A 288,358-nucleotide genomic window follows, 5' to 3' on the forward strand; every position below is an offset into this window, starting at 1 on the left:
AACAAATAGTTCACCCCCGGCGACAGCGTTCGCATACCTTTCAGCGAGCAGAGCAGAAGCGACGTCATTAGTCCACGGAATATGCAGCAGTCGCTTGTCGATTCTCAGCGACTCCGACGCCCAGATTTCCAAAACATGTGCTACTTGTGCAGGGTGCATAAGTGACGGGAACTGGGGGAAAAAAACACATAAAACTTGAACAAAAGCACGTGGAGAAAATGCTTTGGGGATATCCATAAAAATTGTAGGGGTTTAAGCATGGCTTGAACTAGTGATACGAGAGAAAGCTGTGTTAGGAGGACCGAAAGTGAATGCACCACTAATCATGCTGAAAGGAGGGTCGATTGTGTGAAAGGGGTAGTGTATAGAATTCCCCTGTCTTGCTGCGCATGGTATGTAGGACAGACAGGACGCTGTTTAAACTTTTCAGAAGAGACGAGGCTTGGGCATGTTGGTATGACATACTTAAGGGAAATAAATAGCGCACAAGAGAAGACGGGGCAAGCGAGGAGACACAGACAAGCGCTAACTTTCATAGAAATACATAGAAATGTATTTCTATGAAAGTTAGCGCTTGTCTGTGTCTCCTCGCTTGTCCCGTCTTCTCTTGTGCGCTATTTATTTCCCTTAAGCTGTTTAAACGACCGCCTGAGGGAACATTTTAATTCGTTGGACAAAGCAGGCGGATCAAATTTAGCTCTGCATTGCAGACAACGTGAACACGCCTGCCCCTCTCTGCTTGAAGACACGTCTGTAGTTTTCAAACATAAAGATCAGACGGTAAAAGAATGAGTAGAGGCCTATCACATTGATAAGGGGGATTCTGTGTGTGTCGCTAAACCCTCATTGTCATTGATTAACCGTGAATTTGCCCTTCTTGATAAGTCATTGCCGGATGTTTAAGATAAGTGTCGTGTCCGGTCGCTGTGTTGAATGCAGCGAAAGACGCACACGGTACTTTAAGACTTCGTTTATTTAAAGCCGATGAGGGTGCGACCAGCGTCGACCGAGGCAGGAGCCGAACTGGCCGCCCGAAGAAAGGAGGGAGCGGAGAAGCGTCCACGGGAGGGAGTGGCTTCCCAAAACAGGAGGAGGATGCGGGGGCGCACCATGGGGGGGCATCTGGCGACAGCGTGCGACGAAGGGCAAGTGGTCGTTAGGAGGAGGATGCGAGTGGTCGTTAGGAGGAGGATGCAGGGGCGCACACACACAAAAGCAATAAGGGGACACAACAATAAGTTAAGTAGGTTTTTTTGTGTGTTTGTTTGGCGGGACCATGTATAAATGTATTTTGTGTTAATAAATTTTCAGTTGAAAGTCAGCGCTCGTGTTGTGTGTGTAAACGCTGTCGTATTTTTGCGCTGTTAAAAAATTGGTGATCGTAGATAACACAGTGAACACTAGAACAGATCTGGGAAGAGAAATAAGAGAGAATCGTATTATCTCTCCCATACACAGGAACATGCACCCCATCTACGACAGCCCCGCCGCGGTGGCTCAGTGGTTACGGCGCTCGGCTACTGGCCCGAAAGACGCGGGTTCGATCCCAGCCGCGGCGGCTCAATTTCGATGGAGGCGAAATTCTAGAGGCCCGTGTGCTGTGCAATGTCAGTGCACGTTAAAGAACCCCAGGTGGTTGAAATTTCCGGAGCCCTAAACTACGGCGTCCCTCATAGCCTGAGTTGCTTTGGGACGTTAAACCCCAATAAACCAAACCGAACCATCCACGACAGAGGCAGAAGGACTACGATGCCCCGGTAGGCACGCTAGGAGACACCGTCTCGGTAGCCGTCGGAGACAAAGGCAGAACGTTACGCGTTGTAAGGCACCTATAGACCTATAACCGCTTGTGGCGGAGGAGGTTGCGATAGCGATCGCTCTAACTCAGCTAGGTACCATACGCAGTAAGCGACTGCAAAGCCACAATTAGAAATTACAGCAAGTGACGCATCCACGAGATGGCGGCTAAATATCTAAGAGACTTGATCCCAGCCCACAATATTCTAATCATCTGGACCCCAGCCCACTCGGGTCTGGTTGGAAACGAGGCCGCCTACATTCTCGCCCGCTCCTCTTTACCCCGGGGAGCCGTGGACACCTCAGATGAATTCAGCACTAAAGAAGAAACCAACACATTTAATAGCATCACAGACGATCAGAAAAAAATCAAAAGGATCTATCCTCCTCTGCACAGATCGCCTATGAATGGAGGAGACTCCAGGCTAGAAACTTCGCATCCCCGCTCTGGAGGAGCTGGACAGGAGGTGACACGAGGGAGGATGCGGAGGTGTGCGAGTTCTGCGGGCATACCACTACACTCTAACACAGTACTATGGAGATGCCCCAGTGCCCCAGGATATGGCAGAATTAATAATGCAGAGGAATGGGAGACCGTACTCAGAAGTGCCGACGCTGCCCTTCCCCGGACGCCTGCACACGCATAAACCCAGCTGTAAACTCCGTCCGATGGTGGCAACAACAACTACGGCCAAAAGCACAGCGTCATCCTTGTCAATCCAGATAAAAGGTAATTTCTCATGCCACAGCGCTAATGTTGTCTCTCTCCTAGAAGTCGGCACTTGCAAAGCTCAGTACGTGGAACAAACAGTTACACCGTTCAGAATTCGCATCAAGAATCACAGACCCAATGTGCGGACAAAGCCGAATCTCCCACTTTCAAAACACATAAACAATCTTGGAAATCCATTCTATAACTTTACAGCTACTGTACTCCAATCGCCCTAACAAAAAAGTTTTAGACAGTCTATAGAGTGTCTATATACTTCTGTCTATAATGTCTAAGGCTGTCTACAGGAAAAATCTTAGAGAACAGTCAATAGGCAATACAAATGCAATAGACAGTCTATAGACAATTTATAGATCTATGACCATACACTTCTAGTACACTTTTGTCTATAGACATGCTATAGACTATAAATAGACAAAAAACAATATCTATAGGAAGTCAATAGAGTCAATAAGAAGTCTATAGACTGTCTATAGACCATTTTTTAAGGGTGCGTGCGGACCTAGAGGGGCACGGGTCTTTTTCTGGCGGAAATAAAGTTTCTTCACCTCACCTCACCTGTGTTGCGACTGAGAGAAGGATGAAAAGGAAAGTGCACGGGCCTGCCGACTGGCTCGAGCCGAGCCACCACCGCTGTCACGTGCAGATAGAAGAGAGTTGAAAGATAAAAAGAAAGGGAAAAAATGGCTGAGGCTTAGCTTAGGTTAAGCCTAGTCAGATGCGAAGCATATTGTCGCCGAGTTGCATATCGAGCACGCCGCCTGGCTAGACGTTCTTCACGCTCTTCATCAGTCACTGTAGCACGCCGCAACTTTTGCTTCTCATTCCAACGAGCAGCCCTGTCTCCAGGAGGCATCTCTATCCCGTGTACGCCTAGCAGAGGCAGGCGCACCCCCTTGTATACCGCCGCTCCAGCATCACGTGTTCACTACAACGCACCTAGCGGCAGAAGCAGGAAACACATTGGTCGCGACGCCTCGCGCGACGGCGCGAGCTGGGCCGCCGTTTCTCATCTGCTGTGACGTCACGCACCACGTGGTCATCCTTGGTCACGACGCCTCGCGCGACGGCGCGAGTTGGGCCCCCGTTTTTCATCTGCTGTGACATCACGCATCACGTGGTATGACATGGAGGTCACGAAAGGTCAATGGTAACGACACCGCCGCGCTCGAGGAGCTGGGTTGGACTATTTTAGTATGCTTCCCATAAAAGTGAGAAAAGACGCGCGTCGCAAAAACCGCGTCCGCCGAAGCGGACGCTGGCTGAAAAAATTGGCAGAGGCTCAGCTTGGTTAAGCCCGGAAATTGCGAAAGCAACTTCATCCGTTTCTTCAGCCCGCCGCCGTTTCCTAGCTTGAGCGAATCGTTGCAGCCTTGCCTTGTGCATGTCGGACGACATGGCCTGGCTGTAACGCACAGCGTGGTTACGCCGGGACGACTGCGTGTTGTTGTTGTTGCGACTGAGAGAAGAATGAAAAGGAAAGTGCACGGGCCTGCAACTGGCTCCAGCCGAGCCACCACCGCTGCCACGTGCAGATAGAGGAGAGTTCAAAGATCAGAGGAAAGAGCACTAGGCAAAGAAAAGACGCGCGTCGCAGCAACAACCGCGTCCGCTGAAGCGGACGCTGGCTGAAAAAACAGATAACGAACCAGGTCGGAGCCCGATATATCCAGGGCCGGATTAAGAAAAATGGGGGCCCTGGGCTAATGCGCTTGTAGGCCCCCTCTCCCTTTACCTATATCCACTGACCCCGCTGCTACACAACTGGAATATATCCCATGTTTCATTGTAATTACACCTAATCAAAAAGAACAAAGTGCGTTCAATGGGATTCATGCAACAAGAACGCAGTAGTATTAGTTTTACAGCGCACAAACACAACGTGACTCAGCCCCGCAGCGGTGTCTCAGTGGTTACGGCGACCCGAAAGACGCGGGTTCGATCCCTGCTGCGGCGGCTAAATTTCGATGAAGCCGAAATTCTAGAGGCGCGTGTGCTGTGCGATGTCAGTGCACGTTAAAGAACCCCAGGTGGTCGAAATTTCCGGAGCCCTTCACCACGGCGTCCCTCATAGCTTGAGTTGCTTTGGGACGTTAAACCCCAATAAACCAACCAACGTGACTCATGGAACGCGCGTCACGTCTCCGTCTGTTGCCAAGCGCCGAAAGCCACGGAAGAGCCACGTGAGCCAACCGACAACTTGTGGGGCTGCATTGCAGCTAAATTGCAGCGCGCTTTGCGCGCCGCCTACTCTCCTCTTTCAGTGACACCGTACACAAGCCGATAGACGGGGTTTTGGTTCCCAGCACTGTTTTAATGCTCACGCTTAACGAAAAGCAGGCTGAGCTAGCTTCCTACAGTTGAGCTGGGTGCTCCGGCAGCGACTAGAAAATAGAAACACTCGTTAATTAGTGACCCGAGAGCGTGTTATTAAAAGTTAGTAAAATTAATTTGATTACACGATGAACGTTTACTATTGCCATCATGGGGCACATTTGAATAGAAGAATTTAAGTCCTGGATCAGTGGTGAGCGTGCTCGGCGCTGAGCCGAGTACCCGGGTTCAAACCCAGCCGCACGGCGGCCGCGTTTTGATGGAGGCGAAACGCAAAAAGGCGCCCTTGGGCTGTGCGGTTTCAGAGCACGTTAAAGATCCCCAGGTGGTTGAAATTATTCCTGAGCACTCCACAACGGCACCTCTTTATTTTTTTTGCTGCCACGGTGGATCAGTGGTTGTGGTGCTCGGCTGCTGACCCCAAAATATACAGGTTTGATTCCGGCCGCGGCGGTCGAATTTCGATGGAGGCGAAATTCTAGAGGCCCGTGTGCTGTGCGATGTCAGTGCACGTTAAAGAACCCCAGGCGGTCGATATTTCCGGAACCCTTCACTACGGCGTCTCTCATAGCCTGAGTTGCTTTGGGACGTTCAAGCCCCATAAACCAATACACCAATGGCACCTCTTTCTCTCCTTTCATTCAGACCTTCCTCCCTCCCCTCAAGACATGGTTGAGGTGTCCACCTAGAAGTGAGGCAGTTACTGCACCTTTTATTTCCTCAAAAGTTAAATGTCACCTGGCTCTACAAAATCAAACCCAAGAAAAAAGAACGAACAAAATAAATTGCCCCGGCCACGGTGGTCACGTTTCGCTGGAGGCGAAATGCTAGAGGTCCGTGCACTATGCGATATCAGGGCACTTTATAGAAATCGAGGTGGTTGAAATTACCCGGAGCCTTCCGCTACGGCGTCCCTCATAGCTGGACTTGATTTGGGACGTTAAAGCTCATAAACCTAAACATAAACCCATAAGCGAGCGTTTCACTTTCCTAGTGGCCGCCGGAGCACAAAGTGAAACTGTGGGACTTCCATGAAGTTAGCAGAGCCTGATTTGTTTTTTCAATTTGGTAAAGTTAAACAAGAAAACCCGGTGCTGTACAAAATAATTCTGACGACCAAATGTCGTATCTGTGCGAAATTTCGAACTTGAACAATCCACCCGTGTAGCTGAGAGAAGCATTCTACTGCGCGCGTTTATTTTCTCAACAGTCTGCATATGATACTCGCACAAGTAGACGCCGCTTCAAATTACACTGCGCATTTTAGTTTCGTTCTTGACTACCCTGCTCTAATCATACTTGTGACACTAAAGTGTTGCATTTGTAAGCAATGCAGAGGGCGCAAAGGAAGTATTTTTACATTGGATATATGTGTGGTTTTAAATATTAATTAGGGATTTTTAGCCGATTATGAAAACAGTTCCAGCAGAATTCTTGGCGGCGAGGCGGGAGTCCTGCCTGTTATGCCGACGCCAGGATTCTCAAACACACTACACCTTCAGACGCCACTGGACGGGGGGATTGACAGAAAACCACGAAAACCTTTCCGCAATCCGTAAGCAAACGCATATATCGCTTCATAATAAAGGGGGTCCCCTCGGAGTGGCTGGGGATTCCTGTTTTTGCAGCTCGACAAGCTCTCCCCAACTGATTAGGCTAAACGAAGTTACATTAGTTGGGGCCCGCCTCCTCGTTCTGGTTGTCTCACTTCATACGTGTCGTTTAAAGTTCCATTGCCCGTGGTTTCATATGCTAAGCAAGTTAGAATAAATGGGCCTCTTCTCCTGCTGTCGGAGGTGAGGCCCTGGGCTGCAGCCCCCTTAGACCCCCCTTAATCCAGCGCTGGATATATCTCCGTCTGGCGTGACGTCATCATAGTGAGCGCCTCCTCGCGGCAGCGCCGCGCAGCTGCTGGTCGGCGCACCGTGGTTACGCTGGGACGACCGCGACGAGACGAGTTGGGGCTCTGTCTTTCTCCGTCTGGCATGACGTCATCATAGCGAGCGCCTCCTCGTGGCAGCGGCGCGCAGCTGCTGCTCGCCACACCGTGGTTACGCTGGGACGACCGCGACGAGACGAGGAGATTTCGCTGGGACGATCGAGACGAGCACACCGTAACTGCAGCCCGGCTCTCTGAAGGAGCAACTTTTCGTGCGTCGGACGCCGCGCTAGGCCTAACCTGGCCAGAGCGGCGGGCGCGATGCCGACGGACGCTGAAGCCGAGTCAAGCGAGACGCTAGGCCCGGCAAGTGAAGGAACAATGGAAGTTGTTGCTGAGGGGATGGAGACTTCGTCCCGCGAGAGCCGCGGTAGGCCTGACCTGACCAGAGCGGCGGGCGCAATGTCGACGGACGCCGAAGCCGAGTCAAGCGAGGCGCTAGGCCCGGCAAGTGAAGGAAAAATGGACGTTGTTGCTGAAGGGGTGGAAACTTCATCCGCAGAAGATGTGCAGCGCGGTTGGATTACCAAATTCAGCCGTAAACGCCGACAAGCCCGCGAGACCTACCGAACGGCGGAGGAGCCTGATCACGCAGGAACGCAACAGAAGGTCGACCAGCAAACAGCATATAAGAAGATTGGATTGAAAAGGGCGCTCCGTTCGGTGGCGTCAAACCAACCAAGGCTACCCGAGAGGGGGACTTGTGCTCCGCACGGTCTCACCGCGCCAGTTGTTGAAGGCGATCGGGAGAGCGGCTGGCGTCGGACCCGAAGAAGGGAAGGGACAAGATTCCATCGTTATCAAAGACACACAGAACATCTTTGTGTACAACACGCCGGACGAAGATCGAGCGTTGAAGTTGGTTCGAGTCACCCACATGCAAATAGGTTCCGAAGAGATTCAGCTCACACCGTATGCATCCCCCTTAGGCAGCAACGGAAGAGGAGTGGTGCACGGCATAGAGAAGGACATTAAAGACGAAGAACTGGAGAGGTATCTGGATGATCCTCGGAACCCGGAGATAATTGGAGCTCGACGGATGGGCAACTCTACCTCAATCATCATTGTGTTCAAAGATGAAGCGGTCCAGAGATGGGTGTACTTCTGCAGCTGCCCATACAAGTGTACCCTGTACAAGAAAAAATATGATGTCTGCTATCGGTGTGGCAACCTTGGACACCGTTCTGATGTATGTACAAGCGGAAGCCCAAAGTGTAGGGGATGTGGACTTGAGAATCCACCAGCGGACCACGCGTGCGACCCAAAGTGCAAACTATGTGGCAAGGGACATTTTACTGGAGACTACAAGTGTAAAGTGATCTTCCGAACTCCCTACATGGTAAAGAAACGCCGATGGGAGGCGAAACTGTGGAATGAAGCATTCGAAACGGCAACCACAACTAAAACGAATAGACGAAGCAGATGGGATCAGCAGCAGGAACAGGCTCACAACAGCCACAGAACGAGATCGGTGTCATTCCCGCGACTACCACAGCGAAAAGACACAACGTTGACCGCGAACGGTCACGTAGCCGAGAGCGGTCCAGGAGGCGGGACGCGACCAGAGGGGCGACACCACAGACGCAGGAACCGGCACAGACGTCTTCGCGAGAAAAGGAAGGAACAACAAGGCAAACAGCACCGCAAACCATGGAAGAAGACGCAAGCCCCCGTCCAAAAGACTCACCGGGGACCAGGGGACCACATGGGGATCGGACGCCGGCGGCGGCAACAAAGGTAGGCTGCACGGCCGGAACCTCCCATGACTCCCGTAACTCAGATAGTGGCAAAGCAGAACTAGCTCAGGCGCTAGATGTACTACGCGCTGAATGGCAGAAACAGCAGATAGAACATCAGAGACAACTCGAACAGTTGCAGCAACAGCAGCAGCAGCAACTCCAGCAACTAAAACAACAGCAGCAGCAGCAACTCGAACGTATGCAGGCTGAGCAGCAACGGCAGCAGTTCGAGCATCAAAAAGAGCTTGAAAAATTGTACCAGAAGCAGATGCAGTACCAGCAGCAGCTAGAAAGCTTTGAGGCTGAGCGACAACAGCAGCAGGCCATGCGCACCTGCCTAGTAACACCGGCCGCCAAACGCCCGCGGGAAGCCAGCAATAGTTGCGAGAGCGAAGGCGAGGAGGATATGGACGCGTACGGTTCGCCGGGCGCCGCGTCTCAGAGGAAAGACGAGAGTATCAGAGTAGATGATCCGGGGAACGCATGCCTTGTAGCATGGAGGAAAAAAAACTGCTTAGTAGTCTTCCAGACCTATTCACGTCGGAGGAAGAAGCAGAGCCCGGCAATATGGTCATGGTCAAGATTTATAAGACCATAACTGCGCGCATGCAAGAACTATTTGACGTAATCAATACAAAATTTGAGCATGTGACTAGCAATCAGAGGAGACTGGGTGGCATACAGGTACGTTGAGAAAAACGTATGCGACTGCTGGAGAAGCGACTAGACTAACGCTCTGTAAAAACCATGGCTCCTCAAAAACGAAATAAAACAACTATCTGGCAGTGGAACTGTAGAGGATACACGCGGAAAAGGGCAGTATTAGAATTACTCCTTACAGCGGGAGATCGGCCGGAGGTACTCGCCCTACAAGAAACAGGGGAGGGCTCAAAATTAGCCGGCTATAGGGCGTACACCAGCGGTAGGGAGAAATCGCGGGTGACCACGTTTATAAGAAGAAATGTTACGGCCGTACAAAACGACACAAGGTACACACACACAGATCACGTGCTGGTCGAGCTTGTGCCGGACAAACGGCAGGAAACGGGCGTCTTCATACTCAATCTATATAGCAATCCAAGACATTACAGGTGCACGTTCGGAGAGCTATTTGGACTTGCAAAAAGGAAAACGAAGTCTAGTCCACTTCTTATCCTGGGGGACTTCAATGCGCGTCACCAGGTGTGGGGGTATAAAACTCCGAACGCGAAGGGCAATAGCTAGCTTTGGGAGGATATTCAAAAGTACAGCCTAGACCTTATTACAGACCCATACCTTCCAACGAGACGCGGTAACAGTATATCAGCCGACACAACACCAGACCTTACGATGGTCACAGAGGGTACCAGTGCTACGTGGTGCAACACTCAGGAAAATCTAGGAAGCGATCACAACATCATAGAAATTGTTGTTAATGGAGGACCAACCACATGGCAAACAAGCAAGGTCAAGTTCATAAATTGGGTCAGATTCGGGGAGTGCCGAGACCCCGGGGATGGAATAGAGGATATAAGTGCTTGGGGCCGCGAAGTAATACGGGACGTGGAGGCGGCTACCGATGAGATTGAGGCTGAGCAAAACACATGCGCGGTAGACCGTCGGCTGGCAAACATGCACAAAAAGAAAAACCTGGAGGACCGTCTCACAACTAGGAAATGGGATAGACGTCTGCGGAAGCAGATAGCTGGACTCAGTATGGAGATCGAACAATATGCGCTCGAGCTCACACGCCAGAACTGGCACAGCGTGTGCGATAACTTAGACCGCAACATGGGTACTGCCCGAACATGGCAGTTGTTTCGCCACTTGATAGACCCAGCAACAGCAAAGCGGCGGCAAAACAACAGCTTCACAAAGCGATACACAACTACTCGGGAACGGACGACCAACTACTGGACGAGGTTCAGGCTAGGTATATTGCCTCGACACAAGCAACCCAACTCTCGGAATACCGTGGACGGGTAAATGAGACACTAGATGCCCCAATTAGCGTAGCTGAGGTCAGGGCCGAAATTAATAGGTTAAAAACGAAGTCTGCAGCGGGCCCAGATCGGGTCAGCAACAAAATGCTTCGAAATTTAGATGACAGGTCGATAAGTAACCTGGCAGCATACATGCAGGATTGTTGGGAAAAGGGCACAATCCCACATGAATGGAAGTTAGCTAATGTAGTATTTATACCCAAACCCGGGAAGAAATTGGGGTTAGAAAATTTAAGGCCCATTTCGCTTACGTCATGCGTGGGCAAGCTCATGGAGCACGTGGTGCAAACTCGCCTTAACAGATTTCTAGAAGAGAACGAGCTGTATCTCGACACGATGATAGGATTTCGAGCGGGGCTATCTGTAACCGATGTCATGCTACAGCTGAAACATCAGATAATAGAGGCACAAACAAAAGATACGAGAATAGTGGTAGGCCTTGATGTGGCGAAGGCCTTTGATAACGTCCGCCACGACGCTATCCTGGACAACCTCACTTCGCTAGGGGTCGGAAGCCGAACCTACAGTTATAATAATAATAATAATAATAATAATAATAATAATAATAATAATAATAATAATAATAATAATAATTTGTTTATTTCCATCAGTGATGGGGGAGACTGCGGATAATTAAAGATTTTCTAACGAACAGAACAGCTGACATCAACATTGGCAGTTGTAGACGGAAAGGGATTCGACTTGGAGCCCGTGGGACACCACAGGGATCTGTGCTCTCACCCATCTTATTTACCATAGCTATGATTGGCTTACCAAGCAAGCTGGTAGAGATAGAGGGACTCCATCATAGTATCTATGCGGACGACATCACGCTCTGGATGAACCACAGAAGCGCTGACTTTATAGAGGAAGCTTTGCAGACGGCGGTGCATGCGATAGAAGACTACTTGCAAAGTAAGGGACTTCGGTGCTCTGCTGAAAAATCAGAAATCCTTGTGATGACGGCACAAGCCCGGAAAAAGAAGGAAAATCCGAACATCACTGTTAAGGTAGGTGGACAGGCAATCCCACGGGTGGACTGCATGCGCATACTGGGGCTATACGTGCAGTCGACAAGATGTAACTCCCAAGCATTGGAAAGAATCCAACGTAGCGCGCAGCACACCAGTAGGGTTATTCGGCGAGTCGCCAACAAGCAGGCAGCGTAAAGGAGGCCAATCTGCTTAGGCTACTACAAGCATTTGTAATAAGCAAGATTGTGTTTGCTGTGCCGTATCTAAAACTCACCGTCTCCGACCGTTAATCATAAGAAAAAGTGTCAAGGTAGCTCTGGGACTTCAGCAATGGGCTCCGACAAAAAAACTGCAGGCCTTAGGAGTATCAAATACCATAGACGAGCTTATAGAAGCTGCGCTCACTACGCAGTTTAATCGATTAATGACCACGAATTTCTGAATGGCTAAGAATAAATAAATTAGAACTTAACATTAAGAAAACAAAGTACATTGTTTTTCGCCCTCGTGGTAAGCATATTGATGAAAACATAGCGCTAAACTATAACGGTGAGACCATCGAGCGCTCCATTTCTCATAAATTTCTGGGAGTTTTGTTTGAAGAAAACTTGAACTGGTCAAATCATATCGACAGCATAAAAACCAGTATTGTGAGATCTATTGGTATTATTAATAAGTTAAGAAACCTGCTACCCCAACAACTGAAAATTCAGCTGTATTATAGTCTAGTGCATTCACGCCTTCAATACTGTTTATCCGTTTGGGGAACTACAACAAAAACCAACCTAGATAGGTTATATACATTACGGAAACGAATAGTCGCATTATAGAAAATGCACCTTACAGGAGTCATTCTGCCCCACTTTTCAAGAAGAACACTGTGCTAACTATCGAAAACCTGGTAAACAGAAAAACTAAAATTGTCATATTCCGCGCAGTCAAGCTTAATGAAACTGAATTTTTCCGAAAATATCTGCTGAAAGAACACAGCTACAACACAAGGTGCACAGCTTACAACATATGTAAAATACGCACAAATTATGGCATGCAAAAGCAATCCTTTGTTATACCCGATTTGTTAAATCGTCAGCCAGCCATCATGACAATTGTAAATCAATCACCGTCCATAGGGGTTTTCAAAAAGAAGTTGAATGCCTACTTAATGTCATAGTAGAAAGGACTTGACTTCGTACATTTCTTGTTTTTTGAGTGCTAGTTTCTTACCTTTGCATCACGTTTTGTATCGCTGCATGTTTTTTTTCCGTTTTTTTCACCTATAATTCAGTGCCTGCAACCGTTTTCATGTCCACATTTTCCTTTCTTTTCCTTCACCGCATGCTGAGGTGCTGTGTGTATTGAGAGGCTGACACTCGTCAGGCATCTGTGCCTTTTTGTCAGCCTCTTAGACAGACCTGTACATTTGTATCACGTCTGCCTGAAATAAACTTCAAACAAACGAAGACGGGTAGGTATATCCTAAGGCAGCTGGGATACTCTCCCACGCAGACAAAAGACCTTGAGGTGGGAATTCCTGCTGAAGTGAGGCAGAAAATAATAATCCCCCCTATGCCACGGAATATGCATCCCGATTTTCATGAGGCACCTAGGAAAGACAGGGCATAAATGTTGCATCGCAAATATGCAGGGCGCCAGGACGTCGTGTATACTGATGCGGCGGAGTACCACGGACGAACAGCGAAGGTAGCGGTGGTCGCAAAGGAGGGCGCCCGGTTAGTAAGCAGCTGCACAATCAGAAGAGCTACGGTCACTACGGCAGAAGAGGCGGCCATCGCGCTCGTGCTCACACAAAAAGACATAAAGGTGGTCATCAGCGACTCAAAGGAAGCGATACGCAATTTTGATTTAGGCAGAATATCAGCAGCGGCAGCACGCATACTGTCGAACGGAAAAATTGAGAGTCCAATCCTCTTGCTTTGGACGCCTGCGCACCAAACCCTTCAAGGCAATGAGGGAGCCCACGAGCTCGCCCGAGGACTGACCTTCCGGCCGATCTCACCGACTCCGTCCGAGGGTGGACACATTTCAAAAAACGATCGGTTATACTCTTTCCGCGATATCCCACAGTTCTACATGCTTAGTCGAAGAGAATACTCCGCACCGCACAAGAAGCTGAGCAAGAAGGAGGAAGTAGCATGGCGGCAGTTGCAGGTGGGCACTTGTCCGAATCCAGCCGCGCTGAGTAGGTTCATGCCCGGCTTCAATGACGGGAAATGTAGGGCCTGTGGAGAACGAGCCACCTTAGCCCATATGATCAAGGGCGTCCGCAGAAATTTTTGCAGGGGGGGGCCCCATTGGTTGTTGGCGCCGGAGGGGGGGGGGGCGGGTATATTCGTAGCAAAAAGGCACTATTTGCGGAATAAACTTATATATTTGTATATAAATAAAAAATAAGTAAAATACACACATGAAAGAAAAAGTACAAACAGCAAACTAAAGCGCGGCTAGGAGAGATACATTGGAGTTTATCAACGAAGAAACCATTAAAACTAATAAAAAAATGCAAAAAGATACTATCACTTCGTGGAAAAGTGTGCTCAGTCTTGCTGCATACGGGTCCTCGACTCACCCGGATTGATGACCAGCACACAGCACAATATGTTCACAAACACGCAACTACAGTCACTCACTCACTCAGTCAGTCTTCCTTGAACAGCAACCGTAGGCGCCTCGGATTTTTCTGGGCGAATTGCGTAATTACACGAGTGATAAATTCATTTCAGTGCTTCATTACACGCTCTCGGTGCACACTCATCATACATATTGATTGGAAAAACGGTTGAATGCGTACGTCGAAAACAAAAGATGACTATATATGCAACTAAAACTTATTTACAAGATAAATGCACGCTCGCAGCTTCATACACCTCGCTCCATCTTGCTCGCGCATCCGCACAGTCGGGCAACCGCACACACACTGCTCGCCGCTCGTCGTTTTCTCGTCCGCTGTCTTGGTTGTTCTCAGCTTCGTTGACAACCGGCCACTAAAAACACCGAAGCACAAACACAGAGGCGCGCACACGTGCAAGGGCTTACTTGCCGCAATATCCCCGAATGCGCACTCTGGGGGTGAAAGGAACGCCGCGCGACTTCCGAGGGGAAGGGACACTCGCCACTCCGGTCGGAAAATTTGTTTTTGTGTTTTTATGGGGTTCACAGCCCCAAAACAACCCAGGCTATGAGGGACGGAGTATAGTACAGAGTTCCGGATAATGTCGACCACCTGGGTCTGTTTACCATGCACTGACATCGCACAGTACATGGGCGCTGTTGTGATTTGAGGCCCAGACAGAGGGGACAGGCGAGCCAGGCGGGCGCTATCGGGCTGCGTTGACCAAAGGCGCTGGTTTTCGGAGAAGACGTAAGGAACACTGGTGTGGGGCGCCTCTGGAGACTGCGTCGCCGTGAACCAAAGCAGCTAATCCCCTTTGCCGAAGATTCTGAAAGCGGCGCTTCTACCGAACTGCGCTCTCCCGAGGATCGGAGGAGACAGCGAGCGGTGGTGGCGCCGTCTGATCGCCCGCTTGCCCCTGAGCAGTCGGACAAAGCGGGGGTGGACACGGCTGATTTGTCCTTCCCTCCTGAAGGATTCATCGGTGACCGGCGTAACGAAGGCGAAAACAAGATGCCCTGTGCACTGTCTGCCTCCGTGTCGCTATCTCTCTAGAGATCAAAGAAACAGACACCCATCTCAAGACGGCTCGAAACACATGCTCGCTGGTGCCGCTGTATGTCTGCAACAGGTCGCCCTTCAGTAGAGTTAACGATGGCGTGGTTTGAAAACGGCGGAACGACGCGCGCCCGGACGCGGCATTTCGCAGATATGTGACCCAAAGCGTGGAAGCGGGGCTGCTTTTACCCTTTTGGCTGAGCGCACCACCGCCCCTGGCGTGCGGCCATCACTCACGGTTCGAGTGAGTGATTTTCCAGGGGGGTGCAGCCGCCCCCCCTCCGGACGCCCATGCATATGATGTGGGCGTGCGCCCAATCCACACCTTTAGTGAATTGCAAGGAGTCATGGGAGGTTTTGCTACGCAGCCAGGACCTCCAAGAACAAAAAGAGACCATCAGATATGTCTTCGAAGCCGCCCGGTCCCAAGGGATCTCGGCCGTCTGACAAGGACGGGATGGCGAGGCCGACGTCCTGATTATCTGAGATAATAAAGTTTTTCTAAGCTAAGCTAAGCGACGAGACGATCTGGGGCTCTGTCTCTCCGTCTGGCGTGACGTCACAGCGGAGGTCATGCTAAAGGTCAAACGTGGTTACACCGCCGGGACGACGCTGAAGAGCTCAAACTGCGAGCAGTATTGCTTTCGCAATAAAAAAATTGGCGGGCTTTGGTTAAGCTTGGTAGGTTGCGAAAGCAAAAGCGCAGCGCCTCCAACTGAAGGAACGCAGTGCGCCGCGTCTACAGGTCACGCGTGGCTACCGGCCGCTGCTGCAGGATGACTAAAAGCGTCTTCGGTAATTTTTTTATATTTTGTTTTTGATGTTGTTGCGACTGAGATAAACAAAACATAATCTACAGCTGGTATGACGTCACAGCGGCAGTAGCGCCACAGGTGCGCAGCGCGGCAAACACACACCGTAACTGCAGCCGGGCTCTCTGAAGGCGCTAGTTGGTCGCCCATAATCTACAGCTGGTATGACGTCACAGCGGCTGTAGCGCCACAGGTGCGCGGGGCGGCGTAACTGCAGCCGGGCTATCCGAAGGGGCGAGTTGGTTGCCCATATTCACTCCGCTAAAGGTCAAAACTGCGGCCGGGTCACGCGAAGGCTTGAAAGTGCGAGTAGTATTGCTTTCGCAATAAAACAGACAAGCGGCCGTAGGACCAATCTCACCTCACGTTACGACATGGAGGAAGTTTTCCTTCCGCCATGCCTCATGAGCACTTGGATTGCGAACATGGAGGAAGAAAAAAAAGTTTTCTTTCCTCCATGCTTGCGAAGGTGGGCCGCTTGGCGTCGCGTTCCCTCCTCAGTTTTTTTTTCCTCCATGGGCCACGATATGCGAAATTGCTTGGCAGTCTGGCAACACCTCGCCCACAACTTCCGGTTTCCATCTTGGCGCGGTCGAGCTCGTCGAGCTGGTGCATCGTTTGCTATGCGTACTTTCTTCTTGCGAGTGGAATTTCAACAGGCAAGCTTCAGCTGCTGCGTTGTTTTCACAGCTGATCTTTGACCAAATGTAGGTGCTTTCAATAAGCGCCAGCTCACTCCTACCGCGTCCTCAGCTTCCTTGAAGTCTGGCGCTGATGATCGCAATAATCGGCACTCGAAAGTTGGTTGGAAAGTCGAACCGTGACCGTGTGCTGTTGTCGTTTTAATGCTCGCATTAAAGCACCAGTTCAAGCATCATGCATTATCATGGCTATTTTATTCCCAGGTGGACACGAATTCATCTGGTAGGGTAGCGAGCGGTTATTTTGCGCTGAGTGCGCACGTGTGTTGACAAACTTCTGTGACAGTGCGAACTTTCGTTCGCGCCGACGCCAGGAGCTTCGTGCATTGCAGTATAATCACACAAGACCCTCGACCAGCTGCGTAATTCGATTCCTTTACTGTAATGTGCAATGCGCATCCGCGGTTTTCAACGTCACCGTTTCAGAGCCTGGCGTCGGTTGATTTTCGCCACAATTCGTTGAAACCGCGTCCTGCTTAAGACGCAGTCAGTCGACATTAACAAGAGGAAAGTAGGCATGCACATATAATTCAAAATATTGTAAGCAAAGACGCAACTTTTTTTTTTTTTCAGATAAGCACTTAGCCACCGCGGCGGCTTGATTAGAGAAAGATGCTACAGCTGTAGGTGCATGCACGGACTCGATACGCTGGTCAAGCTGTGTGTGCAGGGGCGAAATTAGCATGTTCGGTTGCTTCCGAAACGTAATTAGCTTACTCCCAAACTTGGACAAATGGCTTTGTTGCGAAGCAAGCTGTTGGAGCTTGCCCCAACGATAATAAAATCTGATGGCCTGAAGCGTTTTCAGAACACTGTTGCACGTACAGGCGCGGACAAAAGTAAACGGAGCACTCAACAGTCTTCGAATATTTTTCATGCGTCACCTAATTGAAATTTGCAGCAGTGGTACGCGAATGCTGGTAGCGGAGGTTGGTGGGCTTTCTTGTAGACAAACAACGCTTCTTCATTACCAATGGAGAAAGCGTGATTGCACTTCGAACGCAATCACGTGCTCCGTTTACTTATGGCCGCGCCTGTACTTTCTAGCTTAGAAATGTGTCCCTCCTTCATAATAAAGTAGCTATATTATTCGCTTCTTTTTTTTTTTTAGATTTTCGTCGCTGCAGATATCGAAGGTATAGGAATCCTCAAGAAATAAAGCATTCGCATCTCAGTTTTTATACGTAGGGTGTATTGCTTCACAAGGACTCCTTAACGCGCATAACATATGCGTATGGTCCAGAGAGTTTGCTTGCTCTTGAACACGGGAAACTAATTGAACACGGGAAAAACTTAACTGAACACGTAGCAAACTAAGCAGTAATCGGCATATGGTTCTTCGAGTGAACTTATTTCTCCACGGCAGGAGCGATTGGCCCGCTCAAAAAAATTTCCTTGTCTATTACGTTGTTCAAGTATGCGTCTATATATATTCACGCCCGACCGGAGAGTTGATAAATGCACGAAATCGGCTTCTAATTTTGATCAGAGACAACAAAGGCTGTGGTCCTTATCTTAATTTAAACGCAAATCACCTCGAGAGATTTGTCAAAAATCAGCGCAGAAAGCGAAAGCTGCGCACTAATCCGCGTGCTGACACATGATACCTCGCATGGCGTTTTGTGTTACTAATACGTTGGGACGGAGTAAAAAAATAGAAAAGCGAAAAGCTGGAGCGCACCTAGTTGTGGCACGCATCGCAGTGTCTTTTCACAGTGGAGAGGGTAGCGCAACACTGCATCGGCATTTTACTTTTCAAACGAAGCGCAGCCGTTTTAACCCAACGCTGGGCAGCGGTTTCGTTTTCTACCAACATGGAGGACTTAGTTCTCGGAGCGCCGAGAGATGGCGCTGCGCATTTCGCATATCGTCTATTAAAAGAAACAATTTTACGACATTATTTTTGAGCCCTGTTCATATGAGACGTAGGACGCATATACGCTCGATGTTTGATCACTTTCTCCCAAACCGTTTTGGTAACGCCCAGAACAAGGTAGCGCCGTCTTCGAAATGCGTGGACAACTAAAAAGTGACGTCATAATTAAAACAAAAACGCGACGTTGAAGTCACGTGTTTTAGTGACGTCATATTTGTGACGTCAGCGTCACGTGCTGCTTGGCGGGAAAAATAAACTGCTGAACGCCGCGACGCTTCAGCGCGACACCCGACACGAGACCGAAGCAAGAAGACACGACGAGTGCCGACCACCAACGCTATTTTTAGGTAGTCAGTTCTCGTTGTGCCTTTTTCCTTCGTCCTCGCCTCAGGTGTAGCGCTGAAGCGATGAAATGTGACGCCGCCAGACAGGTTATCGCTCGCACATCGTGCAACCGCACACCTCTTTTTTGCGTACGGGGGCCCCATGGCCACAGACGATGCCCTTTTGGGGCAAAATCGACAGAACCGCACCCAACCGAACGAAACTACACAGAAGCACTGGCAAAAGGGAAAAGCGGAAACTGTACACGAACGATGCACACCAAGAACTCGAGCAACAAGCAACGAGGAAAAAGTAGGGCTAGCAGAATGCTCAAAAGATATGACAAGCATGGAGTTTTTCTTCCTCCATGATGACAAGGGTATGACATCAGAGCACCGTCAACCTTGGCATCGTCCCGCTGCCATTGCCGCTGCTCTGAGCGAACGCTGTCATAAAATTTTTACAAAGCAAGCGCTATACTTTCTAACAAAATGCACAAAACTAAAACATTTTAAAAAGTAATCACTGCAATTGTTTTCGAATGCTTTTGAAACACAAAATATGTCCCAATTATTTTCCTCTGCTAGTCGTGTTTGTCCACTCATTTCATTTTGGCGCTTTAGTTCCACCCCTAATTTAATGTCGCTAGCACTTGGACTGCTTGGACCGCATTAACCGCATTCGGGCTCCGGCTTCGCGACCTATTAGAACAGCGCTGCCCAGAACCACCCAGAACGCCTTTGACGCCGTCGGCCGGCTGGCAACATGGGAGAGGCGTCCATGGCGGCGATTCTGGCGCTTGTTTGTCAAGTTGCATGTGCGTTGTTGTTGAAGTAGTGGGCCCGGTTAATCTCCTTAACTTTCCGTCGTTGAACGGTATACGTTTACTTGGGACACTAAGCACTCGACAGTGAGTTTCTGCTGCCACTGCAGTGTGCATCGCGATGTGAAAGTCATCTGTGTGCCGTAGGCAACCCATCAACGCTGGTTCTGAGGTAGGTCTTGTTCCGAGTTCCCCGTTGGATCTTGGTAGCTGCGTTCGTGTCACCTTTGTTCAACTTTCGGTAGTTGACTGGGTCACATTGGTTGTCGTTTTTCTTTTTCTTCATAAGCGCTGCCTATTTTTTGGAGCAGTGCATGCGTGGATGCCGGTACTACTTTTCATCGTGCTACCTGGGTAAACATTATGTGCATGCATGTATTTCGTGCCCGTGCTGAACTCTGTGTTCTGTAATTGCGAACAGCTTTCTATATTCTGGTGATGGAGGTACATGCTTTAATTTTTTTTTAGTGGAAGAGGTCAGTTTGGTTCCCTGACGCTTAGTGGTCATGAGATGCCGGGGTTGAAATGACTGGCTCTGTTTTAAGTGATTCGAACGGAGCGTTCATGAGACGCTGAGGTTGAAACGATTGGCTCTGGTTAGTGATTCGTATGGAATACTTAGTTGCAAAAGTATTTTTATCTCTTTAAAGTTATGTTTAGGCTCTCAAGGTGTGCTTGGAAATACCGGGACCTCTGCCATGCTTTTGCAAAAAAAGAGAGAGAGAAAAAGAGACCGGCGGAAGCACAGCAGCATTCCTCCTAGTTGTGAAGTTTGCTATTGGCTTCATGGATTTCTCTTAAAATCTTATGTTCAAGTACTTGGGGGTTGAACGAATATGAGAATCAGCTGTGCGGGGCGATATGGCTTGTTTGGGTTGTGAGTTAACCCTCAGAATTTAGTGTGCTGCTTTAGTCAGTTGGAAATGCTGATTAGGTTGCTTGTACTGCTTGAGAAGAAGACTGATGCCAAGATTCACATGGGAGGAGCTAGGCATTCAGAGTTGTTCATTGCAGCCGCGGTGGCTCGGCGTTCGGCTGCTGACCCTAAAGACGCGGGTTCGATCCCGGCCGCGGCGGTCGAATTTCGATGGAGGCGAAATTTTAGAGCCCCTTGTACTGTGCGATGCCAGTGCACGTTAAAGAACCGCAGGTGGTCGAAATTTTTGGAGCCTTTCACTACGGCGCCCCTCATTGCCTGAGTCGCTTTGGGGGACGTTTCTCATCCAAAGAAATTCAGCCGCCGCGGCCGGGATCCGCGGTGGCTGAATTTCTTTGGATGAGAAATTCGAGGCCCGTGTACTGTGCGATGTCAGTGCACGTTAAAGAACCCCAAGTGGTCTAAATTTCCGGAGCCCTCCACTACGGCGTCTCTCATAGCCTTAGTCGCTTTGGGACGTTAAACCCCATAAACCAAACCAAACCGTTAAACTCCCATAAACAGAATCATAAACCAATCTCATGATCCGGATCAGCGGTCACTATGTGCCCTAAGCAGACATATTCTCTTACTACTTCCAGCACCTCGCTACCAATTGCGAACTGCTGTTCTCTTTGGTTTTCTGCATGTTAATTTTTAGCCCGACCGTTCTGCTCTGCCTGTCTAACTCATTGATCATGCTTTGCAGTTCATGTCCTGACTTATCAGGGCAATGTCATCGGCGAATCGCAGATTACTTAGGTATCCTCCATTAAGTCTTATCCCCAACTGTTCCCATTTCAGGTCCCTGAATACCTCTTGTAAACAGGCGGTGAACAGCATTGGCATGATTGTGTCTCCCTGCCTGACACTATTCCTTATTGAAATTTTATTGCTGACTTTATGGGGGGCTATGGTAGCTGTGGAGTCGTTATAGATATCTTTCAATATTTTCACATAGTACTCTTCTACACCCTGATTCTGCAATGCCTGCGTGACAGCTGAGGTTTCCACTTAGTTGAATGCTTTCTCATAATCAATGAGCTCTGTCACCTGATTGATAATGTGAATATGGTCTATTGTTGAGTATCCTTTTCGAAAGCCTGCCTGATCATTTGGTTGATTGAAGTCTAAGGTCGTCCTGACTCTATTAGCGATTGGTTTGGTTGGTTTGGTTTATTGGGGTTTAACGTCCCAAAGCAACTAAGGCTATGAGGGACGCCGTAGTGAAGGGCTCCGGAAATTTCGACCACCTGGGGTTCTTTAACGTGATTATCTTAGTAAATACCTTATAGGCCACAGACAGTAAGCTGATCGGTCTGTAATTCTTCAGGTCCCTGACATCTCCTTTCTTATGAATTAAAATAATGTTAGTGTTCTTCCAAGCTCTAGTTACGCGCGAGGTAACAAGGCATTGCGTATACAGGGTGGCTATTTTTTGTAGCACAATCTCCCCTCCATCCTTCAATAAATCTGCTGTTATCTGATCTCTACCAGCTGCTTTCCCCTTTTGGATTGCTCCCAAGGCTTTCTTTACTTCCTCCTTCGCTACTGACAGGATGTCTCATTGCAGTGCTCTACTGCCTCTCCCATTAACATTCTGATTACATTCACTACTGTATAGATCTGTGTAGAATTCTTCGGCTACTTTAACTATCTTATCTGTATTACTAAGGGCATTGCCATCTTTGTCTCTTAGGGTATACACCTGATTTTTACCTGCACCTAGTTTTCTCTTCACTGCTTTTAGGCTACCTCCGTTCTTTAGAGCATGCTTGATTTTCTCCACGTTAAACTTCCTTATGTCGGCTACCTTGCGCTTATTTATTAACTTCAATAGCTCTTTTAGTTCTGTGAAGTTAGACGTCCTCATGCTTTGGCGTTTCTTAATCGGATGTTTAGTCTCCTGAGATAGCTTGCCGGTATCCTGTCGAACCATCCTACTGCCTACCTCTAAGGCGCACTCCATAACGGTAGCTGGGAGATTATCGTTCATTGTTTCAACATTAAGATTGCCTTGCTTAGTTAGAGCCAAATATCTGCTATGCAGCGATATCCTGAATTCCTCTGCTTTCCCTCTTACCGCTAACTCGTTAATGGCCTTTCACTAGTTTCCTCTGTTCCCTCTTCCAATCTAAGCTAATACGAGACCTTATCATTCTGTGGTCACTACAACGGACCTTTCCGAGGACCTCCAAATCTTCTACGATACCAGGGTGAGCGCATAGTGTGAAGTCTATTTCATTTTTAGTTTCATCACTGGAGCTCTTTCACGTCCACTTCCTGTTTGCTCGTTTGCAGAAGAAGGTATTCATGATCCGTAAATTATTTCTATCTGCAAACTCTACTAATAACTCCCCTGCTATTCTTAGAACCTATGCCATAGTCACCTACCCCCTGGTCTCTAGCCTGCTTCTTGCCTACCTTCACATTGAAGTCGCCCATCAATACAGTGTACTGTGACTTTACTTTATTCATTGCCGATTCCACGTCTTCATAGAAGTTTTCAACGATCTGGTCATCATGGCTAGGTGCAAGCGTCTAGGCCTGTACCACCTTCAGTTTGTACTTCTTATTAAGGGTAATTAAGATAGCTGCCACCCTGTCATTAATGCTATAAAACTCCTCTATGTTGCCAGCTATATTATATCCTGATTGATGAGGAATCCCACACCTAGTTCTCTTTTGTCCACTAATCCACAATAGCACACCCTTTAGTGCCCACTCTTCAGTGCTGTATGCGCCTTATCTGTCCTCCTGACATCACTAAGCCCCATGACATCCCATTTAATACCCGCTAATTCCTCCAACAGCACTGTTAAACTAGCCTCACTGGATAAGGTTCTGGCGTTAACTGTTGCCAGGTTCAGTTTCCAATGGCGACCTGTCCGGAGCCAGAGATTCTTAGCACCGTCCGCTGCGTCACAGGTCTGACTGCCGCCTTGGTCAGTTGCTCTGCAGCTGCTGTGGACTGAAGGCCGAGGGTTGATTAGTTTGTTCATAGAAGGTTGCGGCCAAGTACTACACCACGATGGCCGAATCCTGTTCTGTTGAGGGAGTGCTTTGTCGGTTCTAGTCACCGAGATTAGGCTGAACCCCAGGCCTGGTTATGCAATACCATCAACGCGCGGAGTTTTTTTTTTTGACCCGGTGGAGAATTTCATGGCACCGGGATTCAAACTGCGATCCTCTTGCACGCGAGGTGGATGCTCTACCTCTACGCCATCGTTGCTTGGTGCCCCTGAAAAATGGCTGATTCCACACCACCAGACTAATTACCTTGTGCAGTCGTTAAGCAATACAGTGCCAGTGCTACTAAATAAGCTCAGTCTACTAGTTTTAATAACGCTCTAATAATACCCAGAATTTTGCGTTCAATGCGTCTAGAGTGACCCGTGTTTCGTTGGAGCGACTCGTGTTTATTTTTTGTGACATAAAATGGTAGCGCATGAAATAAAAACATACCTTTGTTAGTTTCATCTGTCATGTGTGCAATTGCCGATTTTGTTGTAACATCTTGTGCATGTTACCACTAGTCTGTATAATGTCTTGATATCTTCTATACATTTACTTCACCTCTTATTTTTGTAAAGTTATGATAAAATGTCACTTTTTTTTAGTTACAGCAATAGATATCTTGCATACATTTTTTTGTATTGATGTCACTGTTGCCTGCCGCCGGCTCCCAGGCCTTGTCGAGCTGTTGCTACAGCTTTTTGCCTGGGAGACCGTCAACATTGTGAAATAATGAAAATCATAGTGAGCATCATTTCATAGCGAGAATATATGTGTTCTGGTTGATATGACTTTATTTTTCTTAATCTGTGATCACGCAGTAGTTCTCGCAGATAACACTCGTTCTCTTAGTTGTTAGTATTTCGTTATGTTCAGTTAACCTTCTCTAAAAGGCAGTTGATGATTAGATTGCAGTGTGAAATGAGAACGCTACAATGTAACCCCATCTTGTTCTAGAAATGAAGTTGGAAATTTACGCTCGTCTGGGATTCTTTCTGTTGGCATCGTGTTTTTTCGTGCAGTTGAAATCCAGCATCGTATTGTCCGATCAGCCCCAGAAGTCTTAATACCTGGCAGAAGTCCTTCGGAGCCGAGAAATATTTAGATCAGCCAAAACGAGCACCCCTTTGCTTATATCAATGTATTTACAAAAGCTGTAAAGCTGCAATTTACTGTGCAATTATCTAGAGCACAGTTTTTTGCAGTGCGCCTAAGCCTCAGTATACCAGCAGATGGCAATCAACACTGAGTTAGCATTACAGGCTGCTATTAGGCACATCACCGTGTTTGCTTGTGCCTGTGTCACACAGGCATAAGCTGCCCAAAGACAGAGCTTCCCGAGTGAAAAATGGGGCATCGCAAAGCCTCAGCAGTGCAAACCGAAGCACGTGGCGATAAGCTGATTAGGCATGCACATCGCAAAATGGTGGCCACTGTGATGTCGGTGCAAGCTTCCGATAATGACTAACACCTCATTTCTTTTGGGGGAGGGAAGACTGTGTGTTCTTTATGTTGATAGGAAAAGAAGCCTGCAATGCTAGAACACCATTGCTAGCATTGCTATTATTTTTGCTCATTCATTTTATGTAGATCATACTGTTATAGGAAAGGGTGAAATCTAGGCGCAACAAGTATAGGAACATGCGAATGTAGGCACGGGAACTTAAATGAAGAATAGAGAAAAGACACTGTCGCCACTTCATTTAATAGTGAGGCGGCTGAGAAATTGTGGTTAGCAATTTTGAGAACAGACTGGTTTCACCACGCACAGCCTGAATAGTGGCCACGTTGTGTGTGGTCCTCTCTGCTTTATTGTTCCTCCTGAGCTTGAGGCAGCTTTGGGACAGATACCCAATCTAATCACGTTGTAGCTTATCACAGTGGCGTTTTCCCATGGGCGTTTTCTCTCGCACACTGGGAGTTGAACATCTTATCAGACTGCGATAGTACACATCTTAGACATGCTTGTTTTTGTCACTGAAATATGCTCTCTTCGACGCGAGACATAAATCCTCTGGTTGTAGTTTGAAGTTCTGCTAGGAATATATTCATTCCTCCAAATGGACTTACTTTGATCTGGAAACAAGTCATATGGTATGAATCGGTGTTGCAGTTTTCATAGTTGCATACATTACTGCGCTTTTCCTGTTCTGTCCATGCATGGTGACCAGCCAGCTCTGCAAAGGGCTGCAACAACTGGCTTCCGGTGTGGCAGTGGGGGCACCGTGAAACTTTTGGTGAAATTGGTCTGTTCACGTTGCACCCTGGCTGCGAAGGTGAACATGATCTTCTGGGAGGAAGAATGCATTACTGCCTAATTACTACGCAGGTTGCTGCCTGAATACCTGCAGTTTGCCTTAATGGCTTTCATAGTGGTAGTTTATGGGACGTCAAGCATTGTTTGTCATTTTTAGGTACAGTGGGATTCTGAGAGTGGTGGATGACTTTGCTCTGCCTTCTGGTATGCCTGTGGAGTTGTTTGTACCATTTGCAAAAACTCTGCTTGGAAGTCTGGCCATTCCAGGAATCTTATTTGAAGCTTGTATTTTTTGGACATTTTTCATTGAAGAAAGAGGTTCGTCATGTTTTTCTCATGTAAAATTTCTCACCGAAGGAGTAGTCTCCCCATATCTGCTGGTGGTAAATCTGCCCCTCGATAATCGGCTTTATGCGTCTTTGCACATAGCGGAAGCACTCAGCCCGTAGATGACATAGCAGTCAGAGTGTGGTTCCTCTGTTCACCAGCAACGCCTTGTGGCGCCTCACCTGAGCCCTTGCTGAGTGGCCCTGTGCTTTGCTGCAGGGAGAAGACTCCTCTCTGCCGGCCAGGATGGCGTTGACACTGGACCCGCTGACACAGATCAACACTTACCGGTCCTTTGTGTCCATGCTGGAGGACCCAGCTGCAAGTGAGTTGACGGCATGCCACGTTTTCATTTCGCTTGAAGCGTTCAGGGCTTGCATCATAATGGATGAGTGACTAAAGAGGCTAGCGCTTTTTGGGACAAAGGGATAGAAACAGGCAGGACGAGTTTTATTCTGCACTAGTCTTTTTTAATCAATCATGAACCATAGTCCAACTTTCATCCTTGACATCATAATGAAATAATTTTCTCGTGGTGCTCTTCCAACTGAAAAATACTGTGGTGCAACGACGACGACACAAGAAAGAAAAAGGCTACACATGTTGCACTGCAGTATTTTCAGCCATGCACCAACTCGCCCCACAGGCCGTTATTCTAAAGTGCTCTTCTAATGCTGGCACTAACTCTTGGCTCTTCTAATGCTCAAAAATGGCAACACGAACAAGTAAGGGAACAGGACGAGCGCTGGTAGTCCTGTTCCCTTACTCGTCCGTGTTGCCATTTTTGCGCTGTCATGTCTTTCACGAATACGCACCAACAAGCCCCGCTGCAAGTACTTCTTCTAATGCTGTCACTCATTCTTGTCAGAGGGGAAGCACATATGATTGTTCTTGGCAGTATCCATGTATGGGGCAGAAACTGAAAGTATAAGAAAGAGGTTTGCGATCAAATTATATACAATGCAGTGAGCTGTAGAAAGGAAAATGACAGGTGTAACATTAAGAGACAGTAAAAGAGCAGAGTGTATGCGGGAACAAATGTGAGGTTATGATATTATAGTCGAAATCAAGAGAAAGAAATGGGCTTGGGCAGGGCATGTAATGCGAAGACAAGATAACCGCTGGTCCTCAAGGGTAACGGACTGGGTTCCAAGAGAAGACAAGCGTAGCAGGGGACGGCAGAAAAAGTTAGGTAGGCGGACGAGATTAAGAAATTTGCGGGAATGAGGTGGCCGCAGCTGGCAAAGCACAGGGTTAATGGGAGACATGGGAGAGGCCTTTGCCCTGCAGTGGGCGCAGTCAGGCTGATGGTGATCACCCTTGCACTATCAGACATCATTAATCATTATTTTTTTTACAGTTTGCGTGTGTGGCATGTGCTGTTTTTCATATAAGTGGAAACGAGGGATGTCAGGTGGCAATGTGGCGAGCCATATGACAGGTCAAGTCTGCTTGCGCCAGGCCAGAGCTGCCCTGGAAATGTGTGCTAATGTAGCAGTGGAGGAAAAGATGATTCCTTGGTGTGCTGACATTCGTCAGTGCTAAAGGAGGCAAAAGTGGATGGCCATTAACACTCTAGAATTAATCAGAGGCTGCTGTGTAAAGACGTGATGTAAGATATGTTATGCTACAGATGTTTCAGAATGCTTCTCTAATTGATTACTCTTTCTTGGGTGCTCTTTATGCAGTGGCTAGCGTAACCCTTAAGTGGCTATGCTGGAGTTGCTATTTCTGCACTAGAATTTTTGTTTTGTGTCCCCTTTCAAGCACATCTGTGCGGCCTCCGTTTGTATGTGCTTTGTGTAGTGCTCAAGTGAATGCAAGGTATAATCCTCTTGTGAAAACCGCTTGCTTTTTTTTCTTTTTTTATTTCAGAGGATGAGAGTAAGCTGAAGGCAGTTCAAGAACTAAGTGAGGAGCTTGAGGTAAGTTTGGTTGTCATCTGCATTAGGCTATTTTTGTGCTGAGTGCAACTTGTGAGACACCTTATTCAACTACCATATTTGCTCACATAATTTGCGTGCTTTTTTCTTTAAATTAGGACTTAAAAAGGAGGGTGCACAAATTGCATGGAGATTTCGCAAACATCTCCTAAAGAAAAAAAAAGACTGCACAAGGTTATAACACGCAATACCTATATACTGCATGTTGCCACCTGTATATCAACCCCCTGACTCACACTGCTCGCTGGCCAGGAAAAAGATCACTGAAAATGCAGTTAAACGTGGATATAACGAAGTCGAAAAAAGTTAGGGATTTTTCGTTGCATCCAGGTTTTTGTTTCATGCAGTTTTCGCGAGAATACCCAAAAGGGCAATGCAGAACGGAAACCAAGAAAAGAAATAAGTGTATGTGAAGTCACCTTGAAAATGTTAGCAGAAAACCCTATTACCCGATGTGATAAACACGGAGGAGTGTTCTGCGATCGCGCTGACAGTGCGACTGCTGCAGCAGCCGCCGCCACCTCCGCCGGGGCTTGCGCAATGCTGCTACGAGTGGGTTGGGGAGAAGTGGAGAGACAGGAGCGCCATGGCTGAGGTAGAGGAGAGTGCGTGCAGTTGCGCTGCTGCCGTAGGCTGGTCGTGGAGGCGCATGCTTCTTCCCGCATATTCCCTGTTTTCTTCTGCCCGCCACCGTTACCCCAGGAAACGGACCGTTCGCATTGCGTCACTGGCGCTCTCCGCCGTCTCCGCTCCAGTGACCTGACGCGTGAGAGCTATCGGTGCCAGAATTGCGGGAGCAACCGCACAAAAGCGATGGGTGCGCTCTGGTTGTGCCACTTCGTTTTTGCTATGTTCTAACAATTTTCGCTGCTTTTGAGCGTGAACTGTTGCAGTGCCACGCGGTATGGTGTTCCAAAAGTGAAAGCAACGGAGATCTGTCGATGGCCCTGGAGCATGACACATTGTCTCAACTGTTGTTGCTCGTTGCTATCGCTGATGTTTGTCTCGTGGCAGTTCATGCTTTATCGTCATGAAACTTTTCTGCCAAATTTCATAACTTGGCACAAGCTAATGGACAGTTGGCTTAGTGAGTTCATTATAGCAAGGTCAACCGTCGCAACACGTTTGTTGCATAGAGGTCTCAAATACACACACTTCAATGGGGGTGGCATTAGGGAATTAAAAAACTTCGTTATGTAGAGGAATTTGCCATATGGAGGTTCGTTGCATCCAGTTTTAACAGGACGCGTACCTGTTCCCGCCCTGCCCATGTTGTTCTTATGGGATGGCATGACTGTGCGTGTGCAGCTAAAAGCAATACAGTCAACGGCCGATTTTTCGTACTCTGTAGGGACCGCAAAAATACTGAAAAATTGCTCCGTCTGGAAAATCGAACTTCACTGAAAAAAATCTCAAACTTATTGCCAGTGTGGCGGAGGAAGGGGTCAGTTGTATTGCACAGATCCTGAATCTCCTCATGTCTAAATTTTGCGCGTTTGCATGTTTCACAGTTTTCATAGCAAACTGAAACGTGCCATTGCCATCATGCGCCTTGAATCTGCTCTAAAGAACTCATGCTATCATAAAGTACAGGAAAGCTTTAACGTACAGATCCAAACGCTTAAAACAGGCAGGCTTTCCTTCCCTGGTGATAAGCTCTGTCATGGAAGCATTGCTGAAAAAGGTGAAAAAAGTAAGAGAAAGAAAGAGTGAGGAGGGTGAAGTATCTGAAAAGAAAATCAAAGCGGGGGTGATTCCATACTCCCACAAAGTGGTTCAGAATCTCAAGCATGTAGCTGTGAAATACAAAGTTCCTGTGGTCTTCTCTGCCCCCAGAAAACTTGCATCGCTGTGTCGAAAGATTGGAATTGATAATGACAAGTAGCCAGAGTGTGGGATTAAGCATGGAAACCCTTTTGTTAAATGTGTTGAGGGGGGGGGGGGGGGGGGGGGGGTAGTTTATAGGATCTCACTGATTTGTGGGAAGGCGTACATCAGCCAGACAGGCCTATGTATTAATGAAAGTCTAATGGAGCATAAGCGTTCGCCAGGAAGTGGTACCTCGTCACATTTGCCGCATCATCGCAAGGACTGCGGCAAAGAAGAGCAGAAAATTTGTGAAGCAAAGCTCCAAGACACTCAGATATTATGTAGAAGCAAAGATAAGACTACCCGTGAATTGCTAGAAGCCCAACCGGATTTGAAAAAGCGGGAGTTCCTGTGTTCGCACCCCATCGCTCGTATTTCATAAGAATGAAAGTACGTTTTTAGATAAGTTTAGAAAGAGCTGATTCACTTTTGTACCCTCCATTGTGGTATCTTTGCCGTTGGACATGTCATTTACCTGTTGTTTGTTGTGTCGTTTTTTTTTTTTGTCTCCCCTTCCACCAAACCAAGAGGAAGGCGTTCCTCTTGGCTATAAATAAGCGGGTCCTGAATTCAGTAAACAGTTGCAAGTAGCGCCTGTCTCGTGTTATTCTTTGTCTCTGTGCTTTATCTACTCAAGCTATGCACCAATTTGCCCCAGAACGTGTTCTAAGTAACTGATACTTGTGATGATTGTGGGTTGGACAGTGCGGGCTGCTCGTAAGCCAAGACAGCCCCTGCTTGCCCTTCAGGTTTTTCCATTGCTGCACAACTTGACTGGATGGGAATGTTTGTGCTAGTGCAGAGGGGGCAACCGCAGCCGAGTGAGTTACAGATGACTGGTGGAAGCAGCCGGAGTGCACAGTTCTCCCGTGCGTGCCCCATGCGCTGTGCTAGTGTCAGTGTGGATGTGGAGGGGGTTGCAGTTGACGCTGCGAGGGAAGTCTGCCTGGTTGGGCGTGTGTTGTTGCAGACCATTGTCACCTCGGTGCACTACCCGACGTTCCTGGACCATGCGATGCGGGTGTTCCTGCGCATCCTCCAGGAGGGCAAACCGCAGTTCATTGCTGAGCACAACATGCAGGTGAGGAGAGGGCGGCTTTTCACTGGGCTGACCGCTGACCGCATGGAGTGCGCCATGTGGTTAAGGCTCACTAGCATCATCTGCGGTTGGGGGACGAGAGTTTCGGAGGTGAAATGTTTCCTTTTTCCGCGTAGAGCAAGGAAATTTGGCTTGCTTATTGGAAAGCCCACTGAACGCTTGAATGAAAAGTTTCACTGGAAAATCTTGCGTAGTTTTGACATAAATTTTTATATGATTCATTGCTGTATCAAACTTGCAGACAGGCTGGCTTGACAACAAAACGCAGTAGAAGCTGGCGGTCACTTTTATGTTTTATCTAAGGAAATGGTTGATGCTGCGACATTTTCCAAAAAGTTTTGGCACCTTGTTTCTTTTTTTTACTACGCAGAATGTTCTATCCGTGCTTGCGTAATGCACTCGTTATTGTCATGTCAAATTAGTGATGACATAAAGAAAGGAGCAAGTAATTAAAAAATATAGGAACGTCACTGCATAAACAAAAAGGATCAAGGAACACAATACGACAAACCGCATGAAAGTCTGTTGAGCCATTGTCGTGCTGCGCTTTCTGCGAGCAGGGCAGTTGGGTAAAAAAGAATTTTGAGAAAACTGGCATTTCCACGTAAATTTCAGCCAGTTTTGCACTACCAACAGTCGCAAACATTTCTAAAGTCAGTTCCGGGCTATTTTCGGGGAACATTTCTTGGGATATAATTTGAAAGAACTTCAATATGAAAAGTGATGTTTTGTAGAATTTCATTTTTTTTTTCGAGACGTTCGTGATTTGAAAGTCTTGTTTCTCCCTTAGGGATGTTCAATTTTTGTTCAGAGTGAAAATCGATTCTGTGGTTTTTTGTGGCTGCACTGATGTTTTTTCAATGGCAGAAAATGTATTTATTGCTGACAGAGTTAGGTTTAAAAATGTTCTCGTCACTTAATTCAGGCCTCTGACGTCTGCTCCAAAAAGGACTGTGCAGATCACCATTAGAATAGACTGATGGCATAGCTTAGCCTCTGGTATCTGCGCCATGAAAAAAGTGCTCCCCAGTTTACTTGTGGCATCAGCTGGTGTTGGTGAGACCTGTATACTTCATTTCTTGTTTCCTTTTCTATCTTATGAAAGTCTGTTGGCGTCTTTGTCATTAGGACGTGACATTCTGCCGAGACGGGTTGACTTCAGTACTTCCTCAGTGTCTCATTAATGCTCGTAAGAGCTGAGCACAGAACAGCTTGAGATGGACGTGCACCCTGGGCGTGCGCGTAGCAAATAACGCAAGCATTGCGTAGGATATAGAGGCACGCTAGCAGAAATGTCGTGCCGTAATGCCTCACTCACTATTTGTGAACTATCCTCACGGTTGTGCAGCTTAGCACTACTGGCTTAAGAAGGGACCATGAGCGGCTAGTTTAAAAAGAAAGTTTAAACTGTGCATCACTTTTGACCACACAGGGACATCATATGTTTCACCGATGAAAACCAAAAATTTGTGTGTAGAAAATGCTCACGGTCCCCTCTTAAGCAAGACGAAGACTGTTCAGCCTTGCAACAGGGAGCATGGTTCACAAATAGTGACAAGAGGCATCATGGCATGACACTTCTGCTGGCGTGCCTCTTTGTATATCCTACGCCATGACCAGATCGGTGTGATACGGCGAGCTCAGCTGGCGGCAGCATCCAGCGGAGCCCTGGAATAGGGGCAACCGACCGTTGAGGAGATGGACTCATCTGACCGCATAAAAGCACTTGCGCTAGAGCTGGATAAAGTTGTCATACTATCTATCTATGTAGAAAATAATATTTGCTGAAAAAAAACTGAAGTGGCGTTCTCAAATGAATACCAGAAAAAGTCTGCTGAATTTTCGGAAAATAAAGTCTGAAAAAGTCCAACGCTTATACAGGGTGTCCAGGCTAACTTTAGCCAAGGGTTGAAAAATAAGATATTTGAGGTAGGCCAGGGAAACCACTTGCATACAGCTACCAGCCGGCTTGCTCATCTAGGCAATTTATTGTATTGCTATTACCATATTTACTCACATAATAGGTGCACTTTTTTTTTTTTTTTTCAAAAAAATCTGGCTCAAAGTTTTGGGTGCGTCTGTTACGCGGGGTAAAATTTCCGGAAATTTTCCGATTCGCAAAATTGAACATACCTCATAAACGCACCCGTGTCGGGTCGCACTCTGTTTTCCTGAAGGAAATACTATTGAAAAGAAAAAAAGATCCATGTAAGGGCCCCACCCAAACTTTCCCTGACCCACGCGAGAATAGCCTTCGAAAAGCACGCGCCGTGGCCTCTGCGATCGGCTCCGGCTGCGAGCAACGGGCGCTTGATCGCAGAGGCCTCATGCACACACAGGAGCTTCCAGGCGCTGCCCACGGAAGGCACCGGAGACCAAGGTCATCATCATCATCAACTTTTTTCTCCGCCGCGAGCTATCGCTTCTCATATCGGCATTATCATCACCACCTCCAGTTTTGCTGTCAAAGGCCCGGGTTCTGCAGTAACGTGTTCATCGTAGTTGTGGCTTTCGTGTGCTGCCGCCGAGCGTTGCTATTTTAGCACGAAGGGCAAGTACCTTTATAGCTACACGGCTTGGAGTTTGCTCTTGAACATGGCAAGTGTGCAGCGGGCAGGAAATTCGATGTGGCCGACAAGTGGGGCAGTTGCGACTGTGTTGCGGCAAAACTTTGGTGGACCTAAGTCAGGAAGGTTTCCGGCTAGAGATGAAGCTTTCCAAACAGACGTTTAAAAGTGAGCATCCCTGAAAGTTGAGTGCAGCTGTTCCACGCGACGTTGTACGTGCTGTGGGTCCACAGCAGCTGCGACGGCAGCAGCACTAGTGAGGACTAGTAGTCAGTTCAGCAAAGACTGTTAAAATAAAGATTGGGGGTTGTGGAGGGCGGGGTCGTGTAAATACAGTATGATCACAGTGCCAAGTTCAGGGTGCGCCTATTATGCGCGGAACTAAAAAAATCTGATTTTTCGCCACCAAACTGGGGGTGCGCCTAGTATGCAAATGCGCCTATTATGCGAGTAAATACGATAATTAAGGAGTAATTAAGATAATTGTTCTAAATGTGTAAATATTGAATTTAGACGGCAGATGTGAATAGCAATGAAAAGAGACGGCAGATGTGAGCACCTTCAGAAACCCCCATTCTATATACTTGCGATAAAGAAAGCCTCACGCTTATCTTTTTTCCGAGCTGCAAAGAAAGCCCGCGAAATACAAAAAAAATCACGTGAAAATTCACGCGCCTTGATTGTGCTGCTCTCAATCCTGGCTTGAGTGAACGAAATCAGCTGCTGGTATGGCGAGATAACATCGGGGTTAGCTGGTTGCATGATACATTTTGCACAAAAATAAGAGCGTGGAATGGAGATCAATATACCCAGACCACGAGCTATGGCTGCATAGATTGAGAGTTTTGTCACGTCAGTGCAATACCTTACATATCTGCTAGAGCCTTTTGCCGTGTTCTTGAGCTTCCTTGCGAACTTGCATGCGAACTTGGCATTTTTTTTGCAAGCTTTGAAACACCCTCCAGTCGCAGTGTGTGCTTGTTCCATTCTTGTGGTGGGAGGCCATTCCAGTTGGTAGTATCATAAGCGGTGACGACAGAAGCAGGGAAGAGATGTTGGTGCTGCGGTTTGCTCATTCCCTGCAACGCGACTTTCCCCCCTGCAGCAACTGCGGAAGCTCATCCTGGAGATAATCCATCGCATCCCGACCAATGACCACCTGCGGCCCTACGTCAAGCAGGTCCTCAGCCTGATGTTTGAGCTGCTCAAGGTGAGCAGCATCCCGCTTCTACTCTCTCGGTCTCCCATTCGTGGTGACCACCACCTCCTCGGATCAATCTGCCTGGCATCTCTCTCTGCACCGGGGTGTTCTTGCTTGCTGGTGTATGCTCTGAACATGAATATGCCTGTATGGGACACGGCGCACTCCCCGTAAGCGCACTAAATTTGTCACCTTGACAGGGGTATTAAGGCAAAAGCCTTTAATGCCTCGTCGTAGTCGACAGAAGGTTGTCAGCAGAGGTGTCACGCTTTTCGGTTGGTCGAAATGGTTATGATGTCAGAGTGCGCGGATTCAAAGTAATGAGGTCACCCACGGATGCCTGACGCCCCCTTTTGGAGCAGACGACAACGAATAAAATAGTTGTCGTCCGCTCCGACAGGGGGCGTAAGGCGTCCGTGGGTGACCACATTACATACCTCATTACTGCGAACAGAGCCATGGATACAACCGAACTCATCGAAGCAGAGAGAGAGAGCCGTGCTAAAGAAGCAGTCAAAGCTGGCAGTCAAGTGTGTAGTTGTAATGTGTAGTCAAAGTGTGTAGTCAAATAAAGCACTGGCATAGCACAAACAGTCTTGCAGTCAATGCCAAACAGTACGCCAGGAAAGGCTTTCGCCTTGCAGCACTTTAGAGAGCCAAAGTGCCCCCTGAATTTTTACTTGCCCGCTTGACAGGTGTATAAGCTGTATAAGGCACTCTAAGTCTAGATCATTGGCCCTGATCCAGAGTTTTCAGTCATTTATAAAAGCAGAAGTAAGGCAAACCTGCAGTGATGCTTTGAGCCCTCTCGCAAACTACTTGCTTGATTTAATAATAAATTGCTTGTCAGTCTCATCGTTCTGGTCATAAGTATGCGGGCTTCACTAGTGGCCTATGCCACTAACACAGCTAGTTGGCTGAACCGAGCCAAACGGATGGCTCTTGCCAGAACAGATGCTGCCCGCAAGTTGCACATTGTGTCCTGGATGACAATGCTTATTATGCTGAGAGCATGGGTAATTGAAAAAAAAGCCCCATGGAGGGTGGTACTGTTACGAGGAAATTCTCGTGAAGGTGTATAAAAGGCAGCGAAAAGAGGCAAAGATCATGAAAAATGGTATACACAAATTGCACTGTGTTTCCTTTTAGGATGTGGAAGGTGTACGTGAAATTATATGTTCAGCTTCTGCATATTTTAGGGTAGTGCTGAGCAAGACAAATGCATGTCTGTCGGTGCACTGCGAGGTCTGCACGGAGCCCAGGGTGTGATGAGAGCAAGATGCTGCAGAGGAGCTCCCGTGTGTCCGCCTTGTCTCTCAGGGTGCCCGGTTGAGCTCCTGTGATGGTCTGTGAGCTGATAAGATCTGACCTCTTGGCTCCGGGGCATGCCTTGCACGCTCGTTGCTTGCTGGCAGTTCAGCGATATCCGTGAATAACAAGAAGCTGATGCAAATTCACTGTGAAACGAGACTCTCATTTGACCTTGGGACCATAGGGACAGGCCAGAGCCACTCCAGGGCAGACAGGAGTTGAATATACACCTGTTGTTGTTTATCATGTTGTGCAGGAGCACATTACTGCTTTGAGGCTGGAGAGGATGCAGGGGGTAGTACTAGCACACGCTGCTTGTTCTACCAGGCTGGATTTAGACATGCACACAGATATTATTTCTTCAGTGTGTAGCCTGACATTAATGTTTAACCGGTTGATGAGTGTACATTGAGGATGAGAGGCTCTTTTTGGCAGCAGAACCATCAGCCATTCTAGTTACTGCTGCTGAGCATAGAAAGCTGGAGGATTGTGTTTTGTTTGCCGGCACTGTTATTGTTTAAGAGACGGGAAGAGGGCAGAGTGGGTCAGGGAACAAACGCCGGCTAATGACATCCTAGTTTAAATCAAGAGGAAAAAGAGGGCTTGGGCAGGGCATGTAATGCGAAGGCAAGATAACTGGTTGATCTTTAAGGGCAACGGACTGGATTCCAAGAGAAGGCAAGCATAGCAGGGGCGGCAGAAAGTTGGATGGCTGGACGAGATGCAGTTTGCGAAGATCGGGTGGCTGTATCTGGGACAGGGCAGGGTTAGCAAGGTGTGGGAGAGGCCTTTACCTTGCTGGGAGCGTAGTTGGGCTGACGATGATGAAAGCGTGTGTGTGCGTGCATGTGCTTGTGTGCTTGCACGCATGCATACGTGTCTGCATAGGGCTTAAAAATGAGAGAAAAGATGTGGAGTAGACTTGCAAAAAAATTTAACACTGCGGCTTTTTAATTTTTATGCCTGCATGACTGGGACTGTTTTACTGCCTATACTGCCTACCTGATTGACAGATAGCCTCATTAACCAATCTGCCAGTCAACTGTGCATGGCAAAAAAAGGGAGGGGGGAATTCCAAGGGGAGCTGTGTGCTGGTCGGTGGTGGCAGAGCAGGCCATGTGAGACGGTCGTGTCAGGCAGCAGGATTCCAGTGCATGCCTTGTGCGTGCAGGTGGAGAATGAAGAGAATGTCCTCGTGTGCCTGCGAATCATCATTGAGCTGCACAAGCAGTTCCGGCCACAGTTCAACCCGGAGGTGAGGCGCTGGACTTGAATGGTGGCATGCATTTGAGTTGCCTCCTATCCCCGCTGAGCAAAGTGCTGTTGCTGTGTCTTTCTTCTTGTTTCTAATGTCCCTCTCTTGGCTGCTGTGGTTGTTCTGCTTTCTATCCTTTTCTGTGTTTCTTTCAGGTGCGTGAAGGGGTAAGGAACCACAGCTGCCCCTCAAGCAGGGGCAGCTGCTTTTCATTTTTTATTAGCTGTGTGCTTAGCTTAGAGGCATCGGGGTGCGCACACCCGATCGCGTCAGTTCCATCACGTGTAGGGTTGCTCTCGGTTTTCCTAAAGTGCTAATTGCTTTTGACGACCCCAACTTCCATGACTCGGGGACGTGTGTACTTCAGTGCTAGGGGGCCAGTGCAGTGCTCAAATGCTTTTTTCAGCAGTGTACTTCAAGCATCACAGGGTACGATCTGCAGCCTTTCTGGAATAAGGTAGGAGCATGACATGCATTTTTGTGTGCTGTAGGTTTCTGGAAAGCGTTGCCAGTCTAATGTTGCTCAGCGCATGTCATTCAGAAGGGGCCCACCAAACCAAGATTAGAGGTTCATTTTTGTAACAGTTACATGGCAGACTGTTCCAGTGGTGCATCTGTCTGGAGTTTGAACTGCACTGGCCGTGATCATTTGCTCCATTATCTACATAGCCATGAATTTCACCTTGGAATGAATAGAACAGTTTGCTGGGCCACTTTTGTACATTTGTCTACTCCTCGGGTAGTAACTCGCAGAGTGTATGTCAGAATCAACCGCGCCATGTTTTATGTAGAATCCACGAAGGTGATCAAGGTAAAAGTCGAGAGGCAGCGCAAGGGACCGTCCTTGTCTCCACATTCAGGAACTTCCACGCACATCTCATGAGTCCATGAACTTTTGCGGACCATTTTCCTGGAGTCTGCTACTCTATGGCTATACGTAGCCCTTGCGGCATGAAAAAATCTAGCACTGTCTCCATCAAAAGCAGTGTATGGCCAGTGTGTGCGTTTAGGCAGTGTATGGGATCTCTCCAGGGCCCAGGATGTGTTGAGAGAAAGTGCTGTCAAGGGGTTCCCATGTGTGCCTTCCCTGTTCACCCGCTTGAGCTACCCTGACAGTCTGTCAGCTGTTAAGATCTGACCCTGGGCTCTGGGGCATGTCTTGCTCACCATTCGTTGTCTGGGAAACGCGGGGGCATGCAAATTAAATCCTTGCCTTTAAACGGCAAGGTCGTTATTAATGGAAGAGCATTGGATGGTGGCATTGCAATCCTCATGATTGGTCAAAGTGGTGTGACCTCACCGAAGGTGGGAAAGTACAAAATGCTAACCATTTATAGTCGGTACTAGCACTTATACACTTGCAATTGCACCAGCATCAAAGGAATAAGTAGAATATAATTGTAATGGAATTAAGATAGAATTCGAATAGAATATCAGTGCTTTCGCATTGCTCGCATGTAAGTTCCTTAAGTGCTCCCATTAACTTTTTTATACCTGTTTTAATCGGCTGTGAGACAATGTGTAACATGGGGCTTTATACAGCTGTTAGTGACGCCACTGTTTGATGCAGATGTATGCACTATGGTAGTGCTTTCATTAGAACTGTGGTGCCTCTTTCGGCAGCTTGCAGCCTTTGCTATGTTGTTAATCTTGGTTATCATCCAAAGTTAAAGGCACACTGAGTAGAACTCCTGCCAATTAATATTCTCAGTGAAAATTGGTTATCAGGCTCTTTCTGGGCACGTTGACCTTTGTCCGGCAGCAAAAGATGTGTTTGTGCTGAGAAAATAGCATTTGAAAGCTGTCCCTCCACTTGATTCGCACTAGCAATGTCTACACAAGAAAAAAATGGGTTGTCGCTGTTTGGGAGTGAATGGCAGTGCGGCGCAGCCTCTGGGATGTTGCCCATATGCGGAGCAAAAAGAAAAAAAAAACATTGATAAAATCAGTTTGTTTCTTCGACAGTCGCAACATCAGTTGTTTGTGTTAGCCTGATGCCCTCGTGCCATTGCCTACTTTGCAGGCTGTAAAGGATGCTTCTTCCCATTAGTGGTGGGGTTCGCAGAAAGAAATGCTGGCGGCACCGTGTGTTAGCCACATGGTGCCTCAATCTGGGAACACTTGTTCACCACTGAGAATTGGATTGTTGGTCCCTGGAATTCCTGCTCCTATGTGGTGGCCATTCGGTCCTTGACGTGTCAGGGTATAACGTTTAGAGATCGGAGGTGGGCGGAGTGGGCGAGGGAACAAACGCGGGTTAATGACATCATAGTCGAAATCAAGAGGAAGTAGTGGGCTTGGGCAGAGCATGTAACGCGAAGGCAAGATAACCGCTGCGCCTTGAGGGTAACTGAGTGGATTCCAAGAGAAGGCAAACGTAGCAGGGGCGGCAGAAAGTTAGGTGGGAAGATGAGATTAAGAAGTTGGCCGGGATAGGGGGGCTGCAACTGGCGAATGACGGGGTTAATTGGAGGGACATGGGAGAGGCCTTTGCCCTGCGGTGGGCGTAGTGAGAGTGATGATGATGATGAGTTATGGGTGGATATTATTCCAGTACTCCTTGCAGCATGCTTGCTCTTGATTCGTAATATCAAATTGCAACAAATGCAGGACTTATATTTTGGACCGGTTTCTCTCCGAACAAAAAGTTAGCTAGGCTGCGTTAAGCTTGCTTGCAATGGAGCGGGCAGATCCGCTGCAGGCACTGTGACCCCACCCCCTTCGTGTTCTTGGAGGTGCGAGCACTCTCTATTCATTGGCAGTGTGAGCCCATGTGCTTTGCGTTGCCCATCCCAGATCCAGCAGTTCCTGGAGTTTGTGAAGACCATCTACAGGGAGCTGCCCAACCACCTGAATGCCATCTTTGAGCCGCGCCCGCCCCTCAAGTTCAAGGACCTGAGTGAGCTGAACCTGGAGGCTGTGCTCCAGGAGACCTTCACCCTCACCAATGTCCAGCTGGAGAAGAAGGGGCCCGACGGGAGCTGTGCCTCGGTTCGTGCGCCCCGCATCGAACTCCTGGGATTGGTCTCTGGCCTGGATTTTTTTTTTTTTTGCATGTCCCTAGCTGTTTTAATGGTCAGGTGGAGCTTTTGTTCTCTTTTGTGACATCAAGCGAATCTTTTATGGTGCGAAGTTGCGGCACGAGCAGTACTGGTGGCGCCCTCTATGGGACATTGGTGGGACTAAGCCAGCCGCCTGCCTGCCAAGTCCGATTTCATTATGTCCAGCCCTTCCACAGTGCTATCTGTTACTGGTGTGACCTTTACCGTGAGCGATTTTCTGATGGGGTGCTTCAGCTTTTCTTCAATCAACGTTCGAAGCATTGCCGCTCAGATTTTCATTACATCTTAAGTATGGGTCGACTGAAGCTTCCTTTGTAAAAAAATATGGGAGAAGCCATCAGGAATGGAAAGAATGTATGCAAAACGACAACACAAACCAGAGGTTGAGCGAAGCTACAGTGGTGAATATGGGCAAAGAGGTGCAGCAATAGCAATGACAGTGGGTCAATGCACATCTGCTTCGAGAATTCAGAATAATGAATTTAGCGAAGTGCACATGCACCTAGTGCAGACATTTGCAGCATGTTTTAGTTGAGTGAGAACCCCTTTTTTTTTTCTTGGTTATGAATTATGGAAACGCATGTTCATGTGTTGTCGCCACGACTGCTTCTAGGTTGCATACCAGCTTTAGATCCATTTTTACTTTTTATTTGCCATTTTATTGAATTAATTTGGTTCAGTTCTTTGTGTGACTTTATATGCACAGTTATTTCAAAAGACACCTCGAAGTTCAAGTATACCTGTTAAAAAATTATTGCTAGCTTAATCGATATTTCAAGGCATAAAGAATGCATTGGTAGGAGCACTTTCTTCTCAAGATAGATATTTGCTTTTTTTTTGGTTGGTCCTTTTAATTTTGCTGCTCAAAGCATGGCTGCCTTCTATCACATCATGATGCCAGATAGTGGGATGCGGCCGCGGTCATACCGCAAATGAATGCAGTCGCTGCGTGAAGCAAGAACAGTCAGTTTGCATGGGGCAATGACGTTCGCGAAGACCGAGAGGTAACCCACGGGAAGACGCGAGTGGAAGCGAGCGCCTCTGAATGGAGTCCCCCCCCCCCCCCCCTCACCCCGTCTACCACGTTTACTGCCCCGCACCGCGTTGTGCGTTGTCCAAGCTGCGGCGGACGCTGCAGCTGTCCCGCTGTATCTTTTTAAATGCGATCGCACGCCCTTTGTAGGCCATCCCGATGGCAGTGGAAAGCATCTCATTATCTCGAATGGCAACGATGGAGAACAAATAGCCAAGCCTATCCAAGCCAGTCCGATCGCGCCCGCCGAGCCGATTCCGTTTAAATCCAAGATGGCGCCTTTCATGGTGGCAGCAAAAGGGTTGGTAGTGACAGCGATGCCCGCTTGTGTCTATATTAGGCCGAAATAACAAACTTTTGGTTGAAAAACAATCACCAGAATTTTGTTGGCTTCTATTTTAGTCCGAAAATTTGAACTTTTAGACTCTGCAAAGTCCGAAATATCGGTTGCGAAAATGTACACGTTCCTGTGAGGTGCGCGACGGTTTTTCAGCGAAGTCCGAAATATCGCGCTAGTCTGAATTATTGGAGTCCAAAATATCGGTCGGCTACTGTAGTATGTTGCAAGGTAGTGGGGTGCTCCCCAGCTCAGTCAAGTAGCCATCTCGAAGTGATCCTGCGACTGGCAGATGTTGAGACATGCAGCGCCTGCATCAACCAGTGGCAGGGCGCCCCTGTGCCGGCTTCCCTTCGTCCAGTCCTACTGTTGAGGAAGCGCAGTAATGAATGGGGTAGCTTAGGCCATTAGTACAGGGTTTTGCTCAACTTCGAAGACTAACAACGGAAGCCACTGTGTGTCGTCTTGCATTAGTCTGGATTGAAGTAGGGGCATTGTGCCGTTATTGTACTGCGTGGGGTCTTCATATTTTTACAGGTATCACAGAGTGGCACTAATGCCTGTTTTTAACTGGGTTCGCTTCATCCTTGGAAGTTTTCGGGGAGATTGGTGAGAAGCTGAAGAAAATCGCTAAACACGAGGCATAGTGATGGGAAATGGCGAGGGTGATTTGTTTGCCTATTTCGGCCAAGGTTCACGTGCTTTCTGTACGCAATGCGAGGGTCGTTGGCAGTGAGGCCACATCGGGGAGGGGAGCAGTGCCGGGGTGTTCCGCTCATCTGAATGCCCCTCCTGGTGAGTGTGTTGTTGGTGCTTCCCTCCCTCCCCCCCCGTGCAGTACAACGTGATCCCCCGGGCGGTGCTGTCCCTCAAGGTGCTGGCCGAGCTGCCCATCATTGTGGTGCTCATGTACCAGCTGTACAAGCAGAGTGTGCATGACGACGTGGCCGAGTTCATCCCGCTCATCCTCAACACCATCACCCTGCAGCCCATGCCCCAGCACAGGTGAGGGGGCTGTTCACCAGTGCAGTGGCTACGTTCGCCCTTGATTGCAGAGTTGAAAAGGATGGGAGGCGGAAACTTGCACATCACTTGGGTGTGCGTTTCTCTGGACAGCATTTAGCCATGGATGCGGTAGGACAACAGAAAATGGTTCCCCGTGAATGGGCCTCACAGTGTCTGCATGTGCAGGAGTAAATTTCATTGAAATCCTTGTCCGAATAAGTAAAAGTTCAGTGCGAATAGAATCAAATGGAAAATAATATTTGCAGCTTTTTGAAGTTGTGAATAATTCGACACCTCTAGTTTTCAGTCATTCACACTTGCATCACAGTGGCGATGGAACTGTGCCTACAGCCACAGCGAAATTCCTGCTGCCCGTGCCCATACGGGGCTTTCGCACAGGCAAAGTGTGATCTAAGCCACCAAATGCTATGGTGCTCAAATACCTATGTAGTCCTGCTTTGTCTGGCATGCTGCCACGTCGGCATGGGGTAAAGCAATGTAGCTTGTGATGACATTTACAGCAGACCGTGGAGCTGCTGCCACAGTTGTCATGTAGCAGCCGAATTTGAGTTGCATGGTTTTCTGTGGCAGTTACAGTGGGACTGGCTCACAACAATGAAGCACTCGGTAACCTTACAGTGGGGTTGTACTTTATTGCCGCAGCACTGCCATTGACATCACTGTTTTGCAGGAAAACGGGTGTGGATGTGAGTGAGCTTTAAAGTGTTTTGACAAGCCGTGGTTTTTTGTGGTGGTATCTTCTGGGGTTCCTTTGGAACATGCTGTGTTGCCTATTAGGCATTTGGCATTTCTGGGGCGCTCTACATGGTTTTCAGCATTTCACAGTAGCTGGCATGGTAGTGTGTTGCAGTATGTGTTTACTAATGCTATTTGCCATGATGTCATTGCAGAAATGGCTGCATCACCCCCGCCCGTGCTTCTCCCTGTGTGCGCTGTCTTCGCCCTTAACTGCCTGGGCATGCTTGTGCATTGAATGGAAGCCTTGCGCTCATTTTGTCTTGTGTTATTGTCTTCGTGAAAGTAACTACCGTATTTACTCGAATGTAACGCGCCCTCGATTCTAACGCGCACCCGTTTTTCGTGACCCCCCCACCGAAAAAAAAAAAACTTGATTGTAACGCGCACCCGTTTTCCATGACAAAAAAAAAAGGTAACACCCACCTCGTGCTTTCATGCAGCAATACAACTTTGTCTCGTTTGGAAAAACAAAGATTTAATCTCGATGCACTAAAGTTGCGATAATAAACACACACATAAAAAAAGGAAACGGCTTATCTTGCCAAGCCCGGGATCAGTCGTGCCGGCGTAGTGAAAACAATCTTGGCAAGATAAGCCGTTTCCTTTTTTTGTGTGTGTTTATTATTGCAACTTGGTGTAGAGAGAGGAACTCAAGTGAGACACAGCGGGAAGCCTCGTGCCTGCATGCTCTGCCGAAGCGCGATTGGTGGCCCCGAGAGGGACCGTTGAAAAAAGCTGCCAAAGGAGCTTTGAGAGAAGAGGAGGAGGAGAGGCGGCGTTGGGCGAGGAGACATCTGCAACGCCAGCCCGGGATCAGCCCGCCGGCACAAGGTTCACTCGTCGTCGCTGTCAGACAACTCCTTATCGCTGTTGACGGACCAAAGAATTTCATCCTCGGTGCCGTCCATGGCATTCGATATGCCACATTTTTTAAAGGCCTTGCTGACCATGGCAGACGGTATCGTGCACCACGCATCTTTCGCCCATCCAGCGAAGTCTTGCAGCGAGGCACGCTTAATCCTATTGCTGGGAGTGAATTCATGGCAGCCACTCACAAGCCATTCGGTGTAGAGCGCCCGAATCCTATCTTTAACCAGCTTGTTCAAACAGACATCGAGCGGCTGGAGCTGCGATGTCATGCCGCCGGGTATCACGACAAGGTCGGTGTTGCACGCTGCGAGCTTGTCCTTGATGCGTTGGTCGAGATGGCACCTGAACGCGTCGAGCACAAGCATCGCACGCAGGCCCAAACTGCCGCCGGGTCTCTTGCGCCAGACGTGATCGATCCAGTCGGCGACCAAGTCCGTGGTCATCCAACCTTTTTCATTTGCGCGCACGATCACGCCACTCGGAAACACGATTCCTTTCGGGAGCATCTTGCGTCTGAATATAAGATACGGGGGCAGCTTGTGTCCATCCGCGGTGCAACAAAGCATTGCGGTGACGCGTGTTTTTTCATGGCCGGAAGACAACACGCGCACTTGCTTCGCCCCCTTCTTTTCAACAGTTGTGTTGGCAGGCATGTCGAAGTAGAGCGGTGTTTGATCGGCATTTCCAATCTGGCCGAGGCCGTAGCCGTGTCTGCGGCGCAAACCCAAAACGAACCGCTGAAAACTGTGCAGCTTTTCCTCATATTCCTCAGGCAACTTTTGGCATATCCCCGTTCGCCTTCTAAGAGAAAAGCCTTTTCACTTCATAAAATTTGAGAGCCAGCACCTGCTGGCTTTGAAGTCACTCCGCGTTAGCCCTGTTTGTAGGGCTAACTGCATCGCCCGGACTTTGAACAGATCGGTCGTCACTGGTTGCTGCGCCGCTCGCTGCTCTTGAACATATTCTGCGAGCCGCTCTTCTATTTCGGCGAACCGGCCCTGCTTCGGTCCACTGAAACCCTTTCGTGTAGCCTTGCTGGCGAAAATCTTTTCCTTCTGCTTGCGCCAGTCCCGCACGCACGTTTCTGGTACTCCGAATACGCGTGATGCGGCCCGACCTCCGTCCGTCTCTGCACACATGATGACTTAACAAAACTTCTGTTTGGGCTAGATGGTGCATAGCTATAAATGAAATGAAATTTAAGCGCACACGAAAAACGCACACAAGAGGAGATACACACAGGACAGGCGTATCTCCTGTGTGTATCTCCTCTTGTGTGCGTTTTTCGTGTGCGCTTAAATTTCATTTCATTTATAACACATGATGACTTTCCTTTTAAACGCGGCATCATGATGAACTCGGCGTATCTTCGCTGTCGGCCCGTCCATGCTGGTAGAGCAAACACAGAAAACGGATAGACTAACCTAAGCACAGGCAGCTAGTCAGCTACGCTCTCGAAGTGCGTATGAGGCGGCCATTTTGAAATGCCGATGGCGATATGATATCAGAGATTTAGGGTCGTACTCGATTCTAACGCGCACCCAATTTTTGGACCCGATATATCGGAAAAAAGGTGCGCGTTAGATTCGAGTAAACACGGTAGGTTAGCTTATTGCATGGCTTGCTTCTTGGCTTACTGCATAAACTCACTGCAAGACCTACTGCATGGCGCAGCCCTGAGGCAGCACTGTGGTCATTCTTTTGTTGGTGACAGTGTAGGTGAAATGTGCACTTGCACTCACGACCCACTTTGAAGCTGCACATTCTTTCTCTGTCTCTCTCTCTTTCAGCAAAGCTTTGTAGTGTTTGCTACCCCTGATGTGTATTGCTATGAAGTCTTTCTTTTTGCGGATGCTAGTGAGGATATTTAGTTGTGAATGCTGTGGAGTGTTTTTGTGAGTTCCTCAGTGATTGCTCTGGCGTGCCAAGAAGCATCCTTACCAATGCATGTGAGGTTTGGTATAGTCTATGCATTTTTCATGTGAAAAAAAAAAAAAAAAGGGACGTTTGGCCTGACTATGATGTAAAGATATGATTCACTCTTGGCCCCCAGCTCATCAGTGTGGCAAAGCAGCTGCTTTACCTGTTTTTTGCAGCAAAAGCAGTGCACTTCTGAGACTTTCTGTGCATGGTAATATGCCGTAATGCAGGCGTTCTTTTTAGCCTTTGGTAACTTCGAGAGCTTTTGAAAGATGCTGAGGAAACCTGCATGTCTTGGCTTCCATCCCTTCCTGCCTGACATGCATCCAAAAAGCTGATGCATGCAAGTGTATGGCCCCTAAAAAAAAAAAAAATACCCAGATTAGACCAATAGCAACTGCCTACGTTTAAAGCTGTCTACTCTAAGCAGTTGTGTAGGGATTAGTCCCGAAAATACTGAAGTGGATTAAGGAAGGGTAGAGGTTGAGATGTGCTGTCTACTGTAAGCAGTGATTAGTTCCGAAAATACTGAAGGGGATTAAGGAAGGGTTGAGACATTGTTTCAGTTCCTGCGGGCATTGTCTCTTCATGACAAGTCGTGACTCTGCCACATGCTTCACCTCACCTGACATCCTTGCTTCTTACTTCATCTTTCTCTTTCCCTTTTATGTTCCTCCTCCCTTTCTCCCAGTGCAGGGCAGCCGACTGGAACAGCCCTCTGGTTAACCTCCCTGCCTTTCCCTTCCTGCAGAGCTTAACCCCTCACCCTCCCTCCTGGCTCTGAATGTGCCGGCAGAACTGCTTGGCGGTTTCGAACGAGTCTGTTCCTGTGCTTGTGTTCCAGTGGCATATGGTTGCGGAGTGGGGCATTGACGGGCCTGGAGCCTGTCACAAGCGAGGGGCAGTTTTGTAGCCGAGGCTGGTCCGCCAGCCATTTTTCTGATGGGAGGCACACCAGCGTATAGTAGTTTTTTCTTTTTTACCCAGTCACCGCTGCCTGCGTGTTTTGCAGGATGAACCCGGCCTTCAACCGGGAGGTGTTTGTGGACTTTATGGCGGCTCAGATCAAGACGCTGTCATTCCTGGCGTACATTGTAAAGATCTACCAGGTGGGAATCCCCGGGATGGAATCCCCGAGGATCACTCTGCACGAACTCTTCAGCATTGGCGAGGCACGTACGGAGTTGGGGTGCATGCGCTGCTGACCAGGTCTTCAGTGCGAGTCTTCCCACGCAAGCGCCTAAGTCGTTCGCCCACGTTGTTGAATAACGTCAAAGGTGAAGTCGCAGTCCTTGGCCCTGGTTCAGGGAAGGGGAGACCAACCGGAGAGGGAGGGCCCCGGGGGCGTCCAGCACCCCTCTTTCATTGCTCCTTTGATATGTGCGACTGCGATTTCACCTGTTTCACTGGGCTCGCTGCATAAACTGAGCCTGCCTGGCATGTGTGGCACCATGTGACGGGTTGCTCGGCAGTACCTTGATTCCTGCTATCAGGAGAGAAAGATTACCGGCTTGTGCATGGCTATCTCGGTTCTTGTTGGTTGCAGGCAGAGGCACGTTTGCTTCGCAGGCTCAGTTCTGCACGCTTGCATGTTTCCATTTTACGGGACTGACTGTAACGCATGACAGTGAATATCGAAGAAGCGCATGCGGAGAGCTTTGTGCATGCCTCATGCAATGCTGGTAACATTGAGTGACCCTCATTCATTCACAAGAGCCTAACCGGCTGTCACCATCGTACTGCTGCTTAAGTTGACTGCCTTTTTGGTTGTGACATTTACTTCCTCTACTCCGGTGTCAAGGTTTGCATCATGCTACATTTCGCTTGCTGTGCAACTACAGTGAAAGCTCGTTAATTCGAATCTCGATAATTCGAACTTCCGGATAATTCGAACTACACTACTTGGTCCGGCCAAGCTCCATTGAGATCTGTGTATAAAAAAGCCCGTTAATTCGAAAGCGGGTCGGTTCCGCTACGGATAATTCGAACTACTACGCGCCGCCACGCGTCTGGGCCTGGGCGGCTTGGCACACAGCACGTGGCCAAAAATAAAAAAAAAGCACCTCCGCATAGTTAGAGGCTATGACTTCGGATGAGCGCTACCAATTACGTGCGAACATTTTTTTTTTTTCTTTGCAAGTGTCATCCTTCCCCCAACGGAAGCACGCGGTCAGCCATGATCATGACGCCGGCATTGTTCGCTGCAAAAGGCGTTTGCTGCTATCGCACGTTCCAATGATTGAGTGGCAGTAGACGGCCCAATCGCCCATGGCCCGATAAGGCGAACCTACTGAAAACTAGGCTTGCACAGCCCGACAAGCGCTGGCACTCTGCCAAGTTCGCTTCCCCCCTTGCACTAGAGTAACGTCGAAAGACACTGTGGTGTTATTTTTGCTGCGCAGCATCTTGGCACACTGCCAGGAAATGCGTCGTGGGCTGTGACGGTGCGAAACGGAGGGAAGCGTTGTCGACTGACGCTTTTTTTTTTTCAGATTCTTAGGCAAAAATCGAGGGTGGGTGTGTTCATTATGCGAGTGGGTTCGTTACGCGAGTAAATACGGTACATATACCGTAATGCAAATGGCTCTTGTCAGTTTTTTTGAGGCCATTCGATAATTCGTTCGAACATCGGATAATTCGAACATTTTTCCGGGTCCCTTGAAGTTCGAATTAACGAGCTTTTACTGTATTCCAGATTTTAAACATTATTCAAGTACCCTTCGCTCTTTATTCACATACTTTGTTTAAGAATCTGATAGATATTTTGTATCTTGAAGGGAAGCTGAGGGGAAACACAACAAAATCAAGCTTGTGATACACCGCTAGATTAACGTTCAGGAATGTTGCGTTTTTTCTTCAAAAACATGCCTGCGTTGCTGAGAAGGTTGCGAAAAAAGTCCCTGATATTCTCCTCCGTTTGTACCCCTATAAAATATGGTGGCATTACCCCATTTTCATGATGTGGCTGCCTCGTAGCTGTTTCGGTGAATTGGAAAAAGGAACGGGGAAAAAAACCCACTTTACCAGCCAGTCAAGCGACTCTTTACAGTATTTATCAGTAAGTGGTGCTGCCATACTGCTTACCATGAGCATCACCACCCTTCATAATATGGAGGCGACTTCTCTAGCCGTTGTGGGCTCACCATTCAGGAAGAGCATGAATTTGTGCGTGGCTCGTGCTTGTGAAGTTGATACATACGACGGCATCATGCACGGCAACTGAGCGGCATGCAAAGCGAGCAAAGCTTTGGTTCTCCCCATCACATTAATACAGTGAAATCTCGTTGATACGATTCGGCTAAATACGTTTTTCGGCATAATACGTTTTTTTTTTTCGTTCCCGGCCGATGCCCTATAGCGGTAATGCATTTTTGTACGGCTAATACGATCGTATTTCCACGTCGGTTTGGATAATATGATCGCGGAAACGTCTTCTGTAAATCTCGTGCAGTTTCGATTTTCGCGCCAGGAGGCAGCAAAAGTGTCCTAGCGGGATCCGACAGTAGCTGCAGTAGTCGTAGCTCTCCTAGCACTCGTGGCCGATTTTTGATGTTGGACATGACCTTTGCTAGATACGTGTAAGAATCACATCTCTTCAATTATGATGATGGCATCAGAGCCAGTCCTTTGCAGCGGGTGTACAGAGCTACTGATATTATCGCATCGAGCGAAACGACAGGCACGGCGGACTGAAGACGAGGCGACACGCGCTTTGTATGCTCGAGGCTTGGCTTGGCTCGGCTTGAGTCCGGCCGTGCCTCAGCACAGCGTCTGCAGCAGTGTGGCGGCCTCTGGGAGCAATTTTCGCAAGCTCGCACACCGGGCTCGCAATCGCAGCGGAGGTTTTTAGCGCCATCTATCCTAAGACATAGTACTCACGGTAAAATCACGTGACCGAGCAGCAGTGATTGGCGCATGCATTGACGATGCTCTGTAGGCTTTGTTGACTTTGTGCTTGCCATTTCTCGTTGCCATTTCGGTATTCCGAGCGTTCAGCTTGCACTTCGCACTTATCGTTTCTTCTGTTTTGGTGCCGCATTTCACCCGTGCACTTCACCATGTCTAGGAAGCGTAAAGCGTTATCGCTGAAAGAAAAACTCGACATCCTTGCAAAAGTCGACGAAAATCCGAAGAAGAAACGTGTCGACCTGGCACGTGAACTTTGTTTGCCTGTCTCCACGCTGAACACGATCGTCGGCAAGCGAGAAGAAATTCGGAAGAACATTCAAGTCTTCGGCACCGGCGTGAAACAAACGAGGGGCGCCCAGCACGGCAAGATGGAAGAGGTTCTACTGGCATGTTTCAGGGAAGTAAGGGCGGCGGGCGTGAATGTGGACGGGACAGTTGTTCGCGAGAAAGCTGATGAGATAGCGCTCTCGTTGGGCATAGAAGATTTTAAAGCTTCGGGCGGGTGGCTCCATCGTTTTAAAACACGGCATGGCTTGTTGTATAAAACCGTTTCCGGCGAAGGGAAGTCTGCCGACCAAGATCAGGTCTCCGACTGGCTTTCGACTCTGCCGGCGGTGATTGCTCAGTACCAGCCAAGGGACGTGTTCAACACAGATGAAGCTGGGTTGTTCATCAACCTTCAGCCCTAGAAAAGTCTCAGCATGAAAGGCGAGACGTGTCAAGGCGGAAAAAAAAGCAAAGAAAGAATCACCGTATTGTTGTGCTGCAACGCTGATGGAACCGAAAAGCTCAAGCCTACCGTCATTGGCAAATTCTGGAAGCCACGCTGCTTCTCGCGTAACCCGCGCCTTCCTGTCGTTTACAAAGCGAATAGGAAGGCGTGGATGACCGGAGGCCTTTTTACAGAGTTCCTCACCCTTCTGGATGCCCGGATGCGTGCCGAGAACTGTAGAATTCTCCTATTTCTCGACAATTGTGCCGCGCACCCTGTCGATACTTTGTGGCTGCAAAACGTCAAAGTAATTTTCCTGCCGCCCAACTGCACCAGCCACTTGCAGCCCCTAGATGCAGGAATCATTAGAAACGTGAAATTTCACTTCAGGAGCTTGCTGGTCAGACGCTTCTTGGCCAAGATTGACCGGAAAGATGCCAACTTGAAGGTGGATCTTCTTGATGCCATCCATTTTCTGGCGATGTCATGGGATCGCGTCAAACCAGATACCATTGCCAACTGCTTCAAAAAGTGTGGCTTTTTTTGCGCATCTGGCGATACTGAGGAAAATGAAGATGACGGCGCAGAGATTGACATCTCGGACTGAGGTGACCTCAATATCGACGTGCCTCCGGAGGAGTTTGTATTGGCGGACGACCAACTGGCGACATGCGAATTACGCACCGTCCAAGACATCACTGCAGATGTTACCGCTGAAGAGGAGAGCGACGACGATGACAACCAAGACGTCGGAGATTGCAGCGGCGATCGTCGGCCATTAAATACCGACAGTGCACTTGAAGCTTTGGACGGGCTTCGTGACTTTGTCGCGTCTGCGGAGCTCAGTGAGGAAACTGCTACTCGTTTCTACGAGTTTCAAAAAAGCTTGCTGCAGGACCTCGAAAAACAAAAAGTGCAGCGCAAAGTGACCGATTATTTTAAAGTGCTTTAATAAAAGCAAGTTCTGTGCCAAGTATGTATTATTCGCGATCTTTTGGAGTCCGTTTTGGGTAATACGATTTTCGGATAATACGGTTTTATTCTCGGTGCCCGTGAGAATCATATCAACGAGATTCCACTGTATGCATGTGAAAGCAGTAAGCCAGTCGGGGCACAGTGGAGAGTTTATGTGGCCAGGGGCAGTTACCAGAACTTTCGAGGGACTTTGCATCAATCTTTAGCTGCCTTGCAGTTATGCGGCTGGCATTTCTCGTAGCCCTCGTACTTAAGGGATTGTAGTCTACTGTACAAAGTGTAGAAACAACACAAAGCTGGACATGCTAATGTTTGATTTTGCTTTTGCGAAAACTCCTCGAATGAATCAGTCTTGCGAGTGTTCTCGCGGTGGTGGTTTTTCTGTGGTCCTCTGTCCGCGTTGTGGTGAAGGGGGTCCTTCGTCGTCGATGCAGGAGACTGTGGGGGTGCACTGTAGCCAGCTGGCGCAGGGCATGCTGGGCCTGCTGATGCTGTGCCCCCAGGAGGTGGCCCACCTGCGCAAGGAGCTGCTCATTGCCGCCCGACACATCCTGGCCACCGACCTGCGCAACAGCTGAGTATAACACTCTGATAGAAGGGAATGCACAGTGTGGGCTTTTTCACGGTGTGAAAGCAGATTCGTTTTGCATCGCTCGCGCGTGAACCCAGTGAACGCGCACTTATTTTTCTTGAGCACTTGTCGCGGAGCAAACATGATATCATTGAAGAAGGATGGGTGGATAGCTGGGTGAGTTTGTAACAATTCATCGTGGGGGGTACAGCGCGAACGAGACGAAGGACAAAGCAAGAAGACTACACAGACGAGCGCTGTGTAGTGCTCGTCTGTGTAGTCTTCTTGCTTTGTCCTTCGTCTTGTTCGCGCTGTACCCCCCACGATGATGTCACTGCTGCACGAAATACATTCTTTCCTATACTCCGTTTCATACATAGCTGTCAACGCTGCCAAAGGTACAAAAGTAGTCCGCTGCAAAAAACAAGCAAAATGTATCCGTCCGCCTCGCGTCGTGGCTGAGTGGTACGAAGCTCGCGCCTCTGTGTTCATTTTACAGAGGGCCGAAGTTCGACTCTCGACTTGGCTGTTTTTTTTTTTTTTTTCATTTTTTATATTTTTCTTATAATTATCATTAGGTAGAAAGTCGAAACTGTCAAACTCTAGTGCGTACTTTGAAAAACACTGCGCTATTTACTTGCGCTGCTTACTTGTTTCGAAGGGAAAAGGCAGTGTAGTGTATTGGCGACGGACGTGATTGCGAAGTGCTGTTCTCGGGCGTTCAGTGACTCTCTTGCATGCGGCACACAATGAATCATTAATTGTGTGGTGATAGAATTCAGTGCGGCGTCGATTATTCCGAGCAGCCTCGGCTAGCGGCAACCCGGCATTGATCGGCGTATTCAGCGGCTTTAAAGTGAGCGGCGTCTGATTCGGGAAGTCTCCACTTTTGGGCTGTTGTCACAAGGAAAATTCTTTGAAGTGCTTCCGTTCGTAGTAATGTTTTATATTAGATGTTGGATTCGGTGTGTTATGGGTGTGAGCTAGTGCGGTGAGATGGGTTGAAAGCTGTGTATTTGGGCCATGAGCAGAGATTTCGCTGCGCAGGTCATCGAATGCAACAAGTGGTGTCGTATATTAGCGCACTTGCCGCTGCAGTTGACATTGTTATTGTGAGAAGCCGACGACGAGGTTCCATAGTTCCTGAATAGGGCGCACAAAGAGGTTGACGAAGCTCGCTGTTCGTTCTCCACACAGTAGCTCGTCATCGTCCTCTCGCGGTAACGAGTAAAAATTCGAGCTTCTTGCACACCAATGAGATGTAAGCGCAGCGTGAGTGAATGTTGTGGCTGGCATTTTATTGTTGACATCCACTCTCATGTTTTTAATCTTTGTAATTATCATCTTTGTAACTAAAGTTGTCCATTTGCTCGATCGTAATCTACTATCGTTGTTTTTCACTGCTGCCACAACTCACAAGAGTGTAGAAACTGGTGCTGTAGGTTATGGAATGGTATATATAACACTTGCTACGCGTATCATGTGAGTGGCCTACAGTGGTTGTACGATTGGTGATTTTTACAGAAAAGAGAACAGCGCACCAGGTCTCGGAGGAAGGAAATGCTTCAGGTGAACCACTCAAGCAGTCGACATGACCAGCCGGCCTGCGCGGCCGTCCTAGCTGCGAAAACCTGATACAGGAGGGACCGAAAAAAAAAACCCCAAAAAATTAAGGCACTCTGTTTTGTAGAACATAAAAGAAAAAGCAATCTTTTTGCAAAATAAAACACTGTTATCATTATACTGCAATATCAAGCAACGTTTACTTTAATTTTGAGTTCATTACAATTTTTGCTTTTGACGCACTACATTACGATGCGGACGAGGAGCACAAACAGGCGCCGCAGCCTTGGCAGCGTTGACTGCTATGTATGAAACGGAGTATAGGCTCTTCCTTGTCGCTTGGAACAGCCAGTGTATCCTCTTGGAATAAGATTGATGGGAGTGTGACTGTGTGTATGCAGGCATGAGCTTACGCTGCGGTCAATTGGTTTTGCTCGTCTCTCCCTGGATGCTTTGGTGCCTTAAGGGGGGACACTGGTCTTGAAAAAAAAATTTTTATTAATGAAGTCACAGGTACGAAATCTTCAGGGAATATGTATTTTTGTGTGCTGATTCTAAATATGCCATTTAATATCATGTAAAACAATTCCTTGAGCACTTATGCACTTTTTATGCTAGTATTTTGCGGAGAGTTTTGAAGAAAATTTCCTGCGGGAAACTCACTGAAATGTATGCCGTTGGGTTCTCTTGACACCAAGGAATACAATAAGGGTGAAATTATCTTCCTGCCTATCATAGAACTTAAGTTATAGAGTTTTGAAGTTGTCGCTTCAGAAATGAGAAGAAAAGTGTGTATTCCTGTTTCTGAAGTGGCAGCTTCAGTACCTGACTATTGAAGTTCTATGAGAGCCAGGATGATAATTTCACCCTTATTGTATTCCTTGGTGTCAGGAGAACCCAATGGCATACATTTCAGCAAGTTTCCTGCAGCAAATTTTCTTCAAAACTCTCTGCAAAATACTACCATAAAAAGTGCATAAGTGCTCAAGGAATTGTTTTACATGAAATTAAATGACATATCTAGAATCAGCGCACAAAAATACATGCGCCCTGAAGATTTCATAACTATGACTAAATTAATAAAATTTTCTTTTCAAGACCAGTGTCCCCCCTTAAGGCTTTTTGTCGAACACCCTAGGTTCTTTATGGGGACAGTTAAAATTAAAAGAAACAGCAAATGCAGTGAAACCCCCCCCCCTATGTTGAAGTTGCTTGCACCAGCAAAAATATTTATGCTATTTCAGATGTCGGTGGTGGCATGGCTCTTAGTGGGCTGTCTGGTAATTTGGCTGCTAACCAAATGCACAATGGTGATTTTGAAAGCGAAACACTTATATCTCATGTTCCAGGGATTTATTCTGACTCTTCACATTTAGTATGTTTTCAGTGTCATTCAAGTTTTGTGGAAGTGGCGCATTTGCACGCATGCATAACGCGAGGATGGGGGGGTGTAGTTTGACCGCATATGAAAACCAAAGTTTTTGTGAACACAGCATCATCTTCTGCGGCCATGGTGCTATTTAATAGGCAGTAGTAGTAGCTAAGAAACACATGTGACACAATTGGATGTGGCAAAACTACCCACTCATTGCCGCGTATGTTTACAGTTCTTGGCACTTTTGCTTCATGTTGCCCAGTGTATGAATGCTTGCCCCTTTTTTTTTTCTTTTTTTCCTTCCCTTCGCCTCACTGCACTTTCACTGTCGCTCCTTCCTCAGTGGCCTGCGCCACCTTATTTCCACATTTATAACCAGCTTTACTTTTTTTTTTTTACCCATGCAAGCGACACGATTTTCCTTACAGCCCCAAGGACTTGTAAGAGTTGGCTTCTCTTCGCAGCTTACGAGCTGGCGGTTAAGCCATCTCAGAGAGTACCGTTTTTCGTCTTTGTTAACCATCTGCCTCCTAATCTTGGCCTCAGAATTACGCTGTTACATGTCTGTGGCTCAGATGTCATAGAATGCACATGTGCCACCATGTCGTTATTCCGCGGGAAGTGTGCCGCCTTGGCCAGACTCTCTTTACTATAAGCATTCCTTATTTCAAGATATCTTTACTATAAACGCAAAAAAAGTGCAGTCGTCTATGGAGGTTGAAATGGGACTGCACTTTGACTTTTCTATATTCGAGCTTTCACTATATCAGAGTTTACTATAGTGGGGCTCTACTGTATATAGACGCTGTAGGAATAGGGCATGGTGTTGGCAGGGAGTGTGGCTGCTGAAACAGCAGAGATGTAGGCTATACTGAAGACAAAGCAAGATTGCCGGTTCAAAATGCAGCGAACAAAAGGCAGGCATCCTGAGCATACCTCATATGATGACAGTGACTGCTGTGTTACAACTTTGTTAGATGCGCCGGCAAGCCTGGCCAAGCAATTGTTTTGCAGGACTGAAACATGTTTTCTCTTTGTAAGTGGTGTCTTTGATGGATGCCAGGATTGAGGGGGGGGGGGGGGGGGAATTTAGGCATCTTGTTTGAAATTTACTGGCTGCCCTCTGCTTTCCGTGTTGTGTGTTGTCTGAAGAGTTGGTTTCTGATGGCTGTCCTGGCCGGGTGGTCTCGTGCACTGATGCCCTTGTAAAAGCCCTCCCTTCATGATGCGCTTTCCTCTTCTGTCTTCCTGCAGAGTTCGTTGGATGCATGGAGCAGTTGTTTGATGAAAACATTCTCATTGGAACTGGCTGGACAGCGTATGAATCGCTTCGGTGAGTGGGATCTTCTCTCTAGCAGCCCTTGTTTTGTCTTGCTGTGGCAGCAGTCGGGCTGTTCACTCTTGCCTTTCTTGTCAGCTGTGCTAGTGAAGAGAGCTATGCAGTAAGGAGGCTGTGGACAGAAACTATGGCCTCTTTGTGAGCTTACTCCCAACAGGTGCACCGGCTTCGAGACTGTCTGCATTGGGGAGACACACAGAGGTTGCGCATGCTCTCCTGACCACAAATGGGCACTGCTCATTGTATTTTTTTTTTGTGAAGAGAGAAAGTGACAGGAATGCGTATGTGATGTTTCTGGTTGGTGTCACATTTTGAAAGAGACATACACTAGAGCATCATTCTAGTGGGGTCGTCAAGACAACAGTAGCTAGAGTGCTTGCGAGCTTTGCATGCACTGGCACAAGCGGGCACAAAGCAGCGTGAGCCGAGACCGCTGCAGCTGTTGTCAAGGGCGTACACCGTCTTGGTGCTCTGCCAAGTTTGCCAAGCGTGCCACGCCCACAAAAGCCACAGGAGCTCTGGTCAAACGACAAACGTGCTGTGATGTTATCAGCGCGTAGGGTCTTGACACACTGCCTAGGTCTGCGCTTGAAAATGAGGAATGTGCTGAGAAAAGCTACTCCTTAAAAAAAAAAGTAAATTATCAGTGACAAAAGTGAGAGGTCGGAGGGCTTTGTTATGCAAGTGGGTTCGTTATATTGAGTAAATACAGCGTATATTATGATTATAAATCAATCTTCGCCTTTTCAAACAGTCGAGGGCTAGGAAAGAAACGGATGGAATGCGAAAACACAGATGCAGCAGATATATCAATATTATTTTAGGGGCAGCACCTCAGAAATGCCCGCGACAGCACGAGAACGCACCCAGTCTCCCACGGAGCAGGGGCCGCCATCATCGCTGAACCACTGCTGCTTTGTCTTTCGTGCTGCCCAGTTGTGTGGCCATTCGTCCTTTTTTCCTTTCCCTACTTCTTGCAACTATTTCAGTGCCTTCTCTTTCTCTAAGGCCCCCGCTACCTTCTTTCCACGCCCATAGCCTGTCATAGGCATTTTGTGTGGGCTGCACTATAGGCAAAAAGAGGTCAACTAAACAGCTCTACACGGCACAAAGCATTATATTAAACATACAGTAATCCCTCGTTATAACGAAGTCATCGGGACGGCGAAAAAATTCGTTATAAGCGATAATTCGATATAAGCGACCGCTCGAAAAAAAGCTAAAATAGACCGAGATTTAATTGCGCCACAACTGCGAGGAAGCTGGCGGATTACCTTGAGCCGTTGCCTAGCAACCGCTGCGCCGCGCGGCGTCCGTCGGCTGCGGTGGTTGCTAGGCAACGGCTCAAGGTCGGTCTCTGTGCCTCCTCGGAGCACTGCCACAGCGAAATCGCAAGTTCGTGGCCAATTTGCTCGTAGCACATTTGTTACTTCTACCAGCAACTCAGTATTGGTCAGCGATCCGCAAAGATGATACAGTTTTCAAATTGCTTATACCAGAGTTTATCATCTATATCAAGAACAAGCTTTAGCTCATTTTTGTGATCCAGACGGGATCCAGGTTGATCGACAGGCCGGCAGGCCACGGCCGGTCCCGACGCGAGCGAGCGAGCGCGTCGAGACCGGCCGTGGGCAGGCCGGCCCGGCTCAAAGGAGCGCGCCCTACGTCATCATGACGCTACCGCTCTCCGCGCTCGCGTTGGCTCCCGCTTCCCGTCGTCGCGTTTGCCGCGGGCGGCCCGTCGTTGAAATCTAGTTGTGCGCGGGCGGCGAGCTGCGATCGGACGCTGCGGCGCCGTTCGCAACTTCGCGCCGCGGTGAATCGCGCTCGCTTTTCGCACACGTGTCCCCGCCGTAAGAACAAAATTCAGTCACCCTACCACGCATTTAGGCCGTTTGTCTAGTCGAATGGCGCGAATCGAGCATGACCGGCCACTTTTCCGCATCCAAGACACCGCGGTGTTCTGTCATCGCAAAGCGCGAGGAAAACTTTATTTTCGTGTGGATTCTGTCACGGGGAACACCAGGAATGCGCTTCCGACCGAGATTAACGGTTCGGGCGCGCTGCACCATGGAATTTGGCCCCGCTGAGCAGGGGACACTCGGCACTCTCTTGGCGCCCGTTACTAGGCAGGTCATCGATCGTGGGTTTGGTACTTTTGTGGCCTGTTCTATGCCTGCACGAGTCATTCGTCGGCGGTATTACCGTATTTACTCGATTCTAAGCACCCCCTTTTTTTCACGATCGCGGTGCCCAAAGTGAGAGGGGGTGCTTCATACTGATCAATTCGCGCTACAAGGGGGTGCTTAGATTCGAAAAATCTAAACTGACCCCCCCCCCCCCCCCCCCCCCCCCGGGCCCCTCTTTTCGCGGCGAAATCTCGATGAAACGGGCGCGAGAAAAAACATTTTATTTAGGAAACATTCAAGAGAAAAATAGCTGCAGACATTTCTGTGCCGCCATCTGTCTTGTAGTGTCGGAACGCAGCAACACAAAAAGCGCCGTGGACGCCGCTGTCCTCGCTTCGGCGAGCGAGCGCGGCCTCGCCCGCTTATCTGTTTTTTCAGCAGCCGCGGACGCATTTGTTGCTGCGACGCCGCGCGTCTTATCTTTTCTCTTTATCTTTCCTCTGATCTCTTAACTCTCCTCTATCTGCACTTGGCAGCGGTGGTGGCACCCCGCGCGTCTTATCTTTTCTCTTTATCTTTCCTCTGATCTCTTAACTCTCCTCTATCTGCACTTGGCAGCGGTGGTGGCTCGGCTCGGCTGGAGCCAGCAGGCAGGCCCGTGCAATTTCCTTTTCATCCTTCTCTCAGTCACAACAACAACGCGCAGGCCGCGCCTCCTTGGGACTCCGACTGCACAGGCTCGACGAAAAAAGAGAGCAAGTGCACTTGGCGGCCTCTGCAACGCTCTCTTCCACGCAAAAAAGGGGGTGCTTAGATTCACATGCAAAGTTTTTTTTCAGATTTTTTTTTTTTCCCGAAAATAGGGGGGGTTGCTTAGATTCGGGGGGGGTGCTTAGAATCGCGAATACTTTAATTTGGCACTGCATGCGCAAAGGGTCGCCGCCACGGCGGCGATGCCTACGCTCGGCGGCGGCGATGCCTCCTCTCGCCACTTCGCTCTAAGCGGGTCAAGCTCTACGTGCGCTTCAAGTAATGCGGCTTAAAATGCATGCGTTTGGGTCGGGACCGGAAGAAATTTCGAATAAAGCGATATTTCGAGTAAAGCGATTTCGTTATAACGAGGGATTACTGTATTTACAACACATACCGAAGAACGCTGATGAAACAAAGAGAACTCTCTTTGCAACTACCTCTAATGCAAAAGACTGAATTAAGGAACACTTGAAAAGTCCTAAAACAGTTGATTACATGGGAAAACGGTCGTCTTTTTCAAGTGGCATCTCATCAGTGGTGACAGGGGGCAGGGATGCAGAAGGTGGCAGCAGGTTAATGCTGCATCACCAGGAACGTGGTGTCGACTTCGGGATCTCTTGTAGCGGAGACAAGAGGTCCACAGCCGGCAGGTCTCCATATCAATGTGCAGAGGTGCAAGCCTGGGGCCTGCGTTCTGTAGACGAGGGTATAAGCCATGGATGTGAAGGCTAGAACTCAAGCTGGCGTCACCTGCGCTTGGTCGATAGGCCCAGAGAGAGAGCGAGCGATGAATGGTAAGGCAAGGAGGTTAACTAGGTGACACCAGTATGCTACCCTACATGTGGGAAGGGTTACAGAGGGAGGGATAGAAGAGAGAGATCAGTAGGCCGTTGCTAACAAGGTACACAGGGCACACACTGAAAGTTTACAACCTTGAGCTAAGTCCTGAGTCCTTCAAGAATTTGAAAAGCACCTTCACAGCTGTCCTCTGCCATCAAGGTTCAGTCAAAGGACCCAGTATCTTGGCTTCAGTAAGGGCCGAGGATCTAAGTGGCGAAGCGTTGCAACCAGGAGGGTGAACTCATACTCAAACCAAGGGCAGTCACAAGAGTAGGGGCTCAATTGTATCGTCGCACCCACAGTTCTCACATGCAGGAGAGACTGCCATTGAAGTGGCCGTGGGCATTTGTAAACGCCACTCCCAACCACAAGCGACACAAGAGTGTAGCATCGCAACGGGAGTGGCCGGGCGGAGGATTGAGTTGAAGTAAAGGTTCAAGGCAGTATGGTAGGCCTAGGGTCCCAATAAAGCCTGTAGCCTACCTTGCACCTCACCTGATGCCTGGAACCATCTACCCCAAGGCCATGTCACCTCTCACTTTCTCTTTCTCTTCCTCTGCCCAATTTTTCTACTTCATCTCCTACCTCAGTTTTGCTCCGATTTCTGTCCTTTCTTCCTTCACCATTCATCTCTTCTGTTTTTCCCCTCACTGCCAGCCTTGCTCCTGACATAGCTGCCTTCTCCTTTGGCCTTGCACCGAACCACTGCACGATCCCAGGGCCGACGAAAAGTTGGTTCTCCCTAGCAGATCATGAGTCTGGATGTAAAGCCCGCTGTAGCTATCACGAGAAGCAGCGAGGAAAAAACAAAAACGTTGCGTTATATTTGTACCTTAGTTCCGAATATAATGCTAGATGCATTCTGAAATTTATGATTGGAAGAAAAGTTTGTACAGCCTAGCTTACCAGGTTAATGTATGAATCTGTGAAAGCTGTTACAGCTTTGGTTTAGCCATTGAGCCCAGCATTTGGCCATGGAATATACATCGTCAGCCGTCAGAGAAAGCCTTGTTGTGCTAATGCAAATCAGCGAAGTCTGATGTGTCCACCCCCTCTCTCTCTCTTCCCTCTCGTACTTGCCCTCACCCTTTTGCCTATACGTGGAGAGGGGATCCTGGAAACCATAGCAGGTGGCAATTGAGTTAAATAAAATTTCATTAATTGAGTTTAAAAAATAATTCACTAAGTAATTATGGTCTTACAGCTTATGCTGAAGACTGGACTGTAGAATGCAGGGCTATGTGGCTAATATATAATAGCTGTTGTTGTAAAAAAAACTGGGATTGTGTTCATGCAATGCAGTACAGTTACTGAAGTGCGCACATGATAATGATGGTTGGTTGGGATGCACCATGGACCAGGGTCTCTTTTGCTGACATTGTCAACTGCTTGGGCAGAGCAGAGGGTGCAGAACTGGAGAATTGTTGAAGTGAGTGGGTGTGTGTGTGTGTGTGTGCAGGCCTCTGGCGTACAGCACCCTGGCCGACCTGGTGCACCATGTGAGGCAGCACCTCGCCCTGAACAACCTCTCGTCGGCGGTGGCCGTGTTCTCGCGCAACGTGCACGACGAATCGTTGCCAGCCTCCATCCAGACCATGTCCTGCAAACTGCTGCTCAACCTGGTCGAGTGCATCCGCACACGCTCCGACCAGGAGAATGGAAATGTACCCACTTTTGTACTTCCTACCAACGATTTGTTGAGGGGTGACCCTAGAATAGCCCATACGAGGCATTGCTTGTGGAGCCTGACATGCTGGAAAGTAAGGGTGCCAGAGGGGGCATCATTACAGCATGCAATGCATAGGGCTCTTTCTGAGAACCAGGCATTGTTTTGCGAGGTAGAGACCAGGCCTTTCTTTTTATCTTTCAGGTAGCTCTGCAGCTACCAGAATGAAGTGTTCACCAGTTCATCCCATCAACCCTCCCCATCCTTTGTACTTTTAACATTTTTTGAAGCGAAAAGCTTCACTACGCTAGTCAACAACACGCTTCGCGTGAGCTGGCCTATGTCGGAGCACGAGTGACGTCACGCACGGTGCAGGCTACTGCACATGTGCGCCACCGCTTCTCCTCCCCGCCACCGTTTGACCTTTCGCCACAGCCGTTCGCAGTGCGCATTTGAAAGGAGGGGTATGTAATAGAGCACTTGCCCATAGAACAAGTGCACGCTGCCGCGCGCTGTGCGTCATCGCTTGACGTTCAGATCACCGCAGCTTTTCGCTTCGAGATATCCTTAGCTAAGCCCCAGCCAATTTTTTCCTTGTTTCCATCGTAATCTGAAGTGATTGGATTTCTATATTGATTGTAGACCAGCTGGGACTTGCATGTATTGTGACTACAGAGACACCTGTTCAATGTAACGGCATGCATTTAGAGTACTTGAAAGGCATAAGGTCTGTATTGCCTAGTGCTGGGTAGTGCCAGGCTGTGTTTTGGGGGCTTCCTTTTATTGTGTATTGTTTGACTAATAGCCGAGGATGCTCTGAGCAACAAGACCTGAAATGGGGTCGGGTCAACTTACCACTAAGAGACTGTAGGGAACTTTTTGGTGCGGTTTAGGATAGCTCCTGCTTTCACACGGTGCTGCGGTTCTTCCATTTGCATTGCGGAAAATGCATTTTGGGGAGGCAGCTTTCGGCTCCAGTTCAGGGGAAACTTCTTAAGGGGTCATGAAGCAAGAGAAATGAGGCCGTAACTTCAGAGCGCGTGCTTGATGCACGGCGTGTTGTGTGCAGGTGAAACACACTGCTGAAAGCAGTCCAACTTGGTTCCTCTGGACTAGTTCTAGGTGATCTTTCGGTAAACCCTCGGGTCTTTGGAGGATCACTGCAGTGGTCCTTGGTCATGAATTTGCCAGGGATACCTTGGATCACTGCTGAGGGGGGGGGGTTGCAGAGCTAGCAGTGTTGCGAACTGCACCTGCTCATTTGCTAGTTTATCTGTGCATTGTGCCATTAAATTGCTAGATTGGCTTTCAAGTGCAATGTCCTAGTTCTGCATTTTAAGTGCAAAGTTTGCACGTCGAGGGTAGAACTGAAAGTATGGCCTTGTATACTTGGTTTGCTTGTGGCATTATGTTATCTTGGTGATCGGGCTAGAAAGGCAGGTCTGCGCATCAAGCAGCTAGAACTAGAAGGACCCTAGGCATATACGAGATGCACATCCACAGGCCTTCATTTGACAACCACCACACTTGCGGAAGGCATGCTGGAGTGTCGTGTTCATATATTGGACATGCTGTAAAGCAGGGCATCTCAAACTGGGTTCTACATTCATTTTGGGTGGAAAAACAGTGCAAAAGGGACGGAAGACAAAGATGAAGGAAACCACACGGACGAGCGCTGTTTCCCTTTCGCGCTGTTTATCCACCCAAAATGAACGTATACCAACTCGCACAACTTTCCATTCTACTACAGTGGGTTCCACATAACATCGGGGCTTCTGCGAGTGAAGTTACATTTATGAAAGCATCAGGGAATATGTATGTTTGTGTGTTGATTCCAAATATGTAGTTTAATTTTATGTAAAGCAAGTCCTTGGGCCCTTATGTAATATGTTAAGCAACTTCTTTCTGCCAGCTTTTAAGAAATTTTATAGCAGGGAACTTGCTAGAATACATGTCATTGGCTTCCCTTGACACCAAGCTATGCAATAAAGGTAAAATTGTTATCCTGACTGTCATAGAAGTTGCAGGGCTTTGAAGTTGCCACTTCACAAACGTGTGGAAAAATTTGTATTTTTGTTTGTGGAGTGACAACTTCAAACTCCTGTAACTCAACTTCTGATACAGGCAGGGTGATAATTTTACCCTTATTGCATAACTTGGTGTCAAGAGAACCCAATGGCGTGCAGTCTAGCAAGTTGCTTGCTGCAAAAATTTCTTGAAAGCTGTCAGCAGAAAGTTACATAACATATTGCGTAAGTGCATAAGTGCTTGTTGTAAGTTAAATTAAACGACACATTTCGAATCAGCATGCAAAAATATGTGTTCCCTGAAGATTTCATAATTGGGACTACATTAGTAAAAAATTTTTCGAAGACCCTCTTCCCCGTTTATTTGGGACTAATTGTGCTATAATTGCCATTTGCAGACTGTTTCATTGTGTAGGCAGTCATTATTAAGGGGGGACACCCCTCTTAAAACTTTTTTCCTTATTTATGGGTGGATCTGATTGAAACTTGCACCGTTAATATATTTTTGCATGCTGATTTCAAATATCTGATTATTTTTCTTGTAGATGAAATAGTTTTCAAAATATTACCTAATTCATGTTCTTCGTTTGGAGGTGAGTTAATTACTAAACACTTTATGGCATGATGAGAACAGACCTGCCAGAGTGATCTAGAAGGATCATAGAGTGCCGCTAGCCATGAATTCACGTGCTAGAAGAATTTGAACCAAAGTTACACTAAGTCAAACTTTTACGACTAAAAGCCCATGTTGCCACCTAAGATTGATAATTAATCCTCTAAATGTTGCCGCATAATAACTGTACATATTTTAGTCCTATTGCACTGTCCAAGAGTTTTTCTTTCTAACAAGACAAGAATGAGAGCTATAGCACAGATAGTTTAAGAGATATCTCTCCTCCAAAATTGCAGCACCCTCAAAATTGCAGTTTTGAGAAAACGAGGAAAAACATTTCACAGTATGTAGGTGTAAACAATGTCAGTGATTGATATATCAACAAGATCAAAAACAGATGGAAAGTGATCTAGAGCAAAAATTAATGGCCTATGCCAATTTGAGCCAAAGTTATGCAGTAGGAAACGTTTGAAAGGAAAGGTCCATTTTGGTACCCAAGACAAGATAACCTTCTCAGTAAATTTTCCTTTGTGGTCACTGCATTAAACTTGGTTTCATAAGACTCGGAAGGATTCCCTTTCTAGAAAGAAAAAAAATTATAGCAATAGCAAGAACAGGACCGGAGATATTGATCTTTCAAAAATGCAACACCACCGAAATTGGGGGATTGTCAGAAGCACTCAAGCCTCACAGCATATTTATTAATCAGGAAGGACAACCCCAAAGACCTCATGCTTTCAAAATGCACCAGGAGCATAGTCAGGGTGCATGCTGTCGCGGTGTTTTCTTTTTCCTGTTTTAGCAGCGCCAAGCGAAGCCGCCGCTTCTTTGCAGAACGTGCGCTACGGCGTAAGTCCTTTTCTTCAGCCCTTCTGGAGCCAGTCGCCGTCACGTTTACACTGCATTCTTGCAGAATTGCTGCTGCTGTATGCTTGAAGCCAGCATTGAAGCGCAGTACAGCTTCTGCTGTGGCTGCTTCCACAGCAAACAGTGATGAGTGCCGCTCTTTGTGGATCAAGGTCCAGATGACCGAGTGGAAGCTTTCATTCGAGTTCTGGGTCTTCCCCCGAATGCACCTCTGCAGCAGGCTCTTCTCTGATAAGCGCCTATAAACAGGCAAAAGAGCTTCAGCCACATCGCTTGGCAGACTGTAATTGTGCTTGGGTGCAGGCTCCCCTTTTGCTTTTGCAGCGTTGTGGCGGCACCAAGACTTCTCACCAGTAGGACACAAACTGTGATTTGGGCAGTCATCAGTAGATGTGATGTGGTAATATGTCGCCATTACAGCTCGCTGCATGGCATCCACATCACCTACATTTGATCTCAGCGCTCGGCCATAATATACTGCCAGCTTGTCAACCAGATCAGCTGTGAGCCTTCCTCTGCCGCCGAGACTTTGCTTCCCTGCACCCTTGTGCCTCTGCAAGAGGTTGCGCAAAGCTGCTCCCATCCGCTTGTGCACATGATTTATGCAATCTTCTTTAACTATTTCAATATAGCCATAGATTGCCGCATCTTGAAGGGCATTGAATGTGCGACTGTCCCCATCGCATAACATGGTCGTGTAGCGCATGTTGTGGCGCTGCAGAGACCTTTCAAATAGAATTTTGCCTGCCTCTACCTCCATTTGACCAGCCTTGCAGTTGGTGTTTTTTTGGCACTGGTGGCGCCATTTCCACAGTTCGTAGCCGTCAGCGTTCGGCTTGGGACCAGTTTCGCAGCACAAACAAAAATTTGACAGCACCACGTAATCAAGCACATAACCAGTAAAGAGTTCCACCACGGCACCGACGCCTATATGTGATGAGTGGCCGCGCGTCATCCATGTGCCGTCGTAGCACACGGCAATGTTCCCCCTGTGCCCAAAACACAGATCATCATATATTTTCGCTACTGCCTGCGCGGCCTGTGCCATAGCGGTCGCGGCTGCTCGGGTAGCAGCAGGTTGCAGAGTGTTCTTCAGATGCCGTTGAAACGTCATTATGCATCCCGCGCCGCGACAACCCCATCGCCGAAAAGATATCGTTCATTGCTGTCTGGCCGTTACCGGTCGACACCATTGCTCGATTAGCCAGAATATTGAGCTCGAAAGGATTGCATCTTTTGTCGCCGTCAACCCTCCGCGAGTTCCACTCGGCCGCAATCTCACCGCAGTTGTCACACAGCACGATCACTTTCACGGCGAGGCCATAGCTCTGGTCGCTGGTAATTAACTTCACGCATCCGCGACACGTTTTGCACCGCATGGAATCCAGAAGGATGTTCGCAATGCTGAGGTCAATTACCAAATAGGAGGCTGCGCCGTCTGCGTCCGATTCTGCGGACGCACCACTTGCATCGGCGAACAGCGCAGTCTTTCGTGCCGTCGCCGGGGTCGATGCCAATCGATCGAGCGTAGCCTGCTCACGGGCACTTACTTGAGCTATGTCACTGTTAGTGACAGGCGCGGTGTCAATTCGTACGCGACTGCTGTCGGCACGAAGAACGGCGCCGTTATCCAGCTCAATCAGAGAAACGTCGCCGCCCGCGACGGGATCGTCGCCGTTATCCAGCTCAATCGGAGCAGCGTCGCCGCCCGCAAAGGGATCGTCGCCGTTATCCAGCTCAATCGGAGAAGCGTCGCCGCCCGCAAAGGGATCGTCGCCGTTATCCAGCTCAATCGGAGAAGCGTCGCCGCCCGCAACGGGATCGTCGCCGTTATCCAGCTCAATCGGAGCAGCGTCGCCGCCCGCAACGGGCTCGTCACACAATCCCGTAGCACTGGCACTTGCTTGTTGCACAGTATGCAACGATGTCGCACTGTTAACGCGCTTCTTCGGTTTCTTTCGCCCGAACTTATGCACAGAGCGGTACTTCTTCGCGCCTCCTGGCATGGTTCTCGCGTTGCACTAGATAGCACTAGCGTGGTCGGCAGAAAGACAAAATGGCGCCGCTGGGCGTCCGCATTCCTGGGCTAGCTTGCCGGAACCAACCAGGCGACGCCATTTTGATCACGTGCCTTAACCGGCCAATAGCAGCATGCGCTGCATGCTATCTTTTTGTTCGTTTTTTGGGGAGAAGGCGGCGCGTACAGGGTTGCTTCCCGAAAAAAAAAAAAAAAAAATAGCCGAAAGCGCGCTCTTTCGAACAAGACCAAAATGGCCGCGATGGAGCGCGTAGTTCTCATGCGCCGGGCGATCAAAATTGGGTGTCGTTTGTCCACAATTTAAAGGGCAGTGGGCGTGTAACTGCATTTTTTAATCGCTATAACTTCATAAATACGCGGGGTATAATGATGAAAACTTGCACGCAGATGCGGAATGGTGCGAGGAACACGAAAATGAAAAGATTGAAAATCTGATTTTTGGGCCGATTTTCGGTGCCAAAGAGCCGTGTCCCCCCTTAATTGGATCTTAGCATTTCTTGACGTGCCACATGTCTGCGTGCTCTTTTTTGCAAGCATGTGGGGCAGGAAGGCATGGAAGCCGGAAAACGTGGTGTTCCTCGGCACATTCTGAAAACCGCTGGGGCTCCTTAAGACTATAGGAATTGAGAAGTCCTGGTGTGGAACAACAGCACAGTTGTTTATCTTTATGAGCTCTTGATGTGTTGAGAACTAACTATAGTTACTTTACATTGCATTATGTTATCTTGTATTTTAACCCCCCCTCCATTTTTGCCTAGTGCTAACTTTGACTTGTCATCAAGCACTTTAGGCTGTTGTGGTGAAGCAACTAGTTTTTCAGGCAATCCAATTACTAGTTGAAGTTCATGCTGACAGCGCTGACTGAAAATCTGAGAACTAGTTGACAGTGATCCTTGTGTTGGGGCAACAGCTGTGCAAAAGTAGTCAGGTTGGGGGGGTGGTAGTGAAAGGAATGTGGTTGGGGTTCTCTGTTCGAATAAAGTAGGAGGTGTTGCCTCAACCGACGGTTTGCGCAGGGACGGGAGCTGCTTATACGAATGTTGGAGGTGTTCGTGCTCAAGTTCAAGACAATTGCCAAGCTTCAGCTGCCCGTGCTCATGCAGAAGAGGTGAGCCCTGTCCTATTGAGTGATGCCGGCCACTGTGCTAGCCTGTGGCTTGCTTTGTTTCATTGTGTTGAATAGGTAACTTCTGGATGCATGGCACACCAGTGGAGCTGAAGTGTCTAGAGGCGCACTCTTCCAGGCTAACTTGGGCGTGTACAAATTAATAGACATTTAGTATCTCAAAAAACAAACACTCGCCAAGGTGAAATGAAATTCGGGGTTTGACGGAGACTCGTCCGGTCGGGAATGTTTGTGGCGGGAGAGTATCGAGCGCTGACCAATCTTGTTAAAATAAGACCTTTCCCGTCAACAAACCCTCCCTCTCTCTCCCGTGACAAGTACAGCTGGGGGTTGGTGGTTGAAGGATTAACGGACGTGCAGGAGTAATGGAGCAGCCAAGTGGCACAGGCCTAGTGAAGTGGTTGACATGTGGGAGTACTGCTGTATCAGAGTGCCTTTTTTCTTTTGTCACGTGACTGTGCAGCTGCTAAACTTTTTGAGTGTGTCTTTCCGGGCACCAGCAACTTGGCAGCATACCAACTGCGGTGTTGTGCTTGCTTGTGTGCAGCCGGCAACAGGGACCACCGTCCGAAGCGAATCGTGAGGACAGTGCCCGTGCCAGCCTTCAGTTCTCGGCCTCCTTGGCTGACCTCAAGGAGGAGAAGGTGAGTCGGGCCAATTCCTTTCCAGGGTGCGAAATTCCTTGCGCTTTCGAGACCTGCGTTTGTTTGTCTGTGAACTTTGCATGAAAGCTGTTTGTGAAGCCTGTTGGTAAATGCCAAGGTGGCACGTGTGCTCACACCTGGCAAAGTAACAAACTCTTCCTGGAGATTTGGTGAACTGGGCCAAGTTTGCTGAGCCAGTTTCTAAAAACCTGCAGAGTTCCTGTGGTGTGTGTGATGCGACACATCTACTGATGCTGGAACATCAAAAATCCCAGCTTCGAAACTCCTAGTAGGTGACATGGTTTGAAATTTGTCTGTGATTACAGTCGCCAACCGACATTTCAGACGCGGCGGTAGTAGCAAAATGGTCTGAACAATCAAACATTCCGAAAAATCACTGAACTTCAAAAAAGTGGCTGGCAGTTTAGCATTACTAGGCATGAAATATTGTGCGAAAGCAGGTTTTTGGAGATGGACACCAACACCACGTACCTGAAAAAGCAGTTGAGGTGTCCATGAACCCAGCAAGCCAGTTAATCATATTGCGCCACATCATGGCTACACCTGCTGTCGAGACAGCCATAGAGGGTAGCATGCCTTACCCTTCTTCAGAATCAAAAGAGTCTACAACGTTGTCAGCGCCAGCGCCATTGAACCCAGTGAATGCCGGCAGCGTGTTGCTCCAGTTGTGTGTTTCTGCCAAGATTTCAGTGCAAACGCAAGAGTGCACATCTCTCTGTCTCTGTCACTGCCACATAGCTCAAAGTGTGATTGAGGTGTCCACTGACCCACGGAGGCAGTTATGTGTGTCTCCTTACCTTTCGTGACTTTTACGCTTAAGGGGAGACACTGCTCTTTAAACTAACTTTGACAATTTTTATCATACATTGATGAAATTAGCATATCTAATGTATTTTTATGTTGTGAACACAAATATGCAATCTATTTTTACCTATCTTTTTTAGATTTTGAAATACTCATTAATTTAGGACTAATTATTCTGCCCAGGTTTTGATGAAGTTCCTCATAAAATATTTATTAAAATTTGATGTCTATATGTTCTACAAAAGCCAGAGTGTGCAACCATAGCATAATTTAAATTTTTGGTTCACTGACATAGAAGTTACAGACCTGTGAAATACACCCATTAAAAATTTTGAATTTATGAAAAATAGCCCCTCCATTTTAATTAAATTTGGAAAGAGAAATGTTACATTGTTTTTATTTTATTGCAGAGAGTAATTCAAAAGCTTTAAAATGCAACAAGAACTGTCCAAATCTGACCACCACATCTGGAGATATCTTGGGCAACAGTGTGTGCAGTGGTTAAAAAATCAGTTTTGAGAAAACAGGTCCAGAGTTTTTCTGTAAATTCAGACTTGTAGTTCAAAGGATCTTATGCTAGAAGCCTCCAGGCACATAATCTTCATCAATCTCTTTCCCTCGTTTTCTTTTCATTGCCTGCCGAAAGTTTTCAGCATCTGCATGCTTCCTGTCAGATGCTACTAGCCGACGCTGGTCCTTCTCGGCGCATCTTTGGCGCATCACACTGCTTCTGTTCACGTGCAGTTCCCTGAGGATGGCCTCACTGGCACGCTCTTTGCCAGCGTTAAACCTTGTGACAGCTTCTGCCACTGCACTCTCAACAGTATAAAGAGAGGCATGCCTGTGTTTTGGTACAAGTGACCATATCACCGAGTGTAGGCACTCGTTTGAGTTCTGCGTTTTGCCTCTCTGGCAGCGTTCAAGCAATTTCTCGTCAGAGAGGCGCATATATATAGGCAGCAGTGCCTCTGCAACATAATCTGGCAGGCTGTATCTGTGCTTGGGTGGAGGTTCCTTCTTTGCCACGGCCTTGTTGTAAGTGCACCAGCTTTCTTCACCTTTTGGGCAGAGCGAATGATTTGGCTTTGCGTCCGTGGAGGCTATGTGAAAATAAGTTGCGAGGACAGCATTTTTCATTGCTTCAATGTTGCCCTGGTTTGCTTTCAATGCCCGTCCATAGTAGGTGGACAGTTTCGTGACAAGCTCACCTGTGAGCTTGCCCTTTCCACCAAGGCTCCTCTTGCCGTCTCCCTTGTTTTTTTGCAGTAGACTTCTCAGGGCAGCACCCATGCGTTTGTGAATATGGTTAATGCAGTCTTCTTTCTCGATTTCCACAAAGCCATAAATTTGTTCTTCATGCAGGGTGTTGAATGCACGACTATCACCATCGCACAACATGGTTGTGTACCGTAGTCCATGCTTATCCAGTGATCGGCCAAACAGTACTTTCGCAGCCTCCACTTCCATTTGGCCGGGCTTGCTCGAGCTGTTTTTTTGACACAGGTGGCCAGCTCGCCATGCTTCATAGCGAGGGTCACCTTCTTTCGGGCCCAGTTCGCATCCTAAACAAAAGTTCGAAAGAACTACAAAATCGAGCACATACTCTGTAAAGAGTTCAATAACTGTTCCCACACAGATGTGCGAGGAATGGCCTCTCGTTAGCCATGTTCCATCATAGGAAACTGCAATATTGCTGGGATTTCCGAAGTTTAGCTGACCGTACAAGGATTTCACGGCATCCGCACATTCGCTCATCACATGCGTGGCAGCATTCAGGGAGGCAGGGTTCAGCTTTCTCTTCACGTATTTTTGATACGTTTTTTGGTGCAAACCACGTCGCGAAATGTTTAGCGCCGAAAAAATGTCATTGAGGACGGTTTGACCGTTTCCTGTGCTCGTAACGGCACGGGTCGCGAGCACGTTCACTTCAAACGGGTTGCACGTCGCATTCCCACCTGCTCTCGGCGAGCTCCACCCGGCCTTGAGCTCTCCGCAAGAATCGCAGTCGACAACGAGTTTGACTGCAATTCCGTACTCATGGCCCTTCTTTGACAGCGTCACAGGACTACGGCACACAGTGCACTGCACGCATTTGAGAAGCTCGTTCACGGCTGCGAGGCTTAGAACGGTGAACGCCGTCCCGTCTCCCGGCGCCTCGTTGATGCCTCCCAAAAGAGATTGCTTGCGGCGGGTAGCGGACATCGCAGAAAGCCGTCACTCTTCTTCTTGTGCGTGGAGATCAATTGCCATTTTTTCGGCTTCGGAAAGCATTGGCGTGTCGACGCGCACTGTTTTCGGCACCGCAACAGGCGCCGATGCAGCGCTTGCTCCCGCCGTCACCACTCCCTCCGTAGTTGCGTCGCACTGACTCGTGGGAATCGTCGCTGCTGCTGGCGGGTCTGATGGCTCCTCGCGTGTCCGCGGCCGCCGTTTGCGCTTTTTGCCAAAGGCATAAGCGGTTCGAAACTTCCGTTTTCCTCCAGCCATCGCGAGGTAGACACGGCAGTAGCGCGGTGCTGCGCTCGAAATGGCGAACGACGCTTCTTTGTCCAGCAGACGCCGCTTCCCAGCGTCCAATCGGGAGGCACGATTTGCTACACGTGATGCAAAAGCACCAATGGCGCTCGCTTGCTTGTATTTTTTTGCGACGGGCTAGCTCCACTGTTGCCAGACGGAGAACTGTTTCCCGCTAAAAAATGGATAGCAGAAGAACGCAGCTTCCAAACGAAACCAAAATGGCCGCGCTCCGTTGCGCCGTTGCGACGGGGCGCGAGTTTGAATTTGTCCAATTTTGAGGGCTTTTTATGAGCGAACACTGTCGTTGTACTGACTTTAAAATTTAATAACATGATAAATACTTGTCAGAGGACCATAATATTTCAGAAACAGGCTCTTCAGAACCTGAAGATTCCGAAAAAAAATATTTCAGAAAACCGATTTTTTTCGCGATTTTCCGATCTTAAAGAGCCGCGTCTCCCCTTAAGTGGAAGTTGATGTAGATAATGATGTGCGATGCACTGCACGAGATTTTGTTGCAGTTTAATGTGAGGCATGATCAGCTGTGGCGCGATTGGCTGTTGCGCGATCGGCTGAGGCGCAATCGGCTGTGGAGACAGCATAGTGCTCTCGTGCAGTGGCAACGAAGCTGACCTGTTCATGCCGCCGCGTGTCTGAAACCGAGTGGGGGCAATAGTTATTTTTTTTCTGTAGGTATCTGAGAGGCTTTAGACAGATGTTTGCTTTTTTTGGGATTGCTAGTGAGGTACAGTCGAATCTCGGTGATAAGAATCCTGCGGGGTAGCGAAAAAATTTGTATCATCCGAAATTTCGTATCATCAACATGAGCAAAATTCATATGCAGATGCATGAAAATTGCATTCACATAGATTTGCTTACGGCTGATGGGCTTTATTTACAGCCAGGCAGCCATAGCTTGCTACCTGTGGAGAATATAACATGACTGGCGATTGCGATGTCGCCGATGTGCGGGCCACGCGCCGCCGCTCATTGCTCGCAGTGCATGTACCGTGCGATTAGCTATCGTGACTTAGGCGATGTGTGTGGGCAGCGCTTAGTGCTTGAGGGTGCGGTCGCAGCTCAGCCATTTGTATCATAGCGCGGAACAACCGAAATTCCGTACATTGTACATAATGCACTCTGGCCGGGGAATTTTATGAATTCGTATCATTGCGAAATTTGTATCAACTGGGTTCGTATTGAGATTCTACTGTAGTGCTTTTGCACTAGAAAACCACTTTGCTGCGGAAAACTGGCCTAAAAAACCTAGAACTGTGGTGCTTCCAATATTCCATTAGCGTTAGCATATTGGATTGTTTCTGAGTCAGAGTCACGCTTTTGTCGCATCCACATCACTTCGCGTCGCCAAAACTAGACTTTGCGATGCAGCCATGGATCATGGCTCGGGCGCGCCGCAATGCATGTCCCATGCCGCTCTACGCTGTCCATACAGAGTGAGAACAGAGTTAGTTTCATGGTGCAAGGATGGTTGCGAAGACCGTAATGGGGAACCTACGGGGAGAAGTGACCGCCTCCATCAGCACTGCCATCGTCCCCCATCTGTCCCTCACTGTGGGGCGCATCGGGTCTAAACTGCGGCGGACGTGACCGCTCTCCCATTTTCAATGCAGTCACGAGCACCATTCGCTTGAGCGCTGTTCTTTGTAGCTTACCTCGATGGCAACAAAGGTCGTGCCATTAGCTCGAGTGGCAACTGTGAGGAACAGATAGCCAAGCCTATCGAAGCCAGCAGCCTGTCCGAGTGACTTTGTTTGAAAACGAGATGGTGCCCTTCACAGCTGGGATGGGCTGGTTGGTTGTGACAGTGATGACCGCTCACGATCTCCGCAGTATTGGTGATGTCTATTTTAGTGTGAAAAATTGAACTTCTGGGCTTCGTGGAGTCCTGAATATCACATATGAGTATGTGCATGTTCCTGTAGATGCGTGATGCTTCCTGAATAAAGTCCGAAATATAGTGTTAGTCTGAAACATGGGAGTCCAAAAAGTAGGTTGCTTAATGCACTTTGAAATGTGGTTGGCACACCACTTGAGGCATTGAGGTGACTCCCTCCAGCCTGTTCAAAGATGCAACCTTCAGAAACTGGAGAGTTTTTGGAGCTACTGCTCTATGTGGTTGGTACTGCACTCCTTGGAAATTTGTGACCCTTGTAACAGTAACAGAAGAGCAACCTGCCGGGCTAGTTGGTGATGCATGTTGGGAAGAAGTCAGCTGCTTGTTGCTAGACTACTGTAATACCGAGTAGCACCGCTAGCATACAGCAGCGGAGGCCAGTCAAATGCTTGCTAAGGTGGCTTCCCCGCATCACAGTGATGTCGCCACTTTTGAGTCGGCCGACTTGAGTTGGAAAGCTGCACTGCAGGATGGTTACTGCTACGTTACATCCATCCACGTTGCTGCTTCTGAGGCACTGGCAGGCAAGAGAGGTGCGAACACTTGCCGTACCACCTTGCTAACAGCCTAGCGGCCGCTTGAGTTGTGTGACGAAGCCTGTTCCCCCTTTGATTGGAACGGGCACTGCTTGGCGCTGGGAAGTCGGGTGTATCTGTTTTAGGTGCAACCAGGTTCGGTATTTAAAGTAAAAATTGCAGGCATTTAAAAAATATTTTACAAGAGTTCTATACTAAGGGAGTAATTACTCATTGACGTCCACCCAAGTGCAGCCATACGGCTACCTTTCACAGAAACTTGCAGTTAAAGAAAAATTCGTCCTGGTCCGGGGTTCGAACCAGGGACCACCGCTTCACCGGAGCAGTCGCTCTACCAATTGAGCTAACCGGGACGGCAAGCTTATGGTAGGGCGAGTGTGAATTGATCAATAACTCGAAGTGGGAACAGTGTTGGTCAGATGTTTAGGGGAATCCCCCAAGGTGGAGTAGATTTGTAATAAGGGAGTAATTACTCATTGACATCCACATTGGCTGCACTTGGTTGGACGTCGGTGAGTAATTACTCCCATATTACAAATATACTCCACCTTGGGGGATTTCCCCTAAACATTTGACCAAGAGTTCTATACGCAGCCAATAACAGCCCAATGTATTTGTGTTCAATATGTCGAGGTTTGACGAAAGTGTTCGCAAGTGAGGCGTGCTCCTGATGACCGGTTGTTCTTTCTCTGGCATGCAGAGCAATGCCTACACAGTGGCTGACTGCCGTGGCCTGGTGAAGACCCTTGTGTGCGGTGTCAAGACCATCACCTGGGGCATTGGCACCTGTAAGATGCCCGGTGGTGAGTGTGCTCCCTACCTCAACGCACCCCCACCCGTGGGGGTGTCGGTGGGGTAGGGGAGTGGGTGGCTTCCTCACATGGGCCAGGCAAATGTAGGGTTGCTAGCGAGCAGGGTTGACCTGTCGGGTGCCACACGCCTGGTATAGCAGCGACATTCGGCCAAGCAGCGGGGTCGTGAAATTTTTAATGGCATTTCAGAGCCTTCTAGAAGGGCTCCAATTTCAGCGTTAAAATCAATTAGAAGTGATATTGGTCACATTTGAACCGCATTCCAGAAGTGAATATGTTCAAAACTTTCAGAAAAATCGCTGCTTTCCTTGACTTTTTCAGTTCTGTATTGTGGCGTCAAACTCTTGCAGCATTGGCGTTGAGATTATGCACTCAGAATGAAGTGATGTGTGCACCATGTGAGGTAAGCTCACGGAGCACATTCATTGATGAGTGCATTATATGTCGTTGATGCTTGCCGTCTTGCTGTGCCGGACGCCATGTCGGGTGGCACGTCTGCTCAGAGTGACCCTAAATTTGCCCCAGACTTGACAGGGGCGTGTCACTTGTTTTGTACAGTGGGCTGTCATTAATTTGAACTCGTGTAAACCTAACAGGCAGTTAGTCCAAACCGGTGCCATGATCCCATGAACATTGAAAGTAAGAAGACTGCTGTCGTTGTCAGTTTGAACTCCGCTTAATTCAAAGGAGGTTGTCGTCCCCTATGACTTCAAATTATTGAGAGCCTACTGTAGTGTGCGTGGGGAGTGCTGGTCGTCTCTTGACTTTGGTGTAGAGCAGATTTGGTCCTGCTGAAGAAGGGGATGTTGCTCTGAGTAGGGTTCAGAGAGAAATATTTGTGCGATGTTCGGGCCCCCTGTGGATAGTTTGTTTGTAGGACTTGCGAATATTGAATTTGTAGTTTGAAGTGAATAATTATTTTGTTCAGATGATTTCAGGGTGAAGTGAACATTTTCGGATTGAAGCGAATAGCTCCATATAAACTGCATATAGGTTGAATAGGAATACAGGTCAACCCCGTTACCTTGAAGTGGAAGACAGGGGAGAAAAAAGTGAACAACAAAAAACTGCCCAAACGCATTTATTCACAACATTGGCTGCGCCCGTGCAAGACTGGAGCTATGTTCTCATTCGGAACTTTCAGCAGCAGCATCGTCGCTTCGTGTGCTGGCGGAGGGAAAACTCTGAGCCTCATCAAAAGGTGCACCCGTGATTCTGGTGCTCTGAATTATTCTCGGTGCAGTCTGGCTTAAGGGGGGACACTGGTCTTGAAAAGAAAATTTTATTAATGTAGTCATAGTTATGAAATTTTCAGGGCACATGTATTTTTGTGCGCTGATTCTAGTTATATCATTTAATTTCATGTAAAACAATTCCTTGAGCACTTATGCACTTTTTATGCAAGTATTTTGCGGAAAGTTTTGAAGAAAATTTGCTGCAGGAAACTCGCTGAAATGTACGCCATTGGGTTCTCTTGACACCAAGGAATACAATAAGGGTGAAATTGTCTTCCTGCCTATCATAGAACTTGAGTTATAGGGTACTGAAGCTGCCACTTCAGGAACAGGAATACACACTTTCCTTCTCATTTCTGAAGCGACAACTTCGAAACTCTATAACTTAACTTCTATGATAGGCAGGAAGACAATTTAACACTTATTGTATTCCTTGGTGTCAAGAGAACCCAATGGCATACATTTCAGCGAGTTTCCCGCAGCAAATTTTCTTCAAAACTCTGCACATAATACTAGCATAAAAAGTGTACAAGTGCTCAAGGAATTGTTTTACATGAAATTAAATGACATGTTTAGAATCAGCACACAAAAATACATATTCCCTGAAGATTTCGCAACTGTGACTTCATTAATAAAAATTTTTTTTTCAAGACCAGTGTCCCCCCCTTAATGCGCAAGCACCAGAGGTTTGCAGCTACTGTATTTACTCGCATAACAGGCGCACTTTTTTTCCAGAAAATCCGGCTCAAAGTTCGGGGTGCGTCTATTATGCGGGGCAAAATTGAACATAACGCATAAACGCACTCGTGTACGGGCCGCACCCCGTTTCCCCAAACAAAGTATTAAAAAAAAAATCCGTGTAGGGGCCGCATCGAAACTTTCCACGACCCACGCGGGAATAGCCTTTGAAATGCACGCGCCGAGGCCTCCGCGATCAGCTCCGGCTGCGCGCAACGGGCGCTTGATCGCGGAGGCCACACGCGCGCACAGGAGCTTGCAGACGCCGCCCACGGAGGGCGCCCGAGGCCAAGCTCATCATCATCATCAACGCTTTCCTCCGCCGCGAGCTTTCGCTATCTATATCGCCATCAGCATCACCAGCTCCATTTTTTTTTTTGTTGCTGTCAAGTGCCGGGATCTACGGTAGTGCGTTAGTTCATCGTGGTTTGTGGCTTTGCCGCCAAGCGTTGCTGTTTTAGCTCGACGGGCAAACACCTTAATAGCTACACGGCTGGGAGCTTGCTCTCGAACACGGCAGGCGTGCGGCAGGTCGGAAATTCCACGTGGCCGAGAAGTGCGGCAGTTGCGACTGTGTCGCGCCTAATTTTTGTACGCGACTTCAGGCGCCGAGGTTTTCGCGGGCCTAAGTCGGGAACGTTTCCGGCTGGAGATGGAGCTTTCCAAACAGACGTTTAAAGTGAGCATCCCTGAAAACTGTGTGCGGCTGTTCTACGCGATGTCGTTGTATGTGCTGTGGGTCCGCAGCAGCTGCGACGGCAGCAGCACTAGTGAGGACTAGTAGTCAGTTCAGCAAAAACATAGTTAAAGTAAAGACTGGGGGGCGGGGGGTGGCGGGGCGTCGGCTTGCAATCGTGTAAATACAGTACTGATCACAGTGCCAAGTTCGGGGTGCGCCTATTTGCGCGGAAATAAAAAAAATCGGATTTTTCGCGACCAAACTAGGGGTGCGCCTATTATGCAAGTGCGCCTGTTATGCGAGTAAATACGGTAATTAAACACAGAGTCACGGGTAGTGAGCGCACACGAAGCTGCCCCACAAAGTCCACACCTCAAGTTGTGGGTGCCCTGCACATTGTCCACAAAAGGACGTTTTACTTGGCCTGCACGCAAACAGCCTATCTTTTTGTTGGGCGCAGTTCACGCTGCGCACCTGCGCACAGAGCACCTGTTGAAGGCCAAAATTTGTGTGTCGCATCCAGAGTGGGGTGATTGCATGGAAGGGTTAGTGTTTACCACTAACCACTGACTGCTTCTTCCAGCTGCTTGAAAATTTGGAGTTCAAGTGGCTTTTTCAATCGAAGTTGATCTACAAATGTCGTCGAAGTTGATTTATTGAATATACACCCCAAGGTCCATATAATTGGCCGCCACTTAGATTTCATTGTCCTGATTAATGACATATCTTCCCACATTCCTGCAATTCAAAATACAGCAGAACCCCTCTATAGTAAAATTGTTTGAACCAGTAAAAATGTTTACTATATGAGATCAGTGACTTTACTAAATGGTGATGGAATGGCTCTGAGGATACTTTCTGCTAATTTGGCCATTTGCTAACTACAAAGTGTTGATGCAGAAAAGCAACACACATATGCCTCCCGTCCTGCTTTAATCATCCATTTATGTGCCAATCGTTTATTTTCAGTTTTCATATTTTACGTTATCACATTTTTGATTCTGTCCCAAGTCTTTTGGAAGCTGCATATCTGTGCATATATTCCACGGCCGTAAATGTAACGTGGAAACGCAAGCTTCCTGTGAACGTGGCATTGTCCCCTACAGCATCAGTGTCATTTCAGAGGAAATAGTAATATAATAAAACAATGTAATGAAATAAAGTGAAATGAAATAAAAGTAAAATAGAAAAACAGAAATAACACAGAATGAAGAATAAAATAACTACAAAACGACAAATAAAAATAACATCAGTAAAAGGCAGCCGTCGTTCTGCATTTTAAGTACCTGTGTCCATTTTTCTGCCATCTCTACTCCTCACTGCACCTGTACTGTCTTTCCTTTCTCAGTGGCCGACACTGCCGCCTTGCCGAGTTCGTAGCCAGCTTTATTTTTTTCTTTTTTTTTATGCGTGCTGAGCGCTTTGCCTCACAGCCCCAGACCTTCGAAAACGTAGCTTCTTCTTGCAGTGCAGGAGCCTGGTGGCTAAGCCATCTCAAGGAACACCATTTTTATTGTTATCCGTTTGCCTCCGACTCGGCCTTGCTATTACGCTGTTGTCTGTTGCTCTGAGAAGCCCTAGACTGCGCTTGTGCAGTGATGTTAGAATTCTGCGTTAAGTATATTGTTATGGCCAAACACGCTTTGCTATAACTGCTTTTATTAAACGTCTTTACTGTAAATGAAAAAAGAAAAAAATCCCCGCCGACACTGTCTCAGTGTTCAATTTAAGAGCGTTAGCTACCCGACCTTCAAGTGTTTTTTTTTTCTTTCTTTATTTATTCTCAGAAACAGTACAGAAACTGTTGGTTGGACCCATAGCCTTTACGGCTAGTGAGGGGTCCAAATACAAAACAAGCACAATACTACCGCAGACCGTGTAAAATAAAAAACTTCAAGATTAACACACACAATTGATTCCTACATTTCCATGGAAATTAAATAGTGTTTTAAAGATGCCGAAAAGTTATTTTTTTCTTTAACTTCATTCGGGATTTCATTCCACACATGGGCTCCGCTGTATTCTAGGAGTCTCCGGCCGTACATATTGTAACAAGGTGGTAAATTAAATAGATTGTTAGTTGCAGCTCCTGTTTGTTTCATTGCTAATCTAAATAAACTAAGGGGCAGGGGGTTGTTAGATTTTATTACATTGTTTACTATTTCAGCTATCTTCAGTTTATATGCCATTGATAGGGGTAAGATACGAAGCTGCTTAAAGAGTGGCCTGCTGGGGTATGTATTATTTGAATAAGTTATCATACGAATAGCTCGTTTTTGAAGGCGAGAAACAGGATCTAGGTATGTTTTATATGTACCGCCCCATGCTTCCAGACAATAAGATAATTGACTGTGCACAAAGGCGAAATACAGAACGCAGAAATACAGAATTACATTGGTGTGCTCGCCAAACGTGGAAAAGACCAAATCCAACCATCTGCAGATGTTTCCTTTCTGGAAACATCCTTTCTAAGATGCAAGCAGCGCCACCTACCTCGTGGATTTTGCACTGCTATTGCAATTTACAGCCACCTTTGCTATATCCAGTATGTTTCCTCATTATATCAGTTATTAAATTTTATAAACGTGTGCATCCCAACATGACTAATTGTTTGACACCATCTGGAACCCCCGCGACAAAATGCACGGTTTGGTGGCGGAAAGGTTGTCGTTGCGAACCTCACACATATTTTGGGCTTCGTCTCAGGTCTCAGTTAGTAATTTTATCCTCAGGATCATGCCAAGTCATTTGACACCACTTGGAACATTCTGTGTCAAAGGGGTGACCCTCAAGTTTTATGCAAATGGTGGTCTCAGGGGGTCCCACTTCGATGGCCGCTATACTGGCACATATATAATGGATCAAAAGTGTAGGTATCAGTTGAGGCGCTAGGCGCCCTGTTTTGCTATGTGATATTATAGTGTGCTCACATGGTTACTGTTTTGGCCAATTTGACCTTCATTGCAGACAGACGCATCCATGACAAACGTAAGTACTAAGAGCTAACGCTCTTAAAAAGGGTATTTACAGAACATAATTAATAGTATGCAAAAGAATCTACGATTCCTGAAAGGCTTAATTGGAGCCTTGCAGTGCTTGGCATCAGTTATTTGCTGCATTGACACATAGCCTTCCAGTGTAACTAGCTCTTATTACATCATTACCGACTTCTCTAGTGTGTCCGTTATGCATGGGGTTATTATTATTATGAAGAGCCTTTTTTTTAATTTTCAACTACCAACTAATTTGGGACATCCTTGTAGAGGAGAAGTGCACCGGAATGGTAACAAAGCATAGGCAGCTGCAGATGTTTGTGCGACACAAGGCCCCCAGTAAAACTGAATTTCCCTGCAGCGTAACATGCAGCCCAATAATGGGACGGTGTGGCTCGCCCTTTCCCGTGCGACAAATGGTGCCATGTGGCTCTCTCTCTTGCTGTGTGCACTCATCCCACGAGGAAGTCTCTGGGAGCCAGCTGTGTTCCTCAGTGTCCTGTGAGCACAGTGGAGAAGGCACGGTTACTGGACGGGTGGTCAGGCGGCAATGTTTGACCTGGCATTCGCACGGTGTGCAGGGCCGCTCGAAGAGAAACAGTTCCAGCCCAAGGAGACGCTGGTGTTCATCCGTCTGGTGAAGTATGCCCTGCAGGCGCTGGACGTCTACACCCTTCCCCCTGGGAACACCGTGGGCGGGACCGGCTGTGGGACCGGGGCGGTCGGAGGGGCTGCGGCCTCCTCCGCACGCACCGCGGCGCTGCAGTCGGCCGTGCGCTCCAAGGAGGAGAAGGAGGTCCTGGACCACTTTGGGGGCGTGGTGGGTGCACTGCTTTTTTTTGTGGCTCATTGGTCTGCTGGCATGGGAGGGTCAAATGGGTTGTTTCACCAGCACAAACCTTTTCTCAACCCAAGGTGTTGCTGCCTCCCGCTGAAGGTTGTTGTACTAGTTGTCGCCCCAGATGAGGATGGAAATCTGGGAGTTATGTATTGTAAAAGTGGCTCGTTTTAATCCAGCAGTTTGACTTTACACATCATCATCAGCAGCAGCAGCAGCAGCAGCAGCCTGACTACGCCCACTGCAGAGGAAAGGCCTCTCCCATGTCTCTCCATATAACCCTGACCTTTGCCAGTTGCGGCCACCGTATCCCTGCAAACTTCTTAATCTCATCCGCCCATCTAACTTTCTGCCGCCCCCCGCTACGCTTGTCTTCTCCTGGAATCTGCTCCGTTACCCCTAAGGACCATCGGTCATCTTGCTTTCGCATTCGTATACGTACTGCTCAGTAATTGCACTCTGTGTTTAGGTGATATAAGTTCATAATAGCCTAGAAAATGTGTGACAGAGTCTTAAAACTGCTTTAGTTTAGATCTAAGTTATCTACTATAAAGGACGATTGGGCACAGACCTCTTGTTCATATGAAATGAGGCACAGCGTCAGCTCTGCTGTCACTGTGTGCAGCCTTTTTTGGGATAACAATCCTTCAAAATGGCTGAACATTCTTATCGGAGAGTTGAAGGGATCAATTTTATTATTTTTATAGCTTCTGGAGTGGCTTGGTAGCATTTGAATTGCAATGGCTGTGACACGCATTAGTGGCCAACTTTGCTAAAGCTCAGCAGTTGTGAGCTTAGAGCTCACTATCTTACCCTGCATGAAATCAGTGCAGCCTTCTCTCTTTGTCTTTCCATCTTACCATCTCTACTTTTCCTCCTTGCAGTTCACCATGATGAGCCAGTCGACCTTCAGGGAGGTCTTTTCCACCACCATTGAGGTAGGTTGGCGTGAGCTGAGTGGACAAAAATTTGCTCGCAGAAAGCCAGTGTGGCACGGACAGTGCAGTCACGCGTTGACCATCTTCTTTGGCACGCATTGTTGTGCAACTGGTTCAACAAATTTCACATGTCGCCAGTGAGAGTTGAGGCTGTAGACAATGCGTGTGTGTGATGGTGTATCATTGCAGATCTGTAGTTGCACTCAACATGGTTCAGTGGGGACTACATACATGGCTCCTACATATTGTCACGTTGTAGTGACAGCAGTCCAGCGGTCAGGAAGGCACCAACCAGTCTTGGAAACGAAGCTCTTTATTTGGGCTGACTTGCGCCCGCAAAAGTACTGAATCACTCGGCGGCGGCGTCAGCAACAAACTTGCTCGTCGGTCGTCGAACTACGAATGTCCGCCGCTCGCGGCATCGCTCAATTTAAAGCCGGCAAGGAAACTTCCAGATAGCAGGACAAGATCATCTACAGTAATCTGGAAAAACCTAGATGCAGCCTTTCATGGCTGCGATCAATCGAGATTAGACTGGTCGCTTCTCGCGTCAACAACAAAAATGATAACAGCTCTTTCCTGCAGTCTTGAGCGTGAACGAACAAACACTACAATGATACGTGGCAATATATAATGGGTGTTTTAAAGGAGTGCCATATATAATCTCAAAGTTCAGATATATGCGCCCTTCGTTTTGCTGCGTGTGCGTGGGTGGTTTCCATGAGGTGTTAGTGTAGCGAATATTGCTGTGAACATGTCATTCATCATCAGGTTTTGGGAAAGTCTTGAACGTGCTCCATAGAAATTGTGAATTTACCTACTGCTGTGACCTAGCAGCTGCATGGTTTGGCTGCCGAGCCTAAGGTCGGGAGAGTGAATTTTGTTCTTTGCAGCCGCATTTCGATGCAGGCCAATTGCAGAAACACCTATGTGCTTTGCAACTTCTTTGCACGTTAAAAGAACCCCAGGTGGTCAAAATTTATCTGGAACACTCTACAGCATTGCCTGTCGTAGCTGATGTGTATCATCGGGATGTTAGACTTCACATAACATACTTGTGTTTTTTAGGAATGTAGTAACCAGAAGAAAATAATGTGACTCTGTGGGACATTTTTGTTGCTCATGATTTCAAGCATATGAATGGGAGAAATCAGAGAAACTTGTAATATATTGAGGTTCTCCTATATTGGCCTCCTGTGTGTCCTTTGCACCTCTGTCATCTCTCACACACTATTCTCGTGTTATGAGGTGACATAATGATTTATTCATCTCGGGCTTTTGTAAACAAGGCTGTATGCCATGAATGTCAGGCCAGTACCTGCTTGCGAAGAAGCAAGAAACAAAACTGGAAGTTGTACCAAAGCTTCTGTAAACAGTAGCTGTGTCTGGCTAAAATTTTAATTTAGTACCTGGAGCCCAGCACTCGAAAGAAAGTTTACGTTAAGCTATAAAATTGAGAACTTTATCTCTTCAGAGTTACGAAGCAAGTTTGTGCCCAAGTTTCTATCATAGGCGTGAACAGCTTGTAAGGAAAGATTTTTTCATGTTTTTGGCTGCTTAATGTTCTACTTTGTCGAAAGTGGCCAGCTTGATTTTAACTGAATTCTGTTCAAGGACTCTCATGCATGGGTACCAGTGCCTTGTCTGGACGCAAAGTTTTTTTGGCGTGGTGGAATTCTGTCTTGTCTTTAAAGATTAATTTCCAGGGAACCATATCCTAAAGGCTCAGTCCAGCACGCGTAATACTGTCTGGTTGTACTTACTGGCCTCTGTGACTCCTTTGCAGTACGTGGTCGAGCGCTTGAACAAGAACTCTGCCCTCCAGGTGAGTAGGAGACTTTTTTTTTCTGCGTTTATGTTTTCCCGTCAGTGTTGACATCGCCGAGAGTGCTTGGTGAAGCCAGGATGCGTAGTGCCAAAGCACCTCTCCCCAGGTTTCAGCGGTGTGTGTGTGAATCGTGTGGGTAGCAAGCGTCACTGGGTCAGTGGAGACCTCGGTCGTGGGGTGAGTAGGTGGTCAAGGCAGTTATGTGCTGCCTTCCTTTTCTTAAAACCAAGGGAAGGTTTGCACTTCTTCGATTTTGAGGAAAGGAAAGGCGCGCAACTGGCTTCCTTGGTCAGTCATTTTTTGCTTTTGGAGGTGCCAGTACAAAACTTTTGAGTGCGTGTTCTTCGAATTTTGAGTTGTTAGAGTGGAGACATTGTCAACAGACAATTTTTGTGTCCACTGTCAGTGTCTTGTGGAATTTGTGCCAATTTCCGGAATTGCTCGTGATATGCTGGAATGTGCCAGGATGGCAGCTTGGGCATGTTGGTTATTTGCGATGGAACAGCACAGAATGACAAGACAGGACAGTAGATGCAGCTCCTGCTTCCTGTCCTGTCGTTCTGCATCGCAAATGTGCTGGAAGAAAGCCAGAGTGCTGAGGCAGAAGTTTGAGCATTGATGCCTCTGTTGCCAGTAACTGTGCACTATCTGTCTTCCCTCCTAGCCAGTTCTATGATGAATAATGTTTGATGGTGCTGTGTATGACAAGGTGTTCACTTTGTGCTTTCTCGTTCGCTCTTTGTCGCTTTTTACCACTTGACTGAATACGAGTTTTGTTCAGCTTGTGAGCCCAGTTTTAATGGCTCTACTTCTTGTTCCATCAGATTGTGGCCAACTTTTTCTTGGCCAACCGCGCCACGTCTCCCATCTTTGCCACCATCCTGGTCGAGTACCTGTTGGAACGCATGGAAGAGATGGGGGGTGAGTGTCCATGCCTGCTTTCTTTTTGGAACAGAATGAAGATGTCTTTAATATACGCATCTGTCTTCCTGTGCAGTTGTGTTGTAATTCCGTTGTGTTGTTGCAGAATTCCGTCTTTATTTTTTTGAGTGAGACCGAAAGTTTAAGTCGGGAGGGTAGCTTAATGCGGTATAAATGCGTGTAAGGGCCGCAACTGTGTGTATGGGCTGCACCCTTTTTTCCCGTAGGAAATGTTAAAAAAAGAAAAGTGTGTGCAAGGGCTGCACTCAAACTTTCCACGACCCACGCGGGAATAGCCTTCGAAATGCACGTGCCATGGCCTCTGCGGTCAGCTCCAGCAGTGATCAATGGCACGCTTGATTGCGGAGGCCACACACTCACACTGGAGTTTCAGCGTGCCACTCCCAGATAGTGCCCGAGGCTGCGGGTCAACATCATCACTGTTAACTTTTTCCTCCTCCGGGAGCTCCCGCTATCCACATTGACATCAGTATTACCAGCTCCAGCTTTATGTGGCTGTCAAAGGCACAGGAGTTGCGGTAGCGTGGTAGCTTACCATAATTGTGGCTTTCGTGTGCTGCCTTTGAGCGTTGCAGTTTTAACACGACGGGCAAGCACCTTCATAGCTACACGGCTGGAAGTTTGCTTTTGAACATGGCAAGCATGCTGTGGACAGGAAATTTGACGTGGCCAAGAAGTGCGTTCGACTATGGTGCAACCAAAAGGATGCACTGAGGAGCACAAGCTACAAAAAGCGCGCTTTCTGAGCCAAGCAGTGCAAGTTTCTCGAACTGGAAGAAGAGCTGCTTGGATATGTGATGGAAGTGCGAAACGACAGCTACGCGTTTACAGCGGAAAGACATGCTGCATGACTTCTCGTGGGACGAGCATGCACCAGAGCACAGCACCATCTCGGAGTCGGAAGACTCCATGAGTGATGGTTGAGCATAGAATAAATGCCTTTCATTCCCTGATGGGTGTGTTTTTGCATAAAAAAAATTTTTTTTTCATACATTGCATATATGGGCTGCACCCTGAAAATTGGCCCTCGAATCTGGAAAAAAAGTGCTGCCCTTACATGCGTCGATACGATAGCGAATGCTGCTGCCAGGGGCTGTAAAGACTTTTGAGTATCAGAAAGTAGTATCAGAAGACTTGCCATCTCCGAAGGCACTTGTGACGCTCTGTCCTGTTGTTCAGTCATTCACGCTGTGCATGGGGCATCCCCTTTCTTTTCTGCAGGCAACCCGGACAAGTCCAACCTGTACCTGAAGTTGTTCAAGCTGGTCTTTGGCTCCGTGTCCCTCTTCGCTGCTGAAAACGAACTTATGCTTAAGGTGGGTGCTTGCTAAGTGGGCATCAGGGACTTTGGGGAGACCGCATTTGTTTGCTGAGCAGAGTGGTTTGCTTGGAGCGTATTTACTGTGTCGACTAAACTGCCAGAATGCTTTTGTTCTCCTCTAGCCTCACCGTCTATGTTCTCGACGGCCGTGCACACATTTGTGAGGCAGAGGGAGCCATTTCCGTATTGTCGACAACTAGCATTCAGAATTTATGCAACTTAAAAGTCTTGTGACATGTAGTAACATTGTAGCTTAGTAAGCCCTCTCAGCCGTCATATGTTATGTTGTGGCTGATGCTGTGGCAGCCTACTGTGCTTATCAGAACTGAACGGGCTACTTTGAGCCTGTTCATATCGCTTTGTGCCATGTCAGCGTGGAAGCTGTGCAAGTTTATAATTGGATCAGTTCTAGCTCTCTCAAGCATTTGCAGCTCTTAGTAGGCCCATAATGGGAGGACCACAGTAGGGACCGCCTGAGTCACCGGCATCTTTTCGTGAGGTCTGCATGTCGAAGGCCCGTGTCTCTCCTCACTGCTGTGGCTGTTGTGTGCAGCCCCACCTGCACCGCATTGTGAACCGGTCCATGGAGCTGGCGCTCAGTGCACGGGAGCCGTACAACTACTTCCTGCTGTTGCGCGCCCTCTTCCGCTCCATCGGGGGGGGCAGCCACGACCTGCTCTACCAGGAGTTCCTGCCCCTGCTGCCCACTCTGCTGCAGGGTGAGGGAAGAAGGGTCCCCTGCAGCCCCGCTGGTGCTTTTCAGAAAAGTCGACTTTGCATGTGCAGTGCCTTGTGTGAGAAACGCTTCGGTGGGCTTTGGATAAACCAAAAGAACTCTCTAATTTTTGGACTGCGTTTACTAGGCACTTTGTTTTTTCCTAATTAGCGCACAGAAGAATGATACCTGGACTTCAACGTGTACAGACAGGCAGGGCAAAAAAAAAGAAAAAAAGCAGACGCTTTAGCATGGCCAAGTGAGGAATATCATGCAGTAGCACTAGTTACTGTGGGCACTTAAGGTCCTCACGTGGTAAAGGCATTTGACCTAAATACCTTTTGGCCGAAAGGCCTGCTACCTAAAGGCTTTTACCCAGAAGGCCACATCAGGCCTGCCGTTGCCCAGAACCCAGTGGGCAGGTGGGCCACCTGCCACAAAGCAGGCTTCAGGGGTGTATGTATGTATGCCTGAAATCGTAAAAAAAAAAAAAAGAACACTGCTAGCACCAACTGCACCAGGAGATTAAGGGATGAAGCCATGCACCATCTCCAGCCAGTTTAGACGGTGCAGACAACCACAAAGTGTGGCCGTTTGCCTATTCGCTGATCACTCCCCAACGCAGAGGCTGCCAACATTTGCTAACATTTGTGAGGACAGAGAACGTAAGAAAGTGCTGAAAGTGCTTGTCTAGCTATACGAGAGGTTCCTCAAGGCATCCTCTCCTAAGCATTCAAGCATGACCACAGAAAGAGATGAAGCCAACAAAGCACTTCAAAGCAGACACACCCGTCAACATGGCTAACCTCAAAACTCTTCTCAGTGGGGCCATACCTGTTGTGTGGCAGGTGGCCCACCTGCCCACTGTGTTGTGGGCAACAGCAGGCCTGATGTGGCCTTCTGGGTAAAAGCCTTTAGGTAGCAGGCCTTTAGGCCAAAAGCCTTTAGGTAGCAGGCCTCTAGGCCAAATGCCTTTAGCACGCAAGGACTTTAAGTGCCCACAGTAACTAGTGCTACTGCTCGATGTTCTGCACTTGGCCATGCTAAAGCGTCTGCTGTTTTTTTTTTTGCCATGCCGATTGGTGCACGTTGAAGAACACCAGGCACGATTCTTCTGTGCACTAAATAGTGCGCAGAAGTACGATGCGTAACTACCTGGCTCCAGTTGTAGCATTGCCAGTGCCAGGTAATTGGAACTAATGCATGGCTCTCCACTGTGTGGCCTTTCTCATAGCCCATGTCCCGCTGTGGGACGTTGCACATGCCATACCATTCCGGTCGGGATTTAGGTATGCTGCAGAGGTGAAAGGGGCCAGTGCGCTTATGATGCACTTGGATTCAGACAGCGCACCAGCAGTGGCGGAGAGTATCCGAACTGCCTCATGCATCCTTAGTTCATGCTTTGAACTGGCACTTCTGGCACACTGAGGGACCTTGTGGTGTGTGTGTGTGCAGGCCTCAATGGCCTGCAGAGTGGTCTGCACAAGCAGCACATGAAGGACCTGTTTGTGGAGCTGTGCCTGACGGTGCCCGTGAGGCTCAGCTCCCTGCTGCCGTACCTGCCCATGCTCATGGACCCGCTGGTGTCGGCACTCAACGGCTCACAGACCCTCATCAGCCAGGTGGGCAGCTCTGCCATCCTGTCATACTCTGAACCATGTGCAATGTGTCACGGACTAACATGGCCACAAGAACGGTGGCAGTCTGAAAGGCCCGCATTTCTCCACATTTGCTTTTCAACTGCCCCTTTCCTTGGACGATGCTGACCTCCCCGCCACCATAGGCACCCCCCACCATACATGTGCTCTTGGGAGTCTAGATGTTTACGGTCTGTTCCTCTTTCCAGTAGGTGGCGCACGTTAGCAGCAGTACTAATTTACTCTGACGTGGATGGTTTTTATGCGAGAGCATAAGAAGCTGGTCAGACCGTTTGGTGGTGTCGCAGTCTTGTGTCACACCCGATGACATCAGTGACATGTGGTGTGTGGTCACGACAACCATGTAGTGCCATGACTCGTCATGACATAGTCAGTGTGACGTTTCGAAGCCGCGAGTGACAACCAGTAGTGATGTCTCCAAATTGGAAGTGTTCCAACAACATCTCAACGGGCTTTATGTGCCATTACAATCTCCAGGCTGGGCATGCTCTAGGCATCCGCAAATTTTTGGCAACTTTCTTGGGGGACCATAGTTATGATCCTCAGGTGATTTTAACATATTTCCTGCTCCTTGAACTCCGAATTAGCTGGCTTTTAATCTTGCAGCTGCAGCTTCGTAATCTAATTTGCTTCAGAGTTGGTGTTTTCCTGCCCCGAGTGGGCTGTCGTCCGCTGCATCGCAAACCGCTCTCCTCCCCCCCTGTGCGTGCAGGGCCTGCGCACGCTGGAGCTGTGCGTGGACAACCTGCAGCCGGACTTCCTGTACGAGCACATCCAGCCGGTGCGGGCGGAGCTGATGCAGGCCCTGTGGCGCACGTTGCGCAACCCGACCGACAGCATCGCCCAGGTGGCCTTCCGGGTGCTGGGCAAGTTCGGGGGCGGCAACCGCAAGATGCTCATGGAGCCCCAGCGGCTGGACTACTGCGACCGGGACTCACCGGGGCCCTGCATCACGGTCCACTTCCAGGACCACAAGAGCCCCATCACCCTGCCCGTCGACAAGGTGCGTGTCGTCGTCTCCAGTGCTTCATGGAAACACGCTGAAATGCGAGAGAGCAAAGCCCATTCCATAATGGAGCCAGTCATACACTGGCAGCAGTCTGGTTGCAGCTGAAAAGATTAATGAGTCTTCTACGGTACTAATATCTCAGCAGTAGCTGTGCGGGCTTTCCCCAGTATAAATAGTGTTGAAATTTATGGGGTCACTCTGCGTCCAGCCGACCGGGAAGGTGAGGTTCGGTGCCGGCTGCACGCAGGCGTTACTCGTATGCGACAAGGACAAGTTTCCCCAACCCGTGGTTGAGAGTCGCAGCCACAGCAGGTTCGGACAAAATAGGTGACGGTAGAGTACGCTAGGAAATTGTTTATTAACTTAAGGGGGGACACTGGTCTTGAAAAAAATATTTTTATTAATGAAGTCACAGTTACGAAATCTTCAGGACGTATGTATTTTTGTGTGCTGATTCTAAATATGTCATTTAATTTCATGTAAAACAATTCACTGAGCACTTATGCAATTTTTATGCTAGTATTTTGCGGAGAGTTTTGAAGAAAATTTGCTGCGGGAAACTCGCTGAAATGTTTGCCATTGGGTTCTCTTGACACCAAGGAATACAATAAGGGTGAAATTGTCTTCGTGCCTATCATAGAACTTAAGTTATAGAGTTTTGAAGTTGTCGCTTCGGAAATGAGAAGGAAAATGTGTATTCCTGTGTGTGAAATGGCAGCTTCAGTACCCTATTACTCAAGTTCTATGAGAGCCAGGATGATAATTTTACCCTTATTGTATTCCTTGGTGTCAAGAGAAGCCAATGGCATACATTTCAGCAAGTTTCCTGCAGCAAATTTTCTTGAAAACTCTCCGCAAAATACTTGCATAAACATTGCATAAGTGCTCATGGAATTGATTTACATGAAATTAAATGACAGATCTAGAATCAGTGCACAAAAATACATGTGCCCTGAAAATTTCATAACTATGACTAAATTAATAAAATTTTCTTTTCAAGACCAGTGTCCCCCCTTAATGCAAGGTAAAGTACAAGGTCACAGGTAGGCAAGAGGCTGTTTCGAGCTCCTCTTTTAATCCCTCGGATATTGCCTAACTAGGAGCGATCAGTTACTCATGAACATGGGAGCATACCCTTCCCTAAGTGGCCAGCGAGCTGTTGTGATGTCACATGCCATTCCCGGGAAGGGGGTGCGGTGTTGAGCAGGAGGGCCTTCTCCCCCAGTCCCTGTGTTGGGCACGCGACACATTGTGACGAACGGGGCACGCTTGTATCCCACAAGTTGACACAGTGTCTTGGCCACAAAAATTCCGAAATTAGGTTTTTGATCTGGCGCTGATCTCACAGTGTGAGAGCTGCAATATTGATTTTTCTCCTGGTTTAGCATGTTTCTGTGAGCTTTTATGGAGCATTTTCGGGCTGTTTGCCGTTTACCTTGCAATCTTTGGGATGTGTTGCGGGAAAGTGAAAAGCCTGTGTAAAGGATTTGTCTCTGATGGTGTGGTGGCCACTCGAAACCATCAACGTTCTTACACTAGATATATCGAACAGTGCAGTGCATGGTCCACAAAACAATCTGTGCTGCTGATAGTAAGCATAGTCGAAACTGCCGATGTTGCATGCATGCATGCTGCGAGTGGGGTGGCTTTTTTCGAACCCTGTTAGTCTTGGTAATGACTAAATGCGTAGTTCTGTTGCAGATGTTAGAACACAGAGCAAAGATTGTAGTGCCGGCGGCATTGCTTACAGCAATGCTGGTGGGCGGCCCGTGTTGTTGCATGAATTATCCATTATGGTATGGAGGTATGGTCGGACACAATGATCCTTTCAGAAATGGTCCGTTGAGTTGTTGCGGCAGACTGCAAATCTTGCAAACAAATTATCTCAGATGCTCGCTGTTGTTTCAACTTTGCACAGCACATGGCTTGGGGGAAAAAACAAGCAACAAAGGCCGCTGGGGAGTGACTGGGGAGGAAAGAATGGATGAGCCTATGTGTGATTGCGTTGGTAATGGCATAGCTGCAGTGTCTGTCGTGTCTTGGACGATGCCGTCATCCGTGATACTTTAGTGGTGCAGGCGATGTCTTGCTTCTTAGACCTCTCACTACTACCTACCATATTTACTCGCATAATACACACACTTTCTTCCCTGAAATTAAGGCTTGAAAACAGGGGGTGTGCAAATTACGCAGATATTTCGGGGAACATGTCCTAAAAGAACTACAAAGGTCGTTAGGCGCTGTGTATACTGTATATTGCCATATATAAGTTGACCCCGCAACTTGCACCCCCTCACTGCCCAAAATACCCATTGAATGGACGACTTTGTTCTCGCCTCGCACATTCTGCATTGGGTGACACTGGGGGCATGCACTGCGGAGTGCTAAAGCAAAATTGGCTCAAGGGATGTTCACGGCGTGATGTGTGGCAGCGTTATACATTTTGGTACCGGTGACATGACGCATGGCTCAGTAGTGTGTAGCGTGCAGTGTGAGAATGCAGGCTAGTATTATTGCTTCTAAGTGGAACATGGGATAAGATGAAATTCACTGCAGTCGAACCCACTTGTAACGAACCTGATGGTAGTGTTGAATTGCGTTCGTTGTATTAGAGGTTCGTAGTAAGGGGACTTCTCATTTAACAGCCAGAAATACGAACTTTGACGAAATTGGCGTTTGTTTCTTAGAAAAGTTTGCTATGCAGGTTAGCTTCTTTGAAGTATAAGCTCTGCAGGGCGGTCACACACGTTTCTCTCCAAGGCGAAGCCGCATGCTGCTTTAAAAATTGCAGTTAAAGCATTCACGGCAGGTGGCAGGCCGGCGTCTTTATTATTAGATTCTTGCTCGTATTTCGTGTAAAATGGCTTTGTCAGTCTATCGCTTTGTAATGTCAGCATCTTGTTCCGCACCCCACAAAGCCACCCAGGCGAAATCTTGTCCGGCCATCTGTGCACCAACAATGCGTTGTTACAATGCATCATCATCATCACCATCAGCATGACTATGCTCTCATATCTCACCAATCAACCCTGTCCTGTGCCAGCTGTGGCCACCCTATTCCCGGAAATCCACATGTGTTCACGCGGATGTTCAACTTTGTCTTCAGTCACCTCTTGGCCCATAATGCGTGCTTTACGGAAGCAATTTCCGATGCACTCCACCGTAAGTTTTATCCACATGGCCTTAATCATTTCCACGGAGGTGAACGAAGATATCCGAACCTGCATGGTGCCACCTGTTGTGTCAGTTGCTATCAGCATTGTTCTAAGTTGCACGAATGCTGGGACATCTTGATTGCATGAGTGACACCTGTGTCAAGGCGACTGAATCTTGCACTTTTCATTTGGTGGTGAGAAGAGCATTGTCACCACAGTCAGCGAAGGCAACACGTGGTTCGTCTCATAAAATTGTCTAGAATGTGCAGGAGCTCCTATTCTTTTCACCATGTCATGGGTGAATTGAACAAGCTGCTCAGTGAGAAAATTGTTTATTGCCCTTGCAAAACTTATGCCTTGCCTTGTAGCATGCTCCCCGGATAACAACAAAAGGTGACGTATTATGCAGGCCTTTGTGTTCGGCCTGTAGCATACGAAAGTGAACCTCTCAAAGCATCACAGTTTGGTAGGCTAGCCGATGACAAAGGAGAGCCTCCGGTGGCAGCCATTGATCCTCGTGCGCAGACACACATTAACGCAAAAGTTTGCGTTAATGTGTATCTACGCAGATGTGGCCTTTCAAGGTGTTCATTTTTGACGGAACATTTTGGCAAAACTGTGCCGCTTTGTCAGCAGTGTCTCACCTTTCCTGTTGAAATTTTTAGTCCCCGCATTCATTTCAAGGGCGGGTTCCATGGGAGCTCGAAGACTTTCTTCAAACTCCACGCTTTCCGAATGCGTAGGATTTTTTACTGCGGGGCCAAACTTCCAGCGCCTCTCCATTCACTCTAACCGAGTTATGCCGTCATCGTTGCTTGTTGAATATGAGATGCAGACCCATTGCTCAAAATATTTTTATGGTGCCATCACCCTCGTTCGTAATAAGTGAGTGTTTGTTATAACTGTGGCCATTATAAGTTGGTTCAACTGTATTTTTATTCAAGGCGATTTTTCCTAAGCAAATTGATTTTTTTTTAAGTTCACGTATACCGTATTTACTCGCATAGTAGGCGCACTCGCATAATAGGCGCACCCCTATCACAAAAAAATCAAATTTTTTTATTTCCGCACATAATAGGTGCACCCCGAACTTGGCACTGTGATCAATACTGTATTTACATGATTGCAAGCCGATGCCTCGCCGCCCCCCACCCCCAAATCTTTATTTTAACAAAGTTTTTGCTGAACTGACTACTAGTCCTCACTAGTGCTGCTGCCGTCGCAGCTGCCGCGGACCCACAGCACGTACAGCGACATTGCGTGGAACAGCCGCACACGGTTTTCAGGGATGCTTACTTTAAACATCTGTTTGGAAAGCTTGAGGCCTTGGCGTATGCATTTCGAAGGCTATTCCTGCGTGGGTCGTGGAAAGTTTCGATGCGGCCCCTACACGGATTTTTTAAAAATATTTTCTTCGGGAAAACGGGGTGCGGCCCGTACACGAGTGCGTTTATGCGGTATGTTCAATTTTGCGAGTCGAAAAATTTCCGGAGATTTTACCCCGCGTAATAGGCGCACCCCGAACTTTGAGCCGGATTTTCTGGAAAAAAAGTGCGCCTATTATGCTAGTAAATACGGTATTTCCGACTAGAAATATTTTTGGGTCCCCGTGGGTGCAAAAAAATTGGTCGGTAACTGTATGATTGCACAAGAGGCGTTGTGCGGACATAGCTAATGTGCTTTGTTGTCTAAGCCTCCTCTTTTTCTTCCTTTCTTTTTCTTATCTGCAATTCCAATATCGGCACTGTTGGTCCTTTCTGTCCTGCATCAGATCATCGAAACAGCATTCAACGCACTCAAGCAGAGTGGCATTGATTCATTCTACCGGCGGCAGTGCTGGGAGATCATCCGTGGCTTCCTGGTGGCCAATCTTCAGCTGGACGATGATCGCCACGCCATGCTGCAGCTCTTCTCGCATCCCAGGTGAGGGGCACGCTACTGCACATAAAGATTTGACAGGTCTTGGGAGGGGCTTAATCATCCCTTGTATTTTTTTTTTACTTGTTTTTACGGGAAGTCGCCGTTGACATGTGTTAATAAAGTGGCACGGTTCGAAGAATTGGATAAAACAGTGCAACAGAAGACGAGACAAGATAAGGACAAACAACAGCGCTGTTGTTTGTTTGTCCTTATCTTGTCTCATCTTCCGTTGCGATGTTTTATCCAATTCTTCAAACATGTACCAACCAGCCCGTATTTCGCCTCTTCTGGAACAGCTCAGCTGTGGTGCTATTTGAAGTTAGATGGCAGAAGCTGGTGAAGGTAAACAAGCCAAGCTCTATTTTTTTTCTCTAAACATCTTTTTTTTTCATAAAAGCAGATTCGGAAAACGAGCCTGTGACAAATATCGTTTATTGTGCTGCCATGTTCCTCCTTTTCACCAGTGCTTCAGCTGAATAGCCTGCACTAGTCTGGCCATTTTCTTAACTTCGGTTTGCCACTGAGCGTAGCTAGCAAAGTGTCGAGGCATGCTTATTCCAAAAAACAGCTTGAGGTGCTCTGAGTGATGCTCGGCTTTCTCCCCTTCCAGCTTTGGCACGGGCGAGATTGCACCCGTCCAGACCTGCCCGTACAAGTGTCCAGATGTGGAGACACGAAAGGTGCACCAGATGGCTCTGACAGGCATGTTCGGTGAGTGGTGTTCTGTCTCCTTCTCCTTTGGATGGACGCGCTTTGCAGAAAACTTGTGCCATTTGGTTGCTGCCCGCATGTTGGGTGCACAAAGGTGAGCACACTTGTTAGAGTGCTTGAGTGGTGTCCGGCGGAGCAAGTGAAGTGAAATTTTAACGCAGCTTCTTTTACTAGGGGCGTGGCTATTGTGCCTGCATGGTTTGTACGTCTCTCTGGCTGCTGCAAGTACTATCGGTGAAACTCAGTACCACCGCTACAATTTCACTTCCTTTACTTCTCTAGCTGTAGACAAGTGTGCTCGCCTTGGTACATTGTGCTGCAGTGCAGCCAGAAACGCTTGTGTACGGTATACGGTCACTGTCTGATGTTTTGGACTTTTCAGAGGCTGCAGTAATATCCAAAAAATCAGGCAGTCCAAAAAATCAAGTTCACTTGAACTGGGAGTGTTTGGGATCAGTTTTTTTCATTTTTTGCAAACAAAGTTCCTGGCTGTTGTCTGCTTATTTACTCGGGATGCGACCATGTCGCTTCATCTTGAAGCAGTTGGTGTGTTGGGAGGAAGCTTCAGCCTCTTGGAGAAAATTGAGAATAGATGCCTTCTCGTGCAGCGGCGGCGGCCATCAAGGAGCTGCACAGCCAGGTGCTGCCCTTCCTGGTGTCCCTGGTGCACCACTACACCCTGGTGGCCGTGGCCCAGCAGGCGGGGCCCCTGCGCCAGACGCGGCCCCCCACTCAGGGCATGGACCCCGCTGTGCTGGTGGACGCCGTGGCCTCCATCATGGCCCACGAGGAGAAAGAACTCTGCAAGGTGGGCCCCCCCCTCTCTTCCTCTGCGCACGCCCTTGCGCAGTCAGGTCCACTGGGGCAGACCCTCATCACCTGCGCACCGAGGCAGCTCCGCATAACCTGTTTCTAAAACTGTTTCTAAGTGTACAGTAGTCCCTCATTATAATGAAATGCTTCACTCGAAATATCGCTTTATTCGAAATTTCTTCCGGTCCCGATCCAAACGCATGCATTTTAAGCCGCATTACTCGAAGTGCACGAAGAGCTTGACCCGCTTAGAGCGAAGTGGCGAGCGTAGGCATCGCCGCCGTGGCAGCAACCCTTTGCACATGGAGTGTCAAATTAATACCGCCGACGAATTAGACTCATGCAGGCATAGAACAGGCCACAAAAGTACCACACCCACGATCGATGACCTGCCTAGTAACGGGCACCAAGAGAGTGCCGAGTGTCCCCTGTTCAGCGGGACCAAATTCCATCTTGGTCGGAAGCGCATTCCTGGTGTTCCCCGTGACAGAATCCGAGTTTTCCTCGCGCTTTGCGATGCCAGAAAACCGCAGTGTTTTGGATGCGGAAAAGTGGCCGGTCATGCTCGATTCGCGCCATTCGACTAGACAAACGGTCTAAATGCATGGAAAGAAAAGCGAGCGCGATTCACCGCGGCGCGAAGTTGCGAACGCGCCGCAGCGTCCGATCGCAGCTCGCCGCCTGTGTCCAACCTGCTAGATGTCAACGACGGGCCGCTCGCGCCAAATGCAACGACGGGAAGTGGGAGCCAATGCGAGCGCGGAGGGCGGCAGCGTCATGATGACGTAGGGCCGCTCCTTTGAGCCGGGCCGGCCTGCCCAAGGCCGGTCTCGACGCGCTCGATCGCGCGCGTCGAGACTGGCCGTGGCCTGCCAGCCTTGACGCCGGCTGCTGGCGTCTGCTAGCTCCGTTGCTGAAGGCGTCGCGGAAATCTAACGTATCTTTTATTATGGGACTAGTTGACAGTAAAGGGGTGCCGAGTGTAGCGCCTTTGAGTGCTGTCCAGTACCGAAGCGCTAACAGCTGCGGTGTCGATGCGAAACCGGCTAGGCTTAGCGGCGACCAGGGCAGTCAGGGACAAGCGCGCAGTTTGTCAACCGGCGTTCCTGCAGGCGGCGTCGTTGCCGAAAGCTCCACTCTTACACAGGCATGCTGTCGTTGCTCGAATCTAGGAGGCAGACTTTATGGTAGCATAGCTGCTTTGTATTTTCTTGTGCGAACGTGAAGCCGAGCCTGCCAGCCTCTCGATCAGCCTGGATCCTGTCTGGATCACAAAAATGAGCTAAAGCTTGTTCTTGCTATAGATAATAAACTCTGGTATAAGAAATTTGAAAACTGTATCATCTGTGAGGATCGCTGACCAATACTGAGTTGCTGGTAGAAGTAATGAATGTGCTACGAGCAAATTTTGTAGCAAAAGCTATATTGGCCACGAACTTGCGATTGCGCTGTGGCAGTGCTTCGAGGAGGCACGGAGACCGACGTTGAGCCATTGCCTAGCAACTGCCGCAGCTGAGGGACGCCGCGCGGCGTCATCCACCAGCTTCCTCGCAGTTGTGGCGCAATTAAATCTCGACTGTTTTAGCTTTTTCGAGCGGTCGCTTATATCGAATTATCGCTTATAACGAATTTTTTCGCCGTCCCGCTGACTTCGTTATAACGAGGGATTACTGTATCTTCATTTAGCTAACACATGCCGGTTTTTACTTCATATATCGAATGCGATTTGCCTTAAGGGGGGACACGGCTCTTTGCGGCCGGAAATTTGGTCAAAAAATCGCATTTTCAATCTTTTCATTTTCGCTATCCTGAGGTGATTGCGCAGCTATCTACAAATTTTCGTTGAAAAATACCGCCTAATTCATGAGTTATAGCGTTCCAAAGATGTGAAACCGCGCGCGCAGCCCTTTAAATTGAGGTCTAATCGCACCGAACTTTGACTGCCCGCAGTTCGAAAAATACGCGCTCCGCCGGCGCCATTTTGGTTTCATTGGAAAGGTCTCGATTCAGGCTATTTCCATATTCCGGTTGGCAACTATGAGCAAGCCCAAGCAGCGGCAAACAAAGAAACAAAATTGGGCAAAACGCGCTCTGCTATTGGTTCTCAAAATCACGTGACCAAAATGGCGACTTTTGGTTGGTTGACGGCGTCGACCGTTTGCAGCCTGGCGCCATTTTGTGTGGGTCGGGCAGTCCCACTGTCACGGCGAAGTGAGGTTTGTCGGGCGCTAAGTGCGAAATATTTCAATTTACGCAAGTCTTAGTCTAAAAGCACTAAAAGATATTGATCCCAAGCGCGCTGGGAACGCTGTATCGTTGCATCCTTGTGTCTACATTCAGCAGCCACGCTCCACGGCGGTCCGATAACGCTGTAAGCAGCGATGCTTAGCGAGGATTGAATGCTCATCCTGAGGGAGCGAAAGGTATAGATACGCTGCAGGGTCGTCCCGTTATCTACAATCAGCGATTGTAGATAACGGCGATCACTCCACGGCGAGGAGTGATCAGGGCGATTCCTGCCGCCTACAGACAGCGTAATCGTGACTGTGCAGATGAAAAAGCGATACCTAAGCAGCTTCCGTTGACAGCCAGCAACAGCGCGATAGATAGAGCTCTCTGATAAACCTGATGACACGGCGCCAGCGGCGGCCGCATGCGAAACGGCAACCCGCAAAGCGCGGAATGGGAAACCTTGACGAAATAAATTTGCTTCTTAATGTTTTGAGGGGCAAGATCAGCAAAGAGCACGCATCGTTTGTTAGGGGCTGACTGCAATCACAGCGCCGTTGTGAGGTAGAATCGCGCGCTGCAGCTTGGGGGAGGTCACAGCGCAAAGGCACTCCTCCAAACAATGCCATCTATTTGCCGGCAATTTGTTTGTTGCAACCGCACTTATGTCGACGGGGAATGGTGCTTTTATATCAGAAACCAGCCAGAACTCACTTCAGTGATTTCTAGTTACCCTTAGTGCCACAAAAATATGCCAAAAACTTTTTATTCGATTTCTCAAAACTGAAATTTTGGCATGCACAGAATTTTGGAGGAGCGATATCTCCAATTCTATATTAGCTATTACTACAATTCTTTTTCTGCTAGAAAGATAAATGCACAGGTTGTGCAATAAGGCTAAATTTAAACTACTGCTTCCTCAGGAAAATTTTGGAAATAAATCGTTTGTCTCAGTAGTGAAAATGAGCTTTTTCTCTGTAATGTTCGACCAGCTGTAACTTTCGTCCAAGTCGTCCTAGAATGCTCATTTATGCCTTATTGCACTCGTTGGTGATTCTAGATCATTTATACACACACAAGGTCTTATGTTAATTAACCAAACCTCCTCCAAACAAAAGACATATTTTTCATGATAAATACAAAACTTACTGCTGCAGGGGGAAACTGTTTGCAGTTTTAGAATCAGCACATGAAAATGTACAAACAGTGAAAATTTGGTGTAAATCTGTCCATAAATAAAAAAAATAGTTCTAAGAGGGGTGTCCCCCCTTAAGAACTCAACAGTGCAAGCAGTGCCTGCTTGGATGAGAGACAGCAGGCTTCATTGCACTACACAGGCGGCTGGTGTTGGTGAAGCAAGAGCTCACGCCTTTGTCTCGCGTCCCCCCTTAAGCACCACGGTGGAGGTTGATAGACGGGTGGCTGGCATGTGTTCGTGCCGACAGTGCCCTGGAAGCAGCGACGGTGACGGCTATAGACTTACAACAGTGTCTCCTCAAAGAACTCATGTAGGCAATGCTTACAGTAAGCATCTTGTGTGCACGTCAGCTGTCATGGAGGTGGTGAAAACGGCGATTCTTTTAGCCCTCGCGCGCCATTTTTCTTGCGACGCGGCTGTAATGCAGGGAGATGTTTGTCATGCCATTGCTGCCTGCACGTTGTTGGTGCTGTGCAGGGGAGTCAACCTAACTGGTACTTGACTTTTTGCGGCAACCGGAATTGTCACAAGCACCTTCGGCACAGTGCTTGAGCTTCGGAAAAGAGTTTGCCTCGCTCTCTAGAAAGGGTTGCCTGAGTTGTCGTCCCTTCAATGATTCCCGTCAATTTGTGTGAAAGCGAAATTTATTTTTGGGAACCTGGGAAATTGTTGGCTCCTTTTAAGACAAAAACTGCACGACAGCAGCGATGTCTATTAATTCATGCACGCTATTGGGTGGGGCGGAAGCGGAACTGCTGCACAGTGGTAAGGTTCTTCGTGGCTTCTTTCAGTGTGCAAAACGGTAGCGCCGGAGCTTGTTTGCGTGTGGCATTGCATGTGAGGGGGCTTCACCGCACAAACGGCGAATAGCACGTGACGAACACGGAGTTTCGGTGTGCTGGAAGAACGGGAATACCACACGGGTGAAAGTGAGGGAAGTGCGCCTTGGCGCTGGAGTGGCAAGACAAGACGCCTTCGAAAAACAAACAAAAAATGATCAGCAACTATGCAGTCGTTCCTAGTGGTGTATGGTTTGGCTGGCTTACTGGCATGCACAGCCGATAGCCGCCGGCGACGACTGGCGATAAAGCTCCGAAAACGAAACTATGCGATAGGACTCTTTCCTGGCCTATCGATGGGAACCTGCCGACCGTCAACATGCCTGCCTTTGTGTGCAGATCAGGGGGGCGTGATAGAAAAATGTAATGTGCAATTCAGGCCTGTGCACGAACATCTGTGTGATTGCCTGTCGAGCGCGTTATATCTTGGCGTGGTGAATTGACTGACGTGAACCCTGCAGCATCCAGATAAACGTGCTTCTGAGGTCATAGACTTGCACGGGCGCTTGGTGGGACTCCGGTTGGCCCTATAAACGAGGCTTTACTGGAGCAGCGCTGCCCCTCGTAAGTTTTCGGTTTTGGAGTGGTGGGTGGTTTCTGACCCGGCACTGGTTTTTTGATGATGACAGTAGTGATGCGTGTCTCGGAAACTGACTTCAGTTTCATTCCTGGCATGTTTTCAGTCCGAATGAACGAGTGTGTGGTGACATTGACTTACAGTGGAACCTCGATTATACGACGTTCAGGGGACCGCGCGAAACCGTCGTATAATCCGGGTGTCGTATAATCGAAAATCAAAGAATGCGGCCAGTGGCGCTCGGCCTTGCGCCGAAAAACTGTTGACCGGCTTCAAGCCCGCGGCAAGTACGCCAATCAGATTAAAAAAGACAAAACCCAGCATTTGTTTGAAACAGATTTGCAAAAAAATCTTTATTACCGTTTAAAAAAAATCGGTAATTTTTTTTTTTGCACCTTTGCCCAACCTCGGCGCATCAACTTTCTTTCAAGGGCTGCCACGTCCGGCAGTAGGTCGCCAACATCGTCGCGCGCGCAAGCAAAGCGCCGGATGTTGTCGACGCTCTGCAACACGTCCGCGTAACTAGGAATGGGAGCGCAAACCTCTGCATCGTTGTCCACTTCCTCTTCGTCGGAAGTTTTATCGTGGGGCACAAGCATCCATTACTTCCATTACAAAAAGCGCCGTGGACGCCGCTGTCCTCGCTTGGGCGAGCGCGGCCTCGCCCGCTTATCTGTTTTTTCATCAGCGTCGGCTCCTGCGGACGCATCTGTTGCTGCGACCAACGCGCGTCTTATCTTTTCTCTTTATCTTTCCTCTGATCTTTTAACTCTCCTCGGCAGCGGTGGTGGCTTGGCTCACGCCAGTAGGCGGTCCCGTGCGCTTTCCTTTTCATCCTTCTCTCAGTCGCAACAACAATAGGCAGGCCGCGCCTCCTTGGGACTCCGACTGCACAGGCTCGACGAAAAAGAGAGCAAGTGCACTTGGCGGCCTCGGCAACGCTGTCTTCCACGCAAAAACGGGGGTGCTTAGATTCGCATGCAAAGTTTTTTTTTTTTTTTTCAGAAAATAGGGGGGGTGCTTAGAATCGCGAAAATACGGCACATCCCGGCCTGCGTTTGCTGACGGCCTTTTTTGACGGACGGTACGAGCCAGCCGTCGTACGAAGCGGGGTCCTTCTAAAATTTGCGTCGTATAACCGAGGTTTTTAATGCATTGTCTTTATGGGGGTTTTGCCGGGACCGCACAAATTCGTCGTAAAATGCGGGTCGTCGCATGACCGGGGGACGTATAATCGAGGTTCCACTGTATGTACATTTTAGACAGGAAGGAGCAGGGAGGCCGAATTTTCCGAATTTTTAAATTAACAGGGGCTAAATTAATTAGGTTTGATTGTAGTAGATTTGTCATCGTAGCATACTCAGAACTCTATAAGGCAGTCGTCAGTCGGGATAATGGCAGGCATAGTTGGGTCCATATTGCATTTAGCTGTGTCTAACACCGTATTGGTGTACGTTATTGCCCTGTGGCATTACAGAGGTGAGCATTGTTGTCTGTTTTGTTTCGCTGGTAGCATGAACTGCCCGAAGTGCACCATGCTGTGAATTTATTGTGGTGAAGTGTTGGCCAGTGCTCGGCCCTGAATCCTCGCCCCCCATCTGCCTGGCAGGTGGGACAGCTGGCGCTCCTGCTCATCACGGAGAACTCGGCGACGGTGCTGACGTCGCGGGAGCGTGCCTGTCAGCTGCCCTTTTTGGAGTACCTGGCCGACCGGCTGTGCTCGCTCTGCTACGACCGGGCGTGGTATGCAAAGTCTGGCGGCTGCTTCGCCATCAAGTGCCTGGTCGAGCGGATGCCCCTGCGCTGGGTGCTGGCCCACCAGTATGTCTTCCTCAAGGCGCTCTTCTTCATCATGATGGACCTCACGGGGGAGGTCTCCAATGGGGCCGTCGACATGGCCAAGTGTGTACTCTACCCTCTTGTCTCCTCCTTTCCTTGAATATTTGTCTATTGGTATCTGTAGGACAACGCAGCGAGCTATGGAAAGAAAAATGATAGGTGTAACGTTAAGAGATCAGAAGCGGGCGGATTAGATGAGGGAACAGACGCGGGTTAATGCCATCCTAGCCAAAATCAAGAGAAAGAAATGGGCTTGGGCAGGGCATGTAATGCAAAGGCAAGACAACCGCTGCTGCTTAAGGTAACGGAGTGGATTCCAAGAGAAGGAAAGCGTAGCAGGGGGCGGCAGAAAGTTAGGTGGGCAGATGAGATTAAGAAGTTTGCAGGACTACAGCGGCCACAACTGGCAAAGGACAGGGTTAATTAGAGACACATCGGAGAGGCCTTTGCCCTGCAGTGGGTGTAGTCAGGATGATGATGATGATCTGTGACAGTCAGGGCTGGGAGGCCTCAACACAATGTGTTGAGGCTAAGCCATCTCTTGTCTAGCCTAGGTGGCCACTAGACGTTGATGGTCTGTGGGGCTAGGCTAGGCTAGCTGTGAAGCTTGAATGCTTTTTGAGAATTTGACAATACAATCTTTCCCGGTTATATTGAACTCGAAGGGGATCACGAAATAGTTTGATAGTTCGATATATAAAGAATGGCAGTAGATAAGCTCATCTGCTACCTAGAAGCAAGCATATGCGGCGCTCTCTTTTGTGGCGCACTTCTTGCAGTGACGGGCTGTCGTTCTGTCTGCGCACCACTTGCTAGGTCTCACAGGCCTAGCCCGCTTCACATTGAAGCCGCAGCAGACTGGGCTTTGTAACTAGCCCTTTTTGACCATATGAGGTCTAATCCCATTACCAGTATGTATTAAATAGGCAGTCGAGAGTTGCACAAAATCTCGTCTGGTTGAGGACAATTGTAATCGTGATGATAGGTATGTGGGCTTCACTAGTGGCCTATGTCAATAAAGCCAGTGGGCCAAGTCAAGCCGAACGGACGGCTCTTACAAGGACAAATGCTGTCCTCAAGTTGCGCACTGTGTCATGGATGCCGTTGCTTGTTATGCTGAGAGCATGGGAAATTGATACGGCACCATGGAGGGTCCTGCTCTTATGAGGAAATGCACGTGAAGGTACATGAAAAATGGTCTACACAAATTGCACTGTGCTTCCTTTAGGGTGTGGAAGGTGCACGCGAAATAGTATGTTCAGCTTCTGCTTAGTTAGTTAGTGCTGAAGCGTACAAGTTGAAGTCGTAGTCTGTACACTGTGAGGTCTGCATGGAGCCCAGGGTGTGATGAGAGCAAGATGCTGCAGAGGAGCTCCCGTGTGTCCGCCTTGTCTCTCAGGGTGCCCGGTTGAGCTCCTGTGACGGTCTGTCAGCTGATAAGATCTGACCCCTGGGCCCCGGGGCATGCCTTGCACGCTCGTTGCTTGCTGGCAGTTCAGCTATACCTAAGGTCCCTAACTTTCTGCGGTAGAAAATTTTAAATTCTGAAAAATGAGAACAAGGAATCGGAAATTCTGCGGGAGACATCAGAATGTTTTAGAATGCACCTCGCATTATTTTCGGAATCAAAGTATGAATATAATGTGATTTTTTTTTTTTTGAGCTTTTCAAGGTAGGTAGCTATAAAAGTGATCTTTGCCGTACGGCTTCAAAGTGGGTAGGAGAAGCCAGCTTTGTAATGACCTTGGGGCAAAGCGCGCGATATGCAGCTACAAAGGAGAGAAGGTGGCTGTGGATGAGGAGAGAAGGCACTGAAAGGGTTGTGTGAAGTGGGGAAGGCAAAGAAGGGCAGAAGAGCGGTGCCGCGGCAGTTATGGCAGCTGCTGCTGCGTTGGAGGCTTGCCTTATTTATTGTTATTTTCCATATTTACTCCCATAATAGGAGCACTCGCATAATAGGCGCACCCCTAGTTTGGTCGGGAAAAATCAGATTTTTTTTATTTCCGCGCATAATAGGCGCACCCCGAACTTAGCACTGTGATCAATACTGTATTTACACGATTGCAAGCAGACGCCTCCCCCCCCCCCGCCAATCTTCATTTTAACAAGGTTTTTGCTGAACTGACTACTAGTCATCAGTAGTGCTGCTGCCGTCGCAGCTGCTGCAGACCCACAGCATGTACGACATTGCGTAGAACAGCCGCACACATTTTTCAAGGATGCTCACTTTAAACGTCTGTTTCGAAAGCTTCATCTCTAGCCGGAAACGTTCCTGACTAAGGCCCGCGAAAACCTCGGCGCTTGGAGTCGCGTACGAAAATTTAGGCACGCTGCAGTCGCAACTGCCGCACTTCTCGGCTACGTCAAATTTCCGACCTGCCGCACGCTTGCTGTGTTCGAGAGCAAACTCCCAGCCGTGTAGCTATTAAGGTGCTTGCCCGTCAAGCTAAAACAGCAACGTTCGGCGGCAAAGCCACAAACACGATGAACTAACGCGCTACCGCAGATCCCGGCACTTGACAGCAACAAAAAAAGTGGAGCTGGTGATGCTGATGGCGATATAGATAGCGAAAGCTCGCGGCGGAGGAAAACGTTGATGATGATGATGATGAGCTTGGCCTCGGGCGTCCTCCGTGTGCGGCATCCGGAAGCGCTCCTGCGCGCCTGTGTGGCCTCCGCGATCAAGCGCCTGTGCGCGCAGCCGGAGCTGATTGCGGAGTCCACGGCGCGTGCATTTTGAAGGCTATTCCCACGTGGGTCGTGGGAAGTTTCGGTGCGGTCCTTACACGGATCTTTTTTTTTTTTTAATATTCTTTGGTAAAATGGGGCGCGGCCCGTACACAAATGCATTTATGTGGTATGTTCAATTTTGCGAGTTGAAAAATTTCCGGAAATTTTACCCAGCGTAATAGGCGCACCCCGAACTTTGAGCCGGATTTTCTGGAACAAAAGTGTGCCTATTATGCGAGTAAATACGGTATTAAATACTGCCAGCATTAGTAGGCCCAGGCAGGAGGGTCAATACAATGAGTTACAAGGCAAAGTAACATTTTTCATACAAACTAAAATATAAACAAAACTAAGGCAACCCAATCAAGATTCGGACAAAATAGGCAAATTGAACACAATGTCTCATTGGAAGGGGGGGGTGGGGGGGTGGAGTGCACATTCGGAGGCACTCGCGTCTTCCCATGGGTTACCTCTCGGTCTTCGCAAACGTCATTACCCCATGCAAAGTGACTGTTCTTGCTTCATGCAGCGAGTGCATTCATTCACAGCATGACCGCGGCCGCGTCCCACTATCTGGTCTCATGATGTGATAGGGTGTGGACATGAAGGAAGCACGGCTATTACTCAGATAGAGTCTAATATTATCGCTTGCAGGCGGAACATGGGGATTGGCGATTCTGGTGATTTTGAAAGCCGATTTTTCGCAGAAAAGTTTATTTTTTTGAGTTCACGGATTTTTCGGACTGTTCGATTATTCGGACCACTTTTCGGGTCCCGCCGAGTCCGAAAAATCGGTTGGCGACTGTAGCATGCATATTTAGATGTGCAAAAAAAAAAAAAGAAAGGTGGCTGCTTACTTGCAAAAAACTTTGTTGAAGTGAAACCTTGCTCCGAAAATTGTTCGTTGTGGGGGAATAACTGCATTGCCTCATAGAGTTTGCTAATGGGTAATCGAAAATTATTTGTTGCGGCTGAAATTTCTTTTTTCAGTGGGATTGGGCTGTACTTCTAGTTTTGGGGCATCAGTCTCTCAACTTAGGTGCGCCTAGTATTCCCCTTTAGAAACCCTCTTTTCCCCTTTAGTGGCGATTTTGGAAGCTGTGCTGATTTATTTACCTGAGTTTACTATTTCATTTGGGAATCCAAATGTTAGTCATAGTCGACTATGTGGCTGGGGCTGCTCCTTACCTGGACACTTGGGCCCCCACCAGGACCAACCTGGAGAAGATGCTGGCGCTGTGCGGCGCCCCTCTGCCTGCCGATGCCCCGGACGACCTGCGTGCAGCCCAGCGCAAGTCACTGCACGAGGTCTCCCTGGAGCTGGTGCGCCAGGTGACGTCGCCCAACGCCTGCGTGCGCCAGCAGGCCATGCGCTCCCTCGAGGCCCTGGCCGCGGCCTCGGGCCAGTCCGTAGCCGCCCTGATGGAGCCCCACCGCGAGGTCCTCGCCGACATGGTGCCCCCCAAGAAGCACCTGCTGCGCCACCAGCCGCTCAACGCCCAGATCGGCCTCATGGAGGGCAACACCTTCTGCACCAGCCTGCAGCCGCGGCTGTTTGCGCTGGACGTGAGCGTCGCCGAGCACAAGACCTTCTTCACCGAGCTCGTGAGCCTGTGCGAGGCGGAGGATGCGGCCTTGCTTAAGCTGCCCTGCTACAAGGGCTGCAGCCCCGCGGCGCTTGTCTCCCTGCGGCGTGCAGCCTTGCGTGCCCTGGCCACCTGCCACTACCTTCCCTGCCGCGAGCGAGTGTTTAACGTGCTGTACCGGGCACTCAACGCCCGCGACCCCGAGCTACAGGAGGCGGCCTTCCGGTGTATGTCGGACTTTGTGGCCGCCTGCAACATTGAAATGGACATGGTGAGGGGCCCCCCGCTGTCTCCTCCCTTTTGCTTGTCCTCGATGATCTTTCTACACTCCTGCCACTTGTAGCCGAAGAACCCAGTGGTTTATAATTTGCCTTTTGTGCACCTTAGGCTCACAAACTGCAACGTGCCTTGGAATGGGCCACCATTGTGTGGGCCTTTCCAGAGGAGCACGAGGTCACTTCATAGTATCGTGAGCAACAGTAAGAGACCCCTGCCAGCGCATGTCAATCCATAGTCATCTGCATGCTAGAGCCGCCTGACGAACCACTTCTGGTGTCGAGACTGGCACAGTGGCATGTCTGTATCTCGAGCAGAGTGATGCAGCACGCACACGCTGCTCCGGCCTCAACAACAGGAGTGCTTCGTCAGATGGTGCCCGTGGCCCGGTTTGGCACTCGCTTGCAGTGATCTGTAAATTTTGCCCACGACAGTATGTACACTGTCTCGCGTTTGGCACCAACAAGGCTGGCTTGGGCTTTCCTTGGTGCTGTAACCTCAAATTACCCCCCCCCCCCCACCTTTTCAATCTGACAGTCTTGGCTGGCACGATGTGCATGTGATTCGCAGGTGCACAAGGCCATCCGGTCTCTGCTGATGCTGCTGGGGGACTTCCGGCAGCTGTCGCTGAGCGTGATCCAGCGGCTGAGCTACCTCACCCAGCTGTTCCCACACACGTTCAACGAGAAGCTGTGCGACCAGTTGCTCCAGCACCTGGGTTGCTGGCTGGAGGTGGCTGCCCGCACCCCACACCGGGGGCCGGGGGCCACGGAGGTGCGCCAGTGTGCCGCCATCATAGCCATCTTCCCCCAGATCCCCGCAGCGGGGCCAGCCTTTGTCAAGCCCCTCGTCACACTGGTGCTGCGTCACGAGCAGCAGCTCATGGTGGAGGCCGGCAGCCCTTTTCAGGTACTGGCTGTTGAGGTTGTGCTTGGCTCAGCTTTTTCATGTTTACAGAAAGGGGGACTGGAATAAATCTGGGAGGTTATATCTCATTCGTTCATTTTTTTTTTAATCTCCGTTAGTGCATTGTTACTAAGTGCTCGGAAAAATGCCCTTGCCAAAGGCTTCATCATTCTCCTTGGGCTCTGTGCACTTCCAGGCACCACTGCGCCGGTTCCTAGAGCGGCACCCTGTCACAGCCTTGGAGTTGCTGCTTGCAGAGCCACAGGTAAGTTGGCACCACATTTTTCTTGCAAAAGTGTTGTTGAAAGCGCTACAATGAGAGACCATATTTCTCCCTGGATTGCTCACAGTGGTGCTGTCTCACTGTGGCAATGGCACACAGAATGGCTAAGATGCAAGCGACCTGAAGAACGGGCCACCTGTTAGCCAGCTTTTAAAAACTGAGAGAAATTATTAGTGTAGCTGACAGGTGACAAGGATTGTTGTGCTTTGAATAGTTGTGGCTTGCAGCAAGCGCTGTGTATACGTAGTAATACTCAACATTGCAGTTTGCCCTGAATTTAATGCAGCTGCTTGAGGAAATGTAACAGCCACTGAGCAATGTGCTTTTGAACATTTCACCAAAAGTTACAATTTGCAGCGAATAAAATCACTTTTTACTTGCTGTACCATGGGACAGGTGTCAATGGGCACTCAGCAAATTATCTTGCAGTACTGATGTGTGCTGGCCCTTGTGCATGGAGTGTTATGTGAGTACTCAGGTTGTCACTGTTCTGATGGGACATTGTAAAGTTTTTGTATCTAAAGGTTTACTTTGAAAGGCAAACGTTGGCACACAAACCAAGCACCCATAAAAGGAGTCCTATGTAGCTGCATGGCAGCGCTAGAAGCATGGCTTGCAAAAAGTGTGTGTCAGCAATTGCACTCATAACTCGACTGCACACCATCTCCTGCCGTTTGGGCAGGGGCATAAGCGCTGCCGCTATCTGCTTGGGGGGGGGGTGAGAGTCTACCAGACCATCGTGGATTCTGTCCTGCCTCGTGTCGCTGCCATGAATTTGAAGCCTGGGCCAGAAGTAGCACACTTCAGCTGGAATTGTGCAAAGTGTAAAGTGGTACTTGATTGAATTTAGCTCTTCGTTTTTTTCTGTGAATACAGGTGGGCGATATGATGAAAGTCGAAACCGTTTTCATTGCCCTGCTAGTGAAGTGGTACAGAGCAGAGGCAAGAGGTGTGTGTTGCAGCATGTTACAGTGGGACACTGCTGTTACATTCCCGGGTGCTGCGTTTTCCCAGCTGCTCTCTTTCTGAGTCAGTCTTATCCAAGCTCCCCTATAACCCCATGCAATCTTTGGAGGAGAAATTCGAGGCCCGTGTAGTGTGCGATGTCAGTGCACGTTAAAGAACCCCAGGTGGTCGAAATTTCCGGAGCCCTCCACTACGGCGTCTCTCATAGCCTCAGTCGCTTTGGGACGTTAAACCCCATAAACCAACCATTACTAACTTGGCTTTACGTTGCAGTCGGGGCAGTATTCCCGTGTGCTGTGTGGCGAAGGTCGCTTCGGGGTAGTGGTTAACCCTGTTATGGCATGTTGAGAGCCTGCGTTTAGTGCATGTGAAATGGCAGTGGCAGAATGGGCGAAGTAGCACTGTAGACTCATTGGTGGCTGGCTGCTGCTTGTTAGGAGGCTTCTGGAGTATTGAACCCACGCTGCTGATGCCGAGTTCGCTTATGGGCGCTGGGAATCTAGCGGCGGCTGTTGGTGCAGATTCGTCACCGCTGTGGCATAAGTGTGAACGTCCGAAAGTTCAAAAACTAAACTAAGTGTGCCCCACAAAGGCACATCTGACCTGGTTTGCTGAGAGGCATCTGTAATTCTTGATTCTCTTGTTGGCTCCAGCAAAAAACAATTTCTAGGTTCCGATAGATGTAAACTGGTGGTTGAGGGCCCTTTTTTCAAGTTTTCTCTGGCCAGGTATTGAGGTGTCCAAATTTTGTCACAACAGAGCCTTTTTAAATAATTAGTGGCAAACGAGTAGTAACTGTTGAGGTTATTCTGTGACACAAGAAAAATATACTGGTACGTAGATATTGCATAGCTGACCGAATTTTCGGACTCCAGTAATTCAGGCTTGTGCGACATTTCGGACCTTATTGTGGACATTTTGACTGTAATGCTTTGTGGCGTGTTTTAATGTTGCTCCCGTGAGTGTGCTCTGTGCAGGCTTGCATTTTCTGTCTCTAGGTGCCACCCTACATACGGCTGTGCTTGCTCGTCTACTCCTACATGGCGTTGTCATCTGGCTCATCCCCTAGTTGATAAGTTGTTGGGGTGGCTGAGTGGTTACGGCGCTTGGCTGCTGACCCGAAAGACGCGGCTTCGATCCCGACCGCGGTGGTTGAATTTCTTTGGAGGAGAAATTCCAGGGGCACGTGTGCTGTGCGATGTCAGTGCACGTTAAAGAACCCCAGGTGGTCGAAATTTCCGGAGCCCTCCACTACGGTGTCCCTCATAGCCTTAGTTGCTTTGGGATGTTAAACCCCATAAACCAAACCAAACCCTAGTTGATAGGGACATGTGGGCATCCTTGCAGTGTGGTCCCACGCAGAGGGGGGGTGATGATGATGCCCTCTTGCAGGTGCAGGATGAGCAGCTGAACCGCTTCCTGGAGCACCTGCTGCGGGACGGGCCCACCTTCCGGGCTGCCCTGCAGCGCACGGGGGGCTGTGTGGACCGGCTGGCGCAGCTGCTGGACGAGGGGCCCGAGCTGCTGCAGCGGCTGGCTGTGCGGCTGGTGGCGGCGGTGGCCAGGCGGGAGCCCCAGTTCCTGGCCGAGCGGCCCGCCCTGGTGCAGCGCCTGCGCTCCGTCTGGGTTTCGGACGCCTTCCAGGCGGGGGCCGGGGGCCTGGCCCAGTGGCGGGAGCCCAAGCTGCTGTGCCGCTGCCTGCTGGCCGTCGTGCAGCAGCGACCCCACGAGATCGAGCTCCTCTTCCAGGTGCAGGGGGGGCAGCCAGGGGCTGGCGGCCGGGTTTCTTTTTAAATGGGATCTTTATTGCAAGAACAGATGATATTCACAAACACTGTTTGGACCGATAGCTACAAAAGCTAGTGGCCGGTCCAATACAAAAATTACTTGCAGTTCAGCCGCAGAACGCGAAAGACTAAAGAGTTAACGGGGGATGCGGCTCTTTGGGGCTGAAAATTGGTCAAAAAATCGTATTTTCAACCTTTTCATTTTCGTGATCCTAAGGCGCAGCTATCTACGAATTTTCGTTAAAAAATATCGCTTAATTCATGCGTTATAGCATTCCAAAGACGTGAAATCGCGCGCGCGGCCTTTTAAATTGAGGTCTAATCGCACCAAAGGTCTAATCGCACCGGTAAACAAAAACAAAATTGTGCAAAACGCACACTGCTATTGGTCCTACAAATCACGTGACCAAAACGGCGGCTTTAGGTTGGTTGACGGCGTCGACCGCTTGCAGCCCGATGGGCCGGGCAGTCCTACTATCACAGCGAAGTGAGGTTCGTCGTGTGCTGAGTGCGAAATATATCAATTTACGCAAGTCTTAGGCTAAATGCACTAAAAGAGAACAAAAGGTAGAGATTCGAAGCGCGCTGGGAACGCTGTAGCATCGCATCCTGGCATCTACGACGACGCTCCGTGACGGCCCGACAACGGCGTAACAGGCGGTGCTTAGCATGACACCGAGGATTGAACACACATCCTGAGAGAGCGAAAGTCAGAGATCCAAAGCGCGTTGGGTACGCAGCATCGTCACATCTTATTATCTACAATCAGCGATGGAGCTCCGACGCTTCGCGACCACTCATCCAGTCAGACAGTCGTCAGCTTCAACAGACCCACACCATCACCCACCATGCGCACCTGATCTGTCCTGCTTCTCTCATCCAACCTGCCGCGCACTTCCCAGGCTGTCCGCATACCATGCCCCCTTTTGGCAGTGCCCCCCTCTCCAAAACTCCTGTCCCATAGTCCAGCCTGTACCGGGCCCTTACAGCATGTTCGTAAAACAAGTTAATTACATTGTTTTAAGTGATTACATGACTTATCTTTTTGTTTGCAGATGCTTGTGCCCTCGTATCTGTGCTTTATGTTCGCCTTCAGTGGTTCAGGGCAGTGCCTTGGTGGTCGAGGAGCTCTGGGGTGGGGGAATAGCTGTCTGTCTTCTCTGGTTGTTCCCTCTCAGCTGTTGCGTGCATTCACGGGTCGCTTCCTGCCGGACTTTGGCTTCTTGCGGGAGTTCCTGGACTCGTGGGCGGCCAAGGGCCAGACAGTGGAGTGGAAGCGGGCGGCGTTCTTCCGCTTTGTGGAGGCCTTCGGGGACCCCGCCTTCCCACAGCCACTGCTGGCCAAAGTGCTGCAGCAGCTGCTCATCCCAGCCTTTGCGGCTTCCTTTGAGCGTGGCGAAGGCGAGGCTCTCATCGGAGGACCCCCGCAGCCTGAGCGGGACTCGCCCGACAACGTCATCTCCGTCTTCATCAACCGTGTCATCGACCCTGAGAACCCGTTTGGCACCTCGGACGCTGTGCGCATCCTGTTGCTCCAGTTCTCCTGCCTTCTCGTGGAGCAGGCCTCGCCACACATCCACGACGCAGCCAACAAGTGCGTCTCTTTCTTGGCTGCTCTACTCTTCCGTGCATGTGTGTGGTTGCCCTAGTTGTGTGCAGGATGGAGGGGAGCCATATGCGCTCCAGCCTGAATTGCTGTGCGACGGGTCAAAAGTTTGCAGTGAGCGCAGAGAAGCTGTCAGAACAAGACTACTACGCGTATAAACGCGTGCAAGAGCGGCACTTTTTTTTTTTTTTTTTCAGATTCATGGGCCAGTTTTTGGGGTGCAACCCATATATGCGATGTGCAGAAAAATTTTTTTAAAAGTAAAAACACTCCAATCAGGGAATGAGCGGAATTTCTCAGTCGTCACTTGTGGAGTCTTCTGACTCTGAGCTGGTGCTGTGCTCTGGTGCATGCTCATCCCACAAGAAGTCGTGCAGCATGTCCACTGTCAACGCATAGCCGTTTTTCCGCCCTTCCTTCACATAGCAAAGCATAGTATCACTAGCTCCAATGTTTTTGTGGCTGTCAAAGGCACAGGAGTTGTGGTAGCATGGTAGTTCACCGTAGTTGTTTCTTTCATGTGCTGTTGTACGGCAAGCGTGTGGCGGGAAGAGAATTCAACGTGGCCGAGAAGTGTGGCAGTTGCGACTGCGGCGTGCCTAAATTTTCGTGGGCCAAAGTTGGGCAGGTTTCCTGCTGGAGATGAAGCTTTCCGGATAGATGTGTAAAGTGAGCATCCCTGAAAACTGTGTGCGAAATTCGGCATGCGCGGCTGTTCCACACGATGTCGTAGTATTTGCTGTGGGTCCGCAGCATCTGCGACGGCAGCAGCACTAGTGAGGACTGGTAGTCAGTTCAGCAAAAACTTTGTTAAAATAAGCCTGTGTTGTAGAATGTGCGTGCGTGTTTTTTCTTTCACCTGAAATTGGGGGCGGGGGGGTCAGCTTTAAATCGTGTAAATATAGTATTGATCACAGTGCTAAGTTCGGGGTGCACTTATTAAGCGCAGAAATAAAACATTCTGTTTTTTTTTGTGATCAAACTGGGGCGCACCTAATATGCGAGTGGGCCAGTTATGTGAGTAAATACGATGTGGCTACAATGGCATTGCCCATGCCACTGCTTCCGGAGTGCTATCGATTGTTGCGAGAGGAGCGAACACTTGCCAACTATCTGGCTTCACTTGTAGCCTCCATCTTCCATGGCGCTGTTGGCACAGACGGGCTGCACCACCACCAGTCACTTGTGTAGTGCAGTGAAGCCTGCTTCTTGCTATTCGAGAGTGCATATCTTAGCGCTGGAGAGTGCAGCATATTATCTTTGTGGCTGTTCAGTGCATGAAGTATAAATTGCATGTGTTTGTCTAAAATACGTATAAAAGTTTGACTTAGCCATACTTCATAATATTTGTCAGTAGCATGACGAATGGTATGTTGGGTTTAGGATGCCAGAACTCTTTATGGCCTGTGAGGAATACCATAGAGGAGGGCTCTGGTTTAATCATGACCACCTGGGTTCCTGTAATATGTACACTGACATCGCAGAGTGCATTGGGTTTCGTGCATTTTCCCCCCTATCAAACGAAATTGCCAGTGCTGGGATTCAATCCTGCTACCTCATGCTCAGTGCCAGAAAGCTCTGGTGTCTGCAATCACAGTGGACCAGCAAACAAAACAGAATAATGCCCTTGGAACATGTGATGGGGACACGTAGAACTACAAGTAGGAGCACACACAGAGCAACTTGAGTAAGTGAATATGCAGTACATAACGTTCCGGAGTCATCTCATCTTTGTGTGACTGTGCTGTCTTCGCTGTCGCAGGCGGCAGGGCATCAAGCTGCGGCGGCTCATGACCTTTGCCTGGCCCTGCCTGTTGGGCAAGAACTGTGTGGACCCGGCCACCAAGTACCACGGCCACCTACTGCTGGCTCACATCATTGCCAAGTTTGCCATCCACAAGCGCATCGTGCTGCAGGTGAGCGGGCGGAGAATGTTGGGCTTGGGCGTAGCCTTCTGTCTCTCGTACTCATTTTCCACACGACACCGCTGTCATGTGCAAAAGCCAGCCAACATTTTGCAGTGAAACTAACCGAACTGACTGAAACCTAGTAACTAAGGGGGTGATGAAGAAAGCCAAATAGCAAGAGCTTGCATAGACAAACTTTACTCCACAGGCAGATTAGTATGCTGCACACTAGTATGTCACTAGTGCTCATTGCTTTTTAGCATAATGCTTGTCTGAACATTTGTTTCAACAGAACACCAAGGAATTGGTGCTGGCATAGAAGATATGTGTGTCAGGTCCCTGAAGCCACATCGTGTTGGTCTGCTGAACTTCTCTATCGCTTGTGAATTGCCTACCATCCAGGTGCTTCGTCAGAGGGTTGGAGAGACAGAAGTTCCTGGTTACCAAGTCAATGCTGTAGGAAGAATGGGATGGAAGCACACGTCGTCCTCTCTGTGCAAGCAATTCAGAACAGCTCCATTCGTTGGGAGGGCGTGGCTCACAACAGCAGTGGTGTGCATTGGAAGTGCGCTCACGTGTGGATTGTGGAGCCACGCCCAGCATGGAATATTTTAGGAGCATTGCTGTTTCCCTCTGACAGAGGAAAATTTCCCGGCAGGGTCACAACGCTATTGTAGCGGTGTGTGCAGTAACGCGAAGCACGTGCTTGGCAGTGAGGGTGACCGCGGTTGGACGCCTTTGCGTGTATTCCACTTGGCGCAGGTAATCTCCGACCTCCCGGCGCTATTGGCCGGGTCTTGGTCGTTCTCCAACTCCTGGTCATGGAGCATCGACGAAGAAGTCGTCGAGACCGACAATCCTGTACGGGTAGCAGCGCTAGTCGTGGCTCGTTCTGCCACGATAGAGACTTTCAGTAGAGCCTACGCAGACGTGCGCAAAGGCATAGCGAACGCTATAAAATAACGTCCTCGTACTGCGCATGCGCCAAACGCTATTTCAAATCGGTTTTACGTACGTTCGCGTTGCGTACGCTGTTTTTCGAATTTAGCATGCGTGCTCTTGCTTACGCTAGGAAAAATAGCGTTATCAACATGGTGGCACCCATGTCACCCGCTTCGGAGAGAATTCGTCAATGTTATTGGGTTTTGAAGCGAAAAGCTTCACTACGAGGGTCGGAGCCGAGCTTCGCGTATGCCGTGAAACCAAATGGCGAGTTCTGCGGATGCGCGAAACCGAGTGACGTCACACGCGGCACAGGTGGCTGCAGCCGTTGCCGCCGCCTCCACCGCCTGACCTTTCGGTGCAGCCACGCACTACAGCGCATGTGCACCGCCTCCTCACCGCCGCTACTACTGCGCACTCGCCTGCTCGCCACCGTTTGACCTTTTGTTGCAGCCGCGTGTTTACAACAGTTACTACACAAGGAGGTCTATACGTATAACGTGCTTGCCTACACCGTTATCGTGCTGCTCCCAGTGCATTGTGCGCGATCTGTGACAGCCATGACATCAAACCAAGCATAACTGCAGCTTTTCGCTTGTGTATCCGGGCTTAACCAGAGCTAAGCCACTGCCAATTTTTTAGGCATATTTGTTGCCCTTAAATGGAACACGTGATATTCACTTTGCCTCCTCTCGCCACCAGCAGAACGAATGATTGATAGACATGCCCTATTTTCGATTCTGTGTGACGATTCCGCTGTTCCTAGCCCTAACAAGACCCCGCCTGCTGTGGATTGGCTTGATTTGGATTTTTATGCCAAGGTAGTCATAGTCTTGCCAAATGTAGTCGTTGCAATGTTTGGCAAAAGGGTTCGGAAGAACTCAGCATGATGTTATTAAAAACCTTGCTCAGTTCAGTTACCTAAAAGAAATTAGGCCCTGGCTTTACTGAGCTAGCCATGGGACTGGCTATCTACGCGATACAGCTTAGGTAACCTTGGCCGAGTGTGAAAAATGTGCCAAAATATTTTTACATCTTAACACTAGATGACGCCACTGCAATCTGCACTACTGTTGCGCTCGGGTTGGCATCCGATAAACAAAGGGTTCATGCGATTTGCACTCTAACCTCCTGCTAAATGCTTGCATATAACGTACGTAAGTGCTCATGCGCTGTACTAAAAGTCTCGATTGAAGCATGGTGGGCGTTGCTATAGATTGTTCGGAACGTTGTGCTTCTGCTGGGCCCTGCGTCGAAAGGCGGCAGGGCAGTAGGGGTACAACAGTGCTCAGCATACTGGAAGTCATCATTTTTTTGTGAGGTTAAGAGTGCAACAGTACAGGCCGTGGCAAAGGCGTAGCTCGGAACTTATGGTGCCAGTGTTGAAGACTATGAGTCCACTGCACCAAGCTGCTGTGAAGAGAATTTCAGGTGCAGTTATGTTGGAGAGACAACCTTCGATATATGTTATGTACCATAGTTCTTATGGTGTCATGACCACTGCATTGGCAGGTGGGAAGTTATCATTCCCTGTGTCCATTGCCTTTTCTGTTATCACTGTTTAGTAACCATTATACAAGGTTTGTGCATAGGTTCATTGAAGGGCAGCTATTTGACCCCCCTTCCCCTTGACCAAGGAAACGCTATAGCGTGCTTTTTGGAGTCGCTTCATTTCTTTATTGATGGAAATATTTTGATTTGTCAGGTGGCATTGCTTCTGAAAATGAACTCGTTGCCTTTACCTCTGGAGAGTGCTTTCAAAAGCTTGCCGAGGCACAGTCATGAAAGTGGCCTCATCTTTAGCAAACAAAGAACTTTTGGCTCTTAATTGGGGTTTGTGTAGTGGAAGATTGACCTTAACTAGAAAAAAAAAGTAAGCATGCTTGAGAGGGTTTGAATCAGCCCATTGTTAAAATTCGGGCATGCATTGAGAATGTTTTAGCCAGTCTTCCCCACATCTACATTGAGAACTGCAAAGCTGGAGCCTTTAGCTCTTCGAGCGTGACAGCAGCTGGTATCTGCACTGTGGTAGCCAGTATACTTGTTGATTGCTTCGTTGGGGCTTGGAGTGGAGTCCATTTCGGGAAAAAGTCCATGGGTGTGCCATCTTATGTAGTGGAATGAAATCTGTGAGATTCATGCAGTTTGGGTTGGTGTCTCAGCTCCCCCCTCATGATTGGCCTGACTGGTGGCATCAGTTGCCTATCACCTCCGACGTACAATGCTCGGCAGTGATGGCACTCAAGAAGGAAAACAAGTCACGATACAATTCACAGAAGGGGACTTGATCTCCTCTTGCGTCCTGCTTGCTCATCGCCAGGTAGTGCATCAAGTGTTCACGTCACTGTGCATGTGCTACTTCAGATGATATTACGTAGCCAGGCACCCCACCCCGGCTGCTTGTGCAGTGTGCCATGTGTGCGATTGATAGCGATGGGACGCTACATACACACGGTTTTGTATATGCAGTGTTTTTATGTTTTTCTAAATATTCTACTGTATGTGCAAATGCTTGAAGTTTATAGGTAGGCACATGCTGCAGTAGCAGTGAGTTTGGTTTTGTCCAGAGTTACTTAAAACGGTGACAGTGCACGTTGTTTTGCACCACATGTAATTTAAGGTATATTTTGGTTGCATTTTTTGTAAAGAAAGGGTTGTTTAGCACACAGGCGACTCAGATTTTATCGGGAAAAGTTGCAGTTGTAGTCGCATGGCAAGCCTAGTCCCATGCCATGCCAAGCCAAGCCGAGAGAAAAATCTTGCAGGGCGAGCCATCTTTTTAGAACGCAATGGAGAGCTCAGTAGAGCCACATTCCTCCTAGCACTTATTCAGGTAGCTGTGTGGTGGTGACTCTAGGACTCTCTCATCGCCACTTTCTGTGGAATAACGCAAGGAGAAAGCTTGGAGAGTGTGTTATATGTGTGGGGTTTTTAAATTGGGGAGATAAATACGTTCTCCTCATTTAACTACGGCTGACAGTTCAAAACCGCCGGACCCCACCCCGTGGTCGCGTACGCTACCGAGCGCATGCCAACCACAGTGGGCCTTGCACTGAGGGAACAAAGGAATGACACACTGGCTGACACAAACAAGGCATTTATTGCTACAACAATAACACGAGCTAGCAACAAAATACGCTGAGGAATCGAGGACGTCCGACTCACCAGCACAGCTACGAGCGAAAGTTCGCCCATGGTAGGGCAGAGGGAAACTCTGAGGACGGGCAGGACGAAATGAGGGGTGAACGTTCCTCCCCACGAGGCTTCGTGCCAGCCGGCGAAGAGCGGAGCTTCGCACCGCACGTCAGCGCGCTTCCCCGTTCCTGAGCCAGAGGACCGTCTCTCCCCCGCGCACGCAGCAAATACGCCATCCGTGGTGCTCATGGCGCTGCGATGCCAGCGCCCTCCCTTGTTAGTTACAGTAACACAACTGAGGAGGGTGCATTGCGGGGAAGCAAACCACTAGGGACAAGTTGAGGGTGCATTGCGGGGAAGCAAACCACAGGGACGAGTAAAGCGCGTCCCCTCGTGTGATAGTCACCAAACTCAGTCTTGGGAAGTTTGGAGGAGAAGTGGTGACCAGTGCCGCAGTCCATTCCTCGGGACTGAGTTCTTTGATTGGGGGAGGACAGGAAAGTGCTTGGAATCAATGCTGTGTTGGACTTCTAAGGTTGGCCTGGCAACTACCGTGCTGGGTTCTCCTTCCTGCCCATGCTTTGTGGGAGCTTGCATTGAAGCATTCACACGTTGCTGCTGTGGTGACCCAGGTGTTCCACAGCCTGTTGAAGGCGCATGCGGTGGAGGCCCGCTCGGTGGTGCGGCAGGCCCTGGAGATCCTGACGCCGGCCATGCCTGCGCGCATGGAGGACGGCAACACGATGCTCACCCACTGGACCAAGAAGATCATCGTGGAGGAGGGCCACACGCTGGCCCAGCTGGTGCACATGCTGCAGCTGCTGTACCGCCACTACCGCGTCTACTACCCGGTGCGCCACCACCTCATCCAGCACATGGTGAGCTCGGTGCAGCGCCTGGGCTTCACGCCCAACGCCAACATTGAGCACAAGAAGCTGGCCGTGGACCTGGCCGAGGTGGTCATCCGGTGGGAGATGCAGCGCCACCGCGAGGAACAGCAGCAGGCCCAGCAGGCACCACAGGCACAGCAGCAGCCACAGGCGCAGCAGCAACAGCAGCCGCAGCCGCAGACCTCCGAGGTGGGTGGGGGGGGGGGGGGAGGGGGCCTGCAGCATTGGCTGCGTTAGGGCAGTGTTTATATGAACTTCAAGTGGTATGTGACAATGCAGTTCTGGCTCAATGGGTTGATGCTGGCAGGCTGTCTATAAAAGTGATTTGTCCTGCAAATGCCTAGGCCTCTTTGTCTTTGGACGGAGCTCTGTGTGTGAGGATGTGCAACAATCAGATAAAGCTGTAATTGGTAGAGGTGTGCGAATATTCGAAATTTTCGAATATAATTCGAATATTAGATTTTTGCTATTCGTATTCGATTCGAAGTCTAGGTATTCGTGTTGTTTCGATTATTCGATCCCATGCGAATATTCGTACTTAGCCGAATATTTTATTGCAAGCACCGGCGTACATTTCGGTGCGAAAGTCCAATCGACATAGACATAACAACATGGTGGCGTCCAGAGCCATGCGTAATGTTTTGCCATGCCGTAGCTGACTGTGCTTGTGAGCTTCTTTGTGGCTATACCAGCGAAGCTGGTATAGTCAGAGCTGTGCACGAAATACCTCGCAATACCTGTCACTTCAGTGCCAAGTGAGAGGGAATTTTCTGCTCCTGAAGAAGTCGTTTCAGATAGAAGGAAACGACTCCTGCCTGACCATGTGGAGCACCTGGTTTTTCTTCACAACAACCTTTAATGTTCATCCCAGCAACGCGCTTTTGCGTTTATGGCATGCTAGATTCAATCAGTGCTGAGCACTAGCCATTTTCTGAGAAAATTCCACTCTTCTAAGAATAACGTTCTAGACTTCGATACTTTCTGTGCAGCCACACACACCTTCTGTTGATGGTTGAACTGTGATGTTCTTGGATGCTCAAATAAATATTTTCAAGTGGTTAAATGCGTCTTTCCTTGATTATTCGATATTCGATTCGATATTCGGAACTAAGTATTCGTATTCGATTCGTATTTGAAAAATTTGATATTCGCACACCCCTAGTAATTGGATGTATTTTGGGATATGTGGCAGTGTTTTGTGAGCCTGTATGTGTTTCTTGATGGTCTTCTGTGTACTATCTTTATGCTAAAGTTGTAGGCCTGTGCCCAGTGGGTGCCATATCTAGTAAAACCTTGTTAATTTGAATTTTAGGGGACTCTTAAAAAGCATCGTAATTACTGCAGTCAGGGCGGAAAGTGGGGTTAGTCCGGTCTCATTCTTTCTTTGGCCTGGTCTGTAGTGCTATTCCTTTTTATGATGTCTGGATTAACCAAAGCTGGATTATTGAATGGCTTCCAAAAGCCTGCAAAAGCCCAGCTTAGTCGGGACTGGCTCAGGAAAACATAACAGCCGGGAAAAAGCAGTACCCGGGAATGTAACAGCAGAGTTCTACTGTATTGAGGCATAGTAAAAAAGTACATATGCCCATGGCACTTGGAAGTGCTAGGGCACATAGCTCCAAGGCGTGTGTTTTAGACGGCATGTTGCTACCACTTGGGCTCATCTGTGCGGGGCATGTGTGCAGGAGAGTCGGCGCCTGCTGGACCAGAGTGGCCGGGCACGCCAGGCGGCCCCGAGGCCGGACCGTCCCATCGAGAAGCACCATGCGGACGCCCTGGTCAACTTCCTGCTGCGCATGGCATGTCAGGTGGGTGTATGGGGCACGGCCACATCAAGGCAACCCTAGAACACCCAAGTTTCTTGTTTGTTGAGGTATTTGAAAGAAATTTTTAGGGGTAAACGTCAGGAAAACAGTGCAGTCAAACCCACTCAAAACAGTATTGAAGTGCCATGGAAATACCATTGTTGTAACCAATAATTGTTATAACCGGGTTGTGCCAAAAAATGGAAAACGTTACGACGTTAGAGCATTTAATGACAGGAAAGACCCAGAGGGGCTTGATCGTTCTAATGCCTGCAAAAGCTCGTTCATTTGAACTTCACGGGACTGGAGAAGATATTCGAATCATCGAATGATCCCAAAAAACTAACGAGAACCACTTGTATCGCGGCACATTTATTTGGGGAAAGACGGGGCAATGGTTGCTTGCTTTTAAGATGAGAATGGTGTGGCAGTTATTACTTTCACATTTTCATAGATGCTTTATTGCGTGCATACTGTCGAGCGTGTTGAATCAGAACTGCTCAAAAGTGGTAGGGGCCTCCCCAGAAACCTTCACGGTGCGATGGGTTGCGCTGCAGCTCCACTGCTGTGCGTCCCACCCCTCAACTTACAAGCAGCAGTGTTGCATGTTAGGTTAGTGGACAGCACGTGACGAGAAGATCCGAAGAGAAAGAACCACATGAACGAAAGCGCTCGCACCAATCCCGAAACAGCACACAGCTGGTCTTGGTTAATTGACTGATACGGGCTTGCGCAAAGCCCAGAAAAATGAAACTGAAACTGCATGGTCTGACTGATTTTGAGACGGGGCTTTGAAGAAATAGACGTGCATAGTGCAGTTTTCAAGAAATCAATGTTACTTTTGGCTGTAATATGGGAGTCCACTTACTACGAACATCGGATATAATGAATGCAATTCATGTGACTGTCAGGTTCATTATAAGTGGGCTCAGCTGTATATCCCGAAAGATTTTCTCCAGAGACAGACCAAATGTGACTTTAAAAGATGTTTTTTATGATTGTAGACAGCAAAGAACTGGCTCAGATCTCTGAACATGAAAATGGAAGGCTCCACAAGTGAAGATTGAACGTAGAATAAATGCCGCGCATTCCCTAGTTGGTGGGTTTTTACTTAAAAAAATTTTTTTTTTCGCACATTGCATGTATGGGCCGCACCCCGGAAATGGGCCTTGAATCTAGAAAAACAAAGTGCGGCCCTGACACGCATTTATATGGTATAAGGTGTCGCCATTTTATTCGCGTTACTTGCTTTCTTACTTTCCCATTGTTTTGTGGTTCTTACGCCGCTTTATCTAATCTTTCACAGCCTGTTTGTTGCTAAATGCTGTGTTTGGACTGAGGTGCTAGATTATTTGCAGCGAGGCATGGAAAGAAAAATGAATGGTGTAACGTTAAGAGATAGCTAGCGGGCAGAGTGGATGAGGGAATAAACGCGGGCTAATGACAACCTATTTGAAATCAAGAGGAAGTAGTGGGCTTGGGCAGGGCATGTAATGCGGAGGCAAGATAACCGCTGGTCCCTAAGGCCAATGGAGTGGATTCCAAGAGAAGGCAAACGTAGCAGGGGGCGGCAGAAAGTTAGGTGGGCGGATGAGATTGAGAAATTTGCAGGAATACGGTGGCCGCAACTGGCGAAGGACAGGGTTAATTGGAGAGACATGGGAGAGGCCTTTGCCGTGCAGTGGGCGTAGTAAGGCTGATGATGATGACTTTTGCATTGACAGCTGCAGTTATTTGGCACTGTAGTCCCAGATGGTGGGAAGACTTGCAACCAACTGTGTGAGCTTGTAGCATGGCAGTTGGAAAATGCGGGCTTCTTTCTGCATGCAGGTGAATGAATCGTCGACAAACATTGGGTCCCAAGGAGAGGTGCTCTCCCGGCGATGTGTGGCACTCCTCAAGACGGCTCTCAAGCCTGACGTGTGGCCCAACTCGGAGCTCAAGCTGGCCTGGTTTGACAAACTTCTCATGACTGTGGTATGTGCATCATCCCACCACTGGCATCCATCATGGTTCAGGTTGCCACTTCCTCGATTGTTGAGTGTCTTGTCTCAGCCCTGGCCATGTGTTTATCAATTTGGGTAAAGAATGACCAGGGCATCACCTTGAGGTTAAGAAGACTGTGTGCTCTTAGCCTTTGCTTAGTGGAAGCAGCTTCACTCGACCTGTGCAGGTGGTTTTCGTCCATCCGATGTCAGTCAGTTCATCTTTTTTGTTGCCTTGGGTACTTTTGAAAGTTCAGTAAAGGCACCCGTGTTCTTTAATGGAAGGAAAACCTTCTTACTTGAATGTCGTGTACCACCAAGCATTTCAGGGAGTGATTGAACCCTGCCAGAGTACAGTTTTTGTTGTAACAAATTATTATTTATTTCCTGTCAGCTAACCATAAAAAGTAATGCTGAAGTTTTTCTCCCATGGTGCAAAATATTCGGACGGAGTTTCTGTCTGAGTAAAACTTATGTGAAGCTGATCTCAACTTGTAACCTTATTTTACTGTAAAATAATTTGAAGGCTTTCTGCTTGTATGCTTTCATGCATTGATATATGCAGTCTTTGTCAAAAGCATACAGCCCAAGGGGTCTGCTTCTGAGCGCTGCATCGCGGCTGCTCTTGCATGCTCGGGAATCCTTATCTCACGATGGCGGGAGGAACTTGAGTCCACAACTCTCTTAAGCATAGTACTGTCAAATGTGTGCTTAAGAGCCCCGTTACACGGCTTGGAAGCAAACCCCTTGGGCAGCATATTTGTGACAAAGACTGTACCTGTATATTTTTTGTTGCTGAAAATGGCTGCCAGAATCAGCATAGTGTAGCGCAGCAGGGCCACCTGTACTCTTTAAGAAGGAATAAAAAGCATGAACAGCCTGTGATGATGTCCGACAGAGGGAGCCACGGTCACCAATAACCCAACCCTGAATTTAACTGCTCCTTTCACTCCCGTGGTGCAATCTGGAGAGTATAAAATGGGCACTCGGGAGAGGCAGTGGTCCCCGAGCTAGAAGGAAGTGTAGGCCCTCTTTCCCTAGTTCGCCATGGGCCGTCGGAGTTAGCGTTGCGGCACTGGTACCCACCAGAAGCCCTCACTGATCCGATGGTTCCCGTCCGAGGCAGTGTAGACTTCGCATGCTCGGACCCAAGGAGTTAGCGTTGCGGCATTGGTTCACACCAGGGCCCTTGTTACTTCCACGGCCTCCAGTCAGTCCCCCTAACCGACTGCGGCAGTGTCCCGCTGCTGCATTAACAGTTTCTTTCCTCTGTCGGACCCTCAGGCAGTAGTTTGTGTTTCAAAGAGAGAACTCCCTGGTCTATTCCCTGTGCTGCACAACCAACTCGTCGCAAATCAAAGGTGCTCGACTTACTCGCAACAGTATGCTCACTGCTCTCCACCTAGACTTCCATTGTCTGGTGGTAATGACAGTGTGGCTGGCCATCCTCTGATGGGTTGCAAAGCTTAGCTTTCTTCCAAGCCGCAGTCAATGTAAATCGATACTTTATTATGTGGTCAGGTGTGTCCCTAGCATCCTACATGGAGGACACTATTTTCTTTGTGCAGTAACCCTTTAAGTTTATTTCGTAAAAGCTTGCGTCTGCTAGCGTAGGTTTAAAAGCGTCTAAACCTTTTCTGTGACACAATTGGGCCGTACACATTCATATTTGTTCATTACGTGTGTTCAGAGAGATCCGCCAGTCTTCTTTGAACGCCATTTTTTTTTTTTATTTGACCACATAGACTACATTGTGATTTTGCAAGAATAACACATCATTTTTGCGCATTGTCACAAGGGGGCTGCCTCGTGTGATGCGAAATGTGATTTTAAAGTTGACATCAAATGTTTGAAGCTTTACTACACATAACAGCTAGCAAATTTGCCTAGTATCCTACACTGTGGGATGCCTCCAAAGTCGGTGTTGAGAAAAATATTTCCACTAATAAAAGAATGATTCTGAGTTGTACAGTGATATAAACATTTCATTTCGACAAATATTTAAATTTTTTTCAAACTTGTGAACCTTCAGCATATATGGGACAGTGTGGGGGCGGAAGGTTTAGTTCCGGGTGATGTCACGAGAGGGCACTAGTGGATCGCCAAGTCATCATCATCAGGAGGCTGAGCAGCGGCGGCAGGGAGATGGGAGAAGTGCAATAAAGGTTGTTGGCATGGAGTCCGTGTGTTTGGGAGTTGTGCGACTGTGTCACCGCTGAAGCGTGACAGCTTGTTCTGAGCGGGTGGATGTGCTGCACATGTAGGAGAGTGCGCAGCCCAACTACGGCAACATCTGCACGGCCCTGGAGCTGCTGGCGTTCCTGCTGAGCATCCTGCGCAGCGAGGCCATCCTGGCCAGCCTCAAGCCGCTGCAGCGGGGCATCGCGGCCTGCATGAGCTGCCCCAACTCCAAGGTGATCCGGGCCGTGCACGCCCTCCTCTCCCGCCTCATGGGCCTCTTCCCCTCGGAGCCGACCACCTCCGCCCTCTCCTCCCGGCACGAGGAGCTCGAGACCCTCTACGCATCCATCAGCAAGGTACGGGGGCCACTTCCCAATTGAAACATGTCTGTCGTTTGGAGGAACCTCAGCCATTGAACTTGTGATTTCCAGGTGGAAATGACGTGGAGTGTAGGCTTAAAGCTGATAATTAAGGGCCCATTAGAACTTGGAGTCCTTCAGGCTTATCTGAAAGAACTTTCATTTTGGCTGCTGTGACGAATAGTTAATTTTGAAAATTTTCTCTCTTATTGTTGGGTTAAACTTGTCTTGTACAGCTAGTGCGTTTCTCTTGAAGGCAGTTTGTGGTCGTGCCGCTGTGCCGTGTGTACGACATGTGCCGACATCCAGAGCAGTGCAGTCGGGAGGAAGTGTCAGAACTGGTTCATCTGGCAGCTTATTTTCTTGAATTCTCAAACTTTGAAATATACTTCTAAAATATTCACTGGTTTTTGAATATTGCTACAGTCGAACCTCGTTATAGCGAACACGGATACAGCGAATTATCGGATATAACGAAGTGAAAGAAAAGTTTGGTTGGACATGCTTTGTTTCTATGGGAGTTCTATCTGTATAACGAAACGAAAAATTCACAATTCAACACTGTATCGGTTATAACAAAGCAGTTTTTGTATTCACGGGGCTCAAAATGCGCAAACAAGTAGGAAAAAAATTTCAAAACACGCTAAGTTTTGATCTTTTGAATTGCCCACACCTAAAATGTGTTTGAATCACCCGCGCTTCCGCACGCCACACCATCTAGGGAGAGCAAATGAATCTAGCATGTGACTGACACGTGATCAAACCAACGCCCGTGCTCCCCGGCCACCGTGCTGCCACGATTGCCGACTCGCGCACTATCTCTATGATCTCTGCAGTCCATTCTGTAGACACTGTCGTGGAATGCGTCGTAACATACAGCAGTTTCACCTGAAACGAAGATAAAGATATTCAGGGCGGTTGACAGCGGGCGCAAGGAAAAGTCATTGCGCGCGGACTTCGGTGTTGTGCCTAGCACTCTATCAACCATCTGGAGCGCAAGGCAGAAGATTGCAAACGTCCACTCTGCAGGCGTTGTGAAGAATGACAGCAAGAGTGTAAGGCTTTGTCACCACCAGGACGTTGAAGATGCTTTGTTTGCATGGTTCAGGGACGTTATAGCGCCTAACCTGCCTGTGTCTGGTGCCGTCCTTCAAATGAAGGCGAGAAGTCTGACTTGCGTCTGAGGCCACAATGACTTTCATGCAAGCAGTGGCTGGCTGCAGCGATTTAATGACCGCCATCGGATTGTTTGCCACGTCTTGTCTGGCGAAGAAGCAGCCGTTGGCGCCGAGAACTGCGAGAAGTAGGCAGAAAGCTTCTGCCTGCAATTGGAAGGCAAGCGGACAATTTCGGCGAGACGACATGGCGTCAACTGGCGGTTCCGAACGTTACGTTCGAGGAATTCTTCTGTGCAGATGACAACTTGGCTGTGGCGCCCGAACTGACCGACCAAGAAATTGTTGATCAGGTGGTTTCTACAGATGATGATAGAAACAGCGATGCATGTGAAGATGGCGAAGTGCGATCTCTCAGCAGTGCCGAGGCCGCTGACTCGGGAACCTACCTGTGGCCAAATCAGCTGACATCGGGAAAGCGCTGCTCTGTGTTGATTTCGTCAAGAAATTTCCCCTGTCAAATAGTGTGAAGTGCCGCCAAACAAAGATTACGTCGTTTTTTAAATAAATTAGTTTTTGCACCTGGCCAGCATCCTGATTTGTGAGTTCGCTCTTGCGGGAATTTGACTGTATACTTTTATAACGAATATTGGATATAACGAACGAATTTCCGCGCAAAATGTGACTTCGTTATAACGAGGTTGGACTGTATTTGCTTCGAAGCCCGAATTGAAGATCACATTCAGTGTTTGAAACGTTCAAATATCCACGTAACCCTAGTGAGCACAACAACATTTCCACCAAACATGTTCCACCAGACACCAAAAATTGGTTCAGTGGCCAGTTTTTGCTCCAGGAAGTCTGGGACCAAATATACTGCACAAAATCTATGCACTCCAATTTTTAGTTGCTATTAGCTTTAGCCATTGCAATGAAAAGGAAGGTAGTATGTTTATCGTGTAGAAGTGGAAGCAATGCAATATATATCAAGTAGCAAGTTTGAGCTTAATTTAGAGGAAAGAGTGGACTGGTGCAGGGAATGTTTATGCATGGAACAGACAGAATGGTCACTGACAAAGGAGTACAGTAGTGGACCGATTTTTCGGACTCCAATAATTTGGACCTGCGTGATATTTCGGACTTCGCTAAGGAACTGTTGCGCACCTCATAGGAACGTGTACATATTTACGGCCGATATTTCGCACTTTGTGGAGTCTAGAAGTTTGAATTTTCGGCCTAATATAGACGCGAGCGGGCATTGCTGTCGCAACCAACCCATTCCCCATGCTGTTCCCTGCCAGCGTGAAAGGCGCCATCTTGGATTTAAATGGAATCGGCAGGCGCAATCAGACTGGCTTGGATAGGCTTGTCTGTTTGTTCTCCATCGTTGCCATTCGAGATAATGGGATGCTCTCCGTTGCCATCAAGGTGGCCTACAAAAGAGCACGCGGTCGCATTGAAAATGGAACAGTGGGACAGCTGCGGCATCCGCTGCGGCTTGGACGACGCCCACCGCAGTGTGGGGCAGCAAACATGGTAGAGGTGGGGACTGCATTCAGAGGTGCTCGCTTCCACTTGCGCCTTCTCATGGGTTACTCATAGTTTGCCTCGTGGTCTTCGCGTGCGTCATTGCCCCATAAAAACTTGCGCAGCGCAGAGAGTGCTTTCATTAGCGGCATGACTGCGGCCGCGTCTCACTGTCTGGTATCATGATGCGATGGGTGCAGACATGACAAAAGCATGGCTATGGCTCAGAGGCTAATATTATCGCTTGCAGGTGGAACATGGGGAGCGGTGATTTTCGCGATTTTAAAAGGCGGTTTTTCGCAGAAAAGTTTATTTTTTTTAAGTTAATTTTTCAAAACACTGTGCGATTATTCGGATGTTTTTTGAGTTTCGCCGGCTGCAAAAAATCGGTCGGTGACTGTAGTGTAGAATGGTGTTGAAATTGATGCAAATGCTTTTGCAGACACAAGTGCCATACTCTGCATGAGTCGGCGTTGCCAACCTTTATACCTTACATCTGTGCCCGCTCTGGTTCATCGCAGGTGGTGTTTGATGGGCTGACGTCCTACGAGAAGTCAGCTGCCGCCCCGCCCTCCTCTCTGTTCGGCTGCCTCATGATCCTGAAGGCAGCGTGCGTCAACCACCCTTGCTACATTGACCGGCTCATCACGCCCTTCATGCACGTGCTGCAGAAGATGGCCCGCGAGCACCTCTCCCCCTCCAGCGCCATGGGGGTGGCCGCAGGCCAGGAGTCGAGCTCCATGGGCACCGAGCTGCTCATCCTGAGCCTGGACCTGGTGAAGAACCGGGTGGGCGTCATGGGCCAGGAGATGCGCAAGGCCTTCATCGGTGCCATCCTGGTCGGCCTCATCGAGAAGTCTCCTGACGTCAAGGTGGGGGTCGGCGAGGTGGGGGTCGGGGCCACAGCTGCCATGGGCGGGAGGAAATAAGCAGTAGTTTGATTTCTTGCGCTATCTATTGTACCTAATTTTTAAAATTTGTCTTTTTAAAGTAAAAGAATTTATATCAAGAAGCAATATTTTTGACCACAGTAATGCCCCTGTCACACTAGCAAATTTAATGTCATTCGAAACTAATGGCATTCGATGCATCAAATGTCATTTGGTCTCTTTCGGTGATACACGGAAAAAAAATAACCTCATTCAAAAATGATGGCATTGTCAATCAGTGAAAAAAAAATAGTACAACTGAAAGTCATCAATGTGCGTAAAAGATGTTTGAAATTGTTGTGCAGTGTTTCAAAAGCGGGTGAGAACATTTGTGTGCAGTATTATAAGCTTAAAATATTATTTCCGGCCATTCTGCACCACTTTAGCCATCAAAAGCCAAGCTAAGTACAAAGTCAGCCACAAATCCGATAAATGTAAACAAACAAAATGGCTGACATGGCGGTGCACGGAGCATGGGAATGACTTCCAAAAGGTGAACTGCTCAATTACGTCTTGAAGTACTTTCGGGCTTAACGAACATGGCACGTCAACCAGCAAGAAACACGCAACCCGAAATGACAGACGGTCACGGGAAAGACCTTGCCTCACGCTTGGCCGCTGCTGTTGGCTGCTGCTGAGACCGAGCTATCCACGAAAGCCTCTAGTGTGAACAGATTCGCACCAACAGTAACTTTTTTTAGCAGAACTAAATAAATACAGTTCCCAAGTTTGGCAGTGTACACATTATTTTTTTGCGTCACTTGTTTCTGCAGCGTATCTGGTGTCCAGAGTACGCATCCGGTTCAAGATCGAATGCGAATGAATTCCCGTAACTCATTCGATGGCAAATGCAATTCAAACCTAATGACATTGCATGTTCCCGTGTGGCAGTCGATCAGTGGCATTAGGTGCTAATGTCATTCAATTAGAATTACATTAAATTTGCTAGTGTGACAGCTGCCGCTGTGGCTCAGTGGTTATGGTGCTCTGCTGCTGACCCGAAAGACGCAGGTTCGATCCCGGCCACGGTGGTCGAATTTCAATGAGGGCGAAATTCTAGAGGCCCGTGTACTGTGCGATGTCGGTGAACGTTAAAGAACCCCAGGTGGTCGAAATTTCCGGAGCCCTCCACTACGGCGTCTCTCATAGCCTGAGTCGCTTTGGGACGTTAAACCCCATAAAACCAAACCAAAACTAAACTAGTGTGACAGGGGTATAAGAAAAGCGGGGCTTAACTGGGTGGGGCACCCTTGTGGGTGTGCGTCCGACCTGTGCAGGTGCTGCGGGCCATCACCAAGATGGTGGAGGACTGGGTGAAGAGCAAGTCTCCGTTTGCGGTGAACCAGTCGCCCACGCTGCGCGAGAAGTCCATCCTGCTGGTGAAGATGATGCAGTTCATGGAGAAGCGGTTCCCCGACGAGCTGGAGCTCAACGGCCAGTTCCTGGAGCTGGTGAACCACGTGTACCGGGATGAGACCCTCAAGGGCACCGAGCTGACCTCCAAGCTGGAGCCAGCCTTCATGGCTGGACTGCGCTGCGTCCAGCCCACCATCCGGGCCAAGTTCTTCGAGGTGCGCTCCCACTGCACTTGCCGTCTGTGGTGGCTTCAGAGTTGTGCTCTCCTATGAGAATGAAACAGACCCAGCCCTGCCCTTATGTGAATACCAAAAGTTCACACAAAATCCCAAAGTTTTTCATTGCAGGCAGAAATAGTGTAAGCATGATCTCAGTGTCCTTTTTAAGAGTCAGCCGAAGTATGAAGTATGGGACATACTTTTGACGCATACATAGAAAGTTTGGTGGACAGATGAGATTAAGAAGTTTGTGGGGCTACGGTAGCCGCCGTTAGTAATGCGTTAATGCCTCTTAGTAATGCGTTAGCATTAAAAGGGTCTACGTAAGTGGAAATGGCGACCACCGTGACATGCGTTACCTTGTGACGTCATCACAACCTGTCCACCAAATTGTGAGCAAACTGCCCACTGGCTATAACGGGCTTGCGTGGCAAGTGACAGTTCAGTTAATGATTGGTCGCGAGAGGTTCCATGGGAATAGGAGCCCTTTTGCATAAGCTCCATCGGTGGCCGTGTTTGAAACAACCCCCTGCTGGGGCAGTAACGCGGTGCTTAACACCACTGCACCAGGAGTGGAATGAGCACTCTCGGTGATCTGTGAATGTAAAGCAGAGATTAACCAATTCCGCATATGTGGGCATTAGCTACAACAGAACCAGCAGCAACAGAAAATGGTAACGCATTCAGACGATCCACCGAGGATCGCCCAAGAGCTTTGTTCCCATGGAGCCCTTCACAGGTGCCTTCTCTCTCCTCCTGGCTGACGACAGGTGCTGGACAGCAGCCTGCGGCGTCGGCTGCACGAGCGGCTCCTGTTCATCGTGTGCTCCCAGAACTGGGAGACCATTGGCCCCCACTTCTGGATCAAGCAGTGCATCGAGCTGGTGCTGGGCACAGCCGTCTCCAATGCTCCCCTGCGCAGTGGGCAGACGGTGACCCTGCTGCCCGCGGCCACGGCGGGTCTGCAGTCCCTCGAGGACCTGGCCACCACCTGCCCCACCACGGCACTCAAGGAGGAGCCCACCGACACTGAGGTGAGGGCGCATTCGACGCTGGCAGCACCAACACATTCACTGCTGCATTCGCAGCCTTTCGTACTGTGCTTTTTTCTCTTGCATGGGTGAGGGATGTCATGAATTTTCTCTCGAAGGCACTTATCCCCTGTCACTCCTGCCGTGATTGAAGATTAACGCTCTGATCATCGCCTGAGCAGGTCCAGACCTTATACTCCGTTTCATACATAGCAGGCAATGCTGCGGAGGTTGCTGAAGTAGTGCGTCCGGGAAAGCATATTACTCTGCCAAGTATCATTCGTTCTTTTCGAAACTCTGGTCAGTGTTTGGGCGAAAACAAAGTGCGGTGTAAAACGATACGGTAGCATTGAAAATCACGGTCGAAGCTCTGAGGCGCTCAGTGTTCATGCTCTCCGGCCGTAATTTTCACGGAGAGTGAACTACTTTTTGGATGCGGACTGAGTAGGAGCGATTCACCCTACCAACCGCATATCATACCGCCACGTGTACTTTTATGCGTAGCATATTGCAATCACTCAGTTCATCCCTTGGGCGTGGCCGGGCAGCCACCAAACCACGTGACATGACGTCACGACAGCCGGAGGAAAAACCGTAGGTAAAGATGATGGCGATTCTTGGTGAGAATTGCAAACACAGTAAACATTAAAAAAAAGAAAGAAAAAACGGCTGAGCATGGTGGCGGTTGCAACCGCCCCGTTTCAAAGGGGGCGCTCCTATCCATCCATCTATCCATCCATACGTCATGGAGGAAAAGCTGCTGAGAAAATCGAGTGCCGCCAAGCAATACCTCGCAATACGGGTCATGGGACGAAAATGTGGCATAAGGTGAAGAGAAGTCCAGGAGGTGCCAGTCGCGGCACGTACGATTCGTCGCAACGAAATGTGTTTGTGTTCGCTTTGGTTTTATGGCGAACTACTTTTTGCGCGCGGACTTAGCTTGCGTGAACAGTCTCGCTAGCTTTGGCAGTGTCGCCTGCTATGTATGAAACGGAGTATAGGCATTGTGGCACTGCAGAAATGATAATTTAAAAATGATGTTGAGCATTTTGCATTTTTGTTTTTCATAAGCTACTTTCATTGTCTAAAGCATGTTCTGAGTATTCACTAGGATGTCGCCATTCTGGAGTGTGACTTTGCCGTCTAAAAGTAGTGCCCACGGTTTCCCGAGGCAGCAACAGAGCCTGCCCTTATCATTGCTGTCTGCCCCCACCCAGGAGGAGATCGACATTGAGCTCCCCTCGGCGGCCGTTGGGGAGGAGCGCTCCCTGCTGGAGGGGGCGGGCACCACGAATGGGGGGGCGGGCCGGGCGCGCCAGAACCTGCAGCAGCTGGTGCAGCGCCAGGGCCGCTTCCTGGAGGGGGTGCGAGAGCTGCGCCTGGGGGCCTTCCTGTCGGCCACCGTGCAGCTGTGCCACCTGGACACCCCCCTGGCACAGCACCTGTGGCAGCAGCTGATGCCCCGCCTCTGGAAGGTGCTCAACGACCGGCAGCAGGGGGTGAGTCTGGGGCCACCTACCCCCAAATCTGCGGACACGACCCAGTTGGAAAGAAAGCATCGAGCGATTTAAAGGGCCACGTGCGCGGATTCTTGTCTCATCAGGAGAATACCCGAGTAATTTGCGATTCGCTGATGACATTGCCTTGCTAAGCCACTCAGGACATGAACTGCAAAGCATGATCAGTGAGTTCGACAGGCAGAGCAGAACGGTGGGGCTAAGAATTAACATGCACAAAACCAAAGTAATGATCAACTGCCTAGCAAGGGAACAGCAGTTCGCCATTGGTAGCGAGGTGCTGGAAGTATTAGGAGAATATGTCTACTTAGGGCAGGTAGTGACCGCAGATCCGGATCATGAGAGGGAAATAAGAATGGGGTGGAGCGCAATGGCAGGTTCTCTCAGATCGTGAATGGCAGTTTACCAATATCCCTCAAGAGAAAAGTATACAGCAGCTGGGGATCGAAGGCAACTTTTCTACTTTTCGACTTAGAGTGATGAAATTTGGTAGACTGGTTTAAAACAGCATCAAACAATCAATTATAAAGTTTCACGATGACAGCTTCAGTAGGTTCCCTTTTATCATTGTTTATATGCTGTCCCCATATTGCTTGCTTGTGGAAAGCCTAGCATGACAAAAAAAAAAACAGGCTACAGGTCTGTAAATGCTTTTAATATGTAGTAAGAAGTGTGGTGTAAATCAAGACTCTCTAAAATTTCTCTGCTCTTTTTTTCAAAAGACACAATATGCACCTTCTTTTATGTTTAGAATGTATCGTGCTCTAATTACATGTGAGCCTAAAGAGTAAATCTGAGACTGTCTTGAAGCAGACCACGTTTCAGTGATCACAACAAAACAAACGGGGTAAAAATCCATGCAACCATTGCTGTGCTACGCTTTCCACGAGCAAGGTATGAAGCTCAAAACAAACTTTCGAGAAAACAAGCCTGAAAGTTCTCAGCTAGCACACACTATTTGCAGATGCCGACAAATATATTTATTTGGAGCGCTTAACATTTATTTTTGGGTTAAATATTTCAGTACAACATAGAAACAGTGTTGGAGATGCCAAAAACTGTACTTTTCAAAAATCGACTTTTTTCATGATTTTTGCAATCTGGTCCCCACATCCCCCCTTAAGTTAAGGACAACGCAGTGAGCTATGGAAATAAAATGATAGGTGTAACGTTAAGAGATCGGAAGCGGGCAGTGTGGGTGAGAGAACGAATGCGCATTAATGATATCCTAGTTGAAATCAAGAGGAAGAAGTGGGCTTGGGCAGGGCACGTAATGCGAAGGCACGATAACCGCTGGTCGTTAAGGGTAACGGAGTGGATTCCAAGAGAAGGCAAGCGTAGCAGGGGGCGGCAGAAAGTTAGGTGTGCAGATTAAGAAGTTTGCGAGGATACGGTGGCTGCAACTGGCGAAGGGCAGGGTTAATTGGAGGGACATGGGAGAGAGAGGCCTTTGCCCTGCAGTGGGCGCAGTCAGGCTGATGATGATGATCTTGCTGAAAATTCCTAGTTGTGACGTTGAGACGGAAAAGTTGTTTTTTGGGGGGGGACAAGGGTCTTTGCAGCCGAAAATTGGTAAAAAAAATTATAATGTTTATTTTTTTCATTTTCGCGGTCCTGAGGTCATTGCCATGCTATATACGAATTTTCATTTAAACTGCCTAATTCATGCATTATAGCGTTCCAAAGATGTGACACTGTACACGCAGCCCTTTAAATTGAGGTCTAATAGCACTGAAATTTGATTGCCTGCAGTTCGAGAAATGCGCGCTCCGCCGGCATCATTTTGGTTTCGTTTCACAGGTCGGGATTTAGGCTATTCCTGTACTCTAGTTGGCAACCTTGAGCAAGCCCTGGAAGTGGTAAACAAAGAAACAAAATTCTACAAAATGCGTGCTGGTGTTGGTTTTCCAAATTACATGACTAAAATGGCGACTTTTTGTTGGTTGGCGGCGTCAATCGCAGCCCGGTTCCATTTTGAGTTGGTCGCACCGTCCCACTGCCATGGCTAAGTGAGGTTCGTCAGGCGCCAAGTGCAAAATAACAAGGGAGTAGTTGCTCATTTACTTCCACCCGAGTGCAGCCATACGGCTACAAAGGAAAGCTATGCAGCTTTCTGAGAAACTTCGTAGTTCAAAAGAACCTGGTCCTTGTTTCGAACCCGGGACCACCGCTTCACCGGAGCAGTCGCTCTACCAATTGAGCTAACTGGGATGGCAAGCTTATGGTAGGGCAAGAGCGAATTGATCAATAACTCGAAGTGGGAATAGTGTTGGTCAAATGTTTAGGGGAATCCCCCAAGGTGGAGTAGGTTTGTAATAAGGGAGTAATTACTCATTGACTTCCAGCTTACCGGGCTAACTGGGTTAATTCAGCTAACCAGGATGGCAAGCTTATGGAAGTGGGAACAGTGTTGTCAATGTTTAGGGAAATCCCCAAGGTGGAGTATGGCTGTGTATGGCTGCGCTCGGGTGGATGTCATTGAGTAATTGCTCCCTTGTTACAAGTCTACTCCAGCAACTCTATCACGGAGGGATTCTACTGTAGGTGCATCAGGATGGCTCATGTAACATTTTCATTAACGATAAGGCAGCACCAAAAGCTAGACAACAGGCACAGCACTGTGTTTTTCTGTGTCCTGCCTTTGTTGAGCTGTGTGCACTGGTTTACGTTTTGTGGCGTGTCCATGGGTGTAGACGGTTGTGCAGGTGTGCACATTCCTCTTCTTCACCCCTCACTTTTCATGTGTCTGTGTGCAGGCCCTTGCTGGGGAGCTGGTGCCCTTCCTGTGCAGTGGCAGCCACGTGGTGCAGAAGGACTGCCACCCCAACGCCATCGGCACCTTCGTGGAGTCCCTGGCCCAGTGCAGCCCCCCAGTGCCCATCAAGCCTGCACTCATCAAGGTGGCCGCTGTTTCTTTTTCTTTTTGTTGTATGCAACTGTTGGGCGAGGGGAAGGGGGCATCACAGAACGATCCCACACTACCTACTAGGAATCTGTTAAAATGGCCTAGTGGGAAATTATGTTTCATATAATTGGTTTCATTTCCATTATCACTGGAGGAAAGCATATTTTGTCCAGTGCATGTTTTATTTACAGGCAGCCTTTCACCCTTTCTTTTGGGCCTTCTCCTATTCCTTTCCACCCCTGAGAGTGTAGGGTGGACAAAAAATTCTGAGGGTGCAAAAATTGGTTTTTGAGGAAAGGAAAGGGCGCAGTAGTTCTCACATCTGGACACCTTAGTGGACACCTCAACCACACCTTAAACCATGCAATTGAAGGTGTATATGTGGTGGTTTCCGACCCCCCCAACTTGACTAAAACTTGTAAGCTCTATGCAAAGAGAAGTGCTATGACGCCACTTGCAAGGCTGCACAAAGAATGGTTGGTCAAACTTTTGGTGCGAATGTGGAAATGCTCCCACCTCATTCCGGTCAGTCAGTGATACCATTGCTGGGATTTCATCCACACCTTCATGGATTAGGGGGAGGGGATTGGTGTGATGTCTCATACAGCGTTGTCATGTGACTTGGTATGATGTTGACTCTATTTTCTGCAGACACATTTTCTGCAGACACATATGAATACACACTGGCAGAGACAGGCTTGCAGAAATGGCATTGAATGTATGATGTCTGCTTAGCTGATGCAGTTGTATCAGTGTGTTAGGGAGTGTGAACAACAAAAAAGTCCCAAGTTTTAGCAATCAACTTCAATAAACAAGCTTAGGAAGATGTGGTAAGAAGTTTTAAACAAGCATAGAGTTGACTAGGTATTGGGCCAATAGATTCCTTTTACTGATAGAATACGACAAGAATGAACAATAGAACCCACCAATTTGAAACCTGCATTCTTGCGGGTGTTGTTTTCATGCCCAATAAGTGTTTGTTGTCTTAGCAAATGCTGGAGTGCCCCTTGGGCATTCTTGCCGTGTGGTGTGTGAGGATGCCCCGAGTCCCCCTGTCAACCTCCTTCCCTGTTGCTGTGCAGTACCTGGGCCGCTCGCACAACCTGTGGCACCGTGCCTGCCTGCTGCTGGAGCAGGCGGCCCTGGCCGGTCGTGGAGGGGGGGCAGGGGCCTGCTCCTCCTCCTCGGGTGCCAGCGTGCGGGGGGGTGTCCCAGAGGAGGCCGGGGCAGCCGAGGACGCCCTGGCTGAGCTGTACTCGCTGCTGCGTGAGGAGGACCTGCTGGGGGGGCTGTGGCAGCGGCGGGCGCGCCACCCAGAGACTCCGCTGGCCCTGGCCCTGGAACAGCAGGGCTGCTTTGAGCAGGCACAGGCTGCCCTGGAGGCGGCCATGGCCCGTGTGCCCCGGCACGAGTCGGCCTCCAGTCTGCTGCAGAGCGAGTGCCGCCTCTGGGAGGAGCACTGGCTCAGGTGGGGTGCTCCACTCTTTCGGGGAAGAGCAGGGGTTCCAGAGCTGCCCACACTTAAATGGCTTCTGGTGGTCTGAAAGGCATGATCATAAGCACTTTCTGCATCATTTATGGGAATTTTTTCTCCTTGAGATGTACCCCGCCGCGGTGGCTCAGTGGTTACGGCGCTGGGCTGCTGACTGGAAAGACGCGGGTTCGATCCCGACCGCGGCGGCCGAATTTTGATGAAGGCGAAGTTCTAGAGGCCCGTGTGCTGTGCGATGTGAGTGCACGTTAAAGAACCCCAGGTGGTCGAAATTTCCGGAGCCCTGCACCACGGCGTCCCTCATAGCCTGAGTTGCTTCGGGACTTTAAAACCCCCATAAACCAAACCAAACCTAAACCATCACCTGAAGATGTTCAGTTTGCTGATTTTAAGCTCATGCAGGCACTTCAATGGCTGTTCTGTTCCCTACTTTCATTTTGAGCACAGCAGTGCCCTAGTGGTCTCAGCATTGACCTTGCATGCAGGAGGTGTGTGGTGTACTAGTGTAGGGTAGCCAACCTGAACACCTGGTTAACCTCCCTGCCTTTCCTCTCTCCTTCTCCCCTCAATCCCCAGTGACACGTGGTACCCACCAGAGACACAGTGGCCACAAGCTGTCCCCAGGCCTGGCCTCCTTTGGGGTGTAGTGCTTGGGAAACGGGTATTGGGCCCCACCATGAGTAGACGAAAATCATTTTGTGCCGTACCGTTCTTTGACCATACATGCCCTTGTGTCGTAAAAGTTCATCACCATCTGCTTTCTTTTCGCCATCAAAGTGGTGGAAGGGAGTGTGCTTTCTATGCCACTGGGTGTGAATGTATGCTCTCTCTTAGCAGGATATTTTTGTGTAATGTTCCCTGGCCATTCATTCCTACTAGGCCCGTCATGTCTTTGCGATGTTTTCATATTGCCTTAGGGCGTGCTTATACCAGCAAGTCGTGGACTTCACTTGTTTTGATCAGTTTGTCATGCTTACGGGCACCAGATAAGTTGTGAGTGACTGTAGCAGGTCAAACAAAACTGGTCACATGATTCCACAACTCACCAGTGTTAGCATACTTTCACTCTTGTTGTGAGCCCGGCAGGGGGAACGGCAGCTGCCTCAGTGGCCAATGTGCAGTGGCCTTTGCTTACTGTCTTGTACAGCCGGCCACATCTTTAGCTGGCGTGCGTGATGGCTGCGTTTTCCGTGCTCCTGCCCCTTATGACAGAGCAAACTTGCGAAAATATCAACTCTAAGCACAGGCTCACTAAGCCCGTGCTTAATAAGGAGATTTCCGAAAGTTTGCTTCGTCGTAAAGAGCAGGAGCGCAGAAAAAGCGGCCATAACGCACGCCAGCTAAAGATGTGGCCGGCTGTACTTTCCAAATTATTGTCAAGACAGTAGGGAGGTTGCTGCTTGAAGATCTTGTGCAAGCCTTAAGTCAGAAGGCTGGCAAACAGGAACCACAAAACGCTAACACTTGAGTGGAACTGCGTAGCTACTCTAGTCACAAAACACTCCCTTGGGGCTCTTCACCCTCAGTCAGGGAGGAGTGGGGAGGTTGGTTGTGAGTGTAACAAGCTTGTTGAGTGCGCCTCCCAGAAAGGTCTCTCACCCTGCTGCCAGGTGCTGCAAGGAGCTGAACCAGTGGGAGCTGGTGCTGGAGTACGGCAGCTCCAAGAGTGCTGCCAACCCCCACCTGGTGCTGGAGAGTGCGTGGCGTGTGCCCAACTGGCCCCTCATGAAGGAGGCCCTGTCACAGGTGAGGGGCTTTTTTTTTTCTTCCTTCTATGGGTCAAGAGCAACCATATGGGCAACCTAGAGGTGTTGCACAATCTGAGGAGGAGGAAACTGGCTATTTTAGTTTGTCTGCTTTCACTGGAATTTTCTACATTCATGGTGACCTTATCTGGAATGAAAATTAGCAGGGCCCACCTAAAAATTTAGTTTTGTTGAGGCAGATCTCTTGGAAAGTTGATAGGGTGTTCCTTTTTGGTGTATCAGGTGTGTGTGTGTGTGTGCCCAAGCAGTGGTGGCATTCCTGTTTGCGCTGTGTGTCCCCCCCTCAGGTGGAGCTGAGCTGCCCCAAGGAGCAGGCGTGGCGGGTGAACCTGTACCGGGGCTACATCGCCATCTGCCACCCGGACGAGCAGCACCTGTCCCTGGTGGAGCGCGTGGTCGAGGTCATCACGGGGCAGTGCATCCGCGAGTGGCGCCGCCTGCCCCACGTGGTCTCCCACGTGCACGTGCCCCTGCTCCAGGTTAGGGTGGAGCCTAGTAGCCACGAAAGCTGCCCCTGTGGAAGTTGACTCGAGAAATTTGGCAAAAGTTCTATCTTCTAGTCTCAGTTGGCTAACGTAACGCCTTGGATTGGCTGTGGGAAGTTGTAAGTCAAGGTGTATGTGCTGCACCAAGTGTAGCTGCTTGATGCCTGTTGCCGTTGTTCTTCCGTGGTTGGTGCGAAATCGATTGTGGCGCATATGCTGGCAGCAATTGACTCAGCTTGGCTCAGACCTCAGTTCAGCCCCGCCTTGGGAGCCCGGTGTGAAATTCGGCAAGCAGGCTTTTTCGCATATCATAGCTGACCAAAACGCAGCTTCAGAGCTCATGCTAGAAGAACTGTGAAGGTGACAGGGCAAGTGCCATGGGTGATGGGTGCGAATGTTAAGTATATGTGGCATATTGTGGAAGCGTCACACTAAAAACCATGCGCTTTTGCGTTGTGATTGTTTGATGCGGGTAGTCGGATATCTTGGTTCTCATCCCGTGTCATATGTTGGAGAGCCCACTTCAAGCCTATCAGCGTCCTAATGTGGCTGATCCAGGCAATACAGCTGAGGAGAGAGCTGTTTGTATTCGATCACTGCCAAATATTAGAGAAAAAATTTTACAATATTCAAAAATTCTTGAATACGAAATTCTTGAATATGAACCAAATAACAAACGTATTCACTTCATTTGAAGGCAGAAGCCTTTAATGCCTCATTGTTGTAAGCAGGAGTTGTCGACAGAAATGTCACGCTTTTCAATTGGTGGAAATGGTCGTGATGTCACAGTGCGCGAATTTCAAACACTGCCAATTGTACTTTGGCTAGTAACCATGCAACCAGTTAACGGGATGATATAGTGGTGCTCCAAGGAAGTGGGATTGAGTTTGATTAATTAGTTAATTAACCTTTATAGTCAGACCACATAAATAAATAAAACTGTGTAGGAAATTGGTTCAGTGGGGGAATCAAACTGGGTCTCCGGAGTGCGAGACAAGCATGCCAACCACTCCGCCTTGCCAGCTCGATGGTTTGGAATGAACAAAGGCGCGTCTAGTGAAATAGGCGTCTTCTTTCACTCCCATCTTGTCAATATATTGACAATGCTTTCCATAATGGCCTGCTGTGTAGCACAATGCCTCACAGTGCAGCTGTTTCCTCGCCCCAGGCGGCCCAGCAGATCATGGAGCTGCAGGAGGCGGCCCAGATCCACCAGGGGCTGCAGCCAGCAGCTGCCGCTGCCGCAGCCGTGGGCCGCCCCGCACCCCCCAGCCTGTACGACATGCGCGCCATTGTCAAGACGTGGCGCAACCGCCTGCCCGTGCTGAGCGATGACCTCTCCCACTGGAGCGACATCTTCACCTGGCGACAGCACCACTACCAGGTGGGCACTGCACTGTTCCTACTCTGAACTGGAAGTGGGAAGCTGGCTCTTATCTATTGGTAGACAGAACATCTCCAGTGTTCTTTCTCACGTTGTCTTTTTGCCCCTTAGGCCAGTAGGATGCCTAAGGATGCCTACGTGAGTAGGATGCAATTCTAGAGGCTCGTGTACTGTGCGATGTCAGTGCACGTTAAAGAACCCCAGGTGGTCGAAATTTCCGGAGCCCTCCACTACGGCGTCTCTCATAGCCTTAGTTGCTTTGGGACGTTAAACCCCATAAACCAAACCCAAACCAGCCAGTAGGATGCACAGAACAAACTTGGCACTCATTGTTCTCATAGGGCTTTGCAAGGCTGTGGCAGCAGGTTGTCATGACCAGATTGAAAGGGCAGCAAGCCCCAAGCACATGGCACTGTTAGCACAGTCAACGTTGCCATTTTTTGGGCTGACTTTGCCCGCACTACGGAGTACAGTAGAATCTCGATAAACGGAAATCGGTTAAACGGAACTACCGCTTAAACGGAACAAACGCCTCGCGATTGGTTGGTTTTGTATTAAGCCAATGTAAAAAAAATCTCGTTAATCGGAACTCAAATTTTGCGACCACCGCGTTAACGGAACCGAAAAACTCTGAACCGCAACTAGTTGGACAAGCGCAGTGCCATCGCGGTACGCATCAATGCTCCCCTCCTCCTCCTCCCCGCGTCACCTCTCCGGTTTCAGTCTCCGGCGGTTTCCGGTTTGCTCGTACACTGCCCTCCGCATCGCTCGCTCGTGTTCACGGCGGTTGTGTTCAGTTAGGCCTAAGCCCTAGAGCTTTTGTTCGGTCCGATGGCAGCGCAAAAACGACCGCACAATGCACTTGCGTTGGAAAGGAAGATGGAGATCATCAACGACTTCGAGAGTGGTCGCTTCACGAAAACGGCGCTAGCGACGAAGTACGCCGTCCCCAAAAGCAGCCTAACAAGAATTCTTCAGGACTAGGACAAGCTGCGGGAGGCGTTCGAGACGTCACGCTTTGGTCCTCAAAGAAAACGACTGCGAGCGGCTGACCACGAAGACTTGGAGAAATGCCTGGTGCTTTGGCTGCGCAGAGCCCGCAGTGAAAACATCCCAATCAGCGGGCCACTAATTCGTGCAAAAGCGGAAGAATTTGTTCTTCACCTCGGCATCGAGGGTTTCTCGTGCAGCGAGGGGTGGCTGACCCGGTTTAAAGAGCGCAATGGACTGGTGTTTCGTGCTGTTTCAGGGGAAGCTGCCGCTGCTGACGCGACGGCATGCGGAGACTGGCGAGAAAGACGGCTGCCCGAGATTCTGGAGGAATACGATCCAGAGAACATCTACAATGTAGATGAGACTGCACTCTTTTACAAGTTGCTCCCCTCAAAATCGCTATCATTTAGAGGAGAGAAATGCACCGGAGGGAAACTGAGCAAGGACAGGCTGACCGTCCTTATTGGTGCCAACATGACGGGCAGCGATAAGTTGAAGCCGCTAGTGATCGGCAAATCGAAGCATCCTCGTTGCTTCAAAAACGTCGCAACCTTGCCCGTTTCATACCAGGCCAATGGCAAGGCGTGGATGACGCAAGCCATTTTTAGTGAGTGGATTTATCGCGAGGATGCGCGCTTCTCTCGCAACAAGCGGAAAGTTTTGTTCCTGGTGGATAACTGCCCTGGACACGGAACTGTGCCAGGTTTGAAGTCCATACAGCTGGAATTCCTGCCAGCGAACACCACAGCACTGCTGCAGCCTATGGATCAGGGTGTGATTCAAGCGCTCAAGTCGCGCTTCCGCAAAAATCTTCTTAGGAGGATGCTCTTATGCATGGACCAGGGGAAGGAGTACAAGGTAGATGTACTGCGTGCCGTTTACCTCCTGGATGATGCTTGGCGGCAGGTTAGTGCAACCACCATTGCCAGCTGCTTCAGGCATGCAGGGTTTGCCGCAACCACAGAAAAACCCAGCACACAGAGTGAGCCTGATGATGTTCACGACGCAGCCGAGGAAGATTTGCTACTAGAGAATTGTGCTGCGATGGGCATTCAACTTGATGAATATGTCCAGATCGACAGCGATGTGGCAACGTGCCCAGAAAATACCGTGCACAGCATTATAGCTGATGTCTGCCCCCCTGAGACGAGGAGGAAGAGCTTGAAAACGAGACCGCCGACTCTGATCCTGTGGTGACACCTGCGCAGGCGGAATCGGCAGTCCAAATGCTGAAGAGTTTCTTCCAACGAGAAGAAGGTTCGGAAGTGTTTCTGCACAGCCTGTCAAGTATGGGTGATGCCATTAACAAAAAACGGCTGCGAGAGCTCAAACAAGCAAATATAAAATCCTTTTTCACTAGCCAATAAGTGGTAATTCCCACTCTTTTGACATTTTTTTTTTTAATTTCAGTACTAGTACTACTGGAAAAAAAATTCACTGCTTATTTTTCTCTAATAAAGTTTGTTCTCATAGTGTACCGTTCTCCTTATTACCTAGATTTCGCAAATTGAGATCCGCTGAGACTGCCAACTGCGCGCGCGCGCGCCAGCCGCGTAGGGATCACGCGGAAGCGGATTGCGCAATGCTGAACCTATTCTCTCTCTAAACGAAACTCCTGATAAACGGAACATATTTTCCCGGTCCCTTGAGGTTCCGTTTAACGAGAGTCCACTGTACTGTGACTAGAGGTAAGCCTGTATGTAACAAAACTCCATGTAGCGAATTCCTCAATATTACAAAGTTTCTCAGTTCCGCAGTGCCGCCCTCCATTGAAGCATGTCTATTTGCAAGCTCCGTTGCAAGCTCCGCATCAGCTAGCCATTAACTACTGCTGCATTACTTGAAATATGGCCAGGTCATGGGAGTTTCATGACACTAAAATGCTAATTGGCTGAGAGAGTTTTTGAGGTCTATGGTTGATGGCCAGGCTGAGGCATTTTTTCTTTTTTTTTATGCGAGCCGAGCATGCTGGACGAGGAGAGTGCTTCCGACTCCCCCGCTTCCGCACCCTGCATGTAATGCTGCTCATGCGATCTGCAGCGCGGATGATGGCGGCTGCTGCTGCACTCGCATTACGCGAAATCTCTCTAGAGGTTTGCCACTTCGCGTAACAGGGGTTTACGGTGAAAACGGGGTAGACCATTTCATCTACATTTCTTTTTTCATTTTGGCTTCTGTTCTGCACAGTCTTCGAGTTTAAAAGCGGAAACTGGCTATTATGAAAACCTGCATTTAACTAAAAATTGCGGACTTTCCTCAATGTCATATTATCCAGGTTTAACTGTTAACCCGTCTGACCACTTAATGCTGTGCAATGCTGGCCATCATAGCACTGCAAGAGTTAGCGTGAACTAATGTGCGCAAGTTTAATGGTTCATGTTCAGTGAGGTTTTGTCATGCATGGCGGCACTATGAATTAGTGAAAGGCTCACAAATTCATAGGTCACCAGACAATTCAGTGTATCTCAGTTTGTTTCAAAGGGAGTCCGTCATGCTGTGCTATTTGTTATCATTGGTACCGTCATGCTGTGCCAGCTGTTTAAGCTGTAAAAACAATCGTCTCGTGGTGTGCAGGCCATTGTTAGCCACTACGACAGTGGTGCCAACCAGGCAGGTGCCGAGACGCCCGGCAACCAGGCCATGCTTGGGGTGCACGCATCGGCCCAGTCCATCATCCACTACGGCAAGGTGGCACGGAAGCACGGACTCACCAACGTGTGCCTCGACTCCCTCAGCCGGTGCGTCTTATCCTGAGAGATGCATTTGTTGTTTACTGGCTGGTGTATAGTCAATTATGTTGGTGATGGGTGAGAAAAAAATTGTTTACAATTCTTGTTTCTTTTAGTAGCTGCATTTTGTAAAAAAGTGTGTTGTCTTTTGTTTGGAATATCTCTAGACTTTTTCAAATGATTCAAATGATTTCAAATGAACAATTTTCAAATTGTTCATTTCACATTGTGTTAAGTTTTTATTTATTGTATTCGCATTGCAACCAAACTTTTTTATTCATACACCTCTACTTGGTAGACGTAAGGCTGCCAGAGATATTGATCAGAGGAGTCGTGTTTTGCTGGTGCTTGCAGGATCCACACCATCCCCAGTGTCCCCATTGTGGACTGCTTCCAGAAGATCCGGCAGCAGGTCAAGTGCTACCTCCAGATGTCCAACGTGACGGGCAAGAACGAGCTACAGGAGGCAAGTGTCCGATCCACATCCACTGTGTCAGTGTGTGTCGACACTTATTGTGTTCAGACTTGTTACTTACAGCTGCTACCCTGCAATATCTTGACAAAAACATCCAGGTAATATAGCCTCAACTTTCCATAACCATGCCGTGCATAACTACTCACATTCCTGATGTCAGAGGGGCCTGACTCCTTCGTGGATGTCCCCTCTGTCAAGCTGCAGAACTGTCATTGCACTGTGAAATGGGCTGTGCCCTTGCCTCTCATCTTTGCTGTGAATTCTCCAAGCTTTGAAGCCAGGAGCTCATTCGGCATACACAATTGTACTAACTACGTTGTGCACAGTGTGGCTGCGTTAGCACGGATTTGCTCTTTGGTTCACGGCATGACCTACGAGCCATGTAGACTACTGGCTCACAGCCTTGCTTCATTGTTCATTGCCCACAGCTTTGGATATTTAAATTTTTATTATAAACACGTTTCAAAGTATCGCATTCACTCGATTCTAAGCGCACCCATTTTCCATGGTTAGAAAAAGAAAATGCAGTGCCTTCGATTAGCGCACCTGATTTTCATGCTTCCATAAAGGAATGAATCTTTTAACTTAGAACAAGCAACCTTTATTGCAGCCACTCTGATGTGATGATCAAGTAAATGGCGCCACCATCTCAGTCGTCTTTCTGGTGGATGCCTGTTTGCCTTCGAAGCGAAAATCTACGCCTTTTCACAAAGTTTTGTAATCGAACACCTGCTGGCTTGGAATTCTGTCCGCTTTAGGCCTATCTGCCTCACCAGCTGCCTAACCCTGACTTCCGTAGTCATAAGCCTGTGGTCTGCTTGCTGCTGTTGCATGAAGTTGGCAAGCTATTCTTCTATTTCTGGAAACCGGCTCTTTCCTGACCTACTGAAACCTTTTCTAGCCAACTTGATTGGCGAAGGTCCTGTCCATTTGCATCCACCTATCACGCGCATAGGTTTCAGCACATGAGGCCACCTGATTGCCGCTTGCCTCTGCTCACAAGATCACCTTTTTTTTCAGCCCGACACATCTGTGCAACTGACGCTTCCATGTCTGCTCAAATCTAGGTCGAAGCCTTGCTGACGGGGCACTTCAGGTGCTTGCGAGGCCTATCAATATCCATGACTGTGGTAGGCTAGTCGATATCGATGTGCAAAAACTTACCAAGCCACCATTTTTGTGATGTTGATGACAATAGGGTGTCGCCGGTGTAGTTTCTTTTTCATATTCAATTCTTACATGCATGTCATTTTCAGGTAATTTTTCCCACAAGAAAGGTATACAGTTGAATCCCGCCACAACGAAATCGGCGGGGCGTACGAAAAATTTCGCTGTCGCGGAATTTCGTTGTCGAGAATTTACAGACGAGTCGGCTGATCCCGGGCTGGCGTTGCGTATGTCTCCTCGCCCAACGCTGCCTCTCCTCCTCCTCTTCTCTTCTCGCCCAACGCCGCCTCTCCTCCTCTTCTCTTCTCGCCCAACGCCGCCTCTCCTCCTCCTCTTCTCTTCTCGCTCAACGCCGCCTCTCCTCCTCTTCTCTTCTCGCCCAACGCCGCCTCTCCTCCTCCTTTTCTCCGTTCCTTCTTTCGCCACCTCCTTTACTTGCCTCCTCCCCCACATCGTTTCGAGAGCCCTCGGGCCTCATCGCATCTGCACCGCTGCGTGCTACCACGGCGCTCTCGCGGGCTTGCTGCCGCCGGCCTGGCGTTGCATAAGTCAATGCTCACGCGCGCTTCAACGAAACGTCTTGATACTGCTACTCGGGGTTCAACAGACCCCTGCGATGACAAAACGCCGGCTGTAAGCCGCCCTAGGCTAATATCACAGTTGGCTGTGTCACCTTCTTGTGTTGAGCTGAAGTGCCCGACGCAAGTGCCTTGCCGATGTTTTCTTTGCTCTTCAGTATCGTTGATAACGAACTCGGCGCGATGCCAAAATCTGCGGCAATAATCGACTTCTTCTTCCCGCTTTCTGCTTCGGCGATAATACGCGCTTTTTCTTCTAGCGAAAGAAATTTCCGCTTCTTCGCTGGCGGCGACATCCTAGGCAGAGACGCGACGAGACCACGCTAAACGGTGCACACACAAAGGAAGAAATGGTGAAGCAGAGTGGGCTTCTTCCTGCACTCTCGCGTTTTCCTTTTTTTTTTCTCTGACAGGACACGAAGCTCCGCCCACCGATGGCTCCGCCCACCGGTCCACACAGACTGCCTGAAACGCGCTCGGTGCCTAGCAGACGACGTGGCCACGGAGGACGCGGCCGAAGACGCTAGCAGATGGCGTGCGCTAGCACATTTTACACGCGCTTTCGAGGAGCCCCTCTTCGCTTGGAGGCCGCGAACGCTTACCAGCCAACACCGCTAGCAAGTGATCATGACGCGCTTTCGTGCTTGACAGGAAACCGCGAGCACCATGACAGCGAGCTACATCAATCGAAGAAGCCCAGCAAAGAGCCAATGAGCGGGGCGTGACGTCACTTCAAAAATCACGTGGGCATCTGGAGAAAAAAAAAAAAAAAAGCACACGAGGGTGTGCGCGAGGAGGATGTGCGATTGAGTGCGCGTACCCCCCCAACAGTCTGCGATGCAAAAAAATTAACGGCGGGAACGGGAAAGTCGCTCTTCAGCACTCAACTTCTGAAGAAAGACAAGACGGAGGGGCCACTCACCCGCGAAAATTCGCAAAAAAAATTCGTAGAAGCGAACACGTGCTCGCAAAGTACTTCGTTTTTGAGGAAATTTTAATACATTAAGTCCTATGGGGGTTTCACGGGGAATGCAAATTACTTCGTTGTGGTGAAAATTTCGTTGAAGCGGCGTTCGTTGTACCGGGATTCAACTGTATGTTAGAATCGAGTGAATACTGTAAGGGATGACAAACACGTGGTACATATTGCTATTTAATATTTTGAGATATTTTTCAGATTTTCTTGAGGGTATTGGTGAGCACTAGCAAAATACGGAGAGGGACAAACACACAGGACTAAGTGCTTCTAACAACTGTTTATTGTCTGAAGAAACACTGGTATACAGTCCACGACTGATTTTTCGGACTCTCTAGGGACCGCGAAAACGACCGAAAAATCGGGCAGTCCGGAAAATCAAATTTCACCGAAAAAATCACAAACTTATTCTCAGTATGCCGGAGAAAGCGGCCAATTATATTGCACACATTCTAAAGCTCCTCATGACTATATTTCACCGTGCGACATACTGTATAAACACGTATAAGGGCTGCACTTTTTTTTTCCAGATTCGAGGGCCAATTTTTGGGGTGCGGCCCATACACGCAATGTGCGAAAATATATATTTTTTTAAGTAAAAACACACCAACGAGGGAATGAGCGACATTTATTCTACGTTCAATTGTCACGGAGTATTTCGACTCTTGAGCAGGTGCTGTGCTCTGGTGCACGCTCATCCCAAAGAAGCCGCGCAGCATGTCCGCTGTCAACGCGTAGCCGCTGTTCCGAAATTCCATCACATAAGAGGAGAAGCTCTTCTTCCAGTTCGGGAAACTCGCACGGCTTGCGTCGGAAAGCACGCTTTTTGCAGCTTGTATTTCTCTTTTGGTTTCACCATCATCGGACGCACTTCTCGGCCATGTTGAATTTCCTGCCCGCCGCACTCTTACCGAGTTGGAGAGCTAACTCCCAGCCGTGTAGCTTAAGGTGCTTGCCCATCACGCTAAAACTGCGAAGCTCGGTGGCAGCACGCGAAAGCCACAATCACAACTATTACGGCGAACGCGCTAACGCGCCACAAAAGGCTGGAGCTGGCGATACTGATGCCGATGTGGATAGCGGAGAATCGCGGCGGGGAAAAAAGTTGATGATGATGATGATCACAGCCTCGGGCGCCATCCATAGACGGCACTTGGAAGCTCCTGTGTGCGTGCGTGGCCGCCGCGATCTGCTCCGGCGGCGCGTCCAAAGCGCGCTTCGATCGCGATCAAGCGCTCCGCGATCGTATTCGCGTTCCGTATTTGGAACGAAAGACTCGGCACAGATGAGTTCCGTGAACTCAGACTACGGTTCAAGTTCGTGCGGCGGAAGACATTCAAGAACAGTACGAATTCGAAAACACGCGTGCGCAATGTGCCGACTCTCGCAGAATTTCCTTTAAGCTTTAACTTCGTTTTGTTTGATCAAGTTTTCGGTCTCTCCTGCAGTTTGAGTAAAGGGGGGCCCTGGTCTTGAAAAGAAAATTTTTATTAATCTAGTTATAGTTATGAAATTTTCGGGCCACATGTATTTTTGTGCGCTGATTTTAGATATGCCATTTAATTTCATGTAAAACAATTCCTTGAGCACTTGTGCAATTTTTATGCAAGTATTTTGCGGAAAGTTTTGAAGAAAATTTGCTGCAGGAAACTTGCTGAAATGCATGCCATTGGGTTCTCTTGACACCAAGGAATGCAATAAGGGTAAAATTATCATCCTGGCTATCGTAGAACTTGAGTTATAGGGTACAGAAGCTGCCACTTCAGGAACAGGAATACAAACTTTTCTTCTCATTTATGAAGCGACAACTTCAGAACCTGATGACTTAAGTTCTACGATAGGCAGGAAGACAGTTTTACCCTTATTGCATTCCTTGGTGTCAAGAGAACCCAATGGCATGCTTTTCAGCGAGTTTCCTGCAGGAAATTTTCCGTAAAACTTTCTGCAAAATACTTGCATAAAAATTGCACAAGTGCTCAAAGATATGTTTTACACGAAATTAAATGACATATCTAGAATCAGCGCACAAAAATACATGTGGCCTGAAGATTTCATAACTGTGACTTCATTAATAAAAATTTTTTTTTCAAGACCAGTGTCCCCCCTTAATGAGGCTCCACTGTGTACGTGTATTCTATGGTGGCTTGGGTACAGGCGGCGAGTGCGAACGAGGTCCTAAAAATCGAGTGGTCAGCTGTGCTGCGTCCGAAATTTCAAGCGCTCTTACACATTGGCTCTATGGGCCATGTCGCGGTGCCGCGAAAAAGTCCGAATAATCAAGCATGTCCGAAAAATCAGGCGTCCTAATTTTCGGTCGTCGACTGTATATGTCAATGTCATATCAGTGCCCTCAAGGATGTATTTCCAACTAGCCCCAGTAGTTGCTCTTTTGAGCGTGATTGAACGACTAGTACCGTATTTACTCGCATAATAGGCGCACCCCTAGTTTGGTCGCGAAAAATCAGATTTTTTTTTTCCGCACATAATAGGTGCACCCCGAACTTGGCACTGTGATCAATACTGTATTTACACGATTGCAAGCCGACGCCTCGCCACCCCCCACCCCCAATCTTTATTTTAACAAAGTTTTTGCTGAACTGACTACTGGTTCACACTAGTGCTGCTGCCGTCGCAGCTGCTGCGGACCCACAGCACGTACGGCGACATCATGTAGAACAGCCGCACTCAGTTTTCAGGGATGCTCACTTTAAACGTCTGTTTGGAAAGTTTCATCTCCAGCCGGAAACGTTCCCGACTTAGGCCCGCGAAAACCTCGGCGCCTGGAGTCACGTACGAAAATTTAGGCACGCCACAGACGCAACTGCCGCACTTCTCGGCCACGTCGAGTTTCCGACCTGCCGCACGCTTGCCGTGTTCGAGAGCAAACTCCCAGCCGTGTAGCTATTAAGGTGCTTGCCCGTCGAGCTAAAACAGCAACGCTCGGCGGCAAAGCCACAAACCACGATGAACTACGCGCTACCGCAGATCCCGGCACTTGATAGCAACAAAAAAAAAAAAAACCTGGAGCTGGTGATGCTGATGGCGATACAGATAGTGCACGCTTGCGGCGGAAGAAAACATTGATGATGATGATAAGCTTGGCCTTAGGCGCCCTTCGTGGGCGTGGGCGGCGTCTGGAAGCTCCTTTGCGCGTGTGTGGCCTCCGCGATCAAGCTCCCGTTGCGCGCAGCCGGAGCTGATCGCGGAGGCCTCGACGCGTGCATTTCAAAGGCTATTCCCGCGTGGGTCGTGGAAAGTTTCGGTGCGGCCCTTACACGTTATTTTTTTTAATATTTTCTTCGGGAAAACGGGGTGCGGCCCGTACACGAGTATGCGGTATGCTCAATGCGGTATGTTCAATTTTGCGAGTGGAAAAATTTCCGGAAATTTTACCCCGCGTAATAGGCGCACCCCGAACTTTGAGCCGGATTTTCTGGAAAAAAAGTGCGCCTATTATGCGAGTAAATACGGTAGTTGCTCTTTTGAGTGTGACTGAACGACTAGTAGTTGCTCTTTTGAGCGTGACTGAGCGACTAGTGGTTGCTCTTTTGAGCGTGACTGAACGACTAGTGGTTGCTCTTTTGAGCGTGACTGAACGACTAGTGGTTGCTCTTTAGAGCGTGACTGAATGACTAGTAGTTGCTCTTTTGAGCGTGACTGAATGACTGACGGTTCGTTGCATCTCCGGCTCGCAGGGCCTGGACGTGATCGAGTCGACCAACCTCAAGTACTTTGCCAAGGACATGACGGCCGAGTTCTATGCGCTCAAGGGCCTCTTCCTGGCCCAGATGGGCCGCTCGGAGGAGGCCAACAAGGCGCTGAGCGCGGCCGTCCAGATGCACGACACCCTGGTCAAGGCCTGGGCCCTGTGGGGCGACTACCTGGAGGGCCTGTTTGGCCGCGACCGGTGGGAGGGCCGCCAGCTGAACCTGGCTGTCTCCGCACTCACCTGCTTCCTGCATGCCTGCCGACACCAGAACGAGCCCAAGGCCCGCAAGTACCTGGCCAAGGTGGGCATCCACTTGTGTCTTTGCATGCGGTCAAATTTTTTTTCAACTTTTTAATAACTTGTATGCTTTACGTGGTTATTTACCCATACATTCTTGAACTTCTTGCCTTAGAAACCTCTCTAGAACCACTGTCTCTCGGATATGGTCATTCTGAACTCCATATTTCTTGGTCTCACACTATGTCCATGCTAGCTTGCTTGCACTGCTGTAGATTACTTTTTGAAGACAAATTTGAAGGAACCCTGAAATGTGTCCCTGAAAAGAGGCACTGTCCCGGTAGTACTGTATCCAATTTTTACTTTTTAGTAAAACTCTATCCTGTGGCTTTTTCTGGCTATATATTGACTTTAGCGCAGAAGCAAAGCTGCATTGCTGAGAAAACGGCATTTGAGGGGGGACACGGCTGTTTGCAACCTAAAATTGGTAAAAAAATCGTATTTCGACCTTTTCATTTTTTCGCGATCCTTTTCGATTTCGCGATCGAGGCGGATTATAGGTCGACCCCCTTACCTTGAAGCAAAAAAGTCAACATAAAAATTATGAGGCACAAAACATCGTTTTATTCACTGGTGCCACCAGACTCGTTGCCTCCTCATTCGTCCGAGCTGTCTGAGCTCTCGTCCGAAGACGACTGCTTTGCGCTGGCTGCATCCCACAGCATGTCGTCCTCGGTACCGTCCAACGAGTTGCTAATGCAACATTTCTTGAATGCCTGTATACCTTGTCTTCGAGCTCAGTGTGCACCGTGCAGCGCCCGTGAAAGGACACCTTCCGCGCGTTTCAGGCAGACAGCTCGATTTTCTGTGCTCGCCAGTACTGGACGCTCTTCTCCTAGACGCCAAAGTGTCGCTGGGTGGACATGTTCCCATACTCTTCGGCGAATTCGATAACTTTTTTTTTAAACGCCACGGTGAACTCACGTCGAGTACCGGTACTCATTTTGCGGGCTGTCGCGAAATTAATACGTTACAACGCCAAGAACGATTACCGCCGTCAACGTTTGGCTGCGTCAGTCGACAAAGAGGAAGGAAAGAATCATCAACATGGAAGCGATAACGATGCGAATGCCAAAATGTCCGTAGCTCGCACATGTTGCCAGACGACTATTCAGTTTGTGCCAAAGGCCGGTATATAAGTCGAGGGGTGACCTTTTGGTAATATTTTTCGGAAAAATCCTCGACCTATTTCCGCACTATACAGTACTTAATTCATGCGTTATAACGTTCCAAAGACGTGAAACTGCGCACGCGGCCCTTTAAATTGAGGTCTAATCGCACCATGCTTTGACTGCCCGCAACTCGACAAATACGCGCTCCACCGGCGCCATTTTGGTTTCGTTTGACAGGTCTCGATTCAGGCTATTCCCATATTCCGGTTGGCAACCATGAGCAAGCCCTAGAAGTGGTAAACAAAGAAACAAAATTGATCAAAACACGCTCTGCTATTGATTTTTCAAATCACGTGACCAAAATGGCGACTTTTGGTTCGTTGATGGCGTTGACCGCTTGCAGCACGGCGCCATTTTGAGTGGGTCGGGCAGTCCCACTGTCACGGTGAAGTGAGGTTCGTCGGGCGCTAAGTGCGAAATATTTCAATGTACGCAACTCTTAGGCTAAAAGCACTAAAAGGGAACGAAAGGTAGAGATCTGAAGCGCGCTGGGAACGCTGTAGTGTCGCATCCTGGTGTCTACATTCAACGACGACGCTTCGCAACGACCCGACAACACTGTAACCAGCGGTGCTTAGCGTGACAGCGAGGATTGAACGCACATCCTGAGGGAGCTAAAGGTAGAGATCCAAAGCGTGTTACGCTACATCATTGCATCCCGTTATCTACAATCAGCGATGAAGTGCCGACGCTTCGCGATGAACCGATAAAGCCATCACGGGTGGTGCTTAGCGTGACAGCGATGAGTGATACCTCTTGTTTGAGACCCTGTGTGCTGTGTGTTGGTGCAGGTGCTGTGGCTGCTGACGTATGACAACGAGCAGGGGGTGCTGGCGGAGGCCGTAGACAAGTACAATGCGGGCGTGCCCCCGCTGCAGTGGCTGCCCTGGGTGCCCCAGCTGCTGACGTGCCTGGTGCGGCCCGAGGGGCGCCAGCTGCTCAACCTGCTGGTGCAGGTGGGCCGGGTGTTCCCCCAGGCCGTCTACTTCCCCATCCGCACCCTCTACCTCACCCTCAAGATCGAGCAGCGCGAGAGATGTGCGTGTCCTTCCTTCCTCTCACTGGTGTCTGGGTCTGTGCAGTTGCTATTGAAAGAGAGGAGGAGGTGATCCAGTGCTGGTTTGCTGGCTGCATCTCGACCAGTGTGGCTGCATTTTGGTGGTGGAAGGCAAAAGATTAAGCTTCCTCTCTTTGCTTCCCTAAGTTTTTCCTCCCGTTGCTGAGGGGAGAATGGCGCTGTCTGCACAGTGGCAGTCGCATGCGCCTCAGAATCGATGCTTTACACGACGTGCCAGAAATGCGGTTGCTCCGATTCTTCGAAGACTTTTTTTTGCGGGCGGTGCTTGATACAAACAAACCGGTAAAGTGTCGTTCAGTTGAGTCTCTGCCTAGAACCACCGTAACATGCAGTGCCTGGGTGCACCAGACAGGGGGAAAATAAATAAATAAATAAATAAAATGTTATCGCAATGCTCACCTGTGGCGCAAAAGTGAGACTAGAGGGCACCCTGACTGGCAGCAGGCTTCTTGCAGTGACATGCCGCCCACCGGCACACCAGGTGACAATGGATCATTATGCGTCGCTTGCTCAGTGTCACTAGGCCTAACGTGACCCGCAATGAAGCTTTAGAAAAAGCTGTGGGAGGGGGGGGGGGGGGGGGGGGTAGCATTTTACTACGAATTGGCATGGATCCGCTGAATCTCCCTTACGGATAATGTATTAAAAGAAGCCTTGAAACTGTGCAGCATTCTGTTTCTGATTTGTGCCTTGGAGGGCTGCATCACAGTGGTATTCTTATTCACTTCAGGTGAGATTGGTGTTGCAGAGATCAATGCTGCCTGAATCGTACAGTCCGAGCTCTGACCGAGTTCTCCTTGCTTGCGTGTGTTGTGCAGACAAAAGCAGCGAAGAGGCCCGGGTGCCACCTCCTGCTTCGGCCGGAGCCACTTCGCAACCGCAGCAGCAGCCCACCGAAGCAGCCTCCCCGCAGGCTGGTGAGTGTCTTGCCCCTATGCGGGAAGGGTGAGCGCAGGTCAAACTGCAGGGATGGGCATGACTGTTGCACCGAATTGAAGCACCTGTTTTTTTAAACCCTTTAACCACCAAAGTACCTTATAAAATGCGTGTAAGGGCCGCACTCGTGTATGGGCCACACCCCGTTTTCACGAAGGAAATGTTTAAAAAAAATAAATCCGTGTAAGGGCCACACCCGAACTTTTCACGACCCAGGTGGGAATAGCCTTCTAAATGCACGCGCCGTGGCCTCTGCGATCGGCTCCGGCTGCGAGCAACGGTGCACTTGATCGCGGAGCTCTTGATTGCGGAGGCCACGCACGCGCACAGGAGATTCCAAGTGCCGTCCATGGATGGCACCCGAGGCCGTGGTCATCATCATCATCGTCAACTTTTCCCTCCGCCACGACCTCCCGCTATCCACTTCGGCATCAGTATCGCCAGCTCCATCCTTTTGTTGTTTTTGTGGCTTGTTAGCATGCTCGCCGTAGTTGTGGTGGTTGTGGCTTTCGCGTGTTGCCGCCGAACTTTGCAGTTTTAGCACGATGGGCAAGCACCATAAAAGCTACACGGCTGGGAGTTAGCTCTCGAACTTGCAAGCATGCAGCGGGCAGGAAATTCTACGCGGCCGAGGAGTGCGTCCGATGATGGTGCAACCAGAAGGATGCATTGAGAAACACAAGCTGCAAAAAGCCCGCTTTCCGAGGCAAGCCGTGCGAGTTTCCCAAACTGGAGGAAGAGCTGCCCTGCTATGTGATGGAAGTGCAGAACAATGGCTACGCATTGACTGCCGATGAGCATGCACCAGAGCACAGCACCAGCTCAGAGTCGAAATACTCTGTGAGTGACGATTGGACGCAGAATAAATGTCGCTCCTTCCCTGATTGGTGTGTTTTTAATTAAAAAAAAAATTTTTTTTTGCACATCGCATGCATAGGCCGCATCTCGAAAATTGGCCCTCGAATCTGGAAAAAAAAGTGCGGCCCTTGCATGCATTTATACGGTATTCCTCGAAAAACTTAAGCCTAAAACATGAGGTAAAGGCGCAAAACGGGCTTCGTGGACAACTACAACCCTTTAGTGTTGAAAATTGCAACCAACGCAATTGCCGACCGTAACTCGTCTTTGGTGGTGGGAGCAATGCAACATTGAGCCGGACGAGTGTGACTTGTCATTGGCATCCTTGGTACAATCTCACATGACGAGTGCAGCTCGGGGTTGGGGGTTCAAGTGTTGAAACCTGCCTGTGCCAGAGAGGAGTAAATGTAGGAGCTTCTCACTGAAAACAGTGGAAAAAAAAAAGTTATTTCAACATATTAGAAAGGGCAGTTCCTTTCATGCAGAAAGGAAAAAAGAAGTTTAAGCATTGTGTTTGGGGCTTAGTAGTCTTAGCCACTTGTGCACGACAGAAGCCAGCACACACTAGCAAAAATAGCAGTTGAGTCGTGATAAGTAGGCACAACTGATGCAACTTGAAAACACGGCACTAATCACATGTGTACAGACAGGCATACACACAAAAGGTGCCTAAAATCATTGAAATTGAAGAATGCATAGGACAATGCTGTCAACTAGCTGTAGCTATCAAAGTTAATAAATAACAAGAATCGAGCATGCTCCAAAGAACAGAGGCAGCCTAAAAGCGGTGAAGAGGAAGCTTGGCATAGGTAAAAACCATATGCAAGCATTAAGAGACAAAAAGGGCAATGTCATTAGCAACATGGATAAGGTAGTTGAGATAGCCGAAGAGTTCTACAGAAATCTATACAGTAGCTAATGTAATCAGAACATTAATGGGAGCGGCAGTCGAGCACAGCAATGGGACTATCTCGCCAGTAACGAAAGAGGAAGTAAAGAAAGCCTTAGGAGCAATGAAAAGGGGAAAGCAGCTGACGAGGATCAGGTAACAGCAGACCTCTTGAAGGAAGAAGGGGAGATGGTGCTAGAAAAACTAGCCACCCTGTATACGCAGTGCCTTGTGACCTCGAGCGTACCTAGAGCTTGGAAAAACACTAACATTATCTTAATTCATAAGAAAGGAGACGTCAAGGACTTGAAGAATTACAGACCGATCAGCTTACTCTCCGTTGCCTACAAGGTATTTACTAAGGTAATCGCTAATAGGGTCAGGACAACCTTGGACTTTAGTCAAACAAATGATCAGGCAGGCTTTCGTAAAGGATACTCGACAATAGACCACATTCACACTATCAATCAGGTGATGGAGAAATGCGCAGAGTATAACCAGCCCTTATATATATATATATAGCGTTCATTGATTATGAGAAAGCATTCGACTCAGTAGAAACCTCAGCAATCATGCAGGCATTGGGGAATCAGGGTGTAGAAGAGTGTTATGTGAAAATATTGGAAGATATTTATAACGATTGCGCAGCTACCACAGGAGGTATTCCGGGGCCCGAAATGGGAACAGTTGGGGATAAGAGTTAATGGAGAATACCTGAGTAATCTGCGATTCGCTGATGACATTGCCTTGCTAAGTCACTCAGGACAAGAACTGCAAAGCATGATCAATCAGTTAGACAGGCAGAGTAGATCGGTGGGGCTAAGAATTAACATGCAGAAAACCAAAGTAATGTTCAACAAGCATTACTAAGCAAGCAAGAGAGCAGCAGTTCGCAATTGGTGGCGAAGTGCTGGAAGTAGTAAGAGAATATGTCTATACTTAGGGCAGGTAGTGATAGCTGGTGCGGATCATGAGAGGGAAATAGCTAGAATAAGAATGGGGTGGAGCGCATATGGGAGGTTCTCTCAGATCATTAATGGCAGTTTACCAGTATCCCTCAAGAGAAAAGTATACAACAGCTGTATATTACCGGTACTCACTCACCGATATCTTACCAGTACTCACCGGTACTCGCGAGCCGTGGTGGTGGTGGCGGCTGCTGCTGCCGCAGTCACACTATCAGCTCGATCGCGAAACATTTCTCCATGTTTATGACATCGAGTTACGCTGTTTTCTGTACACATTTTCAAGGAGATTTCACCTACATTTATCTCTTATTTTGGGTTTCGTTCCGCTGTGTCTTTTATCCTCTTCTCTCAAAAACTGCATGTAACGGAAGCCTGGATGTAACTAAAAACCTTGAACTTTTTTTTTCAGTTTCGTTAAAACCAGGTTTAGCTGTCTGTGCATCACGTTTATCTGAAAGAGTCATTCATGGAGAACACCCTGACTTTGTAGTTTGCAGTGCAGAGAGTTTACCATTGTGCCAGCCATGCACTGCATTTAGTGTTGGACTAAAAAAAAGCTATGGACAGTGGTTTACATTCCATTTGCTGCCTCTGCAGCAGACAGTCAGGTGAGCTTATCACCACCATTCTTTGATTTACTGCCCTCTTGTGCGCATTCGCAGCTTTCAGAGTTATTGTAATCCGCAAAGCTGGTCGGCAAAGGTTGACCTGGGGTCCCTACCACTGGTGTTAAATATCAACCTTTACATACGAGAGGTCGATTGAAGGCTTCAGACAAGAAGTGATGCAGCTCCAAAGGGTGCACAGTTGACTTCTGATAATTTGCGCTTGAAGAGGAGACCACAACTATTTCTAAATAAGCGGAGTTCAAACTAGAGGGAACATTTTTAATGCACTTGATGTGTCCGGGACCAAAGCCCCAGTTCGGATAAGCTGAAGTTGGACTCAACAAGTCTCCGCTGTATTTTTGAAGTCATCAATTTATCTTCTTGTGTGAGGCATACCTTTACGATGCGAGGTGAAAGTTGTTTCACTGGCATTTTCTGTTGAATCTGGCCTCGTTCGACACAGTCGCAATTAAAGGCAGCAGTTGGAGGCCTCACATATTGGTCTCACACCTCGCAGATACGTCTGCTCCGTATGTAGGTCGGCTCCCCCCCTTTCTGATTGCTGTATTTGCAGAAAGTTGACACAGCTTCAATGATTGCGGCAGTGTTTCAGTGCAGTAAGGGCTTTGTGTGTTAAAAAAATGTACGGTTTCAAAATGCCTGTCGTGCCGTTTAACCTTTCTTATATGCCAGAAATATTTGAAATATTTCTTCTGAAATTATTTGAACCGAATTACTTCTTGCGTTGAAATCACTTTGAACAAAGAAAACCACTATGCACACTTGCCTAAAGACAGCCTACGAGCACCTGTGCTGCAACTTCCTGCAGGGAGCAGAGGAAGAGACAGAGAGTGTAGGCAGTGATTTCTGGTGGCTGCATCAGTACGGATGAGGTTGTGCAGGTCAGCAGACTGAAAGTTAAAACATTAAGAGTTCGAGCTTCTGACTTGAGGGTGCTGCTGTGGTTCAGGGCACTTCGCCATGGCTACGGATCACATTTACATTTCGAGTGTTTAGATTATGTTAATTAATTATGGATTAGTTTACATTACAAGTGTTTAGATTTCGTGAAGTCTACAAACTAAAGGAAGCGGGGTTTTGAATGAACTGATGTGAAATTACAGAGGTGTTGACGTTTGCACACTGTAGTGCACATAAACGTTTTGCAAATGGTCGTGGTGTGTTGGCCGAGTGCATCTCATGTCTTGTGCATCTTTACTTTGGTTTACTAAGTACTCCAGAGTGAGGTGAAATTATCGGAAAGGACGATGTGCAGGGAAATGGAGCATGTCTCTTGCTGATGCCTCGTCATGGTGAGGGCATTGATCAACCGAGCGGTTTTAAATTTCAGGGGACGGCACCCAGGCTGATGCTGGTGGGCCCATCCGGGCAACTCCCTCCATGTGGCGGTGCTCCAAGATCATGCACCTGCAGCGTGACCTCCACCCCACCGTGCTCTCCTCCCTGGAAGGCATTGTTGACCAGGCAAGTGGCCTGCCCCTTCATCTTGTTCGAGTGCTACAATGTTGTGGATGTGCTCCGTGCAACGTAGAGAGCTCGCATAATTCTCACTCTTTTTTTTCCAGGGCCAAAAAGTGGCCACAGTAGCTACAGCGAGCTCCTTGCCCTTCCTGGGGAGGGCATTCACACCCTGAAGGAGAACCATTAGACGGGAGAACCCATGATTAGTTGTAAAAGAATAAGTTGCAATGTATAGCGACACTGTCAACCACAGACAAAACGCCACTTACATGCAGTAAAAGCTCATTAATTGCAACTCGAAGGGAACCAGAGAATTGCTTGAATTGTTGAATTGTTTGAACAAGTGCTCCGGCAGCGCGAGCCTGCTATGGCATGCACCGGAGCGCAGGCTCCGCCAGCCTCGTCCGCTCAGCTTTTTCTTCTTTTCCATTGTTTTGCATCTCTAGTAAATTTGCAGCGCGTTGTACTCGCTATGGGCCGACTTCTGTTTACGAGGAGTAGTGTCAGCCAGGGGCTCCTAGTTCGAATTCTCCGTTGCGGATGCCGACTTGTTTGAATTATCAGGAGTTTTCTTCCATTGAAATACACAGGGCTCTGCAGGAACCTGGGTGTCAGTTTCAATCAGCTGCGTTGAAAGTAACAAGAATTTGCTGTATTCATTACAGCTGCAACTGTAAAACCAAAATGATATGACGCTCTTTCCTAGCACTAAGGAATGCTTGGACGAAGTTGAATGTGCCGAAGGGTGCATCCGAGCGCAACAGTTGAGACCTGTGTGTGCCGTTGAATGAATGCCTGCTCATCTTGTCGTCCTTGAGCGTTTGCCTAGCAGTTGCTCCCAGACAGGCATGAAGAGTGTGCATTTATCTCCACTGCCTGTTTAGGTTGCAGCATTTGTAGAGTGTTGTAATTTGTAGACATAATGGGGTGTCCGAAAATTGTGCAGATGGTGTGGTTCCGGGAGAACTGGTACGAGGAGGTGCTGCGGCAGCTGCGCCAGGGGCTGGGCAAGTGCTACGCGGTGGCCTTCGAGAACCGGGGGGCCGTGGCCGACGCCACCGTCACCCCGCACACCCTCAACTTCCTCAAGAAGCTGGTGTCCACCTTCGGGGTGGGCATCGAGAACGTCTCGTCGGTGACCACCACCTTCTCCAGCGCAGCCTCCGAGTCACTGGCCCGCCGGGCGCAGGCCACAGCCCAGGATCCAGTCTTCCAGAAGATGAAGGGACAGTTCACCACGGACTTTGACTTTGCGTGAGTGCTGACAAAACCTGGATGCGGGCAGTGGGCTGCAACAACGTTTCAAGGCCTGTGCACAAGTCACTATTTTTACCATATGTCGTCCAGTATAAGGTATCAGCATTTGTTTTTACAGGAATGACCATTTGAAATTGGACGGTTGACTTATGCACAGAGCCAACCCATTTGCGAGGCCTAAGGTAGTTTTGGCTGAGTCAGAGGTAGTACGAACCCATGCCAGGGCCTGTTTGCATCAGTATGGGGGATTCCCCTAAACATTTGACCAGTATGGACCTTTTTTTTTTTTTTTTTCACTGTATAGTGAGAAAATAAAATAAAATAACTGTCAAGTGTCATTAATAAAAAAAAATGTTAGTTTGTATGCAGGTCAGTTCCACTCTCAAAAATTCAAATTGTGTGCCGTTTCCTCAGCCCCCTGACGCTCCCCTCAGCCCCCTCAGAGCAAAAAGAGTGTCCTCCAATCAACAGCCAGCAAAATGAAGCTAGTCCTTGTTTTGAATGAGCAAGTTCTTGTGTGTGCAAATTTGTGACAGGCTAACTTGCGTTTCTTTCTGCCTTGTGCAGTGTGCCAGGTGCCATGAAGTTGCATAACCTGATCAACAAGCTGAAGAAGTGGATCAAGATCCTTGAAGCCAAGACCAAGCTGTTGCCCAAGTGAGTGTGGTGCCATGCATGGCCATACTCTGCAGGGTTTCTTGTGGTGGAGACTGTGCGATGAAGTGTCGACGAAGGGAGGAGATAGGATAGGCGCCTTCTTCATGTCCTGTCTGCCCCCCTTCATTGCGCTGTATTGTAGTGAAGGTGTACTAATTTGCCCAATTATCAGTACTAATATTCTGCAGGATGCTTTTCAGTTAATTGACCTTTCTTAGACGAGATCGGATTAGCTGTAGTTGCATTCATAGCGTCTGATATCCGCACACCTCTAATAAATTTATTTTTTTTTTCTGGCCATGTTTCGCTGAACATTTTATCTGCAATTTAACTTGGCGGTACAGTCGATCTTGGATATATCGAATTATTGCTTATATCGAACTGTCAGAATATTCTTAAAATCCTGTGCAAAAGTCGATGAAGTCGAGAGTGTGACGAAATCCCGTTTGGCGGGGGTATACATTTAAAGAAACAGAGACGCCGACCAGTAAAATTTATGGCAATATTGGCAAAGTATGGCTATATTGTTCACTTTATTGAGTCCTGTTCAGTGGAACATTCATTAAATCAAACTGCACGCCGCACTTGTGCAAGTGGTAATGCTTCTCCTAATGGTGCTTCCACTGATCACTTTTAGCACACGGAGCTGGGTCGAATGTGCAGTTTTAGGTGCCTGCTGGCAGCAGTAGCGCTGTAAAACCACATGACGTGGTGAACATGGAGTGTGCGTGAGGCTGACCATCAGACTGGGATGCTTCTTTTCAACGCAACACTGCAGTTGTGTGGGAAAGCTAACATTTGGTGCACTGGCTGCTATGAAGTGAAGCCAGCCTATCTGACTGGAGGCGGTGGCTCTCACTTGGCCTCCTTTGCTGCTGAAGGCAATGCAGAAATCAATTGTACCCCAAATTTAGTTGATAATATTGCATTTATAGTGTACCGGTAGTACACTTGGACCTCTTATTGGTGGTGGCTCCTTCTAAAGCACTGTCTGCTGCAGCTTCGATGCAAAGGGAGCTAGGCCTAGCGACACCCAGCGAGCTATGTGCTGTCAGTTTTTGCCGGCAGGCAGCACGCCGCTGGCGAAGATGCGCCATGTTCATGCTTCTGGGTTGCAGATCTGCTTAACCGTTGCCATGCTTTATATATCAAGCTATTTCTCGATCCCCTTCAAATTCGATATATCCAGGTTTGACTGTTGATGAAAAATATTCAATTTGGTGCGTATCTTCGAAACGCAATCCTAAATCCTGATGTTTTATTATTACACGACATCAAAGTTTTAGTGCACAACCTGACGAGGATGGCGAAGAAAGACAGGAATACGCGAGCGTTAACTTGAAACAGTTTATTATGAACCTCAAAGTAGAATATGTAGACAAGTCGTGGCTTGACATCACACATGTGCAGCCAGCGAAATAATCAGGTACGACGCAAGTACTCTAATTCCTTCGAAGACAGTGCGATGTGCAAAAAGAACCACAAGGGCAGGTTTGTGAAATGTGTGGAATCAGTTGTCTGTATGGTTTAGAAGAACTTTGTCTACAGTTGTCTACAGAACGTACAGTTGTTTGTAGTTTACCGATTTCTTGTGGAAAGGCGTATACAGTAGAACCCCGCTGTTACGTTCCTCACTGCTGCGTTTTCCCGGCTGTTACGTCATTTTCTTCGGGTCCCGGCATAGCTTCCATAGGATCCAATGTATTGGGAACCCCGCTGTTACGTCGTAGCCGAGGAAACGATCCCGCATGATACGTCGCAACCGGGCACCCCGATCCCGCCCGGACAATGCGCGCCAACCGCCATTTTGATTTTTGACGAGTCTTGGCCAGGCTTGGCTACGGAACTGGCTGCAAGAAGCCGCACGCGAGTTGGAGAGGCCGCCACTAGATGGCTATCCGCCTCGCGAATGCCGAATGCCGCGATCTTTATCGTGGGAGGTGGTGACGAGGAGGCACGCGGCTGCGGTCGCTTATCTGTTTTTCTCAGCCAGCATCCGCTTCAGCGGACGCAGTTGTTGCGACGCGCGTCTTTTCTTTTCTTTCACTCTTTCCTCTTATCTTTCAACTCTCCTCTATCTGAACTTGGCAGCGGTGGTGGCTCGGCTGGAGCCAGTAGGCAGGCCTGTGCAATTTCCTTTTCATCCTTCTCTCAGTCGCAACAACATCTTTTATCGTGCTCTGATGGCGTGATAGCGTCGCGCAAGTGGGAGGCGCTTCCCCTTGAGGAAAAGCTGGACGTACTAAACGCAGTCGACAGGCAGCCAGGGTGGCCTACGCGGAGCAGGGCGGCGAGCAGCCTACGAACATTGCAGTGCTTGATGCTGTGCACTACGTCGCTTCAGCGTGGACTGCAGTGAGCGCGTGAACTACACAGAACTGCTGCGTGCGGTGTGGCCTTCGCGTAGAAGTGAAAACTGCCATGGAAGATGAAGAGTAGTAGGCAGCCTCTCGTGATCAAGAGCTAACTGAGGCTATGCGTTGCGCTGGGTGCCACGGGAATCGCATGAGGCGACTACGTCGCCATGGATGCTTCCGTCGTGACGTCAGAATGTCAAAGCATTGCCGAGATCGTTGCGAACTCGGTTGTGAGTGAAGCCGCTGACTGCAATGACGATGACGACGAGCCGCATGATTCCTGCGAGTTGGCAGATCCGATTTTTGGAGAAGCCGTCGCGGCTCTGGACCTCCTCCGCAGGTATGTGCGTCGCACCGCAAAGCGAAGCTGACAGCAATGCGGCCTTCCAGGCTATTGAGAAACGCGTTGTTCTTTCCAGCGAGCGAAAAAAACTGCAATCCACCATTCTCGATTTTTTTAAGTCCTAGGGTCACTTTGCGGAAATAAATTGTTTCAAGTCAAAGCTGCACTGTTTTCATTAATTTTCGGTGCTTTCCTCACTGTTGCGTTTTCCCGGCTGTTACGTTTTTTTTCCCGGTTCGATGAAAAACGTATGAACGGGGTTCTACTGTATAGGTCACATTGGGAGGCATGTGAATGATTGCCTCTGTGAACACCGCAGAAATGTGAGGTACAGGTGCAGGGGGTTCCTAGATGTGCACATTAGGAAATGTGAGTCAAGTGCAGTTCCTATTGCAGTACCCAGTTCCGACCCAAGGGAAGACCCCGGTGTGACATTGAACTGCTCACCCATCTATCAGAATTGCACCATCATCACAAAAAGCAGCTGCCAATGGGCACACGAAATCATTGAGGCAGAGTTGATTGACCATTTTGGGGATATCTGTGCGTCCAAGCCGTCTATTGCACTGTCTTCGAAGGAGTTGCAGTACTTGCGTGGTAACTGATTATTTTGCTGACTATGCATGTGTGATGTCAGTCCACAACTTGCGTACATGTTCCTCTCTAAGGTTCATAATAAATTATTACAAGTTAGTGCTCGTGTATTCCTGTTTTTCTTCATCGTCCTTGTCCTGTTGTGCACTGAAACTTTGATGTCGTGTCATCTCAACATTCCCAAACTGCAACGTTATTAATATTGGTGCGAGAGCATTTCTTGTCTCATGAGTGGTGTGTAGAAGATCTGTAAGCAGAGCGTGTCGGCAGACCATGTCTGCACGAAAATGGCCATTCGAAAAAAGAAACTCTCCACATTGGGGTTAGAACCCAGGCCCCATGCGTGCCAGGTGGCACGCAATGGCATATGCCGCTTGTAGTCACTGGGTGAAGCATGTTGAAGGGGCATGAATTGAACGCATTGGGGTGTGTATGACTGTACAGTATTTTGAGACTGTGTATTGATGTTAGACAATGATGTCTTGCAAAAAAAAGTTGCTGACGTCATCGAAGGCTTATGTGATAGGTGTCATGTAACAACAGTGGCTTTCAAAAAAGAAAGTTGGTGACATTCAAACGCAAATGCTTTTGCATTTCTCCATTGCAGCAAACTACAGTGCTGTACACTTTTTTGCAGTTTCCAGTTAGTTTGTATGAAATTTTGTCTGTGCCTGTAAAAAATCACCCGTTGCCATTTCTCATTTGAAAACTAACGAATTGGCTTTCTTGACATCTATGTGTATGCTGTTTAGACTGAAATATGTTTTTGAATCAAAACCATCGATGGCGTCTGAAAAGGCTTAAAGGTGGTGAGGTCCCTGTGTGCTTTGGCTTCAGTGGCTCTTCCTGCCTAACATGCATGCAAAAAAGAAAAAGCACGCAGGTGCATAGCCCCTCAAAAAAAAAAACTAAAATCAAAGAAACGTCCAGTTTTCAGAACTGCCCCAAAATATGTGTTGAGCAGCTGTGATATGTGACAATTGGCAACTTGTCTGCCTTTCACTTTGTGCTCACTGCCATAAAACTCTCGGGAATGAAGCCCTGTAGAGAAACTGGTACCGGGAAATCAGAGGGTTCAAGAGCAGTTTGCGAAGGCACCCCTCTCCCCTCCCGTGCAGGTCGATGCTGATTGAGGAGAAGTGCCGGTTCCTGAGCAACTTCTCCCAGCAGACAGCTGACATTGCTCTGCCTGGCGAGTTCCTGCTGCCCAAGGTAGGTGGTGGCACACATCCTATGCCTCGTCTCTAGAATGAATTCATAGGTGGCGCTAATTGGCGCTGGCAAAGCGTTGGGGTAAGTGCATGGGGGGGGGGGGGGGGGGATGCACGGCAGGATTTTTTTTATTTTTCTTAATGTGCTGGGTCGTTGTTAAAAACTAGAAAAAACTTGACCATGTAAAATTGCATGCACTGCTTAATGAGACTGTATGCCAAAGCTAGGTTTAATGATCATGCTGATGTTAGCAGTGATTTGGCTGTAGGCAGATAGCTTTTATTTATTTATTTATTTGATACTGTCAATCCCATCAGGGATCGTAACAGGAAGGGCATTCCAAAATTCAAAAAGAGACAAAATATCGCAATGATAATCAAAGTATATATCAGAATATTACAAAACTATGCATCAGGAAATACGAATAGGAGAAAGTAGAATGAGTAGTGTGTGACAAGAAATTGGCGGACAAATACCACAAGAGAAACACGAGAGGAACAAATTCGCAATGATAAAAGAACACAATAATTACTGAGGCGTAAGCAGTTCATTTGCAAGTAGAGTGATAAAAGCATTTAATGCTGGACTATTAACATTCAGCATTTGCTCATGTGGGTTCTGCTCTCTTGTGGGAATTTTCATCGGTAGGAGCCTGCTGACTACCTGTCACATACTTTTTTTTGTTTTGCTTATTGTTTTGTTTGAAATTTTTCACTGTGTGAGAGTGGCCCGTGACTGTTTATTGGAGAAGTATGAGTGGCGGACCTCGTGTTTCTCAAGCCTGCTTTCCTTCCCTCGACTGTGTGTGCAGCACAACCACTACTATGTGCGCATTGCCCGGTTCATGCCTCGGGTGGAGATTGTCCAGAAGCACAACACGGCTGCCCGGCGGCTCTACATACGCGGGCAGAACGGCAAGGTGAGTGCAGACTCTCAAGGGTGTAGGTGTGGGTGTGGAAAAGGTAGGGATTGCACATACAGCACTGAGCATTGGTATTAGCTGATTGTCATCACTTATTATGCTCTTAAAGGGGTTTCGAAACACTGCTTGGGGGGATACCGGCTACACTCCAGGTGGGTTCTTTATGTCACACAGATGCTGACTTAAAAAGTATTACAGGAATCGATGCACAGGAACGGGAGTTATTCAAAGAAGAAATTTCAAAATACAAGCAAACAAAACGCTGCCCTCAACTCGATTTTGGCGGGGCTTCCCACTCCTATTTCGCTCTCCCAATGACGGCACCTGGCGCAACCAACCAAAACAGCGAGCCAGAGCACGTCGCGGAAGTTTGTACTCCATGATTGCCTGCTCTCTGTAACTCGTTCTTGCTGAGACTGGCAGCGTCGTTTCCATGCCAGAGCGCCCCGGTGGTGTATTTTTATTTTACTTGCTTTGCAGGGCTTTTATCTAAGACAAACAAGTTGTTTTTGTTGATCTAATATAAAACGCAGACAGGTGCAAAATGTGTCTATTTATTCACACAATTTGCAGTATATTTACTGTTTGTCCGATCATCAAGCTCGCGCCAGGTGATGTCATATCCGCTGCTAAAAACCCGCCACTGTGTGGCGACACCATCAGAGCCATGAAGTTGTTTTTGGGAGGACATTAAAATATTAAAAAATGGAATATACGCGGTATTACCGACGCTAATAGCACCATTATAACTCACTGTATGCAATCAACAGGCAAAACAGTTAACTAAGATTGTGTTTCTGGGCCCCTTTAAAGGCCCCGGTTGAGGCATTATTACTGAAGCAGAAATGTGCTAAGAAAAATTTGGTCTCTCTGCCGCCTTAAGCGTATGCTGTGTGACACAGTGTAGCGGTTTAGAAATGTTGTCCATCTGCTGTAAGTGCCATGCCAGAACATTTGAAGACAAGGTTGAAAGTGTGCTTAAAGTCAACGCTGGTCCATTATCAAAACAGGGCATGTTCTCGGCCTGTGCGTTGATCGTCTTTGCACAATGGTGGATGATGCAGATCTACCCGTACCTGGTGGTGAACGACGCGTGCCTGAGCGATGCGCGGCGAGAGGAGCGGGTACTCCAGCTGCTGCGCATGCTGAATCACCAGCTGGACAAGCAGAAGGAGACAGCACGCCGCTTCCTGCACCTGGCCGTGCCCCGCGTGGTGGCCGTCAGCCCCCAGATGCGCCTCGTCGAGGACAACCCAGCCTCCGTCTCACTCCTCCACATCTACAAGCAGGTGTGTCATGGCGGGGAGGAACGCTCTTGCATACCTAGTTTCATTACGATGCCTCATATAACAGACATTTTCATTTTTAAGATCTACGTTTCCCCTTAAAGGGACAGTGCAATGAACTCAAAGTTGTTTGCAAATGTTTTCATTGCTTAGAAAGGATGCTACAGAGCAATCATGCCAAGTGTGAGCCCTCAGAATGGAGCTGGTGATTTATTATGAATTTTTAAAAATCGTGTTTTTTGAAATTTGCGGGCCAATTGGTGCGCTCATAGTGACCGATATTGAAACTACTCATCCAAGAGATAGGCGTCACGACTTTAGTGACGTCGGCAGGCCATCATTCGCTGGAGCCACAGCAGTCACGTCGTCACGGGCACACTTCTGGTAGCGATGAAGGCGGTCTTCTCATGTTGCTGCATGAACTTCTCGGGCAAGCGCGAGCCAGCCAGGTCCATTATTGCCAATGACGACAGACGAGAAGGAAAAGAAGCCAATGTGCGTGTCTGGGAAAGCCAGGAAGGTGAAGACCCACTTGTGGGATAGCAAGGTGCGACAACCGGAAGTCGCAAACCGAACGTCAGCGGATGATGTATTCATGGACGCGACCAGGCAGGGCACAGACCCACTGCTCTTTTCTTTCTTTTTTTCTGGTGTCCAACATTGATGGGGGAGGGGGGAGGAGTGTCATTTTTAAGGCGAAAGCCTTTAATGCCTCATCGTTGTCAACAGAAGGTTGTCAGCAAAGGTGTCATGCTTCTGGTGCCAACTGTGGCCTCTCCGCCGCGCAGCGGCACAACCTCCTCCCCTCCTGCAACCGGCACACTAGTGGGAGGTGCAGCTGTGCATAGCAACCGTGATGTCACACAGTAACGCTAGAGCAAGCGCGCGCGCGTCGGCTGTAGCGCTGCACCGCCGCTCCTTCACCAGATGTCTCGTTGCAGTCGAGTGTGATGCATGGCTCTGAAGTGGCCCAGTACAGTGGAACCTCGATTATACGTCCCCCGGTCATGCGACGACCCGCATTTTACGACGAATTTGTGCGGTCCCGGCAAAACCCCCATAGAGACAATGCATTAAATACCTCGGTTATACGACGCAAATTTTAGAAGGACCCCGCTTCGTACGACGGCTAGCTCGTACCGTCCGTCAAAAAAGGTCGTCAGCAAACGCAGGCCGGGATGTACCGTATTTTCGCGATTCTAAGCACCCCCCCCTATTTTCGGAAAAAAAATTTCTGAAAAAAAAAAAAAAACTTTGCATGTGAATCTAAGCACCCCCGTTTTTGCGCGGAAGAGAGCGTTGCCGAGGCCGCCAAGTGCACTTGCTCTCTTTTTCGTCGAGCCTGTGCAGTCGGAGTCCCAAGGAGGCGCGGCCTGCGTGTTGTTGTTGCGACTGAGAGAAGGATGAAAAGGAAAGCGCACGGGCCCGCCTACTGGCGTGAGCCAAGCCACCACCGCTGCCGAGGAGAGTTAAAAGATCAGAGGAAAGATAAAGAGAAAAGATAAGACGCGGTCGCAGCAACAGATGCGTCCGCAGGAGCCAACGCTGATGAAAAAACAGATAAGCGGGCGAGGCCGCGCTCGCGGCTCTCGCCCAAGCGAGGACAGCGGCGTCCACGGCGCTTTTTGTAATGGAAGTAATGGATGCTTGTGCCCCACGATAAAACTTCCGACGAAGAGGAAGTGTACAACGATGCAGAGGTTTGCGCTCCCATTCCTAGTTAGGCGGACGTGTTGCAGAGCGTCGACAACATCCGGCGCTTTGCTTGCGCGCGCGACGATGTTGGCGACCTACTGCCGGACGTGGCAGCCCTTGAAAGAAAGTTGATGCGCCGAGGTTGGGCAAAGGTGCAAAAAAAAAAAAAATACCGATTTTTTTTAAACGGTAATAAAGATTTTTTTGCAAATCTGTTTCAAACAAATGCTGGGTTTTGTCTTTTTTAATCTGATTGGCGTACTTGCCGCGGGCTTGAAGCCGGTCAACAGTTTTCCGCGCAAGGCCGAGCGCCACTGGCCGCATTCTTTGATTTTCGATTATACGACACCCGGATTATACGACGGTTTCGCGCGGTCCCCTGAACGTCGTATAATCGAGGTTCCACTGTAATTCTGCGCCAAGTGGTTCGGGAAAGCGGCAGTGGGTTGACCACAAGGCTTTCGCCAAGCGCACTTTAGAATTTCCAAAGTGTGTTCGGTAATTTTTAATCGCTGATATCTTGAGTGCTGTTGAAGCTAGCTCAAATATTCTTGCACTGGGGTGATGAATGATGGAATGCCTCTCTCTCGTCTGCTTTACTTAACCTCAGTGAATTCACTTCGTGGCCCCTTCAAGTGTGGCTGATGTGCTTCCTTTCTCCCACTGCAGAGGTGTGGCCAACGTGGGGTGGAGCATGATGCACCCGTGGGCCGCTACTACGAGCGTCTGGCTGCAGTGCAGGCACGGGGATCGCAGGCCAGCCACCAGGTGCTGAGGGACATCCTCAAGGACGTGCAGGCCACCATGGTGCCTCGCACCCTGCTCCGGGACTGGGCCCTGGCCACCTTCCAGGCACCCACCCACTACTGGACCTTCCGCAAGCAGGTGGGTCTCATTCACGGGGGGTACTAGGCTGGGCGGGATTCGAGGTGCAAGTATCAGTCAGTAATGGTTTAGTACAAAGCAACATACCACAGCTGTTATAACCGTACATGTGTAGAATCCCTTTAGCGGGGACATGGCTCTTTGCGGCCAAAAATCTGTCAAAAATTGGATTTTTGATCTTTTCACGATCCTGAGGGCCTTCCGCAGCTATCTGTGAATTTTCATTGAAAAACACTGCCTAATTCATGCGTTATAGCATTCCAAAGACGTGAATCCGCACCCTATAAATTGAAGTCAGATCGCACCGAACTTTGTTCTTGCGCAGTTCGAGAAATATGTGCTTCACGGGCACTGTTTTGGTTTTGCTTGAAAAATCGCGATTTAGGCTGTTGTCATATTCCAGTTGGTGACCGGTTCACAGAGGAGCGACTATGGCAGCTGTGGGGTTTCAATAATTGGGGAGATATAAATACGTTCTCCCCGCTTAACCGCGGCTGACCCAGTTCAAAACCGCGCGGACCCCATCCCATGGTCGCGTACGCTACCGAGTGCACGCCGACCACGATGGGTCTTGCTCTGCGGGAACAAAGGAACGACACACTGGCTGACACAAACAAGGCATTTATTGCTGCAGCAACAATACCTCCAGCTAGCAACAAAATACGCTGAGGAATCAAGGACGTCCGACTCACCAGCACGGTTACGGACGAATGTTGACCCATGCTAGGGCAAGGGAACAGCTCCGAGGCCGGACGGGATGGGCTGGCAGGGGAACGTTCCTCCCCACAAGGGTTCGTGCCAGTTGGCGAAGAGCAGCGCCTCACGCTGAACGTCAATTTGCTTCCCCAGCCCCAAGCAGGAGAGGACTGTCTCTCCCCCGCGCGCACGCACCAAACACTCCATCCGTGGCGCTCGTGTCGCTACGACACCAGCGCCCTCCCCTGTTAGTTAAAGTAATACAACTAAGGAGGGTGCACTGCGGGAAAGCGAACCACCGGGGATGAGTTCAGGGTGCACTGCAGGGAAGCGGACCACAGTGGACGAGTAAAGCGCGTCCCCACACAGCCAACTACCATGGCACTTGTGCTCTTTGTTTCACATGTCCCCCGACAAGTCCTGTGTGAATATTCGATTATTTCAAATATTCGGCCGCATAATAATGTATTCATGTTTGTTTTTGAACCGAATGTTTGGTATTAGAAATCTCGAAGTATTCGTCCCAAGCAAATAATGTTTCTGGAACTCTTGCTCAGACTTCGGGATGGCAATGCACCATGTGCGCAACCAAAGCCCCAATTCCGCGCCACGAGCCTGATGCCTTGTGGCGTCCTCTGGGGGATCTTGCACTGAGAAAGTAATTGCAGAGAGGGCATAACTTTCAGTGTGTTGACATGGCATTCTTTTCCCAACGTGCAGTTCACACTTCAGCTGTCGCTGGCGGGCTTTGCTGAGTTCGTGATGCACCTGACGCGGCTGAACCCAGACATGATGTACCTGCACCAGGATTCGGGACTCATGAACTTCTCGTACTTCAAGTTTGATGTTGATGACATCTCAGGTAAGGCTTTTGTGGCCACCCCATTGTCATGCTTCTTGGCGGGAAGAAAGATAATTAGCTCGTGATTATTGCTAGTTGTGTGGGTCTTGTGAGTTAGGTTGCAGGCGAAGTTTCTATCACCTGAGATTCTGATCCAGGATAGAACCAGGTCAGCAAGCCATTTTATGGCAGTGGTTGTATAGTCAAACCCACATATATCAAACTCGCAGAAAAATGCCTCCGAGTTCGATATAATCTGTAAGTCGATATAAAAGTACTTTAAAACCTTGATAATTCAAACTCAGTTCATCGAAAGCATATATAATTAAAAGTATTTTTGCAGTCTCATAATTTCTAATGTAAATTTGGCTGGATAATTCGAAGTGGTGGCCTACACCAGCCCAGTTAATTCAAAGATCTGGGATGCTACACGAGAATCCTCGATGGCAATTTCACCACAAACGTGAAGCGACGGCCCCTCAGTGCCGCGAGGCAGGGCAGCAGGCGATGGCAATGCTTGATGTGCAAAGCACCTGACACCCAATACTTCCAGCACAAAAGCTAGTCCATGGTATAGCTTGTGAGCCGCCAAAGTGCACGCCTACACTTGTCCCGGCCCTTCTTGCTCCGTGCCTGCGATGGGTTGACTGTGCCCAGCGTCAGCCTGTGCCATTCCTTTGAGTGGGGTGTCTGGGTTAGAGGGTTGGGAAGAGGGTTTCAAATGATTATTCTCTTTTTCTGTCGCGTGTAAGTCAATCTTTCTTCGGAGAAACAGCCATGCGATATTAGAGCGGTCGGTCGGCCTAGATAGTTTTGGACAAGCGGCGGGTAATATGCACCTCTTGCCAGCGTCTGTTCACGGCAAGATGCACGTGGCTCCAGGCATCAAAGAGTGTTTAAAATTCGAATTGCATGCCATTTACCTGGTTCGTTCGCATTGGCAGTCACTTCCTCAGACAAGAGGTCAGCAGTGTGAGAGTGAACTGTTGGTAATCTCTTACGCATGCATCACGTCAGTATCGAAAACTGCAGGACTGTTTGCAGTTTTGTTTCTTGCTATAGTCAGTCAGGTTAAACACAGGTATGGGAGACAGGGTGCAGCACTGTTTTTTTGCCCTTGATCTCCATTGGCTTCAGGCTGCTGTCCTTGTAAGCGCATCGTTAAGCGTTTACTGCTTTGAGTTGCGTGTGCACCGTAATTCCATGCTGACGCGCTCATGCGAAGTTTTTCTTGGGCTTTTTTTCAACACATTTGACTTGACTGCCGGCCGCATTTTACCACTTGTTATACGAGTGCTTCGTTAGTCGTTTGTGCTCTGGGTCTGGTGAGCATCTGGTGCTCATTCACGGCTACATTCAAGATGGCTGTCGTGTATGGTGAAGAAACGAACAACTGCACGCTGGACCGCAAGCTCGACTTCTCGGAATGGGTGATACAGGCATGGTAGCTGCAGTGAGGCCAAATGTTCAGTTGTTGCACGCAGTGTCATGGTGTGGCTGTTATCAAAGTGCAGGATTTCGCGGGACGAAGACGTGCTATACAGTGGACTCTCGTTAAACGGAACCTCAAGGGACCGGGAAAATATGTTCCGTTTATCAGGAGTTTCGTTTAGAGAGAGAATAGGTTCAGCATTGCGCAATCCGCTTCCGCGTGATCCCTACGCGGCTGGCGCGCGCGCGCGCAGTTGGCAGTCTCAGCGGATCTCAATTTGCGAAATCTACGTAATAAGGAGAACGGTACACTATGAGAACAAACTTTATTAGAGAAAAATAAGCAGTGAATTTTTTTTCCAGTAGTACTAGTACTGAAATTTAAAAAAAAAAATGTCAAAAGAGTGGGAATTACCACTTATTGGCTAGTGAAAAAGGATTTTATATTTGCTTGTTTGAGCTCTCGCAGCCGTTTTTTGTTAATGGCATCACCCATACTTGACAGGCTGTGCAGAAACACTTCCGAACCTTCTTCTCGTTGGAAGAAACTCTTCAGCATTTGGACTGCCGATTCCGCCTGCGCAGGTGTCACCACAGGATCAGAGTCGGCGGTCTCGTTTTCAAGCTCTTCCTCCTCGTCTTCACTTTCATCAGGGGGGCAGACATCAGCTATAATGCTGTGCACGGTATTTTCTGGGCACGTTGCCACATCGCTGTCGATCTGGACATATTCATCAAGTTGAATGCCCATCGCAGCACAATTCTCTAGTAGCAAATCTTCCTCGGCTGCGTCGTGAACATCATCAGGCTCACTCTGTGTGCTGGGTTTTTCTGTGGTTGCGGCAAACCCCGCATGCCTGAAGCAGCTGGCAATGGTGGTTGCACTAACCTACCGCCAAGCATCATCCAGGAGGTAAACGGCACGCAGTACATCTACCTTGTACTCCTTCCCCTGGTCCATGCATAAGAGCATCCTCCTAAGAAGATTTTTGCGGAAGCGCGACTTGAGCGCTTGAATCACACCCTGATCCATAGGCTGCAGCAGTGCTGTGGTGTTCGCTGGCAGGAATTCCAGCTGTATGGACTTCAAACCTGGCACAGTTCCGTGTCCAGGGCAGTTATCCACCAGGAACAAAACTTTCCGCTTGTTGCGAGAGAAGCGCACATCCTCGCGATAAATCCACTCACTAAAAATGGCTTGCGTCATCCACGCCTTGCCATTGGCCTGGTATGAAACGGGCAAGGTTGCGACGTTTTTGAAGCAACGAGGATGCTTCGATTTGCCGATCACTAGCGGCTTCAACTTATCGCTGCCCGTCATGTTGGCACCGATAAGGACGGTCAGCCTGCCCTTGCTCAGTTTCCCTCCGGTGCATTTCTCTCCTCTAAATGATAGCGATTTTGAGGGGAGCAACTTGTAAAAGAGTGCAGTCTCATCTACATTGTAGATGTTCTCTGGATCGTATTCCTCCAGAATCTCGGGCAGCCGTCTTTCTCGCCAGTCTCCGCATGCCGTCGCGTCAGCAGCGGCAGCTTCCCCTGAAACAGCACGAAACACCAGTCCATTGCGCTCTTTAAACCGGGTCAGCCACCCCTCGCTGCACGAGAAACCCTCGATGCCGAGGTGAAGAACAAATTCTTCCGCTTTTGCACGAATTAGTGGCCCGCTGATTGGGATGTTTTCACTGCGGGCTCTGCGCAGCCAAAGCACCAGGCATTTCTCCAAGTCTTCGTGGTCAGCCGCTCGCAGTCGTTTTCTTTGAGGACCAAAGCGTGACGTCTCGAACGCCTCCCGCAGCTTGTCCTTGTCCTGAAGAATTCTTGTTAGGCTGCTTTTGGGGACGGCGTACTTCGTCGCTAGCGCCGTTTTCGTGAAGCGACCACTCTCGAAGTCGTTAATGATCTCCATCTTCCTTTCCAACGCAAGTGCATTGTGCGGTCGTTTTTGCACTGCCATCGGACCGAACAAAAGCTCTAGGGCTTAGGCCTAACTGAACACAACCGCCGTGAACGCGAGCGAGCGATGCGGAGGGCAGTGTACGAGCAAACCGGAAACCGCCGGAGACGGAAACCGGAGAGGTGACGCGGGGAGGAGGAGGAGGGGAGCATTGATGCGTACCGCGATGGCACTGCGCTTGTCCAACTAGTTGCGGTTTCGAGTTTTTCGGTTCCGTTAACGCGGGGGTCGCAAAATTTGAGTTCCGATTAACGAGATTTTTTTTACATTGGCTTAATACAAAAGCAACCAATCGCGAGGCGTTTGTTCCGTTTAAGCGGTAGTTCCGTTTAACCGATTTCCGTTTATCGAGATTCTACTGTACTTGTTTGCGGGCATTTTGCTGGATGGCAACGTTAGAATGACATGCTGTAGTTCTGCAGCAGTGACGGCAACTCTAGTGAGGATGATGGCGCAAGTGTGGACAAGTTGTCCAGTGACTAATACATTTTCATTTTGGAATGTGGTGATGGGCACGCCCGTACACGGCTGCCAATAGCGGCTGACAATAAGCGGCGGCGGTCGGATAACGCTCTCGTGTTATACTGTTAAAGGCAAAGCTTAAGCTTCTCTTTTTGCTCCTGACATGTGGGATGGAGGAGTCGACTTACAATCGTGCAAATACAGTAACAGCGACGAACCAGGCTGAGCGCACGGATCACATCGAAGCACATGGGCAAATGCTCTTTCAAGTTCTCGTCACAGCTCGCATCAGTGGTGTCCTGGTTATCGGTGGCATCGGCCATGGTGTCTTCGTCCGCAAGCTCTCCTGTGTGTCTCAACGTCGTCGACTGCGGAGGCAGTCGCCTTGCTGCCAATCGCAAATAGCACCAGGAAATTCAGACAACTAGTTTCACAAATCATCAACTCCTGCAACGGTTTCGTCGAGCTCAACTGAGAGAGAATTTACACCGCCTTCTCTCAGAAAGCAAAGAAAGACCAGAATGTCTGAAGCAGTTGTGTGTAGTTTTGTCTTTGACATCATTCCATGATCCACTCGGCATAGACAGTTTGCCTAAGAGGTCTATTTTTGGGTCTTTTCCAGTCCTCGGCTTGTGCAGGAGCCGTTAAATCAGACGAACCTTCACCGTGCACGTTATCCGCTGTTCCAAGGGTCGAAGCACCGCCATAACGTTCAGCGGCAGAAAACGAGTGCAAGGTTGCTTAACTAGCATTGTAGAAGTGAGCACAGTCGTTGTCTACGATGAGGCAGACGTGTTCTTGGGCTACCAAGTTATCGTTCCAAGACCTCAGCCACTTGGCAAAAAGTTCGTAGGCCATCCACGCTCTTCAGTTCTTCTGTGACATGTAGGTCACCGGAACTGAAAGCACGTTGTGTAAACATCGCAGAGAGTTGCTTTTTCTCCGGGTCTCTTCTCCGTTGTAGCCTTGTTCTTCAAAATTGTGATTATCGTGCTTCTCGGAATCTTGTATGCTGCGGCAACTTCAGATTTCTTCTCGCCTCGTTCAACTCGCTTGATACTATTTAGAGTTTCATAGAAAAGGGAAGTTTGTGCCGTTTCACGGCTGCCGTTGTGCACACACAGAGACAATGAAAACCGTACCCAATTGCTGGTGGGCCCCGCCGCGGTGGCTCAGTGGTTACGGCGCTCGGCTGCTGACCGGAAAGACGCGGGTTCGATCCCTGCCGCAGCGGCTGAATTTCTTGAAGCGAAATTCTAGAGGCCCGTGTGCTGTGCGATGTCAGTGCACGTTAAAGAACCCCAGGTGGTCGAAATTTCCGGAGCCCTTCACTACGGCGTCTCTTATAGCCTCAGTCGCTTTGGGATGTTAAACCCCAAAAAACCAACCAACCAACCAATTGCCGATGGTAGCATGACGCACTGTACATGCTAACTGCATGACATCGTGAGCACTACTGGCACAACGCACCAAGGACGCATGTTCTGGTTGGCTCGGTATGCGCCCGCCTCCTACGTCACAGAAAATCTGCATCATCGTTGGTCAATGTGCGCCGCCCATTGGTCCATGCGGAAAAGCTAACCTTCAAAGATGTGCTGAGGGAAAGCCAGCTCCTTGAGTTGCCTGGTGCTGCCCAAAGCTGATCTATTGGATGTGACGGCAGATTTTTGTATGATGTAGCTGTACTCTTTCCTATACATTCAGATTGTATCTTTATGGTTTGCAGGAATTATTGGATAAAAAGGATAATTCCTTGTAACCGAGGTCTATACAATCAGGTGCAACTGTAGTTGTTCCCGTACTATTTGTGAGAAAACACAAAATTTGGAGGATGATTTTCAACTTTTGCAACTTTTTTTTTTTTTGTGGCTGACTGTTTCGAAGCAATTAAGGCCTTGACCTGGAGAGTTGCACCCACCCCTTATACGAATGTTAATTATTTGGCATTCGAGTTGAGGAATATTTTCAACCTCTGTCAAACTTGGCACTATTGACACTGCTACATGGCAAGTTTGATGATTGTACAACTTCTTCATTCTGTTGATGATATTACATCGTGCACTTGTCCCCGCCGTGGTGGCTCAGTGCTTACGGTGCTCGGCTGCTGACCCGAAAGACGCGGATTCGATCCCGGCCGCAGCGGCTGAATTTCGATGAAGACGAAATTCTAGAGCCCCTTGTGCTGTGCGATGTCAGTGCACGGTAAAGAACCCCAGGTGGTCGAAATTTCCGGAGCCCTCCACTACGGCATCTCTCATAGCCTGAGTCGCTTTGGGACGTTAAACCCCAATAAACCAAACACCGTGCGCTTGTGGCAGAACCTTCACCACTTCACCGCGCCACCACCAGGCACCATTTTGTGGCCCTGTGGAGGCGCGATACATAATGGCATGATTGTAGTTGACTTTATTCCCTGATGCAACGGTTCCGCCTGAGCGGTGTCACCACACTGCTGCTTTCAAGCTTAATTTTATTGGTGACAGACCATTCAAGGAACCTTCAGTACCAACCAGAGCATGGCATGAACAAAATGAATGTAGAGCCTTTGTCAGAAGGATTGAGCCCAAAGGGCATGCTTCTTAGCCAGAATGGATGATGTGGCTGTACATTGCCCCATGCATCGCCAATGTTCAAAATCTCTAGAAGGTAAAAGGAACTCTGGTCCTCATATTTCCAGAAGCTCCAACTTCCACGTAGGCTACAAGAGCACCAATACAGTCGACGAGCGATTTTTCGGACCCTCAAGGGACCGCGAAAAAGTCAGAAAAATCAGGCAGTCCGAAAAAACAAATGTGCCCCAAAAAAACTAAATTTATTGCTTATTGTAGAGTTAGAGGCCGGAAAAAGTCATTAATGGTCTTCTGAACCATCCTTCGCTTGCGTGCAAGCAGGTCCGCCTGAATTTCGGCGAGAGTCGTCGTGTCGCCGTAAGCCGACGAAAGAGTTGCGACCGCTTGCATCAACTCAACTTGCGTCGGCTGCGCCGCTTTAGGCAAGTCGTCATCGTCGTCGCTCTAGGACTCTGCAAGTACCTGGCGAATGATTTCTTCATCCGTTAGCCCGGCACACAGTTCCAACTCCCTGTCCATGTCTGTGAACTCCGAAAACGAGACGGCCGAGGGAATTTCGACGCCTGCAGTGCGAAGGTCGTCGATGAGGTACTCACTGCCAGACAGCTGCTCAACCACACTATCCTCATCCAAGACGGCCGACTCTCCATTCAAGACAAATCCCGCGTGGCGGAAGCAGTTGCACAGCGTTGTGGGTGCCACTGACTTCCACGCATCGGCGAGCATGCTAAGTGCTCCAAGCAAATCGACAGAGTAGGCTTTTCGACTGTCAAGGCACAACACCAAGCGCAAAAGCAAGCGTGACCGATTGTTCACTTTCAGGTTGCGTATCACGCCTTGGTCCATCGGCTGTAGGATGCTTGTCGTGTTCGGTGGCAAGAAGTCGACTCGCACAGACTTCAGGTTGTTTATGTGCCCGTGTGCAGTGCAGTTGTCGACGAACAACAAAACTTTGCGGCCTTCTAGTTCAAATTTGCGATCTAGTTTTCTCACATAGCTTTCAAAAAACTGCTGTGTAATCCATGCCTTCTTGTTCGCCTCGTACAAGACAGGCAGGGACTTTACACCTTTGAAGCATCTCGGAGATTTCGACTTGCCGATGACGAGCATCGGCAGTTTTTCTGTCCCCGACATATTGCTGCCGACCAAAACAGTAATTCGCTCCTTACTGTGTTTCCCACCATGGCAAGGGTCACCAGCAAAGGCGAGAGTCTTCTCTGGCATAAGCTTAAAAAAAAAAGTCCGGTCTCGTCGCAATTGAAAACAAAACTTATTGCTGTATCTGCTCTAGAAGCCAAGATATCCTTCTTGTAAACTTTGCAAACAGTAAAAAATTGTGTTTTGAGAAAACAAGGAAAAACAAACTGAGATGGAATTTATTGAAAAATACTGAAAAATATGTACATATTTACATTGTAAATGGACTAGTATGCTCCAGGCATGTAATCTGTCTGGCTGTTAGCTCCCAAGTGCCGCTTTTTGCAGGCCTGCTGCACATTTTCTGCGCATGCACGCTTGTTCACAGATGCAGTTCGTCGGCGCTGGTCTTTTTCTGCCATGCGCTGCATATTGCATGTGCTAGGAGCTACTTTGAGCTCTCTCAGAATGCTTGCTGAGGCTCTCTCATTTCCAGAATTGAATTTTTGCACAGCTTCAGCCACAGCTGCCTCAATGCTGAACAAAGAAGCGTGGCGCTCCTTGGGTGCCAGTGCCCAGATCATTGCGTGCAGACTTTTGTTACTGTTCTGCGTCTTTCCTCTCTGGCACCTCTGAAGGAGCTTCCTGTCCGACAAGCGCTGGTAGATGGGAAGAAGAGCCTTGCTGACGTGGGGTGGAAGATTGTAGTGGTGTTTGGGTGAAGGCAGGCCTTTGGCCTCTGCTGCATTATGGCGACACCAGGAGTCTGGGCCTGTTAGGCAAAGGCTATGGTTTGATGCAAGGTCTGTTGATGTCACGTGATGATATGTCGCCATCACAGCCTTGTGCATAGCCTCTACGTCCCCTGAATGTGATTTTACTGCCCAGCCATAATATGAGGTCAGCTTTGTTATTAGATCGCCAGTCAACCTGCCCTTACCACTGATTCTGTCAGGAGTGTCTCTGTGTTTGGCAACCAGGTTGCGTAAAGCTGTGCCCATGCGCTTCTGCACATGTTTTACGCACTCTTCCTTGTTGATAGGAATGAAGCCATACACCTTAGCTTCTTGCAGAGCTAAGAATGTACGGCTGTCGCCATCTGACAGAACAGTGGTATAGCGCAGGTTGTTTTGCTGGAGTGACCTCTGGAACAATATGAGGCCAGCCTCCACCTCCATCTCTCCAACTTTCTTTTCTGAATTTTTTTGGCAGACATGATTTTCTTTCCATGTCAAGTAGTTGGGGTCATCCTCTTTTGGCCCTCGCTCACAAGCGGCACAGAAATTCGAAAGCACGACAAAGTCTAATACAAGGCCCGAAAAAAGTTCAATCACGGTGCCTACACAAATATGAGAAGAATGACCGCACGTCATCCATGTCCCGTCGTACGAGACCTCGATATTGTCCGGATTTCCCAAGTTCAACTCCGCGTACAAGTTCCGAACGGAGCTCGCACACTCGGCAGTCACTTTGTTCGCAGCACGCAACGCCGATGGCGTCAGCTTCGTTTTTAAGTACTGCTGCCATGTCTTCGTGTGAAGGCCGCGATGGGATATATTCATGGCTGAGAATATATCATTGAGCGCTGTCTGCCGATTGCCGGTACTCTGCATAGCACGCGAAGCAAGAATGTTCACTGTGAACGGATTCACGTTTTGATCACCGCTCACGCGCGGCGAGCTCCACACCGACGCTACGTCGCCGCACACCGCGCACACAAGAACAAGACTCACAGCGAGCCCATATTCACGCGCGGATTTTTCAACCGCTACATCAGCACCGCATGCCTTGCACTTGACATGGTGCAGAAGCGCGTTCACCGATTCCAGGCTCACGATCACGAACCTCGTATCGTTGGATGGGGCAGCTACGTCGTCACTCGCATGTTCGAGAAAACCCGCTTTCCGGTCTGTAGCACATACAGATGCGATCTCGCATAGCTTAGCGTCGGCCTTGGTCTTAATCTCTTCGAGATCTGCGGGCGTCAGCATAGCCGTGTTGCGGCGAACGCGCCCGCTGTTCCGAACATCGGGCGGCGCATCCGGGACCGGTAGGCTTAGCTCGTTCTCGACTGCCGCTGCCGCGGCACGGGTCGTAGCAGCAGGCACGTCGTTGCTGCTTTCTGGCACTGCAGAACGCTTCTTGCAGTTGTCCGCGATTGACTTTTTTCTTTTCTTGCCGAACTTGTGGCGCGTACAAAATTTGGCCCGTGGCTGCGACATCGTCCAGAAATTTTCGGTACCAAGTCCAACGCTGATCTGACAAAATGGCGCCTCGCTTGCGCTCTGGTGCGCCTAGCAGACGAGACGGGCCGAGATCCACCAATCAGAGGAGCTGATTTTAGTCACGTGAGCTCAGCAACGAATGGAAGCACGCGTTGTGACTCTCTTTTGGTGCCCTGTTTCTCGTCAACCAATGTGCAAAAAGCAGGCAACACGGCGGGAAATTGAAAACAAGAAATCGCTCTTTCAAATGAGACCAAGATGGAGTCGCTCATGGCCGCGAAACGGACGCTGCGCTTTTTTCAAAAACGCCGTTTTTGCGCAACTTGATGCACGAATTCAGCTCGTTTGCTCCTTGTAAATTGGAATTACAGAAAAAATACTGACTCAGGCAATGAATAAATTCGTAGATATGTAGAAGACGGACTGTAGGTTTCGAAAATGCCATTTTCAAAAAATCAATTTTTTCGCGATTTTCGGGCCCTGAAGACCCGTGACCCCCCTTAAATCCTTCAATGTTCATCTGAAGCGCCATCGTCTCGGCTTTCTGCTTGAGGAGGAGACCGGAGACGGGAACCTTGCTGGCCACTGTTGACTTCAGCCATACAAGGAGGGCCTCCTCGAGCTTTGGATAGGTGCCTTGGCTCACATTTTTCTGACGACAGCCAGTAGACTTTTCCGCCGCCTCCAAAATCTTCTGCTTGTTTTTCATGTAGTCCGAAAGGGTCTGTTTGGAAATTTTAAACTCTTTCGCGACGTCTGCCTGTGATCGGCCACCTTCGACGAGCTTGATGATTGCCGCTTTCTTCGCCATCGACATTGTGGCGTACTTGCCTCGCTTCATCGGAACTCTCGAGGCCGACGACAACATCGATTTGTTCTCCATTGCGAATCGGCACACTTGGCTAAGCAGCCGTCGTCGGGAAGTTGTCACACCAACTTCGTTGAGTGCCTCCTCGTTGCCACGTTGCACGCAAAAAATAAAAGTTCCGGAAACAGCGTCTTGAAGAACCGAAGCCGACTTAATCAAATGCGAGCCACAGTAGCGATAGAACGTGGTTTTCACGTCTCCGCAGCACGACCACGGCTAGGCCTACTCGCTAAGCTCGTCAACGCTTGTCTAACACAAACAGGCAGTCGAAGGAAGAAGAAAAAAAACAAGCACGGCGTTACGGCAGTGACGTTGAGGAAGCGGAAGTTCCTAGCATATTATAGCCTCAATCCAGCGTCCGGTTAGCTGAGGAACAGCCATGCAAGACCGCCACCGGTTTCGAGGCTACAGGAGGAAAATGCAAACAAACAAGATGGCGGCGACACAGCTCGAAATGCGCAGCAGTTGGCCCGGCTGACGCTTGGAAAGTCAGAAAAATTGAACAGCCCTCCCTAGAGTGTCCGAAATTTTGAGCCCCGTAATACATTGACTTTATGACGTATGTCCAGATGCCGGGAAAAAGTCCGAAAAATCAAGCATGTCCGAAAAATTAGGCGTCCGAAAAATCAGTTGTCGACTGTACATGGCCTAGAAGGAGATTCCTTGGCCTCTTTACTTTTTGACAGAAGACAAGAACACTTACTTGTTTAGCCGTGGAGCAACAAGAATGGTGCTTTGAGGACCTTCCCGTGGAATGCATTTTTTGTGGTAATTTTATTTCTAAAATTCTACCCAACTTCCTTAAACTGCGGCCTCATTTACCACAATACATTCTAGCATTTTTCTTTTTTCTTTCCGGTTTGGTGCTCGCAAAGTCGACCGTCATTACAGTAGCGGTCGCATTACATTCGGGTAAATATAACGTGACGTGCACAAAGTATTCTGACGTATAATTGGTATGTTACATAGAATGGACATGACTCTATCAGTGAAGAAAAATGCCGTAAGATCACATGCCTTTGTCGCAGTGCATTGTCATTGCTCATGCCACGTGTGCCCTCCTTGCAGGCGACCTGGATGCCAACCGGCCGGTGCCCTTCCGCCTGACGCCCAACCTGTCGGAGTTTATGACCAGCATCGGGGTGGCGGGCTCCATGACGGCCGGCATGATTGCCACGGCACGCTGTGTGGCGCAGCCCAGCTTCAAGGTGCAGGCCCTGCTAAGGGCCGTCCTGCGGGACGAGATGATCGCCTGGCACAAGAAGGTGCGTCCGGCCCCGCCCCCCATTGGCCTTATTCTTCGTACGCTCACAAGTGTGTTGCCCCTTGGGTTAGCACGAAGGACCTGCCTGATTTCATTTTCCTGCCATGCTTGTTGTTCAGTTATATTTTATTTGAGGAATTCCAAATGTTCAAAAAGTCTCTAACACTTGGCAGCGATCGAATACCATTGAGGAGGTGAAATGAAGGAAGGAAGGAAGGCTAGCTCTCCAGCTGGCTGGGCCCATGTGTTCAAATAAAGTGGAGAGGGTGGCCATCTGGAAGCGGGCAGATTCACTCGTGCATTCTCGGTGCTGCGTGGCTGACAGTGCTGGTTTGCTGTTGGTCCCCTTTCAGAAGCAAGATGACAATGTCACTCCTGGATCGGCGCCACAGGACATGGAGGGCGAACTCCTCATCGGCATGGTGTCCAAGGCCGTCAGTGCAGTCATGACCAGGCTACAGAGTGAGTACAAGCTGTGCCATTGAATGTAGGAGTGGATAGGAGTAGCTGTGCGAAGAATTGTGCCACTTCAGGGAGTTGCAGCTTGACTTGGCAACAAATTGGTGATGAATGTTGGTGGATATGGAACAATGCACAATGTCTGGTTTGTGCTTGGCATAAGAGGTGTGTGAATATTAAACTTTGGTTGTGAAGTGAATTGAAGTAATTAAAATTGTTTGTGAATAGAATCAAATATTTGTGAGCAGTTTCTCTTGTCAATGATGGTAACTTAAACTGTAAAAGAAAGGCTGTTCATTAAATCCAGGCCAGAAAAGAAACAGATATACAGCATAACATATGTGTATGGTAATTATATGACACCCGTAAAGCCCACCTACCATTAAATAAGGAAAGAGGAGTGGGAATCATGTAGTTATAAGCTGGGCAGTTGTAAACTAGTAATTCTTGTGGAATTAATAGCTTGGCGCACATTCCTCTAAATGACGGCATTATGATGAGTGAAAAAAAGAAAGCCTACTGATTGTTGTCATGCAGCATCAGGTTGCCAGACATCTCGTTACTCGTGAATGTGGTCTCTATTGGGAGGCTTAACGCTTTGTTGGAAAAACGGAACAGGACGAAACAGACAAACGGTGGCAGCTTGGGCTACAAAATGAGCGGGACTTTAGTTTCCATGCTGTCTTGCAATGCCTGAAAACAGTGCACTGGCTGCGAAACACCGCATTGAATGCAGCTTTCTCCATTAGATGTACCGCACTTAGCACTCGTGAATTGGCTTGGCTACACAGCAAGCCATGCCTTGGGCACACAAATGCTGTTGCGGATCGAAGGTCTGGAAACGAAGCTATGCCGCGAGAGACAGCACGTGGGTCGCTCTACACAGAATGCAGTCTCGTCATGCGTGTTTTTTTTTGTCTCCTGTGACTTAGCACATGCTATCTGGTGAAGTAGCACTAGGTTCCACAATTACTGTTTCTGGATGTTGCACTTGAATGACACAGGGCAACAACCTGCAGAGGCTAGGTTTAACTTATGAGCATCTTTGGACATTTCGCCGCGACTTGGTTCTTCCAGTATAACAGCTAGGGAAGTATGGACAAGGTTCTGGGGCCTTCTGGAGTGTAATCTTGATGAAACAAACATGGTTGATACGAATTTCGGGATGATATGATTTTGTGAAATTCCCCGGCCAGAGTGTGCACTGTGTGCAGAATTTCAGATGTTCCAAACACTCCCTTGCTCCACTATGGATGATACGAACTCACAAGTCGTGACCGGATCATCAAAGCACTAAGCACTGCCCGCACATCTCTGACTCTGCAAATGCTCATGCGTACGGGGAGCAGTAAGGGGTGGCGTGAGGCCTCCACATCATCCACGTCGCGATTGCCAGTCCCGCTGTACACACTGCAATCAGTGTGCTGGGCGAATGCATTTCCCATGCTTCTGCATTAGGATTTCGTTTGGGATAACACGAAATTGCGGATCATACAAATTTTTTTTGCAACCCCATGAGATTCATATTATTGAAATTCTACTGTCCTTTGTATTTAGTTGCTGGTTTCTTGAAATGAGAAGCATCAATGTCTGTAGAAAGAGCTTCTCTATTTCTTACCTGAGGTGACTGTTCAAGTTCTGTCACAAAAACTCAAACTGCAAGGGCAACAAAAATTTCGGCCGCACAATTCCTTGAATTATGACGGTTTCGTCTTGTCACCCTGATGTTGGCAGGACCAAAGTGTCAGGTCGAAAAGAAAAAATTTAAAATAATTAAATTTGAATTGACAAAAGCCCAGTGTAGTGTTGATAGCACTGCCTACTCACCCTGACGTCCTACCCTTTTTCCAACTTTGCAGCACTGGCCACTTTTGACGGTGCCGACAGCAAAGTGAGCACTCTGGTGGCAGCTGCCAACAGCCACGACAACCTCTGTAGAATGGACCCAGCATGGCATCCCTGGCTGTGACGTGGGACTGTCTCATATCTGCATCACCACAACTCCATCATCACCTGAACTTTTAAACGCTGGCATTTGTTATATCTCTCATGTGTTTGACGTGCACCATCCCATTAAAAGGTGGGCCGTTGTTGTACAGTAAGTTGTGTTGTGTCAGAGTGTTTGGACTGGCAGGTTTCGTGCTGCTCAAGAAAACCTGCTTGTGGCGCCACGATGAAATTCTTTTTGTCTCCATCTTGGTCTTCGATTAAAAAAGATGTTAACAACGGTCGTCTTGTTCTGGTTTTTAGGCCAAACTGGCGCTAAGGTTTCCTTTTCAGTGTTTTAATGTCAAATTATTGGCTTTTCACTCTTCTGTCAATACCATATTTACTCGCTTAATAGGCGCACCCCTAGTTAGGGCGCGAAAAATCTGATTTTTTTATTTCCGCGCATAATAGGCGCACCCCGAACTTGGCACTGTGATCAATACTGTATTTACACGATTGCAAGACGACGCCTCGCCACCCCCCGCTTCCCAATCTTTATTTTAACAAAGTTTTTGCTGAACTGACTACTAGTCCCTACTAGTGCTGCTGCCGTCGCAGCTGCTGCGGACCCACAGCACGTACAACGACATTGCGTAGAACAGCCGCACACATTTTTCAAGGATGCTCACTTTAAACGTCTGTTTGGAAAGCTTCATCTCCAGCTGGAAACGTTCCCGACTTAGGCCCACGAAAACCTCGGCGCTTGGAGTCTCGTACGAAAATTTAGGGGCGCCGCAGTCGCAACTGCCGCACTTCTCGGCCACGTCGTATTTTCCGACCTGCCGCACGCTTGCAGTGTTCGAGAGCAAACTCCCAGCCGTGTAGCTGTTAAGGTGCTTGCCCGTCGAGCTAAAACAGCAACGCTCCGTGGCAAAGCCATAAACCACGATAACTATCGCGGTACCGCAAATTCCGGCACTTGACAGCAACAACAACAACAAAAAAAACGAGCTGGAGATGCTGATGGCGATATAGGTAGCGAAAGCTCGCGGCGGAGGAAAACGATGATGATGATGATGAGCTTGGCCTTGGGCGCTCTCCGTGGGCGGCGTCTGGAAGCTCCTGTGCACATGTGTGGCCTCCGCGATCAAGCGCCGTTGCGCGCAGCCGGAGCCGATCGCAGAGGCCTCGGCACGTGCATTCCGAAGGCTATTCCCGCGTGTGTCGTGGAAAGTTTCGGTGCGGCCCTTACACGGATCTTTTTTTTTTTAACATTTTCTTCGCGAAAACGGGGTGCGGCCCGAACACGAGTGCGTTTACGCAGTGTGTTCAATTTTGCAGTCGAAAAATTTCCGGAAATTTTACCCCGCGTAATAGGCGCACCCCGAACTTTGAGCCGGATTTTCTGGAAAAAAAGTGCGCCTATTATGCGAGTAAATACGGTAGGTATGCTATCCTGTTTTACATCGCCCACGAGCAATTCCTGTTAGTTACTTAGTTATGATGTTTATGGTACATCTTTAATTGGCTCACCTTAAATGCTTAGTGTCATGTGTTCTTGTAATTGTCAATGTGTCTGAAATATGTTTTTCAGTGATGATCAAAATTACTGCATTCATAGACTGCCTAGGCATGTGCAACTCAAGTTTATGGCCTTAAATGTCTAGACTGCACCATAGTTAATGAGTGAATAGATTATAGCACGGTGAGATGTACCAGCATAAACATCATGCCGCTGAGCAAAGGAAACATGCCTGTAGACTATTTAAAGCACTACTGAGTTCGCATCCAGCATGGATGCAGGTGGCGACATGTTGCGTCACATAGAGATAGGGGTGAGCTGCATGATGTTCAGTGCATCCCAGCAGCAGTAGCTGGGATGTGTCGGAGCCAGTTGCTGATGGGCGCTGTTCGATCCAGGTGTAAGGATTGAAGAACACACCACAGGTTCTTGGTATGGGGCGCCAAGATATATTCCTAGCAGAGTAGATGTGCGAAGGGACGGGCTGAATTTTGGACAGGCCTGATGCTTCACTCGCATAGTTCCCCATGAAGAAAAAATTTTAAACAAATGTACAAAATGCAGTGGCGGGAGCCTCCGTACCCCATTAGCAGAAATTCATCATTGGGTTCTGGGGGAAGAGCTCGACAAATTTTTGGGGTGGCGATCGCCTCCCCTTGGCGCTGTCACTGGTCCGTAGTTACAGTAGGTTGGTGTCCCAGCTATACACAATAGAGTGTAAAAAATTCTGAATTATCTAAATATCGAATGATGCCCCAAAACTACCACAAACCATTTGCTGAAAGTGAAATTTATTTAGTGTGAACTAGTGCAGTTATCACCTTTTAAGATGAAAACTACGCGACAACAGCGATATCTCGCAGTTCCGACGAACTGTCTATTTATGCATGCTATATTGGTTGTGGTGGAAGCAGGACTGCTCCACAACCGTAATGGTATCCACAGCTTCTTTCAGTGTCTGAAACAATAGCGCTGGAGCTTCTTTGCTTGTGGCGCCGCATATGAAGGGGCTTCACCGCACAAACGGTGAGCAGCACCTGACTAGCGCGGAGTTACAGTGCACTGGGAGAACAGGAATACCATGCGGACGGAAGAGAGGAAAACGCATGCATTTTAGCCTGAGTAGGAAGGTGCCTTTGAAAAACAAACGAAAAAAGGTCAGCAGCACAGCAGTCATCGTACCGAATGCTGTGCAGCTCGGCTGGCTCACTGATATGTGCAGCAGATAGCCGCTGTCACCATGGGCTAGCTGCGAAGCTCCGAAAACCAAACGATGCGGCCGGACTCTCTCTTGGCCTATCGACGAGAACCTGCCGACCGTCAACACGCCTGCCTTTGCACGCATATCAGAGGGTCACGGGAGACAATAGTATATGCAGTTCAGACCTGTGGACGAATATCTGGATAGTCGACTGTTGAGCACCTCATATCTTGACACGACACTCCTTGTGGGGTCCGTCCGAATTAACCGATGTGAGCCCCACGGCGTCCGTATAAACGAGCTTCTGACGCCATAGACTTGCGTAATATAGATGCATTTTCATATTTGCCCAGCTAATGTACTTGTAACACTATGAGGGAAGCACCTGCAGGATCCTGTTCGAAGCCTTTTGCGATTGCTGATGGCGAAGAGTGTTGCACTTGGGTTTACCTGGAGGGGGTTGAGGTGTCAGAAGGTGGCTTTTGCCTTTTTACGCACTTTGGCGTTCACTCCCAGACGTCCTTAGAGCGTTTGGTTGTAGTGGTCTCGGTCACAAAGGAGATGCCCTCGACTCAGCGTCAAAAGCTCAGCCGAAACCAGCTACCAAGTGACAAGGGGGTGGTCGTGTGGTGCCCAGCTTTCGCTGGTCGCAAGCCCGAGAATGGTTCAGGGCCGAAGGTTCGCAAATAAAATATGTTTATACAGCAAAGAGACGGTACAGAAGAATTTGCAATCACTCGCACGCGCACATACAAAGTGATTACAATAAAATGCAACTCGCGCAAAGTAAGCCTCGAGAGAGACTACAATATAACAAAAAAACCCTGCACTTAAAGTGCACTAATACAAGAGAGAGGCAAACAAACAAAACACAATTTCTTCACCGGTCACTGCGGCAGTCCGACGACCAGATGATCACGACGGAGCCATCCCGTAGGCTGGTGCACGCTGGCTCTTCGTGGCTGGGCGAGTGGTGTTGTCCCGTGAGTAGAGCGGGCGCGCTTCTCTGAAGCTTAAACGGCGGCTCGGGCTTGCCGACAGCGGTCAATGTCCTTCATATATTGGCGCGCACCGCGTCTGTTCCTTCTTCGCGCCAAGGTATAGGCGTCCACATACACACACAACCAATTGTACAATTTCCTTCTCATTCTAGCGCCGGGCGCACATATCCTTTGGTCAGGCGCGGAGACCAGCTTCCAGATCCTTTCAGTTCCTTCTTGCAATGCGCCGTCGCGCGAGCGAAGGGTAAGGGCTTCACTCGGCACGCTCAAGGCCACGCCGTCTCGATCCGTTGGAGATGAGTAGAATTCACTCAAACCATCTCGATTTTTCGACTGCGCCCGCGGAAACGTTTCCGCGCCGCGTCGACGACAGAAGTGGAGAGGGCAGAAACGCACACAAGGTTAGGCGCTCTCCGGGGCGCCACTTCTAAATGAGATTGTCAGTGCACTAGGGATGGATCTTGAACCAGGGAGAAAAAACTGACGCATGGGCCTAGTCCTGGTGCGAACGCAGGGCCGTTATTCATAGACTGGCTGAACATGGGCATACTCCTCGCAGAAACGTTGGGCCATTATTTACACATTGGCTAAACATGGGCAATGTGCCAATGGGGTGCCATTATTATTAGACCGGCTGAATAGACCGGCATAGTCTTGGCGTGAACGTCGGGCCACTGTGCATAGATTGGCTGCACATAGGCCCTGCTCGGGCATGAATGATGGGCCAATGCCGATAGTTAGACTGGCTTAGCATAGGCCTGTTATGGCAAGAATGAGGGGCCATTGTTAGAAATGTCTCGGATTCCCCAAATGCCAATGTAGGACCCATATTCATTCCAATATTCTCCGTTATTTTGCCACCGTCGGCCCGTTCTTTTTGTGCTGCTTGGGTTCTTTCTCTACTGTTGTAACGGCGCGCGCTGACGAGATTGCTTCCGCGCTGCGCCAGATTTTGTGACAGTCGCCTTTTAAAAACAGGAAAACCTTGTCAAGGGATGATTTATTGCGCGCACTCAGTCCCTCGCGCCCGAGTCCCCACTTGTCCACAGTTCGCGCACCGTACACAGCGCGCACCGAGCTCACACTCGGGCCCACTTCGACCGCGCCACTCGATCACAACCGCGCATTCCCCGCGCACACGCCCGCCAACCGGCGTCGCTTCCCCTCCGCCCCTTGTTGCCAGCCATACGCAGGATCGCATCCCCTACTCCCATGTTGCCAGCAAGGAGGATATATAAAACTTGCTGGAGTGGAAGCCGCCTATGCGGGAGAGTGAAGCCTTGGCGGCCATCTTGCCAGTGGCAAAAAGCAGCAGTGCGCAACCGCGCTCGTGCTTCTTCGCGCTGCCTATGAAGTTGCTCGCGTTTACAAAACAATGAAAGCAAGCGGTTGGGGTTGTAAACGTTTATTTTTCATCCATCAGCAGCCAACTGGCATGTAGAAAGCAGTTAACCTGAACAAATATTAAGGGAAAAAAGCTTAATAATCAGACGCACAGTAAAAATAATGGTGAGAGGCAACCTACTGGTGACAGCGCCCATGTACTGTGCGTGTCAGTGCATGGTAAAGAGACCCAGGTGGTCGACATTACCCGGAACTCTGTACTACTCCATCCCTCATAGCCTGAGTCGTTTTGGGGCTCTGAACCCCATAAAAACACAAAAACAAATTTTCCGACTGGAGTGGCGAGTGTCCCTTCCCCTCGGAAGTTGCGCGGCGTTCCTTTCACCCCCAAAGTGCGCATTCGGGGATACTGCGGCAAGTAAGCCCTTGCACGTGTGCGCGCCTCTGTGTTTGTGCTTGGGTGTTTTTAGTGGCCGGTTGTCAGCGAAGCTGAGAACAACCAAGACAGCGGACGAGAAAACGACGAGCGGAGAGCAGTGTGTGTGCGGTTGCTCGACTGTGCGGATGCGCAAGCAAGATGGAGCGAGGTGTATGAAGCTGCGAGCGTGCATTTATCTTGTAAATAAGTTTTCGTTGTATATATAGTCATCTTTTGTTTTCAACGTACGCGTTCAACAGTTTTTCCAATCAATGTGTATGATGAGTGTGCACCGAGAGCGTGTAATGAAGCACAGAAGTGAATTTATCACACGTGTAATTACGCAATTCGCCCAGAAAAATCCGAGGCGCCTACAGTTGCTGTTCAAGGAAGACTGACTGAGTGACTGTAGTTGCGTGTTTGTGAACATATTGTGCTGTGTGCTGGTCATCAATCCGGGTGAGTCGAGAACCCGTATGCAGCAAGACTGAGCACTCTTCTCCACGAAGTGATATAGCATCTTTTTGCATTTTTATTAATTTTAGTTGTTTCTTCGTTGATAAACTCCAATGTACCTCTCCTAGCCGCGCTTTAATTTGCTGTTTGTAATTTTTCTTTCATGTGTGCATTTTGTTTAATTTTTATTTATATATAAATAAATAAATTTACTCCTCAAATAGCGCCTTTCTGCTACGAACATACCCCCCCCCCCCCCCCCCCCCGGGGCACCAACGGGGCCCCCCCCCCCCTGCAAAAAATTCTGCGGACGCCCTTGCTGGTGATTGAAGATAATCACCCTTGACAGAACTGGTCTGACTTTATTCTTGATCAATTCCCGATTTCGTTCCTTTGTCATGTGGTGTATCCTCACTTTCACGTACTCTTCAGAGATTTTTTTGCATAAATTGTAGATATGATTGTCAAGCGGATCGAAGTCAAGGATGTGCTCCTCCAGTTTCTGGAACCACTTTTTCTCTGAGGACACACCCAGGACTTCCAAGATAAGGTGTTTTGCCCTTGCCAGCACCGTTGTAATGGCATCACATTCAGCCTGCAGCCGTCGCAGCCCCTTCTCAACTGCTTCACAAAGGCCAATGACGTCTTGCGACGGCGAAACAAGTCCACCCCGGCTCTTCTGCTTAATTAAAGGCGCAAGCGCATCAGAGTGCAGGGCTGTGATGCACTGATCGCATGTTGTCGTTGCACTAACTTTTCGCACAATGAAGCCTGCTATATATGGCACCACGGCACCGACAAAAGCAGAAAGACTTTCGGGCCAGTCAATGCGATGTGTGTAGTCGTGGTCATCGGGCTGCAGGACTGATGACCTGCGCATGTCAGTGACCGTGCTTTTTGCATCTACCATGGCTACAGTAGTGGTTGAATTCAAGATGGAGACGATGTCTTGGGAGCAGTTTCCAGAATTGGAAGACGTCACTTCCGTCTGAACCAACAGACGCTTGTATGCAGCCATGAACTGCGCAGCTGTTGGATTGTTGTTATGTCCCCCTCGTCCACGTATGAACCCGAAGAAGTTCTCGGCGTGATCTTGACTGAGTTTGTGGGTCAGCAAGTATTTCAGCTGATCCTGGCCGACAAGCTCGTCGAACATTCTTTCGGTGCTTGCCATGCATATCAAAAAGCCAACAAATCCAGTTTTTTTTAGTCCTTCTGTAACTGGACGTCCTGCCGGATCTCTCAGCCCGTTTATGTACGCCCGAGTCTCCAAAAAGAATTGCTTCCAGCAGGATTCATTCTGCTTACGAAGAGGTGCCTTATAAGACCTTGCTAATGGGTTCCTGGAGTTTATGATGTCGAACAAGTGATCGAAAATTCTAATAAACTTTGATGTTGCGCTGGCACCCTTGAATTGTGGCAGCTTGAGCACTTGCTCGCAGAAGTCCAAGGCATCGGCAACTGAGGCACTGAGTGCTTGTACAGCATATCGGACCTTCATTTTTTGCTTTTCCCACTGAACGTGGACCTTTGTGAGCTTGTTGCCAAGACGCAAACCCTCTCCACGTTGCAAAGCCTCCAATGCTACTACATAAGCCCACTTCACATGCTTTCCTTCAGCGTCGATGAGGTGGCTTACGGTTGCCAATGAGTTGCGGATGAGCTTAATCATATGGCAGGTATCTAAAATAACGTGAACATTTTTAGTGCAATCAGCTGGGTTGACAAAGCTTGTAATAAACCCATCAGAGTCCGGTCGGAGCTGAGCACCTAAGCACTTAGCCATAGTGAAGTTCGATGAGGCACCGTCAAATGTAAGAGAGACAACTTCAGCCTGAACTGATGCAAGCTTCTCAATACATTGTTTGGTCAGCTCCGCCCTCTCCGCTCCAGTTAGTGTGTCAATTAAAAAGTATGCGACTGGCATCTTGAGTCTGATGTTTATACCAACAATCATGAAGACACGCACATTTCTGGCTTCGGGGAGACTATCATCATCTAACCCTTTTCCAAAGTCTACGTACCCGACAACTTTGTCTCCAACGAGTTCTACGTGTTTCCTTATGGCCATGTCATCTACGACCAGAGCGCAGTAGAACGGTTCACTCCGTGCTTGTGCAAACTTTTCGAGGAAACAAAATGCCTCACTCGTGAACCCAGGAGCTCCGTGGATTGATCGATACCAATCCCGAAGTGTTCGCTGTGACGGAAGGGCACCATTGAATTTGGATCGGACGTACTCGTATGCGGCTGGAGAATAAAAATGTAATGTCAGCGCGAACGCACGGAGCTCAGGTGGGTACTTGCCCTTTTGTTCGTTGCTTGCCCTGCACAGAAGTTGTTGAATGTCACTTGAAAAGGCAGATGCAAACACGTGCGAGCCTTCCTCGGACAGGAGTTTTCGTTCTCTGATTTCTTTTATGATTTCTTGTGCTGTCTCATTTCTCTTCGCAAGCCTTCGCTTCGTTTGCTGCAACATCTTAATTTTCTTCTTCAACTGTGTTATCTCTTCTTCAGAGGCACTGACTTTGTCCTTGTACCATTGTTTGCTCGGCGAAAACGCAGTTGATGGCTCTCCAACTTCAGGCATTTCGCAGTCTTGATGCTTGCGCTCTGAACGCTTCCTTTTTACCTGAAATGGACACGGCATATTTTTGTTCAGTCTCAAGTAAGAGAAAAGTGTAGCTGCGAAAGCAAATGGGTTTCATTTCTTACCATGAACTTAGTGCTTCATAAGACGATTTTACAGAAGGGTGAAGGGCGCTTCAATATTACCACGCAATCACAATAACTGTTACCACGCAATCACAATAACTTCTTTTCAATAACGAAGCAAAAAAATAGCGCGCACGGCACTCCTTTTTTTCCACGAACACAATTTTTCAGCACGATACTAAAAAAAAAACCACTAGAGACAAGAAGCTCAGACGTTTCCTTCCATTTGCTTCCATCCACTATCCGACAAGAACCTTCGTCGAATATCGACTTCGGCAGCCGTATTAATGCCACGAACACTTCTCACGTGAGAAAGGCGAATAATTCTGCCTAGCGTGTCATGGTTTAACATTCTCCAGTAATACTCACGGGCTTCTGTAGGTGCTGCGGAAAAGCAGGAAACACAGAAGGCACACTTCCCGCGCGCAGCCGCGTCGTCTGTCCGGTGCGGTCAAAGCACTCGGGCGCGAAGTGTACGGAGCACAGGCGATCTCCATCTTTTGCATGCCATCTTTCACGGCGAACGGCCCGCTCCCACAGGCTCCGCAGCTCGGGATCTTTTGAAACCTGCCAGTAATTTAGGCACTATTATTTGTTGCAGACATCTACCACATCAGTTTGCGCCGCTCGACAACGCGCGCGTAGAGCTCAATTGAACACGTTTTCGTGTACTTACAGGTGGAATGTGAGGCCACAACACTTCTTCAGCCTGTTTGCACATCCGTAGGCAACGCAAGAGGCAACCATTATCAAACCGTTGGTGTTTGCATGCCCGTCGCGTCAGCTTGCACTCAAACAGCGCGCCAAAGCAGCAGCGCGAGCCGGCGTCAAGCGCGCTTTCTGCCACTGGCAAGATGGCGGCGGCCGGCTTCACTTGACAAGCGCCCCCTCCACTCCAGCAAGTTTTATATATCCTCCTTGGTTGCCAGCCGTCCCCTTGTCCCCTGATGGTGCCACCCGCACTGGCCCTTACAGCCTCATCAGCACGATACTGGGTGCGGACGCCCTGCTTTGTTTCACTTCGTTCTGCTTTCACTGCAGTCAGCTTTAGTGTTAATAATGGGCTTGTGTTTGATGACATTGCCTTGCTAAGGTTGTGCTTAGCAGCGCGATCCTCTAAACCGCGAGGCGGTAGCAACTGCTTTAGCAGTCACACTCGGCAACAAATAGGGACGCAAACTTGCAATACTAACGGACTCACAAGACGCCTGCCGTAGCTACACAAACGCCAGAGTGGGAAGCAAGAATACTGGGGAGCAACGGCCAACGTGATCAAACTGCGCATAGCATGGGCGCCCGGTCAAGAGGAGTTCACGAGGAATCACTGCGCAGATTGTCATGTCCAAGGTTACAATTTCCTGTAGAGCGCGTAAAGGATACGTGTCCCCTCAAGGACTTACATGGCGTGGTCTGGGGCCCAGGTGCTTTTTTGGCCGGGAGAGCCACGCTACCTCATCTCTATCTCCAGCCGTCGCTCCAACAGCACTATCAGTACCGGCTCCCCCACCTGGTCCGTGATGAGCACTTAGGGTGCGCCTTGCTGTAGAAGAATGCACTCTACGATAAATTTGGCGACCTCTGCAGCTGTTTCGTTTTTTTCCCCGGTGTAGCGGCTCATGTAGTCGGTTGCTGCGATGATCCAGTCATTTCTAGATGTTGGCTTCAGGGAAGGGCCACGCCGATCTTCTGGAAGGGCCTTGACGGGGATTCTATAATAGAGGAAAAGTTTAAACGCACAACCACACGAGAACGGTGAAGAAAGACAGGTGACACAAGAGCGCAAACTTACAATTTATTATGAACCACAGAGCGGAATATCTGGCAAGTATAGCGGCCTAACGTCACACATCCGCGGCCAACAAAATAATCATTGACATTGCAAGTATTGACAGCGCAATAGACGGCTTGGACACAGCGATATCCTCTAACCAGTCAATCAACTCTGCCTCAATTATTTCGCGCGAAATCGGCAGCTGGTTTTTGTGATGGTGCAGTCCTGATGGATCGGTGAGTAGTTCGATTTCACACTGGGGTGTTTTCCCTTGGGCCAGAACTCGGTACTGCCCTTGATGCCATCTCTCGTGTCAAATTACAGCATAAATATGCCAGCGGTGTAGCCGAAAAGAACCTTTTACGAGGGGCATTTAGTGATGCAACACCCGAGCCAGTTAAAGATTTGGTCCGGTCTAGTTATAGTGAACTATAGGTCTAGTTAAAAAAAAGTCGGAATGGCCGTTTGGTCTGATCATGCGCTGGGCCCTCTATACGTCCTCGTCCACTCGTCTGGCGACACGTTGCCGGTTGGGGCAGCAACTCCAAACTTCTTGAGAAGCAAAACACTGATTTATTGAAGACGGGACCGAATACAAGAACTTGGCGAAAAAGGCTTTTAAAAAGAAGGCTGTAAGAAAGCGGCCAAGACTACTCGGCGCGCTCGTCCCGCTCTTTGTTTGCAGCGGTTTTTATCCCCTCGATAATTGGGCGGAGCTTTATTAAACCTGCTCTCGCCCAATTCTAATCAATACCGCTGCAATGACACTCTACATATAAGTGGGCGGAGCCCAGTGTTCGCCAGAGCCCGACTCTAGAGGCGCCAGTAAGTCCACTGCTTAGCTATTTCAGAAGTCGCCGACCTTACTGACCCCCCCAGCCACTTCCTTTCAACGGGAACGGTCGTCGGCCCCTTGCGGCCCCGACAAGGCTGTTCGCGGTCTTTCTCCCCCAATCCCCGCGGGCTTGGACAGCGTCCGAAGTGCGCGACGCGGTGTCGTCATTTTCAACCCCTCCAGACTTCAGACGACACGGTACGGGGGGAATTACCTACTGGCGCCGTAGGCTTCTACCTTAACAGGTCTACTCGTAACTCTTTGCAGATCACGCGAATGTGAAAGGCAAATGGTTTTTCGTAGCCCCGTGAAACAACCGAAATACGAATTTTTGACTGAAAAGCGCACCGTCGCAGTCATTACACTATTCACTCACCCTCCTTCCCCCCTCGTTTGGTGGAGCTGCACTATCTCTGCGCTGTACCAGGTGCGGTCCGCACCCCGCCAGTGACGCCAATCGGTAGATGCCTCGTGGATGGTGGAGGTATAGGTGGCTTGGTGGTGGTTGGCGCTTCTGGTGGGTAGAGTTTGGTGTACGGACGCTGGATGGGGCTTTTGGAGGTTGGAGGGCAGTTGGATCGAGGGCACATAGGCGGGGTGGTGGAGGAGGTAGCTGGCGGAGGGTGCTTCTTGGGGGGTGGAGGCTCCTCACTTGGGCTGGGGGGTCCACTTCGACACGAGGTTTGTGTGTGTGCGTGCATGCGGGGGGGAGGGGGGGAGGCAACAGTAGCTGTGTTTTCAGAGTAAAAAGCTCACCTCTTTGACTCACCTATGAAGATATTTCAGCACTGTCAACGCTGGAGCTATACAAATCGCTTTTCTTGTAATGTGTGCGGTACGGTGTACGTGCCCTTCTAAACATGTGCAAGGCCAACTCACGTAGTGTTCTCTGGAGCGGTGCAAGGCCCGGCCCTTCGCGCATGCGTGCGTCTCTCCTGGAGCAGGATAACATTTCAAACCATAGCAATTTCCGAGGGACACGCGTTTTCGGCGTATACAGCCGTCGGTACACTAGGAATGCATACTCGACATCTTACTGGGATCCCTTGGTTACTTGCCGGCACAGAGAGCGCACGCCGAGTTTTCAAAGGTAATAGCAGCCATACAGTCATCTGTTCCATCGCAGCTCTCGCCGGCGACACTATCTTTCTCTTCACTGCAGTACCTGCGCGGCCCTTGTGCGCGCCTGTCTGTAAGGAGATTGCGAAGAAAGCTAACCTATATCGGCCCTCAAGCAGTTGACACTGTCCTTACTCCACGCAGAGAGAACTGACCGCAACTGGCATGTGCCGTAATCATTTCGGACATACAGTTCACCATTGAGCAGTACATTTCACAAACTAAAAACTGAACTAGATTCGAACTTGCTACACTTGATTGAGGTTGTTCAAAGCATAAGTGAACAAACACCTCAAAGATGGGCTGTTTGTGCTGGGCGAAAATTGTCTCGTCCTGCCTGAAATCACCCTTACGAAATGGCGATCATCAGACAGAGGCAGAGATCACACAAATACAACGGAGCACTGGAAAAAGGACACCACATCATATCCCAGTGGCTACTAGGACATTCTGGCTGACAGTGCTGCTGTACCTGCCCGTGGCAGTGCGCACATTATCCCAGGTCCTCTGGAAAGAGCTAGCCGATGTTGCAGGACATGTATGAGGGCTTGCCCGCAACACTACTTTGTCTGCATGGACTATTCCGGAACCTTCGGACGCCGTTTGGGCAACATCGACCCATTCGTGCAACTGAAGCTACCGTTGTGATGCTGCGCGAATTGTGTCGCCTATGGCTGGGAGCGGCGTTTACAGGTGCCTACTCCACGTCATCGGGATGGCGGACTCTCCAGCATGTAAGCACAGCGGGTGCGTAGAGACACTTGCGCGCCGTCTTAGCGACTGCCTTCGCTTTGGCCTCGAACGAGTATTTTTGAACGTAGTGTTCCGGTGGCTGGATTTTCGTCCCCTAACGGAAGCCAGAATTCTGGGACCTCGACCCCAAGTTGTGCTCTCAGTGTTTTTCCCATTCCGCGCTCATCCGGTGATGTGTCCAGTTTGATCGGTTTGCGCCCCTATTTCCGCCGGTTCGTGCTGAAAAGTTTCCTTCTGTTGATCGGAGCAAGCTGACGGGTTTTCGGCGTTTATTGCTGCTCTCATAGCCACAGCTGTCTTGGTTAATTTTAACGCGTCCTCCTCTACGGTAATTAGTACCGAAAGAAGTGGCCTTTGGATTGGAGCCACTCTTGTTCCGCGGCAACGGGGCCACGAATGCATCACTGCCTATGCAAGCCGCCTTTCTTTATCGGAACAGAAGTATTCCGCCACAGAGCGGGAGAGCCTGGCGTTAGTCCTGATAATTTTTCGCCCTTGCTTCTTTGGACGAGCCTTGACTATTGTCATCGACCACCGTCTTGTGCTGGATGTCTTTCCTTAAAGGGGTCATGACGCCATTTTTCAGACACAGGCTGTTTATTGCTGTTGTTGGCTATCCATCTTGGAACAACTGGACAAAATATGAGCTCATTTGCTGCAGCGAGTAATCTGTACTTGAGTTTTTAAAAGTTGTCCTGAACCGCGTGGAAGTCAGGCTATACTGGCACGCTCGCGGTGTGACGACATATACTGACAGTCACGTGCTTGCTCGCGACTGAAAATTGAACTGCGGGTAATGAGTGTAGGGGTTTTCTTTGATCAGGCTTGGGGTGCGGGGGGACGAAGAGAGAAGTAGGAGTGGGACAAAGGGAACAAAGGCCTGTGTCTGTCCTTTTTTCTTTGTGTAGCGCGCGCTCTGCTCCGCGCCGGCCGTCTAGCGCGCCCTGAGTTTTAGGCCTCTTCGATTTGGCTGCACTGTCTGCACTAGCTCAGTCACGTTTTGCTGCAGTTCAATTTCAACTTGCCGCTGGCTGCTTCCAAACGAATAGTCGTGTGCAGGCCTAGTCGTCTGCTAGCCTTGGCGTCGCCAACAAAATAACAGCCAACTGCGTGCTGCCGACATCAACGGCCGCCAAAATCTCGAACCGCGTGAAGGATTTTCAACAAGCAAAGCGCAATAAGTGTTGTCATGAACCAGCGCCATGAAACCGTCGTTTTACTCCAAAAAAGTCGTTGCGTGTAATATGGACAGATAATTCACGAATATGCGCTAAAATATGCTGCTCATGGGACTCGACTTGACCACTTAGGTTTGCAATTCTGACGCCATGAAGTTACCCACCTCCTCCTTTCAAGAATGAACGGTCATCATTTCTTTTAAACTACGGTCAAATCTTCTCCGACCTAGGCATGGAGGCCGCCATACTGTTGCACTACACTTGCACTTCCAATTTCGAGGGCGAAAGCTCATAGAGAAACATAAGTATGTGTCTCTATGGCAAGCTAGCCAAGAACTAGTGCAGTAGGGTGGCGCTCTTGAAAAACGAAGACGAAAGTGCAGCATGGCGCACGCTGCACTGGCAAATCAAAGGCTAAAGTGCTGAACTCCTTGAACTTGTGCAGAACGTGCAGCCAAATCGAAGAGACCTTTTGTAGCAGACGACGTTGCCAGCCTATGACGTCACTCAGGCTGCTTCAATATGGCCGTCGGTTTCAGGAGGAGGGGCTTAAAGCCGATAACCTCAAATTAGAATTTGTAGCTCAAATGCGCACGTAGAGCCCTACTTCTTTTTTTAAATACGCATGATAACGTCGTGACTAGTAGCTTCAGCTTAAAAGCACGATTTGTTGGTAGGACATGCCATGACCCCTTAGGGACCCCACTAGCCTCCCGGGACGCTGGGCTTTGCGCTTGCAAGAATATACGTTTTCCGTCGTCTAAAAATGCGATATTTGCCCCAGACAGCGCACGAAATGCAATGTTTGCCGCTGTTATCCAGACTTTTGTGTAAAGGAAGGATATCTTTACGTCTTCTTGAAACACTTGACGCTTCGTGAAGTATTAGTGTATGCTGAGGTGGATAAATGAAGCCACTTTTGGTGATGCAATTTTTCTCGACGTATGATTGAACAGTTAGAAATGTGATGCTACCTGGGACCTGGAGGCGACTGTGAATGTATTTATTTTACGTCATGCAGCCTTTTTCTGCCAGCGCTCTACGCTGGGGACAGTCGTATGCAACATTTCAACAAAGCGCGAATGCAAGGCAAGAAAGCAGTTTTTTTTTGTGACACGGGTCCTGCGACTCGACGGTAAAAAGTAAAGATATTCCGCATACCTTGATGGAATCGTGCACAAACTCAACTCTATGCGGAATTTGTTTCACGTAAGATGTCTGTGGACAAAGCCCTTGCGCACTCACGCATTCATTCGTTACCGTTTTAATACCGCGGCAGATTAGGTGTCCGGCATTAAGAATCTCTTCGCCAGCTGCCAGGCACTGGATTCGCCTCTCAGCCGCTCCAACATGCCTCATTACGCCGCCTAAACACAATGGCGCCCAAATGGCAGCGCAATCATTAAACGTACTCGCGTACTCGATGATCAAATGCACAGTGCACACACTAAAGGCGATGGTGATTTATTACCGTCCCGGCAGATCCCGGAGGAGAAATCCTGGGGTGACGGCTTGTGCACACTCGTTTTCCTCTACTCCCTGGTGGCCTGGTACCCAAATCAGTTGTTGATCGGATGCGCCAGCTCTGGGGCGTTTCATTATTCTGCAGGCCAGCGGTGCAATTCTGCCTCACGTGTAGTTTCTTTAGGATGTCTGCAATTCTGCGATGATGTATTGTGATGTAGGATGTGAGGCCGCCATCGCAGTCGCTTCCTCTTCCATCTCATCAATTTCTCCTCGGTTGACAGATTATCCATTATCGTAATACACTGTTGACGTAGTACACTGTGTCCCACCAAAGAAAGGAAACCAACAACATTATTGCATGGTTCTGCTCGAGTGCAAAACAGATTTTTCTAATAAGGCGAGGAAAGCGCGACTGACCACGTCAGCAATAGGATTTATAGAACTTGTAGACCAACCTGTGCTGTTCAGTGATCTCCCTCACGCCTGAAGAGAAACACGTGTTTGCAGAGGCGCTTGAACTCAAGAAAGCAAAAGGTTGGAATAACCTGTGGACGGCTAACTGCGCAATCAAGGCCAGAAGGACCGATTACTTTCGTGTCTATCGCATTTCGAGCGTGAGGGATCTTGAAACTTTTGCATAGTTCATTTCAACTCCTAATTTGATTTTTCATTCCTGAAGTTTCACCATGGCTTCCAGCGTATTTTCCTGCCCCCCAATTACATCGCTATTAAAGGAAAATCCTCCAGCCTTATCACTAGTGCGTTTGAACATCCGCAGTTTACTCAAACGTTATAACGACCTTCTGTCTTTTTTCTCCGTTATCAATCATGCATTCACTTTCATATGCTTGTCTGAAAGGTGGTTGTCCGCCAATGATAAGGATTTGTACGGACTATATGTTTATGAGTATCATAATCGTGATGTTCATCGTAGCGGAGGATCGACCATATTTATCTTGCAGAATTTGTTATATAAACGCTGACTAGGTCTCTCATTTACGAATCTACAATGTGAATCCGCGTGGCTGGAATTCGATAATAAAGCACTGCCATTAAACAATCGTAGCATAATCATTGCGTCCATCTGTCGTTCACCTTCATCATCTTGTGTGGCTGTCAATGAGTAATTGCTCCCTTAATATATATTTATGTTGTGCAAGTTTCCATTGTATATGCCTGTTGTTTAGTTATATTCAAAGTATTTTATCTTTAAAATATTTTATGTCACTTTTTACAAGCGCTGTCATATCTCATTTCTTGCTGCGTTCATATTTCACTAATTGCTGCTCTGCCTGCTGTATATATTGTACTAAACCAATCACTTTGCGCTAGGAGGTCCTCCAGATAGTTTCCGAGATTTGAGACCTCCTGAAGTGCTACATATTAAGTATGAAAGTTGTATATGTCATGAATAATAAACATAAACTTGACTACCTGTCCCTGGTGGATTATCGAGATCGCCGAGATCTCTTTCATGGGATCTGCGGCTCAGGTTTTGTAGCTCGGATTCATCGTTTTTGCTCTGGCAGTCCTCCTTTGCCGAGTGATGCTCCGGATGCATCCCTAAAGTGAAGAAATCTGTATGATGCCATAACCTCGTACAACCTTTGTCATACAACTGGCATACAATTTGTATGATATTCTTTACAGTTGTATGGCAAGTGTTTAATTTTGTATCAAATGCGTAATTGTATGAAATTTTTATGACTAAGGAGTATCAGATTATTACATCATACTTTTTTCACTATGAATGTTTCTAGGGAGAGGAGCCATCACGAACTTGGATCTCTACTCTTTCGGAATAGCTTGCCTTGTTATGGTGTCGTAGGGGTGCTTGACTCCCAAGCCATCCAACTCCCTACGCCCCGTTGCAGTCCCCGCTAATCTAACGTATTGGTTAGCTGAATGAGTTTCTATGAGTTCGCTTACCATATTATGTACCCCCAATGTTAAGAGACGTTCTACGGATGTTTTATCAAATAGCCCCAGTGCTTTTTTGTACGCGTTTCTTATTAGTACAGCAAACCTATTTATATCGCACTTCTTGCTCATCCGAAGGTATGGAGTTGCATACAGTATTATACTGATTATAAAAGCGTGAATTGGCTGAGTAGAATTTTTTTCACTATCCCCGTTTCCCTAGTAATTATTCAAGAGGTCATCCGAATTATTTGTTCACATGCGGCTCGAACACTATAAATCGTTGCTGCATTGCCTCATTTGCCACTGGTTAATATTCCTAGGATTCGCACCATCTCATCTCCTGGAAAAAGAGCATCGTGTACTTTGATTTCTAATGGCGCATAATCGTCCCCTGTCTGTCTTTCTATAAGAAGTTAATTTTTTCGGAGAACTGAGTAAACCGCACTCCTCCGCGTGCTTTTGAACGTTGGTGGCTGCTTTTTGAAGTATTTCTTTCATTCTTCCTAAATTATTCCTGGTTGTCGAAATTGTCATATTTTGCGCATAGATTGCGTTGCGAATGCCTTCTAATTCCTCAAGATTAAAGAGCTTCCCCTTGCGGCGTACCCCTGGTGCCCATATGGATTGGCTGGGAACTAATATCTGCAATTTAAATGTGGACTTATCTATTTTGTAAAAAGTCCTTAATTTAATTAAGTGGAATCAATATATATCTATATTAATATGTGTAATATGCATGTATATATATTATAATATACGCATTGACAAATGTAATTAATATATGAATGAATGTTGGAGGCCTGCCAAGCTACCCCAAGAATGGAAGACGGCGGAGGCTAGCTTTATCCCCAAGCCAGGCAGATAGGTAAACATTAATAAATGCCGACCGATCTCACTCCCATAATTTGCTGAAAGCTAATGGAGAAGGCAATTTAGGAAATACTTTCTAGATACTTCGAAGAAAATGATTATAGCGGGGCAATATGCTTGGCTTCACAAAACATTTATCGACACAAGATGTATTGTTACATCTTAAAAAGGAAATTGATCCGTCCGGAAAACTAATAGAGTAAGAGAGCTGTTTTAGTGCTAGACCTGAAGGGTGCATTCGATAATGTAAAGCCTTCAAAAGCAATGGAGGAACAACAAAAACACATACACAGACGCGGCAGGGCTGGTTGGAGGCATAATGACGATAGCAGTCACAAACTCGGATGGCAACCTCAGAAATAGCGCATCAATCAATTGCAGAGACCCAACCGAAGCCGAGAAGACAGCCAGTGCACTCGCAATAACCGCACAGAAAAAAAAAAACGAATAAAATCACAGATTTGCAAGAAGTGTGGAGGAACTAGATTAAGGGCAAGATAAGGCAGACAGCCATTAGGATCCAGAGAACGTCAAGGAAGCCGGAAAGCAAGCAAAGCTCATATGGACACCAACGCAATAGTCCGTAGAAGGAAATGAAGGCAACCATGACGCAGCCCGATCACTCCTATCTCGGTCACCCGAACACTGTAGTACGTACGAGCATAACTACTCAAACATGTTGTTCATGTACTGAGAAACCCTACAGCACTATAGGCAGAAGAGAATACGTGCCACCGGACGCAGAAGAACAGGAAACAGCACTCAGAAGGATACAAACACATACGCATGCGTAAAAAGACTTCACAAAATCTAACCAGAAGACTATGAGCCACAGTGCACCCACTGTGGCATAGATTCGGATCTATATACCACATGGCGTGAGTCTACCGAAACAACTCGGGAATAGAAAGGATCAAAGAACGGTCGAAAGAGATGTTTGAGGAAATGCTGTCCAGCTCAGATTCATAAGTTCAACAGGAGGTGACCGAAAGGGCTGCAGAGGCTGGAAGATCCAATGGACTTCCGGAATAGGGGGACCGACCGCCAATTTTAATTTCATATAAAAAGTTTCCACTATCATCATGGTGTCTACACACCTTTAATCGGCTGCTAAAAAAGGTAAAAAAGAATCTTATTTTTGAAAAAAGAAATTAAGAAGAATTATATTTAATAAGTAAATGTTTTGGGATGGCCGTTTTAATTACGCTGTGACGAGAATATCTCGAATTCTAGGTCTCATTTATTGAAATGGTCATCAACTGTCCCTCAGTGCGTTGACTGTTGTGTATCAATAGTTTTATCACTCCAACCAGACTTGCTCTAGTTAAATTTGCGCTGCCACATCACAAGAAAACTTGTAAAAGCTGCATGTCTCAGAGAATAATTTTGTGAGGATTTCTGAAAACTTACCCGGAAACTCAGCGTGTAACTGTTCCTTAAATATGAAATTCTCCAGAGAACCAATATATAAGAATTTCGGTTTGTTGCTCTATCAAACGTGAAATTACTTACACGTGTTTTGGGCCAGCAGCTGTCTAATGCATTATAAAACACAAATACGTCTGCAACACGATATATTGGCCAACGGTCCACTAAAGCATACAGAACTAATTATGGTTAGGGAAGAATAGAAAACCAAATACCGCGACTGCTTAATAATGTGTATTAAAATAACATTACCCTTAAATAGATGACATATAAACTAAATGAGCATTTTCTTTCTCTTGATTGAACTTTGTAGCAGTGCGTAATGCTTCTGTTTGCCATTTGTATTGTTTCTACCAGTTATGGTGCATTTTTTTGTTGTGCCATAAGTAAATATAATTATCTCTGGTACCTATTTATTTATTTATTATTCCTCAAAGGTCCAGAAGGACATTACATGAGGGGTGGGCTGACAAAATTCTATTATTTTGGACACAGATTATCTTCAATGGCGGATTTGAAAAGGACTGGATTGATGATTGTCGCCGCCTCGGATGGAAGGCCATTCCAGTCGTTGGCTGTTCTAAGAAAGAAAGACTGCTGATATGTTACAGTACGAGATTTCTCGGGGTAGACAGCGTTTAGGTGGGAGTTACGGGATATCCGATGAGCGCGTGTGATACGGGGGGCATCGTGGTTAAAGGTGTGAAAAAATTTGTGATACAAGGAAAGACGGGCGATTTTGCGACGGCAGGCTAGTGTGGGAAGACTGAGCTGGGATTTTAATGCAGAAACGCTAGTGTGATAAGAGTAGTCAGACCAAATAAATCTGACAGCACGGTTCTGGACAGATTCGAGCATAGTGATAAGGTTAGCATTGAAAGGATCATACGCTGCCCATGCAAATTCAATTTTAGGACGTATAAAAGTTAAGTAAGCAAGAAGTTTTATGGAACGGGGAGCTAATGATAAGTTACGCCGTAAGTACCCGAGAACTTGTTTTGCTGAATTAGTAACATGATGAATGTGATGGGACCAGATTAAATCTTTACTTGAGTGGATGCCAAGGTACTTGTAGGAGTCAACTGATATGACAGGAATAGTGTTAATAATGTAAGTATTATCCTGGTGGTTGCGACGGCGATGGAAAGAAAGAAGGGACGTTTTAGTACTATTTAGTGACATAAGCCAAGTGCGGCACCAATCCTCGATACGAACAAGATCTTCCTGAAGGATGGTGATGTCAGTGTGATCAGTAATTGGGCGGTAGAGAACACAATCATCAGCAAATAATCGAACATTAGACTTGATGTTAGACGGTAAATCATTTATGTAGATTAGAAATAGAAGTGGTCCTAATACGGTGCCCTGGGGAACGCCAGACAAGACAGAAGAGAGGGATGACGAGTGTGAATTAGCGTGGACGAATTGATAGCGGTCAGTTAAGAAAGCTCGAATCCAATCCAGAACCAAGGGATGCAGATTTAGGCGTGAGAGCTTATGTGTTAGGCGCCTATGGGGGACTTTATCAAATGCTTTTTCAAAATCTAGGAATATGGAATCCGTGGGAATGTTACGATCGAGGCATGCATGTATATCATGAAGAAAGAGAACAAGTTGGGTGTCACAGGAGAGGCCTTTACGGAAGCCGTGTTGGTTAGGGTGAAAGAAGTTATTCGATGATAAGAACCGGGCAGTATGCGAATAAATTATGTGCTCCATGATTTTACAACAAACACTGGTCAATGAAACTGGCCTATAGTTTAGTGGTGAAGATCGTTTACCTTTTTTGAAGACTGGAATGACCTTCCCGATCCGCCAGTCGCGTGGTAATGAGCACGAAGAAAGCGACTGCTGAAAAATTAAAGATAAGATGACACTGCAAAGGTCTTTGGTGTTTTTGAGAACTTTAGCGTTTATGCCGTCCACACCTGCGGATGAAGAATTCTTTAGTGTGTCTATGATTTTAGCAATACCGCAAGGGTCGAAGATGATGTTTTCCATAGGAGGATGGAGAAGGTATATGGGGCTTCAGGGGGGTTATCAATAGGTTCCTCTGTGAATACGGAGCAAAAAGTGTGGTTTAGGATATTTGGAACGTCTGATTCGGGAATGGAAGTTCCAGAATTATCTGTCAATGAAATTACATTAGAAGTAGAGGGGCTTATTGTTTTCCAGAAGCGCTTGGGATTATCGTGCAGCATGTTAGGTAAGGTGGTAGAGAAGAAGATATTCTTAGTTCGAGCTACCTCGGTGTCATAAATAGTAGCGACAGTGTGATACTTGTTCCAAGCCTGGGCCGTGCCTATACCTTTAGCTGCACGAAATAGTCGCTTCTTTTTGTTGCCTAGTCTTTTAAGTGTGTTGTTATACCATGGGGAATTTGGGCGTTCTGTTATGGTGATAGTGGGAATATATATGCTGATTAGGCGTTGCATTTCCGACTTGAAAAGTAACCAGTTAGCTTCAAGAGAGCGGAGCGAAAAACTAGATGTAAATTTTTCAGAAAAAGCAGTGAGGTCGCGGTTGAAACCTATGTAATCACCTTTGGCGTAAAGAGTAAGCGTTTTCTTTATCCTTTTGTTATTTTGTAAGCGGCAAGAAAATGTAGCATGAATGGCCAAGTGATCGCTAAGACCGTCTAGATAAGTGATGGGTGAGAAGCTATCAGGTTGCGACGTCAGCACAAGGTCCAGGATGTTAGCAGAATGGCCATTCACTCGAGTGGGACGGTCCACTAACTGATCCAGCCCGAAAGTAAGACAGGTGTGCACAAAATCGCTGGCAGTGTTAGATTTCGAAAGTGTGGAAGCAAGATCAGACCATATGATAGATGGGAAATTGAAATCGCCAAACAATAAAATTGGAGTGTTGGAATAGAGGGTTGTTATTCTGCTCAAGGCGTCGTGAAATGAAGAATTAAATGAAGACTCGCAGTTTGGAGGACGATAACATATACCAACTATAACACGTGGATATGATGCATCACAGCAAAGCCATATAATTTCTAACGGGGTTAGAATGTCCACACGAGAGCAACGTAATAAGCGATCAGTAGCAATAAGAACTCCTCCACCCCTCAGGTCACTACGGTCCGTTCGAAATATATCAAAATTGGGAAGAGAGGGCAATCAATATCTCCGTGTCATTAATTGCAGAGGTAAGCCAAGTTTCGGTTAATAAAACTATATTAGCGGAGCATGATTCAACCAGGTTACATAATGAGTCGCGTTTTGGGATTACACTACGGATATTTGTGAACAAGAAAGATAACTGGGAGCGATCAGACTGCTTTACTCTGCGATTGGTTCGAGGTAATTGCTAGGGCTTGGACTCAATTACGTTGTTAGTCGTAGGGTCAAATACATATGTATTATTACCGGATATCAGCCTGTCATATCGCATTTTAAAAGTCAGCTTATTACGTTTACCATATTCATAGAGGTGCTTACGCGCAAGACGAGTGTTGGGGGAATAATCTTCAGAGACGCTGTAGCCAGTATTTTTAAATTTGCTGCTCAATGATAGTACATGCTGTTTGTCTTTGAAGTGAGCCAATTTAACTATGATAGGTCGTTTTTTCTTTGAAGAATAAGCCCCAAGGCGATGGGCGCGCTCGATGTCACGAGGCTCGATAGATACACCTAGGTGCTGGCTACAGTGCTCGATGATTATTTTTTCGCTATCCTGCCATGATTCACTACTAGAATCTTCCACACCATAAAACACTAAGTTGTTTCTTCGTGCTCGGTTTTCAGCGTCGTCCTGGCGAGCAGTCAATGTTGCAATATCAGCCTTGCATTCGGCTGTAGTGGATTTGATATTTTCTACTTCTGATTTTATGGAAGAGAAGGAAGCACAATCCGCTTCGATTTTAGAAAGGCGCTTGTTAACTTCGCTGAGTGAGTTTTCGTGGTCAGCCAGAGATGATTTGATTGATTTTAATTCTTCTAAGACAGTTAACTGCCCGGACTGGACGGCTGGATGGCATTCAGCAGATCTGATGTAGATGGCTCAGTGGGTCCAGGATTTGACTCGATATCACCGGCCATCAGGAGCAAGTCAAATATGACACGAGAGCATTCACAGACAGTATCGCATGCGCAGTGTGGGCTTGGCAGCACGAATAAAAAGCGGTTACTAGAGCGTTTTGCATATATGGAACGACAATTGCTCACCTGCACAAACAAGACGGGAAAGATTCGCAGGTGAGTGTGGCCCATCGTATCCGTGCCGCCAAGCCCACTGAAGGGTACAATGCAGGGGGGGGGGGGGGGGGGGCGCCTTATGTAGATGTGTGGAAAGAATGATAGCCTGATCACGAGGCAGGTTCCACGTGGGTGTAGCCCATCCAGGACAAACGGGTGCACTTGCACTTGCGCGCAAAGTGATGCGCAGTCAGCAGATGTGCTGGTTTTGTGACAGTAGTGTTGATCCGAAGAGTGCAGCAATTCTGCACAAGGGAGGCGTGTCAGAGCAAGAACATCAGCATGGCTGCTGGTCGCAACGAAGGGCGACGGGAACTGCGATGGTTTTCCGGGAAGCGCCTGAAGTTCAATGCCCCACAGGCCGAAGAACTGCACAAACAAGACGGGAAAGGTTCGCAGGTGAGTGTGGCCCATCGTATCCGTGCCGCCAAGCCCACTCTATATTCGAAACCTTCTCTATTAGACATATTTTAAGCCCCTTTATGGCCACCAAACGTTAGCTCCGAGTGTCCGTGGTCTGCATAACATTACTGAAAAACTGGCCCAAGTTACAGAGAGGTGTATTGATGCCGAAAACAGGCTTCGGCGGTCCAATTTGTTGTTCTTTGGGCTCACAGACGATAAGAACGAAAGCTGGGATGATTCGGAACAGAAAATAATTACCTTCTGCCACGAAAAACTGGGAGTTACTGTCACAAACTCCCAGTTTGAGCGTGTACATCGGTTGGGAAGGTTCGCTGTCGACAAGCATAAGCCCATTATCAAGGAAGTAACTTTTTTAAAGGACAAACAGCGGATTCTTTCGTCAGCGTATAAGCTAAAAGGCTCGAATCATTCAGTTCGAGAGGATTTTTCTTTGCCAACCAGGCAAGCACGGCAGAAGCTACTCGAGTTCGCCAAGCTCCAGGATAAGAAGGGCAAACTGGTCGTTGATAAGCTGCGCATTGACAAAAATACCTACGTATATGATAGCGCGACCAATTCTGTCATTCTATCAACCATATAGCTCAGCAACAGCCATCCCACTAAGGCTCTGCCTAGGTCTTGTGGTTCCAGTCCACAGTCATCGTTATCATTTACTAACATCCGAAGCCTACTGCCTAAGCGTGAAGAGGTGTGTTCTTTTCTGGATGACTCTGGCGATGATATTGTTGCACTAACAGAAACTTGGTTGCACCCTGACGTAGCGGATAACAAAATTTTCCCCAGTAAAGATAACTACAACGTATATCGCTGTGATCGCTCCGGTAGAAAAGGTGGTGGTGTCCTTATCGCCATCGAAAAATGATTAAATTCATTCCTCATTAACACCGGGTCTTCGCTTGAAATAGTCTGGGCTGCTTGTACTTTGGCATCGGTGAAGGTACTGGTTGGTGTTTGCTACCGTCCGCTTGATTCAGATCATTCATTCGTTTCTAAACTCCATAGCAGTATTACTTCAGCTATGCAAATATGCCCAACTGAACTCATTTACCTGGTTGGTGACTTCAATTTTCCGCAGATAGATTGGTGACATTTGTCGTCATCTTGCCGCGCCTCAACAGAACTTATCAACATTAGTTAGATTTTAATTTCTTTCAGGTGATTAACCAACCCACTCGCGGTTCAAACATTTTAGATTTAGCTTTCTGCAATGCGCCCGAAACGATTAACGAAGTCTTGCTCCTTGACGGTTTTAGTGACCATAAGCTCATTCAGCCGCCGCGGTGGCTCAGCGGCTATGGTGCTCGGCTGCTGACCCAAAAGACGCGGGTTCGATCCCGGCCGCGGCGGCTAGAATTTCTTTGGAGGAGAAATTCTAGAGGCCCGTGTACTGTGCGATGTCAGTGCACGTTAAAGAACCCCAGGTGGTCGAAATTTCCGGAGCCCTTCACTACGGCGTCTCTCATAGCCTTAGTCGCTTTGGGACGTTAAACCCCATAAACCAAACCAAACCATAAGCTCATTCATCTACAACTTAATGTCCCATTAGCGTTTCAAGGTCTTACATCCAGGAAAATTCGCGATTACAATAGAGCTAATTATAGAGATATAAATATTGAACTTAACGATTTTTTTTATTCAAACGTTCTTGCCCTCATTTGCGGACAGGTCCGTCGATCAGAACTGGGTACTTTATAAGATCATGATGTCCAATCTAGTTTTCAAATATGTTCCCTTGGTTTTAATTTCAAACGACAAATCTAATCCATGGTTCAATAGATCTCTCCGTCGTCATCGAAACAAAAAAAAAGCGTTTGTACAGAAAGGCTCGGTTGGTATCTACATCGGATGCTTGGAAAAAATACAACGATTGTCTGAAATCTTACTGTTCGGCCCTCCGGGCATCAAAGAAAAAATATTTTTCCCATGACCTACCCGCCCTCCTAAAATCTAATCCCAAAAAGTTCTGGCGTGTAATATCTCCCGACAGTACTACCAACCAATTTTCACTGTGCAGCGACGATCACGTGCAGCTTTCGGAGAGTGAATGTCCCCAAGCATTTAACAGATACTTTGCGTCAGTGTTCACTCGGGAAGATCATTCCAACGTACCCATTGTTCCTGATCACGATTACCAATTTATGGCCCTTATTACCATTACCGCTGAAGGTATCGCTCGTCTCATTGCAAATCTTAAGGTTTCCTCATCAGCAGGTGTTGACAACATAAATTCTAAAATATTGAAAAACACCGTATCGATCTCCAGTGAAATTCTATGCCTCATCTATCAGCAATCGTTATCTGGTTTACTTCCTACAGATTGGAAAATTGCTAAGATCGTTCCGGTGTTCAAAAATGTAAATAGAAATTCACCAGAAAACTACCGCCCCATTTCGCTAACCTGCATTTGCTATAAATTACTCGAGCATGTTATCGCTTCCCACATTTACTGCCATCTGGAACTTAATTCTTTCTTTTTTCCTAATCAGCACGGCTTCCGGAAAGGTTTTTCTTGTGACACCCAACTGCTAGAATTTACGACTGACTTGCATTTCAACATGGATGCTAACCTTCAAACTGACTGTATCTTTTTAGATTTTGCTAAAGCCTTCGACCGTGTTGCACATTCCGGCTTGTTCTCTAAATTATCTGCTCTGTGCCTAGATTCTTTAACACTGTCATGGCTACGTAACTTTCTTTCATTTCGTCAGCAGTTCACTACAGTTAACAATTTCACCTCCCCACTCAGTGATGTAGAGTCTGGCGTACCCCAAGGCAGTGTTCTTGGCCCCTTATTGTTTCTAATATACATTAACGACTTGCCCACAGACATATCTTCTTCTATACGACTCTTTACTGACGACTGCATCATTTACCGGCCCATTAATTCTATGCATGATCACCTTGCCCTCCAAACTGACCTGAACTTAATTTCAAATTGGTGTAGTAAATGGCAAATGATGCTCAACTCATCTAAATGCGAGGTTATCTCTTTCACCCGCAAGCGTACTAATTCTAATTTCTCGTACTCCATTGAAGGTACCACAGTGGCTCGGGCATCATCTTATAAGTATCTAGGTATTCACCTCACGGATAATCTTTCATGGGCCACACACATTCAATCCATCTGTGCCAAAGCTTCAAGATCACTTGGCTACCTGCGCCGGAACTTGCGAAACGCCCCTAATAACGGGAGAAAAGTCGCTTACTTAACAATCGTGCGTCCTCAACTAGAATTTGCTTCACCTACATTGTCCCCTTATCAAAATTACCTGATCAGCATGCTTGAATCCGTACAAAATAGAGCCGCTCGTTTCATCACACAAAAGTACCACCCCCAGTCCAGTATCACTAAGATTAAACTTGATATCTCCCTCGAACCATTACATATTCGTCGCTCCATCGCTCTTTTATGCTTACTTCATAAATATCGTCACAGCACCAGGCCATATCCCTTGCCCCTCGAAGAGCCTTCACGCATTTCACGCCACCTACATAATCACTATAGCATTAAACGCATTTACGGGAGAACCCTAGCATTCAATTCATCTGCACTTCCACGTGCCATTATTCTTTGGAATGATCTTCCCAACTGTATCGCATCTATCGGCAACCACCAATCATTTCAAGACCAGCTGCACAAACATTTTCTTTAACGACATTGTGTCTTGTTTCAGGTTGTTCTGTGTCCTTGGTTCCCCTTTCTTCTCGTTGGTATTTTACAAAGTTTTGGTTTCTTGTGCAATTTCAACCATTTGTATGTTTTTTATGGCTACTGCCTTTTCTTTTGATGTGTATTGGGCACATGCGATGCATTCTTGCTACTATTTTAATTTTTGTTGCTCGCGGTGATGTATGTCTTGTAGTTACGTTTTGGCCTGTATATTTATAATAGTGTTTAATTTTTGCCTTGTATCACGCGTTGTTTTTAATTTATTCTTCCTATTTGCTTAATCTATTGTTTTTGCCCCCCTTACTCAATGCCCTTCTGGGCCCTGTAAGGTATTTGAATAAATAAATAAATAAGTAAATAAATAAATAAATAAATAAATAAATAAATAAATAAATAAACCAAGCTGCCAGAGGATAGCGTTTACGAAGGCACACTGCCATCGTGCACTGTATGGTGCTGAAATAAGCGCTATTATTATTATTATTAGGTCCAGTAGCTGAGGATGATTTTCGGTAGCGCCGCGTCCAGCTTACGCAGCATCTTGTACGCCACCCCGTCCGGCGTGGACGCGGAGCGACGCTTTCAGCGGCAGAGAAGTTCATTCAGCTTTGCCGAGGAGAAAGGCGCGTCGGCTTCCGGGGTGGAGAGAGGTACGCTGACTTTCCTGCCGGGGCTCGTAGTGACGATCGCGGGGAGTAGCGGCAAAACCACCTTCCCAGCTGACCGCAGCTTAAAGGTGGAAAACAGCCGCCGCTCTCCTCCAACCGGTTGGGCATTCAGAGACGGTGGTATGGCTAGTTGGCACGGCGCCAGGCTGCCCCGTCGAGCCGATTGTAAACAATTGAATATGCGGGCTTGTCTGCTTGGCACGCTCCTGCCTCTCCGCAGCACCGTGTGGGCAGCCGAGCCCAGACGTCCACGTGCCGTTAGGCTGAGATCGCGCTCTGGACAAGACTGGTGAAGGCATCGGACGCAGCTGCGACGGTGCTTTTGCTGCGGGAGCGGATCCAGTCGTTGACATTTGCAAGTCTGTTTGGAGCGCGTTTTCAGCGCAGGGGGCTAGATGTGGATGCGTATAGTGAACATAGCCCCAGAATGTGACACAAATGAAGTTAAGCAATAGAATCTAATCTCTCGACTGTAGTAGTAGTAGTAGTGAAAACATTTATTTTTTTCAAAAGGAAGAGTTAGGGAGTAGGGGGATGGGGATAGATAGATGTGGAGCTTCAGTGGTCGGTATTCCCTAGTCCAGGATCCCGTTGGCCTCCGCCGCTGCCTTGGCCCTCGTCACCAGCATAAGCTGTGTGCTCGGGTCGGAGTCAGCCAGGAGGGCCTCCCACTGCTCTAGACTAGGGCTATTTACCTTTGGTAGTAAAGGGCTTTTTTCGCAGCCCCAGGTGGCGTGGTACGTTGTGGCGTAGCCTCCACACCACACGCACTCTTTCGCGTATCTGTTCGGCCACATTTTGTGATACATGGCTCTGCTTGGGTAGGTGTCTGTTTGTAGTCGTCTGAGCGTGGTGGCCTGCTCTCTGTCGAGGATATCCGCCGGAGCCGAGTACTTCTTGCGCGCTCCCAACAACGCCTTCATTGCCTCCCCGTAGGCGGAGGGGAAACCGGCTAAAAACTAATACATGCGATTTTCAATGACTCAACTCAGTGAGGCATGTTGCCGGGCTAGTTGGTTTAGCATTTTGAAACTTGGAAAAAAACAGGTTGGTGCGAATAAATTCACATACACAGAAGGGACGAGGAGACGACGTGTATGTGAATTTATGTTTTGTGTATGTGAATTTATTTGCGCCAACGCGTTTTTTCGGAGTTCCAAAATGACTCAACTAGTATAGACAGATCTAAATGCATCAATGCTAGATTGCAGGAAGATAGAAATTTGGGCAAGTTAGTACGGTGTCATGGTGTCATCCCTTCAGTAAACTTCAGTTGCGAGTCAGCGCTTGCTTTATCTCCTGTCAGGTCCCCGTCTTTCGCGCTGGCAGATTCACCATGACATCAAGACTCCCCACTACATCTCATATAGTTTATAAGAGCGTCTTGCTGGGCAAGTTGGTAACTGTTCATCTTTGGTTACAGGCGCGAAAAAAGACACAATACAAGGCAGAAAGACGGGACCAAGCGCCACTCACAACGGCTGGATATGCTTGTAAGACGGTATATATGGGCGTGTTGCCTTGGAATAAGTCAGTTGTGAGTGGCGCTTCGTCCCGTCTTTCTGCCTTTTGTTGTCTTTTTTTGCGCCTATAACCAAAGATGAACATCGCATATAGGCAAGATCACAGCAGTAGAATTAGAGGAAGTAAATTTCCTGCGAATTACATGAAATTCTCTCCCTTTGCGACAACAATATCTTCATGAAATGCTTTACCAGCGCATGTAGTGCAAGATGACGGCGTCCGCTTCGCTCAAATGATCAATAACTTGTAATTAATAGAGTTACTCTGGCACTGTGCGGTTGTTATAGCTTTGAAAATATGTTTTGAACTCGAGAATGATTAGTTTTGTAGTCATCATTTCATCAATTTCTTGTTTGTTTGTTTGCATGTTGGTATCGTTATTGCTATTAGTTTTTACCGACTCTCCTGCTGCAATCATTCGGTGCGGCAGGATATGCTGTAAATAAGAGATGGTGGCAGACGCCAGGTGGACTCGATGCCGCTCGACATGAACGCAACTATGATGCAGGACCGCGTTATGCTGCGGCAGCGTCTAGAGTGCGGGTTCGCTGGTTTTGAATGGAGCGAGTCCAAGAATCTGCGCTGCAGCGTCGTGCAGGTCCTGGCCGTGGTGATCGTTGTTACAACTTCCCGCACACAGTGGTGAGCACTAAAATCATCCGCGAGGAGCGGGAGTGAAGGACAGCTTGAAGACATTCATGGAAAACTCGTGGAAAGTGGTGGTACGCTAGAAGACGACACTGGCTGCCGGCCTGCTCCTCGGCTCTGGAAAGCTTACGCAATCAGTTTTAAACCGCTGCCATGTAGGGTTAAACTTCTATTATGTAATGCCCTCATTCTGAGTCTATACACTATCGTTTCTAAAGGATGGCTATAGGAGAGCTAGTTGGTATCTGAGATTCTTGACATTGAACAAAGCGAAGACGAGTTTTTTTTAGTAATTTGTATTGAAAGGAACACTTGAATTAAGAAGCCTTTCACGAATGCAGACATGCGCGGCATGACATACGGCGAGTGTCACCATGCCGTCATATACCACAACATAACAAAAGAACAAAAATCACGAAAAGTGGTGGCAACAGGTCCAGAAAAACCTTTCGGCTCTAGATGTCAGAATCGTCTGTCGATAACTTCATATTCTTTCTTGTGCTTTTTTCTTTTCTTAAAATTTAAACAGCGCTGCATATCTAGACGAATACACAGAAAGACATGACAGGACGAGCGCTGACTCCAACTATGTTTATTGACACGTATGTTCGTTGAATATAAAAATAAGCGACAGTGAGCGCATGCGCACCTATGACCACAGAACGAAAAGGTCAAGAAAACGAGGGGGAGTGAGGTCGCAATTTTCTTCCCCTAAAGATGACAGGAAAAAAGTATTGCAGATTAAAAAGAGCACACTGCATTTTCTCGCTTACTTTCAAGCAATGTAATTCGCTGGCATGCATGGAGACAGAAGTGGCGTTTACACACATGTCGCCTCTCACCTTGATAGAAAAGGCTTCCGATAGTTCCCGAGCTAATCTATCTTCACTTCTTGTCATAATTTTGATTTTTTCAAGCCGTGGTTCTCAGTTCTGATCGTTTTCATCCTTGCAAGAACGGCAATGGGCGGATAGATTCATGCATGAGTCTGATGTGTTTTCCACCGTTCGTTCATGTTCCCTGGCACGTTCATTAACACAACGCCCTGTTTGGCCAACGTACACTTTGCACACAAGAAAGGGGGACCTCATAACGACACCAGTGGCACACCGAACGAAGGGCTTAGCGTGTTTTTTCCCACAGCCGGAAGTGTCAGGGCCACTACTGCTGACCTTAGGGCACATCTTGGCGAATTTACAAGGCGCAAGGAACTGCACTGGGACGCCGTACTTGTTGCCCACCCATTTTACGTTGTGGGACACCTTGTGGATGTATGGCATAACCACTGTTTTGGCGTTGCCGTGTCTTTCTGGTCTCCGTGTCTTCTTTTGGCTTCCCTTGAATTTCTGTAGCAGTGCCTCGGTCACAGCTGTCAAAACATGGCCAGGAAACCCCGCTGTTCGCAGTCTGGCTACCTCATTCCCGAAAGCTCTCTTGCATCATTGAGGGGGGGGGGGGGGGAGAGCATAACTTGACGAGTGCGGATTCTAGAGAAAGGGTCGCAATAGCCCTCTTAAAAGTTTTTGATTGAGCAGAACCAAAGGCAAAAAAACTTTCTTGGCTCTAAGGTGGTAGCTCCAGCATACACAGAGCTTCCTCTCAGCATGATGTTCAGGTCTAAAAATTGGAGGCGGTTAAGCACAGGTAACTCGTACATAAAAGAGTCCTTTTCCGCGTTGTCTGAACAGTTATAAAATATTACCGCAATTTTCTCATATTTCATGTAACCGATGCTTCTGTTCTGTCCATCCCCGCCCGCTTCCCCCAAACGGCGAGGAGGTGCGCACACTACAACCCACTACCGAATATTTGATTCAGGCCTGTTAGAGGGGCACCAAATGAATGCGTTGTGGTGTGAATGACTGTAAAGTGTGTTCGGAATGTGTACTGATGTCATAGATGTAAAAGGCGCTAACGCGTCTACTCTTAAGGCGAAGCTTTAGCGTCCGCCTAGTTTTTCCATGGTTAATCCACGATCGAAAGTGACAAGGGCAACGTACGCGTACGCGCAGTTTTTGCCAAAAGTAAACAGGCTGCGCGTTTTTCTTCTCAGTCGTATATTAAAGCTATTATGCCAGCCCTAATGCATCTCTCCTATGGTAAGGAGAATACAATTAGAATGCTAATGCATTCTAATTGCATCTCTCTATGGTAAGGAGAACCCCTGTCCTCACCTTCAAAGATCTTTTTGACATTTAGAGAAGCGTGAGGGCTCCACTATACGAATGAGAAGCAAACCATGCAGCCTGGTTACTTTTGGCAAACACTGTACTTTGAGTGCAAGGATGGTTGAAAAGCTATCGACCCTGTCTCAGTGATCAAGGACTTCGTTCCGAAAGACGTGAGTAGAGTGGTGAAAAATATGATTTGCAGGTGGGCGGATGGTAGAGACCACGAAGGTGAAGGAGGATATTATATACGACGGCGGCGTCGTGGTTCAAGGGTGTAAGGACGCCTTTGAAATCACTGTTGTCTAGATGCAGGCTGCCCCCTGGTTATATGCTCGGGGTCAACTAAAACGCTCGAACCATTCAGCATCTTTCTTTAACAAGACATTTGTAGATTGCACAGCGTAGAGGGACAAAATATCGCAAAAGTTTCTTTTAGTTGCATACCGAAACTTCTTGTTGCTTGGAATTAGTTTTGTGTTTTGTATTCGTTCTTTACAGAGGCAAATGGTGTATACGAGCGAGAGCAATCAGCGAAAAGCGTCCTGAGGGGCAGCGGCTCAAGTCCCTGAAGAGACATCTCGCATCGATGCTGCGGAATGTGCCGTAAATAAAGGAGGATGACCACGCTAGCATTGGAATCGTCCGTGCTGAAGTTTATAGCAGCAACCTCTTTACACAGCAGTGGTGGAACAATGGTACGATACAGATTTGCAAAACATTATTGATTCGAGTATTAAGGAAATTACAGCATTGCACTTAAATCTACTTAAGAGCGGAAATGCGAAAGCCTTTCCCCGTCCTTTCTTTCTCCGTCCATTTTTATTTTTTCTTAAATGTGTTCTTTTCCTGTTTTTAATTTTCTTTGTTTTTATTTTGTTTTTGTTTTCTTATTGCTTTCCGTTTTTGTTCATTGTTTTTCATCTGTTTTCTAATTTTTGTTTTTTATTTCATTACATATATGTTGCTTATCAACGGCATGCTTAATCAACATTTGCATTTTGTGTCATTTACCATACAGCTAATGACTGGAAGTTCGTGCGGACAACTTCCGTCCGCAAACTTCCGTCTACAACTTCCGTCCTCGCCACTGATGGGCCAGGAAAGGCTTACGGCTTAATGTTACATTCACAAGATGGAGCATTGCCCGTGTATGGGCCCAGGCGTCATGTCCCGTCAACTTCCGCTCCGTGAGGTTCGCGCCTGAACCATGATATTTATCAACCTTGAACAGCGATAGATCATGCGCATGCTTAATACGATTATTGCAAACTGCAAAGCTGAAAGCCAGAACAGGCGGCGATAAAGAGATTATACCAATTACACATGCGCACGGCCGTTTGTGCGCAGGCTAGACGTGGACCTAACAAGTAGCGCGTTACATTATACTTGGTACATCTAGGCCAACGGTACAAAGATGTTTATACATCTTTAGAAGTCATTCTTGCCGTACATCACGGGTATACAGGTCTGCAGCAACTCATAACACATAGCTCTGCAACATTACCTAATCTAGTTCTGTGACGTGGGACTATTTCCAATCATGTACACCTCGTGTTTGTGTCATACACTTCGCGTACACTCTTAAAAAAAAGTTTGTAAAAAGGTAGTCAAAAGGTAGTAAGTGCAGCCGTTACTAACTCTGACTTCGTTTTACTGCTTTTTATCAGCTATTTACTACCCTCTTCAAGGTATAGTTAGCAAAAGTAGCCCTTGCTACCTTTGTACTAACTATGGTCGGTAGTTACTACCTAGATAGTAACCATTCCTTTAAGCCAGCGCGGTGGCTCAGTGGCTATGGTGCTCGGCTGCTGGTCCGAAAGACGCGGGTTCGATCCCGGTCGCGGCGGCTGAATTTCTTTGGAGGAGAAATTCGAGGCCCGTGTACTGTGCGATGTCAGTGCACGTTAAAGAAACCCAGGTGGTTGAAATTTCCGGAGCCCTCCACTACGGCGTCTCTCATAGCCTTAGTCGCTTTGGGACGTTAAACCCCATAAACCAACCAGTAACCATTCTTTTAACTCTAAAATTAAGTCAAATATTATAACTAGAGGCCGGATTTTTAGGCACTAAAAATTAGCACGTTTTAGGCGCCATAAATAGGCGGCTAAAATAGCATTTTAGGCACCTAACGGTGAAAAATAGGCACTATAAAACTTATCAAAAGTGCACACAGTTCCGAACTTCAGTGCGCAATATCTTCTGTAAAATAAAACAAACACAGCAGGAATGATTTGGGACCTTAAGCAAGGTGTGAACATTAGAAACATATTTTTTTAAGGCTGTCGCGCTACTTTTCGTACAATACACATGGTTCAGCAGAGCAAGAGAGACGGTTACCAAACCTTTTAAAACACTTTGATATACCTCGAAACAAACAATTCGCTTGTCGTGTACAAAATTAGAAACAATGAACACCTTAACAGGAGGCCATGTATTTAGAAATTGATAGAAACATTGTCAATTCAAAGCACCTGACAAATGAGTTCAGTCTTCGCTCACACAGGAATTGAACTTATTTATTTCAGGCATGCACGATGCCTCAACATTAATAAATATGTAGCCATTTGTGTAAACAGTGTTTTATAATTTGTGGCTTCGCGTGTCTGTAGCCACGCGAGTTATCAAGTGGTGCTTGCCATTAGGAGGATCTGGAAGCCATAAATACGAGGTGCTAGAAGATGTTACAATGAGTGCTGCTTGATGCGGAATATGCCGAAAATAATCTTAGTTCTGCACGGGCCTACGTAAATCCACGAGGATCCATGGTAAAGTAAACAGCATCCATCTAGAAATCACTGTTAAAGCTATGGAAGCAGTAGCAGACAAGCACGAATGCGTGCGTGCACGAATGCGTTTTCGTATGCACGCACGACTGCCAGCTGTCTAGTGTGGCCTGCTCCAACAAGATTACCGCCAAATGCAATTTCATGAAGATGGTATGGGGCTGGGGCACAAGGAACGAAAATGAGGCAGGTTACACAGGTAGAAATTTTAGTCAGTTAAACTGTTTCCAGCAGGTTTATGGAACATTTTACAGTTGGTTCCAATTGGAACCAACTGGGAATTATTTGGACGAACCTATAACCTACTCCGTATACTTTCTGAAATGTGGTGCATCTGGTCAACTACCACTTTAACAGCCAAAGTCATCAACAAGCTGCCACGATAAAATGGCAGAAAATAGGAAAAAGGTTGCTTCGATATTTTCGGCTGACGTGGTTGGTATTGTGTACACAGCCGACTTAGGAGCAGTGTTCACCCCAGCCAACTCACGAGGTGATCTAATGTTGCCATGTGTGTGTTCTACTCAAAACCGAAATGGATTCGAAAGCAAACAGAATCTGAAAGCAAAACCACAGCGTATTTCAGGCCCCTTTTCTGTAAAATAGGGCATTTTCAGGCACCGACGTCGGAAATAGGCATCTATAGGCACTGACACCCAAAATAGGCATTTATAGGCACTATAAAAAGAGTACTAAACATATTGTCAACGCCTAATTCGTGCTCATATGTAAAAATGGTGCGCCTACGAAGCGTTGAAAAAATTGGCATTTGCCTAAAATCCGGTCTCTAATTATAACTAACACAGACTGTCGTGGCAATAAATTGGTTTTTGCAATTAAAAATTTCTGCAGGGCCATATGGTTAGGCAGACTAGGCAGTTTCTACACTCTAAATTTCATAATTAACGCTTGTATCTTAGCCCAACCGGTAAGAACCACTAGCCCGTAAATGAGAGACTGATTTACTGATTTACGGAGTATAGGAGACTGAGATTTACCTGTGCACACGCAGTGCGCGAGTGTGACTCTTTCTGATTTGTGCTTTTCCTGCATTCTGAATCTGTGTGCGCACGGTGAGATTGTTGATGCCATCACCTCGCATAATTTGTACATGTAATGCGCGATAAGATTAAACGTAAGTGTGTGATTTACAAGCAGCACACTCTGATAGCTTTGTCTGGATTCAGGAATTAGCCAAATTGACTATGAAGCTTTTTCATTTTCCGAGTGCGCATAAATTCGACAAGCCACGGCCGCATACCGTACGATGAATCTATCAATATATCATTTTCTTAGTAACAGGAAGCTAGTAGTATTTACTAACTGCCGGTAGCAGCCGTTACTAACTCAATGGGTTAGTAACTGTGACTAACCTTCACGTTACTAACTGCAGTTACTAACAGGGTAGTAACAATTGTGACAACCAGTTGCTACCCCCAAAGTTTGTAAGTACTACTGCCTTTTTTCTAATAGTGTAGATCTACGATCACGCAAGTCTACGATCACGCAGGTCTACGATTAGGCCTACGATTACGTAGCCGTAAGATCGCGGACGTGTATGATCAGTTGATCACATATATGCATGATGATGTCCGTGTAGCCAGAAATAATTGCGAGCAGAAGTCTCGTACATATATCTCTTACATTTCTTTCACTATGGCGGTTGGGGGAAATGGCCTATCGTGGCGGCAGCACGCTGCATCGGGAACCACGGCAAAACACTCGGTGGCACGTTGATAGCAGCGAACTGGGGAATTTGAATATAGTGTTAAGAGCAATGAGCTTCGGATACAGAAACTGAAGAGAAACAGAGTCCAAGCGAAGAAAAGCTTTATTAAGTGAAAGCGGGGGCTTCTCACACGACCGCTATTTCTGAACCCGCGTTTGAACTTTAATACGATGTCCTGTTTGATTCTTTAAGGCGTATGCCGCTGTGCCGTGGTAGATCCGCCGATTATTCGTTCTGTTGTCAAGATGCGCTGCAATTGAAAAAAATAAAAGCTTCAGGCACAGTGGCAAAGAGCATGAAAGAGGTGTGTTGATCCCCCACACTGCCTGCCGCATGCAACAACATCTTTCAGATTTCAAAGCCTGAGTAAAACACGTTTCTGGGCAAGTTGGTAACATTCTTGATTCATATTGCAGCGAGGAAGCACACACACACAGAGAAGGAACACGCAAAAACCCGCAAAAAAGCAGCGTTCGTCCGTGTTTTTTGCGTGTTCCTTCTCTGTGTGTGTGTGCTTCTTCGCTGCAATATTAATCAAGAATTTCAAAGCCTGGCTGGCAAAAGAAGAAGCTTCGACATTTCCCATTCCTCGCCCCAAGGGCTTCCTCTGTATATTCCTGCTCTTGTCTCCTTTGGGACAAGCGCCAGGAGATATGGCCTAAAAACAGTGTGTGATTGTATTCATGATTACATCATTGCGTCAGGAAGATCGCTTTTTAGTTATAATTTCCAAGATTATTTCCGCGGCCGCCACAGTGGCTCAGTGGCTATAGCGCTCGGCTGCTGACCCTAAAGACGGGGGTTCGATTCCGGCCGCGGGCGTTGAATTTCGATGGAGGCGAAATTATAGAGGACCGTGTACTGTGCTATGTCAGTACACGTCAAAAGAACCCCAGTTGGTGGAAATTTCCGGAGCGTTTTACTGCGGAGTCCCTCATAGCCTGAGCCGCTTTGGTACTTTTTAGATTAAACCCCCATAAACCAAAGCTATTTCCTTAAATAAAATTTCGCCTACGTCCACCTTAATCGCGTCAATATGGCACCAATATTACAATGTGGAGGGCACTTTGGAGAATCCCCTCCTGTGGTTGTGTGCCGCCCCACCAACGGCTGACAACAAAGACAACAAAGACAAACTCGTAAGATGCATGTGTCATTGATGCTCGCGCATACTTTGCTCGGGCATATAATTACATTGAAAGTTGCGTACATTGTTGAGCAGCTGCGGTCGTCGAAGTCGCACATGTTACCAGGGGCCGAAAGCTTCAGGCCTGAAAGCTGCAGGCCTGAAAGCTGCAGGCCTGAAAGCGCCGACGCCAAAGGCTCTGGCTGCAAATGCCCTGGCACCGAATCCTCTTGGGCGGAAAAAACCAGGCTGGGCAGCCAAGAGAGCTGGCTCGACCGAGGCGACCGGCAGCGCGGCATCGGGCGTCGTCTCCTCGAGGGCAGCGGCAGCAGTGCAGCGAAGCGACAGGTTCCGCAGAAGGGTCGCCTCGGGCCGCTGCAACGCCGATGGGAAAGCGACGGAGGCGTTCGTCGTAAGGCTCCCCTTCATCAAGTTCATGGTGTAACAGGAATGGATAGCCAACAACAACAACAAAAAAAATGGCTACAGTTCATGTGTTCCATTTGCAGAATGTTCATTTACGGAAGTGCGGACGAATAGACGGCAAAAAATGCGAAGTTATAGAATGGCTCAGCGGAAACAAATGACAAATTGCAGGAGACTTGAAAAGAATCGATCACGTAGTGTCGCGAACATTTTGTGTACACAAAGCTGCCAGCTATCTAATACGGATGGATGGATGGAAGATCGGAGCGTGCCCTTTGAAACGGGGGAGGGGGTTGTAGTTGCTACCATGCTTGTTTTTACCATCTCATAATTATATAAGCAGTCCGTCAAACATGCCGGTGTTATCTTTAAATTCGCCATGCTCTTTAAGTTTTAATATAATTCTTAACTTGTAACCTTACAACACCGCCCTGCCTTTAAGCCACCAATCTTCCAACCGCTTTTTTCCAACCTCTTCTCGCAGAATCATTCACATGACCATTATTATTCCTAAACCCTAGGCCCTCAGGGAGAGCGACTGTAACTGCATCGACATCCGAGTGGTTATTACCACCACATTCCAGTATAAGATGGTCAATTGTTTCTACAGATTTACCACACACTGCGCATGCATCATCTTGGTTAAATTGGTAAATACACTTACCGTAAAGAGCGCCCTCAAAGCCTGGTCCTGAAATATGAGAAAAATCACTTCGTAAGTTCTACATTCCTTACTTCGGTGTGCGCTTATCCCGCATAAGCGTACAAACGACGTTTAGAGCGCTCGTCAACATTTAATGAAGGCCAAGCTTTTACCAATATCAGTGAAGGACACGATGCCTGAACCCTTTTTTTGTAACCCAACAACCTCAACTTCCAGAGCGTATAAACACTGTCACCTAGGCTGAGCGAACGTTGCATCTACAAGCAGGAAAAATGAAATAACAATTTGTTTTAATTTACAGGCTAAAGCTTTTTTACGGTTTCATGATTTTTAACGTCCCAAAGCAACTCAGGCTATGAAGTATGGCGTAGTGGAGAGCTCCAGGTAACAATCGAGCGCCTGCGGTTCGTTAACGTGCACTGACATCGCACAGAATACAGGTGTCTAGCATTTCACCTCCACCGAGATGCGACCGCCGCGGCCAGTATCGATTTCTTGCGAGTGCAGCAAATATGCATTTTCTCCTTCTTATAAACGGGTTCACTTTAAGCACGAGGCGTGATAATGCCGCGATGCGGCCATATCTAGTTCGGCCAGCTGCGCAGCACAGCCCAGGCTTCTTCGAGAAAAATTTCACGAGTAATAAATGAGAAAGCAATGCTGTTACACTTTAGGAATCTCGTTTTTGAGGAACTAGCCAAGTTCCGCAGGCGTAGCTGCTTACCGTGCTGAGAAATGTGCACAGTTTCTGAACGGCACACAGGTCGTCCGTGCAGCCTAGGTTGGTGACGGCGTCATCCAGGCGGGTGTTAAACTGCGGAAAGAAGAGAGAGAGAGAGAAAAAAAGCCGAAATTAAGCAGCGCGCTCAGCGAGTTGTGCAGGGCACAAAAGCATCAAGAAGCAACAATTGGTGGCGAGGAATCCATTTCTGGAACGGGGCTGGTATTTTGAACTTTGTGTGGCGGGAATGGCTGCTGGCTTATTTCATCTGCGGGTGTCATTCGTCATCTGCCACCCTCGCTCTCAACTCGAATACACCTATAGGGCAGTGAAAAGGGGGTGAGCTGTCCTCAACGCACACCATTTTATAAAAGAGGGTGCGCTAGAGGACTGACTACTTTCTTTTTACTCCTTTATGTTTGGAGTGCAAGCGCGATGCCGAAATAACAGCGCGTGGCACATTCCATTTTGTTCCCGAGTGCAGCTTAGCTTGAAGCCCCCCCCCCCACTATCCCCGCTTCTCCAGAAGGAATATAAAAAAACACTCTGAACTTCTTTTTTTAATGCATTGATATCTTGATTGTTGCATTGAAGTATTTGTGCAAATTTTCTCTGTGGAGCGAGATTTGCAGGTAACGGCATGCTACATCAGTTTTTCGAAGGATATGCCCTAAAGCGACTGTGATCAGTGATCACTAACAATATTATGTCCGATTTGTATAGCGCATCATGTAGGCTACCGGGCATTGGAGCTCCCCGTGCAGAAGCGAGCGGAGGTGACAGGGAAAGTGACGGCATTTGCTGGTGGAACGTGGAATCTGGTTCGAAGAATTCATGATTTTGTTGACAGCGCAACAAGAAAGGCACACGAGACGAAAGCGTGACACAAACAAGCACTTGTTTGTGTCACTCTTTCGTCTCCTGTCCCGTTCTTGTGGCGCTGTGAACAAAATCATGAATACTTACCAACTCGCCCAAATTTCCGCCTTGCTGATTCGAAGAACTTGTTATATGCGTAGGGCCGCGACATTTATTCTGTATTCGAAGTTCTGTAAGAGTGTGTTTTGCACTCGAAGATTTCATGCTTCCATGAGAAGATAGAACTCACCGCACCAGCCTGGTCCCGCACACATGCCGCTTGCTCTTTGATCTGGTCCTCTGAAGCAACTGCGGAAAGCAGGGAACAAGTGAATACGCGTAGAGAGCTACATATGTTCCTCGGCAGGAAGGGCTCATAATTTTTATGCTTATGCAAATTATTCCTGGAACTGCCACCAGGGAATTGCGCCCAGAGATGACACAGACGTGTATGCAGGTAGTGGCAGCTATAGAAGTCATCACAAGTGATTATTAATGCTTCTTATGTTTGTTGCCAACTCTATCATAAGCAACACCGAACATATGTAGAACTGATATGGAATACAACTGTTATTTTCCCATAACATTTCCTTTGACGCCTATGTCTAAGACGTGCCCGTCCTGTTGTTCATTTTTTTCGAGGTTTGTTTTCTTTTAAATTTGCAAACTTAATTCTTCGTACTTGTTGAATCGTTTTGCTGGTTCATTTTTTTTGCGTTAATCGCATGCGTGACTTCATGCAAAAAAAAAAATCTTTTTTGGCAGTCTGCTAAGAACCGGGTTTAGAGCGGCTTTATTGTTATTTTAATAAAACGAAGTAAAAGAAAAGACAAGACCTGCGTACATCGCAAGATTCTGTCATTTGAAACATCGGTCCTGAGACACCAGTCGCTAAGTCAATTTACCGGTATTTTACTGCTTTCGTACATTTTCAAACACAAGGAATTTGCCAGGGCTAGGCTGATTGCTCATGTACAGTCAAGGTCGCAAAAACACGCAATTTTCGTTGAATCTGCGTCGGAAGAAAAAAGCTAAGAAACCGTGAATACTTCCACTCGTCCCGTCAAGGTGACGCTGAAACCTCTATGCCTGAGATTCTTTTCTGAGCCAAACTAATGTAGGTGCGCAGATTTCCTCGAAAGCCGCGATAACTTTTTGTACTTGTCTTCCAATAGCCACACACCACTAAACTCCTAAAATTACCCCAAATACAGTTAAATTATCGCTTGTATGGGACTCTACGTATGAGCTGAAGAAAATAAACAGCCATTTCTACCTTAGCAGATTTGAATAGTTACAGCGCAACCAAGCACTGCATGTAGAAACAAAATAATATTTCGCATGAGGCACGGAAGAGCTAAGGCCTTTGTTGCTATCTAATGGCTCTGGTATTAGTAAGAGCGCTGGCTTAATTTACACCCTGTGACAGCTGCCAGCATAATACTGTAGCGGATTAGAAATAGAAGCGCGGTTGTTACCCGAGCTGTGTATACCTACGCAATAAAGGGAGAAAAAATTAGATTTCATTTCAAACGTAATTGTGTTTTTCATGCAATCAGTGTGCCCATAAGAACACAGACCCCCTCCCCACGCACACACATAGCGAAGTATGTGCGCTTCGTTAAAGGAAACATTTTTATTTGACTCGACGTTTCGATCACAGAATCGGTCCTCTGATCGAAAAGTCGAGACAAAATAAAATGTTTCCTTTGACGAAGCACATACTTCGTTATATACTTTTCTAAGCAGTCAAGCATGTCATGCTCTCTCTCTCTCTCTTTATATATATATATATATATATATATATATATATATATATATATATATATATATATATATATATATATATATAGCACAATAAGGTAAACGTACTTGGTTGCTAGTTTAAAATAAGATGCGAAATTGAGAAACGCTTCGTTTATTGGGAGTCGACGTTTCGGACAGAGCCTGTCCTTTTTCAACAGTCTTGAAAAAGGACAGGCTCTGTCCGAAACGTCGACTCCCAATAAACGAAGCGTTTCTCAATTTCGCATCTTATATATATATATATATATATATGGGTTGCCAAAGCATGAAGTACTTTAGTGCATGGCTTTAAAGGGTACTAGTGCAAAAAGAGCAACACGTTTTCAGTGCAGAACCGTGGGCGGGCCTCGCGCTAATTGTTTCGTAATTTAAGTGCGAAACAACCAACAAATGCGATTCGTAAAACAAGTGCAATTCAACTGTGCGCCACAGCGTCCTTTTGCAAGAGTGCCATAAAAGCTTACCTTTTTTTAAAAACCAATCATGCTCAGTTAGGGAGTACATTGCAATCAGTAGGCGAGCTGTCAGCCATGCTAATCCTAGCCATGCTAATCCTAATGCTAAGCCCGCTAGGCAAAACGTCAACAAACCTGGGTTACAATTGCTCTTGCACATTCTTTGATTAATGTGCAAGACCAATACAAAAGAAAATGAGTTGTTACCCATGAGCCAGAAATTATAGCTGGGAAGAAAAGTGGAGAGTATACGCTACAGTCATGCTATAAAATTGGGTGACAACTACTTGAATGGAAGCGAAGACAAAGCTTCGCCAGATGCGCGGAAAACAACACGCGACAGGCATTACCGATAGCATAGAGCTTTATTTTCTTGTGAGCTGCTTCGTTCTTTGATAACTGCGTCTCCTGTCAGTACTTTCACTCATTTTCGGGGGCGAAATACGGATCCAAAGACATAGATACTCACAGCATACGGCTGCTTGACGGGCCGACGCCAAAGCAGCTGAGCAGACGAACAGCACGCAGGCAAAGAGGAACTTCATGTTTGCGCTGAGGAGGCAACGGCGGTGTTGTCTGCTCTGAAGGGATGTAGAGCTCTATGCTTTGACGGCCGTGTAAAAGAGCATTATATATACACCGTCTACCGAAACAAAACGGGAAAGGAGGCAAGAAGAAAATGTTCCCGGATCTGATAACCAGGGGCGAAAGTGTAGCTCCGCTGGCATTATGGTCCGTGTGGTCGTCACTGCCACCTTATGGCTTTCTTGTCTTTCGTGGTCCGTGTATCTTTATGAACCGTACAGATATAGAACGCTGGTGACATCTCCAGGAGATACGCAGAGAGCAGCGTGACTTTGACCGATAAAAGAACGCACGACTTTATGTAATACGCATATCCTGCTCAGTACGGCACTCTACCCTTCCCCAGAGCCTAAGGCTGTAGTCGCAGAATAGATGAGCTCCCTCAACCCTGGCCTTTACGAGTCACGCCTTGAAGTCGCAACACGTACCTCAGAGGGAAGTGTAAGTGCGCCGCCTGTGGTTCTCCTCTAAGTATGAGCTCGCCCTCCTTCCAAAGTGTTGGCCGCTATGCTTCCCTGAATGGCCGATTCACCGGACCTCTAACGGTTTTGTTATCAGCTCGCCTGTATTGCGGTTTGCTGCGATTTCGCTATAGAGCCGTTGTCCTGCCCGGATGTTTGTTGCGTCTAGTAAGTTCACTGACAGTAGAACAAGAACTAAAGTGCCCGCAAACAGAGCCGACTTTCAAGAGGAAACGAGTTGGAAGTGCAGCTGCAGGGTAGCTCATGGGAATCTGCCTCTCTGTCGCGCCATGAGAGTTACTCCTAGAAATGTACTTTAAGTCAATTCGCGCCTCGTATATTCAATATTCGAGTAGAAGTGAAGTGCCACGAAAAGTTGAAGGCCACTGTTTTGTCATCTTTGGATGACAAGTTCAAAATTTACTCTAAATATAAGGGAAATATTGCACTGCAGAAAGAAAGAGGTGTCGGCAGTGGATTTTACTGGTCTTGTATGCTTTGTGGTCACCCCCTAAAGTTTATTTGCCGGCCATTCGTGATGTTTTCTCACATGCGGCTTTCTTTTGCTTCTCTCCCTCGCCATTACTGCAGCCCCCTCTTGAACTACGGAATACCCTTGGTGATAGCATGTCCCCAGATATCTTTTGCTGACTACATTTTATTTTCTGTTTCTTCGCGTTGTCACCGGTCAATTCCTTTTAATTACCAAGCAGAAGTTTAAGCACGGCATCTTCAGTGGCACCGTACAGTTCACTAAAATAAAGCAAATATAACGTTGCTGGCGGCTCTTTTTAATGAGTATGATGCATAATGCCCCTGGGCCACTTTATTTGTGCCACATACGCAGTTATTCGCTACAGCTCCCCTCTCATTGCCGCTATATCTCATCTAAGAAGAATTTCAGTCGTAGCTGGAAGATATTACAGTTGGCTCACGCCTTATCCAAACTGGCCGGAGATTCTAGCTTTGTCATCATGAGTATTCTTTTGAAATGTTTTGGAATACGAGGTACAAGACAGAAGGTTAGAGTCCGGCTTTACAGATGGGTCCATCCAGTTCCTGTAAGTGTGGTGAACGCCGCATGCCATATTTTGACACCGTCTGTGTGCGGAGCTACAGTCACAGTTGCGACGTTGCTAGTGGCAACTTTTCAAGAACATCAGGCAAGCCTACTTTTATGCACGATCTTTGGAAACTAGCCGTAGGCTCGGCACTACAGTCGCCTGTGCGCACAAAAAAAAAAAATAACGACTCTCTGAATGATAACGACTCTGAACGACACAACTCCTTCCTGACCGCCAGGACGATAAACGATGGCAAACATTTTAGATCCAGATGATACTGACGTAATGTACTTCCCAAAAATACTCAGTATCTCAGTATACTGATGATGTTTCTTAATGGCCAACATAGTTCATTCTATGTCTACAAGATGTTCCTATTTCCTCGGAATGGACATGTACAGGATATCACAAAAGTGTTTTCGACACAAATTGCTTTGGCAGTTTAGCAACACACACGCATGTGTGGGAAATATTTTTGGCTGTCTGCAAATTCTGCAAATGTGAAATGAAAATTTTTGAAATGCAGTAAGCTTATCCTAAAGGAGATGGTTTGCACAGACAGCTGCCGATGTATTTACGCTTAATTAAAATGATTAGAATCAAACATTACCTCAGTAATCCAACCAAGCAATCAATCATACATGAAACACTGAGCCACAAGCACTATGAAGTAGAAAACGTCAAGCAATATATCAACATGCTGTCCGCAAGTGCAAATGATAGTGAATGTCAACGAGTTTCTATATCACCCACAAATGACCCTCCTGTTCGAGCCATTGGCACTTATTAGTCGAGCGAAGTTATGTCTATCAATCATTAGCTTGTGGCGGCAAAAAGAGTGAGCAAATCATGTTGCTAATACTTTTTATTACAAGAACCATAACAGTCTGACGTGGTGCCTTTGTACGAACATTATGCCAATTGATTAAGTAGAAACGAACGTCCTTCCCAAGAAGGTGCCTCAGCGAGGCCCATTCATGGTGCTTCTTTGGTGCATATATACTGCAGTATAAACTTTGAAAAGCTACACGAGCCGCTTGCAGTTGAGTTCCTTGTAACGGTACAGCAAGCCCACCTAATTTAATTCTGTGTTATTGTTAATGCTCATAGAAAGTCACTTGTTAGAGTCTCAGCGATGTGCACAAAGTAGCATTCTGGTCATATCACAAAATGCAAGTCAAGTGGATGTCTGCTAACAGATTATCTCTTCCGAATGCTTGCACGGATATCTCATGGGTCCTTGAAAATGATGTTTGATATTGGGACCACTTACGGATACTCTTTAAGTATTCCGGCTCTCTGGGAAGAGCGTTATCTCATTGCGACCGTCACCATAACCCAGGTAAAAAACAATACAGGACAAAAGCCGCTGCAAATAATTTCTAACGAGCCTTGTGGAATAGCCGCCATGTCCCCATAAAATTTCATAATCTGGCAATCCGAGCTAACTCTGTAGCCACCAGCCACTCTCTCCGGCCCGTGGGATCCACTCCACTGCGTCAACAGACCGCAAGTAAGATGTTCTGCGCATTACGCGTCTTGTTTCAGCGCAGGTATCATTAGCTCTTGTTTTTCTCGTCTACTCATATCATCTAGACCAATACTTTTGAAATAAAGTTTACCTCTGGACGTTCAGTGATACCAAGATAACAAATATTGTTCACAGGCTTACCACTGCAGCTCAAACTTCGGTATAAACAATTTTTTTTCTCACTCGACTGAATTTGTGAAGTAACATACAAAAAGGAAAGTGCCCAAAAGGGTTGTTAAGCAATCATGCAGAGGAAAGTTTTGATCGTAGCTTCTAGCGAGTGACGCCGCTGCGGCCCGTGGTGTAGTTTGGTCAAAATTAAGTTCGGTGTGAGTTGTTCACGGATATTCGCATCACTGTCCAAAACAACGCCGAGGCCGTTATAAACTGTGCGACGCTAAAATTTGTTCGTTTCGAAGTTCACGGTCTCAGCGTGAACGCCTGACCGCTACGCCGAGATCTGGGCCGCGTGGCTGGTTCTGACGGTCTTCTCTGCCACAACGCAGAGGCGAAAGCTTTCGCCAGGCAAAGTGGCGATGAACATCGTTATGCAAGTTGAACCGCTGCAGACACCACTTGACAGAGAGGCCAACTACGCCATCAGTGCTGCTCCATAGCACCAGAACGCTGCGGAACACAGCACGCCTACTGGGTATGTAAGCCATACTCGCCCTTCTCTCCCTCCTCCCGTTACATTTTGGAAGGAGTGGCAGAAAGTGCTAAAATATATTGGCAGGTGGGCTCTTCAGGCGCTCAGAAAATGCCAGTACCACCTCGACACAGGTGAGAAAAGAACATCCAGCACTGGATGACCAGCGAATGCAGTACTTAAAGCGAGCGCTTTATGCGAGAAATAGTATTTCTCGCGTCAGAGAGAAAATAAATAATCTAATGGGCATTTGTTTTATGTGCGGCAAAGCTTTTACAACTACAGGAAACCGTGGACAAAATGGCTTCAGGTAGACTTTTTCTTTATGTACCGGCAGTAATGTTTTACATGGTTGGATGGAAACCAAGAAAATACTTATAAAATATTGCAACCACAAACAATGCGTCCATTGTATCCTCGTATAACTCAACTGCTTGGAAACGTCTGCCGCAACGCATCGCATCTGTGTGAAATATATGCCTTGGCGAAGCGGTATAATGTGGGTAGGCTTTCAACGAAATCCATTAGTGCCTCGGCCGTGTTAAAATGCTGATAAAAATATTAAAATTGTTTATTTTCGGTTAGCTTTAAAATTTGAAAGCGGACAACTGGTAGAGTAGCATCTCATTATACGGCTAAACTAATTACCAAAGGCATAGATAGGTACGATCGTTTAACTATTATAAGAAAACAGCACTTCTCAGCGTTTTCGAAGCCGGAAGCTAGGACCACTACTTCCTCGAAGTGCTATTGTGGAGTGCTGGAAATGCAGTCGAGCCTAGTGGCGCAAAAACCTGCTTTCTAATGCGTGCAGATGTGAGAAACGGCGGCGTACTCCGCACATAGTGTATATACAGGGTGTCCTAGCTAACTTGGACCAAGGTTTATAAAAAAACTAAGAGTTCTTCAGAACTGAAATCGCATGGATATTGTTAATGTGTTTCTAAAGTTACAGTAACATTTTTTCGCTCTCCTATTTGATTAATTAGTCGAGATAAATAAATTAACTTTTAAAATATAGCTTGAAACGTTCAGGTGTCAATAGGAAAGTTGCGGAACTCCACAAATATTGTCCAACCCAGGCACTTCCAACGAAGTAGACTTAGCGTGGCCGTTTTTATTCGGAAAAACGAAAGCCCGCGGAGTTTAAAAAATACCACGTGACAGCGCGCTCTGCGGTCCCGAATTCGCCACGATTACAGCGCTCTCATCCGTGCTTTGTAAAAAGCATCACTCGCTTCGCGCCTTTCGGGCTGCCCAAGACAGGGCTTCGTGCTGTGCTTGGTTCCAAGATAAGCGCCAGTAGATTCGGGCGGGAGTTGAAAGAAAGCGCGACTCCCGTTTCTGCGGCGATAATTGCGCTCTCACGTTAGCAGAATGCATGCGGACGAACGATGACAATCTCATGAGTTCGAATTTGGGAGCATGATCCCAACAAACAAAGACGCATATAACAAGCTTGATGACGTCGTGTGAATCACGATGAATGACGGAAGCCGCGCTTTCTTTCAACTACCACCCGAACCCACTGGCGCTTATCTTGGAGCCAAGCACAACGCGAAGCCCTGTCTTGGGCAGCACGAAAGGCGCGAAGCGAGTGATGATTTTACAAAGCACGGATGAGAGCGCTGTAATCGCGGCGAATTCGGGCGCAGGGAGCGCGCTGTCACGTGGTATTTTTTAAACTCCGCGGGCTTTGTTTTTTCGGAATAAAAACGGCCACGTTAAGTCAATCTCTTTCGAAGTTCCTGGTTTGGACAATATTTTCGGAGCTGCACAACTTTCCTATTGACGCCTGAACGTTTCAAGCTTTAGTTAGAAAGTTAATTTATAAATCTCGCCTAATTATTCAAATAGGAGGAGCGAAAAAATGGTGCTGTAACTTTAGATAAACCCTAACAACATCCATGCGATTTCAGTTCTGAAGAACGCTTAGTTTTTTTATAAGTCTTGGTCCAAGTTAGCTGGGACACCATGCATGTATATACCCTAGTGTCTACCATGATCTGCGACAGAAATACTGAGAGGACACAGTACGCTCGCACTTGGTGGGAGCAGAGAGAAAACTTGACTGAGTCGCTGTTGTTGTAAATTCCTGATTCAGCGTGCTATTTCGAAGACCCTTTTGGGTGAAAACTCTAGTCCCTCAGTGTCAACACTAATCGCTCGTAATGCTCTCTCGCTCTCGCTGTAGTACGTGAAACCGGTGGTACCACCGGAAGAAATCTTCACGGTTTGAAGAGGAATTTGTTTGCGAGTGCGTGCGTTTATATGACAGTGATCCCTACGCGGCACTTGGTAGGGCAAACAAATGTTTTTTGTGAATGCGGTCCTGGATCGGTGCAACGACAGCTTTTATTTCATCACCATTCTACAAAGCAACTACTGCTCCGTTCCGAATGCTGAGCTGTAGGCGTCGGTCGTCATCTGTCGCTTGTCATCTGCAAGCAGTTCAACCCTTCCTGCACTCCCCGTAGGCCTTTTTGACAGCTTCCGCCTCCTCGGGCTGAAAACAAGAATAGGGAAGGACGTGTCAAATATCAAGCGCATCTTATACTTATGAGTGCCTCAAACATTCAGTCTAGTCAACGTGAGACCTTTCTTTTAATATTACAGATGTCATCACCAGCGTGTAGAGCCGCTTACTGTGTAACTTTAATGCCTGAGCTTCTACTCAGTGTCAAACGTTAAAGCCGAACGTGCGTTCTTCTGCATGTCCAGGCCTCTTTCGTGAATGATAATAACAAACTGAAGGGCAGTGTGTGACTAACCAAAGCAAAAATACTGACTAGGCCCGGCAGACCAGGACAATCCAGTTATGGATTGTGGAACGTGGGTAGCCGTGACTCTTATCTGTGCAGTTATTAAGAATGTGTAAAGACTTAAATACTAAGCTTGAAAGTTACTCATATGTACAGAAATGACAGGGCACTAGCCCATATTCAAGTGGTTCGTAAGTCTCTCAAGTGCCCTTCTAAGGCCGGTTCTTCAAAAAAAAAAAAAAATATACTCCCCATGATTTGGTGAACCAGTGCACCAAACGGACGTGCGTATCATTTAGCAATCGCACAGCACGTGACACCTAGCGGTGAGTGCTGTGTGCCTGACTCGAACACACTCCTTCCTTCCGAGCTCTCCTTAGCCAGGCAATCGGTTTTACTGCTTTCATTCTGGTCTGGTCAGCCTACGCTGCAAAGGACTTTCCGCATTCGTTTGCATCCGCCTCACGCTGGCACGCACAGTGCGCGAGTCCATTCTCCCGGAAACCATGACAGGGATGACAGCTGCTACGCACGCGCTGCGGTGTTGTACGTTTCCGTGCTTTATTTACGGCTTCTTTAATTTTGTTGCAGTTGTTCTCCTCTTACAGACGGATACGCTCGTAACGACACACGCCGTCCACTACTTTTATCGCCAGTGCGTCTTTTTTTTTCTGCAGCCAGCAGCATCCGGTCGTTAAAAGTGCGGCACTATATCAAAACCACGGGGATAAGCATTCCGATCTATGCTAAGTCGTCGTCGCGCTTACTGGCAGGCGCTGAAAGCGCTGGGACAGTTTTCACGCTGATTGTAACAGGGCGACATCGACGTCTTCACCTGAGCAGACTTATCCTGTGTAGCGGCACTGTTTCGCTTGGATAATGCCGTGAAATTCGGAACAAAAACTAAATGAAAAGGCGACCTAGCCGTATTAAGGTGCAAGGTGGAGTAGAATTAGCGTTTTCATTTTTATGCTCGGAGCACCTATAAAAGCTGATCCCTCCAGCATTTTTTTGTTTCATTTCTGTAGAAATTAACCCGCGCGGAAATGTTGACGATTGAGTTAATGGCTAATGGTTAAAGGTTAAGGTTAAAGCCAGTGTTTAGGCTCTGTCCTTTTGCGTGGCGGACCGTGAGCCCAACCTTTCATTCCGCGTTCCATGGGGCAAGTGATTGACCAATTGACCAGCCTCGCGTATCCCAAATTAGCACTGAAAAATTAAGTTGCCTGTAGTTGCCTACTGTTCAACTCTTCTTTTTACTTATGGACAAATGCATAAAGCTGCCGAGGCCGAAAGTATTTCCCAGCGCTATCGGTTGCTTTCTGTCGCTGTCGACAACGCACTTATTTGCCGCCAACAGCAAAATAACTTTTTTTTTACTACAACAGCTGCGACAAACTACAAGAGTCGCAGTTGTAGCCGGAATGATTCATTCTGCAATTTAAATGCGTGAAAATTATGTCGGAGCAGCAGCTGCCTGTGAATGCTTGTTACCGCGGTGCACCTCATAGTTTATGTCCGACACCTTGGGAAAGTGAGAAAGCAGTTTGACAGCATCAAAGATTCAAAATATCAGAGCCTTATGATGCGAAACCGAGAAGCTTCACAGAAGGAAACGCTCGAATTTCAGCATTAGATCAGTGAGCGTAGCTTTTGCGCTTTAAACCGGCTAACCTTCGTCCAGCAAGAGCAGATGAGGCAACGCTTTTTGTGACAGTTTCAACAATGATCCCATGTTTTCTACTTTTTAATTATTTATTTTTAGGAGGTAAATAATTACCCTATTAATGTCCCATCGATCGAAACGATAACTTTAAAAAAATCCCTTATGCTCCTTGGTTTCGCTGGCTGTTGGCTTTCCTGACCCATTTCAGTGTGTTATCTAAGTTATGCTTAAAACTTGTGGCATGGCTTCGATTTTTCATTTTTGCACTCGGATGCCTTAGCAGAGAGGTTAATGGCGCATATATCAGTAAATTTGAAGGTTGTTGTTTATGCACGGAAGTGAAACTAGACAACAAGTGCATTCAGAGCTCTGCTTTAAAACCATGCGAAGTACGCGCCGAAAATAAATGCGCAAGGAAAAAACAGTACTCACGGTGGCGATTGACTTCAGCTTCTCGGCCTACGAAAGAAAAAGAAAATATCATTCGCTGTGCGCTCATGTGAATTCATATTTTGCTGTAAGAGCAGCCAGGCTTCATCCTTGTTTTAAATCTATCTTGTTTTTAAATTTGTGTTCCATTTATTAACTGCAGATTTTCTTTGCTTTACATAATTATCAATCGCTAAATTTGTTGACTGAACTAAATGTAATATTTCGGCTTTGTGTTATTGCTTTTTTTTCTTCTTTCTTCTTCTTTTTCTTCTTTATGGATTGTAAATTGTGCACTTTCAGCGTTTTGTATTCACCGCATGCTGTTGTGACTGCCGTGGCCCGCCCACAAGCGCTTGCGCTTCTGCGGGCACACGCTATGTACTGTGTATATATATCTTGCAATAAAATTCCTGTATGTATGTATGTATGTATGTATGTATGTATGTATGTATGTATGTATGTATGTATGTATGTATGTATGTATGTATGCATGTATGCATGTATGCATGTATGCATGCATGCATGCATGCATGCATGCATGCATGCATGCATGTATGTATGTATGTATGTATGTATGTATGTATGTATGTATGTATGTATGTATGTATGTATGTATGTATGTATGTATGTATGTATGTATGTATGTATGTATGTATGTATGTATGTATGTATGTATGTATGTATGTATGTATGTATGTATGTATGTATGTATGTATGTATGTATGTATGTATGTATGTATGTATGTATGTATGTATGTATGTATATTATTGTACAAGAAATCTCCAGAGATGTTAGCTGTTCTACCCCGAAAGACGGGGTGGGTTGGGGCATTTTCTCTACGATGAAAATTATAAGTGCCTAGGCCGAAAAAATTTGGTGATTCCTCATTATTTCTTGGCTTCTACTGGCTTCTACAGTGGTCGGCTTCGTTGATTGACCCTTTTTCTCTATTCACCTTCACTGCTGCTCTCCGAAAACGGGCAGCGGCGCTTATTCGAAGCATTTTCAGTGCACCTATCTTCAGGGGTCAGTCATTTCAACGCTCAGTTTTATTTCACCTTTATTTTATCCAATAATGCAGATAAAGATGTGAGCTCTAGTGAAAAATTGCTATCCGGTAGCCCCTGTCAATACAGCACGGACAACGCTTTTTGTAAAATGAAAAATTACACGCAATGTGCGTAACTAGAAGCACAGAGCTCATGTCATGCTGTAAGCGTTACTTGACCATAGAGCCCTTCGGCATGTACTCTGCTTATTTTGAAAAAGAAAGATGTGAAAAAAAACAAGACTTTAGGCTTAAACAGATTACTCTCATTGCTTTTTAAACAGCCATGAACAATCGCATCGTTCTGTCATGAAAAGAAACCGACTTCAGCATTTCTTCTGAGCGAGGCTGCTTACACATTTTGCTAAGTAGAACTCCTCAGTCATAAGCTAATCACATATCAGAAGACAATTTATAAGAGCTATTAAAATTAAGTTTTCACAGACACACATGGGCATCCTATTTAAAAGAGTATACTGCTGCTTCCCGTACATGAAACCTGCTACCAGTTTTAGCACCTCCGTTTCTATTAGTGCGGCCTTGGAATTTGTAACGTCAGACAACCCTGGGACGAAAGGCGCTTATAGACAAGTGTTTCATATTTTTAGGGTGCACGCAACGAATCCGTAATAACCAACGCCATCTGCCTGCAAGCTCTTATTACAGAACGCTACCTTCCGAGTCACAGTGAACACTTCTTCAAAATTTATACCTCAGCAGTACCAAGCAACATTTTAGACAAGGATTCAGCTTCGACATTACTCGAAGAGTGCAATCTCTGAAGAGTGCAAAAGCAGTCCACTCACAAAGTCCACGTTGGCATCGCACTGCTTCTTAAGAATCTCGGCCACGTTGTTACCGTGTTTCTGGATGAGTTCCCTCGCCTTTCCTTTGATCTGCGAGAGAAATAATGCTTTAGAAAGCTCCGGAGCCGGTGTGGCTAGACAGAGAATAGTTTAAGCGTTCTGCATCTACGTCGTGCTTCCTGTTGTCTGAATACAGAAAAAGTAGAATAATTAAGACACTTATACCTCCGCGCCAAGGTGGTCTCCCATGCACTTCACCAATGCCGAGATCTGGCCGTCGTTCAGGGCTGAAAGCGAAAAAAAGTTGTATGTTACATTTATTGCCTCATGACATCGCGTTATGCGAGAATTCCGTTGTGCTTTGATTGAGTACCTACCACACTGGTACGACACACAGTTGCCAACGTTTGTGCGCGCGTAATGCTGATATTAAATGACACTAGTTGACGCAGCGCAAAATGCGTTTAACTGCACAACTAGCTATATTAATCCGAGAGCGAGAGAAAACCCGCCGAGTGCCTGTGAAGTGTCAGAGCAGCCCCATTGATAATGTATACTTATTTTTTTCTTCGCAAAACCTGAAAATAGCGGTTGTGTCACTGAAAACCATGAGATATACTATAACATCTTCGCAACCAGGCAAGGAGAATGATACTGCTTAAGTTCTCTATACAAAAACTGACCAGAAAGTCGCTAAGTTCTCAAACGGGACATGTGCGTCCTTGAAATAACCGAGGATAGAAAGTACCTTGCGCCATGTTTTAATGCGCAAGTACTAACTTACTAAGTTTAATGCGCAAGTACTAAGTTAGTACTAAGTGCTAAGTTAGTACTAAGTACTAAGTTAGTACTAAGTATTGAGCACTTGTGTTGTCGTCACTCTCTCTCCGTCCCTGTCCTCGTGGTGTCACAGCAGTATGAATTCGTACCAACTCGCCCAATTCTCAACCGTTTAGTACTAATTGCTCCCTAGAGGAAAAGCCGTCTTGTGTCACTGGGGATGAAGCCTCGAAGCACAAGTGAGCTACACTGAAACACTTAACGGCCGCGAGTGGGTTTCGAACCCGGGGAGGCTTGAACAGGTCCGCTTTGTTGGCCACCGCATTAGACCACTGTGCCATCGCCGCGATGCGAGTCGGGCGCACTAGCTCAATATATCGCCGCAGCCGAACATCCCGTGTGCTACACTGTCTCTGACGCTGTGCTTTGGACGTCGCCGTCTTCATCAACTTCCATTCGTGCGCAGAGGAGACCGAAAATGAAGTGAAAAAACTAAGTGCTTGCGGACAGAATTCGTATTTAGACTAAGTACATCGCTAGGGAAAAAAGCCACCTTGTCTGGGGGTAAATTAACGGGAGAACCTCCTGCCGGAGTTGACAGGTGGCAAAATAGAGAGAAATCTCTAATTTCTTCTTGTAGGGGTGAGGTGAGAAGGACAAAATACCGAAATACCGAAAAACCGTATATAACAAAATACTCGGACCTAACGACTCTATTTGATCTGCTCCTCATTGCTGCATAAGTGGATTCGAGAGGGCGCATGCTTTGGCATTTCCTCTGCATCAGGAAGATTGATCGCCCTAAAATTAACCCTCCATTGAACCTAGGCAGCATAATCACCAAGGTTAACGAAGATACACCAAGTTAAGCAAAGTGACTGGGCTAGCGCACCTACGCCGCATTTAGTTTAACGAAGTAATTCACGCGTTAATTTTTTGTACCGCTTGAAATCATATAGGCTTCTACAGTTTTAGCTTCACGTGCAAGGAATAACCAGCTGCGTTTCTTTTTTTATAACTTTAGGAACTTGTGTCATTCCTTCGCGCAGTGATGACACAACAAACGATATCCTTTGACAGAGTGCCTCCAACTGCCTAAGGGTTGCAAACTAAAGAAAAGCAAAAAGCCATGGCTGCCATCTCACGGTTTACAAGGTCTGTTAACGGGGCTCATGAATATTGACAACGCTTATACAAAGAAAAAAAAGAAACGCTTTACTTAGCGTATGTGTCCGCCCACTAGTGCCGTATGCTTCAGGATACGAGAACAAATCTGAAAGCCTTAATTTGACCGAATGCCACAAGAAATTATGCTACTCGCAAGTCATTGTGATCCGCTCCTGGAAGAAAACAGTGCCTTTTATGATGTGGCAAGCTGGAACTATAGAGAACTATTAAATTATTTGTAAGCTCTCTGCCAATTGCAAAGCTTCAAGGCTCTTGAAGACTAATTGGAGAAGCTTTTGTCGAAAAGCTTATTTCCTTCCTTGTTTTTTTTTCTACTAAAATGCTTTAAAACACAGCTGTCTAACAGCGGAACCGGAAACTTGCCGGCATGTCCAGTGTGTTTTCGATGAGATTACGCTTCCTTGGAACGCACCACGTCACCGCTCTCGTAGTGACATGAGGGAAGCTAACTACGATCTGCCAAGTAGGACTTCTCAAAGCTCAGTTCGCCTCATCCGCTCGAGTTTGGTACAATGGGACTCTTTATCGTTTTTTTTTTTAAATGAGAATGCTGACAGCACGACATCTGTTTCAGATGCGTCGTCAGTCTCTCGAAACCGAAGCTAAGAGGCCGAGCATCACCGCCGTACAAGCATTAGAAAATTGCGCTTAAAAGTAGATTGGCCTTTCGTCTTTGGTACTTCTATAGTAACGTTTGTTTCCTGCTCTGAAACCACCCATGTTATAAAAGAGAAAAGAGACTTACTGAGGCCTTCTAATGTCAGTCTGCCTCCGGGTAAAGAGTTTACGCCGACAATAAGGCAGGAAAAAGTAAAGAATAGGTTATCGGCACGTGGAGCGCGTAATGCACGCGAGAGGCAACAAAAGCGGCCATCGCGGTGAAGTAATAAGGTTTAAACAATATCCTCCTCTCAGAAAATAGCCCCAAACACCAATTAAAACATGTTGTTTTAGCTGCCTATCTTGCGAAGCTGAATTAAGCTAAGCGTAGCTCAAGCCATTGTTAGTGCAAGCAGTGATTCGTGGAAACTTGTCGTACCGTGACCACGTTTTAAGCGGAGTGGATGTGAGGGCTAAGTGCAGTAAAAGTTGGCAAATAAAATATCTATTGATGGCGTGTATGTGAGTGCTTTTTTGGGCTTTTACTTGAGTTTTGTTGAACCGTCTGGTAGATGGCCAACCCAGAAGCATTGCCAGTTCGAGCACTTGAAGTCTTAACAGCCATGCTATTCTCCTCTCAATTATTTGATCTGTTTTGTAAAACTCCAGGTTATTTCTTGGTGACAGTACACTTGGCTCGGAGGTAATGCTAGGCGACGCTTATGCACTCACAAAATCCTCTGCCATTTATTTGCTTCCATAGAGGCTACCATTTCTTTTGCTTTCTTTTGCAGTCGCTGACACTGGGCCCGTCGGAAATGTATGTAATTTTAGCGTTTTTTGCAGTTTTTCGCGCCTCGTGTAATCACTGACATATACCCTGTTTCTATATCAACTTGCATTCGCTTCGTGGAGATCAACATTAATCCGGAACAGGTGTGTTTAGAAAAAGGGTTTAATTACAAGCTTGGTTGATAAAATGACACACTTGGTAGTGCGGATGTGGGAAGACGATGAAATAGGCTATCCAAAAGAAATCTGTGTATATAGCGACATCAAGATACATGAACAGACGGACGGGATGGGGTGTATGAATGGCTTGATTCATGAACACGTCGAGAGGCGTGGCTCACAGATCCACGCTGAACGCAGTAAGGCTCAAGCTTAGTTCAGAATTTCGTCGTAAAAGACAAGGCCGCCAGCCAAAGTCCTAGAGCTGCTCCGAAATGTGCGAAAATCGGGGAAATCGTTTAAGCTTTCTTACCGCACAGTTCATGGTTGGCCTTGACGACGAAGGCTCCGGCCACAACGAGTGCACAGACGAGCAGTACCTTCATGTTGGATGGGCTGAAACTCTGCGAGAACGCAACAAGGAGAAGACGGGCACTGCGAGTGCGAAATCCACACCCGTCCTTCTTGGCACCCCTTATATATGCACAATCTAAGTGCCCTTGGCCAGAACGAGGAGCATCAAGCTAATCCTCTGAGTTATATTACACAATTTTTTGCAATATTTGTCGCCCATGCTTGCGCAGGTTTGCTCTCCTTGCACGAACATGAATATAGTAAAGAAACGTGACGTACACAATAACGAAAGAGAACCGCCTTTTCTTCGCACAGAAACCCGATCAACGCGTAACAGGAAACCTTGTAGCTACGACGATACGCCGAGCTGACTCTGCCTTCCTCTTTTTCTGTTTTTTTCGCGATCATATCACGCCCTTATGCCTCGTTGTCATTCGCGCGCGATTACTACGTATTGCACACCTTCCCGCCCCCTCCGCTCCCTGCCGCCTGACGGGTGCGTGCGGGTTTGCGTGCGGGTTTGCGTGCCGCGATTGCCAAGAGCAATAGCAGCCGCCTCTTCCCGCCTTTTCTCTTGCACACACCCTCGGCCTTGAGTGCGCTGGGACGTGCGGCAATGTGGATTTGCTAAGCGATTACGGTAGTTACAGGCAATAGTCTGCAGACAATGAGAATGCCAAGTGATGGGACAGAAAAGACTAGGCACCAAGGTCGCGGCAAACATTCATTCGTTAGTTCGGCCGGTGTATCTCCAAATTAAAGACACAGCGAATTCACGCGGAGAAAAAGAACAATCGGGGGGCTAAAACAATGAAGCTCTTGAATACTTTCGTAGATCATTCAAGTTTGCGCTGTTCCCGATGCGTTACGCGACTGAAAACTGCTGTAAAAGAGGGAGATCTTATCAGAAAGAAGCACCGCTTATTTACCGGCGAGTTCAGTGAGGTCAAAGGGTCAAATTCAGCTGGAAGCTACTCGCTTCAGCATAGAAGAAAATTTTTATCAAAGATCCAGAAATCTTTATATTTTACCCGTAGCTATAGCGGTAAAGATTATTGAGAATGTTTGCGATATGTTATTTAGTAATGTAAAACTACCTACCTAGATAATAAAACGCAAATATTACGAGGGTATTTTTGTACTAAATCTAAAGACTGGACCTGGTACTTACATATGACCGAGCATGGTTGAAATATTTTCCTCGAGTTGAGTTCAATCGCAAATTTAAAAGCCTTTTTTTAGATAAGGAAGTATGGTCATGGGAGAGATAACGAGGCATTTTGCTCGAAATATTTTCTTTAGGGCGACCTGCATGTTCTGCACAAAAAGAAAAAAAAAAGCGTGACCACAGCCTCTTGCCTTCAACATGTTGGTAGCGAGCCTGAGATACAATCTCGGTCTGAAACAGATTTAGGTTTTATATGTCGCGGTGCACCTTGTGGACTCCTCGCAGCCTGGGCTGGATTTGCAAACAGAACCTCTAGTCTTAACAGCATGTGAAATAGCCACTAAGCAAGCCAGTGCGCTGTGCCGTTCCCCGTTCCTTATTATCGGTATACACCGTTGCGACTTACAAGTTTTCTTAAGTTGCTGAGAATGTTTTGAGAAATTTGTCAAGGGCTTGCAGTATGAAAGGGTTTATTTTGTTTTAGTGCCTGCACAAGTTTACAACCTTTTTGCCCTGGGAATCAGATACTGCATTGATATTAAGCGTGAACTTTGACACCACCCCGAATCCTTGAGTCCAGGGGTTCGCAATATTTTCAGCCCCAGGAAACCCCCGCAGCTTTAAAAAGGTGCTAATTAAGCCCATGTGTCTCGGCAATTTCTGCCTGAAATGCATGCAGACATTCGCCAAAACATCTAAACTCCATTAATCAAAGGTAGCAGTATAATTAATCAGTAGGAACACAATTGCTATACGATTACTCCGAAAATTAAACGGATAAAGGAAAAGTAGGTAAGCAGGAAAAGGTAGCTAATGTTGTGGAGCCAGTTACGGCGACTTGCAGTTCCTTTTCTGAGACAATAGCTTCTGCGGTCTTCATCTGAAAGCAATATCCAAAACAGCAGTCTTACCGTGATCGAAAAAATTTCCCACATTTTGCAAGGGCTAAAACTGAATGACCCTTTCTCCTTTCCAGCTCAAATTTTCGCACAGTGTAGCAAATTTACCATGATTCGGCAATACTGGATTGGCACACCCGGGGGCACCCCCGATGACCCAATGAGCGATCAAAAGAACCCAAATTTTTCACAGGACCAAGATCTTGAGGACAGCTTTAGTCGTCCTCAAGGCGTACGTTTGGGCAGCGTCTAACTGTAGTATGTTTCTTGACCTACTAGATATTGCCCGCCGCATATTTCGTCGTCCGTGTTTGATTCCGTCCCCAAAAAACCGGAGTAGTCCGCTGACACCCTGATTCCCACGGGAGATGATCAGCGCTAACGTATTGTGACACATGTGCCGTGCTACTAAGCGTACCGTTGGCTCTGTGGACTTGGCTTATGCTGACTGCAACTGGCTTTGAAACTGGCTCCTTCTTCATCCAAAACGTGTCCTTTCTAAGGGCTTGTTGCACTTAAAGTTAGCTCATTTTGGCCGAACGGTAGTGTGGTCCACTCCCCCTCTAGGCGGAGTTCTGATGGCCACAAATGTCGCAATGTTTCAATTTCGACATTGCGCTCATTTTGAAGGAAAACTTGACTGATATTATTTACCTGCTACGTTCTTAGCTTTTCTACTGTAGTCTCGACAAATATTATGCACTTCGGGACGCACCATAGCTTGCCGCAGAGAGTACCTGGTGATCTGGTTTCAACAGCGATATCTAGCGCTAGGCCCAGGTGTGACTTCCTTCAGTTACAGTCCGAGGACTGAGAAGCTAAGAAAGCTGTCACTCTCGTATTTGTGAATAGCCATATCGGTCCGCTGGAAAAAAATTTGCTTATTCTGCTTGGCGGCATAGCAGTAACCCATAGGTCTAATTATAAACAGGTGCTCTTTGTAACCTAAAGTTTTCAGCCGTCAGGTTTCAAAAGCTGTATGCAGATGTGATCTGCTTCAGCAAGCAACGAAGGACTCGTAAATCAAGAAGCACTTCGTTTACGTACTTGCTGAATACCTTCGTCTTTAGCTGTTAGTTCACTTACAGCTACTCGCTCGACGCCTTGCTGGCAGACGTCACCTGCGAAGACGCCCTCGACGTCCCTGCCTATCTTCAAAAGCACGAAAGCTTGCCTGGCTGCCGATTAAATACCAGCAATATACCCTGAAACCGACGCTCGAACCTACGAGAACGCGAAGCAGAGCACAAGCCAGGCGACAGAGTCTGGGTATACCCACAAGTGTAGGCGATGTGCATGAGTCCTGGAATACAAGGTCCGCCTGATTTTGAGTGCATTTGATAAGCCGGTAGAGTTAAGCAAATCGGTTAGACTTTCAGCCGAATCTGACAGCCAAAATCGCAGGACCTTACTGGCTTCCGACCGACCAAAACATCCCGCCTTTGGTTGGCTGCGTTTTCAAGCCTGTCGGCGTTGTTCGAGTCGCGTTGTTTCCAGGCAAAGATCCGATGTCCTTTCGGTGTTCTCGAGATTTCAGGTACGACCTGAGCCTTGTTGTCTTTCTACGAGGAGAAATAATTTTCTTTTGGATGGTAGCGGCCCCCGGCACTGTTCTATGCATTAAAGAACTGGATTGTTGAGTACGTGATGCCGATAAAGAGAAAATCATAGCCAGCAATGATCCCGATGACTCATCTGTAGACAACCTCTGGGTTGACGACTGCACCATATTAACTACGTTTTCTGAACTGCCGCCGAGAGAGACGGACTGCTCGATGTGCATTGTGTCATGCTGTGAAACCTTTCTTAAACAAGCGCACCTATAGGTCGCTAGCGATGCATGCAGCTGTTTGATAGCAGCCCAAAGAAGCACATTGCTCCGGGTCCATGTGCCTTCTAAGCATCTTTTCCGAAAAAAAAAAGAGTCCACTGCGACAGCAATTGGACATCCGGTTTGCAAACACAGCTGAGGAGAGAAAAACGACACAAACGAAACTTCTTTGAGTCGCGCGTGTATTTACGGGCCCAGACAAAATGAAACTAAAAAAAAATGTTGAGACTACTGAGCGCTGCATTCTAAAAGCGTAATTGAGCCCTTACCCAAGCGGAAATTGCTTACTACCGATAGTCAGTCGATCATCGGTCTTTAGTCGGCAACCGACGTTATCGGCAGGTGAACCAAGGACCGGCGTTGATCCAATGTTCAGGGTAAAAATATTTGTTACGGTCTGTAACCGAGGTTGGGCAGACGACGGGTAGTGATGAGTTGCCTGTTATCTTTTGAAGGCTAACGCCGGTACACCCGGTTGATGTCGGACTAATCAACGAAGTGGCCAAAAATACGCCTGAATTCTAAGTACCTCTAATCTGCTTAGAGATTAGCCTGGCATTAGCTCTGAAGGCATGCAATTTCAGGTCTTTTCAAAGCACTGACACGAAATGTAAATAAACAAAATATAAACAATTGTTTCATTAAAATAGGGTTCATTCTCTCTAAGACAAACTATTCTACACTGTTAGCAAAAAAACACCCAAAAGGGAGTAAATGGCTTGTCCTCTAACGCACACCCAAAAGGAGGTTTTTTTTACTCCATATGCATGGTGTTTTTTATTTACTCCCTTATATAAGGGAGCTATTTTGGAGTGAAAAGGGAGTAAATTTTTTACTACCCACCGAGATGGAGCCCAAAAATGGCGTCATGTTTGTTTATCCTCATTCAGGCTCATTCTTACAGCAGTGACAGCGGCGGAAACGGGCAGTAGCTCTGCGGGCCGCCAGCAACCCAACTTGGGACACTGCGCTGCCCTAATGTAACTCCGCGTCCAGCATTCTATTCGCCGTCTGCAAGCCCAGAGGCGGCGTAGGCGGCAGGAGTCGTCTGCTTGTCGTCTCCCTTTGCTGTACGAGCTCGTTTGGTTGGCCGTGTTTGTAGATAAAGGGGTGTAACATTATAATCAATAGTTAAAAACTGAGAAGGAGCCGCTGGGTAGTTTACACGGTAATTCACCACGCTATATTTGACTAAAAATCAGCAGAAAAGCTGAAAACACCCCTGACGGTAGTTTGGAATGGCAGTGTTTATTTATTTATTTATTTATTTATTAGTACCTCACAGGCCCCGAAGAGCATTGGGTGAAGGGGGCAAATCGAAAAAAAGGTATATACAGATGGAAAAAACCGTAATATCGGTACAAGAACGCGGTACAAGTCAAATACAAGAAAGGAACACGAAATTTATACAAAACGGAGTTAAAATAACATCAGACACGAAAATAGAGGAAAAAAAAGCGAAACACGAACATGAGAAAAAAAAAGCAACCAGGGGCAACAGAAGTGGCAAATGGGAAAACAACGTTAAGAACAAATGAAACCGTTGTACATTTCGAACATCACTATGGCAATAAATGTATACATAGATGTTTTTTAAACTCACCAGGATCAATGAAAGAGATTATGTTGTCAGGAAGATCATTCCAGAGTTTTATTGCTCTAGGTAATGCAGAGGAATTAAACGAATTGCCTCCATATTCACTTCATTAAGGCTTGACTTTTCAATATGACTGAGGAAAAATGTAGCCTCATGAGCTCAATCAAGAGCTCAGGATCGACACTATGTTCTATCACAGTTCCACGTTCATGAAACACATAATCTGCTGTAATACATTGCGAGGACCACACTGAAAAAAGCCTGTGAGAATTAGGCCTAAGCGGGGGCTGTAACGGTGTGGCGACACAAACAAAGGAAAGTTAGGTATAGTTAGAGCACTGGAGGCTTCACAGGAGCGATTCAATTAAGTACCGTACTGTAGCGGAAAACGGCGACAAGCCGATATCTTGTACCGCGGCAGTCGCCCGTGAAAGAGCAGAAGTGAGCAGAGATCCGGCGACGATGGTAACCAAGCGGTCTTCGCTCACCGCCGTTATCAGACGACTGACCAGAAGCAGACGAGACGCTAGGTGGCGGGGCGGATTGCACAAAATGGTGTTTTTTTACTCCATTTCGGCACTGGTGGAGTATTTGGCACAATTAACTCCCTTTCTAGACTGGAGTAAATGCTGGTGAATCCTCATTTTAACTCCATTATTCCTTCATGGAGTAAAATGAAGGACAGTCCACCTTTTTACTCCCCACTCATGGAGTAAATGTTTTCACAAATGGAGTAAAAAGGGTGGCCGCCTCCATTTTTACTCCCGTTTGGGTATATATTTGTTTATAGTGTATTCCAGATTCGTCATAATTGCGGGTTTTAAAATTTAATTTTAATGTACAGCCGAGGCCACTTATAACGGCTGCATATATAACGGACGCTCGCTTATTACGAACGGGTGCAGTGATACCATCAAATTATGCATTAGACTAATGGCAATTCGTCTCAGATACAACGAACCACTTTGACCGCACCACTCGGTTATAGCGAACGAGGTGGCGCGGAGATTAAAGAGCGTCGCTCAATACTCACGGCACCGCCGAGGAAAGAAGATGCTGGCCCTAAAATGCAATAAAAAGACGGCATCCAAATAGAAAATGCCGGCATATCCTGCGCCGACGGCCTACGGGAGCAATCATTGCCTGCGTGTTCGCTGGCTGGGCAAAGCATCCAAAGTGGAAAAAGAGGCGCGATTAGCACGAGACCGGGGAATCGTCGAATGCGAAGCTACTGGCCATGGTTGTGGATCAACTAACAGCAGAGATTTTAGAAGTTTGAATGCCTTGCTGGTCATGGTGGTCACATGGTATGCGCCGCCTGCCCTGCCGGCTCCATCTTTAGCGATGCTACCACGTGCAGGCAGCGTCATACAACGGAGAGTGCGGCTGATACACTATGGGCCACGAACACTGCGCTACTTTCGTCGCTGCATGAGCCTGGGAACAAGACATGAAGCTCGAAAACACACGTGGTCATCTGCATGTAGAATTGTGGCAACTGGTCGTTGACGCATAGATGCAAGATGTTTACTCGGATGATAACCCTCCTGCAGACCACAGAATCGCAGAGCCACTTGCTCTGACGAAGGTGTTGAACGCCAAGTACGAGTACTAACCTACCGCTTAGAATGCGATTTATGTGGCCGACCTGCCACCAGCTGCCGTGGACACTTCAACCACGATTATTTACATCCCATCCCTAAAGGTGATTGTTGACAGCAAGGTGCTCGGCGAGGAGAACATGAGCGCCTCATGTTCATGAGGGGGCGCGACACACATGAGGGGGCGCGACACACATGAGGGGACGCGACACACATGAGGGGGCGCATGAGGGGGCGCAGGGGGGGCGAAAACATGAGGGGGCGCTACACCGCTCAAAGAACAATGTTGAACGCCTTTCTCACGTTTCAGGCGCTGTCATGCTGGCGACCTGTCAGCACATGCCCTTCCCGGAACCGATCAACGCCCGCCTGCTTCTTTCCCGCTTCCGAACCGGCACACCATATTCCCCAGACGGCATCCGACTTCTTGCCGTGGCACTGCATTCCCGATTTGGCGCTCGGATCCCACTTCTCCTGGCAACAATCTTCAATCACGTCATCGGTCACGGAACTCGGCAGGCGCTCCCACTTAATTAAGCCACTCGCCGACATGGGCCAGACGGGGCGCGACACCGCTCAAAGAACAGTGTTGAGCGCCCTTCTCACGCTTCAGGTTAGTTATTTAAGCCTCTCTAAAGAATATCGCAGCAGTAATTGTTGCTTGATTGCGGTGTCGTGCCCCGACAGCTTGATGTGGCGAAGGTTGTTTACTCGTGCTTGTTGCGGCGCAGAAATGCTCGCCGCACTCGTTGAACTGGTGCTGTTGATTTTTGGTGATGTCGAGTTTAATCCGGGCCCTCCCAGTTCATCCGAATTCGAGTCTTTGATGGAAACAATAAAACAATTACAAGAAAATCAGTCAACTATACTGCATGAAATTCAACAGCTTAAAACCGCACAATCCTCCCACAACGAATTACTAGAGTCCGTAGCAAACCGCGTTGCGGCACTAGAAGCAACACGTTCCCCAACACCTACCTCTGAACATAGCGCTACCGCTCAGATCAAGAAAGATATTGCCGTTCTTAAAGCGGCAAGCACTGATGCAAGTAACAGGCTACGCAGAAATAATCTTATTTTCCTTGGCTTAAATGACACCAAAGACGAGACATGGCAAGATTCAGAACAAGAAATATTAACACTGCGTGCGGACAAACTGAATCTTCATCTTGATTCCAGCACCATTGAACGTGCGCATCGCATAGGTAAATTCTCGGAATCGAAGCATCGCCCGATAATAGTTAAATTCACTCATTTCAAAACAAAGGAAAACATCCCGGCATGTGGAACTAAACTAAAAGGCACCAAAATTGCAATCAGGGAAGACTTTGAGGCTCCCACGCGGATGGCACGATCAAAATTATTGCAGTTTATCTGACCACAGAAATGCCCCTTCAAACTTCGATTCGACAAGCTTCACGTTGGCGACAAATATTACGCTTTCGACTCCATTTCTAACAGCGTGATAGAAATCACCCAGATCACTGCAATCACTCCCGCAAGAAGTTCTACTAGCGATACTGCCTCGCATATCAATAATTGACGATCAGTTCGGCACCAACCACCGTCATGCACAAGTCTTAACATCGGATTCACCAACATACGCAGCATCATACCTAAGCGAAATCAGCTGCTCAGCTTCGTTGAAGATATTGACGCTGACATCCTACTCTTAAAAGAAGCCTGGCTTAACGACAATATTAGTGACAATGAAGTTTTTTCTTATAACACAAATTACACATTATACCGACGAGATAGGAACTATAGGAGGGCAGGGGGAGTTCTCGTGGCAGTGAAAAATTACTTATCATCTTCACTCATAGGTCATGACGAAAACTTAGAACTTACATGGATACGTATCGGCAATGAGCCTCCCAAGGCGATCTTTGGCATATGTTATCGGCCACCTGACTTCATCCCATCCTTCTGTGATCTCTTAGATCAGGCCCTAACCGATATTGAAAATACATTTCCTGGCATACCTATCTTTTTGTTTGGCCACTTCAATTACCCTAATATCAATTGGCGTCTCATGTCTACCTCAAATGGTTCGTCAGCCGACTCCAGACAATTTATCGACCTAGTGCTAGATCATTACCTCCAGCAAATGGTATCATGGCCTACTAGAGGCGATAACACTCTAGACCTCCTGCTCACGTCGTCCCCCGATAGTGTAACTGGTATAAATCTCCTGCCCGGTATCAGCGATCACAACCTGCTTCACATTACCATTTCATTAGCTATCAAAAAACGATCACCCGCAAGAAAACTAATCACGGATTACAAAAGAGCAAACTTTGAAAGCATTAATCACAGACTTGATGAGTTTTTGGAAACTTTCCACAGTTCTTATTTATCTCGCACGGTAAATGCTAATAGGGAGTTGTTTAAGAACACATTAGTCACCTTAAAAAAACCACTACATTCCTACAATTCTGGTAAAATCTCACAATAACAACCCCTGGTTTAATAAACGCCTCAAATCACTACTAAATCGAAAAAAAAAACGACTTTACAGGACTGCAAAAGAGAGTAGCAATCCTGAAAAATAGAACCGGTACCACTTATGCGTAAAACAGTACCTAAAGGAGCTAGCTGAGGCTAAGAAGAAATTCCAAACATCTGACTTGCTTTTAATTCTGAGATCCAACCCGGACAAATTTTGGCGTCTTCTATCGAACAAATCCCGTCCTAGCGAAATCGAACTCGCAGATCCCGGTGGCGACACTATTGACCCTGAGAAATGCGCAACTGCACTAAACGACTACTTCGTTTCTGTTTTCACGCCCGCCAACATCACCCCTGTCAATCACAAACCTGTCATTCGTTCACACCCCATGACAGAAATAGAAATCAATGCACAGGGCATATCAAATCTCATTAGCTCACTTCCGCTGTCAGTATCAGGTGGCTGCGACGAAATCAACAGCAAATTGTTAAAAAACACTGCATCATTGTCGAGCTGCATACTCTGCCTAATCTTTTCTCAATCACTGGACACTGGGAACATACCTGACGACTGGAAAAAAGCCCGAATAATACCGGTTTTTAAATCAGGTGACCGTTGTAGTGCCGGAGCCCACATTTCGCTGGCGGGCCTGTCTAAACCAGCGCTGCGCGCCCGCCGGTGCTCACAGCAGGCCCAGACTTTCTCGGACAAGTCGCGACATGCAGCGTGACTCATCCCGCCAGCGCGGCGCCGACACGGACCCTTCCTCCTCCCCTCCTCTCCGTCGGTGCGAACTCCTCCGACGCTGGCCGGCTCTCGACCATTGGTCTAATTTGAACGGTGGCCAGTGATTGGAGGATTTGAACGGCTGGCTGCCGTAACCGTTACCAGCGGCTATAAAAACGGAGCCGCGCTGAACCCGAGCAGCAGACGGGCAGCAGAAGAGCCATCACGCCGGAGCTACGCTCGCCGCCGGGGCCGCCCTTCTTCTGTGTGCCTGCCCGTGGTGCTCTTGCCCTTGTATCATGTAAAAGCCCTTGTACATACTGTACATAAAGTTCATTTGACTCACCGTCGCCTCGACCGTTTCCTGGCTCGGACTCCCAGTCTCAACAGTGGTGGCAGTGCTGGGATGCCTCAGACCCAACAGTGGATGGCAGCTGCGGGATCGACCGGCGTCAGCTACCTCGGCGCGGTGAGTGCCTGATGTTTTCCTCTCAATTCGCCAGACTGCTCTAGCACACGTGATTGTAGTTTAGAGTAGGGCTGTGTGTTGCACTGGAGAGAGCTTTGCTGTTTCGAGCCAAGTCGGAGCGCTTTGAAACGAAAGCTGGTGCAGAGGGCGTAAACGAGGCGTTGTTGGAAAGAATTACTTGCGCGTGTCGTACTAGTAGCGCTATAGTAGTGAACGGCAAGGGAATTCTAAGAAAAGGGCAAACTACAAGAGGTTATTGTGCGCGATGGAGAACTTCAAAGTGAAGGAACTCATCGAAATTTGTGAAGAGTTGGGCATTGATTTGGGCCCCGCAAAACGAAAGCATGCGATTCTTGAGATCATGCGGAAAGAGGAGGTAACGGCTGAGGAAGCCAATGAGGCCTGGGAAGAGATCACAGAACGCCGTGAGCACGAAGAGGCTGAAAAACAGAAGCAGCTTGAGCGCGAAGAGGCAGAAAAACGGAGGCAGCTTGAGATAAAACGGCATGCTCGCGCTAAGAAACTGATGGACCTGGAGCTTGAAGCACACGAGATCTTTTATGAGAGAGATAGAACATTGTTCGCTCTGCGTAAGACCAACGGTCATCAGCTGAGAGACAGGCCGCAGCCCTTCGTGATCGCCGAAGATATGGCGAAATATCTTGCGGAGTTCGAGCGCGTCTGCGAGAGAAAGCGCGTTAAGCGGAATGGTTGGGCACAGAAGTTGGTAGCCCTGCTTTCCAGCGAAGCGTATGACGTTGTCAAGCGCCTGTTGGACGACGGCTTGGCGGACTACGATGAGCTGAAAAGCTTCTTACTGGCGAGATATAACGTGTCACCGCTGGACCTTCGCCAAAGGTACCTGCGAGAGAATAGCACCCCATCGTTTAACGATTTTCCGTACCAGTTTAAAGCCGACATTTTAGATTGGCTCGAAAATGCTGAAGGGTCGGAAGATCGTGACGCAGAGGTAGAGTGCGTAGCTGTAGAGCAGAGCTGCCAGTGCGGCACAGAGGAACGTAGTCCGTACGTGGCAGATGTAACTGCTGCTGTAACAGTGGGAATTGCCCCGCATTCGCCAACCGAGGAAACCTCTCTACCATCGGATAAGGTAGTCACAGCATCGGACGATGCACTAACAGAGGTCTCGCCCATTGAGATTGTGGCGGAGTTACCGGAAAGCGAATCTCCTAGCGTGTGGAAAGCAGGAGAAGTTGCCGAACAGGGCAGAGAGGACGCCCGTCTGGACATTAGTGAAAACGCTTGCGCCGACGCAAGCGAAGTAGATGAGGACGGCACACCGTGTTGTGCAGCGCGTTCGGCAGAGATGTAGAAACACGAAACTTACGATCAACGGAAGCAGGCGCATGGAGAGTTTGCGGACGCTGAGTTGTGCGTTAGTGTCTCTGGTGAGGAATGCAAAACGAGTCCCGTGCTTTCGCATTGCTCTGAGCTTTGCGACATTCCAGAAAGCAGCTGCAGTAGCGGGAACACCGCGACTGAGTGCACAGCCGACCCTCAACCGAAATTGGCTGAAACGCGTCAGGAGCATGACGAGAGCTGCGTGTCAGCAGTAATGTCGACAGAAAACACTGGTTCGTCTGCGCCTGAAGAAACTAAGGTGCTGGACGACAGTGGAGAACAGAACGTTCCAGACGACATAGGGGCGGTAGACGTCAGCCCGTCCGAGAAAGATGAGGACGAATGCGCACTCAGTGACGCTGACAAGGAAGAACGCAGTTTGGAGGAGGCTAGTAAAGGCGCCAAAGACAGGCCTGATCTAGGTAGCACATATGAATCAGCTGACAATCAAAGCGACGTTGTCAGAGAGCAGAAACTTAGGCGACGGAAGCAGAATGTGCTTTCACAGGCGAAAGTGAAAGGAAAGCTCACGATAAAAAGCTGCAACCGGAAGGAAAGGCACCGCCAGTTCAGGAATGTGAGCTATCGCCACAAGGTGATAGCGAAACAGGAGAAACAGTGCTGCCGTCGAAAGGAGAGGAAAGGCAAGCTCAAGAGAGAGAGCTGTCACCGAAAGACGATGGAAGGCAGGCAAAAGAAAGAGTGGTGCCGCCGAAAGATGAAAGGCAGGCATAAGAAAGACAGGCGCCGCCGAAAAGAGAAAGGGCAAACGCGCGAAAACGGGTTTCCACCATCGGAAGCGCCAGCGTCGCCGGCAAAATGACTTCAGTAAAGTCAGTCACGTTGTCAGCCCTGAAACTAGCGTCAGAACCAGAGCTAAAGAAATGTGCGAGGCATTACTATCGCGCAAAGCGAAGCGCATAAGTGTGTCGGGGCACATAGGTCTGGGCAGTAGAATAAACTGCAAAAAGAAATCGTGCAAACATTCGCGCGGGAAAGTGCACCAAGGCACCAAACCGAGATTCAAGAGAGCGCTGCCCGGGAGGCGAAAAATTAAGGAGCGGGACAAGTGTGAATCTTGCCGCCAGCACAGAGAGAGCGAGACGCGCAAAGGCACGTGCTCTCATGCGGGCTCTCGCTTTCCGCTGCATTCACGGGAGAAACCGCGCTCCCACAGAAAGCGGCACGCGCGCACAGGGAAAACGCGAGGACGGCTCAAAAAGCGAAAGATTGTACGTAGCCGTAGTGACAGAGGCAAGAAGGAACTGCCTAAGCGCTCGACCAAGCTTAGGTATCGCGATGGAAAGCCGCGAGTGGAAATAACACCATTTAGTAGGCGCGAAATCAAAAGGCTAGGTAGAGGCGAACTTCACATTCATTGGAGAGGCAAAAAGTTGCGCGAGAAATGGACGACTCGTGGGAGGTCTGACTTGCCCCCACGAACAGAGAGAAAGAAAGAACGGTCCCATCGGAAGCGTTGCGCACTCGCTATGGGACGTCGCGACTGGCGCGCGAAGCGCAAAGAAAGGGACAAGTTGCCAGTCTATGAAAACGACTCGCTCTCGTACTGTAGCTCCCGTAGAAACTGTAAAGACAAGTACAGAGAGGAAGAAAAGCGCGTCTACCGCGAAAGAGGCAGAGACATTAGCTACCACGGTAGTAGAGAGAGAGAGAGAGAAAAGCGCAGCCACAGCGAAAGAGGCAGAGTCATTAGTTTCCGCTGTAGCGGGTGTCGTTTACCGTCCGTTAGAAGCGAGGAAAACGCGAACGTAGACGCACTAAGCCGTGTGTTCTAAGCAAGGCTGGCTTCGCCTCCTCGTGACCTACATTTTGTCTCTTCGCGAACAGCTGTGTTAAGTTCGCTCGTAGATCGGGGAAAAATTTATGTCCTCATTTGTGGCCTCAGCTGTGTGTTCTGGCCGAGTGATCTCAAGAGAGCGAATTTATTTTGCATTCATTTCATTCCGAGTGTTTCATGTGTTTGACACTTTGTTTGAGTTAATTACTTTCAAGTTCTTGTATCCCACATGTGTCTCTTGTAGAAGAGGCAACAAAAAGGGGACAGAAATATAGCCAGCAGAGTTTTGACTTGAAGTCTGGTGTTTTGACGGGTGACGGAGGGCACTTGCTCGTGTTGGGTGTTGCCTGTTGTCGGTCGGTTCTTGGCAACATGCAGAACGATCCACGACCGATGCTGAGAAGCAAGCTCTTCCGAAGGACCGAGCGAAGCTGATCCAGTCACCTGGGCGACAAAGCTGCGGAGCAGTGATCCTGTCCTGACGAGCCGGACCTGTTCATGGAAAGGAGCCTGGAGCTACCTGCGGCTGAACACCGGACGAGAACTTGGAGGAGCCTGGCGTACGAGCGCGCCCCGCATCCGAGCCACGCGGAAGTAGCTCGTCTTCGTGGCGCATTGTCTGGCGGCGGTGGTGCTGTAGTGCCGGAGCCCACATTTCGCTGGCGGGCCTGTCTAAACCAGCGCTGCGCGCCCGCCGGCGCTCACAGCAGGCCCAGACTTTCTCGGACAAGTCGCGACATGCAGCGTGACTCATCCCGCCAGCGCGGCGCCGACACGGACCCTTCCTCCTCCCCTCCTCTCCGTCGGTGCGAACTCCTCCGACGCTGGCCGGCTCTCGACCATTGGTCTAATTTGAACGGTGGCCAGTGATTGGAGGATTTGAACGGCTGGCTGCCGTAACCGTTACCAGCGGCTATAAAAACGGAGCCGCGCTGAACCCGAGCAGCAGACGGGCAGCAGAAGAGCCATCACGCCGGAGCTACGCTCGCCGCCGGGGCCGCCCTTCTTCTGTGTGCCTGCCCGTGGTGCTCTTGCCCTTGTATCATGTAAAAGCCCTTGTACATACTGTACATAAAGTTCATTTGACTCACCGTCGCCTCGACCGTTTCCTGGCTCGGACTCCCAGTCTCAACAGTGGTGGCAGTGCTGGGATGCCACAGTCCCAACACCGTTCAAGCCCATTCAACTATCGCCCAATATCCCTGACTAGTATTCCTTCAAAGCTCTTTGAACATATTATAGCATCTAACCTTATGGCACACCTTGAATCAATTAACTTCTTCTATCCTCAACAGCATGGTTTCAGGAAACTATATTCATGTGAAACGCAACTAGCCGAATTTACTCATGATCTATTGCAGTACATGGATGACCATTACCAGATCGATTCCATCTTTTTAGATTTTTCGAAGGCGTTTGATCGTGTCCCTCATAATCACTTGTTGCTAAAGTTGTCCGGCCTTGGTTTAACACAAAAACTGTTATCATGGTTAGAGCACTACTTGAAAGGACGTGTTCAGTGCACATGCGCTAACAATTACACATCTCCTCTCTCGAGAGTGACATTCGGTGTTCCTCAGGGCGCCGTGTTGTCCCCATTACTGTTCCTAATTTACATCAATGATCTGCCCTCCAACATCAAATCTAAACTGAGATTGTTCGCCGATGATTGCATCGTATACCGCGCCATAACTGACCAAGACGACACGTGCACCCTCCAACAAGACCTAAACGCTATCTCACTTTGGTGTGAAACATGGCTCATGCCTTTAAACATGACCAAATGTAAAGTCATGACATTTTCCCGCCTTCGCAACCAGATTAAGACTACCTACTACCTCAACTCTACACCCGTTGCCTACACATCATCATACAAATATCTTGGCCTGCACATGACACCATCGCTATCATGGATTACACATATTGAAACCATTTGCTCCGAAGCCTCACGCGTTCTCGGCTACTTGCGGCGTAGTCTCTCCGACTCATCCTCAGACATTAAAAAACTAGCATATCTCGCATTCGTCAGACCAAAGCTTGAATACGCATCAGCCATCTGGAACCCGTCACAATCATACCTCGCCGCAAACCTCCAAGCCATTCAAACCGTGCAGCACGATTTATCCCCTCGAACTATTCAAGAAATTCCAGTGTCACCTCAATGAAAAGAGACCTCGACTTGCTGTCCCTCGCATCACGCCGCATCATGTCTCGTTTGTGCCTTCTTCACGCATTCTATTATTACCCACGGTCCAGACATGAACTACTAACAACACCACTAAGAAGATCCTCCCGTTTAAGCCACAACCAGTTTCTAGCACGAATTTCCACCCGCACCCTTGCAATGAGTAGCTCATTTTTCCCTCATGCAATAGTCTTATGGAATTTCTTACCCGAAAACATAGCCGAATGCACAGACAGAAAACAATTCCGTAATAAGCTAAAACGTCAGCCATCCTGAATAGACTGTCGCCTTTGTACTCTTTTGTTACTTAGTTTAGTTGCATTTCTGCATTTGGAAGTAGGAAGTTTAGGCATACATATGCGACGTAGTGAGCGTGAAGCTCTATTGGTAGGAGCTTTCATCTTACCAACAGCAGATTTTAAAGGTATGGTTGCAGGCCAGCTTTCTTAAAGAGTACAATACAGAACATTTTTGTATCATTGTTATTACCTGCCCGGTGAAACCTTAGAGGCTATTGTGAGTATTTAAATTTATTAGAGTGACAATTGATCCGAGCGGAACCTATCCTGAAAAGCACTATGTTAATGACGTGGGATTTACCAGCACCTGGTGCCAGTGTGTTAATCTGATGGCACTTCCGCACACAGCAAGCTGAAGGCATACCCAGCGTTTGCTGCGCGCCTGCGCTCTCGCTGCGAAGGAAGGCACAGTTATTCGAAAGCACAAGTGTTTATCATTGCAGAAACACTAAACTGCAGAAACACTAAACTATGCACTCCTTCAAAATGTGTGTTAGACTATGCCTAAACGAAAAAGACGACGTCAAAAGCCACCATGGCCATTTTCTTGTGGTAGGCTACAAAGAAAAACGCCGGAAACTCTTTTGCTTCTGCGGATCCAACAGACGGGTCAGAAGGCGAATACCGTAGCTGGCTAAAAGCGTGGAGGGAGGTCGGACAGTCGTCTTGCTCGCAGATCATTGTTGCCTGGTACGGTTGGGAACCGCACGTGCCACAAAGGCTTTCGCAGGTTCTCAACGGGGCACAGAGACAGAGGTGGCGGTCAAGGAATGACTAACGCGAAGGGTGACGTCAATCGTCACGCTTCAGCAGCTAGAAAGGAAAGTTTGGCAGACGCCGCTCCGACGGATGTGACTGAAACGCTAATCTCTGAACAAAAGAGAGGGAACTTGCGCTTATTACTTCTCTGTGGGAATTATGAAGGCGTTGTTATGTTTTGTCTTTTTGGGAGCATGCAAGGAGTATGTACGGCTCAGTGGCACGTGGAAATTTTCGCTTGGTGCTGACGAATAAATACCACCATAGACTTCCTTTTAGCTGTTGCTTTTAGTTGTGTTTATAATTTTGGCTTGAGAATAGAAAGAGACACACTGTGAAAATGAAAGTTAGCTCTTGCTACCAAGAGGGTCGATCACTCTCACAAGTGTAGTGAAGTGTTTTGCGAAAAGTGAATGCGATGTTTTGGCAACATAAGTTAGTTGGCAAAGTGTCTTCTCACTTTGCATTCCAGGGGAGATTTTGCACAATGCTTTCTAGTTCAGTTTTTAGCTGATGGTGTTCGTGAAGGCCAACAGACGGAATGCAGCATCGATTAGTGCATGGGACCGGGACAGGAATCACGGGACGGAGAATGAAATCTGCTGGTCCCGATAGAGTCTGAACTTCGAGATGGCGAGCTTATGGGCAATGCTTCTACAGAAAGGGCTTTTAAGAGAAAACTGCGCAATATTTTGAACTGAGATAGATTTTTTAGTCGACAGAGGGTATCGAGGACATACAAGCTTTTCGCTACATCTTTGCTGCTGCACCTCCGCGACCACCGGTGTTGCTGGAAGGCTACATGATGGACATTGTCACTGTAAGTGCGGGCCTTCGCCACCGGAACCGCTGCGAGAGGCCAACGGTCCCCCTTTTTGCGATGGGCGGCTCCCCAAGTTACCAAGAGTGACCACTTGATTGGGCACTGACGATGTGTAAGGTTTACCCAGCTAGGAATATGGGGACGACCAACCGTATTGAAGCAGCATGTGTAAATGAACCTTCTCATTTCTGCTTGTAGCTCACGTACTCCTGTAAATACATAAAGCAAACCAGTTGTAATCTCCTCTACTCGAAGCCCGTTCCTCCTCGTCACATCAGAGCTCCCCAGCCGGGCACGCGGACCTCGTCCTGGCCGAGACGACCCAGGTGTACCAAGGGCCCACATCTAACAGGGGGCAGGGATCGACCCTATTTCATCGGAAGCCATTGGCGCCTGATGAGCACGAAAAACAATGCTCTTTGTTTCAGCTGAAGGAGCCCCGAGCTCAGAGGGCATCCTTTGAAAAGCTGGAAAGCCTCATGGGCATAATAATGGCTGCGGGCGTACTTCTTTGCCTTTTGTTTTGTTGTGCCTTCACAGCAGCTTCACTCTTAAGAATATGTCTATGCATTTGTCCTAACAAGTAAAAATTTTCTACGTACCTGCAGACTGCCTGAAGCCCAACCAGAGAACTGCAATGCTCAATGATGCCAGTGTCATCATTAAGCACTGACTCGTCGGTGCCCAGGAAAGAGAGGGGGACAGGGCCGAAAGGGAGAATGGTTATTAATTACCGTCGGGATAAATTTTCTGTTTTGAACACAAAAAGTGTCACACACATTTTGATTTGAATAAACAGGTTTTTAAAGACTTCCACTCCTCGTCTTTGCATTCATGACAGGCACAATTAGGTAATCCAGGTGGTCCTACCATGTACAGGTGCGGCCAGAATAATACGGAGCACGCGAAAGGCGGCCAAGTTAGCAGAAACTGCATCTAAGCGCCACCTATCAGCACAACAAAGACACCCCTGGCAATCCGCGCGCAGCGAGAGTTCCTGCTTCCGAGCCCCCCTCTTTGCTGGAACCCTGCCGTTATCACTGTTCGAAAGATGCTGAGCTGGTTCGGGCAACACCGCGAGGTGCTTCCTTCATCCAAGCGTGCTCACTTCAGCCTCGGTGGCCGCGCGGACTGAAGGGCCGAGATAACACGTAATGCCAAAACGGCCGTCTTGCGCCCGTTTACAGCGCGCGCCGCTCCTCGATACGAGAAACGGGGCAACGAAGCGCATGACGCTGTCAGCAGAGTATCAGTCGCTCATAGAGCAAGGGATTGCATGCTATATGCTGTGATGTTGATAGGCCTGCGGAAAAAGTGGGTCCGTGCTACCGGCGCCATCTCCCCGCGACCAAATTAAGATAGTTCCTGTCGCCGCTGCTAGGCAGCGCACATAAGCTCGTTTCCACTGCTCCGCGACCCTTCCTGTGCTCCGTATTATTCTGGCCGCACCTGTACTTCGCTCTGAGTGTGACGGGATTAAATCTGTACAAAAATGCTTGCCTTTGACTATTGGTGCTGTATATATCAGGTACAAAACATTGATGATGAGCGCTTTCGCATGAAGTGGTCGAGCAGATGTGTTTCAATAGTCGGGGCAGTATAGTACCAACGTTGGACGGAATTCATTTTTGGGTGGTACAGGTCGAAACGAACGAAAGATAAACAAAAGACACGGACGGGCGCTCATCCGCATTACCTCTTAATCCTCTTTCGTCCGTTTCTCGCTGTACCATCCACAATGAACCACTATTACCAACTCGGCCAGCTATCCATCCTTTTTCAGTGTTGGAGGCAAGGCTGGACCCAAGGCCGGACCAGCGGCATGCCGACTTGAGGCCAAGTTTGGTTGCCGCTTGGCAATGTGTTAGGCTAACGCCACAAACGTTGGCATTCAGTATTGGCCCGAGGTTGGAGTGTCCGCGTTGGGCTGTGTAAGGCACATGCCCATGCCCAAGCTTGGCACGACCTCTTTTGGCAAAGTAGGCCAGAGCGTTTTCGGTTGGGCTGCGACTTTGTACCTACTTTTTACCCAGGTTGTTTTGCCCATTGGGTTAGTAGAATCATGATACGGACGATATAGAAATGGATAGCAACAAGAGAGCCAACTGATGTGCTGCACAAGTTCGCAGTGGTGGCACTGAAATAGTAAACAGGGTGGAGATATCGCGCTAAGCGTTACCGAAAACTCTTACATGCGACCACCATCTGAGGTGAGGCAAAAAAAAAATAAGAGAGGATGAAAACTTCACGCGTGCGACACTACCATCCTAGGTCACGCAAAAACAAAAGCCGAGAAAGGAATTATCGGAGCATTCAAGACCAGGGACGCGGGAACAAAAAATTGCGTCAGCCCAGCATCAGTAAACCTTGAAGATAACGATATGAAATGGTATTTGGCCAGATATAAGTAGAAAGGTGACGGTGTTCATTTTGAGATGAAAAAACAATTAACTCTGTCATGCTTCACTCTTTCTGATTCTGTATAAAAACGCCACATCCTGTTCAATAAACTCATTTCAAAGTATGCGCTTTGTCTGTTCCCGCACTGTGTATCTGTTTGGTGTATCAATTTGCGCGATATCGCCACTTCGAAGCACCAACTAGTCCCCTTGTAAATAAACATGCCTTGTAAATAAACATGCCTGTATAGTTACATTTTGCTCGGTAGCGTGTCATGCTGTGATCAATATCCGCAAGAATGGCGAGGAACTGAAGCAGAACGGGGGGAAACTGCTGCAGGAATCATTAGTTCGATAAAGGAAAATGCAAGGCTAAGGTCGAAGGCTGATGAACTGGGCTACATCACAAAATAAAAAGTTTTTAACCAAAGGTCTACCTTGTGCATGTGACGAATAGACTGCGGTGAAGGAAATCGGAGAAAAGATAGGAGTAGGTATTAAGGAATAAGAACTGATATTTGCCACAAATATGAAACGGCCGAATGTCTGGACAAGAATGTTATTGGTTTTACGCGTAGGGCTAAACAAACTGACATTCTTGCAAAAAGCGTTCAAGGCAGAGTTAACGGCGCGGTCTCTGGGTTACGATGACTTGAAAAAAACGCACCGTTATCAGCTTGAATTTTACGCGAAAAAACAAGGAGCTACTTGGCGCCGATAATGCTCGTAAAAAGATCGTTGGGTGGAAATTTCCGCTGACCAGGAACTGGAAAATTCTTGATTGCCGTGGGGAAACACCGATCATCATGCGGACTGCGTCGTTCAGTGACGTGGACCTCGAGTCTCTCGGCGAGTCTGTCTTAAACGCTGAACTAGGTTATATATTTATATTACCGTAGCACTGAGACATGCCTGCTTTTGTGTTGCCCAGTGATCTAGATGCTTGAAAACTTTGCCTTAAAATGTTTGTATAACAATGCTCAATAACTCTGGAAAAAATGTGTCTTTACACCGCTTTTAAATAGTTCTGGATTTAATATATATGTGCTGGTGGTGTCAGAAACATGGTATAGTGATTATCCTGTACTTCTGCTTCTGTCTTACTGTGCCTTTTTTCTAAATCGATAAAGCAGCCACAAAGGCGGAGGGGTATGTTTACTTATTAAATCAAATATTAAATATGCTCTACTTCCCGAGTTAACTCCTTCATCAGAAGACGTTGAGGTGCTATCTGTCCTTATTGACTGTACTGTGTTTTATGTTTTTTACCGACCACCAAGTGGACACCTGCATATATGTTTTGAATTCGTAGATTGATCCTTGGAATTGATTACTCAAAATAGCCGCCGCGGTGGCTCAGTGGTTATGGTGCTCGGCTGCTGACCCCAAAGACGCGGGTTCGAACCCGGCCGTGGCTGTTGAATTTCTTTGGAGGAGAAATTCTAGAGGCCCGTGTACTGTGCGATGTCAGTGCACGTTAAAGAACCCCAGGTGGTCGAAATTTCCGGAGCCCTCCACTACGGCGTCTCTCATAGCCTTAGTCGCTTTGGGACGTTAAACCGCATAAACCAAACCAAACCAATTACTCAAAATAAGTACACTAAGATCAGGGACGATGATTTTAACATTGATATGTTTTCTGATACTTCCTTTAATGTCCATTTGGAAATTATACTGTACTTAATGGCTGTACGAACGTTATTACAAAGCCTATTCGCATTGATAAGCACTCCGCTAATTTCATGGACTTGGTAATAACGAATTTTAGACATTGATTGTCAAATCCGGTTTAGTTGCGTTTGGCTTGAGTGATCATATAGAAATTTGTATGCCTGAAGAAGCATGTTGCAATGCAAGGTATGCAGCGCATTGCAGCTATCATCTGATAATCTGAACGAAACCATCTGATAACACAACATAGACTTGATCATTTTTATAGTTCTGTACTTTATGCGGACTAGAGTAGTATACATGACATAAACGACGCCACCCTGCTTGTAACATTTTTCCGAGTACGTTAAATACACTGTACAGCGACAAATCTCCGTTTAAAAAAGCTGCGCGGATAAACGGGACCAGAAAACCGTGGATAAACCACTCACTACATCGTCGCATACGGACAAAATATAAGCTCTATGGATTGTTTCTGACAGAGTGAGACCTTTAATTCCTAAAGAGTACAAAAAATGGTGCAACATAAGCCATGGTATTATGGCAGCTGCGGCTAGTTACTATGCTAATATGTTCGACTAAAGCAGCGGACAATGTGACATTTTGGAAACACTTAACTAGCATAACAAATCCCGGAAGAGAAAAAACTAAAGGGCAGGCGCAGACAAAGGCTTCTAATACTTTTTTTTTTACAGCTCCTGATACAGATTATAGAAGTGATGCCTTTCATTATGCAGATCTTAAAAATAGTTCAGATATTTTTCTAGTGCCTGTAAATACTGAAGAATCAATTTATTTCTTTCGTGCCTTAAGCATACAAGTTCTTGTTACGTGGACAGTTTCGAAGTTCGACCTGTACAATTTGTCATTGATGTGACTGCCCCACTTATAGCCCTTATTTTTAATCTATTACGTCGACTACTTTTATGATTTTCTGTACAAAAGCTGAAATTTCAGCCGTTTTACGTATTGCGAAAAAATCTTATCGTTTACTACAGACCTATGTCTTTGCCACCACTTGATTTTAAAATTTCTTTAAAGTTTTTAAAAAGCATAGCATAATTAGAAATGGTCAACAAGGTTTCAAGAAACACTTTTATGCAGAAATGGCATTGTTAACACAAAAAGAGTTTATTTTTGGTAATTTTGAGGCCAGAAGTTTAGTACTTGCTCTTTTTGCAGGTTTTGAAAAGGTATTTGACTCGGTACACCACGACATTCTTCTTGAAAATATTTATAGCTACGGCATTATAGGTTATGCGCAAACGCTAATACCGTATTTTCCCGTGTACAAGACGCACTCTTGTATAAGACGCACCCGCCATATATACAGGCTGTCATTGAAAAAAATTGGTATATAAGACGCACCCGTGTATAAGACGCACCCAAATTTACCCAGTTAGGCTAGTGAGGCTTAATTAAACATGCTTATGCGACCATCGCAAAATGCACCGTACGTGTGAGAAGTTCTTAAGCAACGCTAAGTGATCAAAAAAGGCAACACTCACGCCATACCAGCCCACGTTTTAGCACAAAAGAAAAAAAAAAGCGAAAGAACTCTCTTTATGTCCATAACAATTTATTTTTACATAAAACCTTCATAGTCTTCATCTTCGGATGCGCTATCGAAAAGGCAACACGTCTGAAGCATTTTCTTCGCACTTCGTACTTGCAATGGGTGACTAAAAAAAAAAATATCGGCTTCTCTTGGCTTGTCTTGACAATGGCGAGAAGCGCGACTGTCACCATCTTTTGGCATTTCACATTACCTTTGCTTGGGGCCTCCGAAACGGCCGCGTGTTTAAGATCCCGGAAGTGGTCAACCCCGCCATTTCATGATAAAGTTCACCTAAAAAAGTTGCGCACGGCGGTCTCCATATTGGAGTATTAACCATGTTACAACCGCGTTATTGGTAGTAATATTTTTTCGGTGAAAAAAGCTTGAACATGAACCTGAGTAATTTCTGAACTCGCAAAAAAAACCCGGAAAATTCGCATATAAGACGCGCCCTTGTATAGGACGCACCAGCAAGATTTTTGAAAAAAAAAAAAAACCGCGTCTTATACACCGGAAAATACGGTACGCTTCTATCTTTCTAAGCAGACCCAGTATGTGAATTTGAGTGGTTGCCTTTGAAGTATATCAGAAACCTCTCGTGGCGTGCCACAGGTAAACGTCCTGAGCCCCTTCTTGCTTTCCCATTTTTTTACTTGACTGTATCACAGTAAGTATTTTCGAGTGAAAGAAAAAGAGAATATGTCCTTCCAAAGAAAAAAAAAGAAAGATGTTTGTAAGGGCATCGCAAGAGATGAAGAAAATTTGGAACAAAAACTGCATCGAAAAAGCGGCCCCCAGTGCGACGCAAAGTATGAGAAAATTCTTCCCGAGATCGCCCCTTTTTGCTGGGTGTCAAAGCGGGAAGAAGTACGGAGCGCGGTTCTTCGACAGCCCGCGTCGGCAACTTGCTACCTTCGCTGTCCGTGATCTTTCTTCCCCCTCCCCCTCCTCCCTTTCTTGGCAGCTTCAGAATTAAAAACAAAATATGCAGGCTCCCACTTCCCTCTCTTGGCAGTTGAGCGCGGCGGAGACGCCGCCGCGTTGCGCATGTATGCCGAAAGTTGCGCATAGACCCTTGTTATCTGACACGGAGTCGTGCGAGAAGCCGGAACGATGTTAATTTGGTGCATACAGATTCTCATTCGGAGAGCGAACGTTTCCCTCGCTTTCCATAGACGTATTGCAGGCTCTTGCAGGCAATGTCGGCAACAAATGAAATTGCGTTACGCCATTTGAATCGTGGACAAACCCGACATCCAACCGCGGCGAGTCAGCTAACTCCGCAGGTGTAGTCGATGCACGCAAAATCTCTCACGCTTCGAAGCACCGGAGGTCATTCGGCGCCGTGTGCATAAAGAGTAAATCGTCGCCGGCGTTGCGATGTCGCAGCGAGGTATGCTGAAGCAAAAAAAGGTCCGTTTCACTTTAAAGGAAAACTGAGCTTGATCAATATCGCGAGCAGCAGCCTAACTACGTCCACAGCAGGAGGAAAGTCACTCATCTATCCTTCTGATTAACTCGGCCCTGTGCCAGACGCGGCCGCCTTATCCACGCAAACTTCCCAATCTCATCCGCCCTACTGACTTTCTGCCGCTCCCTGCCTGAGGTTGGCCGAGATTATAGGATTAATTACAAATTTCTGGCGACAAAAACCGCTTCTTTGAATTCAAATGAGATATTAATTAATTAATTAATTTATTTATTTAAAAGTGCGGAGTCGCTTGAGTCCAAGCAGGAGAGAGTACAGATACAAATAAGAAAACAAGATATGCACAGCCGCCGCGGTGGCTCAGCGGTTACGGTGCTCGGCTGCTGTCCCGAAAGACGCGGGTTCGATCCCGGCCGCGGCGTCTAGAATTTCTTTGGAGGAGAAATTCTAGAGGCCCGTGTACTGTGCGATGTCAGTGCACGTTAAAGAACCCCAGGTGGTCCAAATTTCCGGAGCCCTCCACTACGGCGTCTCTCATAGCCTTAGTCGCTTTGGGACGTTAAACCCCATAAACCTAAACCTAAACCTAAGATATGCACAAGCGCCATGGAAGAACAAACAGATGATGCAAAAAAAGAAGCCAAAAAGACAAGAGTTTCGCATACAAAAGGCTCTCAAATTATCAACAAACGTTTCTACATTCGGGCTGTTCACTACACACTTCGGCAATTCATTCCACTCTGTAATCGATTTGACAAAAAATGAGTGTTTAACTGCATTAGAGTATGCATGAAATTCCTGCAGCATTTTTCCATGATTATTACGCGTACTTGCTCGCGAAACAGGAGTAATATAATCATGGTTGTTTATTCTAATTAATGTCATTACTGTTGTGTAATTCTTAGCGCAAGTTTTTAGCTTGTACCGATTGCACTTCACTCAAAAGAGATGTCGGGAGATAAGCTTTGTGCACATTTGCCTTGTCGTTGTTTTTGTTTCAGTGTCCATCGTTACCTGTGTTAGAGTTAGAAAATAAATATAAAAAAGTGTCACTGCCACCAGCAGTTTCGAGCAGCGCACGACGGTGAACTCCAGTTTTTGTTTTTTGTTTAGAACTGAACAGAACAGAAAACGAAAGGTCATTTCCTGAATTAGGATTAAAAGACAACTACGAAAGAAAGCCGGTGGCGCGAGCGCTGTACACCTTCTTTAAAGGTTGTTCCAATGGTGAACAACTTCGAGGTCGCCATATTGCTGGAAAGAAGTGAACTATTACGTGTGCCAATATAAAGCAATTTTCGCATCGCTAGCGATCGGACACTTTTGTTGCACACGGAAGATGGAAACCGCAACTAACCGTCGAAAATTAGGCGAGGCAAACTCGAGGCATTCGACGCCGAAGTAAAACTTGGCTTCAATTACATTCTCAGTGGTAAGGTTCATTACGTTTGGAATGCTGATACCATTGAGAAGGACCTTAGGTACGCCCCTAAACGTACCAACCCCCCAGTCTGACGCTTCTTTTCCCCGTTGACTTTTCAAACGCAGCCATGGAAAGTTACCCGTACTGAACAGAAGTATTACACACATTACGCACAAAAAAAACTCTGACTTCTTTTTTCTCACTTGTTCGCATTCTCTTCATGTTGTGGGCATCACGAAAACGCGGCTTCATGATGACATCCATGATGCCGAATTCTCTCCATAGGGCTACGCTTTGGTGCGAGCGGATAGACAACGTGCAAAGCGGGAGGTGTAGCTCTTTTCTTTCGAACTGATATAAAGTTTAATGTTGTAGCGCCTACAGCAGAAGTTCAGTCTATCTGGGTGGAAATTTTTTTTAATAAACAGTTCATTGTAGTGGGTATTTTTTTATCATCGACCTGGTTTATTCTACATTTTGCACATTCTTAATGATTACTTGAACACACAAGCAGTCAAACTGTCTAATCTAATTTTTGATGAGTGTCTTACGCGCCAGACATCCAATAACCGTCGCTCCCTTTCTTCGATCAGGAATCTAGCATATGTTGCAAACTGGTAAACATTTTCTTGTTCTTCGGTCTTAAGCGAAGTTTATTGACTCAGGGCATAAAAGGGTATGTAATGATGGATGACGAGGATGCTTAAATAAAGGAATAAAAGGTTCACTGATCTAATGAAGTCGAGGAGTGAAAATGACGTCCGTGCGTCCAAACGGTATATGAATCATGATTGTTCGGTGAGAGACTCGCTGCCGCCAGGTGCTGAATTCTTGTCGGCTTCAGCGCCGGGCAAAGCCGCAGCAGGTGGTGAATATCGTCATCAGTATTTCAGTTCTTGCAGATGGGACACACCGGGCGGGCATATAAACCTTCGGATTGCGGCCAGTTTCGTGTCAAGGCTGGAGTTAGGGCAACTTCGACTCGGATCATCCGAAGCGTAACCTCCTCTGCACGGGTAAGACCGCGGGGGAGGGTTACCGCACACGGAGGGATTAGATTATGCGTGCGGCGCCGGAGGTGTTCCTTTCTAGTTAGGAGGGTGGTGTCATCCAGAGTGAGAACTCGAGGGAGAGACAAGGTTGAGGTCGTAAGGCGGGTCGCTGAATCTGGACGGCTTTGTGAACACAGGAGGTCATGTGGGACCGGCTTAATACGGATCACCTGGGGGGTGCGTGCCGCTAGACGATGGATGTGTTTGCAAATTTCTGGGGCGCGACTGACGCGTCGCAGTAGGCTTGTCACATGAAGGGCGTCGGTGTGAATGACAATGCGGGCCGTATACGTAGCAAGGGGACGGAGGCCACAGAACAATGTGCCGCGTGAACTGCAAGCGTCTCTTTACAGAAGGAGGAAGGATGTTCTGGGAGGCAAAACCTGGACTTTTTGTTCAGGGCAAGATTGCAAGTGCAGCAAACTGTAGTCGTTGTTTCGCAGGCCTGGATGCTTTGTCCAACGTATACAATGGAGCTTTGCGGCAGATGGGCGTCTTGTTCTGTAATTCGTTTGCGAAACGACGCCGTCGTGAGTGTAGGTGATGGCCGACGTAGATCAGTTGGTCTGTTGTCGCTTAGCTGCACAAACTGCCAGGGAGGGAGAACTGACGGAGGCAGCTGTAGTATGGAGTGCGATGAAGCATATGCCCTAAGTGCACACGTTGCGTGTGTAAGGTTAGACTTAAGCTGGCGAGCATCACGTCTTTGCTGCACCAGCTCATTTAGTGTATTGAGCTGCGCATGTTCTCTGAGCGCCATGATTGAGGTGATGCGAGGAAGGCAAGTGATGACCCTCATTGTCTCTCGATTAATAGCTTCAAGGCGATTCCATTGAGGCCTCGTCAAATGCTGGAATTGCGCTTGGTAAACAAGGCGCGCTTGCATAAGCGCCCGTACCAGCTGCCGCAAAGATTCATAATGAAGGTTCAACAGCGCAAACGCACACAGACCAAGAAGGAGACAAGACACACACCAGCGCCGTGCAACATGAGAGCGGGCGTGGCCTGTTTTAGGAGCAATGCGTCTAATCAGACCTAAAGCGTGAATCGCTTGCTTTTTAGCTCGAGAAAGCCGAGCAGTCCCTGTTCCTGACTCGTGTATTGTCAAGCCCAAGATTTTTACACTCGTACTTTCTTGAAGTAGAGTTCCGGATAGATGGAGACGAATTGGTGTTGCAGGGAGTTTACGGCGTCCCCAGCTGTTGGAGACTGACACGTACGTAGTTTTGCTCACTGAATGCTGAAGACCAACGGAAAAAGCATAAGTCGACGTAATACCTAGGGCTGATTGCAGGGCGTCGACTTGAGTCTGCAGGTCGTGGTGTGTGCTCCACGCCGTGATGCCAGCAGCGTATAATAAGAACTTAGTGTCAGACACATCAGTAATGTCTTGCACAAACAGTCGACGGATTTACAACAGGTGACTGACTGCTTGACTTGGCTTCCGCGGGATCGCATATTTATCAACAGGGTCTTGATTGCTACATTGCGGATGGAATTTCGGACCACAAGGCGGTGATCGTTTTTTTTTTCGATTTTCCTGTTTTTGCGCCGCTTTCTGATACATTCATTACGTTTTCTGATTTCACTCGTGCTGTTGACGTTGCTATCACTGAGATTCTTTTTGATGTTTTTGAGCCATTTTCCCTGCTTAGTCACATGATCGACGTCAACGATTTGTCAGCTACTTTGAAAGTCAGCTCAAATTTGAGAAATCTCAAGGCACCTTGGACGACCCCCTGACATATTGTATGCATCACGCCGTGTTTGGCGCCTCAGGCGCACAAAACGTTTATCAGATCCAGTCAGCGTTATCAAGTTTAACAGGGCAAAGGTGGAACTGATAATGAATCTGTATGAAGACATTTTTTCAGTAGTTTACACCTTAGAAATCTCAAAGTTAATCTCCGCAAATATTGGCGCTCTCTCTTACAAACAGAATCTGCATCTTTGTCTGTCATCGCCAGTAATAAAACAACTAATGGCCCGTTAAAATGATTAACACTTTTAATGCCTAATTGTAATCTGTATTTTCATCTGACACCGATTAAATTCGAGCCTTTAGCCCTCAAAATGCGGCAACCTCGATTACTGACATTAGGATGTCAAGAATGGTGTACTTAAATGAATACCGAAGCTGGATAGGAAAAAAATGGATCGGCCCTGAAGGAATTCCGAGTTCGTTTCTCGTTCGATATTCACAGTGAACTGCTCGGTATCCAGCAGTCATCCTTCGCAAGTCCCTAGGCACTGGCATGACTCCATCCTCATGGAAGCTGGCCAAGGCGCTTCCATTGTTCAAGCCCGATAACAAATAGCTCTTGCCTAACTACAGACCTATTTCATTAGCATCATATTCATGTAAAATGCTGGGACACATAATCCGCAAACACATAATGAGATTTATAGACTCCAATAACATCGTCTGCAATTTTTTAGCGCGGATTTAGAAACCCCTAAGCACCGTAACACAATTAGTTGAATTCGCTCACGACATTTTTTTGCACCCTTGATATCGGTGCCCAGGTGGAGGCAATTTTTTTTAAGGCTTTCGATTTTGTGCTACATTCTAATCTCTTATGAAAACCTTACGTCGTTTTGAAAAATCCTTGCTTCGTTAGCTGGATTGCCAGTTGTCGTTCGGACCAGTACAGTTTGTATCTTATAATTCAACTAAATGAGGTTCTGTCGAAGTGTTACCTGGCGTCCACCAAGGGTCAGTTCTCGGTCGTTTACTGTTGTTAATATAAATAAACGACTTAGCTCACAATGTCACCTAACGCATACGAATTTCTGCGGGCGACTGCGTATTTCATTAGGGAATTGACACACTAGAAGATCACCTGCAACTAAATGTCTCATTTGATTGTTTTTGTGCCTTGTTTTTGTTTTGTTTTTGTAGAAATGAAAATAAATTTTACTAAAACTGCGGTCATGTCTTTCACTAAGAGACCATTTCCAGTACTTTTCAGTTACACTTTAAATTACTCATCATTGCACAGGGTTTGAAAATATAAGCATTTCAGCGTCATAGATACCCCTAAAATGTCCTCGTCTAAGCATAATAATTCCATTTCCGCTACCGCCCTTAACTCTTCCTTACCCCGCCTAGGCCAGCCATGGGTCATATATGACCCATGTTTTGGACCCACCGCCAAAATTTTAACACAGCGCTTTTGGACAAGCTCCCCATCTAGTTTGTTTCTATGATATCATATCTTTGGTTTCAGTTCTATGTTTTCATTTTCTAATGCGAGCAGGCGACGTGAAAAATAGATCTGACCAGACGTAGTCCGCCGGTTGGCGATCATGGCATCTGTTGCGCCGCGCGCTCCTGAAAAAGGAAAAGCTATACTGCGCACTTTTGTTTTTTTTTCTTTTGAGCGGCAGTGATGACCTATACAATCATGTGAAATGGTCGGACTTAAGTTTCAATTGCGAGACTTCGTCTCAGAGGCCCGTAACATTAGTACGTGCTTGCGTGTATTTCGTTTTGCTGTTTACGTTGTATTTTATGCAATGCGCTTGATTTGTAAAGGGTAAGAGTGGTTTTATTTAGTACATTTGGTTCTTTGGAACATACTGCCAAGATATTTCACCAAATGTGCAGCCGGTTTTTTATTATCGTGATGTCAAAGAAAGCCCCCCCCCCTTTTTTTTAGGGCTTTTCAGTGTTGTTTTTATTTTTTTGGGTTTCTCTAGAGGCAAAGCAGTCATACTGCTTAGCTTGTAAGGCCTCTAGAGAAACCAGTCGCGTGAGGATATGAAGTGCAGGTAGTTGTGAGATTTCAATTTCAATTTCAATTTATTTTCCCATGTACACATGGTGAGGGCCGAGGGAAAAAAGCCAGAAATTTTGGCTTGACGTGCCCCTCGGCCCCTACAGTGCAGGGCAGCAGGTAACATAAATGTTTTAAACAAATAGCATCTGAAAATGCAAACAATAGTTATCAAAAATGGTTTTGCGTATTATTAGAAAAATGACAAGGAATAAAGTGTACAACAAAAATGGTAACAAAAAAAGGAAACAGAAAAATACACGTCATCGAACAACAGGAATTCGGTTACTCAAATTAGGTCAACACTATACGGAAACGAAAGAGATAAAGAAGCAGTAAAGGGATAAAGAAGCAATGAATCTATAAAGTGGCACATACATCGTGTATAACTTGGCGGCATGCACGTGAAAGATCAACTTGTGCAGTTTGAAACTTATTTAGAAGACGGGGCAACGTGTTTGCTAGACTATGTGTGCCATATATTGTGCGGCAGGTTGGAATATGCCACAGTTCGCTGTGTCTGCTAGGATAAACTTGTACATTTAGTGAAAGGTGTGCCGTGTCACGCAAGTAATTCATATTTTGTTTTATGTCCTTCTTGTATCTTTCAGCTAGCCTAACTTTATACATTTCAGACACTTTTATGGCATTGAACTGGTGGAATAAATCGCATGTGTTTATATGAGAACCGACATTAAGTACTGCACGCAGAGCCTTCTTCTGTAAAACATAAATCTTATTTTTATTGGTACCTGTAGTTGTTCCCCAAACTAAATGCGCATAGTTCACTTGGGACATAAAGAGCGAATTATATAGGAGAAGTTTAACTTTGCATGGAAGTAAGTGACGATGCCGGTTAATGATACCTGTGACACGAGAAAGCTTACTGATGACAGCGTTAACATGATTGTCCCAGCTTAGCTGGCTGTTGAAATGAACCCTTAATATCTTACTATTATCTACAACCTCTATCGTTTCCAAACCTAGCTTAAGTTCGCATGGTAGAATAACGTTTTTATTTTTTGGTTTGAACACAATTGCCTTAGCTTTAGTTACATTAATTTTCAACAGATTATTAAGGGACCACTGATGGAGTGTACTTAGTGTCCTATTGGCCTCGTTTATCACATCTTCACATGCGCTTGATGAGAAAAACAGTGAGACGTCATCTGCATACATAACGCGCTTCGCATGCTGGCATTGATTAACGATATCATTGATATATAAGTTAAAAAGAAGCGGTCCAAGGATACTTCCCTGAGGTACGCCAGCAGGTACTTTTTTTACTGAGGATCGACAGCTATTAATATCAACAAACTGTAAGCGATGTGCAAGATATGACGTAAGAAGCGCGTGAACACGACCCCTGAAACCGTAGTCGAACAGTTTTGTCAAAATTATGTTGTGGCTGATGTAGTCGAAAGCCTGCGAAAAATCTATAAAAACGCCAATGGCAAGTTTCTTTTCCTCGAAACACTGTAAGAGGTACTCTTTTTGGCTTAGTAATGCTGTCTCTGTAGATTTATGTTTGATAAAACCAAACTGCGAATCTGTTATTATTTGGTGTTTGTCACAAAAGCATGATATTCGCGTGTGGATGATTTTTTTCAGTCCTTTAGAAAAGATTGGCAGCACGGAAACTGGCCTATAATTTGAAACGCAAAGCTTATCACCTTTCTTATACAAAGCTGTCACCTTAGCAATTTGCATGCGCTGTGGGAACACTCCGTATTCCAAACTTGAAATTAAATATATGTGCTAAAATTGGTGCTAGAATATCTAACACATGCTTCACAGGCCGTATCTGCAAATCATCCGCATCGTGGCATCTGCTGTTCTGCATGTTCATGAATGCAGTGAATACTTCGGAAGATGTAGTTGGACTTAGATACATAGAATCGCTACTTTGACTTATGTGGGCATCATATGGCATGTTTGACGAACTTAGGTATTCTCGCGTGACGAAATATTGATTAAACGCCTCTGCTAGCTCCTGCCCATTTACACTTCGTCCTTGAATAAGTACTTCTTGAGGAGGGCTAGTCTGGGGTGTGCGTAAAACAACGTTGTTAATCTGGTTTCATAACTTTCGAGAATTACCGTGGCATGATTCGAATTTGCCGTAGTAATACGAATCCCTAGCACTCCTTAACTTTTTGTTTAGCTTATTTTATAGCAGATGTGCTTCACATTACACTTGTTCTGAGTTCCGTTCTTGTTTTTTTATAGCAGGCTTGCAATTCCTACTTTTTTTTTCATTTCTATCGCATAGAAGTAATGAAAAATAAAAACCACACTGAACAGCCCTAAAAAAGGGTGGAAGGGGGGGGGGGGTGGCCTTCTTTGACATCATGATAATAAAAAACTGGCTGCGCTTTTGGTGAAATATCTTGGCAGTACGTTCCAACGAACCAAATGTACTAAATAAAACCACTCTTACCCTTTACAAATCAAGCGCATTGCATAAAATACAACGTAAACAGCAAAACGAAATACACGCAAGCACGTACTAATGTTACGGGCCTCTGAGACGAAGTCTCGCAATCGAAAATTAAATCCGACTATTCCACATGGTTGTATAATTCATCACTGCAGCTCAGAAGAAAAAAAACACAGAAGTGCTCAGTGTAGCTTTTCCTTTTTCAGGAGCGCGCGGCGCAACAGACGCCATGATTGCCGACCGGCAGACTACGTCTGGTCAGCTCTTCTATAAAAACAAAACAAAACAAGAACCGAACTAAGAACAAGTGCAATGTGGAGCACACCTCCACTTCATATCCTCACGCGACTGGTTTCTCTAGAGGCAAAGCAGTCATACTGCCTAACTTGTAAGGACACGGAAGGTGCAGTATATTATTACGCTGCTGAAAGTCGCAAGAATGGTAGCTAAGAACATGCGCAACGTTTTGTATATTTAATTTTTTTTTGTAATCAATTTGTGGCTCAGTGCAGCGTCTTGTTTTTTTGCTCGTATGCTTTATTTGTGTAACCAGCATATTTAGCATTTAACCAGCCTTTTTGGAACAGAAGCCGAACGCTAAAGCCACTAAGTTATCGCGACCGCATCGGCAACAGTTTAAATCCCCGAATGTACGAACATTATGCGAACTGAAACCTCAGCTCTATCTCACTGCAGCGGCTTAAGTTATTGCGTCTATTATGGCGGTCTCAAACATTTTGTCCAGTATTCGATTTACTCACCCTACGAGAGATAAACGAACTGCCTGAAACATGTTTTTCATACGCAAGGTGCGCTCGGGTTTGCAAAAGGGTCTCATTAAATGTGCGCTATAAAGTATATTTGAGTTATACGTTTTCATATATTTTGTATAATGTTAATATAATCTAGAATGCCTGGAGGAAACAAAAATGTCAAAAATCCTTTTTTAATCATCATCCAACATTGTTGTTTTGTGCGTTGTGTTTTGACGATAATATTCTGTTACCCTTTAAGACACAGCAGTAAATTTGAGATCACCTAAGAGAGAAATTTTCATATAAAGCAAACTAATGTGAGGCTACCTCTGCGTCTATGACTTGCCCTGCATTGTAATACGCTGGGCCCTGGGCCTCGTCAAGCTAACAAAAGCAACTTTTAGCTCAGGTGTCCCGCCAGAATTTTTTCTGGAAATAAAAATGAAAAAAGAATGAAACAACAGTGAACGGTGCGCACGCGTGGCAGCATGCGTCGTCGCGACCGTTCGTGCGTGCAAGACTGCAGACGGAGCGGCTCTACTGGACAAGTTCGGCGTGTCCTGCGCAGAGTGCAATCTGCATGTACGTGGTCGAGATAAGCGCGGAATAAAAGTGGTCGACGGGGAAGTGCGGCACGAGCACTCATACGACGCGGTCACGCTGACCGTCTGGAGCGGGACGCAGCGGGACCGGCACGGGCGTCGAGACGTTCTTGGACCGTGCACAGGAGAGCCCGGTCTTTCCAAGCCTGGCAACGATGGTTCACCAGTGCCTACAGTCGAAACGGAGCCTGGGGTGGTCCCCAGCGTGAGTGGCTGCGTTTGCAGCAGCGCAGTTACTTCGTCGAACCGAGTGCCTGTTAGAGCACCGTCGCGATATTCACCGAGCTGTATGGAGGAGCTGCACACATCGTATCCCTTGTACCTATGTTACAATAACTGTGACCTAACTTTGATTATTTTTGTTTGCCTAGAATAAAGCGGTGTTTTGTTTATTTTTGTCGCCTGGCGCTCATGGGGTGGTAGTATGGCACACACAACGTATTAATTAAGAGGCGTGACAATCACTATTTACGGTTATTTTCTATTCTTTTTGTTCAATTGTGACCGATGTTCATATCTTGTACAATATCTCGGCCGCATATAGATAATGTCAAAAATAGTTTTGGCTTTTTTACTTGCCATTCAATTGTTTCTGTGCTTCTTTGCTGGCCGAAGTTTGTGCTACAGTATTTTCTTACCTCTAAGGGTTATGCCTACAAATCCGACGTCGTTAAGTACATAAGCTTGTGTAAAATCAGAGCTAAAAGTTTGAGGACATAGCTTATTTATTATTTTTGATAAAGGTCTCCGTTGTTAGGAAAACAACTATTTTGGGCGCCAAGTTTGTCAGATCTTATGACAATAATATATTTTATGAATCGATAGAAAGAACTGGACGGATTGTGCGGCAAGCGCAAATTTTCAGTAAGCACTTTTATGCATCTTTTCGCAATGAGCTTGCAGTTATTTCTGACTTGGTTCGCGAAAACATCAGTCAGCGTAAGCGCGGCAGTCAGTCAGAATCTTTGCGATTACGAAGTTTCTTTACTTCGAAACATCTTTTTCAGAACAAAAATAATTGCAGACCTGGTCACTTCTTTCTTCAGGCCGGAGCATGTGAAAATAGTTGGTACATCGAAAACGTCGACGAGACACTCCTTGCGTGATCTTATCTGCACTTGACATTTCTTAAATTGCGACCAAAAGACGGTACTAATACAGTCAAAATCAGCCGTTAAAGTTATGATTACAGAATGAAACTAGTTCTCCTCGTGATTTTCATACAATTCAAGGAGGCACGTTGAACAAGAAACCGAAATTAAAGCATTTTCCTAAAAATCAGTAACTAGAACTGAACGCCTTTCACATCCACAACTACCGAAGCCACAGATATTTGTTACATTTGAACGCAAGAGGCTAAGAAATTGTGCTCCTAAAGAAAAACGTAAGGCCCTGCTTTGTGTTAAGATGAGCGATAGATCCTCGGCAACCAATGAACGCAAATTCGAGCGGTATGTGCCCTAGAAATGCAGAAATCTTAAACAAAAAACGAATTTCTGTTTATGTAAATATGATTAACCACATATATTGAAGTTAAATGAGCAGTTGTGTTTGTTACAGCAGCACAGTGTTAGGAGACAGCGATCAGTTTGACCGCGGCTCCGGAAAGACGAGTACTAGTCGAGTCGGCCAAGTTATGTTTACATGCAAGCATGTAATAAAGGACACAGAGGACAGCGTATCAAATTTTGTTTAGTTAGTAAAATCCGATAGTTCGGTGTTTTGTGGTTTTGTTGCCGCTTTTACGGCAGCGAAAGGTGCATGTATTGCTAAGAGATACGGATTCGAAGTTTAAAAACATTTTCCCGCCGCAATGATTCACAATCGGGACTCTCTGATGACGAAATAGGACAAGAGTGACGTAAAGCGGCAGAAACGAAAACAAGGACTCTGTGTTTGCTGCTAAGAACGCTGGCCAGAGCAGCCGAAACGAAAACTGCTGCCGGCCGGACGTTCAAAGCCTCTACGAACCGTCGTCGCTTCGTTTACGTTTGCATCGACGTTACGATGGATCCCGTTCCCGATTACGACAACGAAGTTCTCGCAAAGAACTGCGGCCTGCACTCAGCGACCTCAACCCCACCCAGCCTGCGATCCCTTTGAGGGCTGAGGCGACGGGTCAGGCAGAAAAGGCCTAGCACCGAGGAGTCGGCAGCGTCGCTGTCATCGCCGAGCCGCCGTCACGACTGATGTGGAGCGAATGGTACGTGCGGGCATATTTAAATTCCGTAATAATAGTCCTCGTATAGAGCTGGTTATGCAGTCCAGCATCTTGGTACGTTGACGACGCGAACACGCCGAGCAGTGCGTTTCCTAACGTGGACTCGCGTTGAATATTCGCTATACACAGCTTTGGTTCCCTGTCGCAGTTGGGTGTCGTTGCACGAACTTCGTCTGAGGCACACGCAAAAGTAAAAAAAAGTCACCCTCTATGAAGCTCTTCGTACAAATGTAATTTATAAGTACCGACTTTTTGTAGAGGAACTTACAGGAATATGTATGTATGTATGTATGTATGCATGTATGTATGTATGTATGTATGTATGTATGTATGTATGTATGTATGTATGTATGTATGTATGTATGTATGTATGTACGTATGTACGTATGTATGTATGTATGTATGTATGTATGTATGTATGTATGTATGTATGTATGTATGTGTATATGTATGCATGTATGTATGTATGTATGTATGTATGTATGTATGTATGTATGTATGTATGTATGTATGTATGTACGTATGTATGTATGCATGTATGCAAGTTTTCACTTTGGTTCCGGTGTTCAGATCCAATGTTCAAGGATGACAATTGTTCGGATAGCGTAAATGAGTTTATGTTCATTTTGGTCTTTCTCCCCTCTAAATTCACAGAGCCCTAGGAGTGCTCATACCGCTTCTGGCGCAGTGGTGCAGCGGTTAAGTGATGCGCCATTGCCCTTCTATGGCAGGTGTTACCATCGGTGGGACTTTGGTTGCTTGGGTTGGGTTGCGACCCAGGTTGCCCCTTCCTAGTAGCCTGTCACAATTAATTGAGATGCCACCTGGCACGATGGGCAGGTTGCTATATATATAAGCCCACCACTCGGTGGGAAGTGAGCAGCCTGCCACAAAACCGGCTTGAGACAGATAAACAAACACAAATGGAATGACCACTATAAGTGCTAGCACACTAAAACAACTAAAAGAATATCTCAGGAAATATCTCGTTCCTTAAATTTCGACAACGCGGCGCGAAGCGAGCAGAGGCCGCAACAAATATGCAGCAGCACAAAGAAAACTTTCTTTTTCGTACGGAGGAAATCTTTTATTCCGATGCTGTTCAGCCACTGCTCATTCCGCACGCCGTTGCGTTGTCCTCGAGGGAGGCAGAAAAGCTCAGATTTTTTTTTCTGTTCTGCAAGAACATTGAGAATCACCTTGGCATCTTGCGCTCTGAAAATGAGGGTGCCGTAGCTGCACATACTGCACGTGCAGGCGAATGGCGACTGCATAAAAATAAAGCAATAAACGAAACAACTTCTTGTGCCTTTTAGTCACGTATCGGCTACGTGAAGGGGCGTTCCCGGGCTGGCAGCCAACGAGAGAACAGAAAGACCGGCTGAGCGCTCTCTCCGAGGACGACAGCGAGGAGGAAGGCGCTGGGCGAGGGAAACGGAGGCGGTGATCGACGAATTCCGCTGCTCTCTGAAGACGGAGTGGCTGCAGCCGCCGAAGGCGATGTACATGGCGCAGACGGTGTGTCTCAGCGAAGGATTTCGAAAATTCCTAAACATACGGTGGCGGAAGTAGAAAGGAAACATGGAGGCGTACGTCAGTGAAGCGAGCCTACGACTGTTGCCACAAAAGGCTAGCTACATTCACATGGCTAACAATAACGGAAGAAAGAAAATGCAAGCTACAAGATTCAGGCTCAGTATTGGTAACTACACAAGACAACATGTGGAGGAGCTAAGGGCTCTTGGGCTAGACATACATAAGTTAGGCAAAGGAACACAATGGCTCCATAGGACAAAGAAAGCAGCAGCGACTACTCAGCACTTGATCAAACGTATCTCATCAAGGTGTACATACGGCCCGAAACGAGATCGCGAGACGTCTTGTACGTTCAGTACTCGAACTCTGGTTACAATACCACGCTGAGTTCCATCGACTGACAAAACGACAGTGGGTGGGGCTAGAAAGAACAAACAGGAACGCATTGCGCGCCATCATTGACTTGCCAATACTTATACCCATCCCAATTCTCCAAGGATATGGAGAATCGAACACACTCTCTGAACTTAACAACGAAAGGCAACAAGACATCTCAAAAGAAAACACCTTACGCCAGTTGCAACTGTATGCATTGAGGTGCAGCACAATCCCCGTAATTGATAGACCGCCCTGCGGGGACATGCAACAGTTACACACAAGACGACAAAGCTCTATCGTGAAGGAAAGCGAACTCGAGCAGTGGTCGATATAAGTCCAGGAACTTGTAAGCTTATGTGGACGCATCGGCTATAGAAAAGGGCGAATAGAGGGCTACTGCTAGGCCTATACACGTTCTGAGTTAATCACAGCTCGGAAATGCGTCTTAGACCGCCCAGCCCATCTTGTGATGGAGCTTTATGGTATCCGTGATGTAATGGAGTGTATGAATAAAATAACGTCTCTAAGAGAAGCCCGTATCTGCACTTTCTCCTTAGCGGCTACAAAACAGCTAAACAGAGCAAAGAAGTATTAAATATCACTCATGAGGTGCATGTTATCAATATGAGAGTAATGAAACGCCTCGAAATACACTCGACGGATGAAGATACACAGAATGTTGAGTAAAAAAAAGTAGACGTCCTTACACATCAATATTCAAATACGAATGCCTCCCCCACAAGCCCTCCTTTTGATCTCCGCTGCCCTATTCCTATCTTGTCGTCCTCTATAAGCACAAGTACACGTGCACTTACCCCCTCCCTCATAATTGAACGAGATTAGAGGAAGTACTCCTTAGAAGGATAAAGGTGGGCGGGTCCTTACCCTGTCGGTGACGTGCCGACGGGGCTCTTAGGAATATTCAGTGCTCAGCACATGTTCCGAGTGCTCCACACCAACCGCCGAG

The 288,358-nt window shown here is 47.7% G+C and overlaps 6 protein-coding genes across 9 annotated transcripts; 1 reads left to right on the plus strand and 5 right to left on the minus strand.

Annotated features, from left to right (window-relative positions):
• Positions 1-19,598: 19,598 nt before the first annotated feature.
• Positions 19,599-189,722, plus strand: Nipped-A (Transcription-associated protein Nipped-A). 4 transcript variants are annotated; one of them, XM_089546329.1, is made up of 62 exons: positions 19,599-19,891; positions 26,454-26,559; positions 28,110-28,159; positions 31,017-31,127; positions 34,818-34,922; positions 37,396-37,479; positions 40,276-40,503; positions 42,750-42,916; positions 47,478-47,574; positions 52,496-52,634; positions 56,825-56,903; positions 62,091-62,295; positions 68,859-68,950; positions 69,516-69,612; positions 76,106-76,208; positions 82,444-82,682; positions 83,585-83,638; positions 85,425-85,463; positions 86,291-86,387; positions 87,630-87,724; positions 88,283-88,448; positions 89,900-90,066; positions 90,815-91,105; positions 96,038-96,189; positions 96,797-96,897; positions 97,506-97,705; positions 104,163-104,455; positions 108,334-108,979; positions 109,555-109,893; positions 110,087-110,155; positions 112,532-112,888; positions 114,105-114,520; positions 116,295-116,448; positions 121,149-121,595; positions 123,092-123,214; positions 125,042-125,188; positions 127,461-127,733; positions 130,900-131,250; positions 132,585-132,878; positions 133,652-133,915; positions 135,130-135,411; positions 138,186-138,329; positions 139,417-139,802; positions 141,437-141,572; positions 141,880-142,071; positions 143,246-143,461; positions 147,029-147,192; positions 147,538-147,649; positions 154,075-154,389; positions 156,349-156,595; positions 157,454-157,552; positions 162,246-162,379; positions 163,323-163,630; positions 164,201-164,290; positions 168,703-168,796; positions 169,608-169,715; positions 170,783-171,007; positions 173,369-173,584; positions 175,001-175,142; positions 186,840-187,036; positions 187,389-187,497; positions 189,354-189,722. In XM_089546329.1, the coding sequence occupies exons 2-62, from the start codon at positions 26,481-26,483 to the stop codon at positions 189,461-189,463; spliced, it is 11,436 nt and encodes a 3,811-aa protein (XP_089402455.1). In that variant the 5' UTR covers positions 19,599-19,891; positions 26,454-26,480; the 3' UTR covers positions 189,464-189,722. The 4 variants fall into 4 exon arrangements, with proteins under 4 accessions (XP_089402455.1, XP_089402456.1, XP_089402457.1 ...); XM_089546330.1 differs by having other exon boundaries at positions 76,106-76,193; XM_089546331.1 differs by having other exon boundaries at positions 40,276-40,470.
• On the minus strand, positions 66,793-68,317 carry LOC149344668 (uncharacterized). The gene has a single exon (XM_089546335.1). The coding sequence runs from the start codon at positions 67,808-67,810 to the stop codon at positions 66,815-66,817; it is 996 nt and encodes a 331-aa protein (XP_089402461.1). The 5' UTR covers positions 67,811-68,317; the 3' UTR covers positions 66,793-66,814.
• On the minus strand, positions 70,452-73,414 carry LOC149344669 (uncharacterized). The gene has a single exon (XM_089546334.1). It carries the CDS (start codon positions 72,637-72,639, stop codon positions 71,014-71,016), a length of 1,626 nt encoding a protein of 541 aa, XP_089402460.1. The 5' UTR covers positions 72,640-73,414; the 3' UTR covers positions 70,452-71,013.
• Positions 182,966-184,988, minus strand: LOC149344670 (uncharacterized). The gene has a single exon (XM_089546333.1). The coding sequence runs from the start codon at positions 184,898-184,900 to the stop codon at positions 182,966-182,968; it is 1,935 nt and encodes a 644-aa protein (XP_089402459.1). The 5' UTR covers positions 184,901-184,988.
• Positions 189,723-227,332: 37,610 nt separating the features above from the next.
• LOC149344671 (antimicrobial peptide microplusin-like) lies at positions 227,333-233,988 on the minus strand. The gene is made up of 6 exons (XM_089542654.1): positions 233,774-233,988; positions 231,294-231,352; positions 230,189-230,278; positions 229,465-229,491; positions 228,459-228,749; positions 227,333-227,498 (listed from the first exon to the last, which is right to left on the minus strand). The coding sequence occupies exons 1-5, from the start codon at positions 233,847-233,849 to the stop codon at positions 228,495-228,497; spliced, it is 507 nt and encodes a 168-aa protein (XP_089398780.1). The 5' UTR covers positions 233,850-233,988; the 3' UTR covers positions 227,333-227,498; positions 228,459-228,494.
• Positions 233,989-239,931: 5,943 nt separating this feature from the next.
• LOC149344672 (uncharacterized) lies at positions 239,932-248,554 on the minus strand. Its single transcript, XM_089542655.1, has 6 exons — positions 248,462-248,554; positions 248,142-248,232; positions 244,535-244,596; positions 244,310-244,399; positions 242,455-242,481; positions 239,932-240,100 (listed from the first exon to the last, which is right to left on the minus strand). The coding sequence occupies exons 2-6, from the start codon at positions 248,212-248,214 to the stop codon at positions 240,047-240,049; spliced, it is 306 nt and encodes a 101-aa protein (XP_089398781.1). The 5' UTR covers positions 248,215-248,232; positions 248,462-248,554; the 3' UTR covers positions 239,932-240,046.
• Between the last annotated feature and the right edge of the window lie 39,804 nt (positions 248,555-288,358).

The sequence above is a fragment of the Amblyomma mixtum genome, chromosome 5 (genome assembly GCF_055824585.1).
Source record: "Amblyomma mixtum isolate Tamu chromosome 5, ASM5582458v1, whole genome shotgun sequence".
In the NCBI taxonomy this organism is placed as follows: Eukaryota; Metazoa; Arthropoda; class Arachnida; order Ixodida; family Ixodidae; genus Amblyomma; species Amblyomma mixtum.

What these genes read in the sequence shown, in the direction of transcription:
- LOC149344670 (XM_089546333.1), bottom strand. Translation starts at nt 184,900, where the DNA reads ATGTCGCAGCCACGGGCCAAATTTTGTACGCGCCACAAGTTCGGCAAG.
- LOC149344672 (XM_089542655.1), bottom strand. Translation starts at nt 248,214, where the DNA reads ATGAAGGTACTGCTCGTCTGTGCACTCGTTGTGGCCGGAGCCTTCGTC. An exon ending in GGCCAACCATGAACTGTGCG is followed by an intron (nt 244,597 to 248,141) that starts GTAAGAAAGCTT and finishes TTTCGCTTTCAG; the next exon opens with CCCTGAACGACGGCCAGATC. An exon ending in GAGACCACCTTGGCGCGGAG is followed by an intron (nt 244,400 to 244,534) that starts GTATAAGTGTCT and finishes TTTCTCTCGCAG; the next exon opens with ATCAAAGGAAAGGCGAGGGA.
- LOC149344668 (XM_089546335.1), bottom strand. Translation starts at nt 67,810, where the DNA reads ATGCCAGGAGGCGCGAAGAAGTACCGCTCTGTGCATAAGTTCGGGCGA.
- LOC149344671 (XM_089542654.1), bottom strand. Translation starts at nt 233,849, where the DNA reads ATGAAGTTCCTCTTTGCCTGCGTGCTGTTCGTCTGCTCAGCTGCTTTG. An exon ending in TGTGCACATTTCTCAGCACG is followed by an intron (nt 229,492 to 230,188) that starts GTAAGCAGCTAC and finishes CTCATATTTCAG; the next exon opens with GACCAGGCTTTGAGGGCGCT. An exon ending in CTTTGAGGGCGCTCTTTACG is followed by an intron (nt 228,750 to 229,464) that starts GTAAGTGTATTT and finishes TCGGCGTTGCAG; the next exon opens with CGGCCCGAGGCGACCCTTCT.
- LOC149344669 (XM_089546334.1), bottom strand. Translation starts at nt 72,639, where the DNA reads ATGTCCGCTACCCGCCGCAAGCAATCTCTTTTGGGAGGCATCAACGAG.
- Nipped-A (XM_089546329.1), top strand. Translation starts at nt 26,481, where the DNA reads ATGGCGTTGACACTGGACCCGCTGACACAGATCAACACTTACCGGTCC. An exon ending in GCAACATTGAAATGGACATG is followed by an intron (nt 108,980 to 109,554) that starts GTGAGGGGCCCC and finishes TGTGATTCGCAG; the next exon opens with GTGCACAAGGCCATCCGGTC. An exon ending in CGCAGCCGCAGACCTCCGAG is followed by an intron (nt 121,596 to 123,091) that starts GTGGGTGGGGGG and finishes GCATGTGTGCAG; the next exon opens with GAGAGTCGGCGCCTGCTGGA.